This window comes from Homo sapiens, chromosome 20 (assembly GCF_000001405.40).
Source record: "Homo sapiens chromosome 20, GRCh38.p14 Primary Assembly".
NCBI classification, from domain to species: domain Eukaryota; kingdom Metazoa; phylum Chordata; class Mammalia; order Primates; family Hominidae; genus Homo; species Homo sapiens.
Genome location: NC_000020.11, coordinates 23,293,735 through 23,573,361, shown reverse-complemented (window position 1 = coordinate 23,573,361; position 279,627 = coordinate 23,293,735). Strand labels below are relative to the sequence as shown.

The following is a 279,627-nucleotide window of genomic DNA, read 5'->3' as shown; positions in this document are numbered from 1 at the left end:
AAACACAACATATCAAAATCTACAGCTAAGGGAGTTCTAAGAGGCAAGTTTATAACAATAAATGCCTATACCAAAAATGTATTAAGATTTCAAATATTTCAACCTAATAATGCAGCTCAAGAAATTAGAAAAGCAGAAATAAACCAAATCCAAAATTAGTAGAAGGAAAGAAGTAACAAATATCAGAATTGAGAATTTAAAAAATATAAAAGACTAACAAAACAATAAGTTATTCTTTTGAAAAGATAAAATCAGCAAACCTTTATCTAGAGTAAGGAAAAAAGAGAGAATGCTCAAAAAAATATAATCAGAAACAAAAACAGAGACATAACAATTGATAATACAAAAATGTAAAGGATTGTTAGAGACTATTAGGAACAAATATATGGCAAAAAACCTAGGGGAAGTGAATACATTCCTGGATACATATAACATACCAAGAAGAACCAAGAAAAAACAGAAAACCTAAACAGATCAGCAATGAGTAAGAAGATCAAAGCAGTACTAAAAAGTCTCCCATCAAAGAAAGCCTAGGTCCTAATAGCTTCACTGCTGAATTCTACCAAACATGTAAAGAAGTACTATCAATTCTATTCAAACTATTTCAGAAAATAAAAAAGAACAGAATACTTCCAAACTCATTCTACAAAGCCAACATTACTCTGACGCCAAAACCAGTTCAGGGTACAATAAAACAATAAAAACCTACAGGCCAATACCCCTGGTGAACATAGGAGCAAAAAAAAAAAAAGAAAAAAAATCCTCAACAAAGTACTAGCAAATGAAAATACAACAACACGTAAAAAAAATCATTCACCATCACCAAATGGGATCCACTCCAGGGATGCAAGGATGGGTCAACATATGCAAATTAGTAAATATGACACATCACATTAACAAAATCAAAGACAAAAACCATATGGTCATTTCAATAGATGCTGAAAAAACATTAGACAAAAATCATACATCTTTTCATGATAAAAGCTCTCAACACAACAGGCTTAAAGGAACATACCTCAAAATGAAGGCCAAAATAAAGGCTGTGGGTTTGTTATATATTTCTTTCCTTTAATATCTGGAACAAGACTTCCACCACTTTTATTCAATGTAGTACTCAAAGTCCCGACCAGAGCAACTGGGCAAGAGAAAGAAATAATGGGCATCCACATTGGAAAGGAAGAAGTTAAATTATCCTTGTTCACAGATGACATGTTATGATATTTGGGAAAAGCTAAAGACTTTGTCAAAAAACTATTAAAACTGCTAAATGAATTCAGTTAAGTTGAAAACACAAAATCAATGTACAAAGATCAGTAGCACTAACATACACCAACAGTGAACAAACTGAAAAAGAAATCAAGAATGCAATCAAATTTACAGTAGCTACAAAAATATAAAATAATTAGAAATAAATTTACCTCAAGAAGTAAAAGATGTCTACAAAAAAACTATAAAGCATTAATGAAATAAACGGAAGAGGAAATTAAAAACTGGAAAGATATTTATGCTCATAAATTGGAAGAATTAATGTTGTTAAAATGTCAATACTAACCAAAGCTATCTACAATTTCAATGCAATCCTTATTCAAAATGTCAATGACATTCTTCACAGAAAAGGACAAAAAAAATATCCGAAAATATGTATAATACCACAAAAGACCTCAAATAGCCAGGGAAATCCTTAGCAAAAATAACAAGGCGGGGGACATCAAAATATACCTGACTTCAAATTGTAGTACAATGATACAGTAACCGAACAGCATGGCACTGGCATAAAAACAGACACATACACCAATGGAACAGAATGGAGAACCCAAAAATAAATCCACATGTTCACAGCCACCTCATTTTCAACAAAGACGCCAAGAAAACCCATTGGAAAAGGAACAGTCTCTTCAATAAATGCTGCTGGAAAAACTGGATGATCATAATGCGGAAAAGTGAAGCTAGACCACTACCTCTCACTATATATACATTAAAAAAAACACTATATATATAAAACACTATATATATAAAAAAAACAAAAATTGATTAAACGCTTAAATTTAAGATCTGAAACTATGAAACTTCTAGAAGTATTGGGAAAACATTTCAGGACATTGGTGTGGGCAGACTTTTTAGGTAAGAACTCAAAATCATGGCAACAAAAACAAAAATAAACAAACAGGATTACATCAAGCTGAAAAGGCATTGCACCACAAAGAAAACTGTAAATGGGGCTTACTTTCAGGTCCCTTTGTATGCCTTATAATTTTTTTTGGAAAACTGGTTATTTAAATATTAAATTGTGTTAACTCCAGGAGTCTGAGTCTGCTTTCTCCCTAAGATTTGTTGTTGCTTGCTGTGGATTGTAGTTGTGTCTTTGTTTAGTGACTTTTCTAAACTATTTCTGTGAAGAGTGTGTTACTTGTTACATGTGGTCAAAGTCACTAAACAACTGTAACAACAACAACAACACCCTTCCAAAACTAGCCCACTTGGTGTGTGTATTGGGGCACACCTTCAATGCGTAGGCCACTCACACCTCTGTCCTAGCCAAGGTTCCTTGCTTGTGCTGAGATTGGAAGTCAGGCAGAGATGCAAGCTCAGGGTCACCTCAGGTCTTTCTTGACCTATCTCTTGTCTTTGAAAAGACCTAAGACACATCTATGAGATATAACTATGTCAATTTGCACCATTATTTTTGTTGTTATTATGTCATTTTCCAATCTCAGTTTTTAGGGAACCCATGAGAAGTTTTCATTCTTGTGTAACTCATGCAGTGGTAAGGAATCCTGCAGTGCTGGCTTCTGCTTCACAATTATAAGCAAGACTTTGCCAAGTGAAAAGGAAAGTGTGAATCTTGTGTCATGGATCCCTTGACTTGTGAGTTGTGTTTGATTGAAAATCTTTCTCATGTGAAAATCTTTCACAACCCAGTAGATCTCACAAATAATTTTGCAAATAGTTGTGTGGTTGAGCTGTTTGTTTGCCAAGGTTAAATAAATATGAGAAGAATGGGTCAGCTGGGTGTGATCCAGAAGACCAGTGACATTTCGACAGTGCAATGGGGGCTGGACACAGTAGCTCATGCCTGTAATCCCAGCACATTAGGAGGCTGAGGTGGGAGGACCACTTGAGGCCAGGAAAGTTCGAGACCAGCTTGGCCTACATGGCAAAACCCCATCTCTACTAAAAACACAAAGAATTAGCCGGGCATGGTGCAACACGCCTGTAATCTCAGCTACTCAGGAGGCTGAGGCAGGAGAATCTCTTGAACCTGGGAGGCGGAGGTTGCAGCAGTGAGCCAAGATCACACCACCGCACTCAAGCCTGGGCAACAGAGATTCCGTCAAAAAAAAAAAAAAAAACAACCCATGAAACAACGCAATGGGCCAGATTTCACCTGTTATCATTGCTAATCAGGACACAGGTTTCAGCTACTCTGTGTCACCCACTTCCTGGAGTCAAGGCAGAAGATCAAGATGCACATGGCTCCTGGGCAGCAGCTCCCCACACACTAGCTACTTTCTTCTGTCTGTGATGGGTGAAGTCTCCTGTGAGGAGACACTCGGGACCACCCCAGTGTTGGGTCAGGCAGCATGACTCTCTTCACCTGCAGCTGTCTTGACCTGGCCAGTGCTGTGCTAGTGTGGACAGATGCAGTGATGCTCTTCCCAGGCCTGGCCCTGCTGTGATCTGGGAACATGGTATGGGACACAGTCAGAACAGTTCTTGTAGAATCAGTCTCCCTGACTTGGGACTGAACTTTCTATTCTGTTATCTGGCAACAATGCTAGGTTCTTGCCTATATTGCAGCACCATAGTCTTCTCAGCCAAACTCAAAGCTCTCACTTTTGCATACTTCACCTGTCCTGCACTATTTAATGTTCATTCTTACAGCAACAAAATATTATTATTTCCTCTTTCAGGTTAGTTATTGCCAGGAAATTGATTTAAAAGTAACCACCTAGTATCACCTAAGTGCTGGCAAAATAGCTCACTCTAGAACACCAAGAAGGATGGTCAGATGGAGACAAAAATGATCAAGGGGCTGAAGAATGGTCCAACCTCTATCTCACTGAGGCAGAAACATGTGATCTCCCAGAGAAGTGTTTAAAAATTTGGTCTAGAATGATATTCCAGTCTAATAAAACATGAGTGTGTGTGGTGGGGCTGCAGATGTAGGGCGGTGGGCCCTGTAGAAACCTTGGCTCTGGCTCAGCTGGAACCAGGGCTGACAAGGTTTAGAAATGCAAGCAGGGCTGGGCTGGGCATGACCAGGCTGGGGCCTCAGGACTTGGGTCTCTGTCTTTCCTGCCCTTTTCTCACAATACTCATTGTCCATCCCAGGTCAAAATGGTTGATAAAAATTGCCATTTATTTTTTTCATTTTTTCCCTTGGTTCACAGAGTACAACTGTTGAGGTATTATACAACAAAAGAACAAACTGATATCTTAGTTATTTTTCTGAACAACGGAGATCCTCTCTTCGACGGGGTGAAGGAGGGGAGAGTGAGAGTCGAGATGTCCCCAGGTCTTATCTCAGTTCGCTGTGGGAGGCGAAGGCACAGAATCATCCAAGGACACCAAGCACCTGAGGACAACCAGAACCTGTGGGTTCTGAAGGAGCAGCCTTCAAAGCTAGTGGCAGAGGGTAGCTCCCCTCCTGCCTGTGGCTTGTGCTGGCCTAGAGAGTATAGGGCAGAAGGATGGCAGATGAGTGACTCCACATCCAGAGCTGCCTCCCTTTAATCCAGGATCCTGTCCTTCCTGTCCTGTAGGAGTGCCTGTTGCCAGTGTGGGGTGAGACAAGTTTGTCCCACAGGGCTGTCTGAGCAGATAAGATTAAGGGCTGGGTCTGTGCTCAATTAACTCCTGTGGGCACGGGGGCTGGGAAGAGCAAAGTCAGCGGTGCCTACAGTCAGCACCATGCTGGGCCTGCCGTGGAAGGGAGGTCTGTCCTGGGCGCTGCTGCTGCTTCTCTTAGGCTCCCAGATCCTGCTGATCTATGCCTGGCATTTCCACGAGCAAAGGGACTGTGATGAACACAATGTCATGGCTCGTTACCTCCCTGCCACAGTGGAGTTTGCTGTCCACACATTCAACCAACAGAGCAAGGACTACTATGCCTACAGACTGGGGCACATCTTGAATTCCTGGAAGGAGCAGGTTGGTGACCACGTACCCTCCTGCCCTGGCATCTGGCATGTGCTGCTCAGTGAAAAATGGGAGTGGGGTGGGGACAGGGGGTCTTATTGAAGAGTCTTGTTCACCAGTTGTAGTCCATACTTAAGAAAATACAAGGTAGTTTAGTTAGTTTTTGATTTTGAAAACATCTAAGTTAGAAATTTCAAATAATTTGATCCTAATCAACTCTCATGAAAAACATATTGTTTAATCTCCATCTTTTTATGACATTATTTAACTGAAGAATGACTTCAAAATGAGGACTACCAAGAAAATGAAGATACGGAATAAGGAAAAGGGCTGAACAGAAAATGTGAATAGAGAGAAATTGAGAAATACTTCCAAAAAATGTAATAAAAAAGAGATAATTTAAAAAATGAAAATTAAAAAAGAGAACAGTAAGGGTTCAGGAGCAATAAGAAACCCCCACCAGTCCCAAAAGACCTCTGGGTGGTCAGTTCCTCTTTGCTGATTTCCAACTTCTCTGAGCTCCTTGGTGTGTCTGCACTTAATAAACTGAAGACTGTTTCACACTCTTCCTCAGACCACAGGTCTTAATCCTAAATGTTCTCCTTTTAATGAAGTCACTACAGAATGCAATCAGGAATGCACAGTTCATCTGTGCTGTAGGCATGAACAATGAAAATAGTCACCAAGTTGAGGACTTTTTTTTTTTTTTTTTTTTGAGATGGAATCTTGCTCTGTCACCCAGGCTAGAGTACAGTGGCGTCATCTCCGCTCACTGCAAGATCCGCCTCCCAGGTTCAAGTGATTCTCCTGCCTCAGCCTCCCAAATAACTGGGATTACAGGCACCCGCCAGATGCCTGGTTAATTTTTTGTATTTTTAGTAGAGACAGGGTTTCACTATGTTGGCCAGGCTGGTCTTGAACTCCTGACCTCATGATCTGCCCACCTCGGCCTCCCAAAGTGCTGGGATTACAGGCATGAGCCACTGCACCCAGCTAAGTTGAGGACTTCTAGTTGGGTAGAGAGGCAAAAATGCTCTTCCTACCTCATTACTGAAACCTTGCAAGAAGAGCAAAAGGACCCCAACCCTGCACCAAGCTTCAGCCTCTGGAAAGACCCTGTGCAAGGCCCTGGCTGGTTCTCTGACCCCTGCTCTCTGGGCTGGAGCCTGCCACGTGGGTTCCTGGATGTGACAATTCCAGAGTCAGTTTTGGAGTTGGGGAAATGGACGGATAGGGAGAAAGGAGATGGAATGAAGTGAAACTGAAAGGAGTGAGAAGATCAAGGTGCACTTTGCAATAGGGCAGATGGTGTTTCTTTCTTTCTTTCTTTCTTTTGATATGGAGTCTCACCCTGTCAACCAGGCTGGAGTGCAATGGCACAATCTCAGCTCCCTGCAACCTCTGCCTCCCGGGTTCAAACAATTCTCCTGCCTCAGCCTCCCTCCCGAGTAGCTGGGATTACAAGCACCTGCCACCATGCCCAGCTAACTTTTGTATTTTTAGTAGAGATGGGTTTTCACCATGTTGGCCAGGCTGGTCTCGAACTCCCGACCTCATTATTCACCCACCCCAGCCTCCAAAAGTGCTGGGATTACAGGTGTGAGCCACCACACCCGGCCCCAGATGGTGTTTCTTGAAGCCATTGTCCCAAGGATGTATGCCTGTGTGTAGTGGGAGTGCTGGGTGGCATTCTTGCATTTTTTTTTTCCTCAGGTCAGGTGGAAGGTTTGACAACATGCCCTAGATGAGGCTCCCTCTGTCCCAGGGCTGAGGTTACCCTGAAAGCTCTTGGAGAGCCAAACCCCTCCCCAGGCACATAGCGCCATCCTCTGGAAATGCAGCTGCAGGTTCAGACACTGACTGAGAGTGAAACTGGGGTCTCACCATGGGAGAGTGGGAAGTGCATCTGGAAATAGGGATACATTCATGGGTGTCTGCCCTGGGGCCACCATGCCCATCCGCTTTTTGTTCTTAACTGCCCAATCTAAAGAAGATCTCCTGATGCCAGGCCCATGGGCAAGCTCCCTAATGGAGGAGAATGTTGGGACTTCTCCTACACAAATGACATCTTCACCAGCAGCTACTTAGGGGCAACAAGGAGGGTGTGTTCACATTAATCTCTCTGTGTGCAATAGGTGGAGTCCAAGACTGTATTCTCAATGGAGCTACTGCTGGGGAGAACTAGGTGTGGGAAATTTGAAGACGACATTGACAACTGCCATTTCCAAGAAAGCACAGAGCTGAACAATGTAAGACAGGACACCAGCTTCCCTCCTGGATACAGCTGTGGATGCCACATGGGGTGTGGTGTGGGCACAGGTGCAACTGACAAAGAGACTTAGAGGAGTGAGCCTGCAGCAGCCTCTACCAGGCTGCCCTGCTTGTGCCTTAGTGGGGAGCGCAGAGGGGCAGGCAGCTAGGGGTCCACTTGCAGGCTCCTGGCCAATCTGAGTTTATCAACTCTGCCCTGTCATGCCACTGCAGCTGCCTGCACCCAGGGCACATGGCCTTCAGACTGCTCTTTCCCCCTGGGGTCCCAGTCTCCTGGGTCCAGTAAGAAGTGGTCCCCTCTCTGGTCTTCCTCCCCTGCCTTCTGGAAGAACCTGGGATCTGACATCACCTCTGTCTGTGGATGCAGTTCTCAGGGTTTCCTTACCCTCCCCTAGACCCAAAAGTGGTAGAGGCTGAGAAGGAGCCCCACTACCCTCCCTCCCAGGCCCTGAGCTGAGCTGCAGCACCTGCTCTAGGGGACAAGCTCCAAGTAAAGCCTGGCTCTGGGAAAACTCTTCCTATGCTTAATCAACACCCTTATTGTAATATTAAAAAATAGGTAGCTGATTGCTTAAATCTGGGAACTGCTTCCACTGGGACAATGCATTCTCCTGCTGCTCTTGGGTGCAGGGATCACACCAGGACAGCCCGGGGTTCCCCTGAGGGCCACTGCTAGGGAGTGGGGAACATTGCACAGGCGCCCCTGGGTCAGAAAAGAGTTGCAGTTCAGCTCAAATCTCCAGAACAGCCCAGGACTCAGGCTTGGGGGCAGCACATGATAGCCAGAGGCCCCGTCTTCCCACTGCTTGACCTGGGAAAGGGCAATGTGGAGAGGAAGCCATTGTTCAGAGCTTGAGCCATGAGCTTCCTGAGCCTCCCTCACCCACTGTCCCTTCCTGTGCTTGTTCTCTCAGACTTTCACCTGCTTCTTCACCATCAGCACCAGGCCCTGGATGACTCAGTTCAGCCTCCTGAACAAGACCTGCTTGGAGGGATTCCACTGAGTGAAACCCACTCACAGGCTTGTCCATGTGCTGCTCCCACATTCCGTGGACATCAGCACTACTCTCCTGAGGACTCTTCAGTGGCTGAGCAGCTTTGGACTTGTTTGTTATCCTATTTTGCATGTGTTTGAGATCTCAGATCAGTGTTTTAGAAAATCCACACATCTTGAGCCTAATCATGTAGTGTAGATCATTAAACATCAGCATTTTAAGAAACTTTGTGTGCTGTAGTTCTCGATAAAAGGGGCTGGGTGTTTGATGGAGTTATTCTCACCAGGGCAGACAAGTAGGATCTGGGTAGATGGACTCCTGAGCCAGCTCCAGGTGGCACAAGTGGTACATCTGAGCTGCTGTCTCAGGGATCACGGCCAATAACCCACGTGGCCAGAGGTGCAATGACTATCTCCTCTCAGGCACCTCATGTGCCTGGATAAGCTCAGACATGGTGTTGGGCTCCCCTGGTCTTGTGGCCTCTTCTCTTGAAGAGTGGCTCACATGCCTTTCCTGATCCTCAGCATGTTGGTGGGCAGAAGAAAGACTTCTAGGCTCACCCTCGTAAAATGGTCCTGATGTGTGAGGCAGCAGCATCTTTGGAAAATCTCTTAGAAATGTTGAACCTCAGGGCCTCCCCGCCTTTGGAAAATAAGTCTGCATTCTCGCAAATCCCCAGGGGTTCATGAACCTGGATAACAACATAAGAAACATGAAAGAACAGCATCAAGTAGGATGGAAGTTATATAAGATATGAAGGTATAGGATTTGTTTAAGAAACAAATCAAGACCAAGATACTTTCTCCCAGAGGAGAGGGATTTCCCAGTATGGGATGTGCAGATGCATGGGAGAGGTAGGAAGGGAGTGAGAGGGCTTCAGACTTAGCAGAGGATTAACTAACTGCTTAACTTCTGAACCAGCCTAGGTAGAATGAAAACCTTCAGGAATATAGGAATTAAATTGCCCACTTTTCAAGTTAAATTACATAGGACATTTTCACAATGTTTATTATAATAAAAATCCTTGGAGTGATGTCAATAAGGTGGCAGAATAGAAACTTTCCACATTCATCCCTTCTCAAATACCTCAATTTGAACCTAACTATACATAAAATATCCTCACAGGAGCTCATCAAACCAAGTGTCAGATTGCAACACTTGGGTAGCACAGAAATAAGACTAAAACATTGAAGAGTGCAGTAAGGAGAGTTTTATACAACCCACATCACCTTTCCTCTCACTCCAGGCTATACACTGTGGACAGAAACATCCCCTACTTGAAGGAAGGAGAGGGAGTATTGAACTTTGCCTCAGACCTCAACACTGCACCTACCACAGTAAAACCAGTGCCAGGCAGTCCCACAGGACCCCAGCCTTCAGGCTGGCACCATGGTCCAAGGCTACAGCCCCACCCCAACACAAAGACAGCTATTGTGGTCCCAGATTTCAGGCCAATCCCAGCACTAGGCTAGCTCCTACAGATACAGGCTCCAGGCTGGCTCCTCAGAGCCAGCCTTCAGGTCTAACCCAGCACCTGTCCAGTTTCTAAAACCCTTGAATTCAGGTCAGCACCAGAAGACTGAGCATACAAGCCTGCATATACTCAAGACCATCCCCTGTGATCCTGTGCTCCAGTAAACCCAAAGATCAGGCCTATCTCAAAAGTTTCCACTGCCAGTCCAGCCTCTGCAAACCCAGGTTCTAGGATTTCCCTTGCACACCCAGGTTCCAGGCCAGCCCACACAGTCCCAGGACCCAGGCCTGTACCCACACATTCAGCCTTCAGGATGACAACAGATCTGAACCAGGCCCTGTGTCCCAAGCTCCAAGCCAGTCCTCATGAATCTAGCCTCCAGGTCAGCATGCACACATCCAGCCTTCAGCCTGGCTTCTGTAGCCCTATGCACCAGACCAGACCTTGCAGACCCAGGTTATAAGACTCCCCTGCATTACACTGCCCCAGGACCCAGGCTGGTCCCCAGAGCACCAGGCTCCAGTGGACCCAAGATCCAGACATGTTTCAGTGTACCCTGGGTCCAGAACCACACCAGTAGACTCCTGCACAAGCTTTCCCTGTGGACCAAGGCTCAAGAACCACCCCTGTGGACTCAGTCTCCAGGACAGCTTCTGAAAACTGAGGACCCAGACCTATAGCCATGGACCCTGGCTCTTGGATTTCCCCAGGGCTAGGCTAGAATCTGTACACTCAGGCTCCAGTTCCATCACAGACACCACGCCCATCCCAGCACCTGGCTGGACACTGCAGACACAGACTCAGGACTTCCCCAGTGCCAAGTCAGCCAGGATTCAGGCTTGCCCAGTTAATTCAACTTCCTGCCCAACCACATGGAAAAAGGCTATAGAACCATCACTGCAGACCCAATCAACAGGTCAATCCTGGTGAACCCAGGCTGCAGGCCCAACCCTATAGAACCAAGCACCAGGTGAGCCTGCCCAAGAACTCCAGCAACAAGCTTACCATGGACCATACCAGATGCCTGCCCAGAATTCTGGACAGGATGATTGGTGAAGGGCTTTTCCTGTCAAAGTCAGTCTATATTGGAACAAGTGCCTACTTGAAATGCACAGTCACCTACACATGGCCATAAGGATTACAAACAATCAGGGAAACATGACACTACCATAAAAATAAAGCACCAGTAAGTTACCCTAAAAAAATGGAGATTTACAAATGTCTGACAAAAAATTCAAAGTAATTATATTTCAATGGTCAGTGAGCTACAAGAGAATATCAAAATATACATAAATAAAATCAGTAAAAGTGAACACAGACAAAATTATAAGATCAAAAAAGAGAGAAACCACAAAAAAGAATCACACAAATTCTGGAGCTAAAGACACAATGAACTAAACTGAAAAATTTATTCAAATAACTTCAACAGTAGACTTGATTAACCAGAAGAAAGGATCAGTGAGATTAAGACCAGGTCATTTGAAATTACCCTGTGAGAGAAACAAAACAAAACGCACAAAAAGAGTAAATAAATTCTACAGGAATTATAAAAAACTATCAAGCAAACCAATGAATGCAATACAGGTGTCCCAGAAGGAATACAGAAAAAGAAGAGGCAGGAAACATCTTTAAGTAAATAATGGCAGAAAATTTTTCAAATCTGGAGCTATAAATTAACATACAGATTCAGGAAGCCCAAATAACCCTAAATAGATTAAATATAATGTGACTTTTACCAATGCATTATAATACAATTTTCAACTGCCAAAGGCAAAGAGAATTTTGAAAGCAGCAAGAAAATATCAACTTGTCACATACAAGAGAATCTTTATAAGATTATCCTCTGATTTCTCAGCAGAGACCTGAAAAGCCAGGACAAATCTGAATGATACATTAAATAAACTGAAATAATTTTTTTAATTGCAAACCGATGATACTATACCCAACAAATCTGTCATTCAGAAATGAAGAACAAATAAGAATTTTCCCAGACAAATTAAACTGTGGCAGTTCATCACTACTAGACCTGCTTTAAAAGAAATGCTGGCCTGGCATGGTGGCTCACACCTGTAATCCCAGCATTTTGGGAGGGCGAGGTGGGAGGATCATGAGGTCAGGAGTTTGAGACCAGCCTGGCCAACATAGTACTGAAATACAAAAATTAACTTGGCGTGTTGGCAGGTGCCTGTAATCCCAGCTACTCTGGAGGCTGAGGCAGGAGAATTTCTTGAATGCAGGAGGCAGAGGTGGAGGTTGCAGTGAGCCGAGATCACACCACTGCACTACAGCCTGGGCAACAAGAGTAAGACTCTGTAAAAGAAAAAGAAAGAAAGAAGAAAGAAAGAAAGAAAGAAAGAAAGAAAGAAAGAAAGAAAGAAAGAAAGAAAGAAGGAAAGAAGGAAAGAAGGAAAGAAGGAAAGAAGGAAAGAAGGAAAGAAGGAAAGAAGGAAAGAAGGAAAGAAGGAAGGAAGGAAGGAAGGAAGGAAGGAAGGAAGGAAGGAAGGAAGGAAGGAAGGAAAGAAGGAAAGAAAGAAAGAAAGAAAGAAAGAAAGAAAGAAAGAAAGAAAGAGAAAGGAATGCTGAAGAACATTAGGGAATAAAAATCTCCCTAGTGAAACTAAGTACATACTGACATTCAGAATACTCTAATACTATAACGGTAATTTGCAAATCTCTTATATCTTCTGTATGAAGATTTTAGGACAAAACTCTTTGAAATAATAGTAGCCACAATGATTTGTTAAGGCAGTGGTCCCCAACTTTTTGGCACCAGGGACCTGTTTCATAGGAGACAATTTTTCCATGGACTGGGGGGTAGAGGGTACGGGATGGTTTTGGTAGGAATTTGTTCCACCCCAGCTCACCAGGCATTAGTTAGATTCTCATAAGGAGCATGTAACCTAGATCCCTCTCACGTGCAGTTCACACTCCTATGAGAATCTAATGCCACTGCTGACCTTACAGAAGGCAAAGCTCAGGTAGTAATGCTTGCTCAGCCACTGCTCACCTCCTGCTGTGTAGCCTGGTTCCTAAAAGGCCACGGACCAGTACCAGTCTCCAGTCCAGGGGTTGGGGAACCTTGTGTTATGGGATATACATATTAAAAGATGTAAACTGTGACATCAAAATGATAAAATGTTGGGAGAAGAGTGTAGAGTTTTTCAGTGTAATTGAAGTTAAGTTATTGTTGGTCCAGCATAGCCTGTTTTAACTATAACATATTTTGTGTAAGCCTCATGGTACCGAAAGCAAAAACCTATAGTAGATAAAGAAAATATTAGAAGTAAAAATTCAAGCCAGGCACGATGGCTCATGCCTGTAATCCCAGCACTTTGGGAGGCCAAGGCAGACAGATCACGAGGTCAGGAAATCGAGACCATCCTGGCTAACACGGTGAAACCCTGTCTCTACTAAAAATACAAAAAATTAGCCAGGCATGGTGGCGGGCACCTGTAGTCCCAGCTACTTGGGAGGCTGAGGCAGGAGAATGGCATGAACCCGGGAGGCAGAGCTTGCAGTGAGCTGAGATCACGCCACTGCATTCCAGCCTGGGCGACAGAGCGAGACTCTATCTCAAAAAAAAAAAAAAAAAAAGAAAAGAAATTCAAAGCGTACTACTACATAAAATCATCTAATCACAAAGGAAGAAAACAAGAGAGGAAGAATGATAAAAATCTACATAACAGCCAGAAAACAATTATCAAAAGGGCAGTAGTAAGTCCTTACATATCAATGGTTACCTTGAATATGAATAGATTATAATCTTTAATCAAAAGACATGGAATGGCTGAATGGATAAACAAATAAGATCCATGTCTATGCTGCTTACAAGAGATTCATTTTACCTTAAGTGTATGAATAGGTTGAAAGTAAAGGGATGAAAAAAGATATTCTATGCAAACAAATCAAAAGAGAGCAGAGATACCTATACCATATCAGATAAAATAAACTTTAAGTCAAAAATACTTAAATAAGACAAAGAAGATCCTTATAATAAAAGAACTGATTCATTAGGAGTATATAAGAATTATAAATGCAAATACACCAGACATCTATCTGAGCACCTAAACATATAATTCAAGAGTTAATAGATTTAAAGGGAGAAGTAGACTGCAAAACAATAAGAGTAGGGAACTTCTGTATTCTACTTCCCACTATGAGCAGATTATCCAGACAGACAACAATAAAGAAACATTATAATTTAACTATTCCCTGGACCAAATGACCTCACGGATATGTACAAAACATTCCAGCCACCAGAAGTGGAATATACGTTACTTTCAATTGCACAAACAACAATCTCCAGATACATTTTACAATAGGCAAAAAAATTTTCAAATTTAAGAAGAATGAAATCATATCAAGTGTCCTTTCTGACCACAATGGTATGAATCTACAAATCAATAATAGAAAGATTTTTTTTAAATTTACAAATAATGTGAAAATTTAAAGACGTGCTTCTGAATAATCAATGGGTAAATTAATAAATTAAAAGGAAAATTTGAAATTATCTTGAGACAAACAAAAATAAAAACACAACATACCAAAACTTATAGAATGCAGCAAAAAGTGGTTCTAAGAAGGAAATTTATAGCAACAAAAGTCTATATCAAATAAGAAAAAAAACTCAAATAAACATCCTAATATTGCACCTCAAGATGCCAGAAAAAGAAAAACCAGACACCACAAAAACACACCTAAGTACATAGGCCATTGACACTGTAAAGCAAATACACAATCAAGTCTGCATGATAAACAGCTAACAACATAATTGCAGGATCACATCCACACATATAAATATTAACCTTGAATGTCAACAGGCTAAATGCCCCAATTATAAAGGCACAGAGTAGCAAATTGGATAAAAAAGCAATACCCAATGGTATGCTGTCTTCTAGAGACCTATCTCACATGCAATAACACCAATAGGCTGAAAATAAAGGGTTGGAGAAAAATCTATCAAGCAAACAGAAATCAGAAGAAAGGAGGGGTTACTAGTCTAATTTCAGACAAAACAGACTTTAAAGCAGCAACATTCAAAAAAAAACAAAGAAGGGCATTACATCATGTTAAAAGATTAAATTCAACAAGAAGACCTAACTATCCTAAATATATATGCACCCAACACAGGAGCACCCAAATTCATAAGACAAGTTATTAGAGACATACAAAAAGACTTACATAACCACACAATGATAGTGGGAGACTTCAAAATCCATTTGACAGTATTATACAGATCATCAAGGCAGAAAACTAATAAAGATATTCAGGACCTGAACTCAACTGTCAACCAAATAGACCTAACAGATATCTGCAGAATTCTCCACCCCAAAAAACCAGAACATACATTTTTCTCATCTGCACATGGATATACTCTAAAATTGACCACAAAATTGCCATAAAACAATTCTCAACATATTGAAAAAACCAAAATCATACCAACCACACTCTCAAACCACAGTGCAATAAAAATAGAAATCAATACTAAGATCACTCAAAACCATACAATTAGATGAAAATTAACCAACCTGCTCCTGAATGACTTTTGGGTAAACAATGAAATTAAGGCAGAAGTCAAGAAATTCTTTGAAACTAGTGAGAACAAAGATACAACATACTAGAATCTCTGGGACACAGCTAAAGCAGTGTTAAGAGGAAAGTTTATAGCACTAAACATCCCAATCAAAAAGTTAGAAAGATGTCAAATTAACAAGCTAACATCACACCTAGAGGAACTAGAAAAACAAGAGCAAACCAATCCCAAAGCTAGCAGAAAACAAAAAATAACCAAAATCAGAGCTAAACTGAATGAAATTGAGATGTGAATTACACAATCAGAAATGACAAAGAGGACATTACCTACAACTCCACAGGAATACAAAAAGCCCTCCAAGACTACTACAAACACCTCTATGTACACAAACTAGAAAACCTAGAAGAAATGAATAAATTCCTGGAAACAGACAACCTCCCAATATCAAACCAGGAAGAAATTGAATCCCTGAACAGACCAATAACAAGTTCCAAACTTGAGTCAGTAAAGAAAGCCGACCAATGAGGAAAAGCCTGGGACCAAACAGATTCACAGCTGAATTCTACCAGATGTATAAAGAAGAGCTGGTACCATTTCCACCGAAACTATTCCAAAACATTGAAGAAGAGAGCCTCCTCCCTAACTCATTCTATGAGTCCAGCATCATTCTGATAACAAAACCTGGAAGAAACCCAACAAAAAAGGAAAACTTCAGGCCAATATCTTTGATGAACATAGATGCAAAAATCCCCAACAAAATACTAGTAAACCAAATCTGGCAGTACATCAAAAAGCTAGTCCATCACACTTAAGTAGGCTTTATCCCTGGGATGCAAGTTTGATTCAACATACACAAAGTGGTGGATGTAATTCATCACATAAACAGAACAAAAAATATATAAACCCAAATGATTATCTCAATATATGCAAAAGAGGCTTTCAATAGAACCCAACATCCATTCACGTTAAAAACTCTCAATAAAATAGGATTGAAGGAACATAGCTTAAGATAATAAAAGCAATATATGACAAACCCACAGCCAACATCATACCGAATGGGCAAAAGCTGGAAGCATTCCCCTTGAAAACCAGCATAAGACAAGGATTCCCTCTCTCTCACTCCTATTCAACATAGTGTGGGAAGTTCTGGCCAGAGCAATCAGGCAAGAGAAAGAAATAAAGGGCATCCAAATAGGAAGAGAGGAAGGCAAACCATCCCTGTTTGCAGATGACATGATTTTATATCTAGACAATCCCATAGTCCAAAAGCTCCTTCAGCTGATAAACAACTTTAGCAAAGTTTCAGGATACAAAATCAATGTACAAAAATCACTAGCATTTCTATACACCAACAAGAGCTAAGCCAGGAGCCAAATCAGGAACACAATCCCATTCACAATTGCCATAAAAAGAATAAAATACCTAGGAATACAGCTAGGATCTACATTGTAGATCTCTACAATGAGAACTACAAAACAATTCTCAAAGAAATGAGAGATGACCCAAACAAATGGAAAAATATTCCATGCTCATGAATAGGAAGAATCAATATTAATAAAATGGCCGAACTGCCCAAAGTAATTTACAGATTTAATGCTATTCCCGACAAACTACCAAAGACATAATTCTCAGCACTAGAAAAAACTATTTTAAAATTAATATGAAACCAAAACAGAGCCTGAATAGCCAAGGCAATTTTAAGCAAAAAGAACAAAGCTGGAGTCATCATGTTACCCAATGTTAAACTATGCTACAGGGCTACAGTAATCAAAACAGCATAGTACTAGTACAAGGACAGACACATAGACCATTGGAACAGAATAGAGAGCGCAGAAATAGGGTCACACAGGTGTGTGACCTCCAGTCATCTGATCTTCAACAAACCTGAAAAAAAACAAGTAATGGAAAAAGGACCCCCTATTCAATAAAAGGTGTTGGGATAACTAGTTAGCCATATGCGGAAGATTGAATCTGGACCCCTTCCTTACACCATATACAAAAATCAACTCAAGATGTATTAAAGACTTACATGTAAAACTCAAAACTATAAAAACCCTGAAAGACAATGTCGGCAATACCATTCTGGACATAGGAACTAGCAAAGATTTCATGATGAAGACACAAAAGCATAGGCAACAAAAGCAAAAATTGACAAATCGGATCTAATTAAACTGAAGGGCTTCTGCCCCACAAAAGAAACTATCAACAGAGTAAACACACAGCCTACAGAATGGGAGAAAATTTTTGCAAACTATGCATTGGACAAAGGTCTAATAGCCAAAATCTATAAGGAACTTAAACAAATTTACAAGAAAAAAATGCATAACCCCATTAAAAAGTGGGCAAAGGCCATGAAGAGACACTTATCTAAAGAAGACATACATGTGGCCAACAAGCATATGAAAAAATGCTCAGCATCTCTAATCATTAGAGAAATGCAAATCAAAACCACAATGAGATACCATCTCACACCAGTCAGAATGGCTATTACCAAAAAGTAAAAAAAAAACAAAACAGATCCTGGCAAGGTTGTAGAGAAAAGAGAGCACTTATACACTGCCGGTAGGGATGTAAATTAGTTCAGCCATTGTGGAAAGCAATTTGGTGAATTCTCAAAGAACTCAAAGCAGAATTACCATTCAACCCAGAAACCTTATTATTGGGTATACAGACAAAGGAATATAAACCATAAAGATATATGCACGTGTATGTTCATCACAACACTATTTACAATAGCAAAGACAGGGAATCAACCTAAATGTCCATGAACAGTAGACTGGATAAAGACAATATGGTACATATAAAGTAAATAATACTACCCAGCCATAAAAAAGAATAAGATCATGTCCTTTGTAGCAACATGGATGGAGCTGGAGGCCATTATCCTAAGCAAACTAACACAGACACAGAAAACCAAATACTACATGTTCTCCCCTATAAGTGAGAACTGAGTACACATCAACACAAAGAAAGGAATAAGGGCCTAGTTGAGGGTGGAGGGTGGAAGGCCAGGGAAGAGTGAGGATAAAAAAAATACCTATCAGGTACTGTGCTTATTACTTTCGTGATGAAACAGTCTGTACACCAAACCCCTTAACAGGCAAATTAGCTATAAAACAAACCTGTCCATGTACCCCTGAACCTAAAATAAAAGTTAAAAAAGAAAACAAAATGAGATACTATCTCACACTGGTCAGATTGGCTATGATTAATATTTAAAAGTCAACAAATAACAGATGTTGGTGAAGCTGCAGAGAAAGGGAACACTTACACACTGTTGGTGGAAATGTAAATTAGTTCAGCCACTGTGGAGAGCAACTGGAGATTTCTCAAAGAACTAAAAATAGAATGACCATTCCACCCAGCAATCCCATTACTGGATATACACCCAAAGGAAAATAAATCATTCTACCAAGAAGACACATACACTCTCTGTTCATTGCAGCACTATTTACCATAGCAAAGACATGGAATAAACCAAATTGCCCATCAGCAGTGTATTTGGTAAAGAAAACGTGGTACATACACACCATGGAATACTACACAGCCATAAAAAAAGAACAAAATTATATCCCTTGCAGGAACATGGATGAAGCTAGTGGCCATTATGCTAAGTGAATTAATACAGAAACAGAAAACCACATACAGTATATTCTCACTTATAGGTGGGAGCTAAAGATAAATACTAGAAACTAGTAGGGTGGGGAGGGAGGGGGGTGAGGGTTAAAAAAATTAACTATTGGGTACTATGCTCACTACCTGGGTGATAGGATCAATCATACCTCAAACCTCATCATCACACAATATACCCATGTAACAAACCTGTACATGTACCCTCCTGAATCTAAAATAGAATGTTAAATTACAAAAAAAAAAGGAGGGGGGCAATGTGTATTAGTAACCACTCATCTTTTTTTTTTTTTTTTTTTTTTGAGACAGGGTCTCACTCTTTTGCCCAGGCTGGAGTGCACTGGTGTGATCATGGCTCACTGCAGCCTCCATCTCCATCTCTTGGGGTCTAGCGATCCTCCTGCCTGAGCCTCCCAAATAGCTGGTACTACAGGTACACACCAGCATGCGCAGTTAATTTTTGTCTATTTTGTAGCAATGGGTTTTTTTTAATGTTGTCCATGCTGGTCTTGAGCTCCTGAGCTCAAGCTACCCTCCCCCGTGGGCCTCCCAAAGTGCTGGAATTATAGGTGTGAGCCACTGCACCCAGCCACCACTCATCTTCCAAACAACTTTGTGGGGGTCATTTTCATAACCAGCTCAGACCCTAGGCCAGTAGATGGTGGCACATCTCTGGGCTGTGAGGCTGCCCTCAGGGAGGTACAGACTGCTTGGCTGGGGGCTCCTGCCTCCAGATTCCCTCAAGCCACCCATCCTGGCACCATCCTCCACAGAACTTGTTCTGTTCTAGAACTCCATGGGAGCTGGAGAGCACCATGGGATGGGGCTGCCCTGCTAATGCCAGCCCTCTCCCCTGTCAATGTTCAGCACAGAGACAGCACAGAGGCCCACGATGAAGACTCAAAGCTCCTGCCATCAAGGAATCAGGTTTCTTGTGAAGAAAGAGCCTGGCGACCCATGAGAGCCAGGCAGTGGGAGAGACCTTCAGGGGATGTTGGAGTGAGAGCTTACACATTAGGGAGCAGCCAATTACATCATCCTCAGTAAGTACAGTGCACCCAAACCCCACCAGCTATGCCTTAAGTGTTGTTTTGCCAATATCCCTGTAATACAATTAACACTTTAATTTCATAATTAACAGATCATTCCTTTAAAAATTATATTCTATGCACAGCAACGTAAATATATTTAAACAATAGTGAACTGTACACTTAAAATTGTTAAGATTGTAAATGTTATGTTTATTTTGCTACAATTTAAACATACTTTATATTAGGTAAAGAAATTTACAGGCAACTACTGAAGTAGACTAGTTAACTGTATCTGTCAATTCTGCTGTATCCTTTATAACATGTAGGCTTCTGTAAGCCAGCTTCCAGGAGACATATTAAACCCTCCCAACATGGTTGTGGAAGTGCCATATTCCCTGCAACATTGTCATTTGTTCTGTTGTATTTGCATGCAGATTCATCACTATTATGGCTTCTTGATGGATTTTTTTCTTTATGATCATATAACCTGCATTTACATTGCTGTGCATGCTCTCAGCCCAAGGTCAAATCATGTACCAAGTCACTACTGCAATAAGAAGATTCTTTTCCTTGCTCTTTGACTAGTGATGTATGTGAAAGAATTGGACAAAGGCCTGTAAATGTAAACTACAGATTCCTGTACTTGGCCACGATACTCTTGTTGGGGAGCGGGGGTGAGTTTATTCACCTGTTCCCACAATGGAGAGAAATCTGACTTGAACAAATGATGATTCTGTGACTCAGAAAGAAAAATAGACTCTATATGAAGATCAAGGAGATGCACAGTACATGGCGCAGATGGGTAGGGTGCTCCAGGTGGGTGAGGAGAGTGCGAGGGAGGACCCAGGTGGGGCTCTGGAGAGAGCACGGGAAGGAAGCCAGACTGTGCCTGTCTCCAGGGCCCCTGCACGCCCTCCCTCTGAGCCCCTTTCTGCAGGAATTTCCTGTGCCTTGGCCTCCTTCATCTGTGCTCCCCTCTGGAGAGATATGCAGGTGCATTTAGTCATCACAGTGGTGAGAATACCTCCCAGAGTCTGCACTTTGTTGTCAGCCTCAGTGGCAGTGCTGAGCCCTGCCTTCATTCCTTCCCCAGGCTGTGGTCCAGGCCTGAACACTGGGGAGAAATGTCAAATGTGCAAGGTCCCCATGTACCCTCAGCAGAGATAAGGAAAGGAATTGCCAGTGCAGAACAATTGCCAATCTAAGCATACAGCTTTGTGATTATCACAGCACTTTGACTCCATGAGGGCAATTTGTCCAGTAAGCAACAAGCCTCTGGAGGCTGGATGGACAATGCTATGCCCATCTGAGGAGTGGACAAGGGAGGCCCAGAAAGCTCAGGGAAGGGTGAAGGTGCAGAATCAGCTCCTGGCACAGCTGGACTGGGTCTCAGGTCTCCAAGGCTAGGACCACCCTTCCACCCCTACCCCCAACTCTCTGCATCTCCAGGAGAACTCAGGTGAATTCATTAAGTTCTGCCAGCTGCTGGAAGGGACAACAAGGATCTCAGGGGGTGGAACCATGAAATGGCATTTGTCACTCATGACTTAGGGCTGAGAGGGTCAGCCAGAGGGTGAGGACTGTGCTGGAGGAAACTCTGCTGAGACCCACTCCTGTGAGTACCATCCACAGACTCAGAGTCCCACCTGGATGCTCCCTCCATTCTGCAGGCCTGGGAAGGAAGGGTATGCACCAGCTCATGGGAGTAGCCTCACCTTGGGCACATTGTCCTTCATGGCCACCACATCCAAGGTCAGAGCTCAGCACAGGCCACATCTATGTCCAGCTATGCTCAGGAGAAAGTGACCTGGTGCTGAATGCATGGCATTGTTTCTGTCCCAAGCCCCCTCCTCTATCCCTGACTTCCAGCAGTGTGGGGTTCCTAGGACCATCCCCCAACTTAGCCAAACTTGTATCTCCAGTGGCTGAATCCAGCTGCAAGTACCTGTACTAATCTTTCTCACATTCTTAGTCGGGAGGGTGCTGTGCCAGTGCAGCAGGTCCTAAGCTTTAAAGCAGCCATGAAGGATGCCCAAGAGCAGTCTTCACCCTCAGCCCCAGGGCCCCAGAGCATCAGGTTGCTGATACTTAGGCAGGTGCTGTGGAGCCTTCCTATGAGTCCCCATGCAGCCATGCCTTCTGTTCACTCACAGCACTTTTACTCCTGGCAGCTCCTCCTTTTAGTCCTTGACCCATCTGGTTTTGTTTCCCCACCCCACTGGCATGTCCAGGGATCACCTTCCACTCACACCTCTTGTACTTCTATTCTTATTTCAGGGACTGACCCTGGGACACCCGAGGAAGTGGGTGCTCTCCTCTAGCCCACTGAGGCACTAGGGAGCAGTGGTGGCTGGACCTCATGCCCTGCTCTTGCCCACTGGGGTCCCTTATCTTTCTAACCCACCCCCATGGTTGCTGTTACTTCTCCCTGAACAAGAGATGATTGAAACAGCTTTGTCTGGAGGAGGCGAAGCCACATTTGGGAGGGACAGATTATAATGCCAGAGATGAGGCCTGGAGGGAGGAGTTTCCACCTGAGCTCAAGAGTTTAAGGGCCAGAACTGTGTGCAGTAGGCTCCTGTGGGAGTCCAGGCTGGGAAGGCTGGAGGTTAGGAGTGCTTCCTGTGCCCTGCGCCATGTGGAGTCTGCCGCCGAGCAGGGCTCTGTCCTGTGCGCCACTGCTGCTTCTCTTCAGCTTCCAGTTCCTGGTTACCTATGCTTGGCGTTTCCAAGAGGAAGAGGAGTGGAATGACCAAAAACAAATTGCTGTTTATCTCCCTCCCACCCTGGAGTTTGCCGTGTACACATTCAACAAGCAGAGCAAGGACTGGTATGCCTACAAGCTGGTGCCTGTCCTGGCTTCCTGGAAGGAGCAGGTTGATGAGCACATCCTTTTCTGCACTAGTGTCCAGCACAGGCTGCTGAGTGATGGGCAGGGGTGGCAGCGTGTGGGGCAGGGCTTAACCAGGACTCCTGGTTCACCATTTGTAGTCTAAACTTGTATAAAATACAACCTCAGAAATTTGCTTTTTGTCTTTATGAAAGATACACATTATAATTTTTTTGAGTCCAGATCTACTCAACGCTAGATATAGTATTCAACCTCCATGATTGTTATGGCATCACTTAACTGAAGAATGACCTCAAAATAAGGAAAACTGAGAAAATGATGCATCAGGTGAGGAAATGGGTCACACAAAAAAACGTCCACAGACAGAAACTGAGAAACATTTCAAAGAAATTAAAAAAGAGATAATTAGGAAAAGAGACAATCAGAGTAAAAGAAAGGGAAGAGAGAGACAGAGACAAATAGACAGAAAGAGACAGAGAGACAGAGAGACAAAGAGAGCTGATAATTCAGAAGTAAAAAAGAAGCACCATCGGCCCTGAGAGGCCGCTGTGAAGTCAGTTCTTCTCTGATTTCCACCTGCTCTGGGCTCCTCCCTGCATCTACACTTAATGAGTTGAATGTTGTGTTACACTCTTCCACAGTCCATGGTCCTTAATCCTAAAATGTTCTCCTTTTAATGGAATCATTAAATGATTCAGGAATGTGCCATTCATCTGGGCTGCAGGCACAAACAATTAAAATGCCCTCCTAGTGGAGAACGTATGGTTTAGAGGGAGAAGGAGCATTGCTCTTCCTCTGTCGGCACCAAGAACCTGAAAGAAGGGTAGAGGGACCCCAGTGCCGCACAGAGCTTAAGCTCTGGAAAGACTCTGTGCAAGGTCCTGGCTGGATGGGGAGGGAGTCTATGGAGTGGAATGACATAGAATGGAGTGGGAAGGAGAGCAAGGAGAACCTCAGAGTGCACTTTGCAATAGGGCAGACGGTGTTTCTTAAAGCCGTTGTCCCAAGGGTGTGTCCCTGTGTGTAGTGGGAGCACTGGGTAGCATTCTTGCATTCCTCTTGCTGGAGGTCAGGTGGAAGGTTGGACAACACACTCTAGATGAGGCTCCCCTTGCCCCAGGGCTGAGGTTACCCTGAAAACTGATGGAGAGCTAACACCTTCCCGAGCATGCAGCACATGTCTTCTGAAAATGCAGCTGCAGGCTCACATGCCTGCTGAGTGAAGCCGGGTCTCATCATGGGAGACAGGGAGGTGAAGCTGGAGATACAGGATGCATTAATAGGGTTTGACAGCCTGTGTCTGTCCCAGGACACACCACACATATTTGCTGTTTGCTCTTAACTCCTCAGTCTAGAGAAGGTCTCCTGGGTTTTACCTCCAGTGACCTGATGCCAGGCCCATGCGCGAGCTCCCTAGTGGAGGAGAGTGTTGCAGCCTCTTCCTACAAGGTCGCATTTTCACAAGGAGTTACCTATGAGCAACTCAAAGAGTCTGTCCACTTTAATCTTTTTTATTCAACAGGGTTATGATAAGATGACATTCTCCATGAATCTGCAACTGGGCAGAACCATGTGTGGGAAATTTGAAGATGACATTGACAACTGCCCTTTTCAAGAGAGCCCAGAGCTGAACAATGTAAGACAAGACACCAGCTTCCCTCCTGGATACAGCTGTGGATGCCGCATGGGGTGTGGTGCGGACACAGGTACAGCTGACAAAGAGACTTAGAGGAGTGAGCCTGCAGCAGCCTCTACCAGGCTACCTTGCTTGTGCCTTAGTGGCGAGCACAGAGGGGCAGGCAGCCAGGGGTCCACTTGCAGTCTCCTGGCCAGTTTGAGTTTCCTGACTCTGCCATGTCACGCCACTACAGCTGCTTGTACCCAGGGCACATGGCCTTCAGACTGCTCTTGCCCCCTAGGGTCCTAGTCTCCTAGGCCTGAGTAGAGACTCTTTCCTCTCTGGTCTTCCTCCCCAGCCTTCCTCTGCCTTTTGAAGAAAGAGCCTGGTGGGGATCCGACATCACCTCTCTCTGAGTGTGCAGTTCTCAGGGTCCCCCTCCCCTAATCCAGAGCCTGAGGCAGGTGGAGGCTGAGGAGGGACCCCACTGCCCTCCCTCCCTGGTCCTGTCCTGGCTCCTGCTGAGCTGCAGTACCTGCTCTGGGGACAAGGACATAATGAACCCTGACACTGTGCACAACACATCTAGCATTACTCCATCCCCTTATCAGAGGATTAGTTAATAGGTTAAGTACTTGTTTAAATCTGAGAGCAGCTCCCTCTGGAATGGAGTGTGCCATGCTGTTCTTGGAGGATGAAAGACACTAGACAGCCTGGGTTTCCCCTGGAGGCTGCTGGCTAGGGAGGAGGGTGCTACTACAGGTGTTCCTTGGTCAGGAGGGAGCCACAGATCACCCTGAAAGTCTGGAACAGCCCAGAACTCAGGCTGGAGGGCCACACTTGGGGTCCAGAGCCCAGCCCTGGGAATGGGCAAGATTGAGATGGAACCTGTGTTGATAGCAGAAGCCACAAGCTTCTGCATCCCAAGCCCCCACACACTGTCCCTTCCTGTGCTTGCTCCCTCAGACCTGCACCTGCTTCTTCACCATTGGAATAGAGCCCTGGAGGACACGGTTTGACCTCTGGAACAAGACGTGCTCAGGCGGGCATTCCTGAGTGGGTCCTAGCCACGGGCCTGGCCACCTGCTGTCCTCTCCTTTCCAGCATGTCGGCAGTTCCTCAACATGGCCCTTCAGTGCCTGAGCAGCTCTGTGCTTGTGTGTTCTTACTTTCCATGTGTTAGGAGTTCATGCTCAGGTATTTTAGAAATTCTTCATTGTCTAAGTTCATCATGTAGTATACATCTTAACAATTAGCATTTTAAGAAGCTTTGTGTGCCATGATTCTGGACGAAGGGGCTTGGGCAGTTGATGGAGTTATTCTCAGCAGGGCAGCCTCCTGGCCTCTCAGGGGTAAGTTTTTCTCCCTTATTGGGCCTCCTGAGCCACTTCCAGAGGCACAGCTAAGGTGCGTCTGAGCTGCTATCTCAGGGCCCCTTGCAGGTTGCAGAGGGGCAGTGAGGGTGGCCTCCCAGGGTATCAGATGTGCACACGGAGCAGGACAGGGACTCGGGATCCCACATAACAAATGTGACATTGGCATTAATGCTCAGGGTGCATGTATACCTAGTGTGTTAGCTGAGAATAGCCAGCAGCTATGGACACCCTGTCCACATCTCCCAGATCAGGCTTCAGCATGTATTTTCTGTAAAGATTTAAGGAGTAACTATTTTGATCTTGTAGGCCATTTAGTCACTTTCTCAGCTACCCAGCACAGCCTTTGTAAGTTGAAAGCAGCCATAGTCAATGCATAAACAAATAAGAGCAGTCCTGTCCCAACAAGACTTTGTTTACACATGGAGACAACCAGACTGGGCTGCATTTGGTCCTCGGGCCATGGTTGCCAACTCCTAAGGTCAAGTCTGAGAGCCACGCTCCATCTTCAGAAGTGAGGCAGGTGAATGTCCCAGTCTCCCAGCCTCCTGGCACCCGATTCAGAGTGTGTGTCACATGGTTCTCAGAGCTCCCCAGCAGAATAAACACCCCCGGCCCCAGTGTAACCCATCGATAACAGACACATTGTGTTTCCCCTTCTCTGTCTCCCTTTCTCACATGTGCCTCCTGGGATCATCTCCAAATAAACTACCTGCACCCACCAGTCTGCGTTTCAGGGTCAGCCTGGGGGGACCTAACACAGACCTGTGGTGCGTTTGGACCATCGTCTTGGGACGTACCCTCCATAGAAGTGCTGGGAGGGTGGTCCCTAGATCATGGGCATTCAGGCAAGGCAGAGTGGGGAGCCAGGCCCGGAGACCTCCCTGCGGCCTGCCAGCACTGAGGTAGACACAGCTGCTGCACTTTGTCCCATCTGGTGCGTGGGTCTCTGGAACCCACACAGCCCTGCACTGCCTTGTTCCAGACTTGAACAGATTTTCCTTTGAGACCCTCCCACCACCTCCCCTGTCTGCTCCCACCCTTGGTCCTTCTCTTGACCCTGACTCCATCAGCAGAAGGAAGCTCAGAGAAGGCGCTTTATCCACAGTGCCTCCTGCGGATCCAAAGAATCCACCCTACTCATTCCATTTGAGAACCATTTCTGAGACAGCTCCCAGGACAGGGTCTCATGGGGAGTGAGCTCACTGAGGTGATGGGGTGTCCTGGCTCAGGACCCTTTTGGAGCACAGCCGTCCTTCATGGAGCAAGGGGAGAGGAGCCCACTCTAAGGCACTGGCTCCTGGGAGGATGCACTAATTCCTGCCTGACTCAGACTACATGTATGGGTCTTTAACAGTTTTCTGCATCCCTAAGAAATGGACATCCACAATTTCTGGGACATGTGTTGATTTCTATTGTATTTCCAGACTCATGATGCATGACATGACCCAGGTGCACAGGCCTAATTAGAGGACAGGAGTCGCATTGCAGGCCCTGTTCCTTTGGAAAGACCTCTCCTAGCTTGCCTTGCCTGTCTGCACTTGCTCCTGGAGACAGCTATACTTCTCCTCCTTCGGGAATTTGTGCAGTGAAGAATCAGGAAACTGGGTTCATAGATGTTGAGTGTAGCCATGAGGTGGGCCCCTGAGCAAATTTTGTGCCAGAGGCTAAGGCCAGAGACATGCTGGGAACATCTGGTCAGTAGCATCCCTGGACCCCAACCCCAGGAAGGAAAAGGGGCACAGATTGTAGTGTAGTGTCACTAGCTTCCTCCTTCCCCAGAAATGTGAGTTCTTATTTAACCCTGCACCCCTCAGCTCCTAATCTGTCATCTGCTGTCCCTGAGTCATTTATATAAAGATGGCAACCTCTGCTTGGCTGTCCTCAAATGGTTACAGCTGAAGTCAAAAGTGGCAGTAGAAGAAAACACTAAGTATAAATTAGTTCCAAAATATGCTACATATACACTACTTTATTCTACCTTGTGGCCACTTTCCCATCTGCTGGAGGACATGTGGATACTTTCCTCATTTTTCTCAGGGGGTCAGGGCTGGGACACAGCCTTGGGGAGATTGACCATAATAATGAACACAAAGTGATGAGGAAAATGTGAGGTTTTTGCAGACTCCCCAAACCTCTCTCCTTGAGGCAGAGGAAGGGAAGATGGGGTGGAGCCTGGGGAGGGCAGGGAACTGCCGGGATACATACACAAGGAAACATCTCAGCTGTCAGTCCTGGCCCTGTATGTGGTCTCAGGACAACTCCCACTCACTCCAAATCTCCACTTCAGGTCCCAAGACCCAGAGTCCCTCATGTCCACATACCTCCTGTGAGTTGGAGTTCTGGTTCTTCCCTGGCCCCTGCTGAGCCCAGGAAAGGAACTGTCCTCTTCTGTTTGTGCTGCTATAACAGAATAACACAGGCTGGTTAATTTACAGGAAACAGAAATTTATTTTTCACAGCTCTAGAGGTTGGGAAGCCCAGGACCAAGGTGCCAGCATCTTGTGAGGGCCTCCCTGCTGTGTCCTCACGTGGTAGAAGGTGGAAGGGCAAGCTACACTGCATGAAGCCTCTTTGATATATGTCTGTGTCCTTCCTGGTGTGGCCAAGGCTAACACGGCCTTGGTAGAGAAGGAGACAATTTAGAGGTGTCTCAGGAGCCTCTATGTCCACACATTCCATTTCCTTTCATGCTCATATAAAAATATTGCTGTTAGTCAATAAACTCAAAAATTCCATGAGTCAGTGAAACTGTCTTGATCTTAATTCTTCATCCTGACTCTGACTCAGTGGGTCAACAGAGGCCAGATGGTTTTGAAGAGCTAAACCTGAACCCATGCACAGATCACATTAACAAAACTGACCTTAGATGTGGGCAGTAGGGTTTGGTATGCCCTAAGACAACATGGGGTATGAGTATGATGGAAACAAGCAGCCCGGGACATGTGAAGACCCAGGTCCCTCCAATGTTCAATCACACTGTCAGGGCTCAGCAAAGAACACCTTCCTCCATGGGCTGCTCATGAGACCACATAGGGCTGGCCAGCTCAGGCCAAGAAGCAAGGGAGACCAAGTCCCCCAGATGGACAGGTTGCATACCCACGGAGCTTGGGGATGAAGGCGAGGGTAGATGAGAGAGATGTGTCCTCAGGTGCTGCAGCTAGTAGCATAGGGATCCCATTCCTGAGGCAGGGAGAGAATGGAACAAGAACTGCTCTGACAGTGTCCCCACAACCCTGCCAGCACATGGGAAAGAAAGGGGCCCAGGGTTGTGCGGGGCCATGAAGAACGCCACTTCACCTGCCCGCCACCCAAGAGCTCAACTGCTGGCAGATGTTAGAGAGTGCAGGTTGAGGACTGACCTCTTACCTTTTTTTCTTTATTTCTGAAATTCCTGTTTAAGGACCTGAGGAATCATGCCTTGCAAACCATAAAATTTCATCAAAAAGGTCCTTTCTGACCCAGTACATTGTGACTTGTTTTCCAACCTGACTCTGGCATGGCATCACCTGACAGATAGTAGAGCCCCTTAGCATTCCTTTCTACTGACTCCATGTTTTAGACAAAGCTTAACTTTTTCTACCAATTTCAAACTAAAGAATCCCTAAACCCACCTAAAACTTGTAAGCCAATGCCTTGAGATGTCCCACCTTTTGGGACCAAACCAATATATACCTTCCATGTATTGATTTATAATTTTACCTGCAACTCCTGGCTCCATGACATGCTTCAAACTAACCTGTAACCGGACCACCTCAGCCACACTTTCTCAGGACCTCTTGAGACTGTGTTTCCCTTTCTTGGTCACTCATATGGCTCAGAATAAACCTCTTTAAATATTTTGGCAGAATTTGGTTTTTCCGTTGTCAAGGTAAAGGGTATCCTGATTTCTGATCTCAGCCAGGCAAGCCCCTGGGGGTCTCAGGGTGCCATTTACAGTAGATCTGGGTTCCACTATCAAGTTGGCTCCTCCAGAAGCTGACTTGGAGACAAAAAATTCAAGTACAAGTGGCTTATTTAGAAATGATTCCAGAAAGGCAGTTGAAAAGTGGAAATAGTAAGGGGCAGAAGCAGCACGGATAGTGAGATTAGCAATATGGATAGCTAGGGCTCAGTCTTGCAGGACACTCCTCAGTGACTGGGTAGACACAACTTGGCGTTATATCCCAGGGGATAAAAGGCCAGGATGTTTATCCTCCAAATTCTATCATTGGCTGAGGGCTCCTCTCAAGGGTATTACCCACTGGCACTCCAGCCTGCCCTTCATTGGCAGAGAAAGCCATTAGGCAGAGAGGCTCAGAAGGTTGCAGTCAGCCCTGTCGGAGAAGAGCCCTCAAGGACAGCTGTCATGCAGGTGGCCTCTGAGCATCACCATCCTTCCGTCATGTGTCTAAGTTAGAATCTGACCCTGTATTACTACTGGTTATTACACAATATTGTCTCCTTGCCCCAGCCTGCACATTGGTGCTGCTGTCTAAGCATCAGGATTTCAAAAGTGCCTCTTTACGGTCATGGTATCACCTTAGTCCACTCTCCATACACATGCATGCGCACACATGCACACATGTGTACACACTGTAGTGGCTGGCCTCCCAGATGGCCTCCAGTGACCCTAATCTCTATCTTTATGTCGTTGTGTAGTCCACACTGAGCCAGGGCTGTTCTGGGTTGAGTCTAGTTTACAAAGGATACAGTGGCTTCCATCTTGGTCTCTGGGAACACTGTGTCTGGAACAAGTCATCCAGGATACCAAGCTGACGTACAGTCTTGTGGAGAAGCCACGTGGAGAACAGAGACCTCAGTCAATAACCATTATCAACCTGCAGGCATGGGAGTGAGCTACCTTGGAAAGGATTCTCCAGAGTCCATCAAACCTTTAAATAATGGCAGCACAGTCAATATCAGAGTGTAACCCAATGAGATGTGACAACCAGAGCTGCCCAGTCTGGCCATCCAGAGATGCCTGACTCACAGACACCATGAGACATATAAATCAATTGCTTGAGCCATTAAGTGACCAGGTGACTTGTCATACAGCATTAACTGATACATCTAACTGTGAGCACACACTTATGCACAGACATGCACACGTGTGCATACACACAAACACACACACACACACGAATGTAGTCTTCTCTCCCTGCATCATTAACTTTTCTGCTTCAATTCAAAACCAATGAAAATCTCTAAATGGCCCAGCTGTCTCTCTGGTTGGATCTGGTTAAAACTAACTTTCTAAGCTAACAGGCTGTGTCTTCCAAAAAGTCCTGGGAAGGGAGATTTCCGTAGAAATCCATGGACGGAAACTCTCAAGGCAGCCAGACTCTCAGAGCCTTACAGAGAGTGCCAGCATGCTTGAAGCAATTGAGGGCTGGGTCCTCTGGTTATCTAGAAAGATTTGTCCATGAAAAGTAATTTGTACTCAGAGTTGGGTGAGGTGTAGAAACCACTTCCATTTATTGCAGCAGATTATCCCAGCTAGTAGGGGAAGTATCCAGCAAGAATAGGCTATGCAATGCTGTCAAAACACATCATGGATTTTCAACATCAGCCCATGAAGAACACACAAAAATGCAAAAAGGCCAAACAAATGAAGTTAATGGGTTAACTGTGTTGTTCTAGTTCTTGCAAGTGTCTTTGCTTCTTCTTTAAAATGGAAATGAGTGTGGCAGAACACACTAGAAGATAACTACATATCTTTGCATTGTTTCTTCAGCATGGTGAGTTCAAATTTCCATGGTTTAGATGCAACAATAAAAGTACAAAAAACCACCTGAAAGAGACAAAAAGAATAGTCAGTTTCTATTTTAAAAAGAAGGAAACAAAAGCAGAAGTTCCTATTTCCAGGCAGGAGTTAGATTCAGCAGGGCTAATCTGTCTGAGTCAGCCACGCCTCATCAGAAAACAGAGGATCCAGCCCCCTCACCAGAGGAGTCCTCATCAGTTCACCTCTTGTGATCTGAGCCATCATGGGTGTGGCTTTATTCACTCCAGGAGAGCAAGGATCAGAGCCCAAGGACAGGTTATTATTGGAAAATCCCCATCTCCAGCCCTGACTCTCATCCAGCCACATGGACTCCCTGTAGCCTACAGAGACCCCATGCTGCACAGACAGTCCTACCCAGGGAATGCAACATTGCAAGAATATTACCAGGTCCTGCACCCCTTGGGGAAATAAAAATGTGCCAGCAACCAAGGAGGAAAGCTTGCAGCTGTAGGGCTGGAAGGAAACAAGTAGCTCTCATACCAGAGTCCTGCAGAACATGTGGGTTTCAGGATCCATGCATGGGAATGAGAACACTGTTTCCCTCCTCTCTCCTAAAATCTTCATTTAGAATAAAAATATAAAGTAAGAATACTTCTATGAAGTCAGTGTAAACTTGAATGATAGCATCAAGTAGAGAAGAAGTTGTGTAAGATATAAAGGTGTAGGAACAGTTTTGGGGAGAAAATAGGACACGCCACCAGCAACCCAGACAGTGCCTTGCAGAACTGAGTCCAGGCTTCTGCACCTGGGCGGGAGGGGGAATCCAGGGACGAGGGAGCCTGTGTGTGCCAGTGGTGCAAACAGAGAGAGTGGGCATCAGGTTTGCCAGAGAGGTGACTAAGTAATTGCTTAACTTCCGGACCAGCCAAGGTAGACAGAAAACAATCAGGAAACAGAGGACCTGAATAACCCAATTATCAAGATCAACCCTAGAGGATATTTTAGCAATGTATATTAAAATTTTTAAGAGGTGAAAAAATATTGGATGACTAATTCCATTTCTGAGAACCTTGCCTAGAAGGAAACAAAAATCAGACATAACACATATAGAAATAAGACTATTCATTATAGCCCTGTCCATAGTAGCTAAAAATTAGGGAAAATCTTAATCAATTCTCAGGAATTGGCTAAATAATATATGGAAGCATCATAAAATAATATCAAATGGTTGCATTACATGATGCTCTCTAATAATTTTACAGTTTTGGAAATGCTTAGGTTTTATTATTAAATAAAAATCTAGATCATGAAACAGTATTCATCAGGGTCTCAATTACAAAAAATATAAACATAAAATATTTTTAAACTAAAATACATACCAATATATTTACAGTGGTAAGATTTACATAAGGTTATTAACAGATGATTTGAAAAAGCTTAATATTTTTGAAAATTTCCAAATTTTTTACATTGAATGAATCAGGCCAATAACTATTTAATATTGTTTTAAAATTTATTTTCCAAGGATCCCAGATATCCACACTTTCTTCCTTTCTAAATACCAATAAATAAACCAAGAAAACAGAGAAAGTCCAACCTATAAGAGCTTTATGAAACAGGAAAGGACCCCATGCAAGGACAGAGACAGATAAAAATCTCCACATGATAAATAGATGTGGGCAAGTGGAAAAAAGTTTATTGAGTGCCATGTACTCAAGATAGAGGATGCAATCATAAGAGAAAACAAAGACAGCAAACCACCTCCCAACCTCTCAAACCCAAAGCCATCCTGATTTTCCTCCTCTCACGCTCCATGGCTAATCAATCAGCAAATTCTAAACAAACTTTCATAGACCCAGAATCTGAGCACCTCCCCAACCTAACCAACATCATCTCTCATTTGAGGTATCTCAACAGACTAATAATGGACTCATATGGCTCTCACATCTCCACCCCTGCCCCTGTGCTAAATTTTCTCCATTTGTCCCCCGAGGTCTGCACTCCTCCTATCTCTACCTGGCTTGTCTTGGAAGACTGACCTCCATGGGCTGCTCCAGTGGGCACCCTTGCCCTCTCACCTCCATGGGCTACTCCAATGAGCACCCTTGCCCTCTGACCTCCATGGGCTGCTCCAACGGGCACCCTTGCCCTCTGACCTCCATGGGCAACTCCCATGGGCACCCTTGCCCTCTGACCTCCCTGGGCAGCTCCAGTGGGCACCCTTACCCTCTGACCTCCATGGGCAGCTCCAGTTGGCACCTTTACCCTCTGACCTCCATGGACTACACCGGTGGGCCCCTCACCTTCTGACCTCTATGGGCTGCTCCAATGGCACCCTTACCCTCTGTCCTCCACAGACTACACCAATGTGCACCGTTACCCTCTGACCTCCACAGGCTGCTCCAATGGGCACATTTGCCCTCTGACCTCTGTGGGTTGCTCCAATGGACATCCTTATCCTCTGACTTCTCTGGACCATGCCAGTGGGCACCCTTGCTCTATGACCACCATGGACAGTGTCAGTGGGCCCCTTCTGGCTTCCAGTTGAGTTTGGCCAAGGAAGGATAAAATCAGAAAAGTGGGAAGCAGGAGGAGGGTGAGGTCAGGGAGTCACAGCAGGTTGGCTGTGTTCCTCCATCTAAGGCTGTGGCCCCAACAGGAGCTGCCTTATTGCTCCCAAAAAGGATATTAAAAAGCAAGTCCTATAAATAAAAAACAAAACAAAACAGAAATTCCAAAATGTATGTAAATTTTGAAAAGCACACAAAATTCTTTTACATAGGCAAAAGTTTTTAAACATAGGTAGAAATGTTACCCACCAATGATAGAAGAGTGGTTATCTTTGAGGGGGGAGCATAATAGATGTGTAACATTTTACTTTTTAAAATAAATAATAATACCCATTAGGATGGCTATTACCAAAAAGTCAAGAGATAATGAATGTTGGTGAGGGTGTGGCGAGAAGAGAGCCCTTGTACACTGTTTCTGGGAAGGTAAACTGGCGCAGCCATTATGAAAAACTGTATGGAGGTTCCTGAAGAAATTAAAAATAGAATTACCATATGACTCAGCAATCCCTCTGGAAATAAAATCATCACCTCATAAAGATATCTGCACTCCTATGTTCGTTGCAACACTATTCACAATACCCAGCATGTGGAAACAACCTAAGTGCCCATCAACGGATGGATAAAGAAGATGCAGTACACACACACAATGAAATATTATTCAGCCTTAAAGAAGAAGGGGATCCTGTCATTGGCCACATGGATGAACCTGGAGGATGTTGTACTAAGTGAAACAAGCCAGACACGGAAAGAAATATATTGCATGATCACACTTACACGTAGAATCTGAAAAAAAAAAAAAAAAAAAAGAGAGAGCCAAATATACAGAGAGAGGATAAAGTAATGGTTACCCGCAGAGCGGGTTGTAGGGGGTTGGGAGATGTAGGCTAGAAGCTACAAATTAGCAGATATAGGATGAGGTTTAATGTACATCATGAGTTAATTAAATTATACTATATTTGGAATTTCTGCTAGATGACTAGATTTAGTTGTTCATGTCACAAAATGCAAAATTATGTGAGATTATAGATATGTTATTTTACTTCACTATGGTAACTTTACTATCTGTATGAATCACATACTACCATGTGATATATTTTAAATATACCCAATAAAATTTATTTTTAAAAATAAATAAAAATAAATTTTAAAAAATAGATATCTAAAATTAATGTAATAAAATGATAATAGTTGTAAAATTTGTGTGGTAGGCAGATGGGCATTTGATATATCATTCTTAGTACTTCCTTGAATTTCTGAAATATTACTTAATTTAAAATTATTTCTAATCTTTTATAAGAATTCAATCTCTAGATTTAGCCATCTGCTTGCACTTGGCATTCTGCTATGATGTCTGCTCTTCATTAAAATATGAGGAATTTTTTTTTTTTTTTTTGAGATGGAGTCTCGCTCTGTGGCCCAGGCTGGAGTGCACTGGCGTGATCTTGGCTCACTATAACATCTGCTTCCCAGGTTCAAGAGATTCTTCTGCCTCAGCCTCCTGAGTAGCTGAGACTACAGTCATATGCCACTATGCACAGCTAATTTTTGTATTTTTAGTAGAGACAGGGTTTCAGCCTGTTGACCAGGCTGGTCTTGAACTCCTGACCTCAGGTGATCTGCCCACCTTGGCCTCCCAAAGTGCTGGGATTACAGGCGTAAGCCACCACGCCTGGCCTAAATATGAGGATATTTTTAATTGGCATTATGTCTGAGCAGTTTTTGCCAATCACTTATCTGCCACTATTTCCACCTGTCCGTGTCTTGTGCCTGCTTCGGGTATTTAGTAAATAGATGAAAAAATACACAGGGCACAGAAATATGCATATATAAGGGTTTTCAATGCAGTTTCATTTATGAAAGAAAAAATTTGGAAATAATTTCAATGAGAAGATTACCAAGACAAATGTAAAAAAAAAGGAAGTTATATCAAAAAACACACGTCAGCAGTTATTTAAATAAAAAGGGAAAGAGAAAAAAGACTGTGTCATTTTTGTAAGTTTATAGCAAAATTATCTTAAAGCTGTCCACACAAATGATCCCAGTGGAAACTCCTTGGCAGGGGGCAGAATTGGGGCATCATCCAGGAGTCCAAGGGGCATGACCTCACTGTTATCCCATATATTTTTATGAGAATATACTTTTAGAAAATATTTATATACATTTTAAAATATCAAATTTAAATCTGAAATGTATCCCTGTTTAGTCAACTACGAGGAGAGTAAGGGACTTTTTTATTAAGCCTGTCTCCTCTGTGATGAACTTGCCTTTGTGACAGTCTCCATCTGAAAACAGCCTGGCCTGGCTGGGGCTGTCCCCCATCTTGGCCTGAAGCAGCAGCAGCCTGGACCTCTGAGACTATGGGGAGCATGCAGGGCCATTGGGCTGGAGTCTTGGGACTGTTCCAGAGCCTTGTAGGACTTCCATGCAGCAGCTGGACTAGTGGAATTGAGACAGGAATACTACAGGGTGGTTGCAGGAGAATAGAACATTCCAGGCAGCAGTTTTGCATGACTAGCAAAAGGAAACTGTTGAAATAGCTGCAGAAGCTAGGGGCTGATGATACCCTGAAAACCAGGGTGTGGACCAAGCTGGCTAAGACTGACTGGACCCAACATGGCACTGGATTTGACCTAAGTTTCACCTAGGACTTCATTATGTGCTCATTAACATATTAAATACACACCCATCAGCACCATGGAGCTCTGGGAACACCCATATTTGGTGTAAAAATGGGTGGCACCGGTCCAAGAAATCTCCATCTTTTTCCAGGAATTTTCATGAATATTCCAGACTTTGGTTAAAGAAACCCATAAAGGTAGGAGCACCAAACCCTCTTGCACATGACTCTCTCTCTCAAGTACATACCCACACTCCCCACGTCTTGAGTGTGTTCTTTTTGCTTTGCAACAAATCTCTGTATTTTCACTATTTTCAAACTTATCCTTGAATTCCTTCTCATGAAGGTGTCAAGAGCCCGGGCACCATCCAGGGTCAACGTCCCGCTGGCATTTGGAGACCTCCCCTAGCCCACTGGTATCAGAATCAGCCAAGAAGCATTGCTTCCAACATCCTCTGCTTCAAAGCAATCACAGGCTTGTGGAATCCCAGCAGGAGAGGAATGGTCTTTCAAGGACTGCAGTGGAGGAAGGTCATGCTGTACCTTCTACTGGGTCAGGACCCCTCAGCAAAGGGTGCCGGAGTTGACAGTGCACCAAGATGGCGGCCATCACTTTCTTCTCTATCAGTTCTGATGGCAGCTTCTGCTTCTTCCTCTTAGGAGCCAATTAAGAATTTTGACTCCCTTGGAAGCACCATGTTGTGAGAATGTCCAAGTATAGGATGACCAACACATCTTGGTTTGCCAAAATTTCCCTGGTTTTAGTACTGAAAGGCCTACATCCCAGGAAAGCCTACAGTCTTTGACAAACCAGGATGACTGATCACTCTACAAGTTTGCCCCATGGCTAGTCCCTGAGCAGTATGAGAAGGATGCCTAGCCAGCCCCCCCATTGTTTCAGCCATCCTAGTGGAGGTGCCAAACACATGAGTAAAGTAGCTATCTAGAATATTCCTGCCCCAATAGAACACAGCACAGGTTGCAGAATAGTGAGAAATAATGAGTTCGTTTTACTTTAAGCCACTAACTCTGTGTGTGTGTGTGTGTGTGTGCGCGCGCGCGGGTGAGTGTTGGTGTGTTGGTGGTGATGGCAGCAGCGGCACATGGAGAGTGGCCACTGCCAAGACGCCGGCTGCAGCAGGAAAGTGGGCCCAGGACTCCAGGATAAGCAGGAGCCACGCAGCTTCTGAGTTGTGGGAGGCAGGAGGCCCTGGATTCAGCTGCAGCTGCCCAGGTCCAGGGGTAGACCTGGGCATCTCTGTGCTCTTGAGGGCCTGGGAACTTCTCCCTGCCCCCCACAGGCTTGGGATGCCTGCTTACACTGCCTGGCCTCTCCCCGCTCCTGGCACCTGCTCTGATCATGGAGCAAGGCTGGGGCAGAACCCCGGAGTTGTCGCAATCCAGTCGGGTGCACGCATGCTCAGGGCAGCTGTAATACTCTGGCCCCCTCTTGCTTCGGCCCCCTCCAATCTTTGGGCACCGAGAAGCACGGAGGGAGGCCAAGGGGGGTGCTGAGGACAGCTCAGCACTGGCCTACGGGCGCCCCTTGGCATGAACAGCCTGGGCTGTGAAGGGTGGTGGAAGGCAGACAGGCTCCTGGGCAGAAGGGGGTGGGTCCCAGGCTGGGGAGGGCCTGAGGCCTCTGGGCTGGGCTGCCAGTCCTGCAGACCAGAGGGGGAACTTGTACTTATTGCTGGGCCCACCCATGGCTGACCACAGACCAATCAGCACACACTTCCCCCTCTGAAGACCATAGAAACCCCCAGACTCAGAGAGAGCAGAGGACAGACAACCAGCTGCAGAAAGGAGCTGTTCTCTCTGCTGAGATCTGGGAAGACTACCAGATGACCAGCTGCAGAGAGGAGCTACCCTCTCTGCTGAGAGCTGAACACTCTGGATGAACTGCCTACAGAGAGGAGCTACCCACCACGGGGTTTCCTCTGAGCTGTTCTAACACTCAGTGAAGCTCCTCTTCATCTTGCTCACCCTCCACTTGTCTGTGTACCTCATTCTTTCCAGAAACAGGACAAGAACTTGGGCAAAGGTGCCACCAGCCATAGAGGTTTCCAGCCAGAAAAGCAACACCCCAAAGATCCCATAACATTCGGGAAGGGAAGGTTGGCATCAGCAACAGATAATAGAAATGATGCTCTGTGTCTAGAACCTGGTCATCCACAGTCCTGAATATGATCTGGTACACAAGTCTTACCAGTGCAAGGGGTTCTCCTTGTCTCAGCTACATACCTTTTGCATTTTGGGATCCTCTTGAAATGCACAGTTTTCATCTTCTGAAATTTTCTTGCAAATTGTTCGGGCAATTTTGACCTCAATATAGTACTCCAAACTATCTGTCACCTGTCAATGAGTAATGTAAAAATCATATATCATTAAAGAATACATAATATCAATTGTCATCTCTGGTAAATAAACATGTCATTGACTACTCAAGGCCAAGAATGTCTTTTTTGCCTTCCCCCTCTTCAACTCTTTTCTGTCCAGAAGTTTTGGGGTAATTTGGAAGTTTTCTTACCTTGATATCTCTGTCTCTCTGTCTCTCATCATAGTATTTAATTTTAAAGTAATGGTAACTGTCTCCAAAATAAAGCAAGAAAACAATTCCCCCCAAAATTATTTTCCTGGGGAAGCTAATGGTTTGCTTATTAGAGCTTGGGAAACAGCAGAGCTTGTAGCATCTTCACACCTAATCAATAGATATTGAGGAAATAAAACTATGACCCTGAACTAGAACTTGCTTAGTGTGTATTTGTATTGATTCTCTCTAAAGTCTCCTATTCTTTGCCAATCTTAGTATCCACACCTTATTGAAATGTGGATTCCTCCAAAATTTCTGCCTCTGAGGGCATTCTACCTGCACAAAGCCCCTAGCAGCCCTTCTGTTCAAAGAGAGCCTCTTGGGGAAATGGAGCAGCTCAATGGCAAAAGTGGACTTTATTTAAAAATGAACAAGAAAACAAGGTTTACAAGACTTGGGGGAGAGAGCATATTAAAGAGAATGATCAAGTTTAAACACAATAACTGGTCCCAGAAGAATCAGAGACAACTGACAAAATATTAAAAAATTTTTTTTAGAAATTCTAGAAAAGTTTCCTAGGCATTGAACAAAGGGAGTGTGGTATGCAGAATTCTAAGATGCCCCCAGGAGTCCTGCTCCCTATTGTGTGTGCCCTGTGGGATCCCTAGGACTATGAATAGGATGGATTTTACTTCTGTGATTAGGCTATCCTCTAGGGGAGAGCTGAATTAAAATAGGGAGATTGACTTGGTTGACCTGACCTATTCACATGAGCCCTTTAAATCTTGGGTTAGAGGTCAGAGAGAGAAGTGCACACCCTTGGATCCAGCAATTTCACTTTTGGATGTATACCTAACTTCAAAGGCACACACATGTACAAATACAGGCACACCTCATTTTATTGTACTTTGAATTATCATGCTTCATAGGTACCGTGTTCTTTACAAATTGAAGGTTTATGGCAACCTTGAGTCAAGCATCTATCGGTACCATTTTTCCAACATGCATGTGCACATTTCCTGTCTCTGTGTCACATTTTGGCAAGTCTCAAAATATTTCAAACTTTTTCATTATTATTACGTCTATTATGGTAATTTGTGATCAGTAGTCTTCAATGTTACTATGTAACTGTTTTAGAGCACCAAGAACCATGACCATATAAGTCAGTGAACTTAAATCTATAAATACGTGTGTTCCTACTGCTCCACAGACTGGCCATTCCCCATCTCTCTCCTCTCCTTAGGCCTCCCTATTCCCTGAAACACAGTAATACTGAAATAAGGCCAACTAACAACCCTACTGTTGCCTCATTGTAATGTGAAAAGAAGAGTCACACATATCTCACTTTAAATGAAAAGCTAGAAATGATTAAGCTTAGTGAGGAAGACATGTTGATATCTAAGATAGGCTGAAAGCTAGAACTGTTGCACCAAACAGTTAACAAAGCTATGAATGCAAAGAAAGAGTTCTTGAAAAAAATTAAAGGTGCTAATCTATTGAACACATAAATGATAAGACAGCAAAACAACCTGATTGGTGATATAGAGAAAGTTTTAATGGTCTGGATGAAAGATCACACTAACCACAACATTCCCTGAAGCAAAAGTCTAGTCCAGAGCAAGGCCCTAACTGTCTTTAATTCTATGAAGGCTGAGGGAGGTGAGGAAGCTGCAGAAGAAAAGTTGGAATTTAGCATAGACTGGTTCATGAGGTTTAACAAAAGAAGCCATTTCCATAACGTAAAAATACAAGGTAAAGTGGCAAAGTACTCATGAAGAAGCTACAGCAAGTTATCCCGAAGATGCAGCTAAGATCATTGATGGAGGTGGCTACACAAACAAGAGATTTTCAATGTAGTTCGATCAGGCTTCTGTTAGAAGAAGATGCCATCTAGTACTTTCATAGCTAGAGAGAAGTCAATGTCTGTCTTCAAAGCTTCAATCGACAGGTTAACTCTCTTGTTAGAGGCTAATGCAGCTGGTGACTTTAAATTGAAGCCAATGTTCATTTACTATTCTGAAAATCCTAAAGCACTTAAGAATTATGCTAAATCTACTTTACATATGATAAGACAACAAATCCTGGATGAAAGCATTTTTGTTTACAACACGGTTTACTGAATATATTAAGCCTACTACTGAGACATAATGCTCAAAAAAAAAAAAAAAAAAAAAAAAAAAAAAAAAAAAAAAAAAAAAAAGCACATGCACAATTCCCTTCAAAGTATTGCTGCTCATTGACAATGCACCTGGTCACCCAAGAGCTCTAGTGGAAATATACAAGGATTTATATTGTTTCAATGTCAGCTAATACAACATCCATTCTGCAGGAGTAATTTCAACTTTCAAGTGTTGTTATTTAAGGAAAACATTTCATAAGGCTGTAACTTCCATAAAGAGTGATTCCTCTGATGGATCTGGGCAAAGTAGGTTGAAAACCTTCTGGAAAGGATTCACCATTCTACATGCCATTCAGAACATGTGTGATTCATGGGAGGAGTTCAAAATATCAACATTAACAGAAATTTGGAAGAATGTGATCCAACCATCATGAATGACTTTGAGGGACTCAAGACTTCAGTGGAGGAAGTAATTGCAGATGTGGTGGAAATAGCAAGACGACTAAAATTAGAAATGGAACTGAAAATGTGACTGAATTGCTGCTGTCTCATAATAAGATGTGAATAGATGAGGAGCTGTTTCTCAGAGATGAGCAAAGAAAATGGTTTCTTGAAATGGAATTGATTTCTGGTGAAGGTGCTGTGAACATTGTTGAAATGACAACAAAGGATTTAGACTATTACACAAACTGAGTTGATAAAGCAGCTGCAAGGTTTGAGAGGGTTGACTCCAATTTTTTCAAAAAGTCTACTGTGGGTAAAATGTTATCAAACACCATCACATGCTACAGGAAAGCTTTCATGAGAGTAAGTCAATCAATGTGGCAAACTTCACTGTTGTCTTATTTTAAGAAAATGCCACAGTCCCCTCAACCTTCAGCAGCCACCACCCTGCTCAGTCAGCAGCCACCAACATCAAGGCAAGATCCCTCACCAGCAAAAGATTACAATGGGCCTAAGGTTTAGGTATCATCTGCATTGTTAACAATACAGTATTTTTAACTAAGGTATATATTTTTAGATTTAGTGCTATTGTACACTTAATAGACTCCAGTATAGTGTAAACATAACTTTATTGGCACTGGGAGTCCAAATTATGTGTGTGACTCACTTTAGTGTGATATTCACTGTATTGCATGGAATACAATGCGATGGATTGTATTACGGAACTAAATCCACAAGGCACAGTATCCACAAGGTATGCCTGTGTGTGCATAGTGTCACTACTCATACAGTCAAAGACGGAAAACAACCCCAATATGTATCAACAATAGCAGGATAAATACATGGTAGTGTGCTTATATAACGAAATTTTCTGCAGCAGTCGGAACGAACATACTTTTTTTTCTTTAAGATTCCACACATAAATGAGATCATGTAGTATTTTTCTTTCTGTATCTGGTTTTTCACTTCACTTAACATAAAAAGTGAAATGGGTCAGGGAAGAAATGGGGAGACATAGGTCAAAGGATAAAAAGTCACAGATATGTAGAACAAACAAGTCTGGAGTTCTAATGTACAACATGAGGACAAAGTCAAGATTACTATATTGTATTTGGGATTTTTCTAAAAGTGTGGATTTTGGGGATCTTGATCCCCATAAAAAGGTAACAATGTGTAATGATGGATATGTTAATTCACTCAACTGTAGTAACCATTTCATTATCTACAGGTATATGAAAATATCGTGTTATATACTTTAAATATATACAATAAATTTTTTTAAAATAAAACACTTGATTTTGAAAAAACAAAAGGAATATATTATTGCTACCTGCCACAACATGAATGAAATGCACAAACATAATATTGAAAGACACAAGCCAAACCAAAATAACACAGCATGTGGGACCTCACGCCTATGAAGTTCAAGGAGCAGGTAAAACTGTGGTGTTGAGGGCTGTACACTTAGGCAGTGTTCACGGTAAAGGCTTCTTCTGGGGCAGAGCAGGGAAGAGTGGCATGCATAACTCCAGGGAGCCTGAGATGTTCTCTCCACACTATATGGGGAATCATTTCATGAGCGTTCATTTTAAAGTGATTCATTCTGCTTGACATCTATGCATTATGAACTTTTCGGTTTTTGTGTTGGTTTCACAATGAAAAGGTTTTAAGGAATAAATGGGAATTCTCATTTTTAAAAGGTTTTTAAAAGAATAATGTAAAGGACTTTTCCTACTCAATAGCAACTCTACAATACCCACCCAGGAACAAATAAAATAATCAAGGAAAGAGAATCAACAATGATCCTGCAACAGACTCAACTATATTTGGATACTTAGTCTATGGTGAGCTGGCTTTTCAAAACACAGAGACCTTTTATAGAGACAGTTACGGAAATTTACTATTTTAAAAAGTTAAAGTTAGATCCAGTAACTTTAACTGGATAACTTTAACTCCACACCATAAATAAAAATAATTCCAAGATAGATTACTGAGCTTAAATTATAAATGTCTTAGAAGAATTGTGTTAGATATGAGTTCTAAATTTCTTTTTAAAGAATCAATATGTCAGTATGTTCAACTCTTTGCCTTCTACTTTTAAACTTAACTTCCTCATAAAACAACCTTTTTCAATCACCTGCTCCACCCTGACTCATTCTGATTACCTTCTCTGCCCTGACTCATTCTCCACCCTGACTCATTCTGATTTCCTTCTCTGCCATGACCATTTTCCCTGCCAAACCACTCATCCCATCACTCTCTTTAAATTAGCCAATCAGAATTAGTTTAGCCTGTGTGGTCTAACCCTAGCCAATAAGGGAACAACACAGCAGCAGGGCCCACGTGCATCAGAAATAAGAACCCTTTCTCCTCCCTTGTCCAGGTGTGTGCTCACCATTGCTCCATCTCTGAGGATGCACCCTTCTATAGAAGTAAATTGCCTTGCTGAGAAGAAAAATAGAAAATTTTATATTCAAGTGCTATTTCTTTTGCAGCACCAAAACTTTATTTATAACAATTGTAACTGTTATACTCAAGAATGGAAAAGGACTTCTTAAGCAAGATATAAACTCCAAACAACATATGGGAAGAACTAATAAATGTTATTGTGTCAGTATTTTTAAAAAAAATCTTACAGACACTGTAAGCAAAATTAAACTATAAGCAACAGACAGGCAAGCACAAAATATTTGCAGTATATATTGTCAGGCCTCTGAGCCCAAGCTAAGCCATCATATGCCCTGTGACCTGCAGGTATACATCCAGATGGCCTGAAGTAACTGAAGAATCACAAAAGAAGTGATATTTAAATGGCCTGTTCCTGCCTTAACTGATGACATTCCACCACAAAAGAAGTGAAAATGGCCAGTCCTTGCCTTAACTGAATTGTGAAATTCCTTTTCCTGGCTCACCCTAGCTCAAAAAGCTCCCCCACTGAGCACCTTGTGACCCCCATTCCTGCCTGCCAGAGAACAACACCCCTTTGACTGTAATTTTCCTTTACCTACCCAAATCTTATAAAATGGCCCCACCCCTATCTCCCTTTACTGACTCTCTTTTCGGACTCAGCCCGCCTGCACCCAGGTGAAATAAACAGCCTTGTTGCTCACACAAAGCCTGTTTGGTGGCCTCTTCACACGGACGTGAGTGAAATATATGAGAATCATAGTTTAATATGAATAGTGCATAAAGAACATCTATGATTCTGTAAGAGCAAGACAAGCAATGCAAAAGAAAAAGGGAAACAATTCTTAGAAGTAAACATATATTGTAGATAAATTCAATGGAAGACAATTTCTCACTCTATAGGGGAATTAAAAAATGTTATTGTTGCCTCCATCAGACTGGCAAACATCTGAAAGACAAAATGAGACCACAGCTGGTGAAAATGAGAGGCAAGAGGTACTGAGACCTGCAGCATTGCCAAAAATCTAATGTAATTTAGCCCTTTTAAGGGGCAATTTGCCATTATTTTGCAAATGTACTTTTTAACCAATGAATTCAAATTCAGGATACTATCGGTATTAGTCAGGGTTCTCCAGAGGGACAGAACTAATAGAATAAGTTTGTATATAAAAGGAATTTACTAGGGAGAATTGGCTGACACGATTACAAGGCAAAAATCCCATAGTAGGCTGTCTGCAAGCAGAGAGAAGCCAGTAGTGGCTCAATCCAAGTCCAAAAGCCTCAAAACCAGGAAAGCTGGCAGTGCAGCCAAAGGCCCAAGAGGCCCTGGGGACCCACTGGTGCAAGTCCCAGAGTCCAAAGGCTGAAGAACCTGGAGTTAGATATCCAAGGACAGGAGAAGCAAGCATCCAATGCAGGAAGAAAAGAGCCAGAAGCCTCAGCCAGCAAAGCCATCCTCCTCTCCCACCTGGCCTACTTTGTCCTAGCCTCACTGGCAGCCGATTGGCTGGTGCCCACCCACACTGAGGGTGGGTTTTCCTCTCCCTGTCCACCGACTGAAACATCCATCTCTTCTGGCAGCACCCTCACAGACACACCCAAAAACAAGACTTAACCAGCCATCCAGGCATCCTTCAATCCAGTCGACACCTGATTTTAACCTCACAATATCAAAGCAACACATACAAAGGAATATTCATTGTTTCACTTTTCCTATTAACAAACCTCATGGTCCATTAGGAGATGGGCGAAAAAAAATTATGGCACATCATCTCATGAAATACAACTATGAGGTGGATCTAAGTGTATTTACGTAACTTTTTAAAGACATGTTTCAAGTGGCAAAAGAAGTAGAGAAAAACATAGAAAGCATGATTTTATGACTATAAAATATACTTTTAAATATTTCAGATGCATATGTAAGTACATAGAAAATATCTAGAAGGACAGAGCACACTGCTCTTAGTGGTGCCCTCAAGAATGACAAGCCAGACTGGGAATGCAAGAAATTGAGGGTTTGCTTTCATTTTTTAAACAACTTTCAGTTGTACTCTTAGAACTTTCTGGTGACTGCATATCAAGTTTCCTAACCTCAGTGCTATTGATATTTTGGGCTGGATCCCTCTTTGTTTGGGGGCTGCCCTGTGCCTTGCAGGATAGTTAGTAGAATCCTGAGCCTCCACTCACTAGATGTCAGGAGCAGCCCCCTCTGGTCATAACAACAAAATAATCTCTCCAGGCATTGCCAAAACTCCCTTAAGGAGCAAAAGCCACCCCTAGTTGCAAACCATTGCTGTATATTTGAGTCATAGGTCTAAGTTGAAATTACAATAAAAAACTAATAGCTCTAGGCCGGGCATGGTGGCTCACTCCTGCAATCCCAGCACTTTGGGAGGCCGAGACAGGTGGATCACAAGGTCAGGAGATTAAGACCATCCTGGCTAACATGGTGAAACCCCGTCTCTACTAAAAACAATTCAAAGAAATTAGCCAAGTGGGGGTAGGGGGGTGGTGGCGGGCACCTGTAGTCCCAGCTATTCGGGAGGCTGAGGCAGGAGAATGGCGTGAACCTGGGAGGCAGAGCTTCTAGTGAGCCAAGATTGCACCACTGTACTCCAGCCTGGGGGAAAGAATGAGACCCCATCTCAAAAAAAACAACAAACAAACAAACCAAAACCCAAAAAACTAACAGCTCTAATTCATACTCATCAGCTACCAAGCAACCGCTAATCCTATCTTGACCCACACTTGCTCAGGAAATAGGAGGCAGGTGGGGTCCTGGCTGCTGAGGAGCCCCTCAGTCTTTACACAGACAGGCCCCTCTGACTCCTGGCCATCCGAAGACCCCTCTCCTCCCCTACCCTGTGGCTGCACTTTTTCCCACCACCTTGGCTCCACTGGGCATTGTTCAGAGACAGGTGCTGATGAAGAAGAGCACAGCAGCCTGAGTTTATTTTTATTTATTTTCTTTTATTTTTTTGAGACAGGGTGTAGTTCTGTTGCTCAGGCTAGAGTGCAGTGGCACAACTGCAGCTCACTACAACCTCAAACTCCTGGGCTCAAGCAATCTTCCAGCCTCAGCCTCCGGAGTATCTGGGACTACAGGCACACCCAGCTAATTTTCTTTTTCTTTTTTCTTTTTTTTTTTTAATTTACAGATGAAGTCTCGCCATGCTGCCCAAGCTGATCCCAGGCTCAGGCAATCCTCTCACCTCAGCCTCTCAAAGTCTGAGAATTACAGGTGTGAGCCACCACGCCTGGCTCAGCCTGGCTTTAAATCTTGGCTCTTCTACTTACTAGCTTTGTGGCTCTGGGCAAGTTACTAAACCTTTCTGTGACTGTTTCCTCCTCAGTAATGTAGAAGAAGGTAGTTCTAACTTAATGAGCTATGAGACCTGAGTGCACCTGTGGAAAGCAACCAGCCCTGGTGCCAAGTATACTGGAATTCTCTCATTGCCGTGTGGCTCCAGGCCGCTGGGGATGAGATGCTCCTTGCGCCAGCACTCACATTGCACAAACTCTGCAGCAGCACTCAGTCTACCAAGAGATAGTCCAGCATGATGACATCAGTTATTAACAGTGTATCATATGCTTGAAACTTGCTCTAAGAGTAGATCTCCAGTATTCATACCACACGCAAACAAAAAAAGGTAACTATGTAAGGTGATGGGTATGTCAATTAGCTTGATTTTAGTAGTCATTTCACAATGTATAGAGCAAAACATCATGTTGTATACCTTAAAAATAAATAGAAACATTTAATATGTCAAGAAAAAATTAATAAAATTGCTTCAAATATCCAAAAGAAAAGAAAAGAGCAGCATCTATAAAATTTCCCTAAAGGGCCTGGTAGTAAAGATTGTAGGCTTTGCAGGCCAAGCTGTCTCTGTAACCACTCTGTTTAAAAGCCTGCAGCAGGCTACACTTGGCCAACCCCTGATACAAATCTGTGTATTCTTAAATCTCCCAATAAGATATGGCTGTTTTCTTTTCATAAAGCCTATGTGTATATTATTAAGTTTAAGCTGAATTGTCACCAAGAATTTTTCTTTTTGCTTTTATTGTGTGTTGTTTGGGGGATGATACATTTAAAAAAATCTCTCTCTGTGCTCTTTTGCAGCAGTATGTAGCTGTAAGGTCAAAGAATTTTAGATACTTGTGTTGTAGTCTCTTATTGAATCTGTTTCTACCTGATTCTTTTGAATTATTGCCTGCATTCAAAAGCTCACAGTAAACTAAAAAATAAAACATTCATTCACGGAAAAAAAAAAAAAACAAGAAACAGTACAAAATGGTATATAATTTTTTAGATATCCAGGTATTTGGTTTACTGTATTATTAAACACCGGCCTATAAAGCAAAAACACTATTTTATTGGTGTAAGTAGGAAAGCTTAGATACAGAGAAACCCAAGAAAGTGGAATAGTTCTGGAGGGGGCGGGAACTTACTGAGAACAGGTGTTAAACATGCCTGAGAGGCTGCAGGCTGCCTGTGTTCTAAGGTTTTAATTTCGCTCATTGGTGGCACATTCCTGGTCATAGGTGTCCTCTCCTCAAGCAACACAAGCAACATAACCAGAACTACAGAAAGAACCAGAGGGAGCCAAGGTCCCACGGAGCATGGCAAGACGAATAAGGGGCCTAATGTCCCAGCACTGTCGGGCATGCAGCCTCCCAGTGAACCTTCTCTCCTGATCAGATAAGAAAACAGGAAAGTAGGGCAGGTGGCCTGGCAGCCTGGAGACATGAACAGGAAAGGTCAAAGGGAAGGCGGCAGAGAGATGAGCTCGAGAAGGAAGAGCACAAAGAGGCATCTCTGCGTGACACTTCATGTCAGCACCGCCATGACCCAAGCTCGGTGTCGCCTTCCACCTCTGCCACCCTCTCACTCCCCAGACTCCAGCAGACTGATCTCATTCCTGGGCCTTCACGGTGTGCCACCGTGGATGCCTTGGGTGCCTGCCGAGCCACAGGACAATCACCTCTCTCAGGAAATTTAACGCAGGTACAAAGTTATCTTCTATTATACAGCCCAGATGAAAATCTCATCAATTGTCCCAATAACATCCTTTATAATTTTTTTCTTTTCTTTTGTTGAGAAATAAAAATAAAACCCTAAATCTCCAATGGACCAAACAGACCCCCTCTAGGCCAAGGGGACCTCAGAGAAACCTTAAAAACTGAATTCCCGGCCATGAGGGGATGGGATGTCAGACATACCTCAGTGTGCCCCCTCCTCACTAACCTTTAATTTGTATTCTTTCCTAAGGAGTAAGCAGAAACCAACACTGGAAAACAAGAAATAAACGACTCATTCTTTTATGGCCATTAGTCAATCATCTGAGGCCAAGACCAGAGTCCCTCTTCCCTCTTTGCATTTTGATGTGACAGCTCACCAGCTTCACAAGGCATCCTTTCTTGAAAACTGGCCACCATCTCTGGACTGGTTTTGCCTGACATGTGGAGGATGCACAGTGAGGGTTTTGGTGACTCTACTTCAGCTTTTGCCATCAGAGGGCTTAAAATCCACCTTTGGATAATGCTAATAGCATCACTTTTTGAAGATGCAACCCATGAAGAGGCATGAAGCTCAACTGTGCATGCATACATTTTTCTTTCATGAATCTTCATGACTCCTCCTATAGCTTATTAAATATATATACTTAGCCAACCCATTCAGCACAGATTCCTGTCTTATGCTTCTCCCCTCAAAGTGCCTCTTTCCAGCTTCCATCAGAATTCCCAGCCTGTCAGAATGGCCACCCTGTAGGCTGCAACCCTTTAGAGAAACAAAGCTCTCCTTTTCAAATTCATAAACCAGACTGAATCTCTAGTTGACACCAAGATAACACAGGACCACCTGCTGCATTTAGCCATCATGCTTCGTAGGTCTCCTTTGTTGGGGAACAGTTTTCCAGCATTTTCCCCTGTTTCTCATGATATTGGATTTATGGATTTATCTAATTTCTCCTCTGATTACATTCAAAGTATGCATTCTGGGCAAGAATACCATATACAGGTGCTGGCATCCCCTCTGTGCACATCGTTTCAGGAAGTATGTGATGCCAATTTGTCTCAGTGTTGGTGGTGAGCATTTGGTAAGAAAGGTGTTTATCAAATTTTCTGATTAGAAGGATGTCTTTTCCCCTTGTAACTAATAAGTAATCTCTGCAATGGTTCACGCCAAACACTCTCACTCAGTGGTTGTAGGATTCACTGATGATCTTTGCCTGAAATAGTTATGACCGTGGTAGTGGTGAGAAGATACAACTAGAAGATGGCATAATTTTCTAGTTAGGCCACTTCTTTCACATTTTTGAGATGGCACTTTCCTGTAAAGAGGAGCCTCCCTTCTGTCCAGGCTCCTTTCCCAGCATCAGCTGTACTCGCTCAATGTGTCATAACCCATCTTTGCCATGGCCCACATTGATGATGCACAAATGGTCCAAACTTGCTCCCTTCAAGCTACCTTCTGGGCTCTTATCTCTACTTTTTGATGTGACTGTAACCATTTTCAAGTGATTTTAATGGATATTTTTGTTTCATCTCCATCCTAGTATAATAAAGAATGAAATAAAATTTGTTTTCCTTCAAAAACTCCTAAAATAAAAGAAATATATTATGACTAAAGGCATCTCTCAGTTGTGTCTTCCATTCCTAGTTTCAGTAGCCATCCACAGATAATGGGCTCTGTTCAGACTGATGTAAACCAAAAATAAAATTCTAAGACCTCTCAAGTGACTGAATGGACCCCCTCTCAGTCAAGGGCATTCCAAAGTAAAACTGAAACACTAGTTCAGGCCATGATGGAAAGGAGGGTCAGGCATGCCTCATTATACCCTCCTCCCTTTGGAATTCAGAAACAACTGACCAGCTTTAACATTAAAACAGAGGTCTTCGGACTGACAAAACAGATCTTTGTAGCAATAAGTTACCAAATTCCAACTTTACTATAGCATCCCAAGACAGATAACAGGTCCTGAAAGAAGCATTTTACCAAAATATATTTCTTTGATGAATTTTGAAATGACCCTGCAAAGCCAGCTCTTATGGGGGTAAATTTGCATTCTGTAGAGAATCTCCTTCCTGTTCCAGGTCTTCTCCTGATCCAGGAGAGAATTAACTAAAAGTTTAGCACTTTTTAAGGCCTGATAAGAGACATTTACCATCTGTTCTCTCTGAAGCCTGCTACCTGGAGGCTTCATCTGCATGATTAACTTTGGTCTCCACAACCCCTGATCTTTACCCAGACATTCCCTTCTATTGATTCCAGGTTTGTTTGTTTGTTTGTTTGTTTGTTTGAGACAGAGTTTTGCTCTTGTTGCCCAGGCTGAGTGCAATGGCATGATCTCGGTTCACTGCAACCTCTGCCTCCCTGGTTCAAGCGATTTTCCTGCCTCAGCCTCCCAGGTAGCTCTGATTACAGGCATGCACCTCCACACTCAGCTAATTTTGTATTCTTTTTTAGTAGAGATGAAGTTTCTCCATGTCGTTCAGGCTAGTCTCAAACTCCCGACCTCAGGTAATTTGCCTGCCTTGGCCTCCCAAAGTGCTGGGAGTACAGGAGTGAGTCACCACGTCCAGCTGATTCCAGGTCTTAAGGTAGCAACTTAACTCTTTCAACCAATTGACCATCAGAAAATCTTGGAATCCACCTATGACCTGGAAGCCCCCACTTCAAGTTGTCCCGCCTTTCTAAACCAAACCAACGTACACCTATATGTATTGAATGATGTGTGCCTGTAACTTCTATCCCCCTAAAATGTACAATATTAAACTATAAACCACCTTGGGCACATGTTCTCAAGACCGTCTGGGGCTGTATCACAGGCCTTGGTCACTCACATTTGGCTCAGAATAAACCCCTTTATTCTGAGTTTGACTCTGTTTGTTGACACTGAGGGCGGGGAGTGAAAGGGCAAGGAGCAAGCACCCCACCCACCTGCTCCTGGCTCTTCAGAACCTTCAGCACCCTAAAGCTGAACTTGTTATACTAAAGCTGGCCTTGTTATACTCCTTCATGGCGAACCAGAGTGCCTGCTGCACATAGACGTAGTTTTGAGGGATATCTTGGAATGTCCTCACCACCTTTGTTGAGCCCCAGGCTTGGAATCTTCTGGATGCAAGGGCCACAGTGGCCACTAACAGCAGCAGGGCCTGGCAGAGCCGGACCATGGCTCCTCAGCCAAGGGTCACAGGCCAAATACCATCTATCCTTTCAGGACTGGGGCAAGATGTGGCACACTGGCCCCTGCTGCCTCTGAAGATACACAGATACTGGCACCCCAGCTCCTCTTGGCACTGCTGATTAAAAGGAAGGAACTTCTGTTAACACAGCGGTGATATTGTAGTAGAATTAGAAATAGACATTTGGTCTTCACCCCAGGTTTCTAGCAGGAAGCACCTAAAACCCTTACAATTGCCTGAGTGGTTGAGATGTCACAGCAGCATCTTGGTTATTTCTAACATGCCCTTTTTAACGACAGCTGAATGTATGCTAATGAGGTGAATCCTGGTGGGATCCCAGATAGCCTCAGGATAGAGGCTGGTTGCAGTGTGATTAGAAGATTGGAACTTTCAGCCCCACCCTCCACCTCCAGGGAGGAAAGAGGGGCCAAAGATTGAGTTAATCAATGACCAGTTAATCAACCATGCCTGTGAAATGGAGCCTCCATTGAAACCTCAGAAGGATAGGGTTGAGAGAGTTCCATAGGCACTTCCTGTGTCTTATGTAATCATTGCCGTCCCCCATGGGGCTGTTTTGTGAGTAACTCCTTTATACAGGAGGAAAATGAGACTCATGGAGAGGTCAAGAGAGCACTTAAGCATACTTGATGGAAGCATCCACTTTTTAACTCAGGGTCTGCCCTTCCCCCTACCTTGTAACCTATCTCAATCTAAGAGATACACATATGTAGGTAACCGCTTGGAATGTACACTTGCTTTTGAGGATATCCAATTCTACTATAGAATATAAATGAGCATGTAGTTTGTAAGACAGGCAAACCAGTTAAGATGTGTATAGAGAGTGGGCAAATAGAGATGTAGGCAGAAATCATAAGTTGTGTTAATGAAAGATATGTGGAGGTAGCGTATATCTAAGTTGAACACAGAACGTGTTGGCAAAACAAAGAGACACCTGATATCCATCAGGCACTAAATATACACGAGATACACACAGCCAGAAGATTCATGAGGTCTTAATCTGGCCACCCTCTGGTGACATCATTCTGGCACCCTACATGCTCTCCCCTAGAAATGCAAATCAAGTCCTCAGCTGTGCAGGAGGCTCATCAGCTGGCTGGCGCAGCCCTGCCTGCATCTGTCCGTAAACCAGTGTGTGTGACTGACAAGCACCTTCCATCTCTAGGACTCTTGCCCAAACGTCCACCATGGTCCCCCAACCCTACCATTAGTGGGGAGCTGATGCGGCTGAGAGAGATGGGGGGTGTGAACATGGAGGACCTAGCACCAGGCAGATGGTCTCCTCACTGTCACCCCATTTCTCTGTGTTTTAAGCACATTGACCTGTTCCACCCTCTTCTCGCTCCTTATTTTACACTGACCTGACACTGGTGGGCTTCCAGCAGCTCACTCTGAGAAGGAAGCCTTTCTGCTCTATGGTCTCTGGATCACCTTCCAGGGTGGGTTTGGAGGCCACTCTTGCTAGCACACCACAGCTACACCATGGGCCCACCTCAGATCCAAGTTCTTCGCCACGTTCCTGGCTGCTGGCCCTCGAGCCGACTGTCCCGGCCCACGGGTGGTATTGCCCTTCTTTGTGAGGACTTGAGCTGACTGCCGGCTGCCCCTTGGCTGTTCTCTGTCCCCAACAAACTCACTTCATCCTCCTGTGCCTGGTCAGTGTCTGCTGGGGTCTGCACTCCAGGGCACTTCTGCCCTCTGGCTTCACTCCCCAGCCAGGTAGTCACACTCATGGCCCCTTTGTGAGGTCAGCCCAGGCCCTCTGATGCTGCTCAAGTGAAGGGCGCTTCTGACACTGGCCCTCAGAAGGCCATGGGCTCACCAAGGGCTGCCAGTTCGCAGAAGTCCCTCACCTTTGTTCCACACCTGCTGACTTTCTAAACTGCTGTCCTCTGGACTGTGCTAGGTACACATGACAGCACCTTGGCAGCCATGTCTTTCAGAGCCCCGTTATGCAATGCCATGGCCCTAGAAGCAGAAGGAACCATCAAAGAACCAGGCTAAAGGACTTTGGGACCAACAGGCATTCAGGAATGCACCTGGCCAGGAGCTAAGGGGCCACCAGCTGACAAGAGTTGCCACCAGACACGCCAGGTAGAAGATGTCAGCTGGCAATGGCCATGCCAGCCTAAGCTACCTCTGTGGAGTGAACAATGTAGCCCAGAAGAGCCAGCACAGATCCCTCCCACCTATCAGCCCTGTCTTCCCCCATCTTGATGCATGTCCCAGGTAAGCATTCCTGATTCTGCTCACTTGGGACACAGTTCTCTACCCTGTTTGTGATCTCAGGACCTGACACCTGTCTGCTCAAGCCAGGTTCCATGGAGGAGCAGAACTTCATCCTGCTCTGCATTTAGGGCCTGCCTCGGAGACAGTAGGGGAGCTCCCAAGAACTCACAAGTTTGGAAATTAATATTTCTCTTTGCAAGATAAAATACAGATCAGCCCAAAGTACATCAGACCTGAGGTCCAATTCCAAACAGAAAGTCGGCCCTGATAATCCCTGGGTTAAAGGCCCAAGTGTTTGAAACTGAATTGCACGCTCGACTAGGGAGCCCTTTCTAAGCTGGTACAACACACAGAGGCCAACAGTAAAGAATAATAAATCTGGCTATACATTTTGTATAGTGTGCACATGTGCACAAACACACACACCGGACACACACACCACAAAGACCAAAGAGGAAAGGGAACACACAATAAGTCATTTAGAACATATTTGGTAAAGGGCTAAATTCCCTTTTATGGAAACAGCTCTTTAAAAGCCAACAGAAAAAGACAATTTCCTCAATCGTCCTGGCTCAAAATGAGCCAAGAATTCAAGCAGACAATCTACTCAAAAGGAATCCATTTCCTCTCTTGGCCACACATCAGTTGTCTGAAAACAGTTGGCCTGTGGCGATGCCTCACTCCAACTGCCACACTGATCCACACATCTTGTGTCCAAAGCAGAACACAAGTGTCCATGGGAGGTTGCACAACACAGAGCCAAGAGATGCCTGTGTCCTCCACTGAGCATTCCACAGGGGAAGGGGCCTGGTAAAAGGAAAAGGATGGAGGCAGTGTTTGTTGAGCGCTGTGGTGGGTGTGAACCCACAAGCCCGCAGGGGAACCAGAACTCTCATGGGCTCCTTCAGGGCTGGGGTGGGGCCTCTTAGAGGTCCCAGGGCCTGTGCACGGGCCCCCATGGCATAGGGACAGGAGGCAGCCCTCCTCTCCTCTTGGCATAGTTCCTCCCCCCGTCAATGTTCACATCACCAAACACATTCTGTCTAAGGTGGGGTCATCAGGACCACAGGCACTGGTTGCTCTGGGAACTACTGCCTCATAGCATTTTATTTTGCTCATGACTCAAGATAATCAGGATTTTAGGAAAGACCCAGCTAGGAAGGTCCCAGGAGGTGCAGGCCGGGAGTGGCTGGGACCACCATCATCTACACCATGACTGGGCTCCCTGATAATGAGGAGGGGGTTTTATAATGGATTTATTCAGAGGTAATTCACACACTGTAGGATTCACCCATTTAAGCATACAAGTCAATGACTTTAGTATATTCATAGAATTTTATATCCAAACCACAATCAATTTTACAACATTTTTGTTACCCTAAAAAGAAACCTCAAACTTTTTAGCCTTTATATGCCAATTTCTCCATCCCCTTTCAGCCCTAGGGAGGAGCCACTAACGTGCTTTCTCCACAGATGTCCCTCTTCTGGGCATTGCACGTAAACGGAATCGCTGTGTGTGATCTCCTGTGTCTGGTTCCTCTCACTTAGCATGTTCCCAAGGTTCCTCCTGTCTGTAGCCTGTATCACTACTTCATTTATTTTTATTACAAATAATAACCTGTTGTATGCATATACCATATTTTATTTATCCACTCATTAATTAATGAGAAGTAGGGTTATTTTGGCTACTGTTTTGGCTTTTTGGCTGTTTTTAATAAATACTGTTACGATCATTCCTGTTCAGACTTTCATGTGGACATATGTTTTTCTATCTCTTGGGCATATACCTAAAAGTAGAATTATTGTGTCATATAATAACTGTATGTTCAACTTTTCGAGAAACTGCCAGATGGTTTTCCAAAAATAGTTGCACCATTTTGCATTCCCATCAGCAGTGTTTGAGGGTTCCAGTTTCTCTACATGCTTGCCAACACTTGTTACCTGTATTTTTTATTATAGTCATGCTAGTGGGTGTGGAGTAAGACAAGTAGTGAGAAATGTGACACTGGAAATTTTAATTTTCATAATATCTAAGGACTCTTACTTATACAAATTTTTTTTTTTGAGACGGAGTTTTGCTCTTGTTGCCTAGGCTGGAGTGCAATGGCATGTCTCCCAGGTTCAAGCGATTCTCCTGCCTCAGCCTCCTGAGTAGCTGGGATTACAGGCATGTGCCACCATGCCTGGCTAATTTTGTATTTTTAGTAGAGACTGGGTTTTTCCGTGTTCATCAGGCTGGTCTCGAACTCCTGACTTCAGTTGATCTGCCTGCCTCGGCCTCCCAAAGTGCTGGGATTACAGGCATGAGCCACCAGGCCCGGCAAGAAAATTTTTTAAAAAGACAAACAATCCAGTAGAAAATCTGGGGAAAAGTCATGAACACAAATCACAGTAAAATAAATATAAATGTCTCTGCTACACATGTGAAAATATGGTTAAGCTCTTCAAAAATAAAAATTTAACCCAACAAGGAAATGTCACTATTTTCTTACACATTGGAAAAAAGTTAAACACAACAACGATGCTGGATTGATATGTGGCCTTCATGCCACGCTGGCAGAGTGGGAATTCAATAGTCCTTGTTAGTAGCAATTTAGCAATCTGTTAAACATTTAAAAATTACATATTCATCAACACAATGTTCCGCATATAGGATTTTTATCCCACAGAAATATTTGCCTACGTGCTCAAAGCTGGCTGAAAAATTATTCACTGCAACATAGTTTCTAAAAGAAAAGAAAATGAGAGAAACAGCCCAAATATGTATCAATAATAGATTTATCTATTTATTTATTTATTTATTTATTTATTTTTGTAGCGATGAAGTCTTGCTATGTTGCCCAGGCTGGTCTCAAACACCTGGCCTCGGGCTATCCTTCAGCCTCAGCCTCCCAAAGTGCTGGGATTACAGGCATGAACTACCACACCCAGCCCAATAGTAAATTTTAAATAAAATGTTTAGTATTTGTGAAATCAGATTTAAAACATCAACCAAAATATGTGCATGCACTGAAAGAGATCTGTCGTATATAAACTGCTGTAAGCTAGTTGTAAAACACTAAGCAGAGAAGAATTTGCATTTGTTAAGAATGCAAACAGTGATTTCTTAAGGTCAAAGAAAGGAGATCTGGGTATTTCCAACCATTTGCAGCTTTGTGCCTGAGGCATGGTGTTATGCAGGAATTTCACTTTCTAAATGAATTATTCCTGTAGTGCTCACTCTGTTCAAAAATAAAGTTATTTTTAAAAAGGTCAAATTCCCATAGTAAAAGGCAAATGCAGAGAGGCCTGAAGATGATGAAAAGCACGTGCCCATCCCACTCCTTACCTCCCAATTCCACTTCCCAGGGCTCCTAAAGGATGTGGAGTCCTGAATATAGAAGATGAGACGTTAATTCACACAGCAGCTTATTATTCTTTCCTCTGCCTCTCACTGTTTTGACTAATTGATCAACAGATAGATAGATATTCTACTAGTTGCTTTTATAAGATTGAAAACTATCATCACACTCTCACAGTTCATCATCTCCCAGGATTTCCTGGCACTTCTCTCTGTAGGATGAGGATGTCAGCACAGCCCTGCTGTCACCCTCACCACCCCTATGCCTGTGTGACACCTTCTGTTGTCAAAATCCTCATTTGTTTTTTTTCTCAAGACTGTACTTTGCCCAACATTTGACCTAAAATATTGAAAACCAAGAAAACAGTTGTTTAAATGCACAGGCATGGCATGGTAAGATGTCTATTTTTTTCAGTATGATTCTCAGTGGCCATTGGAATATTGCAGCTGCAAGCAAAGGTGACTTCAGCTGGGGGATTTGTCACACGCGTCCGTGTGAAGAGACCACCAAACAGGCTTTATGTGAGCAATAAAGCTTTTTAATCACCTGGGTGCAGGCGGGCTGAGTCTGAAAAGAGTCGGCAAAGGGTGGTGGGATTATCATTAGTTCTCATAGGTTTGGGATAGGCAGTGGAGTTAGGAGCAATTTTTTGTGGACAGGGGGTGGATCTTACAAAATACATTCTCAAGGGTGGGGAGAATATTACAAAGTACCTTCTTAAGGTGGGGGGAGGATATTACAAAGTACCTTCTCAAGGGTGGGGAAGATGTATCGTACAAAGTACATTCACAAGGGTGGCGGAATATTGCAAAGTACATTATCGCAAGGGCAGGGAGAGTGTGTTGTCACAAAGTCAATTGATCAGTTAGGGTGGGGCAGGAACAAATCACAATGGTAGAATGTCATCAGTTAAGGCAGGAACTGGCTATTTTCACTTCTTTTGTGGATCTTCAGTTGCTTCAGGCCATCTGAATGTATACGAGCAGGTCACAGGGGATATGATGGCTTAGCTTGGGCTCAGAGGCCTCACAGTATTAACAGGCAAAAGGGAAAATGAGCCATGCCTGGAGCTATGGAGCTGATTGAGTTAACACGGCCTGGAGAAGGAGGAGTCATTTATTGTCATTTCTTGTCTTACCCCCAGACAATAAATGGCTTCAGCAGCAGGTAGTGGTGGGATGTGCTGAAACAGGGAGTGGAGGAGAAGCAGATTTGGGCAGGAAATGTGAAGGGTTGAATTTTGGCTAAATGGAGTGTCAAGTACCTGCAAGTTGCACTTGTATCAGGTGGCCCATACCCTACCTCTGGTTGCCAGCCAGTCTCCAGCCCACTACCCCAGTTCGCATTCCATTGGCACTTGGGAATACCAGAAATATTCTTACTTGCTCCTTGACCTGTTGTTGCCGCCTTCCAACCCCCATTATATAAAGAGTTCCTTTTTTACCTGTAATGCTGAATAATGTTCCATAACTGATTTCACCTAGTCCCTATTCTGAGCATATGTGTTATTTACATCATTTGCTATTATTATCAACAGCAAAATTCTTATTCTGTGTATCCCTCCTTGTACATACCCAATATCTTGCTTGGGAGAAATTCCAGAAAATCAAATAGTCAACAAGCATCCAAATGCAACAAGCTACCCCAGTCCTGTAAAAGAATTGTTCATTTGTGTATGTGTGTGTGTGTGGTGGAGGGGGGGAGGGCGGGGGTGGAGAGAGAGAGAAAGAGAGAGAAAGAAAGAGAGAAAAAAGAGAGAGAAAGAAGGAGGGAGAGAATACATGAGCAGTATATGCAGTTCATTAGATTCCTAAAATGAGGAACCAAAAAAAAACATCAGTACATAGAGATAATGATTGACATATACAGTCATGCTTTGCTTAACAACAGGGCTATATCTGAGAAATGTGTCACTAGGTGATTTTGTCATTGTCTGAACATCATAGAGTGACTTACACAAACCTAGATGATAGAGCCTAATCCACACCTAGGCTGCATGGTATGGTCTACTGCTCCTAGGCTGCCTACCTGTACAGCTTGTAACTGCTGGATGCTGCAGACAATTGTAACACAATGGTAAGTGTTTCTACATCTAAACATTTCTGAACACAGAAAAGGTACAATGGAAACATGGCACTATATCTTTGGCCCACCGTTGTATATGTGGGCTGTTGCTGATGGAAGCGTCCCTGTGTATCACAGGACTGTAGCTCATTCCCACAACAAGCCCAGTGGAGAGAGGTGAGAGGGATGCAGAAAAGGAAATGAGGGAAGAGAAAGAGAAACAAGAAGAAAAGTATAAGCCAAATGGGGGACAAAGTAGTAACAAAAGGTTGCCTTTGAGCCAGGCAAGGGGTCAGGTGAAGCCAGCAAGCTGGCCTGGGAGGACAGAGGAGGAAGGAAGGAAGGCCTCCTACACCAGAGGCACCCCCCAACCTCCCACGCCCTGGGCCTCTGAGGCTCTGGGTGTTCCTCCTCCCTGGGCTGTGCTCTTCCTCCGCCTTCCTCCTCCTCCCCTGCCCAGGTGGATTTCTTCAGTGCACAGTCAATTCCCAATTATGGGCGGGAGCCTCCTGGGAAATCCATCCTTGTTCCTCAACCCCCCTGGGTGCACATATGGACTCCACAGGCATCCCCCTGATGAGGGTGTTGCCTGTGTGCCCCGCCTCTTCCAGCCCTTCCTGATTGGCATCTGCCAGCTCTTGCTTACTGGGAGAGGTGCATGCAAAGATGCCTGCTGTCACTGGGGCTGCCTCCCTGTCACCTGGTGATGATTCTGTCCACTTTTGCTCTGTTTTAAGGCATCTATATAGTTTGGGATGCATTTGGGTTCAGGATTATTACATCTTCCACATGAATCATTCTTTATGACATTAAATGGTGGCTTTATTTAGTACGTCGAGAAATATTTTCTGAGGCCTACCGTGGGGTCAGGCTGTTCTAAACATAGTGGTCAGTGCCAGGTTCCACCGAGCATAAAAGGTAGGGGCGCCACCTGCTCCTGGGGGTCCACTGACCAGGCAGCATTTTCACCTGAGTCTTAAGTCCTCCAGGTAAGCAACTATATGCAAAGAGATGTTTTACCTCCTCTTTTCTAATGTTTATATCAGTTCTTTCATTTTGGGGCCTTAATGCATTTTCTAAAACATTTCAGAACAGCATTTTATTTTAGTTCCTGAGACCTAGTTTCATCAATTTACTTACACATAATCTTTTATGGTCATTTCATTTTACAGATATCGTTTGTAAACATTATATTACTGGTCCTTGGTTTCTTAGTAGGTCTTTTGGTAGGGAAATTTAGTAGGGAAATTTAATCCAGTCACATTTTTGTGGTCACTAATATTTTCTTTTAATCCATTCACAACTTATTTATTTTATTTTCTTGTAATCATGATTCCCATCATTTTTTCCCTTTATTCATGTTTGGAGAATCGATTTTCTCTTCCTCTTCTAGTAAATTGGAAGTTCTCCATTCTGGTTCTTTTCTATTAGTTTAACTCTTATGTATTAAGATATATTACTCTTAAGGATCTTGAAATGGGGAGATTATCTGGGATTATCTAGATGGGACCAATACAAACACAAAAGTTCTTGTACAGGAAAGAGGGAGGTCACAGGGTTATAGAAAATGAGACAGAAGGAAGAGAAGAGAGGGAGGCTGAGATGCGAGGATGCTGCATTGCTGGCTCTGAGGATGGAAGAAGGCAGTCCTGCCTTGGGTCTTGGGCTGGAGAGAGCAGGCTTCTGTTGGAACCAGGAACAGCAGGACTGTTTACAGAATGACAGCCACCATCATCACCAGCTTTACCAGCTCACATCAATTTTGACCTAGTAGGCAGGGCTTGGGAGAAGGAACAAAACACATAGTGGGTGGTGGGTGTGAGGGAAGCTTCACAACCTGTATCACAAGTTGAACATAGGGAAGCGAATCCCACTGAAACTGGTGCATGTCAGAAGCGTGGCGGGCTCATGCTATGAGCGAGGGCCTGGGCTCCCTCCCTCCCCAGGTTGCATACATCAGCAGAGCCTCTACTTCTGCATGTGAACAGTTGTATCTCTCTCACTTTTATACACGCTGTGGAAAAGCAGATCAAGACAAGACCTCCAGCTTCTCCCGGGATTGCTGTGGGAGAGCCCCTTCTCTGCACAACTTTTGGAGCCACCTTGGGCTGGAGGGCCCAGATGAAGCTACTGAAATAAGTCATTTAGTGATGGAATGATTGATTGATTGATTGATTGATTGATTTCTCTGTCTGTCTCCAGGCCTCAGTCCCTTCCCTCTGACCTCCCTGAGATTTCTCCAGAAACCACCTAAAGCCCTTCTCCATCTGTAGGATTAGGGGTCTCCTGAGAGGCAGGTCTCCCAAGAGGCTGCCAAGTCCATACCTGGAGAGCTCTGTCACATTTGGATTAGTTCCCTTTCAAAGCAAATGAGCCTGGGAGAGAAAACAGTTCCACCACCCCTTCTTTCGTAGACCCATCATTTACTGGCCACTTCCCAAGCCAGATGTTAAGCTGGGGACAACACCCAGTGCAGCCAGGCTCACTGTGAGCATGGGCACTGGCCTATGGTCAGCACCCCTGGGCTGCAGCTCGCGTTTGGGAAAGTCGTCTAACCTCTCTGGCACTCAGCTATCTCTACAGAACAGATAGGATGGTCTGATTCAGTGATTCTCCTCACAACAGGGCCCTCAAGTCTTGCTTCAGGGATTGCTGAATTAGGGAAGACCCTGTAGAAACTTCTCCCTTCGTCACATCTCCCTTTGTCAGAGAGAAGCATGGGGGGACTTTGAGCAATTCTGGGACTGCAGCCTGGCACTGAGTTTTGTCTTATAGTTGAAGTTTGCTGTAACATTTAGCAATTAAAGCTGGTCCCACCGCAGGGTCACGTTCCTCCTTTGCAGCGAGCAGTCTCCATGTCCTATGCTTTTCCTACTTGCAAGGTGAGGCTGAATGAGCTTCAGCAGGCACAGGACACACTTCCCATGTGCACCTATTCCTGCAAGGGCCCAGGTGTGAGCCCTGAGGCTCCTGGAGGAAGGGCAGGCAGGGTTCTGGAAGCAGAGCATGCCAGTCACCTGCACATGCGCACCCGCTGGGGCGAGCCTGCTGTGTGAAAGTCCCGGAGGCCCGTCACTGCAGTGTCTCTGGTGGCGAGATCACTGGGACAGGGGAGGAGGGCCCTGGGGAGGAAAGGGAGAAGCATCTTCACCCTCCCGTGGTTGTCTTTCTCAGAGAGGTCCCCGGACTCACATCTCCACATCCATGGAAGCCTGGGAGCCACAGATGCTCCCCGTGTTTAGGCAAAACCTAGGGGCCCCCGAACTCAAGCCCTCCCTATACTGCAATCTGAGAACTCTCTGTTCTTTGGAAAAGAGAATTGCAGTCTTTCTTTGTCCCTGGACTACTTTGAAGTTGCAACAATCAAACTCTGTGTCAGCTCAGGAACTAAACGGACCTGAGAAGTAACATTTCTCAACTCTGGTGAAAGGAAGTCTGCAGCCAGCCCGTGGGAGGAGGCAGCGGAGGCAAGGATGGGTACCTTGCTGCTCTTCCATCTGTCCCAGGCCCCTGGCTTGACCCCATCAGTGACTCACAAAAGTGTCCAAATACATCCATGGCCTAGACGGAGAAAGGCCACTGCCCTCCCATTCCAAGTCCACTGAAGCTGCTCTGCCTGCCCACGCTGCCCACTCCTGGGAGGCCAGCAGCCCTGTCTGAAGTGGGAGGCAGGCTTTCCTCCCAAGCTGCAGGTGAGCCACTGAGGGCTGAGCTGCATGGCGAAGTCTTAAAGCCAGAATATGGCAGAGCTGAAACTGGAGCTGCCTTCCGAGCTGGCCTGTGGCTGCACCTCTGCCCTCTTCCGGGTCAGCGACCTGGAACTCAGATGCAGGGTCTGTGAGGTTACTGCAGAGCCAGCCTCTGCTCTGACCTCACTTCCCACTGGCCAGTCTGCTCCCATGGCCCAGCCAAGATGTTGAAACTCGCTTCCTTGTGCTAAAACATGGCTAAGAAAGAAAGCTGTTAGCTAGGATTGACCACAAGGTAGCCAGACACTGCCTGCCTGAAAAGATGGATAGAATACTGAGGGGAGAGTGTTTCCCTGCACTCTTCAGCCTCTTTGCCTCCCACTACCCAAGCCTGGCCCCACAGCTGTGGGCAGTTACTCAGACCACATGGCTCCTTTGATCATGACCCATTGCCCTGTTCATTCCCTCTGTCCTCTTTTCCGCATGGCTTCCTTAGGCCCTGGTCTTCCCACAGCTTGGGCTGAGCCTGCCAGGATGCAGCCAGGGAGGTGGGAGGCTGCCAGTCACTGGGAAGCAGCCCTGGCTCAGGAGGGACAATGGTGTGTGCGTGCATGTGTGTGTGTGAGAGAGAGAGGAGTTTCTGAAAACGGGGTACTGACCCCAGGATGGGGATGCTTCCTGTGTGATTGGGGTCAGGGTGTAGGAGCAGAGGAGGGCAGAAGGCCTTGTGTGGAGAGCATCTAACAGCTCTGGGCAGGGTGGGAGCACAAAGGCACTGTCAGCCATCACCACCACCAGCAGTGCTGCCAGGTCCGCACAGGAGGCTGTCCAGACGCTGAAGTCACCTCTCCCCTACTGGAGGCCTGACACCAGTCCCTCCATGGGAGAGAGCAGATGCTTAGGTGGGCCTGAAGAGCGGCTCCCGTTCACCCTGTGGGAGGTTGATGGCATTGAGTTGACCCAGCCCCAGTACATCCAGCTGAAGCTTGTGAACTCGGCACAAGTTTATTTTTGTTACTTCTCTTTGGTCTATGAAGAAAAAAACAGCTAATTTTGAGGGTGAGAAAAATGCACCAAGTAATGACAGAGATAGTGTGAGTTTTGCTTTAAATCTATTTTATGGCCCTTTGATTATGACAAAAAAAAAAGAATTATCTGGCTGTGGTTTTGTGACAATAATTATACAGTGGGCACTGACTGAGCTAGAGGATGCTGGAGGCGGATGAGGTCGTTTTGACCCTTCCCCCCTTAGTTTCCCATCTCATCCCCAGTCCTGCCAGGAAATTGGAGACAAATTCCACAGGGTATCTGAGGAGAGGGAACAGAGGGATATTTGCAAAGGAAAACCAACAACGGAGGGTAAAGGACCCACAGTCAGTGAAAGGGGCACGTGCACCATCCCTAGACCCCACGGGTGAAGGATGCAGTGGTGGCCAAGCCCAGTGTGTTAGTTTCCCACGGCTGCTGAACAAATACCACCGCCTTGGCAGCTGACAGCACAAGTTTGTGATCCTACAGCTCTGAAAGTCAGAGTCAGGACGGGCTCACTGGGCTCTGGACAGTGTGGGGGTGGGGGGGGGGGGTGCTGCATTCTTCCAGACGCTCTAGGAAAGAACCCATTTCCTTGCCTTTCCTGGCTCCTAGAGGCTGCCCACAGTCCTTGCCTCATGGCCTTCTGTCTTTCAAGCCTGCAGTGAGTGGAGTTCTTCTCATATTGAATCACTTCAGCTCTGACTCCCCTACCATTCTACCATCTTTTAAGGAATTTGGGCTTATCTGGATAATCCAGATAATCTTCCTATTTTAAGGTCAGCCTATTAGCACCCTTAACTCCCTCTGCAACCTGAACTTCCCCTTACCAGCTTGCATAATATATCCACAGATTTCAGGGCTCAGGATGTACACATCTCTGGAAGCATTGCTCTGCCTGCCACACGCACTAGGGGTTGCTGTAGGTGGCGGGGAGGGACTGCCCAGCAGGAGCGCTGGCCCCTGGCGGAAGAATGCAGCTGCTGTTAAGTGGGTTCCAGCAACCAGTAAGAAATATCCCAACACTGGCTCCAGCTGCGCTCATATTTCCGCATGCTCCCATTCCCCAAAATTAGCCAAATGCAGCCATCAGTGGAAGGGCTAGGGAGCCTGTTAATGGAGTCCAACAATGGCAGACTCCCAGGACCCAGAGCTGCCTGTCAGTGAGAACAATGAAGCCTAACACCAGAGTGGAAATGAATATAGAATTTATTATAGATATGTATTAAATATATATATATACTCTAAATATATATTTACACACATATACACGTATGCCTACATATGATTCTGGAGTTCAGAAGGATGTAGCACAAATATGAAACATCTACTAAAAATGAAATTTTTAATTCACCTAAAGATACAAAAGTAGAAAGACCAATTGGGAGTTTATTACAGGTGGGAGTGAAATGTATTCAAAGGAAAGAATAAACTCCCTCAACAGAGTAAGTAAAAATACTGGGACATGTGTGAACAAGGCATGTGCATGCAGTTACCCAAGCTCCAAGAACTGCCAACCTAATGTTTATGGTGTTCAAGGTTTAGACCATAGATGAAAGCTCCAAGAGCCAGGGCACCCCAAACCTTAACGAGTCACATCGGGGCAGGGGGAGGAGAACTTCTCTTCGCCAATGAGACAGTTCCCCTAAATCCTCAATGAAACAAGTTCTTCTTGGAGCTGATGTGGCTGAGAACTCTTGGGACCCTGTGTTGATGGCACTAAAAGAGAAAGGAAAGAAAAGCCAGAGGTAAGACTCAGGAGTTATGAAGGGACCATTTCCCTGGCTATATATGATAGGTAGTCAGAACTTTAGCATGTAGGATTTGTAAATTATCTTTTATTTTTTTATTTTTTGCTACACTATTATGTGTTGTCTTACAGAAAAAAAAAATCTGTGTGATACCAAGATGCTGTTTTAGTGCAGAATATCAGGGATTTCTGAAGAATATGCATAGACAAAAGGAGGAGGTGTCTTGAAATTCAGAACATGGGGTATAGAAAGTTCTAAAATCCTATAACCATGGAATCCTCATAAGCTTCAGGAATGGGGAATGGGACTTCTTCAAACCATGCTTTTCTATAAAACTGGTAGGTCCCAAAAGAAAGCGAAGCTGTGGACCTCGGTCACTGTCCACACACCTACAGGCAAGCCTGCACCTGAAGGAGGAGTCTAGGACCCCCACAGCACCCACCCTCACCATGTCTGTGTTGGTGTCCTCGCATAGGCATGCTGTGTTTCCCGGTGTGTCCGTCTTGTTTCCCAGTGAGCCCTAAGCCCCTTGATTTGCCATCAAAGGACTTAATGAGTATTTCACTTAAATTATTCCAGCAAGTAAGAAAAGTGGCAAAATGTTATAATGTAGTCAGATTCACAACATTCTCCAGTACAAACTACCAGCAACTGGGGAAAATTTCTACTTACAGCAACAACTAAAAACCATTTGGAAGCTATTTAGGAGCAAAATGGTATACAGGATCTTTGTAAAAAAAAAAAAAACTAGGAGATTTAAATACTTTAATGTATTAAATATTCTTAACATATCAATTGTCCTGCATGTTAATGTACAGAATTAGGTGGTTTACCATTGACATTCAGCAGAAATTTTTAAGACTTGAGGGCAGTTCTTCTCAAGCTTTAATGTGCACACAAACCACCTGGGATCTCATTAAAATGCAGATTTCGAGTCAGTGCGTCCAGGATGGGCACGAGATTCAGCATTGCTAGCAAGCTCCCAGTGCCACTGATGCTGCTGATCCATGGCCCACATCTGTGCAGCAAGTCTAATGGAGGACATCTCATTTTCCACTGGATCCACCTCAGTAAGGGCGTTCCTCAGGGAATGAGCCAGAATCGGGGCAAATCAGACCATGTGTGGCCCCATGCTCAACCCCACTCTTTCTCATTCTTCAATAGTGGGTTGGGTTTGCAAGATAAAAGCAGCCCTTGGCTGGGGTGTGATTTTTTTTTTTCCTCTCCTACTTTCTAAAATTAGCAGTTGTTCCATATATCTTTGTCCATTTAGAAGACTCAGTCAAGAATGCTTCTTGTGGCTGGGCGCGGTGGCTCACGCCTGTAACCCCAGCACTTTGGGAGGCCGAGGTGGGCAGATCATGAGGTCAGGAGATCCAGACCATCCTGGCTGACACAGTGAAACCCCGTCTTTACTAAAAATACAAAAAGTTAGCCGGCCATGGTGGCGGGCACCCGTAGTCCCAGCTACTCGGGAGGCTGAGGCAGGAAAATCGCTTAAACCTGGGAGGCGGAGGTTGCAGTGAGCTGAGATTGCACCACTGCACTCCAGCCTGGGTGACAAAGCAAGACTCCATCTCAAAAAAAAAAAAAAAAAAAAAAAGAATGCTTCTTGCCTGTGGGATCTACCAGAGCTATTTATCTAGGGGTGCGTTACGGTCATCTTAGACATGGAGATTGCCTGTAACAATTGCAAAAGAGCTTCAAATTCAAAATTCAAGGAACCCCAATCAAGAAAAGGTAGTCACAGGGCAATTCTCAAAGTAGCCATGTGTGGTCTGAGCACGGGGAAGTCCTCCAGCTCCAGAATACCTCCTGATTGCAGGTTCCATTTGCCCTCCTATGAGCAGCCATGGTGAGCACCCCAAACTCCTGACCTCCCCAGCTTTGGGGAAACTAGTACTTGTGACATATTTAATGTTAAATCTTCCTGTCAGGAATATTATCTGTCTCTCCATTTTGCCAGATCTTTTGTTCCATCAATAAAAGTTCAGTTTTCCCTCCTTGAAGTCATTGTAAAGCTTGTCATTGGGTGTGTTCTATGCTTGTTGTTGTTGTAGTATTATAAATGTTATTTTTATCATATATTTTCTATATATGCATTAAATAGTAAAGAATTTCAATTTTACATTTTCAAGGTAAACATTTATATCTATAAATAAAGTTACTTTAGCCTGTTACTTTCCAAATTCTCCAGAATTTCTCTGGTCCTCTTTGGCGACCTAAAGAAAGAGACTGAGGCAAAATTAATATAGAGAGTTTATTTGGGCCAAGGTGAAGGACAGCAGCCCAGGACACACTTCCACATTGCCTTGGGGAGGAGTGCTCCTGTTCAGCTTTTGCTACAAGCAGGCTTTTAAAGGCAAAAGGGGACAAGGAGTGGGCGGATACAAAGGTGTTTGCCAGGAGTTCTCATTGGTTCACAGAAAGAACTCTGGGTGGTGATTGGCTCTACACTGTTGAACTATATAGGGTATGGATAATGGTGTCCGGCACATGGCACCCTGTAGCTACTTGGCATCCATTAGTCTAGAGTTCACATAGCCGGTGGCTTCAGGAGGTCATTATTTAGTTCAAGGCAGGAGGGACACATTGCTGCTGTGTCTGCTGTCACATTTCAATGCCCCTCTGGGCTTGATAATTAAAGGGGACTCACATTCCTCAGATTAAAAGTTTCTTTTTTTCCTCACCTTTACAGCAAAATCTTTCAAAAGAAGTGTCTGTCCTCATGGTCTCCAATTCCCCTCTTCCTGCACTCTCTGGAACCTACTCCAGTCTGTTCCATGCTCTCACCAGGGTGAGCAATGACGTGGGAAGGTTGAACCCGTGGTCGGCTCTGAGCGTGCATCCTCCTTGACCCGCCCGCCATGACTGGCACAGGTGGGCACTCCCTCCCTTCGAGGACAGCACGTCTCTGTGGCCTCAGGGCTCTTGCCTGCCGCCTCTCACCTGAGAGTGGCGGGGCGCAGTCCTCAGACATCTCTGTCTCTCCTGTACTTCCGCCCTTGTTGATTTCCTCCAGTCCCGTGGGTGGGAGCCACATCTTCATTTGCACGTACCTAGGAAAATAATGACTTCATTACTTTATCCAACTCATTTGTAGCTTTAATGTTTTTGTACTTCTGAAAGATTTCTCAGTCTTTAGCTCTATTTGTGGTTTTCTCATTTTTATAATCTGACATTGGCTTGTGTGTCTTTTAGGGCCATTTTATTTGTATTTTCTTGGTGTCTTAGAGTATGTTTTGTTGAGACATAATTCTTTACCCCACCTAACGCTCTTTGCCTAAATTCCATGACGCCTCATATTAATATTTTCTCCCCTACTTTCTTTAATTAGCAGCTGTTCAGTGTATTTTCATCCTGAGCAAATTTTCAACATGTCAGGATTAGTTTGTGGTCAAAGTGGCTTTTATGAGCATCCTGTGAGTTTTATACTCTAATAAAGTCTAAGACTCTCTAGTCTATTAGTTTATAAAATCCACCCACATTTATTGTCTGTATTATTGTGTCTTATTTCCTGGTTTTAGCTTGGGTAAATTTTCATTCCTTTGGATTTCCCTCTCATGCATTTGTGCATGCTACCTGATGTTTCCATTCTACTATCACTTACTGCTAAAGTTTATTAACTGTTCATTTACCCTGGTATTTTTTTCAACGTATCAATCAGTATCTGCCTAACACAGCCTGTTAGACACCTGCCGTGGGAAACTGGTTTTTCTTCTTCCATGATTGCTCCTTTAAAAAAAAGGTAATTAATCATTTTTCTTTTTTAGAAAGCAATTTGTTCTTTTTTTAGTAGGAGCCAACCCCTAGATTGGTAAATTCTCCATCATGAGAAAAAGCACAGTAGTGATACCTAACTGTTTTCTAGGGTCGACTAAAGAAAAATATCAAGTTTTTCAAGAATTAAAATTATTTTTTATTCCGGAGTCTTACTGAAGACCGTAAATGGAGGTCTACAGCCCGGGAGCAGTCCCCTAGAGAAGTTCCATCAGACAATTCTGAAATAGGGCTTCAGCCAACAGTTTATATATGAAGTGTGGAGGTTCAGTATGTGCAAAATCACATCACACTTGCTCGGAAGTTACAGTAAAGCAGAATCACGTGAAGGTTTGGGTGTAAGAATCCACCTGGTTATAGATGACAGAAGCATCATCACTGACCCCAGCAGGCATCATCTTATGTGCAGCAGGAAGCAGGGACTAGGATGGTTTATCTTTTAAGGAACATAGTGGCTCAGGCCAGAGACGTGGGGGCCGTGCGGCACTCTATCTTCTTTTGTCTTCAAAGCGTCTTTCTGGAGAGCTGCATGTTGTTGCAGAGTCAGGGGCATTGTGAGATTCCGCTGCAAGCAGGCAAGAGCACACAGGCTTCTCACCATTGCTACTTTGTCTCACACTAGCACATACCCCCACCATGCTTTCCCCTTTCTTTAATTTTGTTTTAAAACAAAATTAAAGCAATGATATTTGCAGAAGTGATTTCCAAACTATTTGGTCTCATGGGCTCTCCACCCTGGACTGGTTTCCTGGACATTTCAGTAAGTGCTGGCTTTTAGGTGGCTTCTGTGGCTACACCAGTGGAGCTAGTTTCATCCACAACGGAAGTCAAGGCAAAATTCCACAAGCAGGTGTGGCTTTTACCTCCATGCCCTGAGGTTCTGTCACCTTGCTTCTGGAACAGGGCTCAGTCACTGAGTCTTGAACTGTCAGATTTGGAGTTTTATCAGCTTCACCTGGGTGGTCAAGCTACAGCATGGTGTAGGTGACAAAGCCTCCAGGAATACGGTTAGCAAAGCAGAAAGCCGGCGTGTCCACACAGAAGGTGCCCCCAGCAGCTCACTCAGAATGTCTCTGTATTTGAGGATGCAGGTGTGTTATTAAAAACAAGGAATCTGAAGGAGTTTGGAACCAGAAAAAAGGAACAATAATTGCTCCAGGGACATGATGTTCATTTTATTGTCTTCAGGCATCATAAGTTCACGACCAAAAATGTTCCTATCTGGTAATGGGTGGCCATCATCAGCGTCTGAGCACTTGCTCTCTTCCCTGGGCAGGATCCAAATAGTACATTCGCAGTGTCGCCTTCTCTGGACCACAGCTGACTCCTAGGTGGCCCTGCAGTTGCCAAGCCCCTACACAAGGGGCCAAGGTGCATGTCCATCAAAGACATCTCTTAGCCATTGGGTATTTTTCTGTGTATCACTCACACCCTTCACTCTGTCCCCTCCATAGCGAGCGGTAGGTGTCTGAGGAGGCGTGCCTCAGTCTCCCTGCGGGGACCCGACACGGGATGGGGCAGAGGGAGGGAGGGAAGGCAGCAGGCCCTGAATCCATCGGACAAACCTGATGCCCTGGACTGTGGGGAACTTTGGGGGATTCACATGGAGACTGCAATAGGGTAATTTTCAGAAAGTTATAAACCTAGACTACTTACAAACACAGAAGGAGCATCTGATTCCCTCAACTCTGTAAAGAGAAAACCAGCAATGGGCGATACTATCTGAAGGAGAACTGGAGGAGTCGTAGTTATTGGGCATGAGGGGAAATCCCAGGTCAGTTACATAACTGGTTCAGTTCCTAAAGAGCAGAAAATCCACAGCATCTGGGGAGATCTTTTCTGCTGCACAGAAATCACTGGCATCTCCCTTGGACAAAAAGCTCCACAAGTTAACAGTAAATTTAGAATCTGGCCTTAAATCAATAACAAAGACCGAGTCAAACAGAGGCACATTCCCTAGATAACTCCATCACCCGCAGTAGGCCTGTTAAGTAACGTTCCAAAATGGTGGTGGAAGCTCTGCTGATCTCCCTCTGCCTTTTTCCAAATTTCAAGCAATTTTTTTTCTAGACGGAGTTACAGAAGAGAGCAAGAAGGAAGTAACATGGCCTGGGGGTGGGAGTAAAACAGTCCCCTTCGCTGAGGCACAAGTGAGTCCCCCAGAGCCCACCCCCTGTTCACCCTTCACCTGCACCCCCCCACCCAGCCACCCCACCACACAGAGGTCCAGAAAGAATCAGCGGAGGGCACTGATTGGCTGCCATTTTCACCCCCACACTCTCAGGGGCACCGTCCGCCCCCAGGTTTTGATGACTGTCTGTCCCTGACATTTTTGCAGATTTTACAAATGCATCTAATGGTCTAAGTGTACCAACCACGTAGGAGAAGGAGGGCCCCTCCTAGGACGCACATGGGACATTACTCCCAGGCCCACCCCTCTTGCCTCCCATTCCACCAGGCCCCTGGGGGGCAGGCAGTCCTGACACTCTCCCAGGTCATGTGTGAGCAGATGGGATTAAGTTAGGTGGTGAAGGCCCTACAGGTAGAAACCGGCTAAGCTGGGACAGCACTCACGTCCTCTGAGACCAGAGCACACCGGGCTCCTTCCCAAGTCTGTGGCTCTGAGCTCTATGCTGCTGCTGTCCCTGTGGTCCGCAGGCAGCCCACCCCTGGTCCCAGCAGGGTCAACACCTTGCATCTTGATATAGTTTGGATGTTTGTCCCTTCCAAGTCTCATGTTGAAATTTAATCCCTAGAGTTGGTGGTGGGGCCTGGTGGGAGGTGCTTGGGTAGATCCCTCATGAATGGCTTGGTGTCTTCCTCGAGGTAATGAGAGAGTTTCCCACCGTAAGATTGAGTGTTAAAATGTGCCTGGCACCTCCCTCCCCGCCTCTCCTCTCTGTGTCTCTATTCTCCCTTTCTCCTCTCTGTCCTCTCTGTTTCTCTCTCTCTCTCTCCCTCCTACCCTTCCCCTTTCTCTCTCTTTCTCACACTGTCTCTCTCTCTCCTGCACAAGAAGCACTATGCTGCTGCTACCGCTTACAGAACTGTGAGCCAAATAAACTTCTTCTTTATAAATTAGCCACCTCAGATAACACAAACAGACTTTTATCGCAACACAAACAGACTGAGACAGACCTCACTCCCCACCAACCAGCAAGGTCCCCACTGCCCTGCCCAAGATTGTCCTCAGCTGAATTCCTGCTTGTTCTCACTCACAGCATGGCCATGACTGGTCGCCAGGTGGACAGGCCATGCATCCCTGCAAGGAGGACAGCAAGGTAGAGGGCAAGGACCCCCCTGTGAATCCTGAGCCTGGCAGCATCCAAGACCACATGAATTGCCTGGTTCTGCCCCTTCCCCTCCAGCTCCATGGTCTCCTGTGTTCCCAGTGCTCCTGCATTTCAGGCCCAGACAGCACTGGGCATTCAGAGCTCCCCATGACCTTTAAGAGAACGCAGCAGGCCCTGTGACAGTGGGCTCATTTCTGGAAAAGGCAGGGAAAGGTGGTGTAGAGTGAGTCCATGTGAATGCACGTGTGTTGTGTGTTCTCCTGTAATATCTTAGCAAAAAGACATTAAATGCTGGATAGGAGAAATGAAGCTTGTTTTGCATTTTATTTCAGTTTGGCTGTGTTTAGAGGGAAAATGAAAGGAAGAGATTAAGACAGGCAGGTTGAAAAGAGATAACATTAAATTAAATAAAATTTTAATATAAATAGAAATGCACTTAGAAATAGACCTGTGCATAGAAACACATATATGTGATGTGTCTCTAGGCCTGTACAGGAAGCAGATCTGTACACAGCACAGGTGGGCATCATCCCCACTGTATTGCATCCAAGCTGGTCACACACTGCTGATCCTTGTCTTCTCCCGACATCTGAGTCCTTGAGGCTGCCTCTCACCTATCTATCAGGAAAGACAATTCAAGATGTTCCAAAAATGCTGTCTTTCTTAAGACACTCATATCCCAGAAAACCAGAAAAGACACATAGAGCTATAAGTCCATGCAGCCACTGGGAGCCCCTGGAAGGCAGGGCTGTGGTCTTCTCTAGCCTGCTGTTCCTCATGGCTCATGACTTCCTGTGTCTGGGGTAGAGGGACGGGAGGGCAATTTCTTATGGAGTCTTCCAAGCACATAGGAAAGAAGCACTTTCAATCAGGATACATGTATTAATCTCAAGTAATAAAAGATACATCACATTCCAATCCTGGTTCCTTTGTTAGTTGGGGATTTGAGAAGGGAAACAAGGAAGCAGAGTGGGGCCTCAGCAGAGGAAGCAGGGTGGGCATAACGGGAGTGGCACACAGACAGAGACCACAGGCAGGGGCTGAAGAGGGAGAGGAGACAGCTAGGAACAGCAGAGGCTTTCCAAGGCAAGTTCCACTTGTCTCTGCTGCCTGAAGGCAGGGCGACAGTCTCCAACTCCTGAAACACGCATTGGCTAAGTCAGAGGAACCAGAGGAAAAAGTAGTTTGAGGCCTTGGAGTTTCATGGCCTCATCCTGTTGGGGGCAGAAATACTGAAATCCCTACCACCTACCAAGCAAGCCATGGGAGATAAAACCTGGCTTCTCCTAATGGACATTGGAGATACAATTAGCCTCTTGAGTCATAACCAACACTATGTTTAAAATAGATACATCTATTTTTAAAATTTTTAATTATGGCAAAATACATACAAAATGTACCATCTGAACTATTTTTGAGTGTGTAGTTCAGCAGTGTTGTCTATTTACATTGTCATGCATCCAACCTCCAGAGCTTTTCATTTTGCAGAAACTCCACCCATTAAATAATTCTCTATTAGACACATCTGTTTAATAGTTACTTTCTTCAAGAGAATTTTGTCTCCTGCTCTTCTCCTTGTTTGGCTACTTCCTTCTCCAAGTCCCCTTTCCCTCTCTCCCTCTTCCCTCTCTCTCTCTACACACACACATACATGCACACACAAATACACACACACACACACATGCACACACATGTACACCCATGAACAGATACACTCAATCTAACACAGCTTATCCTTCAAGATTTATTGCCACCACCCCTCTCTCTTTGTGACCATTGTTTACATACACAGTGATATGGTTTGAAATCTCACTTTGAATTGTAATAATCCCCACATGACAAGGTTAGGGATAGCTGGAGATAACTGAATCATGGGGTGGTTTCCCCCATACTGTTTCTGTGGTAGTGAATAAGTCTCACAAGATCTGATGGTTTTATAAATGGGAGTTCCCCTGCACAAGCTCTCTGCCTGCCACCATGTAAGACATGACTTTGCTCCTTATTCACCTTCTGCCGTGATTGTGAGGCCTCCTCAACCATGTGAAACTGTGAGTCAATTAAACCTCTAATCTTTGTAAATTACCCAGTATCAGGTATGTCTATCAGCAGTGTGAGAACAGACTAATACATATAGGAAGAAACACAAATCCCCCAATTTATAGAGATCCCACAGGGGAGGGCTACTAGTTCTGTCACAGGGGTCCCCCAGACCAAATGACCTGTCCATTCAGGACTCTTAGACAGGAAGAGCCTCAGGCCAAAGGAAGCATCCAGATGGAACCTGCTGAGTTAGCACCCAGTGGGTTCAGACCTCTGTAAGGGATTTTTACCCAAGCCAAAGGGATTCATTCCTCCTCTGTGTTGCAGGAAGTCAGGAACCCCGAACAGAGGGACCGGCTGAAGCCATGGCAGAAGAACATAAATTGTGAAGATTTCATGGACTTTTATTAGTTCCCCAAATTAATACTGTTATAATTTCTTATGCCTGTCTTTACTGCAATCTCTGAACATAAATTGTGAAGATTTCATGGACACTTATCACTTCCCCAGTCAATACTCTTGTGATTTCCTATGCCTGTCTTTACTTTAATCTCTTAATCCTGTCATTTTCGTAAGCTGAGGAGGATGTATGTTGCCTCAGGACCCTGTGATGATTGCGTTAACTGCACAAATTGTCTGTAGAGCATGTGTGTTTGAACAATATGAAATCTGGGCACCTTGAAAAAAGAACAGGATAACAGCAATGTTCAGGGAACAAGAGAGATAACCTTAAACTCTGACCACCTGTGAGCTGGGCAGAACAGAGACATATTTCTCTTCTTTCAAAAGGAAATGGGAGAAATATCACTGAATTCTTTTTCTCAGCAAGGAACATCCCTGAGAAAGAGAATGCATCCCTGAGGGTAGGCCTCTAAAATGGCCGCTTTGGGGGGCGGCCATCTTTTATGGTTGAAGCTGTAGGGATGAAATAAGCCCCAGTTTCCCGTAGTGCTCCCAGGCTTATTAGGACGAGGAAATTCCCACCTAATAAAGTTTGGTCAGACCAGTTGTCTGCTCTCAAACCCTGTCTCCTGATAAGATGTTATCAATGACAATGCGTGCCTGAAACTTCATTAGCAATTTTAATTTCTCGCCAGTCCTGTAGTCCTGTGATCTTGCCCTGCCTCCATTTGCCTTGTGATATCTTATTACCTTGTGAAGCATGTGATCTCTGTGACCCCCACCCTATTTGTACACTCCCTCCCCTTTTGAAAATCACTAATAAACTCTTGCTGGTTTTAAGGCTCAGGGGGCATCATGGAACCTGCCGACATGTGATGTCTCCCCCGGACACCCAGCTTTAAAATTTTTCCCTTTATACTCTGTCCCTTTATTTCTCAGACTGGCTGACACTTAGGGAAAATAGAAAAGAACCTATGTGAAATATGGGGGGTGAATTTCACCTGATATCTGGCTGAATTTACCCCAATACTCTGATTTGCTGTAGGGAATGGAATCAGACCTCACCCTAACCTTTGTACTTGGTGATGGGTAGACCATCAAGCTGAACAAAGGTGCGTGGCTGTGTTCGGTGCCAGCAAAGAGGACCTGGACATGCCCATCTTCTGTCCCCACATATATGCAACTAAAAAACAAAACACCAAGCAGAGAGGCATGCATGAAGAAAGCACATTGGGAAGAGCCTCCCACCTGCCATTGCTTCATTTTCATGGATAAAGTAGTCACAGAGGTTGGAGGGATGCCTCAAAACACCATTAAGCATCTTCACACTTTTTCTCCATCACAGTGAATTCACCATTCCAGGGAAGTGCTCCTACCAAAAAGCTGCAGCTTAATTTCTGAAAAAGATGACAACAACAAAAATTAGTAGAGTGCCAAAAAAAAAAAAAAAAAGAAAAGAAAAACAATTGTCCTGTTGCTAGGTGTCAGTTTAGGTGTGTGCTGACAGATGGGTCACCACTCTCGAGCGAGCTCCCAGGAATCTGCAGAGCTAGAGGCTGCAGACTTCATAGCCATCAGCAGTTTCCCAGAGGGATCTCTGTTCTATTTTAACCACAGGAAGACAAGAAATGTTAATAATCATAACATTGTGGTGCAAGTTCAGATATAAACTTGACATTATGTTTAATTCCCTTTAATACAATGTAAATAAAATGATTCTAATTGTTAATTAAAGTATGTTATTTTATTGATTAAATAATCCATTTTAATATTGGCAAGGTTGTGGACAAAAGGGAATGCTTACACACTGCTGGTGGGAGTGCAAATTAGTGCACCCATTGTGAAAAGCAGTGAGGTGATTCCTCAAAGAACTAAAAACAGAATTACCATTCAACCCAGGAATCCCACCCAAAGGAATATAAATTGTTCTACCACGAAGACACATGCACATGTATGTTCACTGCAGCACCATTCACAGTAGCAAAGACATCAAGTCAGCCTAAATGCCTGTCAATGGTGGACTAGATTAAAAAAACAATGTGGTACATGTACACCATGGAATTCTACACAGCCATAAAACATGAGATAATGTCCTTTGCAGTAATATGAATGGAGCTGCAGACCATTATCCTAAGCAAACTAATGCAGAAACAGAAAACCAAATACCACATGTTCTCACTTATAAGTGAGAGCTAAACAATGAGAACACATAGACACAAAGAGGGAACAACAGACACTGGGGCCTCCTGGAGAATGGAGGGCGGGGGAGAGAGAGGATCAGAAAAAAATACCATATCGGGTACTGTGCTTACTACCTGTGTGATGAAATAATCTGTACACCAAACCCCTGTGACACGAATTTACATATAACAAGCCTGTATGTGTACCCCTGAATCTACAATAAACTTTTTAAAATCCCTTTTGTTCTAATAACAAGTCAAGAGCAATTTAGAAAATTCTAGGGCCTAACATATCTTTTCTTCCAAAGAACTCTGCTTTTCTTTCAAAATATCATTGAAATGACAAACAAAATATCCTATGTGTATGTGACAGATTAATGAATGGATGGATGGATGGGTAGATAGATGGGTAGGCAGAGAGATAGTGGTCCTGGACAAACCGCAAGGGCCATCTCAAATAGACTGAAATCACTGGGGCACTTCCAGGAGTTAAGAGGCAGACAAAGTCAGAAAGAAGAAAGTTTAGTCCCTGCTGAGTATTGAAAATATGCAATAAAAAGTACTGGATCAAGATGACTTTACAGGCAAATTACATCAAATTTGGGAAACCAAATGCATCTGCTTGGAAAAAGAGAAAGTTTTTATTATTGACAAATGTCTGCTTGAACATGTATGTCTTAAAAACTGAGACGTATCATGGAAATCTTAGACACAAGTGGGCTCCTTGAGAACAATTTTCTTTAATGCACTTTAATATTTTCTACAAACTGCCAAAAGCAAAAACTTTTCTACAATCCCTAAAAGCCCGGGAGAAAATATAAATTTAAAGCAACCATATTCCTAATACCAGTAAAAGATAAAACAAGCATAAAAGATCAGATAGCATTCGGACAAGCTCACTGCTGAAATGTTTGTCCTGACGGGTCATTTATTGTGAGCTGGAAATGATAGGGTTTGTTTCATTTGAGCATACAGAGGCAGTTTTCATCAAACATAATGGCAGGGCAGTTCATAAATGTACCTGCAATTTCCTGTGCCATGGCAGTGCATAAAGCAGTGGTTCTCAAAATGATCCTAAGGCCAGCAGCAGCAGCAGCAGTAGCACCACTCAGGAACTCATTAAGAATGCAAATTCTTAGATCCCATTTCCTGAATTGGAAACTCTGCCGGTGGAACCCGGTCATCAGGGTTTGTCAATACCTCCAAGTGATTGTGATGCCTGCTCACATTGGAGAACCACCAATGTAAAGACAGGGACAGTGATGCACCTGTTGGGCAAACCTGCAGAATGCTCAGGCCTTCATCTGTCTGGGACCAAGTACTGGCCTATGAGCTGCTCTGAGATAAAAAATACAGGCTTGAAGCCAAAAGCCCCTGGGCCAAGTCCTCCTTTTGTTGGGAGTCTGTGGGTTTGCCCCAACCTTCCTGGAAACCTGGACTGACCCCAGCAAAAATCAACTGTAAACCCAGGAGGGTGGGGCCACCCTCTGGCTTAGTCATTGCTTAATCTCCAGCACCCAGAATAGACCTGGTGCAAAGCACGTAGCACCTGGTGCTCAGTAATTTTCTATGAGTGGATGAGTGAATGAATGAAGTTCCTTTTGTGTCTGTATGGGGATGAGTGACCATGGGCCCAGCAATAGTGGGTGGCTTGTCTGGACCCAAGAGGACAGGCTTTTGGTGATTATGTGTTGTCCAGTGTGCCTGCATCAAAAGGCCAGAAGTCAATGGAGCCCTTGAGATAAGAGTGGTCTTGACAACATCCTTTCTGCAGGATGAAGGATGAGAAAGAAGCTCAGAGGGTTCCACCACGTTCCGTGGCCCTGGATCTTCTGCTATAAAGGCCACAGGGTTGGCTATCTGGGGCTAAACACTGGGAGCCACCCAGACCTCAAAGAGAAGGTCTGCGTGCCTCAGCTTTCTCTCTTGGGTTCAGAGCTGCCTAGGCCGTCACAGATGAGTGGTTCATCACCTACCCTTTTCAGCTTGGAGTTTTCTTGAATGGCGCAGATTTCATTAGTGCTTAAAGGCTTTCTGCAATCGCTGCGGGCAATTTCTACATCAATAAGGTATTCCAGAAGATTTGTGACCTGTTGGTTAGCAATTATGCAATTTTATTCAAAAGAGTTGTACTTTTTTAAAGTTTTGACAAAAAAAAAAAATTACTCTTACTCTCGTCCTTTCCTCTTTCCTTCCTCCCTCACCCCCAGACAGAGCTTTAGCGGAAGGCTAAGATGCCCACTGCCTGGAGCCCTGTGTACAACAAGATCAGTCAGGACTCCATAGGCTCCTGGAGCTGGACACTTGAGTAAAGACTCCTCTCCAGTTTGTCACCTCCTTGAAAGCAAGGCCTTCTCATTCCATTTCCTGTCCCCAAGCCCAGGGCATGCTGCATGCTCAGTGAGGACTGAGAGGTGAAAGGTGGGCTCTTCAGAACCATCAGCTCTCCTGGGCCTGAGATGCTCAGGTTCACACAGGCCTGACCAGGGGACAGCCCCCTCAGCCACATTAGGCCCCAGTCCCTCAGATTCCTGTGAAACCTCCCATCCTCTGGGGTTTCCCCACCCAAAGCCCCTCCCACCAGCTCAGCACACAGTCCATGAGGACCCATGCAGGCATGAGTTTGCCTGTCTTGTTCTCTGCTGAGTCTTTAGTGAGTAGAACAGCAGTAGGTTTATAGCAGGACATTAGTATTTGTTGAACTCATTAGTGACTGAATGCAATCAAGGCTACTTGTGATGTCCATTTAAATCTGTTTTCATCTGGCATTAAAGGATTACAGCAGGAGATGAAGGAGTGTCTGCTAGTTGGGTCCAGGTTCACCTGGACTCACCTTTATCAGATCTTTTCTCATGGCTAGCATTCTATCTGTCTCCCAACCTTAGCAAATACATGAACATTTGATTTGCAGTTTGGGGTTTAAATGAGTTAATCTATGCGAAGGACTTAGAACAAAAGCGCAAGCGTTTGTAGAAAGTGCTCTGTGTGTTCACTGCCTTATTGATGCTGTGGAAGTGTCTAGGCTCTTAAGCATTCACATATTTAGGATTTTTGCATAGTGATATTTTTCTTATATGCCCACTCTTTCAGTCTGGCTTCAACTGTGCCACCATATGCAAATGTCCACCTATATGGAAAGACACCTTTACCTGAAGCTGGGCTTGCAGTGTCTTGACCACCAGGAAGACATACTTGTCCTCGCTCTCTTTGTTGTATTCTTGCATGGCAAACCACAGACACTGCTTCACGTTGGCATTTGAGGCATTGACGGGTTTTAATTTCCTCAGCACCCCTGTCTCATTCTTTTTTGGGTCTTTCCTGGCCACCAGGGCCAGGGGAATGGTGAGGAGGATCAGGGAGAGCCACCGGCACCTGGGCATGGTCCCTTGGGCAAGAGGCAAAGTCGACTCTCCTCCTCGTCGTCTCAGGGCTGGAGCTGTGGGCAGGATGGGGTGGCCGCAGCTGCTGCTGTGGGTTCAAGAATCTTCGAGCCACACACTGCCTCCTGTTAGCGTCAGCCCAGCTGGATTCAAGACAGGCCATTAGGGTCACTCTTTGGGGTTTGTCCTCTCTTTCTCCATGGAAACCCACCCAGGAATGCCAGTTAAGGAGTCTCTCTACCAGCCTCCCCTCCTTACCCTGAGAGCAATCTGTGTGTCTAGGGAGAGTTCCTCTCCCCTTCGGCCCCAGTGTGTCTATGCCTACCCCTGTGAGCGTCACTCTTGTTATCTGCTTCTCAGTCCTGTATGATGTGATCATGAAAACTGTGGCTGCCCCAGAGGCCTTGTGGCCTCAGCCCTTGGTGGACTTTCAGCCTGCTGTGCCTGCAGCTCCTTCTTACTCCCTGTGGAGCTGGGAGCTGACCTGACCAGTGGTTCTCCTAGGTCTTCAGCACTCTTAGTTCATGCCTGTGGCCCAGTCAAGGGTCTCTGTGGGTCCTGGTCTGCGGTCTCTCTTGCCCCTCTGAGTCCACGCCCTGCAGGGAGGTTACGCTTTGTGATGTAATTCAGCACCTGTGTCTTGTCCCAGTGAGGACATCTCCCACTTGCCAGCCTCCGGCCTTTGGTCTAAACAGCTCTCACAGGGGCACAGAGAGCAAGCAAATGCCTCCTGCTGTGCCCTCAGAGTCAGGGGCCTGCAATGGTTAATACTGAGTGTCAACTTGATTTGATCGAAGGACACCAAGTATTGATCCTGGGTGTGTCTGTGAGGGTGTTTCCAAAAGAGATTAACATTTGAGTCAGTGGGCTGGGGAAGGCAGATCCACCTTTAATCTGGTGGGCACAATCTAATCAGCTGCCAGCGAATATAAAGCAGGCAGAAAAACGTGAAAAGGAGAGATGGTCCTAGCCTCCTAGTCTACATCTGTCTCCCATGCTAGATGCCTCCTGCCCTCGAACATCAGACTCCAAGTTCTTCAGTTTTGGGACTCTCAGACTGGCTCCCCTTGCTCCTCAGTTTGGCAGACAGCCTGTTGTGGGCCCTTGTGATCATGTAAGTTAATACTTAATAAACTCCCTTTTATATACATATTATTTATATATATAATTTATGTATATTTTATATATATATAATTTATATGTATATTTTATATATATACAATTTATATATATATTTTATATATATAATTTATATATAATTTTTATATATAAATTATATATATTTTATATATAATTTATATATATAAATTATATATATTTTATATATAATTTATATATATAAATTATATATATTTTATATATATAAATTATATATATTTTATATATATATAATTAATATATATATAATTTATATATATATTATATATATAATTAATATATATATAATTTATATATATATTATATATAATTAATATATATATAATTTATATATATATTATATATAATTAATATATATATAATTTATATATATATTATATATATAATTAATATATATATAATTTATATATATATTATATATATAATTAATATATATATAATTTATATATATATTTTATATATATATAAAGGGGAGTTTATTAAGTATTAACTTTATATATATACACAACCATATATATCCTATTAGTTCTGTCCCTTTAAAAGAACCCTGACTAATACAGGGCCCCTCTGGCATCTTCTGCCCACCTGTGCCAATGACTCTGGCTTCCTGAATGCCTGGCCTCTGAACTCCCTTGGCTTGGGCCAACAGTAACCCCCTGCCCTGTCCTGCCAGGGTAAGGGTCACGTGGCCCACTCTGATGCCCAGGCCTGGCCCTTAGTGGGAGGAGGGGGGCACGCACCTGTTAAGCTCTCAAAGCTTCTGCTTTTCTGTGAAAATCCCAAATCAGTGTCCAGAAAGTTCCTGGTGAGGCAGAGAGGTGAGCATTCTTCCTAGGCTGCAAAGATCAATGGGTTCTATGAGCAAGGGCAACGTACAGAAAACACATATGGGGCAGGAATCTGTCAGGCAGGTGGCAAAGCATTGCAGACTACAAATGCATTATGCTGTATTTAAACTTTCTCCCTATGACTAGATTCTTCAGTTTCTCATTTTCAGCTGTTACAAACAGTATTGCAGTGAACAATCCCTTTCCAATATCTTCATGATGTTACACAAGTGTTTTTGTAAAATAAAAGACTAGATGTAAAATTGATGCAAAGCTTTACGCAAATTTAAATTTATTATTTATTGCCAAAATGTTCGTCACTTACTAATTATATATTCATGATTTTCAAATCCTGCTGCATGTTAAAAGTACTGACGGAGATTTAAAACACCAGGGCATACCTAACTGATAAAATCAGAATCTCTGGAACAGGGTCCAGGAAGCCAGCTGTTTTTAAAGTTCCCCAGGGGTTCCAATCTGCAGCCAAGTTTGAAAATCAGTGTAGTGGATCTGCACTTCCTGATATTAATGTGCACATGAACCACCTGGGACTCTCGTTAAAATGTAGGTGCTGAGTTTGTGGGTCTGAGGCAAGGCCTAGATTCTGCATTTCTAACTAGCTCCCCATGTGATCCAAATTCTGCTGATACTCAGATCCCAGTTTGATTAGAGAAGTATTGACCTGTGACAATCCCTGCTTCTTCATATCTTTGCCTTCAGCCTAGCCTTTCTTCATGGAATAGATGATTATGTTCCGTTTATTTGATTTGTACTATTTGTATTATTGGTCAGGGTTAACCATGTTTTCATAGAGACTCACTGAGTCTAGGAGCACCTGATCTGGGCCCCAGGAGGCATGTAGAGCAGACTTCCCCTTGGTGAGGCCAGCTGTGACACCCTGAAGCAAAGCCAAGCCTCCTGGACAAGCCAAGGAGAAGTCAGCCTGTAGACCTATGTCCCTGAAAATGAAGCCTTACTGTAGTTAGCTACAGGATAGGGGTGGTTTGTTATGCAGCACTTCTGGGCCAACAGCTGACTGCTACACACACATTCACTGAATCAAAGCAGTATTTCTAGGTTTTAGACTTTGGAGAAGTATGTGGTGGTGGTTGTTAACTAGGTAAAAGATCCAAATCGTATATCTTTAACACTTTTATGCTCCTTTGGCCTTCACAAGCATCCACACTCACATGCACACACACACGTGCACACACACACCATCATCATGTTGATATTACTCAGAAATTTTTGATTTGGGCTTTCTCTGAACATACTCAGAGAGCTGCTCCAGTTACTTTGCACACTTTTCAAGCAGGAGTAAATCCTCACTGCTGCATGCTATCAATTATGAGGCTGTTTCTTACGTAGCACAGCTTATCTATACCAAACCTTTATACTTGAGGTCTTTTGTTTTCCTTTAATTTTAGAAAATATATCTCCATAATTTCTTCAAATATTTCCATCTTTTTATTTTTCTTCCATTTTGAGATTTCTATGGTCTTTTGGGGGAAGTAGTTGCAGGGCTTTTTGTTTGTTTCCAGCTTTATTGAGGCATAATTAACAAATAAAAAGTTATATAGAGGGTGCACGTGTGATGCTTAGACAGATAGATAGCAAAATGATTATCACAATCAAGCAAATTAGCATATTCATCCCCTCATATAGTTACCTTTTTTTTAATGGTGAGAACAGCTGTGATCTACTCCCTTAGCGAACTTCAAGTATACAATACATTATTATTAACTGCAGTCACCATGCTGCACATGAGGTCTCCAGAACTCATTCCTCTTACAGTTGAATGTTTGTACCAGTTGACCAATATCTCCCTCTCTCCTCACCCCCAAGCCCTTGGTAATCACCATTCTCCTCTCTTTCTATGAGTTTGACTTTTTATTAGAGTCCACATATGAAGGAGATCATGCAGTACTTGTCTTTCTGCATCTGATTTATTTCACTTAGCATAATGTCCTCAAGGTTTAAACATGCAGTTGCAAAAGGCAGAAAACCCCATAGCCTTGGCCCAAAAGCTCCTTTAGCTGATAAACAACTTCAGCAAAGTTTCAAGACACAAAATCAACTTACAAAAATCGCTGGCATTCCTATACACCAACAATAGCCAAATCAAGAGCCAAATCAGAAAGGCAATCCCATTCACAATTGCCACAAAAAGAATAAAATACCTAGGAATATAGCTAACCAGACAGGTGAAAGATCTCTACAGTGAGAATTACAAAACACTGCTCAAAGAAATCAGAGATGACACAACCATATGGAAAAATATTCTATGCTCATGGATAGGAAGAATTAATATTGTTAAAATGGCCATACTGCCCAAAGCACTTTACAGATTCAGGGCTATTCCTATCAAATTACCAATGCCATTCTTCACAGAATTAGAAAATCAATTTTAAAACTTACATGAAGCCAAAATTCAGCTCAAATAGTCAAGGCAGTGCTAAATGGGAAGAACAAACCTGGAAGAATCAACCTGACTTCAAAGCATATTACAAGGCTACAGTAACTAAAACAGCATGTTACTGGTACAAAAACAGACACATAGACCAATGCAGCAGAATAGAGAGCCCAGAAATAAAGCCATACACCTACCACCATCTGATCTTTGATAAAGCTGACAAAAACAAGCAATGGAGGAAGAACTTCCTATTCAATAAATGGTGCTACGATAACTGGCTAGCCATATGCAGAAAATTGAAGCTGTACTCCTTCCTTCCACCATTTACACAAATGAATTCAAGGTGGATTAAGGACTTAAATGTAAAACTTACAACTATAAAAACCCTGGAAGATAACCTAGAAAATACCATCTGGACATAGGCTTTGGCAAAGATTTCATGATGAAGATGCCAAAAGCAATTGCAACAAGCCAGAAATTGACAAATCGTACTGTTTAAACTTAAAAGCTTCTGCACAGTAAAAAGAAACTATCAACAGAGTAAACAGACAACCTACAGAATGGGAGAAAATATGTGCAAACTATGCATCTGACAAAGGTCTAATATCCAGAATCTATAAAGAACTTTGTTTAAATTTACAAGAGAAAAACAAATGACCCCATTAAAAAAGTTGGCAAAGGACATGAACAGACACTGTTCAAAAGAAGACATACATGTGGCCAGCAAGCATATGAAAAAAAGGTCAATATCACTAATCATTAGAGAAATGCAAATCAAAACTACAATGAGATACAATCTCACACCAGTTAGAATGGCTATTACTAAAAAGTCAAGAAATAACCGATGCTGGTGAGGTTGTGGACAAAATGGAACACTTATACAGTGTTGGTGGGAGTGTAAATTAGTTCAACCATGGTGGAAAGCATATGACTATTCCTCAAGGAACTAAAAGCAGAACTACCATTTGACCCAGCTATCCCATTACTGGGTATATACTCAAAGTAATATAAATAATTCTATCATAAAGACACATGCATGCAAATGTTCATTGCAGCACTATTCACAATGGTAAAAACATGGTCTCAACCTAAATGCCCATCAATGACAGATTAGATAAAGAAAATGTGGTACATATACACCATGGAATACTATGCAGCCATAAAAAATACAAAACAAGATCATGTCTTTTGTGGGAACATGGTTGGAACTGAAGGCTATTATTCTTAGCAAACTAACATAGAAACAGAAAACCAAATACTGCATGTTCCCACTTACAAGTGAGAGCTAAATGATAAGAACTTATGAAGACAAAGAAGGGAACAACAGACACTGGGGCCTACTTGAGGATAGAGGGTGGGAGGAAGGAAAGAACCAGAAAAGATAACTATTGGGCACTGGGCTTAATGTCTGGGTGATTAAATAATCTGTACAACAAACCCCCATAACACAAGTTTACCTATGTAACAAACTTTCACACGTACCCCCCAAAATAAAATGAAGTTTAAAAAATTTAAAAAAAGAATAACTTTAAAAAATGCTTTTAATAAAGCAATTTTGACAGTCTTCCAAAATTGGAATCTACCTGCATTCATTTTCTGTGGCTGCTGTAACAAACTACCACAAATCTGGTGGCTTCAAAAAGCACAAATGTGTGATCTCACAGTTCTGCAGGTCAGAAGTCCAAACTGGCTTTCACTGGGCTAAAATCAAGGTATGGGCAATGCTGTATTTTTTTTGGAAGCTCTAAAGGAAAGTGCATTTCCTTCCCCCTCCAGTTTCTAGAGGCTGACTAAATTTCTCAGCTCATGGTCTCTGATGGTTAATATTATGTGCCAATTTGACTGGGCTGAGGAATGTCCAGGTAGCTGGTAAAACATTATTTCTGTGAGGGTATGTCTGTAAGGACATTTCTGCAAGACATTAACATTTGAATAGGTGACAGAGCAAAAAAAGATCTGCCCTCACCAGTGTGGATGGGCATCATTCAATCCATTAAGGGCCAGAATAAACCAAAAAGGTGAAGGAAAGGCAAACACATTCTCCCTGTTTGGGCTGGGACATCATCTTCTCTTGTCGTCAAACATCAGAGCTCTTGGTTCTTAGGCCTTCAGGCTCAGACACCACCAACAACTTCGGTCGTGTCTCTAGCAATGATTCCAGAAAGAAGGTTTTCGGACTCAGTCTGAATTACACCACCAGCGTTTCTGCTTCACCAGCTTGCAGGTGGTTGGTCATGGAACTTCTCAGCCTCTGTAATTGTGTGAGCAAGGGCCTGCAATAAATATATAAATATGCTATTGCTTCTGTTTCTCTGGAGAACCTTGACAAACACAGTCCCTTCCTCTATATTCAAAGCCAGGTGTGGAGTATCTTCAAACGTCTCTCACTTGCTCTCCCTCTCTCACTCTCTGCTGCTTCTACCATCACATCTCTATCTCTGACCCTGATTCTGACCCTCCTGCTTCTCTCTTATAAGGACCTGTGTGTTACATTGGGCCTGCCCAGATAATCCAGGATAATCTCTCCATTCCAAGATCCTCAATCACACCTAAAAGCTCTACATGCAAAATACATTTACCCCTCCTCAACATTCAAATAGTCTCAACCCTTCATACCACCATACCAGGAGATTTGGGATGGGCCATGTAACTCCCTGAAAGTAGACTTTTGACCCCACTGGTTGTCATCAACTCCTGTTACTGAAAGAAATCTTGCACTGTCCTGTTCTTTCCCTGGGGCCCTGGTACCTGAAGTCTTAGAATTTGCTGCCAGTTTCTACAGTGAAAAATTGCTTCAAAACAAGAGCCAACCTGTAGCCGCTAGTCACTCAGGAGTCTCACGTAGTTTTGTTTTGTTATTCTTTGATGGTCACTAGAATTTAAGTTTCCTTCTCATTTCTATAGTCTCTCTAGCATTGATTTCAGAAAGAAGCCAGCAGCCCGTGCTAGTTCACCATCTTGACAGGAACTGGAGGCCACAGGGGATATGAGCATGAAAATGGCCCTGAAGCTAAGTGAGCAGTAACCACAGGAACAAAAGCAGAGTTGAATAAGCAGAAGAAACTTCAGCTTATCCGTCCAAAGGCACATCACTAGGAGAGTGTACAAACACAAAATGAGAAAATACAGTAAACAGAAAGGTTTGAAAATAACAGAGAAGATATCTAGCATAATGGTAATAAAAATACCTCAGTAAATAAAATATTGAGACTTACAGATTGGAATTTTGAAAAAGACCCACAGCATAGTGTCTATAAAAGACTCTCAAAATGAAAAGATGCCCAAAATATTTTTTTAAAAAAGGTTGGGAAAATGTTTAGGAAAATCTGAAGCAAAAAAATAGACTTTCAATCTTAATATATTACAAAATAGAACTTAATGCAAAAAATAAAGTAATAAGAAACTGTGGTAGACAGAAATCTTAAAACAACAACAACAAGATATCCCCTCAGGGATACACACTCTGTATAATCTCCTCCCCTTGATTGTGGGTAGGACATAGAAATACAATGAAATATCATTGCTGGGATTAGGTTAGGTTATATGGCAAAGGTGACACTATTTTGTAGACATAATTAAAGTCTCCAATCCATCGCGCTGAGATACTATAAAGGCATATTTCCCTGCATGGACCTTACCTAACCAGTGAGTCTTTAAAGGAGAATCTAGAAAAGAGTTATACTTTTGGAATGTCAGAGTGGGGAACTCCATGGACCCATTCACCCATGTAAATGCAGGAAACCTAGGCTATGAAAAACAATCTTGAAAAATAACAAAGTTGGGAGACTTATACTTCCCAATCTCAAAACTTACTATAAAGCTACAGTCTTCAAAAAGCTGTAGTACCAACATAAGGATATATATAGAGATCAATGGAATAGAATTGAGAGTCCTAAAATAAACGCATATGAGCTTGGAGGAGGACCCCAAGCCTCAGATGAGTCCCCAGTCTTGACTGACAACTTGATTTCAGCATTATAAGACCCTGATTACAGGACCCATATAAGTCTGACTCACACAAATTGAGAAACTCAGATAATAAATAGATGTTTTAACCTTCTAAGTTTGTGGATATTTGTTACATAGCATAGATAACTAATATAGGAACAAAAATAAACAAAGGAAAAAATAGGACAAGAAAATACAGTCATCAAAACATTTATATACCATCATTGCAGTCTAACACATATCTAGCAAAAAATAAGAGAACTGCAGAAAAAAAAGATAAGTGACCAACGTTTTATTTGATAGTCCTAAAGCCAAAAATTGATAGATCAAGAAGCCAAAAAATAAGCAGAGAGGAAAAGACTTGAAGAGTACTCTAAAAATGTTTAGTATAAAATGCCACATCCCACATTAAAAATTATAAAATTAAGGATTTCTGACCCACGGAAGACATAAGAAGTCAATAGACAAATGACAGTATAGATGAAGACATTGGCCATGTCTGAATTAATATGTAGAACAGAAAATCAGTGTGAAGATAAACTTCATGGCCAATAGAAAGTCCTGTGTTTCTCAAAATCTGTTGTGAAGGGCCAGGTTTTTTTCACATCTCCAATCAATTACAGACTGTATTTTTAAAATATAAAACTAATTTGAGGTTATGTATGATTTAGATGGAATTTTAGATTTTTCTGTCTGCCACGCACAGGATGTAAGCAGGGGACATGTCTGTGTAAAATATAGACCATTGCAGAGATAATAGGTATCATCATTTAAAAAGCAGCAGAACTCTTCAAGCGGGGTGCAACCAGGAGGCTGGAAGAGGAATGGGAGGAGGCCATTCAGGGTCTGTGGAGCTCAGAGAGCAAGTGGGGCAAAAGATGAGTATGGTATGGCTGGAGACCAGACAAGGGGTTTTCATGACAGACAGATTGGTTACTTTGATCTGCTGATTGCATTCCTGGGCTGACAGGAGAAAGGAAATAAACAATAGCAGCTTTTGTAGTGGGTGATTTTCTTTTGAAAAAAAAATAGTATTTGGGAAACATCAGACAAATGAGATAAGTGGCAGTTGCAAGTGTTCCTAAGCCTTTGGTTTGTTCTTTACTGAATGCCTGTGGATCTGTGGGGTTGGAAACTCAAGAGTTAGAAGGGCAGTTGGTGATATGGGTAGTGGAATCGTTTGGCCCTGAGGTCAATTTCAGAAAATCCCAGTAATTAACCACAAAAGTAGCTCAATGCCCTAATATGAAGATGGGGAGGGGGCTGTGGTGAGGGTTAAAGGAGATGATTTCGGTGACACATATTTTACAGTGTTGGGTGTGTAGGGATGTAGTTCTGTGTCTCTTCAGCCTCCCTCACTCCAATGCTGAGATTTTAATTAAGTCTTAATTTTAGGAGGGGTCTCAGCAAATGCATTCCAAAGAGCCCTGCTCCTTCAAAACAGGTCACTCGATAAGATGTAGAAAATATTCGGGGTTTGACATAGATCTAGAATTTAGAAATATATGTCAATTTTGTGTACTATAACTTTCAATATGTTTACTTCCTACTTATTCAGGCCACTTAATGACTGACCCAAATCCAGAGAGGTTTCTCCAGGAAACAAGATGGACTCCTGGATTCTGGCTGATCTTGGATATTGACACATTATTCAAAGCTCTACTGGTTTGAGGTCATCATATTACTAACAAAAGTGGCAGGCACAAAATTTACTAACCCTACCAAAGCTGCTTGCATAGCTCATGGCCACTGGGCACCATCAACAGTGAAATCCGCAATAGGGCTATGTTTTCAATTTCTATGAGAGCCGGAACTAAAGAACACAGGCCATGGACAAAATACCCAACTGCAGTAAACACAATTTCTAAAATATTGGAGTACCTTAAAGAACCACTTCACAGCCATAGCCCCAAGCACCGAACACCTGAGGACTCCAAGTATTTATGATTTAGGCCCAAATTTTCTGTTGCAATACAGATAGGGGTAATGCTTGGTCCCTAAGAGAAATATAAAATGAAACCAGTGGGATTTTGTGTGGATCAAGGTAGAAAACAACTGGCTTATTGTGAAAAAGAGCAGGATGCCAGGCCTTCCTTGTGAACTTGGAATTAAAGGTAAAGGTGCTTCCATCAGCAAGCAATGCTGACCAGAGCTCAGGGAGGGTGTGGCTGTGCTTGTCCGGAACAGTAGGCATGGGGTCCATAAACAAGGGCTCCACCCCTCCCAGCCTGAGTGCTCTCAAAGCCAAGGGCCAGCAATTGATTGGTTTTGCTAACCATGCAGACATCCCCTTGGTAATATAAATATGCCCTATCAAATTATGGAGGGATGTTGCACACAAATCCTGCACAGAAGTTGGCCGAAGGACCAAAGCTGCCACATCTTTTTGCCATGACAGATGGAGCTACCCAAAGCTGTTTCTGAAAATTCTGTCCCATAAGCCCTATGGCAAATTCATGGGAATGAGCTATCCAGGAAAAAGGCAGACTTCTTACCAAGAAATATTCAAATCACCCCCCAAACCAAGGATGGAGGAGTAAAGACTCCCTAGCCCTTCTGTTCGGGAAGACTCCTCCAGAAACTGTTGCACTGTCTCTTTGCCCAATGCATGTCCCCCCACCACACCATCCCCTCATCTCTCTGCCCCTCCAAGGCTGATCCCCCACCAAGACCCCAGCAGAGAGGACTGCTTGTCAGGATGGGTGTCTGTCACCACAGTGCTTCTCCCAGGGGCAGTGAGTGATGCTGGCAGCTATGAAGCCCTGGCTGGGTCCCAGATAGGTAACACAGGCATCAGGAGCAGGTGTGGGCATGCAGACTGGAACTGCCATCTTCTGAGCTCTGGAGAAGACATCTGAGCTCTGGAGAAGACATCATTGTGATTCATGCAGCCCTCGGTGTCCACAGAGGGCAGAGCCTCCTGTCAGCTTCAGTGACCTTCTCTGATCCCTAGGCCTGCGCCTGGCCCTTCTGCAGAAGAGCCACCCTCTGTGAGCCTGTTCCTGAGATGGAAACAGAAGGGTCATGTGTGGTTAACAAAATTGTCTGCATTCCTTTAGAGTGGATGGATGATGGCATAGAGAAATGGAAGGATGAATGAATGAATCAGTGCATGAATGAAGGAACAGATGGATGGATGGATGGATGGATGGATGGATGGATGGATGGATGGATGGATGGATGGATCGATGGGTGGATGGATGAGTACACCAACCAACTGGTGGGGGGCTCCTACATGAACTGCCTCAAATCAACTGGGGAGTTTGGTTTATTCAACAGTCTACACCTGCAGCCAAGGTAACGATGATAATGAATTCTCCCTTGCTTATCACTGCCAGAAACATCCATGGCAAATAAATAATAGGAAAGAGTGCAAAACTGTTCACAGACCCAGAAGGAGCTAAGATGTCTTTAATTCTGCTAGTGCAGCATAGGCCTAGAACTACAAACTTTCATACTCTAGAGGAAGAGAGGACTTCTGCTGCAAAAAATCAGGGGCTCTGCCACCACCTGTTTCCACATTACAGGTGATGTTTAGGAGGTTGAACTGGGAAAACCAAGGTCGGGCATCCATGACAAATGTGCAGTATACCTGAAAAAAAATAAGTATAACATATAAATTAGAAAAATGTAATGCACTGAGAGCATTTAGCATGTAGTAGGGGGTCAAGATGTATTAAAAACTACAAAAAATGAAAAACAAAAACAGTCATCCAGGAACAGGGCTTGAAATGCCCAAGCCTCCACCAGGACAAGGGGCACAGGTGGCTGAATGCTCCCACCTGAGCCTGGGGATTCCTGAAAGCATGCCTGATTGGGCCATCACCTGACCCCTGAAGCATCGTGTCCACTCACAATCTCCCTAGCACACATGATGCTGGATGAACGGCTCCCACCCTGTGTGTTCTAGGGGAGAGAATGAACTTCCCAAGGGATGGTCCCTCTGGGCACCCACCAACTGAGCACAGCAGTTGACAGCAAGCCTGCAGGTGGAAGGGCGAGACCAGCCCTGCTGCTCCTGTAACTCTGATTCAGAGCATCCTCAACCTCTGAGCTCACATGGGTCATGTATGGGTCATGGGAGGATGGTGTCAGAACTCAGACTGACTAGGACACATCCTTACCACACAGGAACTAGAGGGACAGGTTGAGTGACCGGAGAAACTAGACAGTCCTGCAATCCCCAACAACAAAATAAGAGTGAGGACTGCATGGAGAACATCATCTACCTGGATCTCGAGGGTCTCAGGAAGGTACTGGCCTGGGGAGCAAAGTGAGGGCTTGGTCTGGGGACAAAGGCCATGTAGAATCTGCAGGTGCCTGCTATGTCCAGTCAGCCATGCTGTAGGCAGAGGGATCTCCCTGGCACTGAGGCCAGGCTTTGTCTGCTTACATGCCAGCCTTCTGCCTTCACTGAGGGAGCCCTGACACCAGGTGGGAGAGGGCTCAGGGACCCTCATTCTGCCCCAGGATCACCTCTGATGACCTTTCTAAGCCTCCTCCCAAAGGCCCACCTTGATATTACTATCCATTCCCGAGAGATTCATGATGCTTTGGGGTTGATTTTATTCTCAAACCTTTTTCTCTGCTGAGCCTTCTTGCAATGGGCAATTGTCAATGTCTTCATCATATTTTTTACAAATTGTGAGGCCCATCTCCAAATCTGTTAAAAATATCATTGTCTGAACTCAAACAAATTTACAAGGAAAAAACAAACAACCCCATCAAAAAGTGGGCGAAGGACATGAACAGACACTTCTCAAAAGAAGACATTTATGCAGCCAAAAAACACATGAAAAAATGCTCACCATCACTGGCCATCAGAGAAATGCAAATCAAAACCACAATGAGATATCATCTCACACCAGTTAGAATGGCAATCATTAAAAAGTCAGGAAACAACAGGTGCTGGAGAGGATGTGGAGAAATAGGAACACTTTTACACTGTTGGTGGGACTGTAAACTAGTTCAACCATTGTGGAAGTCAGTGTGGTGATTCCTCAGGGATCTAGAACTAGAAATACCATTTGACCCAGCCATCCCATTACCGGTTATATACCCAAAGGTCTATAAATCATGCTGCTATAAAGACACATGCACACGTATGTTTATTGCGGCATTATTCACAATAGCAAAGACTTGGAACCAACCCGAATGTCCAACAATGATAGACTGGATTAAGAAAATGTGGCACATATACACCATGGAATACTATGCAGCCATAAAAATGATGAGTTCATGTCCTTTGTAGGGACATGGATGAAATTGGAAATCATCATTCTCAATAAACTATCGCAAAAACAAAAAACCAAACACCGCATATTCTCACTCACAGGTGGGAATTGAACAATGAGAACACATGGACACAGGAAGGGGAACATCACACTCTGGGGCCTGTTGTGGGGTGGGGGGAGAGGGGAGGGATAGCATTGGGAGATATACCTAATGCTAGATGACGAGTTAGTGGGTGCAGTGCACCAGCATGGCACATGTATACATATGTAACTAACCTGCACATTGTGCACATGTACCCTAAAACTTAAAGTATAATAATAATAATAATAAATCATTGTCCACGTCTGTCAAGAAGAATTATACAAACAGTTGCTAAGTGTTTTCTTTTCATGAATTTTTTTAAAAGGCAGAGAAACAAATAGGAAAGTGGATAAAAGGCTGCCATGTGCATGTCATATAAATAGGCCTAGACAGGGCCATGTACAATCTCTCTGCAGGTCAGTAGAAGACAGTCCACTAAGTGTGCTTCAGATACACACTGGAATCTTCCCAATGACTAATACCTGACAGACAAATTGACAGAGTGATAAACATAGGGTGTGACACACTCACACAATCAAATCCTGCGCAGCAGTGAGCCTGCACATGCCGCAGCCACACCTAACAATACACTGCCTCTGCCTTACACCTGAGCCTCAGCCACACACAGAGGGCTCACACTGGGTGGTTCCTTTTACACAGAGTGAGAAATGGGCGAGACTAATGCCTGGGATTAAAAACTAGGTCAGCAGGACTCCTTGCAGGTTAGAATCTAGATGGGATCACAGAGGGGGCTCTGGGGGATGGCACTGTTCTGCTTCATGTGAGTGCTAATTGCTCGTAACCATCTACCTTGCCAGTGATCATCGAGGTGAATGCAGAGCTGCACCATGCTGTTGTGCATGTTTCTTAGGCTTCTATAAGAAGTGATTAAAAGTTATTTTCATTTCTTTACGTAGAAGTCCATGAAACTCAGGAAGCACCCAAATGTAGAGAGAAAATGAATCCAGACCAGAAGTCTGGACAGGCTGGGGCACAGGTCTCACTGGACAGCCTAGAAATTGTCGAGAAACTTGACCCAGTCAAGGGCTCAGCAATCCATGCTGGGGTTGAGATGATACCCAACTATGCCCTGGAACAAACTAACAACCACACTCATGCCCCTATACACACAACACACTCACATTCATGACCAACACACACAACACACTCACACTCATGCCCCTATACACACAACACACTCACACTCATACCTAACACACACTCACACATGCATGCCCAACACATGCCAGAAACATGCACTCATGCCCAACATACACCAACATACACTCACGCGCAACACACACCAACACACTCACACTCATACCCAACACACACACCACACTCACACTCAAGCCCAACACACACCAACACACTCACACTCGTGACCCTATACACATAACGCACTCACACTCATGCCCAACACACACTCACACACACATGCCCAACACATGCCAAAAACATGCACTCATGCCCAACATACACCAACAACATACACTCATGCCCAACACACTCACATACTCATGCCCTGACACACACCAACACACTCACACTCATGCCTGACACAAACCAACACATTCATACTCATGCCTGACACACACCAACATACACTCATGCCCAACCCTCAACACACTCACACACTGATGCCCCAACACACCAACACACTCACAGTCATTCCTTGATTCACACCAACAGCACACTCATGTTTTTACATATATCAATAACACACTCACATACTCATACTCCCATACACACCAAGAACACTCACATATGCCCTGCCCCTCCTTACATTCTCCCCTTTTAGGCTGGCATGAAGCCCCCACCCCGGGCACTGTGGCTGGGCAGCAGCATAACCCCCCTGTGCCCAGGGCTCCTGCAGCCTCCCAGGGTCCAGGGATGGGGATGCAACCCAAGGAAGGGGCAGATGGCCAAGGAAATGGGCAAAGATCAGGAAGGCTGTGTGCCCACCGCAGGAGGAAGGGCCCCTGAGCCCAATCTTCAGAAATGTGGTGCAGACATGGGACCCCCTCCCACGTCACCCCCTGCTGCCATCACCACGGGCTTTGAGCTATTCAGTCGGTGAAGAGAGTTCTGGGAGTGGACAAAATGACTGCCACTCACCTTCTGCTGGGCTCGCTGGACCTCCAGCAACCTGTGCGTGTACTCTTCCATATTGTCCTCATTGAACTGAGCCACAGCAAACTCCATTGATGCCACAAAATACTGATGTCTACGAATTCTTTTTGAATGATCCAGATGCGGGTGCTCAGCACAATAAGTGCCATGAGCAGGGGCACCTTCTACCACATGGCTATCCTCAGCGTACCCACTGGGGGCCAGGGACACTCAGGTGGAGGAGTGGTGGCAGCTGCTGCTGGTGACTCCCTTCTCAGCTCTGGGTCCCACACAGCCCTGTCCACCAGGGGCCCTGAGCTGTTGAGCACCTCCCTTTGAGCAGTGCCTTGTCCAGTGCCTCTCTCCACAACCCCGCAGAGTCCCTCCGTTATCTCCAAACAAGGCAGAGCAGGAGGTCACATAACTTTGGACCTGCAGGCATGCATGCAACATGCCTGCTGCCTACCTTTTCAGGGAAGCCTCCTCCAGCTGCAGCCCAGCCCTGAGAAGACCCGGTGGAGACCTCGAGCCCACCTGGCTTGCCCTCACATAGTGCATGTAAGGCTCACCAGGGAAAAAGAAATCTCTGAGACCTCTGGTGAGCCAGTTCCTGAAGAGCAGAAGCAGTTGCTAAGCCTGCCCATGACGGGGCTGGAGCCCACATTGCCAGCTGGGCCCAGGAGAGCACAAAGTGTGTGGCCAGTGGGGCTCTGAAGGGTGCAAGGGAGATGTCTATAAGAGTCCATTTTCCCTGCTGCCAGACCTTCCTCCACCAGAAGGTGCAACTGGCTTCATCCTCCCAGGCTGATTATTAGTTTTCCTTCATTTCAAAACCAGTTGTAATTTCCACTATGACATTTTTTTTAATCTGTGGGCTATTATAGCTGTATTGTTTAATTTCCAAATGTAGTTGATTTTCTAGTTATCTTTTCTCTCATCGACTTCTAATTCAAGTCCACTATAGTCAGTCAGAGAACACCATTTCATTATCTCCCTTCTTTGAAATTTTTGAGTTATTTGTCTAGAATAACCAATATTCTATTAATATATGCAGTTGAAAAGAATACGTATTCTGCATTTTATAGATGTAGAGTTAGATATTTATATACATCAGTAAGTCCATTCTGTTGAAATTTTCTATATATTTACCCTTTTTTCTTTATTTCTTTTTTTTTTTTTTTTCCTGAGGCAGAGTCTCACTCTGTCACCTAGGCTAGAGTACAGTAGCACGATCTCAGCTCACTGCAACCTCTGCCTCCTGGGTTTAAGCAATTCTCATGCTTCAGCCTCCCAGGCAGCTGGAATTACAGACATGTACCACCACGCTTTTGGATTTATAGTAGAGACAGGGTTTCACCATGTTGGCCAGGCTGGTCTCAAACTCCTGGCCTCAGGTAATCCACCCGCCTCAGCCTCCCAAAGTGCTGGGATTACAGGCATAAGCCACTGTGCCTGGCCATATTTACTCTTTCTACTTTGTCTTGTTTTATTGAGTTTGGTTTGGTTTGGTTTTGGTTTAGGTTTTGGTCGCCTTTTCTGCCAGTTACTGAGGGGTATGTTAAAATTTCTCATGATGATTATGATTGTGAATTTGTCTATTTCTTTCTGACAATTTTTGCTTGATTTATTTTCAGACTATGTCGTCCAGGGCTTATACAAGTAGAATTGTTACACTTTCTTGGTGGCTGACCATTTTATCATTATATAATGTACCAGTTTATGCTGAGTAATGCCTCTTGCTCTGAAGTCTGATGTCAGAGACACCAAAACATTTAGCATTGTTTTGATTCTTATTTACTTGAATATCTTTATTCATACTTTTATTCTAATATGGTATCTTAATTAATATGTGCCTTTATAACCACCAAATAGTTTTTTAAATCAGTCTAAGAGTCTTATTTGGAAAGTTGTTCCATTTACATTACTCATATTATTAGTTACTAATGACTAATATTACCATATGTTTGGTTTCAAATCTACCATATTGCTATTTGTTTTCTATTCATTTCATTTGTCCCTGTTTCTTGTTTTATTCAATTTCTTCTCCTCAGTGGCTTTTAGTTAACCTCCCCTTTTGTCTTTTCTTTTTTTTGAGATGGAGTTTCACTCTGTCACCCAGGCTGGAGTGCAGTGGTGCAATCTCAGCTCACTGAAGCCTTCTGGGTTCAAGCAATTCTCGTGCCTCAGCCTCCCGAGCAGCTGGGACTACAGATGTGAGCCACTCTGTCCAGCTAATTTTGTATTTTTAGTAGCAATGGGGTTTCACTATGTAGATTAGGCTGGTCTTGAACTCCTGGCCTCAAGTGATCCAGCTGCCTAGGCCACCCAAAGTGCTGGGATTATAGGAGTGAGCCACTGCACCCAGCCAAGTTATCTCTTCTTTACCTCTTCTTTTAGTGGTAACTATAGTGATTGTAATGAGTATCATTGACTTAACTGAGTTACCATAAATTAGTACCTTTACCACTCTCTGATTTGCAAATCGACAAAAGCAAAGGCAGCTTTGTCATGGTGAGCTACTTCTCGCAGGAGTCAGGATCCACATCTGCAGACTATACAAAGACAAACAACACAGATTAAAAGCACAATCATCATTGAAATCACAGAGCTTCCAAGTGTTTTTATCCATTTTCAGCTCCTTTGAGCACTCCAGCTCCTGGCATTAAGGTCAGGTGTGCCTGGGATGCTTTAAATATTTGTTCTTTTAATTTTAAATCCTTATGTTAAGCTCCTAGAGTGGGCCATATCATTTGAGGTTGAGGTGCCACTATACTGCCATGGTTCCAGATAATAGGAACTCTTGCTGTACTTATTATTATATCTACCATCTGACTGTTTTGTTCAGATCAGCTGAACATAGTGTGACCGTGGCACACAGACTGAGAGGTGCAATTTAAGCTAAACATCGCCTTAGGGGACCAATTAATAATGATTCCATAGGAATCGTTGTTCAGTACCTCTGCCTGTTCTGCAATGCAATCTTCCTAAACAAGTATGTTCATTTTTTCTAACTGGGTCCATTCCTGTTTACAAATAGGTTTTTGAGGGCGGTATGCCTCAATTATAGGAGCAGTTTTATTATGATAAATACTGAGATCAGAAAGCATGTGTAACTGTGTCATAAAGTGATTGCATCCAGGAATTATTGCCAGCCAAGATTGATAAATATACCCAATAAGTATAATTGTTCTCTGTGTCAGCCCTTACTGAAGGAATACTCATGGCAGTGGTGATAACCGCTATCATAGCTACCATAAAATTACTCGTTGTGACTGGTTGTCCCGCTTTCCTCAGGTTTTCTTCCACCATCTGTGACAGCTTCTTGATCTGTCCCCAGATGGGTGGCTGTGTTCGACAGGTGTTGCTTGTGACAGTTGGAGTCCTCCACAGAGTCAGTCTTGACATGGCTGCAACTGGGGGGTCCTCAGGATCCTCCCGGAGTCTCTTCCTCAGCATCTGGCTCATGATAAGGTTTCAGGTGTCTTGATAGTATCCAAATTGGCTGTTGATTTTGGCCTGGAGAAATACAAGCATAACCTCTACCCCAAGTTATTATTTTACCTATTTCCCAACTTTTTGTTATTGGATCTCTCCACCAAATCAGTTGTTCTATTTCTGTCTTTGCAGCTGGTTTCTGTAGATGCTGTTCAGCTGCTGATAACATCTGGCCTTTGGGCAGGCTCAGAAAATTTAAAGTCAATAATGCTAGATTCAGTTGTATCTGCAGTGTCCCATATTCTCTGTCTCTCCCCTTCTGCTTTTGCAGCTGCTGTTTTAGGGAGAGATTCATTTTTTCCACTATGGCTTGTCCTTGAGAATGGTATGGGATACTGGTAATGTGTTTAATATTCCACATAGAGAAAAATGTAGCTAGAGTTTGGCTAGTATAGCCTGGGGCATTATCTGTTTTAATAGAAGCTGGAATGCCCATGCATTCCAGCAAAAGGTGATTTTTAACACAGGCAGAAGACTCTCCTGTTTGGCATGCAGTCCAGACAAAGTGAGAAAAGGTGTCCACACATACATGTACATAAGCTAGTCTCTCAAACGAGGGAACATGTGTGACATCCACTTGCCAAATAGAGTTAGGTTCCAGTCCTCGAGGATTAACTCCTCCTGTAAAAGATGAGGAATGTACCATTTGGCAAGTTGGGCATTGCTGGATAATAGCTTTAGCTTCTTTCCAGGTAATGCTGTATCTGCGTTTGAGACCAGAGGCATTAACATGGGTTGAATTATGAAAATGTCTAGCATTAGATATTGCAGTAGCAACTAGGTGATCAGCCATTTGATTCCCTTCAGTCAAAGGTCCTGGAAGAGGTGTATGAGCCCTAATGTGAGTGATGTAAAAAGGGTGCATTCTACTCCTAACTGCTGTTTGCAATTGGGTAAATAAAGTCATCTGTTGTTCATCTGTATGAAATCATAACTGAGCATTTTCAATTAACTGTGTGGAGTGAACCGCATATGAAGAATCAGAAATCACATTAATAGGCATATCAAAAGCAGTCAATAACTCAATTACAGCTACAAGCTCCACTTTTTGAGCTTAAGTATAGGGCATCTGAAAAACTTTACTTTTTGAGCCAGAATAAGAAGCTTTACCATTACTAGACCCATCTGTAAAAACATTCTCAGCACCTTCAATTGGTTTAAATTTCATTATTTTAGGGAGAATCCAATCAGTTAATTTCAAAAACTGAAACAGCTTCATTTTAGGAAAATGATTATCGAGAATACCCACAAAGTCAGCTAAATGGATTTGCCAGGTAAGACTATTTATAAAAGCTTACTGTATTTGTGCCTTTGTGAGAGGGACAATAATTTTTCCAGGATCATATCCATGTAATTTAACAATCTGAGTTCTCCCAATCCCTATCATAGTAGCGATTTGATCTAAAAAAGGATTTAGAGTCCATGAATTAGTATGTGGAAGAAAAAGCCACTCTACCAAGTCCTGTTCTTGGACAATAACAACAGTAGGTGAATGCTGAGATGAAAAAAATTAGCAAATCTAGAGTCTTCTCTGGATCTATTCTATGTGAGCCTTATGGACTTGCTTTTCAGTCAGCTGTAACTTGACCTCAGCCTCCTTTAATTGCTGACGGCTAGTAAGACTAGGATCTCCTCTAAGGATAGAAAACGGATTACTCATGGCATAGGTAGGAATGCCTAGAGCAGGTCATATCCAATTAATATCCCCTAGTAATTTTTGAAAGTCATTTAATGTTTTTAGTTGATCCCTATGTATGGTTACTTTCTGTGACACAATGGTAGTGCCATTTACTAAGGTCCCCAAGTAGGAGTAAGGAGTAGTAGTCTGAATTTCATCAGGAGCTATAATTAAACCAGCATGAGAAATCGAATTTTGCAAGTAATCATAACATTAGAGTAATATTTCTCGAGTATGGGCAACACAAAGTATATCATCCATATAGTGAATAATGTAACACTGTGAAAATTTTTTACAAGTAGGTTCAATTGCTTGCCCCACATACATCTGGCAAATTGTTGGACTGTTTGACATGCCCTGTGGCAACACTTTCCAGTGATAACGCTTAGCAGGCTGCAGGTTGTTTACTGCAGGAATTGTAAATGCAAACCGTTCACAGTCTTGCTCAGCTAAAGGGATAGTAAAGAAACAGTCTTTTAAATCTATGACTATTAAAGGCCAATTTTTTGGAATTATAGCAGAAGAAGGCAATCCTGGCTGTAATGCTCCCATAGGTTGTATAACTGAATTGATGGCTCTTAACTCAGTTAACATTCTCCATTTACCTGATTTTTTCTTAATTACAAACACTGGAGAATTCCAAGGGGAAAATGTTGGAGCTATGTGCCCATTTTCTAATTGTTCAGTAACTAATTTCTCTAAAGCCTCCCATTTCTCTTTACTTAGCAGCCATTGTTCTATCCAAATTGGTTTATCTGTTAACCATTTTAAAGGTATAGGTTCTGGAGGCTTAACAATGGCCACCATAAAAAATTATTTCCTAATCTTTGGCAGGAACTTTGTTTTTCTGCTTGAAGCAGTTCTTTCAAACCTTGCAAATTTTTTTCTAGTCCCATACCAGGGATATACCCTATTTCATGCATTGTATATTGACTTTGAGGGCTATATAATTGTTCTGGAATTAGAACTTGTGCTCCCCATTGTTGTAATAAATCTCTTCCCCATAAATTTATAGGTACAGAAGTTATAATTGGTTGAATAGTCCTAGGTTGTCCATTGGGCCCCTCACAATGCAAAATATAACTACTTTGATATACTTCAGCAGCTTTACCAACTCCAACTATGTTAAATTGAGCAGGTTGAATTGGCCACATGGACGGCCAGTGCTGTAGAGCAATGATTGAAATGTCCACTCCTGTATCTACCAAACCTTTAAATTTCTTTCCTTGAATAGTTATTTCACAGGTAGGACGTTTATCAGTAATTTGATTTACCCAATAAGCTGCTTTGCCTTGTTTGTTTGTGCTTCCAAATCCTCTTGATGGTTTAATTTCACTTTTTCCCATTCCTACATATGGCACAATCAGGAGCTGTGCTATGTGCTTTCCTGGGTCTGCTTTCCAGGGAACAGAAGTAGATATAACAATTTGAATTTCCCCATTGTAATCTGAATCAATGACTCCTGTATGTATTTGTATCCCTTTTAAACTTACACTAGACCTTCCAAAAAGTAATCCTATTGTCCCTGCTGGCAAGGGTCCACAGACTCCTGTTGAGACCTTTTGCAGGAGTTCCCCAGGCAGAAGGCTCACAGCTTTTGTGCAGCATAAATCTACTGTGGCACTACCAGCTGTGGCAGGGGACAGACATTTTACAGGGTTGAGGGAATGGCCTGTGCTGAAAATGCCCCAGTTTAGAACAGGGCCCAGGACGGGCCCCTCATGCATTTCCCGAAATCAAGTTCCCTTCTTTATTAAACTTAGAGTGACACTGACTAGCCCAATGATTTCCTTTTTTACATTGTGGACATATTACAGGCTTAACAGTTTTCTTTTTTCCCCTATCTGGCAACCTGACTCGCTGATTTTTTCTACATTCTTTTTTAGCATGACCATGCTTCCCACAGTTAAAACAAGCTCCAGGAAATGGAGTATTTCCTTTATCCACTCTTAGTCCTGCCATTGCCTGTGCCAACAAGGTAGCTTTATGCAGATTACCTCTGATACCATCACAGGCCTTGATATAATCAACTAAATGTGCCTTCCCTCTGATAGGTTGCAGAGCAGCCTGGCAATCGGGATTAGCATTGTCAAAAGCTAATAACTGCAACACTATATCCTGAGCGCCAAATCTGCAATCATCTTTTTAAGAGACCCCTGTAACCGAGCTATAAAATCAACATATGCTTCCCTTGTCCCTGTTTCATAGCACTAAAGGAAGGGTATTGTTCTCCACCTGAAGTGATTTTTTCCCACTCTCCAATGCACACTCCCCTAAGCTGTTCTATGGCATCTTCCTGCATGACCAGTTGTGCATGTAAACCAGACCAGCTGCTAATCCCCAAAAGTTGGTCTGCAGTTATATTAATTTGAGTTTCGGCCTGGGCATTGTGAGCAGCCTGAATGGAAGCGTCATCTGCCCACCAAGTTTTATTTTATTTTATTTTATTTATATATGTATTTTTTTATTATACTTTAAGTTCTAGGGTACATGTGCACAACATACAGGTTTGTTACATATGTATACATGTGCCATGTTGGTGTGCTGCACCCATGCCCACCAAGTTTTAAATTTTAAGAACTGAGCAGGAGTTAGACAAGCTGAAGTAAGAGTGTCCCAGTCAGTAGGAATCATCTGACTTGAAATAGTAACATTCTTTAACAGTCCCATTCCAAAAGGAGAACCTGGTCCATACTGATTTATAGCTTGTTTTATTTCTTTGAGTAATTTAAAAAGAAAAGGCTCAAATGTAGCTGTAATATTTCCCTGTTGATCTGGGGGGTGTATTCTAACAGGGAACTGCCAAGCCTCTAAATCACCCTCTCGTCTAGCTTGCTGAATTCCTGCCTGAATAGAACTAAGACTGGTTGCTCGAGGCACTGCTCAAACAGTCACTGGGGCAACTACTTTTCACCCAGTGTCCTCCAGAAAAGAAAGATCTGGGGGTTCATTTTCTTCAAAATAATAAGGAGGGGGTGCAGAAGGGTAGGGATGAAACTTTCCTTCCTTTGCCGCTTTAGCTGGCAAATAAACATGCTCTGTAACCTCTTCTGTTACTTCACTATACTCTTGTTCTCCTCATTATCAGTGTGAAAAAGTTCCAAGGTGAAAGGAACCAGACCCCACACTGTCCCACCGTTACCCTGATGCTTCTGAGCTCCCCTTCTTACTCACCATGGGGATTGCTTTAAGAGTACTCGGGTGTCCTCCAGCTAGTTTTCCATTCCAACGGTTGCTCTGGCAACCCTTCGATCCGGATTCGAGTCCCACATTGGGTGCCACTTGCTGAGACCAGCTTGGTCGGGGAGACCCTAACCCTGCGGCGCTAGAGGAATTAAAGACACACACACAGAAATATAGAGGTGTGAAGCGGGAAATCAGGGGTCTCACAGCCTTCAGAGCTGAGAGCCACAAACAGAGATTTACCCACATATTTATTAACAGCAAACCAGTCATTAGCATTATTTCTATAGACATTAAATTAACTAAGAGTATCCCTTATGGGAAACAAAGGGATGGGCCGAATTAAAGGAATAGGGTGGGCTAGTTAACTGCAGCAGGAACACACCCTTAAGAAACAGATCACTCATGCTATTATTTGTGGCTTAAGAATGCCTTTAAGTGGTTTTCCACCCTGGGTGGGCCAGGTGTTCCTTGCCCTAATTCCTGTAAACCCACAACCTTCCAGCTCGGGCATTAGGGCCATTATGAACATGTTACAGTGCTGCAGAGATTTTGTTTATGGCCAGTTTTGGGGCCAGTTTATGGACAGATTTTGGGGGGCCTGCTCCCAACATACCACTGCAAAGATGGTGAGGAAACCTTAGGGCACTATTACCCCTTTGTCCACTTCTACCTTGTATGTTATTGTTGTCATGTACTTAAATTCTACATATTTGATAGCCTGTAAAACAATATTACAGTGGTTTTATACGTTTAATATTCATGGGGATTTATCAATTATATTTACCCTTCTTCTGTGCACCATTCCTTCAACATTACTTTGCTTCCACCTGGGATCATTCTCCCTTACCTCCAAAGAACTCATTTTAGTGTTTATTTTTTATTGGATCTTGTTGGTGTATCATTTAGCTTTTTCCAAAAGCTGACTTTTCTCTAAACAATTTAACTTCTCTGGGACCCCCTATCCTAGGGGTTCAGCCAAATCTCCATCTTCTCTCTTCTGGGTGTCCCCAAAATACTGCTAACACATGGGTTTAAGACTATAAATTTCCCTCTAAGCCCTTTTATGGCAACATCTCAGAAATGTTGATATGTCATATGGTTATTATCTTTCAATTCAAAATCCATGAATTATTTTTAAATTTATTGTTTGATTTTTTTATTGTTAAATTTACAGACAGCTAGAGTTATTAAAATTATTTTTAGCTATTTTTATTATAGTTGTTTACTGTGAACAAAGAACACACTCTGAAACATTTTCATCTTTAAAATTTTTGAGTTTTTTTTCTTTTTGATGTTCTGAAAATGTCTTTATTTTGCTTTCATTTTTGAGGAGTATCTTTACTGACTATGGAATTCTAGATTGTTCATTATTTTCTTTCAGTTCAAAGATTCAAATCTGGGCTTCTGCAAATGGTCTATTTCCAGTTCACTTTTACTCCTAGGATGTGGCCTCTCATGGTTTCACCTGAAACCCTTGGATATTTACCATAGTCTTCTTCCTTATCAGGCACTGAACTTTAATTTTTGTCCCCTCAATTGAAGCAGAGAAAATGCATTTTCCCAAGCAGCGTTGAAAGTCAAGATCTTTCATCCCCTTTCTGCCCCTGGTGCCCTCCACTCTAGGTCTTGCTCCAAGTCAGGCAGTTTCCTACATCAAGGCAAGTGTCTATTACCACAGTGTCTCTCCAAAGGGCAGTGAGTAGCATCTGCAACTGAGTCCTCACAATGGAGACCATGCTGGGCCCCCAGGCTGAAGGATTTAAGCATCAAAAAGCTGGTAGGGACATGCTGAGTTGAGCTGCTGCTTCTGCAATCATCTGCAGTCTTGGCAAAGTTTTTCTTATTAACCGAGAAGTTGGTCAGGCCCTTAGGGACAGGCTCATATACCTAGAGGACCTTTTGGAGACTCATGGGCAGAGCGGAGAGCTGCCTGATCAGGGCTCCTGCCCTGGAGCTTCTGCAACCCTCCCTTGGGATTCCTTCATTACCAAAGGTGCAAAATCAGAGGCTTGGAATTGAGCATATATCCACACACTCGTGTTCACAGCAGCATTATCCACAATAGCTGGGAGGTGGAAGCAGCCCAAGTGTCCATGGAAGAATGAGTGAATAAAAAAAATGTGGCATTTCCATACAATGGAATATTATTCAGCCATAAAAAAGGAAAAAACGGTTACATGTTACAACATGGGTGAACCTTGAGGATGTTATACTAAGTGAAATAAGCCAGTAACAAAAGACAAACACTATATGATTCCACTCACATGAGATATCTAGACTAATCAAATTCACAGAGACAGAAAGTAGACTAGGGGTTACCAGGGGCTGGGGGAGAGAAGAATGAGGTGTTATTATTTAATGGGTATGGAGTTTCAATTTTACAACATGAAAAAATTCTAGAGATGGATTGTGGTGAGGATTGCACATGGATGAATGTACTTAACACCACTGAACTGTACACTTAAAAATGCTTAAAATGGCAAATTTTATGTTATATACATTTTAACCATAATAAAAAATTCAGGGGCTCAGGAGAATTCAGAATCACAAAAGAAAAAGCCTATGATTTGAAGGCAAGTTGCTCCCTATAAAGTGTCTTCTGGCATTGTCTTCTGGTGCCCAATCTGGCAGTAGAGGAGGCAGCAGAAGGGAAGAGCATCCCCTCCCTGACATCCCCACTGCTGACCTGCTTGGTCTCCTCTGGTCTCTCAGCTGGCCTGAGGGTTTCTGCCTCCTTTTGGAGCATTTGTGTTGCCTAAGAGCACCAGAGGCTAATGTTAGCCACTCTGGAAGGTGTGTCTCTGCCTGCTAGACTTTTGCAGAGTTCGACAGTCTCAAACTATCTCTCCTTGGGTGTCCAATTCTTATATCACATTTGAGAGCCATCATGCCCAGAGAACCACTGAAACACAGCAAAACACAGCAGAGTAGCCATCTGACCTTAGAACGTTTCATCATTTTGTGAGCTCTGAAAAGTAGATCTGGAGAGAAACAAACAAACAAAATGCCTTTTCTTCAATCCATTGATCCATAAATCAGAAACAGGATCAAGCATCAGCACAGTTATTTCACCATGTGAAAAAATAATAGGAATTTTCTTCCTGGCAGCGGACAAAAAATTTTGTGAGTGTCTTAGGGAAACTTGCTGGAAGGGAACATGGATGCTAGAGAAGACAGATATGCTGGCTAAAGCTGTTCCTGGGGTTCAGATGCCTGAGGAACCTAGACTAAGACTGATGGGCCTCTCTATGATAGACCTAAAATCCAAACATATCAATCATTACATTAAATATAAGTGATCTAAATTAAAAGATAGAGATTGTCAAAATGAATAAAAATATCTCCCAACTGAATGCATATACCTCCCTATTCACATATAGAAACACGTATGATTATATGTGTCATGTTATGAAAATCCCAATAGTCTACCTCAAATCCTATAGAACTAGAGGATGGTGGTATTTATAAGGTGATGGACACATACGTAAGAACAGAATACAGTAGTCAAAACATAGAATAGAACAAAATAGCCATAAATAGACCAACTGGTAGCCAACTCACATTTGGCATTGGTGTAGAGGCAATTCAATGTATAAAGAACAATCTTTTCAATAAATGGTGTTGGAACCATTGAGCTTCCATATGCAATAGAAATGAATCTGAAACTAAATTTTATCATATATGCATTATACAAGAATTAACTCAAAATTGAATCATAGATAAAAATATAAAACTATAACAGTTTTAGAGCAAAATATTCATGGCATGAAGTTAGAACTTTCAGACATGACACCAAAGGCATGATCCTTTTTTAAAAAAATTGTATATCTCTCATTTTATGTTAAGGAGTCATAAAATGATGTCTCAGCATACAAAATCAATGTGCAAAAATTACCAACATTTCTATACACCAACAAAAGTCAAGCCAAGAGGCAAATCAGGAATGTACACCCATTCACAATTGCCACAAAAAGAATAAAATACCTAGGAATACAGATAACTAGGGAAGTGAAAGATCTTTACAAAGAGAACTACAAGACACTGCTCAAAGAAATCAGAGATGACACAAACAAATGGAAAAACATTCCATGCTCATGGATAGGAAAAATCAATGTTGTTGAAATCAATATTGTTAAAAAGCAGTTTATAGATTCAATGCTATTCCTATTAAACTACCATTGACATTCTTCACAGAACTAAAAAAAACTATTTTAATATTCATATAGAACCAAAAGAAGAGTCCAAATAGCCAAGGCAATCCCAAGCAAAAAGAACAAAGCTGGAGGTATCATGCTACCTGACTTCAAACTATACTACAGGGCTACTGTAACCAAAACAGCATGGTACAAAAACATACACACACACCAATGGAACAGAATAGAGGACCCAGAAATAAGGCCACACACCTACAACTATCTGACTTTTGAAAAACCTGACAAAAACAAGCAATGGGGAAAGGACTTCCTACTCAATAAATGATGCTGGGATAACTGGCTAGCCATATGCAGAAGATTGAAACTGGACCCCTTTCTTACATTATGTACAAAAATTAACTCAAGATGAATTAAATACTTAAATGTAAAACTCAAAACTATAAAAACCCAGAAGACAACCTAGACAACACCATTTAGGACACTGGCATGGGCAAAGATTTCATGACAATGACACCAAAAGCAATTGTGACAAAAGCAAAAATTGACAAATGGGATCTAATTAAACTAAAGAGCTTCAGCACAGCAAAAGAAACTATCAACAGAGTGAGCAGACAATCTGCAGAATGGAGAAAATTTTTTCAAGCATGCATCTAACAAAGGTCTAGTAGCCAGCATCTATAAGGAACTTAAATTTACAAGAAAAAAACAAACAACCCCATTAAAAAGTGGGCAAAGGACATGAACAGACAGTTTTCAAAAGAAGACATACATGCGGCCAACAAGCATTTGAAAAAAGGTCAACATCACTTATCATTAGAGAAATGCAAATTAAAACCACAATGAGATATCATCTCACACCAATCAGAATGGCTACTATTAAAAATTTTTAAAAAACAGATGCTGGCAAGGTTATGGCGAAAAAAAGAAGGCTTATACACTGTTAGTGGAAATGTAAATTAGTTCAACCATTGTGGAAGACAGTGTGGTGATTCCTCAAAGTCTCAAAGACAGAAATACCATTTGACCTAGCAATCCCATTACTGGGTATATACCCAAAGGAATATAACTTGTTCTGTTATAAAGACACATGCATGCATATGTGCATTGCAGCACTAGTCACAATAGCAAAGACATGGAATCCATCTAAATGTCTCTCAATGATAGACTAAAGAAAATGTAGTACACATACACCATGCAATACTATGCAGCCATAAAAAAAGAATAAGATCATATCCTTTGCAGGGACATGGATGAAACTGCAGGCCATTATTCTCAGCAAACTAATGCAGAAACAGAAAACCAAATACCACATGTTCTCACTTATAAGTGGGAGCTAAATGATGAGAACACATGAACACATAGAGGGAAACAAACCACACTGGGGCCTATTGGAAGGCAGAGGGTAGGAGGAAAAAGAGGATCAGGCAAAACTAACTAATGGGTACTAGATTTAATACCTGGGCAATGAAATAATCTTTACAACAAACCCTCATGACATAAGTTGACCTACAAAACAAACCTGTGCATGTACCCCTTGAAAAAAGAAGATAAATTGAACTTCATGAAAATTTAAAGTTTTACTCTAACACAGACACTGTTAAATGAAAAGACAAGCTACAGACTGAAATAGGATATTTTCAAATCACATACCTAAAAAATTGTAACCAGAAAAAATAAATAACCTCAAAAACTCAATAGTAAAAAAACAAACACACCAATTAATAAATGGACAAAAGACATGAATACTTTACCAAAGATAAACACATAGTAAATACACTTATAAAAAGATCATTAGTTATTAGCGAATAGGCTCCATGTCATCAGTCCTTGGACAAATGCTGATTAAAACCATGATGAGATACCACACAGCTAAAATAAAAAATAGTGATAACAACAAATGCTGGTGAGGATGAAGATAAAAACTGGTTCTCTCATTCACTGCCAGTCAGAATGCAAAATGGTGTAATCACTATAGGCATGTTTTGCAATTTCTTACATAGGCATACCTCAGAGACATTGGGGGTTTCATTTTAGAGCACCACAATAAAGTGAATATTGCAATAAAGTGAGTCACACATTTTTTGGGGGGTTTCCCAGTGCATATAAAAGTTGTGTTTATGCTATATCATAGTCTATTAAGTGTGGAATCATGTATAAAAAACAATATATATACCTTAATTAAAAATGATTTACTGCTAAAAATGCTAACAATCTGTGCCTTCAGTGAGTCATAATCCTTTTGCTGATGGAGGGTCTTGCCTTGATGTTGATGGTTGCTGACTGATCAGACTGGTGGTTGCTGAAGGTTGGGTTGGCTGTGGCAATTTCTGAAAATAAGACAACAATAAAGTTTATGTCTGGCTGGCCAGGGTGACTGCACCTTTAAAGACAAACTATCAATTTGCATTGCCACGGTGAAGTTTTAACATCTCACCAGGAATTTCCTTGTGGGCAGAATATGGGGGAGGCGAGTAGCTTTTCATCTTGTAGTCTTCTTACTTAGGAACCAAAAGGTGGAGGCAGGTTTGCATGACCCAGTTCCCAGCTTGACTTTTCCCTTTGGCTAAATGAGCTTGGGGCCCCAAAATTTAATTTCCTTTCACAGGGTGTATCTGACTGTTTCCCTAACCCATTTTGTCTGTGTTATCTTAAGTAAAATGAGGATTCCCGACATTTTTTGTGTGCCTTTTGTTTATGTGAAAACTGCGGGCTTCTCAATATCCCACACTTTTCCCTTTAAATTTTGAACCCCCAAAATCATCTTCAGAGAAAGGCACCTGTCTCCCAGGTGCGTCCTTAACTTTGGCAAATAAATCTCCAAAAATGATTGAGACTTGTCTCGCCATTTTCCTCAATTGACATCCCCATGATTACAAAATTTATGAATTAAAAAGTGAAAGATAACTATTCAACAAATGGGGTGGGTAAAACTAGATAGCCAACTGCAAAATAAATAGATAAATAAATACATAGTTCAATCCCCAAGGCATTCCTTCCACCAACACAAATTCCAGATGGGATCAACAAATACAAAGGATACTTCTGAATGCTCATCTGGCAGCCAGGACAGCCACCCCATGACCCTCTGGATTCTACTGAGGCTTACAAGAGAACCCTGGTTGAATGTGGAGAGGGAGCCGGACTTCCTGTTGGTGAGGGCATTTGGGAAGCTCAGCTGTTAGGCAGTCACCATTTGCCTTCTGAGCTGTGAAGCAGGATCCCATTATATTTGTTCCCAGAACGGTATAAATGCATTTTAGGTGCTTATAAAGGACTTGGGGAGGCCAGCAGGGTTTGTGGAAAAGGCATTCTCATCTAATGTTGGCAGAAGTACAAGCTGGGGAAGTATAAACAGAAGTGATGCTATAAACACTTAGTTGTCTTGTGAGTTTGTTCCTTATTTGCTAAACCACTGGGAACCAGTTGAAGACCTCACAGCAGTGGTATAAAACTAGCTGTATTGTGCAGGGAGAGGCCAGAGTGAACAGTGCAGGAATGGTCAGGATATTACAGGAGTCTGGATGGAGTCAGTGAAGAGTGGGCTGGAAGGCAGCTGTGGAAATGCAGTCTACAGGGAAAAGGATTTTATTCATTCAATCATCCATGTGTTCATGCCTTCACTCATCCAACATGTTTTTGAGCAATGACTTTGTGTCAGGCCCTGGAGATACAGTTGTGAATAAAACTAAATCCTGCGCCATGCCAGTGGTTTTTGACAGGTGTTCTGAAGAATGACCCAATGGGACCATATGACTGGGTACAAAGAATGAGTCAGAGGAGAGAACCAAAGTTTAACATTTGGGCAAGTGCGTGCATGTGTGTGTGTGTGTGTGTGAACATTGTCAGTGGTTCATTCAACATCAGGAACTGCACTACTTGTCAGAAATACAGAAAATAACAAATGATAATAACAACAACAATAATAATTGAACATTTTTTTAAAAACCATTATAAGCTCTTTGCCTGGATTATCTCATTTCATTAGCATGAATGAGAACTATTTTATACCCATTTTGCAGGTGAGAAGACTGAGGCACGTTGAATGTAAGTAATTTGCCCACAGCCACCCAGCTGGTCAATGGTGGAGCCAGATGTGAGTCCAGCCAGTCTGACTTTGTTGTCCCAAGGGATTCAAAGTGAGGTTCCAGAGGCAGAGCTGAAGAGCAGTGGAAGGAGAACAGCTTGCATGTTTTGATAGAAGTGTGGCCAGATAGCAGTGGCATCCGTGTTAGCCTGGGCAGAAGGTGGGCCAGGCAATCAGAAGGCGCTTCCTGGAGGAGATTGTTCTTCAGCAGAGTCCAGGAATATGAGCAGCTGTTAACAAAAGGAAGAGAAGGACAAGAGTGCTCAGCAGAGGGGAATCCCCTACCAAGACAGAGCTACAGCACGTATGCTGGAGACTTTGAAGGAGGGAATTTGGCTGCCCCAGGAAGCTCATGATCTTAGACTCCTATAAACCTACATCTCTTAAATGTTGGCCCCTCTTTAATGGAGAGAAGAGGCCAAATGGTCTAGGGAAGGTGAGGAAAAGGAGTCTCTGGCTAAGAGCTCGGCCTCTCCTCTGAGGCCCAGCAATTCCAACTCCTCTGGCCCCAGACCCACAAAACAAAACCCATCTTAACCAAAGTCCCAAAGGAAACTGGGTCCACCTCCAATGGTTCAGGGGCCTTCCTTCCCGGGAACAGTACTGATAAATGTGCCTTTCTCATCCTCACCGTAATTCAGTGATATTTGCTGGTTCTCCTGGGAGACTGGCACCCTCCTGATTAATTGCCCATTCAATCCTCTCTGAGTCCAGAGAGCTGCATTCGTTCAATTTGGCCAGGAGAACAGTTTTCATGAGACATGAAAGCTGAGGAAACAACAGCAAGCGAGAATCAGCATGCAAGGAGACACATCCACCTGAGCTACGGGGAATAATGAAGAAGATTTAGCAGGGCAGGAACATTCATTGATTGCAATCTGAAAACTTACAAAGCCACTGGAGTTTAAGAGTGCATGGAAAATTTTAGAAACTGGCACATTCCTCAGCATGTTCATCTATGTGAGATGACAGTTTGGTGGCCAGATAGCATCTTCCAGCAGAGCAACTCCATGCCTGTGGCTGCAGGAACTTTGGGCAAATATATACAAACTGCAGTCTGAGTGTTCTATACCAGGTTGAGAGGAAGTCTTTCTGACAGCTGGAAGTGGCAGTCCATTCTATTTTTAATTTTAGCATCTTAACCAACTCTTGGTAGGATGTGGAAAGTCAGAAAGATTTTTTTTTGGAATATAAACATGCTACAATATTGCATCTGTGGATGGATGTCTCCTAGCAATTAATCCATGGACCCATAGATCCATGTTACCCAGAAGAAGCCATAGGGGATGGAGTGTGGAACTGAGACATGACTGGAGGACTTGTGGGACTTGGTGGCTGACTCTGGGCCTCCCAAGAGACAAAATAGGGTACCCCAGAGAGGCGATGGAAGGAAGTCAAGACAATGAGCCTTTCTTTGGCTGGAGGAGATTCAGTTTACAGTGGGACTTTCAAAGGAATTTGCAGCAAACAGGTAGCAATATAAAATCACACTTCAAAAAGGGAACTTGGAATGAAGTTAACTATATGGGAGTCACCTCTACGGGAGCATTGAATGTGACCAAATTGTTAGTAACTGAGACTGTAGAAGAGGGGTTCTTAAAATAGCATCAAGGCTGGTGCAAGTACAATGGTATTTACAACTTATTGATCACAAACAGTTACAGATTCCTTTGTTCTTTCTCCACCCCCACTGCTTCACTTGACTAGCCTTTAAAAAAATTTATATATATATATATACACACATATATATACATACATACATATTATCCCATGCCAAGGGATTGGATTCAGCGGCCTGTAACCTCCCTAAAGTCATATGCAACATTTTATGTAAATGTTACTGAATGTTAAATGGAATTTTTTATTAGGACAAGTTTCAAAATCAGGTGCCAGAGAAGAACGTAAAATTTTTCATAGCGGATACAGAAGCCACCTGAATTGCTCACCCATGTTGAGAAAATGAAATGTCCAGGAGTCGGGAACAGAGGAAGTTCTGAGGGAGGTGATCTACCTGACCCTCGCCCAAGCTAGTGGTGACTGACTTCCTGCTTTTCTGGCCAGGCAGCCAAGAAGCGGCTGGGTTGAGATGGTCCAGAGCAGAGAAGGAACTGAGGTGGTAGGGATGTCAACAGGGCTCCACATACCTCAGCCAAAAGAACCAGAGCAGTCCTGGCCGAGACAAGAGCAACCGGCAGCCGGAAGGGAGAGCCTCTGTGCTGCCATGACAGGCAGAATAACACCCCACCCGAGATGTCCGCATCCTAACCCCAGAACCTGTGAACTTGTTACCTTGTGGGCAAAAGTGACTTTGCAGATGTGATTAAGTTAAGGATCTTAGGATGGTGAGATTATCTGAAGGGGCCCCATGTAATTAATCACGTCCTTAGAAGAGGGAGATGGAGAGTCAGAGAAGGAGACATGCTGGGGAGAACCAGAGGCCAGAGAGTAGAGAGACTGAAGAGACTCCATGCTGGCTTTGATGATGCAGGAAGGGGCCAGAAGCCAAGCAATGCTGGCAGCTGAAAAAAATAGGTTCTCCCTTAGGCCATCCAGAGGGAATGCGACCCTGCCAGTACCTTGATTGTAGGGCTGGTAACCTCCAAAATTGCAAGATAATAAAAGGGTGTTGCTTTAAACCACTGTTGTTAGTAACTAGTTACAGCAGCCACAGGAAATGAGCACAGCTGCCAGGGGAGCTGCAGGGGAGGGGCTGCTAGCGATGGAGGCTGGGCAGAGGCAGGAAGGGACCCCAGAACAGCCAGTTTTAAAATTCTGCCAAGGCTTGGGAGCACAGCAGCTGCAGCCAAGTAGGAATTTTCCAGTCCTCTACATCTTCCTTCTCTGCTCGTTCTGACACAGAGGGGCCCTAAAAACCATGGCTGGTGAGATGGAAGAGGCAGAGGAGATGTGGTGTGCATAGGGAAAAAGAGAAAGAAGCAAGCACTCCTCCCCAAATGCAAGCCTCCAGGAGGGAGAAGCGCAACTTTAAAGCACGTTCAAAGTTTTGACCATCTCCAAAAACTAGCATTTCAATAACTGGATTGAGACTGTGTATATTGCCTGGGAGTCACTTGAAAAGTCACAGAGGACAAATAGCATGGCTGAGTCCATGCAAAGGAACAGTAGGAAGTGAGGACAAAGCCACACCATGATGACACTTGCAAGTGAAGCCTGTTCCCCATAAGGGGCACATTCTCTGTTTTCAGGGGAGTGGGCCACAGCTTCCATCAGCTTCTCAAAGGGGATTCTTGTATCTGCTGAGGTAAAGAATTATGAACATAGAGGAAGAGGTCAAGATTTGGGCTTGGAGAAGAGTTTGTATTCCAGCCTGCAGGGGAGTGGGGAGGGAATAACAAGAAGAAAAAGCAGAGGGGAAAAAAGACAAGATCAAGAGGGCTGGAGGATGTGGTGTTCTTCACACTGCTCACCTCCCCATGCAGGGCCAGGAGGGCAAGTGGGCGACAGGAAGAGAACCCACGGGCCACTGACGAGATCAACCAAGAGGTAATGCTGCCAGTGCAACCCTGTGGAAGATCGACCACCTGCGCCTCCTGGCCCGGCTTCTTTGGTGCCGCCCTCTTGCCTTGCTACCTGGGGCCTGAGGGAACTGGCAAGGCATGTTTGCACTGACACAAGTGAAGGCCCATGGGCTGCCCACTGAGGTCGGAGATGAACATTGCCAGTTCTGCACAGCTGCAAAGCACACATGGGAGGGGATCCACAGTCAGACCCCACAGACATTGACAGGAGGGATTCTTTGTGAGCCCCACCACCCTGCCCCACCACGTGCTAGATGCTTACATATACTATTCCTAGTGTTACAGCAATTCTGCCGGAGACATGTAGTAAATATGTCTATTCCATGAACAACCTAAATCAGACAATAAAAAACAAAATTTCATAAATACTGTTCAGACAATTGCACAATAATCCCACTACATATTAAGCACTTACTATGAGTCAGATTCTGTTTCAATTAGTAGTAGTATGTGGCCAGCCATGAGAATTAGAGACCAAAACTATGGTGGTTTAAGCACACAAGAGTTGAAAATAAACTCTTATTTATATAAACAAGAAAATAAACTTTACTATACAAGAGTTGGGATGGCAATATAGGGCTGGCACTCCAAAAAGTGGCAAGGGCACAAGGCACCACAATCCTTTCGTCTTTTTCTCTCCCATCCTCAGAGCTGGCTTCTGTTCTCCAGATTACTTCATGTTCCAATAGAGCTGCTGGAGCTCCAGCCATCATGTCCTCATTCCCAATGGCAGATAAGGCAAAAATGACTCTTTGTAACTGAGTCAGCAATTTACAGAGTAAATTCCTCTATGTCTCAAACAACAATTTCACTTAGATCTTGGTCATGAGACTACCCCCACTGCAAGGAAGGCTGGGAAATGCAGTCTTTATTGCAGGCAGTCCCATACTCAAACAAAAATGCAGCTCTGTTACTGAGGAAAATAAAATGAGCAGTCTCTGCCCATAGGCTCTTAATTATAATGTAAGAGTAACCCAATGAAAAGAGCATTGATATCCCACTTACAGCCGCTCAGGGAGCTCAGGGCAGAGGCCAAGCAGACCTCACACTAGGCCCAACTGATGCCCAGCTTCTCACCTTTTTCTGCTTTGCCTTTGTGCCACCAGACAAATTGAGGCCGTCCTGGAAGCACAGACAGGAGGTGGAGACAGAGCCCTTCCACAGTGTTCGCTCTGTGGTGATGCCAAACCCTCCATCAAGAGGGCATGGAGGATGTGCGCTCCACTGTACTCCAAGGAGTGAACCCTGAGGTCCATGAGTTTTGGGAGTGTGTGTGTGTGCAGGTATGTATGTCTGTGTGTGTACTGTGTCTGTGTGTTTTAGCGTGAGTGTGGGTATGTATGCGTGGGGGGGTGTGTCTATGTGTGTTGTGTGTGTGTTTCAGTGTGAGTGTGGGTGTGTACATGTAGGTGTGTGTGTATGTTGTGTGTCTGTGTGTTTCAGTGTGAGTGTGGGTGTGTAATGTAGGTGTGTGTATCTGTGTGTTGTGTGTCTGTGTGTTTCAATGTGAGTGTGGGCATGTACGTGTAGGTGTGTGTTGTGTGTCTATATGTTTCAGTGTGAGTGTCATTGTGTATGTGTAGATGTGTGTGTAGTATGTGTGTTTCAGTGTGAGTGTGGTTGTGTACATGTAGGTGCGTGTGTCTCTGTGTGTTGTGTGTGTGTTTCAGTGTGTATGTGTGCATGTGTGGCGGTATGTGTGTGTGTTGTGCATCTGTGTTTTTCACTGTGAATGTGGATGTATACATGTAGGTGTGTGTGTCTGTATATTTCAGTGTGAGTGTGGATAGGTATGTGTCTCTGTGTGTTGTGTGTCTGTGTTTCAGTGTGAGTGTGACTGTGTGTGTAGGTATGTGTATGTGTTGTGTGTCCGTGTGTTCGGGTGTGAATGTGGCTATGCAGCAAGTGTGTCTGTGAGGGAAGGCTGAGCAGGGGTGTCAGGAAAGAGGCCCTGGCTTCCTGGTTCCTGGCATCCCCTGGAGGCACATGAGGAAGCCTCGAAACAGGCGTTGGGTGTGCCCAGGGCTCCTCCCCGGGTTCCCACACAGGAGCCATCACTGCACATTTTTATATCGCATCTTCCCAAAAGACACCATAACAGGCCTTCTAGGAATCGAACATAACCGCACTAAGCCTGCATTCTGTGTGCCGTGGGACACAAGCTCCAGCCTCCACCCACCAGTGGCTTCTTCCTTCTCTAACTGGCAGCCAAGTCTGGGGACTCCCATCAGGTCCCCAGGATGGGACCTTTAGGAGACCAGAATGTCCAACCAGAAAGCTCCCTGTGTCTCACACCTGAAGCTTCCTCGCCACTGCCTCCTCCTCCAAAACATGCAAGTCCAGCGGAGGCCACTCTAGGACTTGTCGGTACTGGGGAATCGTCGGTGTCAGAGTTGACTCTCCCTCCCTTCACACCTTTCTGTAGGGTGCCTCTGCTCCTTTGTCCTCTAAGGGAGGGGATTTTCCAGAACTCGTCTCCAGGAACCAGGCTGGGGGAGAGTGGCTTCCGGTGCAGGCGGCCCCTCCCCACAGTGCCCACCCCCCACTGCTCACCTATGAATGCGCCAGTCCTGGCATCCAATCTCCCCGTGTCTCCAGCAGCTACCATCCTCCAGGACTCCCAGGGGCCCTCGCCTGGCTCCCACCAAGACAATGCTGGGTCCACAGAAGCCTGTGTGTTGCTGAGGGAGCAGCCCCTCAAAAGAGAAAATGTGTGTGTTATCCTGTGTGTGTGTGGCATGAACTTATGCAAAAACCATTGCACAGTCTCTTGCTGCTCTCCCCTCGAGTTCAGCTGCTGATGAAGGGGGAGGAGGAGGAGAGGAGAGCTGTGGGTGTCCACCACCAGCTGCTCTTAAATCCTGCCAGGGCAGGTAGGGTCAGTGTGATTCGACTTGTCCCTGAGGAGTACAGAGAACACTCTTCCTGTTCCTCTGCAGCTGAAGGATGATGGCTGAGCCCTGGCAGGCCCTACAGCTCCTGTTGGCCATTCTATTGACTCTGATGGCCCTCCCCTACCAAGCAAGGAAGAAAACCTTTCTAAGCGTCCATGAAGTGATGGCAGTAGAAAACTATGCGAAGGACAGCTTGCAGTGGATCACCGACCAGTATAACAAGGAAAGTGATGACAAGTACCACTTCAGGATCTTCCGAGTCCTTAAAGTCCAGAGGCAGGTGAGTGTATGACTTCCCGCCTCTCCCCAGGCCTGATACGCCCACATCGGGTGGCCACTGGTGTCAGGAATAGTCCCACTCAAGGGAAATTCAACCTTGCTTAGCTTGATGTGAGCACTTTAAGAGAAGCATAAATTCACTAGGGTGATGAAATTAAGGCACTTAAACAAAACCCAGGACCAGGGATCCTCAGCACATTACATCCCAAGGGCCAAAACTGCCTGCCGCCCACTTTTGTAAGTCGTGTTCTTGTGACCTAGCCATGAGCATGCCTGTGCTTTGTCTGCCACTGCTTGCTGCTGCCACACTCATGCCGAACTGAGTAGTTACAGAGACCACATGGCCAATAAAACGTAAGATGTTTACTATGTAGCCCTTTACGGAAAAAGTTTACAGACCCCTATCCAGAATCACTAGCGTCACTTGCATTACCCAAGGGATAGATTTGCCCAGGGGGAAAGTTCATGTTTCTGATGGTTTCTGGTTAATTCTCTTGGAATGACAAAAACAATCATGAGTCAAATAGAGGAGAGAGGAGCCCGCTAATCCGCCTAGGACCAGCTCCTTGCCCTTGGACGTGGGGTAGCGGAGCCCCCAGGCACAGAAACCGCAGACAGGGGAGAAGGGGACAAGCTGTGCCTCCCCCACGCCTGGCGCCCACAGGTCACTGACCACCTGGAGTATCACCTGAATGTGGAAATGCAGTGGACCACCTGCCAAAAGCCAGAGACCACGAACTGTGTCCCCCAGGAAAGGGAGCTTCACAAGGTATTGGGTAAAAGCACTTTAACGTAGACAGAAGTCCTTTTCAGTGAGGTTTTTCTGTGGCTTTAGAATGAGTTGGGAAGAATTAATTGGAATTTACTCAAGCTGGCTTGAAAAGAATGCATGGGTAACACCTCCTTCCTCAGAGAGGGAAAGCAAAGGTGGAGACAGCCGAGATGCTGCTCCTTTGTTGCTGGAAGGAGTGTGAGGAGGCTGAACATGTCCAGAGAGAGGAGTTGAGGTGGCCGAGCTGCAGGGGCACACTCTGGGGCGAGGGAAGCAGACAATTCCTAATATTTAAGCAGCCTGTGGGAGGGACCTGTCAGGTGCGCTGACTGAATACCTCAGAGTCAACATGACAAGGCCGCGCAAGTGCTGGGCTCCTGTCCTCTCTCATTTCATCCAGCCATGTTCATCCAGGGGGAGGAGGAGGTGAGGAAACAAGTTCAGAAATGATTTGACTGGTGGGTGAGGGTGGATGAGGGGCACAAACTTGCATGCGTGTGCTCTGCTGGGAAGCCACCACCCCCGAAGGCAGCTCCAGCTCCAACAGGCCTTCATCCCACCTGGCACTGGCCCATCTGTGGGAGATGGTGCAATGGACAGATGGATGAAGAAATGAAGCAAGGCTGCATGCACTGAGGGAGAGGAAGCAAAGTCAGGAAGTAAAGATGGATGGGTGGATGGAAGGAGGGATAAATGGAAGAATGAATGGAGATGGATGAGGGATGAATGGAAGGATGGATGAATGGGTTGATGGGTCGACAGATGGGTAAATGGATGGATGGGGGATGGACTGAAGGATAAATGGATGGACAAATGGATGGATGGACATATGGGTAGATGAATGGAGGGATAAATAGATGGTTGGAAGAATGGGTGGATGAATAAATGGAGCCAAGAGAGGACAAATAAGGGAAGAAGTGAAGTTTAAAAAAATGAGTAAAAATGAAGAGGGAAAAAAGAATCAGCAGTACCCATGGTGAATATGGGCTGCGCAGACACTTTATTTCTAAATATCTTGTTTGATATTTATTTTGATTTCAGCCGCTTGATAGTAACATTGCTGGGATCATTCCAGAAAATGTCCTTCTGTTTGTGGTCAAATAGGATTGTAGGGGTGGAGAGGTGGTAGCCTTTTCTCCATCTTCGTGTCTTACATCCTCTTCCTTCTCCTTTTAAATTTCACCTGGCGTCTTTTAAAATATTGCCTTTGTTTTTTGTTTTAGCAAGTCAACTGCTTCTTCTCAGTGTTTGCTGTACCCTGGTTTGAACAGTACAAAATTTTGAACAAAAGCTGCAGCAGTGACTAGGTGTCCTGGAGTGTACAACTGCGGCCACTGCATGTGAGAGAATCCTGCAATGGGCAATAATCCTTAATATAGGCAATAAATGTTTGTCAACATATTCTCTTAAGATCGTGATTCCACTTTTTTTCTTTTTCTTTTTATCCAAATTCTTCAGCTCATAGTAATAATCTGAAAGTCTGCTGGGCCAGGGCAGTTTGGGGGTCCAAATGAGGTGACCTACATTATTCCTGACCTTATCACCTATGCCTTCATGGTAGCAGAACTTCAATTTCATTCTCATATCAGGCAAGATTTTAAGATTCTTTAGATTTTAAAATAGTATGGAGAAACTGAGAAGCAGAATAAGGAGAGGGAAGAAGCTCAAAGCAACTGAACAGCCAAGAGACATTTGCAAGTATGGCCTGTGATGGCACGTCTGAGGGGCCCAATGAAGATCACCCTCTCTCCTTACCTAAAGTGTGAAATAAGAAGAAATCACCAAAGAACTAAGAAAGACAAGGCCTTTGCTACTGATATGATAACCAGGTTGAGAGATGTGCCTTATTTTTGCAAGCAAGTGCACTTTCTAATTGCAAACTCCAGAATTAGACTTCTGCCCCCTTGCACGAGCAACACTGGACCAAACCAGGTCTGTCTATAAATAAATTCCTCTCCTAGAGGAGCAAAGGGACATATGTGCCCCCCGTGAAGGAGGCAGACCTGGTGACAATGCCCAGTTCATTCTTCCCAAACAGACCAGTCAGATTAATCCCAGCAGGAGAGGAAGTCCTGAGGACAGGGAGAAGCCAGGAGTCCTCTGTTCAAGGGGCTTTCTTTCCACAGAAGGCACAGCAGCCACGGGAGGAAGCATCCCCCAACTCCGCAGCCTGATTCAAGGTCTCAGATGATGTCACCGGGCTTACCCCACTCCACTTCCTCCTCCATGTGGTTGCAGGGAGGCTGCCAGCAGCTCAATGGGTTAGGTGTGTCCTCCTTCACATCCAGTAAGAAAGGGAGGAAGATCTTGTTCCCAAGAGCTCAAGCAAAAGCCTTGGGTTTAATACAACAGGTGAGGTCTAGGGACACCATAGCAAACACACACACATATACACACACACATACACACACACACATACACACGGCATTACAGCATTCATTTCCCTGCGGGGAGAGGGAGTTGGGGTATTTATCCAACAGTTCAGTTCCCATCAGTATTGGCTCTTAGGGGGCATGAATTCCCTAGTACCTCTGGCCTGAGGCAGCTCCAGGGCAGAGTAAGCGGCAGAGACGGTGCACAAATAAAAGGGCACAGGGAAGTCAAGCTGGCATGCACAGAAAGTGTGAGATTTGAGAGACTATAGGCAGAGCACCAACAGGAGAGCTCCTGCATGTGTGAACTGTGAGCTGAGATGCACGTCAGCAACACCAGTTCTCACCAAGATGGGATTGGCTTTGAAAGAACAAATAATTTATTTTTGGCTTTTACTCTCCCTGTTGAAGTGCTGGAATGCCCAGAACCCTGTTTCAGCGGGGCCCAGGTGGGGTTTCCCTCCGCCAACTGCCTGGGATGATGCTAACCTACAATGTCTTCATCTTTAACTGAGAATAACAGTACCTACTCCTTGAGGCAGTTGTAAAGATTGATGATGATAATGCATATAAATTGCTTAACACAGTGCCTAACACGAAGCAGGCATTCAAATAAATATTAACCATTAGGAAGAATGCTGGCAGTGGCAGTGGTAGTAATTTAATACCAGTCAACAGTCAACACTTTTCTGACATTTTTTGCTATGGTGTCCCCAAGGCAGGCATTACTATTTTTGGGGAGATTAAAAAGAGAAGGTGGAACATTTATGCCCATTAATCTCTTGGATTTCTCAGCCAACGTTGTGGGGGCTTTCTTTGAAGTTTTTTAAAAAATTAGTATATATTTCCAGGAAGTTACAAAGGTAGTAGAGAGAAGTCCTCTGTGTCCTTCCTCTAGTTTCCCCTAATGGTTACATCTTATCACATCACAGAAAAATATCACAATTAGGAAGCCAACATTGGTACTGTGTGTGTGCCATTTAGTCACACGTGTACATTCGTGTAACCAGCACCATGCTCAAGACACAGCACTGCTCCATCGCCGGAGAGCTCTGCTGTGCTGCCTCCCTGTACTCAGCCAGGGCCTGGGTGCCCACTCCTGTCTCAATGCTGGCTCAGGCCCACCATTCCTGTTTGCTAGTTATGAAAGCAAGGTGAGCGGGTGGGGTGGGAGAGTTCACTTTAAAAAATTCAAAGTAATGCCATAAAGTTTGGTAAAACATTATAAAAAGAATAGAGTGTCAATATGAAATTGTGTTTAAAGAGATAGAAATACACATTGGGTAGAGTGTGCACTGCTCAGGTGAGAGGTGTGCCAAAATCTCAGAAATCACCACAGAAGATGTTATCTATGTAACCAAACAGCACCTGTTCCCAAAAACCCATTGAAATAAAATAATAATAACAATAATAATAATAAGAGATGACTCTAAAGTTGGAAAGCAAAAAAAAGATAGAAATAGTACAATTAGACCATATAAATAAAAGATGTTCAAAAAGTAAGAACTTAGAGGTTGAACAAGATTTAAATCGATAAGTAAGTAACATTAGAAAAACAAATTAGGTAAAAAACAAACAATGTTTAAAAGTCTTGAGCAAAAAATAGCTAAAGGCTAAACATAAGCACATCCTATTACCAACTAACTCTTAGGCATATATCCAATAGAAACACATGTATGTGGCCAGGCACGGTGGCTCATGCCTGTAATCCCAGCACTTTGGGAGGCCGAGGCGGGTGGATCGCCTGAGGTCAGGTGTTTGAGACCAGCCTGGCCAACATGGTGAAACCCCATCTCTACTAAAAATACAAAAACATTTAGCTGGGCATGGTGGCAGGCACCTGTAATCCCAGCTACTTGGGAGGCTGAGGCAGGAGAATCACTTGAACCTGGGAGGCAGAGCCAAGATCGTGCCACTGCACTGCGGCCTGGGCAACAAGAGTGGAACTCTGTCTCACAAAAAAAAAAAAAAAAGAAAAAGAAAAGAAAAGAAGTACATGTAATGTGTCCAGCATTAGACAGGCACACTCACGCTTGTTAATAGCTATTGTTCTTAGAAGCTGAAAACGACCCAAAAGTACATTATCAGTACAATAGATAAATTGTGGTATATTTACACAAAGCAATTCTATACAATAAAGAAAGTGAACTATAACTACACACGACCACACGGATGTATTGAATTCAAGAAGCCAGAAACAAAAGAATATATATTGTATGACTCCATTTCTAAAAATGCAACCAACAAGCTGTGTTAAGTTAGGATGTTAGAATCTGGACAGAGGCTGCCTTTGGAGGCTCTTCATCTATAAAGTGGAGAAAAAGTTGCCATTTCGTAGGGTGGTCATGATGATCAAATAGGATAATGTGGGCAGCAGGCCAGTGCTGGTCACCCAGTCAGCCCTCAATTAGCTTAGATTTGCAGGACTGGGTGCTTTCTGGCCTTTTTGTTTTTGTGACGTTTGTGGGGAGGTTGTTTTTGTGGGGTTTTTTGCGCAGGAATTCCACCTCCTTTAACTCTCTTCCTCCATCCTCTCTTCTCCCTCAGGCCTTGCTGTCAAGTTTGAGGTTCTTGCTCTATGTTTATTCTTCCCCTTTAGCAATACTCCCTCAAGTTGCCATTATGACCAGCTGGTGGCGCTGGTGCCTGGGAAGAGGCTGAATGGTCAAGTGGTACAATAGGCACACTGTCAGCCATTGTCTGTGGCTATTAGACCATTTCTGGTCTAACATGCACCTTCTCTAATCGACTGTCAGCCAGAGAAGAGGAGAAAACACAGGTCTTATTTAAGCAGCCATCAGAACATGGGAGGCTCAATGACTCAGTGTGCAGAAATGAGTTCGCACGGCCCGCCTGAACTGCTGTCCTTAGAAAGGCTGCTTGCAGGCTGGGCGCAGTGGCTCACGCTTGTCATCCCAGCACTTTGGGAGGCGGAGGCGGGTGGATCACCAGGTCAGGAGATCAAGACTATCCTGGCCAACATGGTGAAACCCTGTCTCTACTAAAAATACAAAAAAATTAGCTGGGCGTGGCAGTGCACGCCTGTAGTCCCAGCTACTAGGGAGGCTGAGGCAGAAGAATTGGTTGAACCTGGGAGGCGGAGACTGCAGTGAGCCAAGATCGTGCCACGGCACTCCAGCCTGGCGACAGAGCGAGACTTCGTCTCAAAAAAAAGAAAAAAAAAAAAGAAAGAAAGGCTGCTTGCAAGGCTGGCCTTGGATGGAGTTTGAGAACTTGGAGGGTCAACAGTTCCCTACACTGATAGAAAACTTTTCCTGCATGAGAAGAGGGCCTCAGTGTGTTTACATTCTCTGTACAGCAGTGAGGTTGACATTGAACCCCTGCTATCCTCTGGGAGTCTGGAATTTTGGCACGTGCCAGGCAGAGACTACCTTCATGACCAGTCCCCGGTAAAAACCCTGGCTGCTGGGTCTTAAGGAGCTTCCTTGTGACACATACTGCCACAGCTCACTTCTGGGGGAATTGAGCGTGCTCTGTGTGACGGCACCGAGAGAGAACTCTGGAAGCTCCTGGCTGGTTTTCTCCTGACCTAGCGCCATGCACCTTTTGCCTTTGCTGGTTTTGCCCTGTGTCCCATTGCTGTCATATCACAGCCATGAGAATGACTCTAGGCTAAGTCCTGTGAGTCCTCTAGTGAGTCACTCAATGTGAATTTGGTATTGGGAATCTCAGACACACTCACAAAAATGTGTGTGAGTCACAGTGTTGTGTGTGTGCTGGGAAGAAATAGGGCTCCCCACACTAGGGTCAGAGCTCAGGGACATGCTAAATTCAGAAAAGCCATAGAGATGTGGGGTGGCGTAGAAAGAATGATGAGGTTTCCCCAATGATTATGAACATTCTGTTCTAATTGCATCAGCTGGGTGGGTGCGGTAGCTCACGCCTATAATCCCAACACTTTGGGAGACTGAGGCAGGAGGATTACTTGAGCCCAGGAGTCCATGACCAGCCTAGGCAAGAAAGGGAGATATTGTCTCCACAAAAAAAGTGTTTTAAAAAATTAGCTGGACAAAGCGGTGTGCACCTGTAATCTCAGCTACTTGGGAGGCTAAGGTGAAAGAATCACTTGAGCCCGGGGAAGTCAAGGCTTCAGTGAGCTCCACTTTAGCGGAGGCTTCAGTGATTGCGCCACTTCTCTCCAGCCTGGGCAACAGAGCAAGACTGTGTCTCAAAAAAAAAAAAAAAAAAGAAAGAAAGAAAGGAAAAGAAAGAAAAGATTGCACCAACCCCTGAAGACCACTGAATGTGTGTGCGAGTGAGTGTGCATGTGCTTGACATGTAGGAGTGAGTGGGTGGGCGGGTGGATGAGTGTGTGAGGCTGTTAAAGTGAATGTGCATGTATGTGAGTGGTGAGAGTGTGAGGGTGTCGTGAGTATGAGCATTGTGTGTGTGGGTTGTGAAGGTAAGTATGTGCAAGTGTGTGTACGTGTACACTCTGTGTGTGCATGTGTGTGTGTGCATGTGTAATAAGACCCCAATGAGGGAGACATGATCCTTTACAGTTTAATAACAGCCAGTGCACAACTCAATCATATGAGCCCTCATCTGAGGTTTCTGCCCACATGCTCGGCCTCCAGACAGGAATTGTTCCAGAGCTGGAAATAGTTTATCCAGGGCATGGTGTATATCAAAGACTCGCAAATTAAACTCTGTAGAAGAAGAAAGAAAACAGACTTTGGGGGAAGTATTTTTCAAAGGCAAGCAACAGGCACCTGTTCCCCAGGTCTCTCCCTGTGGCTGCTCATGAACCCCATGGGCAGAGAGGGGAGCTGCCCACAGTCAAGGGTAGAAACAGAAAGGAGTGCCAGTCTGGAACAGGAATGTCACCCTGTCTTCCCCCTACCCAGCCACTTGGGACCCACAGCAGGTGAACCTGGAGTCTATGGCCTGGCCGGACCCTGTCATGTGGGCCAGGCAGGCCAGCAAGGAGCAATAGCATCGTTACCTCCTCCTGCACCTCCCCAGGCATGGGGGAGCCCCTTGTATCTGCCAGCTTTCAAGGGGTGCCACTCATGGACCAGGAAAAATAGAAGGGAACAAGGAGGAAATTGGACAACCTTAGAGACCTGGAGAGGGAGAAAGAAGACAGAAGAAGGACCCCAAGGAAAGGGAACCACTGCTTTCACGCAGAGGGTCTGGGGAGCAGGCCAGGTTGGAGAAGGGTCCAGGCAACCAGAGGCCTGGGTGCAGGGCTGTACCAGCCCAAATATAAAGCCTCCCTCCTTCACCCAGGTGCCTCAGGAGGTGCCAGACAGCCCCAGGGCTGGGCCCCAGCTGGCCCCAATCCACACAAGTGGCAAAACTGCCAACTTCTAGCTGTTGCTTTTTAAAATATTCACTTCACAAGTCCCTTTGGGATGACTTCCACTACACACCTTTCTCAGCTTCTTGCTTTGCAGGGGGCAGGAAGAATTGCTCGTGTCATTCCTCTTGCATTTGGTCCAGCCAATCTTCACAGTGACTATATACTCCACTCCCGTCGTCAGCTGCCGAGAATCAGTTGTGCTGTTAGTGTGGACTCCAAGCATCCAGTGGCTGACCCTCTCCTGGAGAAGCTAGGACTGAGAGTAAAGCTCCCAGGGCCACAGTTCTTGTTCGCGGAGCTTACCCACCAAAAGCATGGCTCCCTTCTCCTTACTTCTGGCTGGAGGGAGGGCAATGGCAGCCAAAGCCCCTGGTCATAGGTTGGTTTTGCTGCAGCAGCCACAGAAAGCTTCTCACCTGCCTCTGTTCCATCCTCAGGACAGAAGAGGCAACATCAAGCTGGGTTGCCTGGCCACCACAGGCCACTCCCAGGCTGGCAGATGTGGCCTTCAAAATGCAACAGAGCCAGCATCTTGTCCCCACCCCCCCAGTCCCTTCTGCCATTTCCTCTGTCTCTACTATCCTTCCTGACCAACCTAGTGGAAGGCAGCTTAGCAATACAGTTAAAAACAGTTTTGGAATCGAATTGATTTGGGGCATGCATTTTCCATTTAGTGACTGTGACCTTGAGCAAGTTACTTAGCATCCTCAGCTTTTTCACTTACAAACTACAAACCACAATTGTGCCTGCTTCTGGAGTTGTTATGTGGGCTAAATGGAAGCTTGCATTTCCCTGAATGCATAAAATAAATTTTAAATATTTTCATAATTATAAGTTATTACATCTTTTAGCAAAGTGTCTGCAGTGTTACTTTGAAGCAGATTCAGTGTTAGGAGAGTGACAGAACACAAAATCTGGCTTTACCCCCTGCAGACTCTGTAAATTTTACTGAATCTCAGTTTCCTCATCTAGGAAATGAGGAGAATAATGCCAGTTTCCTCCTAGCGTGTACAGAAATGAAGGAAGGAGGCATGGTGGGTACACGAGCCATGGAGAACGCATGCCAGGGATTTCCCCATGGCTCTTTCACTTGTGATCAAGTGTGAGGCCATGAAGCCTGCAGGGGTTGGAGCCTGGAAAAGCCCTTGTGGGCAGGGAGGCCCTACGCCCAGAAGGGAGACTAACAGAGAGCTTGGGGGTTACGGTTCCCTGTCGGGTTCTGAGCTGGATTCCTGAGTAGATATGTGGATTAGTGGATCTTCACCGGTGCAGGAGAAGCTCTGGGAAGCTCCCTGTTGCCTTGCCCTGTCACTGGTCAAGCCCAGTGAGAGGGCTTGGTCATCTCTGGGGTGGTGACTGAGGCAGAGAGTGCCCACACTGCTCCTGGGAGGAAGACACCCTTAGCAAACACTGGGACAGGGCAGCAGGGAGCCTAGACCTGAGGGCAGTACCAGCCTCCCCGCACCCAAACATGTGGGGGCCATCCATGCATGGGCATTTGCAGGGCTGCCCCAGGCACGGTCACACTGACTTTCAGCATGCTCAGAATGTAAGAAAAAACTAAACCACCCGTCATCACTGTAACTGACATTCCAGTGTGCAAAGTGTTATTCGTTATTAGACTTATTTGTTCGATAATGACAGGAGTAGTCATAATAACAGCAAAGATTTTTTATAAGTGCTACCAGATGTTGGCACTGTGCTAAGTGCTTCCCTCCTATTCTGAGGCACTTTGCAGGTGAAGAAACTGAGGTCTGGAGAGTCTGGATGTCACTTGACCAGGAGCCTCAGTTGGGAGGAGCTGGGCGTGAAGCCCCCAGAGGCACCTGGCAGCCCTCCACGCCTGCTCTTGTCCCCTCTGTGAGGTGTAAGGACAGACACAATGGTCATATGGGTGTGGGGGTGCCCAGAGGCCCATGCCAAGATCACCCAGCTACCAGGAGGCACGCCTGCTCTGTCTGCTTATCAATGTGAATGACATCAAATGCTCATCATTATTCCTTAACAGCTAACTTAATGGTGATGGATTGATTTCACAAGGCAAGCCTCCTTGGGGTCTTAACCAATTGTGGAAGAACCAAGAACCAAATGGGCAACATCGCCATCTTGTGGTAGAAGTGCCTCACTGAGCCAGCCTGTGGGACAGTCTGCATTGGGATGAGGATTTGACCTATGCTGACTGGTCCTCCCCACGCTGCCCTCCCGCCTTGCCGGTTCTCTCTGTTCCAGCTGCCTTACTCTCTGGCGAGAGAGCTTTCCCATAGCCAGTTGTGTTTTCCCAAATCTAGCTAATTGAACTAGGACGTAGCATTGTTGCTGCCCCAACTTCTACAGTCAGCCCTCTGTACTTACGAGCTCCATATCTGTGGATGCAAACAACCGTGCATCAAAATATTCAGGAAAAAAAAATGTATGGTTGCCTGTATACTGAACATTTTTTCTTGTAATTATTCCCTAAACAGTACAGTATAATAATTATCTACATAGCATTTACACTGTACCACTTATTATAATTAATCTAGAAATGATTTACCATATGTGGGAAGATGTGCATAGGTTATGTGGAAACACTATTCCATTTTACATAAAAGACTTCAGAATCCATGGATGTGGGCATCCTGAGGGGTCCTGGAACCAATTCCTCATGGACACCAAGGGGACTGTATAGTTTATTATCTGACCTTGAGGAAATGTTGTACCAATAAAAGGGGTTCCCTAACAACTTTTCTTTCTTCTATTATCCTTCAATTGATATATTTCAGAGAAATTTTATATGTAAAACAGAAGGTGAGGTGATCTGGCTGAACCCTATCTCTCACATCCTCTCCACTTCCAGAATAAACCCTCTGTATAATTTGAAGTTTGTATAACACAGAACACCCAGTTTTGAATTTTACAACCCTACACATTGAAAAAATATTGGGGGCTACAGGCCTACAGAGAATATTTGTATTTTGCCAAATGAGAACTTTAAAGGGAGCAAAATTATCCTTGCTGTCACTCCGGCAGGGTCAAATATCAGAATGAAAGGCATTTCTTCCCAAGGAAAAAGAGCTGGCCGGGCGTGGTATCTCACGCCTGTAACTCCGGCACTTTGGGAGGCCGAGGTGGGCAGATCACCTGAGGTCAGGAGTTCGAGACCAGCTTGGCTAACATGGTGAAAACCGGTTTCTACTAAAAATACAAAAAATTTAGCCAGGTGTGGTGGTACGTACCTGTAATCTCAGCTACTTGGGAGGCTGAGGCAGGAGAATCACTTGAACCTGGGAGGAGGAGGTTGCAGTGAGCCAAGATCATGCCATTGCACTCCAGCGTGGGCAACAAGAGCGAAACTCCATCTCAAAAAAAAAAAAAAAAAGAGTTTAATCCTCAGTGAACACTTTTGCCTCTAAGTGTATTGGAGTTAGAGTTCATGCCAGTCCTTAGGAAAGCATTTTGGAAGCATGGCTAAGGACATTCTGGGATCTGAACAACTCTACAATGTACCTGCTACAAGTGAAGATGCTTCCCCCTTGGGACCTCACGGAGGACCACCACTTGGTTCTCTTGGGAGCTACCCCAGAATCCTCACATGTCTGAACTGGCAAGAACAGGGCCTGCTGATGTCTTGGGAGAGCAAGGTACAAACCTGCATCTGACTTCGAATTAGCCTCTGGACTCGATATAAGTAGGTGTCGTTGCTGGCATTGTTGTAGGATTGAATGAAGAAGTTGAGTGTTGAATTCATGTTCTTCTTGCTCATGAGCTTCTGCTGGAAGCCCTCCCACCTTTGGAAGTGACCCAGCTTGGCTGACAGGACCAGGGCAATCAGCAGCAGCAGGGGGTTTCTCCAGCATCCGATCCCCATGTCTACAGCCTCAGAAACTTTCTTCCCAACTGCACCTTCCAGGGTGTGGTGGTGCCAGGCTGCAGTTCACTCATTCTCCCATCATAACCCTCACCAACATAGGCTTTCCTGGGGGATGGCCTGCCTGCATTTAAACAGAGATTCAGACCTGAACCTTGTCACTCAGTTTCCAGCCAGTTCATTTTCTACCCATTTACACCACCCATTCAGTTCTTTGGTGATCCAGGCAAGCAAAATTTTTAAACACCTGCTAAGGCGTGCAAGCCCCTCTCCCTGCCTTCACATGTCTCAGGGAAGAAAAGCCCCAGAACAGCCCCTACAGTGCTCTGCAATAAGAGCTGGGGTTGTAGATAGAGAAGCATCACTTACAGGAAGGGAGGCGGCCTTACGGAGAAGGTAATATCTGAACTGAGATATAAGGAAGCAGTCATATGGAGCAAGGAGTGGTACATTATTCTTACCTTCCTTGGGTTCCAACTGTCTTACAAAGCCACCACCTGTTCCCTGTGCTTCCTTTACAGACACGTTCTCCTTGCTCACCTGCCGCCCGCCCACCACAGATTTCTGCTTGCAGGATCCCCCTATACCTGCAGGCCCTGCACTGGCTTTTGCTATCTTGTTGTGACCCTAGTGGAGCTTTGTGAGGTAATTGCAGCCTCCCTATGAGGGAGGAATAAACTGTGAGCCCCATTTAGAAATTATCCGCAGACCCCTGAAGATTAGGTGTCACTTACCCCCAAAAGCCCATGAATGCCCTATTTTAAAAACATTTGCTGGCTGGGCGCGGTGGCTCACGCCTGTAATCCCAGCACTTTGGGAGGCTGAGGTGGGTGAATCACCAGAGATCAGGAGTTCGAGACCAGCCTGGCCAACATGGTGAAACCCCATCTCTACTAAAAATACAAAATTAGCTGGGTGTGGTGGTGTGTACCTGTAGTCCCAGTTACTTGGGAGGCTGAGGCAGGAGAATCACTTGAACCCAGGAGGTGGAGGCTGAAGTGAGCCGGGAGGGTGCCGCTGCACTCCAGCCTAGGTGACAGAGCGAGACTGTGTCTCAGAAAAAAAACAAAAAACAAACAAAAAAAAACACCTTAAATGGAATCCTACCAGAAAAAAACATTAGTGGAATAGTTGATGAAATGTGAATAAAATCTGCAGATTAGTTAATAGTATTGTGTGAATGTTGATATTCTAGTTTTCACCGTTGTACTGTGATTGTATAATATGTTAACATTTGGGGAAGTGGAATGAAGGGTATACGAGAATGCTTTATGCTATTTTTGCAGCCTTTGTGTAAGTCTGAAATTATTCCAAAATAAAGGTTAAAATGTCCAAAACTAAATAAAGCGTTGTTCTGTGAGGAGTAGCGTGCTGAGGGAGGGGAAGCAGGAGACTTAGGATCCAACTGTCCTGGCTCAAGTCCTTCGCTGGGGACTCTGGGAGAGTTACCTCATCTCCCTAAGCTGGGTTTCTTCACCTGTAATATGAGAATGGGGAGAAAGACTCCACTTGAATTGTGGTAGAGACTAACTGGATGTAGGCAAAGAACCTGCTCCCAAGTCAGGTGTCAGGTGCATAAGAATGTCTTCTTCGTGATTCTTCTGTGACTCTGAACCCACACTTCACCCATGGCCTGTCATGTCCCGGAAGCCAGGCCACCTTCCATCATGACAATGTTGCTAGCACCAGTCACAACATCCTCCCTTGGCCCCAGAGCCTGTCTTGAGAGGACTTGTCCAGCCGGTGGAGGTGATACATTTGAAATTCCCTGAGCCTGAGCTGCCGAGGGCCACTTGCTGTAGAATAGATAATGAAGGATTCCGAGTAATCCGGGAAGCCACACAGACCTGTGCCGTCTCAGCATGCCCCAGACACCTGGGATACCCCCATCAGGCTGAGGCCCATAGAGAGGAAAAATAACATTGGGTGGGCCATATTAGAAACCCCATGGATGTGGGGCTCAAAGCATAAACAATAAATCTGCTTAAGAAATATGGGAGTTGGTTGTGTCCATAAAGAGGAAAATGAGTCACTGGCAATTTTAATTGAAGAAAAGGAAAACATAGACCCTGACTATGCCACAGAAAGAGATGTGAGGCGCCTAACAGGTCACACTGGCGTTCCTTAGCTTGTGTCAGCAAAATGCTGATTTCTGACTCTGTGGACATGGAATCAGGAAAAAAATATGATTCTGGTAAGGTACATGTATAAAGGGAGACAGGGAGCTTGGTTACAGCATGGAATAGGGGCAGAGCATAGTGGCTGACACCTGGGAGGCTGAGGCTAGGAGGATTGCTTCAGCCCAGGAGTTCCAGACCAGCCTGGGCAACATGGTGAAACCCCGTTTCCACAGAAAATACAAAAATTAGCCAGACATGGTGGCCCACATCTGTAGTCCCAGCTACTCTGGAGGCTGAGGTGGGAGGATCACCTGAGCCCAAGAGAGGTCGAGGCTGCAGTGAGCTGAGATCACACCAAGCACTCCAGCCTGGGCGACAGAACAAAGGGAAATAGAGGGCTTAGTTGTTGTCTGGTTACTGCCATGAAACAATGGAAAAATAGGGGCCTGAGTATTTCCGTGGAACAAGAGTAAATTAGGAGTGCTGGCTATAACAAATAGGAGCCCTGTTCTTGCCAATAAAAGAAGGGAAAAATATGAGCTCTGGTTAGACCATGGAATAACAGGAAATATGAGGTCTGCTCATGTCTGTGGAATAAGGAGCATAGGAGAGAAGGATTGCAGAAGGGCATGAGAAAACTTCAGGTGATAGATATGTCTGTTGTATGAATTGTAGTGATAATTCCACAGGTGCATACGTATGACAAATTTCATCAAATTGTACACTTTAAATATGTGCAATTTGGCCAGGCGCCGTGGCTCACACCTGTAATCCCAACACTTTGGGGAGGCCAAGGTGGGCAGATCACATGAGGCCAGGAGTTCAAGACCTGCCTGGCCAACATGGTGAAACCCCATCTCTACTAAAAAACACAAAAATTAGCCGGGGAGCACATGCCTGTAGTCTCAGCAACTCTGGAGGCTGAGATGAAAGGATCGCTTGAGCCCTGGAGGTCTAGAATGCAGTGAGCTGTGATTGTGCCACTGCACTCCAGCCTGCCCAGCAGAGTAAGACCCCGTCTGAAAAAAAAAAAAAAAAAGAAAGAAAGAAAAAGTATGTTTCCCAGGAGTCCAGCAAACTGGGCCTCCTGTCTCATAAGCTGAACCTGGTAACAGGCCACTGCTGGACCAGGCATGATGGCAAGTGTGGGATTCCTGTTGGATCAACCCGTGGCTGGGTGCTGTGTGGGCGAGATGGTGTGTGTCCCACAGAGGCCCCCTATGAGCTGCACAACTTCCTGGTTCTGTCTGTTGACGACCAAGCTCAGGATTTCTTTATCAGTCCAGCTCCTAGGAGAAGCAGGAAATAAACAAGAACATGATGATGTGTTTTATCCCAGCAGGCTCTGCTTATGTGGGCTGAGGAACCTGCAGACAGGGAGCTTCCTGGCTGTAGTTCTTCATCACTCCTTCACCAGTAGATATGGCATTGGTGCTGGGAAAGGGTCACACTGTGACACTCTCTTCATCAGCCGACATCTGCTATCTGAAATTTTCTGATCATTCTGGGGAAACAAATAATCCTCTGTAAACAACACGGCTGATCTCGGTTGGTTTCTTCTCTCCACTCTATTTTTTTTTTTTTTTTTTTTTTTTGCATGTAGCACTATTTGACAAGCTCTTCTTTGTCCCCTAAATAATCCTGTTCTAGGCTGGCTGCTGACCTGGAGATAACCCAGGCAGAAAGCAAATCTATTTGCGACCCACCTGCTGCTGGGCACCCTCCAAACATGGCCCAGGAAGGAATGGTCAGCAGTCTGTGCCTGCTTGAGGAATCTCCCAACTGTGGCTGCAGGGCAGGGGTAGGGGAGCACAGTCCATGCTGCCAGCAGCAGCTCCCACTGCAGCCCTGAGCCCTCGCCCCCAGGGCAGCAGCAGAAGAACATGGCTGATCTTGGCTGGAAATGCCTTCTGATTCTGGGGAGCAGGCCAGCAGCAGGCGCACAGAAAGTCAGCAAACAAGGCGGTGCTACAGATGGCTCCAAGCTGGCATCGCTCCAAAGGTCCCAGGGTACATTTTCTCTTTCCAGACACAGAAACATGAGAAATCACAAGGCTTAAAAAGTGAGAGCGTGTCACAAGAGGCCAAGGATGCCCAGAGTGGAGGGGCTTGTGGGGAGGTCATCGTCCTCATCCAGCCTTTGGTCTCCTTTCTGCAGACGTTTTCCACAACACAATATCTGTTTACCAGCTCTTAAATAGTCATCAGGTTCCATTTTGAAAGCAAAGAAAAAGCAGGTGGATTCTGCAGGCTGCGACACTCCTGCTTCCACCTTCTCCTGCGATCTGTCTGGTTTTCTGTAAGCAGATGCTTTTCCCACTGAAGCAATGAGCAGCAAAAGCGGAAGAGGGCCAAGAGTCTGTTGAAATCTGTAATTAAGTCTTCAAGTTCAAATCTTTTGCCCATTTTTCTGTTTGGTTGTCTTCAATTGATTTGTAGGATTTATTTATCCTTCTTGCAAATGTCATCCTCTGGGTTGTGGTTGTCTTTTCATTTTATTTATGGCATGTTGATGAAAAAATATTCTTAATCTTAATGGAAAGAATGTATTGATTTTTCTTTCTTGTGGTTTGCATTTTTTATGTCTTATTTAGGAAATCAAGGTCATAAAGCTACTTTTAAATATTTTTTCTGAAATTCTTAAAGTTTAGCATTTCCCATTTACGTCCATAATCCATCTAGATTTTTGTGCGTGGTATGTTTACTAATGTTTTCTTCAGAATTTTTGTATCTATCTTCATGAGTTAAACTGGGCTGTGATTGTTTTTTCTCATATTGTGCTTTCCTGGTTTGGGTTTCAAGGTTATACTGGCCTCATCCAACGGGTTGGGGAGCATGTCAGTCTGGGTCTCCACAGTCAGCACAGGCACACTTGCAACAGGAGAGTTCAGGGCAGTTTCTATACGGGGCGCTGTGCAATGGTGCAGGGACACAGAAACCCTGGGACACAGGGCAAGTGTCTGCAGCAGCCATGCCACCTAGCCTAAGCCTGAAAGATGAGGCAAACATCTAGAAAGAATTGGAGTGCCAGCTGGCCACTTTGTGGAGAGAGCAGGGGACAAACACCATGATGTCAGTCTCCTCTGTCCTCTACCTCATTCCTAGGCATCTTGTTGTCAAATACAAGCAGAAGTTATAGGGCACAAGAGCCCCACGGATGGAGTCCATAGCAGCCTGTGTTGTGAAGCAGAGAGCAGCATGGAGAAAGTGCCTTAGTCAGGGTTCTCCAGAGAAACACAGAGATATGAAGAGATTTGTTATAAAGGATTGGCTTGTACAATTATGGAGGCCTCGAAGTCCACCATCTGCTGTTTGCAAGCTGGAAACCAAGGAAAGCCAATGGTATAGTTGGAAGGCCTGAGAGCTGGAGAGCCACGGGTGTGGATTCCAACCTGAGTCTGAAGGCTTAATAACCAGGAGCGCTGAGGGCAGGAGAAGATTGATGTCACAGTCCAAACAGCCAGGCAGAGCTAATTCAACCATCTGCCACTCGGGCACTCAGTGGATTGGATTGAATGGTGTCACTCACATTGGAGGGGCCATTTGCTTTACTCAGTCCACTGATTCAAATGCTGACCTTTTCCAGAAACATCCTCACAGACCCATCCAGAAATAACATTTAACAGATAGTGGGCATTCCGTGGCCCAGTCAAGTTGACACGTAAAATTAACCATAACAGAAGGTTAGCCAGTGGGGCTAGGGAGCAAATAGAAATTAGCCAGCACCAGATGATTTCCCTCTGTCTTAGTTCTCTTGAAAAGCTGCTAGTTTTTATCTTTTTGCCCATTTCTTTTAGGGATTGGGAAAGGGATATTCTATGATCTGACTTCATTTCATTTCTTTATCCAGATACTGTCCCAATGTGCAGCTGATTTTCATCATTTGCAGAAGGTATCTTCTATAAAATCTCTGCAAACATGGAAGTAGTAAATGCTAAACCATTGTGCCCAGGAAAAACACAAGGTTTGGTTTCCTTGAGTCTCTGGTTACAACACTTTCTGTCAATTGATCAATATTTAACCTTATTTTATGTGTGTCTCTAGTTAGAGGTGTCTTTTAAATATATATTGTTGACTCATTGTCATCAAGCTCACCACCAACAGTCCTGTAAATGCCTGAATGAAGCTTATTTAAGACACATTTTCTCCATAAGGCACCTCACAGTCTTCTTGTGCCTAGGAACTAGATAGCACTGCAGCACTATGCCTGGGGCCATTTTAATCAGCAAAATCACCAACCAAAAAAAGCACAAAACTCAAACCACATGTGATAGCTCATACCTGTAATGCCAACACTTTGGGAGGCCAAGGCTGAAGACACTTGAGCTCAGGAGTTCGAGATCAGCCTGGGCAACACAGCAAGACCCCACCTCTAAAAAAAAAACCAATACAAAATTGTGAAACGTGGCACTAAACAGGCTGTGAAGAAGGACACATTAACAATATAAGAGCTAGAACAAGGCTGGGAGTGGTGGCTCAAGGCCAAGGCAGGTGGATTACCTGAGGTCAGGAGTTCGAGACCAGCCTGATCAACATGGGGAAACCCCATCTCTAGTAAAAATACAAAACTTAGCTGGGTATGGTGGCACGTGCCTGTAGTCTCAAATACCTGGGAGGCTGAGGCAGGAGAATTGCTTGAACCCAGGAGGTGTAGGTTGCAGTGAGCTGAGATCGAGCCACTGCACTCCAGCCTGGTAGACAGAGTGAGACACCATCTCGAAAACAAACAAACAAACAAAAACAACAACAGTTGGAACAAGAAGGCAGATTGCTGCTGTATTTGACCTCAGCTTGGAACATATGTGTCAGGCCACCCACATTTTTGCCCACTCTGAGCGTCTGTGAATGACGGCAAAAGTGCCACAAGTGTTGATTTTAGGAATGCAACTTAATTTTAGCAAGTAGGTGAGTTTGCAAATATGAAATCCATGAATAATAAGGGTTGACTGTGTTTTTAAAGACAGTTACTACCATGTTAAGAGTAGATTTGCGAAGACCCAGTTCTTCCCACCTGATAATGAAGAAATGCTAGTACCGCACCCTAAATAAGCCTGGGACGGTGTAATCTAGTGATGGGGAAATTATTTCACTTTCCAAGACAGTCTTAGATGTTTCCATAAGAGCCAAATGTGATGCAAACCAAATATGCCACCGTGGAAAAAGGTTTTGTGAAATCTGATTTATTCAACTATTGGCCATTAACAACCAATTACAAACACTTATAGCAACAGAGAAAATATATGTTTCATAAACAAACAAAAAATACAAACTACAAGCATACTCCTAATAATACTTACACATGTGTAAGTTTGATGGATAAAAATGAGATAGCACTATATATGTATAAAAAATTAAAAATGTTTCATTGAGCAGGTAGAATTATGAGCATCTTTTTTTCCCTAAAATTTCTCCTAATGTAATATTAAATAATCATGTGAAAGGAATTCAAAGAGTATGTGAGAAATAAACCATTTTTCCCTTTAAGCAGTTGTGTCTGTGGCTCACAACCATTTAACTTACATTAAGCATAGATAAGAAAGGTCCTAGAATATATAATATAAATAAAAATTGTCAAAATGATCTTATGCCCATTTGCCATAAATAAAGGCATCAAGTTAATTTCAAAACTTGTTTTTAGACTTTTACATCAACTAATAAAAAGAAGAATATTTGGTCGGGCACAGTGGCTCATGCCTGTAATCCCAGCACTTTGGGAGTCTGAGATGGAAAGACTGCTTGAGCTCAGGAGTTTGAGACCAGCCTGGGCAAGAGAGCAAGACCTCATCTCTACTAAAAATAAAAATTAAAAAACAACTGGGTTTGGTGGTACATGCCTGTAGTCCCAGCTACTCAGGAGGCTGAGGTAGGAGGACCACTTACGCCTGGGAGATTTAGGCTGCAGTGAGCTTTGATTGTGCATTTTATTTTTTTTTATTTTTTTTTTTTGATGCTGTATTCTTTATTGCATCTTATCGACTGGTGCATGATTTCGGTTTTTCTCATTTTTTTTTTTTTTTTTTATTATACTCTAAGTTTTAGGGTACATGTGCACATTGTGCAGGTTAGTTACATATGTATACATGTGCCATGCTGGTGCGCTGCACCCACTAATGTGTCATCTAGCATTAGGTATATCTCCCAATGCTATCCCTCCCCCCTCCCCCGACCCCACCACAGTCCCCAGAGTGTGATATTCCCCTTCCTGTGTCCATGTGATCTCATTGTTCAATTCCCACCTATGAGTGAGAATATGCGGTGTTTGGTTTTTTGTTCTTGCGATAGTTTACTGAGAATGATGGTTTCCAATTTCATCCATGTCCCTACAAAGGATATGAACTCATCATTTTTTATGGCTGCATAGTATTCCATGGTGTATATGTGCCACATTTTCTTAATCCAGTCTATCATTGTTGGACATTTGGGTTGGTTCCAAGTCTTTGCTATTGTGAATAGTGCCGCAATAAACATACGTGTGCATGTGTCTTTATAGCAGCATGATTTATAGTCCTTTGGGTATATACCCAATAATGGGATGGCTGGGTCAAATGGTATTTCTAGTTCTAGATCCCTGAGGAATCGCCACACTGACTTCCACAATGGTTGAACTAGTTTACAGTCCCACCAACAGTGTAAAAGTGTTCCTATTTCTCCACATCCTCTCCAGCACCTGTTGTTTCCTGACTTTTTAATGATTGCCATTCTAACTGGTGTGAGATGATATCTCATAGTGGTTTTGATTTGCATTTCTCTGATGGCCAGTGATGATGAGCATTTCTTCATGTGTTTTTTGGCTGCATAAATGTCTTCTTTTGAGAAGTGTCTGTTCATGTCCTTCGCCCACTTTTTGATGGGGTTGTTTGTTTTTTTCTTGTAAATTTGTTTGAGTTCATTGTAGATTCTGGATATTAGCCCTTTGTCAGATGAGTAGGTTGCAAAAATTTTCTCCCATGTTGTAGGTTGCCTGTTCACTCTGATGGTAGTTTCTTTTGCTGTGCAGAAGCTCTTTAGTTTAATTAGATCCCATTTGTCAATTTTGGCTTTTGTTGCCATTGCTTTTGGTGTTTTGGACATGAAGTCCTTGCCCACGCCTATGTCCTGAATGGTAATGCCTAGGTTTTCTTCTAGGGTTTTTATGGTTTTAGGTCTAACGTTTAAATCTTTAATCCATCTTGAATTGATTTTTGTATAAGGTGTAAGGAAGGGATCCAGTTTCAGCTTTCTACATATGGCTAGCCAGTTTTCCCAGCACCATTTATTAAATAGGGAATCCTTTCCCCATTGCTTGTTTTTCTCAGGTTTGTCAAAGATCAGATAGTTGTAGATATGCGGCATTATTTCTGAGGGCTCTGTTCTGTTCCATTGATCTATATCTCTGTTTTGGTACCAGTACCATGCTGTTTTGGTTACTGTAGCCTTGTAGTATAGTTTGAAGTCAGGTAGTGTGATGCCTCCAGCTTTGTTCTTTTGGCTTAGGATTGACTTGGCGATGCGGGCTCTTTTTTGGTTCCATATGAACTTTAAAGTAGTTTTTTCCAATTCTGTGAAGAAAGTCATTGGTAGCTTGATGGGGATGGCATTGAATCTGTAAATTACCTTGGGCAGTATGGCCATTTTCACGATATTGATTCTTCCTACCCATGAGCATGGAATGTTCTTCCATTTGTTTGTGTCCTCTTTTATTTCCTTGAGCAGTGGTTTGTAGTTCTCCTTGAAGAGGTCCTTCACATCCCTTGTAAGTTGGATTCCTAGGTATTTTATTCTCTTTGAAGCAATTGTGAATGGGAGTTCACTCATGATTTGGCTCTCTGTTTGTCTGTTGTTGGTGTATAAGAATGCTTGTGATTTTTGTACATTGATTTTGTATCCTGAGACTTTGCTGAAGTTGCTTATCAGCTTAAGGAGATTTTGGGCTGAGACGATGGGGTTTTCTAGATAAACAATCATGTCGTCTGCAAACAGGGACAATTTGACTTCCTCTTTTCCTAATTGAATACCCTTTATTTCCTTCTCCTGCCTGATTGCCCTGGCCAGAACTTCCAACACTATGTTGAATAGGAGCGGTGAGAGAGGGCATCCCTGTCTTGTGCCAGTTTTCAAAAGGAATGCTTCCAGTTTTTGCCCATTCAGTATGATATTGGCTGTGGGTTTGTCATAGATAGCTCTTATTATTTTGAAATACGTCCCATCAATACCTAATTTATTGAGAGTTTTTAGCATGAAGGGTTGTTGAATTTTGTCAAAGGCTTTTTCTGCATCTATTGAGATAATCATGTGGTTTTTGTCTTTGGCTCTGTTTATATGCTGGATTACATTTATTGATTTGCGTATATTGAACCAGCCTTGCATCCCAGGGATGAAGCCCACTTGATCATGGTGGATAAGCTTTTTGATGTGCTGCTGGATTCAGTTTGCCAGTATTTTATTGAGGATTTTTGCATCAATGTTCATCAAGGATATTGGTCTAAAATTCTCTTTTTTGGTTGTGTCTCTGCCCGGCTTTGGTATCAGAATGATGCTGGCCTCATAAAATGAGTTAGGGAGGATTCCCTCTTTTTCTATTGATTGGAATAGTTTCAGAAGGAATGGTACCAGTTCCTCCTTGTACCTCTGGTAGAATTCGGCTGTGAATCCATCTGGTCCTGGACTCTTTTTGGTTGGTAAACTATTGATTATTGCCACAATTTCAGATCCTGTTATTGGTCTATTCAGAGATTCAACTTCTTCCTGGTTTAGTCTTGGGAGAGTGTATGTGTCGAGGAATGTATCCATTTCTTCTAGATTTTCTAGTTTATTTGCGTAGAGGTGTTTGTAGTATTCTCTGATGGTAGTTTGTATTTCTGTGGGATCGGTGGTGATATCCCCTTTATCATTTTTTATTGTGTCTATTTGATTCTTCTCTCTTTATTTCTTTATTAGTCTTGCTAGTGGTCTATCAATTTTGTTGATCCTTTCAAAAAACCAGCTCCTGGATTCATTGATTTTTTGAAGGGTTTTTTGTGTCTCTATTTCCTTCAGTTCTGCTCTGATTTTAGTTATTTCTTGCCTTCTGCTAGCTTTTGAATGTGTTTGCTCTTGCTTTTCTAGTTCTTTTAATTGTGATGTTAGGGTGTCAATTTTGGATCCTTCCTGCTTTCTCTTGTAGGCATTTAGTGCTATAAATTTCCCTCTACACACTGCTTTGAATGCGTCCCAGAGATTCTGGTATGTGGTGTCTTTGTTCTCGTTGGTTTCAAAGAACATCTTTATTTCTGCCTTCATTTCGTTATGTACCCAGTAGTCATTCAGGAGCAGGTTGTTCAGTTTCCATGTAGTTGAGCGGCTTTGAGTGAGATTCTTAATCCTGAGTTCTAGTTTGATTGCACTGTGGTCTGAGAGATAGTTTGTTATAATTTCTGTTCTTTTACATTTGCTGAGGAGAGCTTTACTTCCAACTATGTGGTCAATTTTGGAATAGGTGTGGTGTGGTGCTGAAAAAAAATGTATATTCTGTTGATTTGGGGTGGAGAGTTCTGTAGATGTCTATTAGGTCTGCTTGGTGCAGAGCTGAGTTCAATTCCTGGGTATCCTTGTTGACTTTCTGTCTCGTTGATCTGTCTAATGTTGACAGTGGGGTGTTAAAGTCTCCCATTATTAATGTGTGGGAGTCTAAGTCTCTTTGTAGGTCACTGAGGACTTGCTTTATGAATCTGGGTGCTCCTGTATTGGGTGCATAAATATTTAGGATAGTTAGCTCCTCTTGTTGAATTGATCCCTTTACCATTATGTAATGGCCTTCTTTGTCTCTTTTGATCTTTGTTGGTTTAAAGTCTGTTTTATCAGAGACTAGGATTGCAACCCCTGCCTTTTTTTGTTTTCCATTGGCTTGGTAGATCTTCCTCCATCCTTTTATTTTGAGCCTATGTGTGTCTCTGCACGTGAGATGGGTTTCCTGAATACAGCACACTGATGGGTCTTGACTCTTTATCCAACTTGCCAGTCTGTGTCTTTTAATTGCAGAATTTAGTCCATTTATATTTAAAGTTAATATTGTTATGTGTGAATTTGATCCTGTCATTATGATGTTAGCTGGTGATTTTGCTCATTAGTTGATGCAGTTTCTTCCTAGTCTCGATGGTCTTTACATTTTGGCATGATTTTGCAGCAGCTGGTACTGGTTGTTCCTTTCCATGTTTAGCGCTTCCTTCAGGAGCTCTTTTAGGGCAGGCCTGGTGGTGACAAAATCTCTCAGCATTTGCTTGTCTATAAAGTATTTTATTTCTCCTTCACTTATGAAGCTTAGTTTGGCTGGATATGAAATTCTGGGTTGAAAATTCTTTTCTTTAAGAATGTTGAATATTGGCCCCCACTCTCTTCTGGCTTGTAGGGTTTCTGCCGAGAGATCCGCTGTTAGTCTGATGGGCTTTCCTTTGAGGGTAACCCGACCTTTCTCTCTGGCTGCCCTTAACATTTTTTCCTTCATTTCAACTTTGGTGAATCTGACAATTATGTGTCTTGGAGTTGCTCTTCTCGAGGAGTATCTTTGTGGCGTTCTCTGTATTTCCTGAATCTGAACGTTGGCCTGCCTTGCTAGATTGGGGAAGTTCTCCTGGATAATATCCTGCAGAGTGTTTTCCAACTTGGTTCCATTCTCCACATCACTTTCAGGTACACCAATCAGACGTAGATTTGGTCTTTTCACATAGTCCCATATTTCTTGGAGGCTTTGCTCATTTCTTTTTATTCTTTTTTCTCTAAACTTCCCTTCTCGCTTCATTTCATTCATTTCATCTTCCATTGCTGATACCCTTTCTTCCAGTTGATCGCATCGGCTCCTGAGGCTTCTGCATTCTTCACGTAGTTCTCGAGCCTTGGTTTTCAGCTCCATCAGCTCCTTTAAGCACTTCTCTGTATTGGTTATTCTAGTTATACATTCTTCTAAATTTTTTTCAAAGTTTTCAACTTCTTTGCCTTTGGTTTGAATGTCCTCCCGTAGCTCAGAGTAATTTGATCGTCTGACGCCTTCTTCTCTCAGCTCGTCAAAATCATTCTCCATCCAGCTTTGTTCTGTTGCTGGTGAGGAACTGCGTTCCTTTGGAGGAGGAGAGGCGCTCTGCGTTTTAGAGTTTCCAGTTTTTCTGTTCTGTTTTTTCCCCATCTTTGTGGTTTTATCTACTTTTGGTCTTTGATGATGGTGATGTACAGATGGGTTTTCGGTGTAGATGTCCTTTCTGGTTGTTAGTTTTCCTTCTAACAGACAGGACCCTCAGCTGCAGGTCTGTTGGAATACCCTGCCGTGTGAGGTGTCAGTGTGCCCCTGCTGGGGGGTGCCTCCCAGTTAGGCTGCTCGGGGGTCAGGGGTCAGGGACCCACTTGAGGAGGCAGTCTGCCCGTTCTCAGATCTCCAGCTGCGTGCTGGGAGAACCACTGCTCTCTTCAAAGCTGTCAGACAGGGACACTTAAGTCTGCAGAGGTTACTGCTGTCTTTTTGTTTGTCTGTGCCCTGCCCCCAGAGGTGGAGCCTACAGAGGCAGGCAGGCCTCCTTGAGCTGTGGTGGGCTCCACCCAGTTCGAGCTTCCCGGCTGCTTTGTTTACCTAAGCAAGCCTGGGCAATGGCGGGCGCCCCTCCCCCAGCCTCGTTGCCGCCTTGCAGTTTGATCTCAGACTGCTGTGCTAGCAATCAGCGAGATTCCGTGGGCGTAGGACCCTCTGAGCCAGGTGTGGGATATAGTCTCGTGGTGCGCCGTTTCTTAAGCCGGTCTGAAAAGCGCAATATTCGGGTGGGAGTGACCCGATTTTCCAGGTGCGTCCGTCACCCCTTTCTTTGACTCGGAAAGGGAACTCCCTGACCCCTTGTGCTTCCCAGGTGAGGCAATGCCTCGCCCTGCTTCGGCTCGCGCACGGTGCGCACACACACTGGCCTGCGCCCACTGTCTGGCACTCCCTAGTGAGATGAACCCGGTACCTCAGATGGAAATGCAGAAATCACCCGTCTTCTGCGTCGCTCACGCTGGGAGCTGTAGACCGGAGCTGTTCCTATTCGGCCATCTTGGCTCCTCCCCTGATTGTGCATTTTAGCCTGGGCAACAGAGCGACACCCTGTCTCAAAAAAAAAAAAAAAAAAAAAAAAAAGAAGAAGAAGAAGAAGAGCACTTACTAATGACAATAATATATATTTTCTCATAAGCATTTATTTTAACTTAATTTACCATTTTTTGTTTTCTGTAACAGATATTTGCGTATATTTAATTTTACCTTTTCTAACTTTTTGGTCTGAATTTTATAGAGTAATTTTTTAAGGAAAGGTTAAATAAGATTAATAAAGTTACATTTGGGGAAACTTGTAACAGTTTTCACAGGGTGTGAAATGTCACCCCACACACATAACACACAAACACTTAAACTGATGTTGTTTCAAAAAGTTTTTTAGAGATTAACAAAAGCTGTTTAATTATTTCTCTGAAATGTGCCATTCAAATGTTCTTGGGTTTTGTTAGTCTATGAGAAAAATGAAAAGAATCACTGTAAATAGAACAATTAAATTCTGTCCTTAGAATTGCACAACCTCATCCACACAGATGGAAGATTTATTTTCATTAATGCATTCCTTTAACGATTTTGGGTGAAGAGCCTCCTGAAATGGACTTCTTCCTTCCCTGCCTTCTGAAGCAGAACACTCTGCTTTAGATGGTTTGACCTTGTCCGATGACTCTGAGCCACGCTTAGCATTTCAGGCAGAACGAAGGCTGAGATGTCATCAGAGAAGGCCACTGCAGACCTGGGCAGGGACCGTTGGGCCATGCCATGCAGGGCCATGTGAGCTGAAGGCTGTCCCCCAACGCCAGCGTAGGGGCTCCAGCTTCCCAACTTTGTCAATGCAACCAGAGTGGACCAGGGTGAGCACGGACTCCCTCTAACCTAGCTGTCGTGGTGTGAAAACATCTGCAAATCCTCAGAGGCCCTCCCATCAGGAGATGTCGTCTCATTTCCCTCCCCTTTAATGTGGGTGAGCCTTCTTGCTTTGCTTCAGTGAAGCAGCAGTGATGTCCCATAATTTTCCATACTGGATCTTTGCCTGGTGCTTTCTCCCCTTCTGTGAACACACACAGATGGCTACACCCTTTCCCCATATCGATTCTGTTCTTTTCTGACTCTGGCTTTCTTAGTATTGGGGTTCTCAAGTAGCTTCAGCCCTGTCTTGATGGATCATCTTTCGGGGTATGTGCTGATTCAGTCTGAGTGTCCAGGTGTCCACCTCCATCTTCTCACAGGGAAAAGCCAGCAGTACTGTTGGCTCTGCCTTGTTCAGGCTACGCTCCTTTCCTGCTCTGCCTTCTCAGAAACTCCCTGAAGCCTTTTTCTTCTTTTCTTACAAGTGTCCAGAACTTCTGAAAAGCAAAGCACATAGAGGCTAGTGCCATCCACTAGGACTTGTGGAATGATAAAATTGTTCTCTGTCTGTGCAGTCCATATAGTAGTGTAGGGGGGCATCTCAGGCTCCTGGTGGAGTCTGAAAATTAAACTTACATAAGACAAGTTAATAGCAGGAAAGCACACAGGTGTATTTGATACAAGTTTTACATGGCATGGGAGGCCTCATAAGGAAATGAAAACCCAAAGAGGCAGTTAGAGTGTGTTACTTATTTACTGAATTGGACAAAGAATAGTAAACTGAAAATGTGATGAGGCAGAGGGGCTTGGGCTAGGGTAGTTAATTGGATAGAAAAGTGACTAAGAAGATAAGGGTTAGTTTAATAGGGTTTGTACAGAATTCTCTTAGCCTCAACTTCCTGTCTTTGATGATAAGAATGTTGCTTTAGTTCTAGTATAAGAGGGACATCTTTCATATGGGAATTTCATCTCTTGCCTTTAAATAAACAAGAGGTTGGGGCCAGGCGCGGTGGCTCACGCCTGTAATCCCAGCACTTTGGGAGGCCGAGGCTGGTGGATCACGAGGTCAGGAGATCGAGACCATGCTGGCTAACACAGTGAAACCCCGTCTCTACTAAAAATCCAAAAAATTAGCCGGGTGTGGTGGTGGGTGCCTGTAGTCCCAGCTACTTGGGAGGCTGAGGCAGGAGAATGGCGTGAACCTGGGAGGCGGAACTTGCAGTGAGCCACTGCACTCTGGCCTGGGCAACAGAGTGAAACTCTGTCTCAAAAAAAAAAAAAAAAGAAAGAAAGAAACAAGAGGTCAAAGTGTCCAGTGTGTATTCTGTATGCAAAAAAGAAAAGAAAAAGTCAAAATAATCTTCTTGCACCTGTCGTTTTTTGGGTGTCTAACTTTTTTTTTTTTTTTTGAGCAGAGTCTCACTCACTCTGTCGCCCAGGCTGGAGTGTAATGGTGCAATCTCGGCTCACTGCAACCTCTGTTCCACCTCTCAGGTTCAAGTGATTCTCCTGCCTCAGCCTCCTGAGTAGCTGGGATTACAGGCATGCACCACGACACCTAACTAATTTTTGTATTTTTTGTAAATTTTGTATTTTTGGTAGAGATGGGGTTTTACTGTGTTGGCCAGGTTGGTCTTGAACTACTCACCTCAAGTGATCCGCTTGCCTTGGCCTCCCAAAGTGCTGGGATTACAGGCGTGAGCCACCGCCCTCAAGTATCTAACTTAGTCAATCCACCAGGTGTCTAACTTAGTCAATCCACCAGGATGCTATATTTATAACTCTTTCAGTAGCCACTGGCTATGTGTGGCTATTGAGCACTTGAAATACGGCTAGTACAGCCAAGAAATGGAACTTTACATTTTATTTAATATTATTTAACTTGAATGTAAATAGCCACCAGTGGTGAGTGGCTCCATCCTGGGCAGCGCAGGTGTGGGCAGTGGGTCCTTTGGCTCTTCTCCAAGATGACTTCTATTCTTCTCCTGATCCACACCAGGGGTGCTTCTCCTTTCCTTTTCCTTCTTGTTTCAAGGATTCCTCAGCTGTCTCTCTAGTCAGGCCTTATTCTGTGAGGTTCATCTCTCTGCCCTGCCTCCTTTCCTCCCCCAGCCTTTGGGAGAATAAAACACTAGCTCTACCCAGTAATTAAGGTTTGAAGGTTTTCTCCCACTTTGGTGTGGACTGGCAGAACGGTGGGAGTGCCCACAAATTTCCTGTGACAAAGAAGAGAATGAAGGAAATTACTAGAAACCACCAAAAATGTCTCTCTTAATTGCAAGTGCTAGCTTCGGGGAGGCAGTCTGTTCCAGCTCCTTTTCAACTGACTACAGATATGAGAATCTAGAACTGTGTGCTTTAGGATAGGGATGGAGAGTTCTTTTCAAAATGTGCATTTTCTAGACCCCAGCTGCAAGAGACCTTGATACCAAAACCCAGTGGCCTAGGAATCAGTATTTCTTAAATATCCATTAGAGCTTCTGCATCGAACCACGTTAGGGAACAACTGATTTAATCAACACACTGATTTACTTAGGAGCTTTTGACTTAGCCTCACTCCATTAAGCCCCCATAGACTGCTCTGCTTTCCAAATGCTTATGTTCACTTTTTACAGTTTTTCTCTGGTCTCCCCTGCATTTACGGTCACCTCCAATTTCCCGCCTCCTTCTCTCTCCAAAAACACACAGCTCAGCTTTTCAAAGTTAGAATAATGCATGTAGTAATCGTAAATAAACTGCACGAAGAGCTGAGATTTCTTTCTATCTCTACGGAGTCCTGAAATGTATGAACTCTGTGACATGTGCTTTAGTCAACTTTCTTTCTAGGAGTTTGGCCCCTCTTGCCTTGCCCTCTACAGACAGTCTTCATTTTCTAAAATTTTGCATGCCAGTGCCCAGAGTGTATTTATTAACAGTTTGAAACTGTCATAAATCTCACTTGGCAGTGATTTTCTTATTAGTTTCAGCATCTCTGCCTTAGCACTGCCAAGCTTGAATGGTCTAGACATTGTCTTCAAAAATAACTCCCTCTGGGACAGGCCTGAAAGTCTCTGGCACAGGATCCCATCTATCTATGGATACTTCTCCTAGGAGATTAGAAGTCTTCCTGGCAGGCAAACATTTTGTCCCTGGAGATCCATCCACTATGGCCAGTATTATGTAAAGGATAAGAGTTCAATGGTTCACATCCATTGAATATAATTCAGTCAACAAAAGAGTGGATTATGCATATATTGCATATATGCAACTCATTTATAACCAAGGAAGAGAGGACCAACAGAAAGTTACAGTTTGGGGAGATTTAAAAATAACTGAACTTATATTGGGGACGTCTTGCTCTTGGAGATAAAAATGGCTCTTATTGCCAGCTGTTGCTCGTTTTTTGGTGGGCGGTATCAAGCATGTGATGCTTTGGTGGCTACACCAGATTCTCTTTTGCAGAACTTGCATGAAGGGTGTGGGTTCCATCCAATCTGTTATCCCCTGTTCCTTCATCCATCCCATTGCCATGCGAGTCTTACTGAGGAGGTGATCTTTACTAGAGGCCACGGATCATTTTTCCATTTCTGCATACATACAAAATTAAAGTTCACCTTGGCCCAGGACCCCTTTGGGGGGGTCACGCCCCCTGCGCCGACGTCCTGGGAGCTAGCGGTGCGCAAGCTCGGCTCACACACACCCCGCCCCGGGGCCTCCTGGGAACTGTAGTAGGCGGCTCGCGAATCCCCGCCGCCATGACAGGACCCGGACTACAGCTCCCGAAAGGCCTCGCGCGTCGCGCCTGCGCCTGCGTCCCTGCGGCCGCCAGAGGGAGGGTTAAGGCGCCTGGGCGCACAGCGAGCCGGCTGAGGGGGCTGTGGCGGCCGCGGCGGGCGACATGGACAACGCGGGGAAGGAGCGTGAGGCAGTACAGCTGATGGCGGAGGCCGAGAAGCGAGTCAAGGCCTCCCACTCCTTCCTCCGAGGGCTGTTTGGGTGAGCGCCAGACCGTGCGTGCCCTGGGGGGGGGGGGTCTCCGTACTTGGCCCCCTTCCTTTCAGGCTGACCCCCCGAGTCCCCCACGCAACCTCTGGGGCCCTCAGACCACGTCTAGGGGCCCTCAGCCTGCAGGCGCCCTCCAGAAATCCTGTAGGGTCCCCCAGCGCCCCCTGGAGCCCCCAGGACGCCCAGGGGCCCTCAGTCCGCACGCGCCCTCCAGAGACCCCACAGGCCCCCCCAGGGTCCCTGGAAACCCCGCATCCTCCCAGGGGCTCTCAGCCCCCACGCGCACTTTAGAGACCCCCTAGGGCCGGCAGAACTCCCCAGGGTTCCTCAGCCCCCACACGCTCTCCGGATCCCCTAACACGCCCCCTTAGAATCCCCAGAGTCTCACAGGGACCCTCAGCCCCCACGCGCCTTTCAGAGAACCCCTAGGACCCCCAGAGCTCCCCAAGCGCCCCACGAAGCCCCTAGAACACTCTGGGGGGGGGGCTGTCAGCCTCACGCGCCCTCTGGAGACCCCAGATCGCCCCCCTCGCCCTGGCCCGGGTTGGTGCGGGGGTCCCACGACCTAGAAGGTCAGCGGCTCCCTGAGGCCCGCGGGCGCGGTAGCTCGGGGCGCGCGTGGGGCCCCCTTCTCAGTGCGTAGCGAGTCGTATTGGTGCATTTCGCCACGCTGAAGCCCGTATCGCTCCTGAGACCGGTCCGGGTGAGGCGCGCCGGGGTGGAGCCGGAGGGGTGGGTGCGGGGGCCGCCCCCGGCGCCTGGAACGCGCACCTGGGGGCGTCCCGCCTGCAGGTGGGCCCCGCCGGGGAGGGGGCGGTCCGGCGAGGGATCCAGAGCTGGTGTGCTTGTTGGCCTCTCTCCAGGGGCCTTGCGCCGAGTACACCTTTAGTAAATACTTGACTAATGAACGAATATATTTTCTCAGCATAGTATTTTTCCTTCTCCGGAGATTGATTGATAGCCAGAGCCTCCTGTTTGATTAACGGTAACGCTGCTGCTGTTTAAGTCAGGCGTCCTTTGGGAATCCCTTTAATTTCCTGTAATTCTTCCGTGCTCTCCTAAGGAGGATTTTAAATTCCAACCTCTCAAAAAGCAGAGCCCGCACTGACAGCCCGGAAGAATTCTGGGCTGTTGAATATGTGAATGATTCAGCTGTTTAGGATGAGAAAGGCAGAAATTTTGTGTGTGCCTGTTTCGTTGTTTTCTTTTGAAAGTGAAAGATCCTTTGCTGTTACCAAGAGCAGATACTTAACCCATTGCATGACTAGACACGATTTTATTTCTGTACACATTCAGTTCAGACTCTATTTCAGAAGACAGACATAATGGGCTCTTAGCTTGTTTTGCCAACTTCATTCTTTTGGCTATAAATTATAATACTTTACCGCTATTGATACGTCTTTAGGAAATGCTTAAGGACAAGTTGCATGCAGTACGCATAACTGCAGAAATGCATAAAGGCTGCAAAAATGCAAGAAGATAAGGGTCCCTGTCCTCAGGAACCTCTCAGAGGACGTTTATCACAGCTGGTTTCTAAATTTCTCATGTGATGTGTAGGAGATATAGCTATGAATTATGTTTTGTTTTGCATTTAAAAGTTATGACAGTACCATCAAGTGCTAGCGCCACACTAACTCCTTTTAAATGTTTTGATTCACAAAACATTTAAAATTCACTCTAATAAAATTTAATGTCATAGTACCTCATGCCAGGAGGTTATTTTAATGTTACAACATTATTTCAAGTCAGGAAGTGCTTCCCTGTGGGAGAGTCTGTAACTGGCAGAGGAAAAAGCTTGACAGCACTTGGTGCTTGTCTCAGGAGAACACTCCTTTTGGGAAAGAGGTTTTCGATGTTTTTAGGAAACTAGGCCAAATCTTGAGCTTATAATCCTTAAAGGATTTTGAAAAGCCTTTGTTTTTAAAGAAACATCTCCCTTTTAAATGTTGCTACCTATGTTATTGACAGGACATATAAGAAGACGAATCTTCACCATTCACACTCAGTTACACAAAAGTTAATGCATCTTAGTTCTTACCTGGGTACAACAGGTTGGTTTATTATCTAGCTTTGGGACCTAGGGCAAGTTACTTAGCCTCTCTGTGCTTCAGTTTCCAGTGTATAAAACGGAGACAATAATAGTATATCTCAAAATTTATGGGAGTTCAGTGAGGTTATGTTTATAAAACATTTGGAACCATGGATGTTGGAGACAGTGACCATGAGATATTAATTAGCATATTCATCAAAATTATCAGCTCCAGTTATTTATCAAAGAAGCAGTAGGCCAAACAGATAACTTTTCCAGAATTTCAGAGCCGTAGACTGCATCATTGATTTTTTTTTTTTGAGACGGAGTCTCACACTGTCACCCGGGCTGGATTGCAGTGGCGGGATGTCAACTAACTGCAACCTCCGCCTCCCAGGTTCAAGCGATTCTCCTGCCTCAGTCTCCTGAGTAGCTGGGATTACAGCCACCCGCCACCACGCCCGGCTAATTTTTTTTTTTTTTTTGTATTTTTAGTAGAGACGGGGTTTCACTGTGTTGGCCAGGCTGGTCTCGAATGCCTGACCTCGTGATCCACCTGCCTTGGCCTCCCAAAGTGCTGGGATTACAGACGTGAGCCAGCACGCCCAGCCTCATTGATCTTTTAATGAAATAAAATATCTGAAAGAGCTTTAACCATTAATGTACCATGCAAGTGTGATTTATACTTTGAAGACTGTTATTTCCAGTAATACTTGCTCCAGGAAAGCTTGCAGGAAGAAGAGTACTTAGAATTTTAGGAGTTTAGTAATATTGTATAATTACTGAAGCCAGAAAACAGACGTAGTGTTCCTGTGTCAGTAGGACAATTAAGATTCTGTATCAATTTTAGATGTTTAGAATCCTACCTTATAGATGGCATGTATCATCACCTTTCTAGACTGGAATACATGTTATTCCACCCTGCCCCTGCCTTCTTAGCTATAGAATGTCACCATTTTCATTCCTAAAGGTCTGCATGTAATCCTTTATTTAAAACGCAGAGTAATCCATCTCTATGTCAGACTCCAGAATTAATGTAATACAAAATTAATAAAACACACATACTGACTTGAATATCATCAGAGCTCATATATTTAAGAGCTGACTAGCTGGTGCTTTAAAGAGGATAAGCCATCTGTTTTCAGGTTGTGGCAGTCATTAAAAGCTGCTTGGCATATTGCAGATATTTCACATCACAGACATTCTGAATGCTCTATCTGCAGATTAAAGCCTGTCATGAGTTCTCTAGTGTTTACCACTCACAGTGGTTTTGTGGCAATACTGTATTCTTAGTAGTATTCTATAGCTTTTGTTTCTTGCTTTCAGTAAAATTAGATGAAAATATGCATATGTATTTATGAGAACATGTCAGTCAAATATTTCTTCTCTGTGTAAGGCACAAATCCTCTGCCTTATCTGCTTGATAGGTAAGGTATCAATATTCCTTTCCCATCCCCACCTTCCTCCCCAGGAAAAGAGCTGACAAGGGATGCAAACATTGCAGGAAACCACTGTTGTGGTGGTTTGTGTTTCTGCTTAATTGCCCGTTAAGCAGTAATGTGCTTTTGTAGTTGTGGAATTAAAACTTTTTCTCAAGTTTGTAGTATAGTACGTTTAGTAAAACTACTTCCAAAGGAGTTGTCTTGTCCTTTAGTTTGTTGCCAGGGATGAGCTATGGAATTTTGTAGTTAATTTCAAATTCCAGTTTATAATGTTAATGAACTACTGGTATGATTTTAAATCGGCCTGAGTCTGACATTAAGATAGTTTTGAATTGGAAAAGCCTCTTATAATACTATCCCCTCCATCTTGTTGCTATGAGACCCGGTTGGGAATAACCTGCACAATGCACATAGAAGAAAGTGCTTAAGACTGACAGTGGAGGCCAGGTGCAGTGGCTCACGCCTGTAATCCCAGCACTCTGGGAGGCCGAGGCGGGTGGATCACTTGAGGTCAGGAGTTTGAGACCAGCCTAGCCAACATGATGAAACCCCGTCTCTACTAAAAATACAAAAATTAGCCTGGCGTGGTGGCGGGCGCCTGTAATACCAGCTACTTGGTAGGCTGAGGCAGGAGAATCACTTGAACCTTGGAGGTGGAGGTTGTAGTGAGCTGAGATTGTGCCACTGCACTCCAGCCTGGGCCCCCGAGCGAGACTCCGTCTCAAAAAAAAAAAAAAAAAAGAATGCCAGTGGAAAGATGTTCTTTATGGTTAATGCTGTCTTCCTTTGCCTTTCAGTGTTTAGTCTGAGTTTACACAAGAGCTACAAATTTGGCAATGTCAATGTAAATTTAATGAAAGGCCCCATTGGGTTATCTTGAAATAATTATGAATCTATAATTTGTTGGTTGTTTGTGAAAATTGTGAATATTTCTTAAGCATTGTAGACTGTAAATTATCAGTATTCTTCACTTGTGTTTATTTCAACAAAGATTGCTTTTAAGTTTGGCCAAAATATGGTGGGGCCATGTGATAACATAGGTGAAGCATTTAGGTTTTCCTCAGTTACAATTCTTGTTCAAATGCAGATTGAACTTTTAAAAAAATTATTAGGCTCAGGTTTACTGACAGAGACAGGTGATACAGTATAAGAAATATATACGTATATTTGTGTATCTTTCTCAAAAGAAATCGATTATAAATTGAACAATTATTTTTATAAATTATATAATATACGTAAGAAATATAATTATATTATTATTCATGGGGAGACCAGGTAGAGGCTCAAGTTCTCTCATTTACTATTTTGGTGACTATAGTCAAGTAAATCATACTCAGAACTTGTTTTTTTTAGTTTTCAGATGGGCAGAGAGACAGAATCTGTTTTTCACGATTGTTAAGGATTGAATGAGGTCAGAATGCTTATTCAGTTGCACAGAGCTATATAACTTTATTATAATTGTTTGGTTTTCTGATTTTAGGTTGTTACAGCTTGGTATCAAATGATAAACTGTTACCAGACTGGCCTTTTTCTTGTTGCATTTTTGCAGTTTTCTCCACATATTCTTTCATTCTTGTGAGCTCTGTGAGGTGCAGTTACTCTGGAGAGAGGGAGGGCCAGTAATCATATGTGGCTCCTTGGAAGTCTGCCTGTTTTGTTGCTGTGGCTAACACCTCACCCAGCCTGAGGCATGCGTTAGGCACGTGGTAAATATTGGTGGAGAGAATGAATGTATTAATGCTAATACAAATGCTGATGTTTTTTCTTTTATTCTTACCTAGTTTTCAAGAGCAAAGCTATACCAAGTAAAGGAGAGTTTAAGTCGCTTTCTTCCGTTTTATTTATGTATTTATTTTTTTGAGACGAGCTCTCACTCTGTTGCCTAGGCTGGAAGGCAGTGGCGAGATATCTGCTCACTTCAACCTTGACCTCCTGAGCTCAAGAGATCCTCCCACCTCAGCCTCCCAAGTAGCTAGGACTACAGGCATGCACTACCATGCCTGACTAATTTTGTATTTTTTGTAGAGACAGGGTCTTGCTATGTTGCCCAGGCTTGTCTCCAACTCCGGGACTCAAGCGATCTGCTCTGCTGACCTCAGCCTCCCAAAGTGCTGCGATTACAGGTGTTAGCCACTGTACTAGGCATTTTATTTAAATATTTGCTTATTATGAACATTGTAGCTGTACACGGTAGAAAAGTACAAGGAGTACAGAGAGTTTTCTTTTTTTTTGAAATGGAGTCTTGCTCTGTTGCCCAGGCTGGAGTGCAGTGGCATGATCTTGGCTCACTGCAACCTCTGCCTCCTGGGTTCAAGTGATTCTGCTGCCTCAGTCTCCTGAGTAGCTTGGATTACAGATGGGTGCCACCACACCCAGCTAATTTTTGTATTTTTAGTAGAGACAGGGTTTCACCATGTTGGCCAGGCTGGTCTTGAACTTCTGACCTCATGATCCGTCCACCTCGGCCTCCCAAAGTGCTGGAATTACAGGCATGAGCCACCGTGCCCAGCGCAGAGAGTTTTCAGTTGAAAAGTAAAGTTCTCTGAGTCTTCTTTTTACGTAATCTCACTCCCAAGAAGCAACCATTTTTAACTTTCTCATTAGTTTTTCTGATGGTTACCACCATATTTCTAAATAATTTTAGAGCACTTCTACTTCCTGATATCTTGATTTTCAGACAGTATCTGTTGATTTTGCTAAAAATGATGAAAAATTTATTATAACTTACATGGTCTTACATTTTCCCCTTTACCTCCTCATTTTACTTAGTTATGTCTCAATCTCTATTACCTTTTATATATAAACAGCATATTTAAATCTTAATTCATGTATGAATTAATGCTGAATAATTAAGCTAATCAAAATATTATACTTAAAATTTTTTTAATATATTTTTCTATTTTTGTGAGTTATGGAGTCAAAGAGAATATATTGTCCAAATTGTGATATTTTTGAGATACTAATAAAATGGGTACAAGTCAAGCATATCTATGCAATGAGGACACAGAATCACCCTAGTTACAGACTTCATATACTCTTCTTAGATTTTCACATTGTGTTTATCTGATTGGTTATAAAATCAGTAAAGCTTTTGTACCTTCAAAGAATTTTCAGTGACTAATAAAGTTCACAGTAAGGAAACTTGGAAGTAGAGTTTCAGAATGTTAACTATTTCTGTATTTAAGTGGAACTTATAAGTAATAACAAAATCTAATAAGTCAATACTTCCTTGAATTAAGGTATATTTTTTCATGGTGAGGACTTGTCTGTCAATTCCAGTTTTAGTCCGTGTATTCATTAGGGATTAGTGTTGTATTTTGAAGGCCTTTTTGAATATCTGCGGAGATAAACATTTTTCTCCTTAAGAGTTATTATATGTTAATTAGTAAATATGAGGCCTCGTATTGTACTGTCCTCGCACTCCTGGAGTAAACCTCTCAGGATTATAATATATTTTTAAATGTAGATTCCATTTTTATTTTTATTTATTTGTTTATTTTTTTGCGACAGGGTCTCACTTTGTTGACCAGGCTGGAGTGCAGTGATGTGCTCATTACTCACTGCAACCTCCGCCTCCCAGGCTTAAGTGATCCTCCCACCTCAGCCTCCTCAGCAGCTGGGATTACAGGCACAGGCCACCATGCCCAGCTAATTTTTGTATTTTTATTAGATATGGGGTTTCACCATATTGGCTAGGCTGGTTTCAAACTCCTGGGCTCAAATGATCTGCCTGGTTGGTCTCCCACAGGGCTGGGATTACAGGCATGAGCCACTGTGCCTGGCCTAGATTCTGTTTTTACATACATGATTTAGGATTGTTTTATCTACAATTCATTTGTATATAGCTTTACTTTATCAGCTTGAAGTATTGCTGTTACAGGTGCCTCCTAAAAATAATGTGGATGTTTTTCTTTTTTTTTTTTTGGACTCTGGTCTTTGAAGATTTAAGAATATACCACAGTGAAACCATTGGGGCTTTTGATGGGTATTTCTTTGATAACTTTCTTGTTTTTGTCTCTGGAGTTTGTAATGTTTAAATTTTCTATCTCTACTGAGGTCAATTTTGGTAAATTGTGTTTTCCTAGGAAATAATTCATTTTATCTAAGTTTTAAAAAATGTATTTGCATTGTGCATAGTAGTCTTTTCTGACTTTTAAAAATGTTCTGTTTTAGTAATTTTCTTCTGTCACTTTATTTTTGTGTTTGTGTTTTTCCCCTTTTTTCCTTGATTCTTTTTCTCTAAACAACCAATATTTTGATTGATTTGTTCTACTGGTTTTGTGTTTTCTGTCTTACTGACTTATACTTTTATCTTTATTGCTTTCTTTGGCTTCTTTTGTTTTTCCCTCTGGTTCATTTTTCTAGGGAGGTGTTTATTCACTGTTTTCATTGCTTTATTTGTATGGATTAAAATATTCATGGCTATACATTTTTTTCTTAAAACTGCTTCAGTTGTATTTTATAGATCCTGTTACATAATGTTTTTATCTTAGTTTGTTTCCCCTTTGTTGCAAGAGGCTTTTATTGTAAGGGTTTTATTCCAGGTAGAAAGAATGGCCTTTCTTTGTATATTATTACTTAAACTTTTTTTTTTTCATTATGATCAGAGAACTTACTGAGATTTTCGTTGCCACTTAATATATTGTTGGTGTTCATGAATGGTCCAGGTACACTTTACTTAAAATTTTTTTTTCGACACGGAATCTTGCTGTGTTTCCCAGGATGGTCTCGAACTCCTGGCCTAAGCAATCCTCCTGCTTTGGCCTCCCAAAGAGTGCTGGGATCATAGGCATGAGCCACCTGCACCCAGCACCCATGTACACTTTATTTTTTTGGAGACAGAGTCTCACGCTGTTGCCCAGGCTGGAGTACAGTGGTGCGGCTCACTGCAACCTCCACCTCCCAGGTTCAAGCGATTCTCCTGCCTCAGCCTCCCCAGTAGCTAGGAATACAGGCACACGCCACCACACCTGGCTAATTTTTGTATATTTAGTAGAGACACGGTTTCACCGTGTTGGCCAGGCTGGTCTCAAACTCCTGACCTCAAACGATCCAATTGCCTTGGCCTCCCAAAGTGCTGGGATTGTAATCTCCCATGTATACTTTAGAAGGTGGATATTTTCTTATCAAATTTTGATAGAGATCCCTCTTGTCTAGTTATTGATTATATTGTCTCTGTCTTTCATGTCTGTATTTTCTGTTCACTTGATCTGTTTTGGGGGGCATATTAATATCTGCTTTCTTATAAGTGTATTTCTATCTTTTTTAACGTTTGCAATTTCTGCTTTATAAAGGGGGCTACTGTGTTTTTGGTACATAGATTTTCACAACTAATATTATTATGAATTATATTTTTAGCATTATGAAGTGAACTTCTTTATTTCATTTAAAGCCTTTGAGCCCAAATTCTACTTTGTTTCATTGCAGGGTAGCAATCTCTGTTTTCTTACTGCTTGTGTTTGCATTCCTTAGGACTGTATTATGTAAGAGGATCATACATGCTGTCTGTTACCTTGTGCCCTCTGCTGCCAGTTGTGGCCATGTGACTGACTTTGACTGATGAAGTATGAGTGGAAGGCACTTCTGCCATGGCTTTTACCCTTCTGTAAGAAATTAAGAAGAGTATATATACCGGATAAGTGCTACATTCCAGAGTAGAGAATGATGACACTTGGAGAAAGAGGCAGCAGTCACAGCCAGTCTGCAGTAAACAAGTCAAGTGACTGAGAGAAGCCTTTGGGAGATGTCAGGGTTATTTGCTGTTATGACAGTTCTAATGAGAGCTGCTTGATTTGTTTGGTATACTTTTGACCATCTCTTTATTTTAAGCCTTTCGGAATAGGTATTTTAGTTGTGTTTCTTGTACTGAGCACAAAGTTGGGTTTTGTTTTTTGAGCAGATCTGAAAATGACGAGTATATGATTGGTTCTTAACTGTCATACTACTATATTTACTGTATATTATATTTTCATTGCTATTTGTCTTCATGTCTCTTTTTTTATTTAGGAAGGTTTGTAATTTTGTTCTACTGGTTACCTTTATGCTATAAATGTTTTTAAATATCCTTAGCTCCTTTTCCTTACTTAGGCGCCTATTATTTTGTTCACTCCAGAAAACTCCTGTTACCTATGTGCTTCTCAGTGAGCACGTTCTACATCTCTTGTTCTCTAATATCCCTTTTTTTTTAAGCTGTTTGTACTTTGTCAGACATAGAAGTGTTTCCCTATTATTTTTCTACCCTTGTCCTTACATTTTGTCTTAGATCTACAATACAACATATGCAGTGACACCACCAGTCATTTCAGCTATGTTTCCTAGTCATCTCTTAGTTATCCCTTGGGTCCTGGCTTACACTGGGGGTTGCATGCTGGATGGCCTGGTTGTATAATCCTTGGCTCACACTTTTTTCCCCCTTGAGTTTCTGGTAAAGCATTGTTCCACTGTTGTTTTGCTCCGTATATTGCTGTTGAAGTCTTAGCCTGATTTTCTTAGTTTTATAAGTAACTTTGAGTTTTTATGTGGAAGCCCAGAAATGTTCTTCATTTATAAAATCTAGTCATCTTACTAGGATATGTTTCACAGTAGACTATTCTGGGTCAGTTTTCCAAGTACATGTAGGCCTGTTCAGTATTTCGATTCATGCCTTTTGTTTCCAGAAAATTTTCTCAGATTGTGAAAATGGGTTTTTTCTTCCCCTCTTTAGGGACTCTCATTACATGGATATTGGCTCTTTGCCCATCCTGTATTACTTTTACTTAGATCCTTTTCTCTTCATTTTTGTTCTCTTGGCTGTTTTCATAGTTTTCCTTATTGTCAGTAGAATCTGCTTTCCCCTTAGGTATGCTATAACAGAGATTTTATTTCTGAGATCATTTTGTCTTTTTATTTCTATCCTTCTAGAATTTGAAACAAGAGTTCATCATCTTATTTTTTTGTGTATTTCCATGATGAGTTTTTAAATTTCTAGCTTATGATGTACTTTCATATCTGTTTAATAATATTTCAGTCATATGGAATTGTTTTCCTGTGCCTTGTGATTGTTTTAGGGAACGTATTTTAATTCTTGTTTCTTTTTTGTTTTGGGGCTTTTTTGGTATGGCTCATTTTTATTTTAATATTTGTTCCTTTTTTACAACTTTTATTTTAGAGTCAGGGGGTACATATGCAGGTTTGTTAACTGGGTATATTGTGTGATACTGAGGTTTAGGGTACAGATGATCCTGTCACCCAGATACTGAGCATAGTACCCAATAGTTTTTCAACTGTTTCTCTCCCCATACCCCGCTAGTGTCCCCAGTGTCTACGGTTGCCATTTTTATGCCCATGGGTATCCAGTGTTTAGCTACCACTTATAAGTGAAAACATGCGGTATTTGGTTTTCTGTTCCTGCATTAATTCACTTAGGATCTTCTTTCTTATGTAGTAGCTTCATATGGATGCTGTTTCTCCTTTCTGTTTAGTGTAGAGAGTCACAGAGTTTCTTGGACACACAATAGCATGTGTTTCTGTGATAGGAGATGAGCGGTTTGTGTGACTTCATGGGTTTCTTAGTTTAAATGCTGCGTTGTGTAGGTACAGTTAAGTGCGGTTTCTTTAATGAATGGTGCTGTGGAGGGGTAGGTTTGTGTGACTTCTAATTCTGTGATACTCTTTTGTTTCAAGAACGTATTTCCATCACTTGCCTTCTTTCCTTTCACTGCCAAACCTCCATAGAGCTGCCCCCACCTTCTAAGTTGCCTTCTCCCAGAAGCAGTGTCTTCTGGAAACTGCAGCCTGTGGCAAAGCCCTTCTATTCAGTTCCCAACTGCAGTGCTCTAACCTGCCAGGTCTTCCACCTGGTCTGGGGTGTTTGCCCACCCTGGTAGGGCACTTCCTTGCTGAGAGTTCTTCCCTGGACAATGATTGCCAGGTTAAACTCCCCTCTCCTGTCGACAGACGCCCCTCTGACTGGCAGCAGAGGCAGTGTTGCTAGCTCTGGTAGTTTTGGATTTTTTATTTCCTAAATTATATTTAATGGAGGCTTGCTGAATACTGCCTCCTTTTGCTGTAGGCACGGATTATGGGTGGTTGTGTATGCTTTTTGTTGATCTATAAGGTTTTTGGAGGATGTGTGGATATATTTATCTAAGCAGCCACCATGATTTTTTGGGAATCACATGTCTCATCAGTATTTTCTGAAGACTGAAATTCAGCTTAAATTTTTATAAAGACTGAAATTCAATTTAAAAACTGCTCTTGGTAAATCAGGTTGTATGTAACAGTCATTTCTGAATTAATCTAGCAGTTACCATTATCTTTCTTAAGTATTTAAATATGTTTGTTTTGTTTTATAAATAGGTCCAGTGTATACCTATTTCTTCTCTATAAAGATGACTACTCCCCATATAAAGTTGAGGCATTAGAAAACTATTGTCAAAATAAAGTCTAACTAGTTTTCTTTGTTATACTTGTTCTCATAAGCTTTATTTCAGGAAATTGTGCTTAAACACAAATACTTTGGTCACAGGCCTTAAATGTCTCTGATTATTTTCTCTGTTTGAGAATCTATGATTTTTGTCCTTAATTAAGCAGAAGTAAACTGAAAAGTTCTTAGAAAATTGATTCCAAAAGCTCAAGGCCACTGAGACAGCGCTCCCCTTACTGGTACAGTGCTAGCTGGCTTGGTGGAATTTTTCTTTCTCTCCAAGGCCAAGACAGGCCTGGCTGCTCCAGGGAACTGGAGGCTGGTAAATAAATGATACTGTTCATTTGTAGGTGGTCTGACTCAAGCCCATGCCCTGGGCCTTTCCACCATACCTTGGGCTTCTGCATTACCGATTTATAAAAGAACAGTGAAACATTTAAATGCTGCCTTTTGCTGTAAGAATTCAAATTAGCATTCTGGAGAGTATCTCCCTCCTACCTTTTTAAAAAAATAGTTTTTAATTGACACATTGTATTGCATATATTGATGGGGTACAGTTTGATTTTTTGATATACGTCTGTGTTGTATAATGATCAAATCAGGATAGTTAGCATACTCATCACCTCATACATTTATCATTTCTTTGTGTTGAGAACATGTAAAAATATCTCTTCCAGTTGTTTTGTGTCCTTCTGGGGCCTCTGCATCTCCTCCACGGAAGAAATCTCTACTTTTGCATCACATAAAAGATTTGTACTGTTTTAAAATATATTAAGCACTGAAATAAAGTAATCTTGGAAGGGTTAAGTTTACCTAGGAAAGCCCCAAGTTTTTAGAATCTGTGGAGTTTCCAGAAGTGAAGCATCAGGTGGAAATAAATTGTTTATAGAGCCTATAATATCACAGAGTAGTTGTGTATGGCAGAGGCACGTTCAGACAGATTTTGAATTTTCCTCTCTTCTGGATTCTTTCTACATTTGCTTATTATTTTGAGGCATACATGGGAAACCTTAAAAAATGAATGTGGACAGTTTGTTCCATCCAGACACTAAGCATCAGCCTTGTTATTGTGGCCTGTGTGCTAGGCCCTGTGCTGCTTCCTCTTCCCCAGAGCATCAGTCTAGTGGCTAAGGAGATACTGCTGGTAAATAATGAGAAGAAGGAGGTACCATGCTTTGTGGGGATCCCCCCAGGCTCCCCACACTGGGCAAGTCCCTTTTCAGTCTTTTGGGGTGGCTTGACACACCCCTTCATGGCATCCTGATGTTAGAGCTGAATTTTGCCTCTGGTTCTACATGCTTATCTTCATAGTACTGTCACTGTCACTTTTTGTGGTATTTCTACTCTAATATCTTGTGATTTTAGAGGCAACTTTATTTCTATCTCAGGAGTTGTCAGCCTTTTTCTTTGAGGTACATCTCATGATGTGTGTGTCATTAGTTCTCACAATTCTACGATGTCTCCTTCCTCCCACCCACAGTTTTAAAATAGTACGGACTATAGTTGTCATAGTTTTACAATGCTCTGCAATAGTTATTATTCAGGATGGGGGAAATCAAGATTTTAGATTATTTGAAGATGAATTGGTTTTCACAGCTCTGCTGTTCACTGGCTCCTGGTGGGACATTTGTGGCTTTGACAATGTTTCCTCAGGGGAACATGGGGAATTGATAGGCTTTTTCTCAGACCCTTCTGGCCGTGAAGCTTGATATTCTTTCCTCAGTGTCGTGACCTCCTTGTGGGCAAGAAGTTTATTTCCTTAGTGTTTTCTGGCACATATGGATCTCAGTAAATATTTCCTGAATAAGTACGGTCAAGAAGAAGAGAGTCTGCCTTGCCTCTGGAATGCAAGGGTGGTTCACCTGGGCCAGCCAGGTGGCAGTGGTTTTTGTGCTAGCTGGGCAGTGTTTTCTTTCACGGTGGGGAAAATGTTTTCTTCTTCCAAGTCAGATTCCTGTAATACAAAAAAATAGTTAATTTAGCTCAGTTTAGCTTCTTAATGTCAATTGAGTGCTAAGTGTTTAACTTATGTTGCTGCGTAATATGGATTCCCCACAGAATATTTTTTCCAAGGATCTTCTGCCTCACTGTGAGACCTCTGGATAACAGTTGTTACTTTGAATGCAAATTCTGAATACTTGTCCATAAAATTTACAAAAAATTAACTTTCACATAAAACAAAATAAGCATCCGGTGTAATTTCAAAAGTACCTTTTTTCAGGAAGTTTTAAAGTTATGGTCAGTTTATGACAAATGGGTTTTTAAAGTGAGGCTACCTCTGGCAATTCTGTTTCAGGAGACATGAGGATCTCATGGTTTAGCAAAGTTCAAAGGTCACTGAACTTGAAGTCAAGTGTCAGGTACACTACTGACCTTGGCTGGGTAGCCTTGGATAAGCCATTGTCCTCTAGATGCCATTTTCTCTTCAGTAAAATAGAGATAGTGTCTTTCATGGTTGTAATAATGAAAATGACATAACATATATGGAAATATCTAGCATAAAACCTGGAATAATGTAGGAACTCTGTTAATTCTAGCTGTATCCTGTCTCTGAAAATAAGTGGATAAAGTACATTTTAATTAAGCTAGTTTTATTTAGAAACCTTTAATAAGAATGATTGAACTATAATTACAGTTCAAGATTCCCAGTACTCTTTAGAAAAACAAGACCCAAGAAAGTAGCAAGACTTTACGCCAAGGGAGGTATGGCTAAGGTTGAGAATGTTTTCATGTGAGGAATTTTCCATTTAGGAAACTTATTAGCTGTTTTTCTTTTTTTTTAATGTGTAGATTTGAAGTGGAGGGAAAGGGACATGAAGGTGTGAGAGAAAGCTGTAGCTTATTCTGACACTTCATTTTTGGTATGGCTTGTTGCCATTCTATCTTTCACTGTGTAACATAGTCCCCAAAGGTTTTTGTTTGTTTTTTTGATTTTTTTTGTGTGTGTTGGGGAGGAGGTTTTATTGAGATTTAATACACATACCGTACAATTCACTGATTTAAAATGTACAATTCAGAGGTTTTTAGCCTATTCACAGGGCTATGCAACCACAGCAGTTTTAGAACATCTTCATCACCCCAGAAAGAAACCCTGTACCATTTAGCTGTCATTTTCCCTCACCTCCCTGCTTTTCCCCAACACTCCCACCTCTAGATGTCTTTGCCTGCTTTGCGCTGCTGTAACACAATAACCTTAGCCTGGGTAATGTATAAGAACAGAAATGTATTTCTCACAGTTTTTGGGGGCTGGAAAGTCTGAGATCAAGGCACCAGCGTCTGGTATCTGGTGAGGGCCTTCTTGCTTTGTCTTCACATGGTAGAAGAGAACCAGAGAAAATGGAACCTCCCTTTCACAAGCTCTTTTATTAGTGGCCTTAATACATTCATGAGAGCAGAGGGCTCATGACCTAAACACCTCCCAGTAGGCCCTACCTCCCAACACTGTTGCATTGGGGATTAAATTTTAATTTAGTTTTGGAGGGGACAAAAACATTCAAACCATAGCACTACCAACCACTAACCTGTTTTCTGTCTCTAAAAATTTGCCTACTGTAGACCTGTCATATAAATGGAATCTCACTGTGACTGCTCATATTGCGCATTAATATTCCATTGTATGTGTATACCACATATTATTTATCTGTTAATCGGTTGATGGACTTTTGGGTTGTTTCCACTCCTTAGCTTTTTTTTTGTTTTGAGACGGAGTCTCTGTGTCACCCAGGCTGAAGTGCAGTGACACTATCTCGGCTCAGTGCATCCTCCGCCTCCCAGGTTCAAGTGATTCTCCTGCCTCAGCCTCCTGTGTAGCTGGGACTGCAGGCACCCGCCACCATGCCCAGCTAATTTTTGTATTTTTACTAGAGATGGAGGTTTCACCAAGTTGGCCAGGCTGGTCTCAAACTCCTGGCCCTGAAGTGATCCACCCACCTCAGCCTCCCAAAGCGCTGGGATTACAGGCGTGAGCCACTGTGCCTGGCCACTTTTTAGCTATTATGATTAATGCTGCTGTGAACAGTTGCATACAAGTTTTTGTGTGGATATGCGTTTTCTCTCTTTCTTTATCTCTCTCTTTCATTCTCTTTCTTTCTTTCTCTCTCTCTCTCTTTCTCTGTCTCTCTCTCTTTCTTTCTTTTCTTCTTGACAAAGTCTCGCTCTGTCACCTAGACTGGTGGGCTGGAGTGCAGTGGTGTGATCTCGGATTACTGTAACCTCAGTCCCTCAAGTAGCTGGGACTACAGGCATGTGCCACCACACTGGCTAATTGTTTTTGTATTTTTAGTGGAGATGGGGTTTCGCCATGTTGTCCAGGCTGGTCTTGAACTCCTGACCTCAGGTGATCCTCCAGCCTCGGCCTCCCAAAGTGCTGGGATTACAGGCGTGAGCCTCCTCGCCCCGCCGGGATGTGTTTTAATTTCTCTTGGGTGTGTACCTAGGAATGGAATTGCTGGGTTATATGGTAACATTTTCCAAAGTGGCTGCACCCTTTTATATTCCTCCCAGTCGTATATAAGGTTTCTCCACATATATAAGGTTTCTCCACGTCTTCCCTGACTCTTGTTATTTTTTGTCTTTTGACAGACAGTAGCCCATCCTAGCCATCCTAGCAGGAGCCATGTGGTATCACATGTGTGGTTTCGATTTGCATTTATTCTAGATACATGTTCCTCATGAGACATACAATGTAATATTCCCAAAGGTTTTTATGCCTTCCATACATGGATCTAGATATGATAACCATTCTGATTGAGTACCTGCTCTGGGTGAAGCTCTGCAGTGGCAGCTGTATGTGGATTATTTCTTTTGATCCTCATAATAACTCCTAGGTATACATTATCTTCAGTTTACGCATGCCAAAACTGAGGTGTGAAGGAGTTAAAGAACTGGTCCAGGGCCATACTGTTAGTAGTTATTGCCTAAGGTCTGAGTCACACCTGAGCCTTGCTGTATGCCCAGCCTCTGCTCTGCACTAGGACTTGTGTTGACAGGGAGCTGCAAGCTCCTCTGCTGGAGCTTGGAGTTTAATGGAGTTCCTAACACGTGTGTGCACTCTTTCATGTACATGTGTTCATACCAGGCCCAGCATCCAGTGTCAGCCTTGACCTGTCCTGTCTCTGAGTCCTTATGTCCATACCCCACCGAGTTCCTTGTTATGTATACTGTACAGAGTCTGCTGCATCTCAGTTTTCCACTGTTTATTTTATGATTATAAATAGACAAGATAGATAAACGTCTTTCATGGAGGGGCCTTAGCATAGTAAAAGCAAAGTTAACTCTGGGAGGATTACGGAGGATAATTTTGGCTTTTATGTGAGAAGAAATTTCCAAGTAGCTTAAAGCTGTCCCTCAGTGGAATCAGCTGCTTGGTAAAGAACTTTGCAGAACTGTATATGTCCAAGCAACAGTGGAGGTACCCTTCTCTCAGGGTGTTGTAAAATGCATTTCTCAGGGTGTTGCAAAATGCATTTCTAAACTGGGCCGGACCCTGAGGCTTCCTCCAGGTTGGAGAAGGACTTGCCCTTACCAGAGTTGACATCATACAGCTGTAGAATGTCGTGCCACTTTCTCATAAGACGTGGCTTCTGAATAAACATAGTGCTGAACTCTTGGGAGATAACAGGGTAAAGATGTCTTTATCCTTCAAAATTTAATCTCCTTTGAAAAACGTACTTTTAACTACTCAGACTGATATAAAACTTCCAGCTTTTATAGATGGGAAGGACTCTGATTAAAGATGTAATCAGAATAACATCTTCAGTTTGTAACACCTCTGGTTCTGGGGTCAGCCAGATCTGTGTTTGAGTCTTTTTTTTTTTTGAGACATAGTTTTGCTCTTGTTGCCCAGGCTGGAGTGCAATGGCACGATCTCAGCTCACTACAACCTCTGCCTCCCAGGTTCAAGCAATTCTCCTACCTCAGCCTCCTGAGTAGCTGGTACTACAGGCACATGCCACCACACCCAGCTAATTTTTGTATTTTCAGTAGGGATGGGGTTTCACCATGTTGGCCAGGCTGGTCTCGAACACCTGACCTCAGGTGATCCGCCCGCCTTGGCCTCCCAAAGTTCTGGGATTACAGGCATGAGCCATCATGCCCTGCCCTGTGTTTGAGTCTTAATTCTGAGCTATCCTTTCTGTGTCACCTCGGGCTAGTTACTTTACCACTTAACACCCCAGTTTCCTCATCTGGAAAACAGGTATAGTAAGAGTATCTCCTTTAAATAGAGGTTAAGATTCTGTAATGCTTGTCTGGCACATAGCAAGTATATACTAAATGTTAATCATTTGAGGGAGGGAGAATTAGAGATGTGGATGGTTGTTAAAAATCTAATTTTTAACTTTTTCTCAGAGGAAACACAAGAATAGAAGAGGCTTGTGAAATGTATACCAGAGCTGCAAATATGTTCAAGATGGCTAAAAATTGGAGTGGTATGTACAAAGTTTTTGTTTGCTTTTTAGGCAAATGGTTTAAAATCACTTTGAAGGGAGAAATGACTGTTTTCCCCTTGAAGAGCAAGACTATTGGCCCCAGAGACAGATGTCAGTGCTGAATAACTGATGTGGCTGCTACTGACATATGGAGACTAAAGGGGTGTGCTCTAAGTGAATGAAGCTGGAAAGCCTGGCTTAAGTTTAAGCACAGGGACAGTGTCTGTCTTAGTTTCTATAAACTTCTTAATACAGTAGGCATGTGGTAACTTAAAATAGTTAAAATTACTTGGAATTAGAGTAATCTTTGCTTCTTACTAATATGTTCAAATAAACACAGTGCCATAAGGAATGAAAGTTGGAATAAAAGTCATTAAAACTAGTGGGATAAAGAGAATTTTCTTTACCTGAACATTGGTTGAGAATGACCATTCCCTGCTACGCAATAACTGATTGTGATTCCACTGAGAACTGAAAGTGGGGTTTGGGGGGAGGGGGATGGATTTACATTAACCTCAATAGACTCTTGGTTATTTTTTAAAGTAATGCTTTCTACCCAGTGAGACCGGGCATAACAAAATTCACAGGATTATTATTTTCATTGGTCTGAGATGGGATGGCTCTTTGAGAGAAATTCATCCCTCTCCCTTCAGCGAAAGAGATCTTTCATGCCTTAGTGATGGGATATTTCTGTAGTGAAAATGGAGACCACCGTTGACCAGAGCAGGGGACGTGGGTGTTGTGCTCTGGCTCACAGCTGCTGTGGGATTGGAAGTGGGACTCGCCCTCTACAAGCTGTTTCAAGGCAGACACTTTAAAATCATTTCAAAGGAGAAAATGCTTTTGAGCTAGATGATTCTAAAAGGTCTCTTCTGGCTTTAAAGATCTTTGTAAGAAGTTTAGTTTTAGCTAAGGCTTTAGATATGCTATTTTTCAAAACACACCTACGCCTGAATTATATTGTATTTTTAAAATGGTGGAGAAAACAGTTTGTTTCACATTCCCTCTTTTATTTTGTTCAGGTCTTATAAGTAAAAAGTGATCTTACCTGAAGAGATCACTTACTTACTTATTTATTTACTTACTTAATTTGTTTATTTATTTATTTATTCGAGACAGAGTCTCACTCTGCAGCCCAAGCTAGAGTGCAGTGGTACAATCTTGACTGACTGCAATCTCTGCCTCTGGGGCTCAAGCGATTCTTATGCCTCAGCCTCCCTCGTAGCTGGGACTACAGGCACGCGCCACCACGCCCAGCTAATTGTTTGTATTTTAGTAGAGACGGGGTTTCACCATGTTGCCCAGGGTGGTCTGGAACTCCTGAGCTCAGGCGATCCACCCACCTCGGCCTCCCAAAGTGCTGGGATTATAGGCATGAACCACTGTGCCCGGCTGAGACCACTTATTACTTATTGTATCTGGTGATGAGGTATTCTAACCTTTGGAAATTCCATTTCAGAGAGGCCACTGATCATGTATGTAACTAAGGAGGCTTTGTATGTGCACCCCGCGTCATCTGTTGCCTGGGGTGATGCTCTAGCCTCCTGACATTGTCATACTGCTGCACTTTTCCAGTCTGTTTCCATTTATGTCTGAGGTTGCAATTTTTTGAATTTTGGAAATCAGACCTTGGCGATGACCTTGAGCAGTAGGATAGGATATAAATAACTCCCACGTGCCTAGCGTTCCAGTGAAGGAACACTAGGCATAAATGTGTTAATGAAGTAACGTAACACAAGTTAAGTAAGGTCATATCATTCCAAATAAGAGCTGACGTCTCTGTAGTGGCCCTCAAAGACTATCCCCTTCCTTGTGCACCCAGCTCCCACTTCAGAGCCTTTGCATGTACTGTTCCCTCTGTCTCCCTACTCTTTCCCCAAACAGAATGTTGCTGGGTCCCTGCTTCCTTCAGCTCCCTCTTCACATGTCAACTTATTGGTGAGGTCTTCTCTGGCCACCCCTTTTAAAAATAACAATCTTGTCCTTCCTGGAAACTTTTTTTTTTTTCTTTCTCCAACACTGTTATCACCATCTAGCAAAAATAAATTACATAATGTTTTATTCATTTATATTTACATGTTTTTATTATATGGTGATTCTCATTAGAAAGTAAACCTTGGAAGGCCATGTTTGTGTGTTTTTATCTCTGCTGTATCTCCAGGCCCTGGATTATTACCTGCAAAGTCATAGGTGCTCAGTATATTTGTTGAGTGGATGAATATTAGACTCCTTGAAGTTCTATCCATGTTGCATTGGTGATGATCATAACAGCATTGCATCTCTTTATAGTTTTAAAAGTTCTTTCATAATGACTAAGCTAATTTGTTTGATACTCAGCTTTTGAGAGATCATCCTCACAGGTATTATACCAGTTTTGCGGGTGAGGAAATTTAGCCTAAGTTGTGTGGCTTCCCAGAGACCATTTAATTTAATATATGATCCTTTAAAGACAGTTCCAAGTTCCCCCTCCACCTCCGAGAATGGAGTCTTGCTCTGTTGTCCAGGCTAGAATGCAGTGGTGCGATCTCAGCTCACTGCAACCTCCGCCTCCCGAGTTTAAGCGATTCTCCTGCCTCAGCCTCCGGAGTAGCTGGGATTACAGGCATGTGCCACCACGCCCAGCTAATTTTGTATTTTTAGTAGAGATGGGGTTTCTCCATGTTGGCCAGGCTGGTCTTGAACTCCTGACCACGAGGAGTGCCTGATCCACCCTAAGTGCTGGGATTACAGGCATGAGCCACTGTGCCCGGCCCAACACTTCCAAGTTTAGATAGACCGAGCTAGCATTTGCTGTCAGTGATTGGAATGAATAGTCAGAGTGAAAAAGTAAGCCAGCAACTCGTTTTGGAATGTGGGAATGTGAAAATGTAAAATTAAAGCGCTTACTGTTGTCTGGAGAAATGGAGGTAGCCCAGAAGAGCCTGGGTGTTGTGGTATTACTGAGCAAGAAAAGGATGGCCCATGACTGATTCTGAGACAGGAAACATAGATAAGTTATCAAAAATGAAATGCCAGCAGGAGAGCAAGGATGTAGATTGTAAAAAAAAGATGGCATTTCAATATGCCAAACCACAGATATGATCTAAGGCTAGATTTGCATGTAATAATGAAAGTGGCCACCGTGTGTAATGTGAGTCAGGCCCTTCTAAGCACTTTACTTGCGAAGTCCAAGCTATTACTACGTTCTTCTGAGGCAGAGCCCATTAAAGCTCCCACTTAGCCAGATATGTTCCTGAGTTGCCACTTCATGGTTAAGTGCTGCCCCAAGTACCCCAGGTGCCTGGCCACTGTCCTGGCAGTGGCCTTTGCCCCTTCTGGATACCCACCAGCCTCTCATGATTCACAAGGGGCCAGCAGGGCTTCTTCAGTTCCAGCTCTAGCCCTGAGGCTGGCATGTACTCTGATTGTTCAGTGCCTTGGTTTCTTCCTGCGGCTATAACAAAATACCTTAGTGTAATTTATAAAGAAAATGAACGTATTGTTCAGAGTTCTGGAGGCTGGGTCGTTTAAGATCAAGGTGCCAGCAGATCCCGTATTTGGTGAGGACTGTTCTCACCTTCCACGATGGCGCCTTCTTGCTATGTCCTCACGTGGTGGAAGGAACAAGGCAGTTCTCTTCAACCTCTTTTATAAGGGCACTCATCCCATTTATGAGGGTGGTGCTCTCATGACTTTATCACTCCCCCAAAGGCCCCACCTCTTAATACTGTCAAATTGGATATCAGGCTCCAGTAATACAAATTTTGGGGGGATACTGCCATTCAGATCATAGCACTACCCATGTCATGCTGGTGGTTACATATTTTTCAAAGATGCCTGGGTACTCTTTTTAATCAGAAACTGTGGTACAGAGCAAGAATTGAACCTGGGCAGGTGGGCTCCAGAGTTTGTACTGTCCCTTTGCCCTCAGGTTCAGAAACCCACATGAGAACTGTGCATTTCCTCTGGGGAGAGGGAGTTGGAACAAGAGATGCAGCTGAAGCTTTAGCAGAATTGGATGTTTACGGCCAGGTATAATCATCTGTAATCCCAGCACTTTGGGAGGCCGAGGCTGGAGGATTGCTTGAGCCCAGAAGTTCAAAACCAGCCTGGGCAACATAGCACCTGTCTCTACAAAAAAAAAAAAAAAAAAAAAAAATTTTTTTTTTGAGACAAGAGTCTTGCTCTGTCACCCAGGCTGGAGTGCAGTGACACAGTCTCGGCTCACTGCAACCTCCGCCTCCCGGATTCAAGCAATTGTCCTACCTCAGCCTCCCAAGTAGCTGGGATTATAGGCACCTGCCACAATGCCCAGCTAATTTTTTGTATTTTTAGTAGAGACAGGGTTTCGCTATGTTCAGGCCAGGCTGGTCTCGAACTCCTGACCTCAGGTAATCCACCTGCCTTGGCCTCCCAAAGTGCTGGGATTATAGGCTTGAGCCACCAAACCCAGCCAAAAAAATTTTTTAAAGAATTAAAAATAAAAAATAGCCAGGTGTGGTGGCACATGCAGCTACTCAGGAGGCTGAGGCAGGAGGATCTCTTGATCCTGGGAGGTGGAGGTTGCAGTGAGCTGTGATCACGCCACTGCACTGCAGCCTGGGTGACAGATTGAGACCCTGTCTTGAAAAAAAGAAAAGAATTGGATTTTTTTTCCTCACAAAAAAAATTTATAGCAAATGTTTAATATCAGCAGTGAGTACTGCTTTATGATAATTTTTTTAGAAACCTAAAGGCTTTGTGATATTCTTAACCATGCTTTTCCTGGTAGATCAGATTCTTTCCTCTCCATTTCTGCTGTACTGACTTCCCCAATGTGACTCATTTTTCAGAGGCACTCTGCTGTGTTGCTTTCTCTGAACTCAGGAAGTTTCGCATGTTGATGTTTAAACCCTCTGGGAAGTGGCCTGATGCAGCCTCAGCCTTGATTTCCACTGGCCTCCTCCAGTCAGGGCAGGCTTGTCACTGGCCTCCACTTCCAGCCCTTTCTTACCTTCAAGCATTTCTTCTGTGTTCCTGTGACTCCTCTGCTAGCGATTCCTTCCCTCTTTCTTTTCCAGCACTCCAGAATCCATGGTCCCTGATCCAAAACCTTTTCTGAAAAAGATTAGTTCATGTACCTTATATGTTGTACTGTGTCCCAGTTGGAGACCTGGGTGGTACCCCACAACCAGATCCATCAGTGATTCTGCAGGGAAATTTGTAAATTCTCACACTAAATGGGGTAAAATAGATTAAACCTCATATAAATTTCAGTCAGATTTTGCTATAAAGTAAAGAAAAAAATTTGGATTTTTAGACTTTTCTGGATTTCAAAATTGTGGGCCTGATTTTCACTTTTTAGGAAACTTACTTTATCCATGAAGCCTTCATTAGCAGTTTCTTCCACACCGACAGCTAAGTGTAGGAGACACTAAGATAGAAAAGTGAGCAAATATCTTTGCGCTCAGTGTTTTACCTTTCTTTAATCATTTGTGGCTTGAAGCCCTTAGCTGATGTTTATTATATGTTAGTGGAATTGAATTGAGTAGCCCAAGACTTGGCTACTGGTATTGAATGGACAGATCAGGGAATAGTGGCTTAGTGCCCAGGGACACTTGGAAAGTCTGCTGGAGCTGAGGTGGAGAAGCTTTCATCGCTGTTTGACTTGATTCTGGTTATTTTTATATTTGCCCGAGGTGCACTGGACCACATGGATTTTTGCTTCTGACTAGAATGCTTCTTTTCAGTGGAATATAATTTTTCTAGGGAGGTCCAGTGCTTACAGCATGGGCTGCTCTGGGGGGGACTTGTTCCTCTGTGTTTAATTGTAGTGTCTTCTTCAGCTGCAGGAAACGCATTTTGTCAGGCAGCCAAGCTCCACATGCAGCTTCAGAGCAAACATGACTCTGCTACCAGCTTTGTGGATGCTGGAAATGCTTACAAAAAGGCAGATCCCCAAGGTAAGACAGCCAGGCATGTAGCATGCTATCTCTGTGTGTAACTAACCAGTCAGTACTTCCCTCAACGTTAAGGTCAGTGTTGGTGTGCTTTCAAGTCCTGGTAAAAAGGAATTTTTGTATTTTGGAATAATAGAGAATTTTGATAACCTTAGGGATTTTTCTTTTTTAATCATTTGGGGGCTTTTATGAGGAGAAATTATGTTAAATTTATACTGGCTGTTTACTTTATAGCATCATTTAATTAAACTCTTATTTATATTGCATTTTAGAGAATTTTTTGGAAATTACCTTTAATTTTATCTAAGACTTCTTATATCTTAATTTTGTGAAAATGTATATTGTTCATAAAAGGAAACTCTTATGTTCCCTTACTCCTAAATACCTAAGGAGTTTTCAGATCCAGTTAATGGGAGATTGTAATATTCAATCGTTAAAAAGTCTGATTCATACAGTATTCATTTGGTTTTTTAAAAAGTTTTTCAAAGTATTTGTTTTGAGGAAAGAATGCAATTGGATATTTAATGTGGTAAAATTTTGCAAAGATTATTTCTTTTTAGTTAGAAGAGTGTAATTAAAAGTATTAATTTCTTACCTTCCACACGCGTGCACAGCGGAAATTTTGTGTTTTTCCTTTTTCTTTTAGCAGTCCATTTTGTTTAACACACAGATCCCAAATTTTGAGAATAAATATGTCATAAAGAAATAGGGTATCTTCAATACCTTTGGTATAAGGGTTAATCACAGTTTATTTCCCAAAGTGACAAACTGGACACAGGTTAAATAAGCTGTTAGAGTGGTAACATTGTAATGCATCAGTACTTTAGAATATGGTGCAGGCATTAAAATCCCTGGTTTCAGAGAATCTTCAGTGACCTGGTAAATGTTTACATGTCAATTAAAGAAGCACATGAGACTGAATGTTGTATAATCTCATTTTCAGAAAAAAGTTTGTGCATATAGAAATGTGTCTAATAAACGCAAAAGGAAAGTACATCTGAGTACTAACAACGGATTTGAGCGGGATTATTGATAGATTATTTTTCTCTTTATATTCTGTATTTTAAAAGGTGTAACAGGGATCCACATTTTTTATGTAGTTTAGAGGGAAATTGTTTTAATTTTTGTTCATCTGCTTACCTTTCTAATTTTGTAGTCAGGCCTTTCTACTTTGCTGCCTCTTTAAACCAAACGTAATAAACTTGGAGCTGTCACTGTATGCCAGCATCATAAACACCATCATTTTATGATAGGGAAAATTTTTTGGCTCACTTGTTTAGAAAATTAGTAAAATTTATTAGCATTATTATTTATTAGATTTGTTTCTTCATTTTGTTAGTATGCTACAATTTAGCATCTTTGAACATTATACAGAATGTTGACTTTGCTTAAGGGTTGTTTGAATAGGCATTTCAAAGTGCTTTTGCTTTTGGCTGCATGGAGAGTAGAATCTATTGAGGTGATTGTTCTTGTGATGTGGTGCCATGTTCCAAAATTAATATATATGCATGGTATTAATGAGGAATATGTTTGCATTCATATTTTAGCAGATACAATTTATCAGTGTTGGTGACAACCTCTATGGTTTTATTTTCTTTATAATACAGTCTTTTGCCTGGATGGAGTCCTCACTTTAAGGTTAAGAGTAACTAAGCCAATGTTACTCCAGCTACAGTTCCCTAAATTATACTATAGCTGCTGGGAACAAAGCCATGCTGATGAATCTGGACTTGTGCATGATTTTTGTTTGCTTCTCATTAACCTGCCCACCCTCCACTCCAAAATTATACCTCATTAACGTTCTGATAACAGCCAGGAAGACAGCCTCACCTGAACCCTCTTTGACTGAATGGATTTTTCATTGTTTTTCTTAAATGCCTACGCTTCAGAGGCTATCAACTGCTTAAATGCAGCCATCGACATTTACACAGACATGGTAAGACATTGCATTGCTTGAGTGGCTGTGGGGTGGAGTCTTGAGATGGCTTAGAGTTCTATCTTTCTTTTTTATGTTCCCAAACTGGCATTCAGATAGGTAAAATCGGTGTGTGACTGTTTCTTGTTTTTTCCCCTAGGGAAGGTTTACAATTGCAGCCAAGCACCACATTACTATTGCAGAGATCTATGAGACTGAACTTGTAGACATTGAGAAGGTAAGCAGTGGGCACACTTCCTCAGATGTGAAGCAGGCAGATAAGCTGACTCAAAGAACTCTCCTCTCCTCAGTCTGAGAGTGATCGTAGGTGTAGAGTGGTCATAGATGGCCTTGCCTGGAGACTTTCTGGCAAAGTCTACTAGCTGGCTAAGTAGATGGGCTGTTTTCCTGGAGTGGACATCTAAGACATGAGAGCTGATTAAGATTTACAGAGATCACCTGTTGTTTCCACTCTCTCTGATTCATGTCAGAACATTAGCATTGCCAAAAGAACCTTCAGCTGTATTGCTTAGTACTCTAAGGCCCAGTGAAGAAAGTGTAAGAGGTCACCTCTGTACACTCAGTCAGCATCACAGCTTTAAGTATCTGTGTGCCAGTGACTCAGAAATCTGACTGCAGCCTAGACCTCTCTCCAAATGCTAGATTACTGTATCCACCTGCCTGCTGACCTCTCCACTTTGTCCAGCAGTCATCTCTAACCCAACATGTCTGGGACTGGATTCTCAGATGTCCCCAACCCAGTGTTCCCCGCTAAACTACAGGCTTCCTTGCCTTTTCTCTTTCTCTACAACCTGTGAGCAATTTTTGTGAGCGGTGTCCTTCCTGCTCCCAAGTCTTGGCACAACTCACTACCTTGTCTCTCAGCTCACACTTGATCGCTGCAGGATCCTTCAAACCGGTCTCCCTGCTTTTGCTCTCCCTACCTTGCCAACCCCACATCCCCATGCCACAGAGTAGCCAGAGTGAGCCTTCTAAGCATTGCATCATACTCTGTTTCTCTACTGCTGACAGTCATTAGACCCCTTTCACTAAGAGGAACAGCTGGAGCTGTGCAGAGCCTTCATGGGTCCACTGAATTGCTTCCTCCCAGCCCCACACTCCCCATGCATCTGTGTGGCCTGGCCTCTCCTCTTTTCTGTTATTCTCCTCCTCTTGCATACCCTGCATGGCCATCCTGGCCTCCTTGCTGTTCCGCACACATGCCAGATGAGCGCTCCTGCCTCAGGACCTTTGTATCCACGATTTCCTCTGTCTGCAAAGCTCTTCCCCAGATGTCCACGTGGCTGACTCCTCACATCTTTCAAGTCCACATGGCTAACTTCCCCGTGCCCTTCCATTTTTGCTCATTTATTACCTATTTCCATGATTAACTATTATGACCCCCTAGTTAATTTAGCCCCCCAGGAAGACATAGTAGATCCCCACACACCTCACTTAACTTCTTGTATTGCTGAGCAGATGTCTCCTTACAATATGCCCTCTCATATGCTTGCTCATCATTCTCATTTTGGTTGTCTCTCTCCCTCCGCCAGATTGGGCACACGTGTCAGCAGAGAGCTTTGTCTCTGCTTTGCTGATGTGTCCCAAGAGCCCAGAACTCTGGGACCTAGTGGGGTCTAAATATTTGCTAAATAAACAAATGCTACCCCTACCTCCACCATACCAAATGGAGTCTTCCTGGTCTGGGGAAGGATCTGCTAGGCGTTACTGAAATTGGACTGGCATTGTTAACGTTCACTCTTTTGACTGTGTGACCTCCACCTGTTGGTTATTCAGCACAAAATTTGCTCATATTTGTTACATAAAATTTATTATTTGACCTTTTTTTTTTATAATTGCCATACTTTTCTGAGGATACTCCCTGATCTTGATCAAGTCAGGGCCACCCTGTGCATTGACGTGTGTGTGAGCCTTCTCTTTGGAAGGTTATCTGTGGATCCTGGAGGCAGGTGATGGAGCTGGATCTGAACCTCCTTTGTTCCCTGGTGTGGAATTGATGATGGAATGGGAGGGAGATGGATCTGGTGTGGCTGGGGTATTTATTTGGTCAGGGTGTCTGGGATGGCCACAGTATCTTTATTTAGGTTTGAGTGAGTCTTGCGGGGATGAGCACTGTGCGCAGAGCATCTTTGCCAGCAGAGGCTCCTGTTCCAGCTTCCTCTTTCACAGTGGTCAGAAGGGCACTCTGGGGCAGGAGCCTGCAGTGCTGTGTCATTTCTGCTGCCCAGGCATGGTCTCCAACACATGGGTCTCCATAAACTTGAGAGCAGATAAAATGAAATGTGACATACTCTTTTTTTCTCTTGAAAAAAAAAAGGCCAGGTACAGTGGCTGATGCCTATAATCCTACCACTTTGGGAGGCCAAGGCAGGAGGATCACTTGAGCCCAGGAGTTCAAGACCAGCCTGGGCAACATGAGAAATCCCCATCTCTACTAAAAATATAAAAAAAAAAACTATCCAGGAATGGTGGCGTGTGCCTCATTCTGTTCCACAGGCTGGACAGGTTGGAGTGGCATGAACACAGCTCACTGTAGCCTCAGCCTCCTGGGCTCAAGCGATCCTCCCACCTCAGCCTTCCAAGTAGCTGAGACTACAGGCATGTGCCACCATGCCCGGCTAATTTTTTAATTTTTCATACAAATGAGGTCTTTTCATGTTGCCCAGGCTGGTCTCAAACTCCTGGACTCAAGCAGTCCTCCCATCTTGGCCTCCCAAATGCTGAGATTACAGTCATGGACCATCATGCCTGACCTTCACGGAATACTGAATTTTAAAATGCAGCTATAAAAGAACAGGTGTACTATGGTTCTCTTTTTGCAAATACTTAGTCACACACAGAAATAGTCTGGAAGAAAATATTTCTCTGGAAGAAAATATTTCTTTGGAACACCTGTCAGAGCTGTCATGTACACACATGTGAGATTACCTGATGAAGGTACATCTCCTCCCTCTAAAATGTGGGCTCTGTGAGGGCAGGGCCCATGACTGTTCCGCTCACCATCACAGCCCTGAGCCTAGCATGATGCCTATTTACAAAGTGGGTGCTCAGTAACAGATGCTAAGTGAATGAAGACAAAGTGCATCACAAATGAAAGCTGCCTATAGTTCCATGGCCTGTTTTGTTTTATTTGTTTTCTTGTCCCTGCAAATCTCTTCTAACTCACTAGGAGCTGCCTTGAAGCCACTTAACTAATGGGCTTGGGCAGAAAGGCAGCACCTTTAATCTGATTTTCAGAGACTGCTAGCTCCCTCATTTGCATTTGCTGTGAAACCTTTGTCATTCAAGCATCCTGCAAACCCACCACCTGCTTCTGTATGTTTGCATGCTAAAAATGGTTTTTACGGTTTTTAATCCTTGAGAGAAAAAAGCATTTTGCGACGTGTAAAAATTATATGAAATTAGAAATTTCATTGTTCATAAATATAGTTTTATTGGAACACAACCACACTTATTCATTTATATCTTGTGTATGGCTGCTTTTATGCTACCACAAGAGAGCTGAGTAGTTGCAACAAAGATGCACAAAACCTAAAATATTTCTTGTCTGACCTGTTAGAGAAAAACTTTGGCTAGAGCCCTGGTTTAAAGAGCTGCTCATACTTATCTCTTGTTATTTGGGGTATAGAAGGTTTTTTCAATCTTATGAGAGCTTTATTTCTAAGGCTGTCTACCACCGTCTACAAACCAGCTGATTCTTTGCAGAGTTCAGCTCTTACAAAACTGTGCTAAAAACAGCAGCACACACTATCATCTGACTCTTCTCAGCCATTTTGCTTAGTTTTGGACTCCGGTAGACACTTATTTTTTTGTTTGTTTGTTTGTTTGAGACAGAGTTTCACTCTTGTCACCCAGGCTGGAGTGCAATGGCGCGATCTCAGCTCACTGCAACCTCTGCCTCCCCGGTTCAAGCAGTTCTCCTGTCTCAGCCTCCCAAGTAGCTGGGATTACGGGTGCCCACACCACGCCCGGCTAATTTTTGTATCTTTTTAGTAGAGACAGGGTTTCACCATGTTGGCCAGGCTAGTCCTGAACTCCTCAGGTATTCCACCCTCCTCGGCCTCCAAAAGTGCTGGGATTACAGGCATGAGCCACCGCACCTGGCCGACACCAGTTCTTTTTTCTGAGTTGTCACGTGCTTGATTTCACTAACTTCTACCACAGCATGACAAGGACTTCTAGCTTTCTGGCCTGTGATCTCTGTTTCTTCTCCACTTGATGCCATATATTTTAGATTGACGGCAACACCCTTATTCTAGGTGACACTTAAGGTATTAGTGTGTGTAGTCTGTGCTGCAAGTCATAGACGTAAGGTGTAATTAGGGCTTCATAGCTCTCTAACAATCCAGTGTGGCTGCTAAGGGTTTGACAGTGGTAGAGACACTGGGGTTGGAGGTACCTTGTGTCCTTTGTAATTACTTAGGAACCTGCCTGACAGTTCTGCCATTTTGGTGTCTAGCTTACAGTGTCACTCTGGACTTGGTCATAGCCCTCCTAGCTCATGGGAAGTGGAAGGCCTGGAGGAGGATGCAAAGTGAGATATATGGCCCAAGCCTGGGAGTGGCCCCCAACATGTCTGTTTACATTCCACTGGAGAGAACTAGTCATAGGCTGCCCCTCACTATGGAGGAAGCTGAGGAAGTGGTGTAGCTGGGCATATGCCATGTGGGGAGGGGGAAACAGATTTTGATGGTCAGCAAGCATTCTGCTTCCAGAGGTGCATGCTTTCTTGTATTTCCTAAAGAAAGTAGGCCGAGTTGTGAAAAGTTTGCTGGTAGAGTAGGTTTATTTATGGAAAAATACCTATGCAAATGTAGTTTTAAAATGCAGCTCTCCAAATAAATTGTGTGTGAATAAAATATGTATGTTTTCAGGCTATTGCACATTATGAACAATCTGCTGATTATTACAAAGGAGAAGAATCCAACAGGCAAGTATTACTTTTCTTAATATGATTTAATGGGTTTTATTATGTGTGATAAAAAAATACTTCTTTATACTTTGTGAGTGTATTTGACTATACCAAATGAAGATGTACTGAGGCCCAGTGCACATCTTTTATTTTTCCATTGACTTGTTACTCACTCTGCTTTGGTTCTTGATTTCAGCTCAGCAAACAAGTGTCTGCTGAAGGTGGCAGCATATGCTGCCCAGCTTGAGCAGTACCAGAAAGCCATTGAGATCTATGAGCAGGTGAGGATACTGTTGTTTCCTTGGAGAGAAGTTGTCTGAATAATTTTTCAAAATTAAACTTTTTATTTTTCTGTTTATTGAGATATAATCCACACATCACGTAATGAGTACAGTTCAGCGGTTTTTAGTCTGTTCACAAAGTTGTATAACTATCACCACTACTTAATTCCAGAACATTTTAATCATCCCCAAAAGAAGCCCAGCAGTCTATTCTTTCCTCCTAGTCCCTGGAAGACACAATCTACTCTCTGTCTATATGGATTTTTCTATTCTGAACCTTGAATATATATGAAATCACATACCATGTGGCCTTTTGTGACTGCCATCTTTCACTTAGTGTATTGTTTTCAGGGTTCATCCATGTCATAGCAAATGTCAGTATGTCATTGTTTTTCGTGGCTAATACCTCATGGTTTATTTATCAATTTATGGATGTTTGGGGTTTTTCCACTTTGGGGCTATTATCAATAATGCTGCTGTGAACATTTGTGTTAAAGTTTTTGTGGTGGTGTTTTTAGTTCTCTTAGTTACATACCTGGGAATAGAATTGCAGTTGCTGGACCATGTGGTAAGTCCATGTTTAACTTTTTGAGGAACTGCCAGACATTTTCACAGTGGCTACACCATTATACCTTCCCACTAGCAATGCACAGTGTTCCAGTTTCTCCACATCCTCACCAATACTTGTTTTGGTTTTTTTTTTTTTTTTTTTTTAAATAATAGTCACCCTAATGAGTGTGAAATGTTGTCTCATTCTGTTTTTGATTGTTATTTCCCTAATGACTAGTGATGTTGAGCATCTTTTTATTTGCTTATTGGCTATTTGTATATCTTTGGAGAAATGTCTATTCCAGTACTTTCTCCGGATTTTAATTTGGCTGTTTGTTTTTTGGTGGTGAGTTTTAGGTGTTCTTTATATATTCTGGATATTAATCCCCTATTAGATATGTGATTTGCAAGTATTTACTCTCATTCTGTGGGTTGTCTCTGGACTCTGTTATTAATGTCCTTTGATTCACTGAAGTCTTTCATATTTTTGAAGTCCAGTTTGTCTATTTTTTCTTTGTCTGGCTTTTGTTGTTATATAGAAGAAATCATCGCTAAATCTGATATGAGGCTTTTCCTTTCTGTTTTGTTATAGGAATTGTATAGTTTTGGCTGTTAGGTTTAGGTCTTTTATCCATTTTGAGTTAATTTTTGTATATAGTATGAGGTAAGGGTCCAACTTTATTCTTTTATATGTGGATATCCAGTTTTTCTAGCACTAATTGTTGAATAGAACTATATTTTAACTATTGAATGGTATTAAGACCCTTATTGAAAATTATTTCACCATATGAAATATGAGGGCTTACTTCTGGGCTCTCTATTCCATTGATCTATTTATCCATCTTTGTGCCAGTATTACACTGTTTATATCTGTAACTTTGCAGTAAGTTTTGAAGTCAGTAAGTGTGAGTCCTCCAGCTTTTTGTTCTTTTTCAGAATTGTTTTGGCTATTCCAGATCCCTTGCATTTTCATCCGAATATTAGGATCAGCTTGTCAATCTCTGCAAAGTAGCCAGCTTGGATTTTGATAGGGATTGTATGGAATGTGCATACCAATTTGGAGTGGTTTTAGGGTTTTCTAGAGAAACAGAACCAATAAGAGGTGTAGGGGTGTATGTGTGTGTGTTTGTGTGTGTGTGAGTGTGTATGTGTGTTTAGAGAGAGAAATTACTGGAGGGAATTGATTCGCTTGATTATATAGGCTGAGAAGGCCTAAGATCTGCATTCTGAAGACCCAGGAGAGCCAATGGTATAGCTCCAGTCCAAATCCAAAGGCCTCAGAACCAGGAGAGTTGATGATGTAATTTCTAATCTGAGTCCAAGTCTGAATCAGGAGAATACCAGTGTCCTGGCTCTAAGACAGGCATTGAGAATGAATTCTTCCTTTTAACCTTTTATTTTATTCAGGTTTTCAGTAGATTGGATGAGGCCCACCCACATTGGGGAGGGCAATCTGCTTATTCATCCTACTGATGCAAACGTTAATCTCATTCAGAAACACCCCACAGACACACTCAGAATAACACCAAATATCTGGGCACCCTGTAGCCCACTCAAGGTGACACATAAAATCAGTCATCACAGAGAGTATTGCCATCTTAACAATACTAAGTCTGACAGTCGATGAATACAGGTTCCTTTTATATTTATTTGGATCTTCTTTCATTTTGCTCAACAATGTTTTGTAGTTTTTGGTGTGTAAGTTTTGTATTTCTTGGGTGAAATATACTCCAAAGTATTTTATTTTTTTTTTGACGCTACTACAAATTGAATTATTTTCTTAATTTCCTTTTAAGATTGTTAACTGCTAGTGTATAGAAATACAGTTGAATTTTGCATATCAATTTTTTGTCCTGCAACCATGCCAAACTTATTAGCTCTAATAGGTTTTTTTGTGTGGATTTCTTAGGTTTTCTATATCCAAAATCATGTTATCTGCAAATAACAATAGTTTTACTTCTTCCTCTGCAATATGAATGTGTTTTACTTCATTTTCTCGGTTGCCCTGGCTAGAATCTCCAGTGCAGTGTTGAATAGAAGTGACAAGAGCAGACATCCTTGTCTTGTTCCTGATCTTGTAAGGAAAACTTTCGGTCTTTCATATTAAGTGTGATAGCGGTAGATATCAGTAGTGGGGTTTTGGTAAATGCTTTTATCAGTTTGAGGCAGTTCCCCTCTCTTCCTAGTTTGTTGAGTGTTTTTATCATCAAAGGGTATTGGATTTTGTCAGGCATTTTCCTGTGTCTATTGAGATAAACATATGATTTTTGTCCTTTATTTGTCAGACTTTTTTCTGCATCTATTGAGATAAACATGGTTTTTGTCCTTTGTCAAACTTTTTTCTGCATCTATTGAGATAAGCGTATGGTTTTTGTCCTAATCAGCTTAATATTGTAGATTACATTGATTGATTTTCATATGTTGAACCAACCTTACATTCCTGGAATAAATTCTACTTGGTCATTGCAAACTTTGAGGGGTTTCCCAAGAACACCCTCAAGTTTATTAATAATTTGTTAGACAAACTTACAGAACCCACTGAAAGCTGTTATACTCACAATTATGGTTTATTACAGCAAACGGGTACAGATTAAACTCAAAGGAGAGACTCATAGGTCAAGGTCTAGGAGACTTCCAGGAAGAGCTTTCAGTTGTCGGCTCTCAGTGGAGTTATGTAAACAGCACTTACTTCCCCCCACAGTAATAAGTGAAAATAAGCGTAGACTGCTGCCAACCAAGGAAGCTCCCCTGAACGTGGTGTTCTGAGTTTTTATTGGGGTCCAGTGACATAGATGTTGACCACCCTTGTGGCTGACTTTACTTTTTGTAAGTGCCAGAATTGGTTTGCTAACATTTTGTTGAGGATTTTATGTCTATGTTCATAAAGGATATTGATCGTTAGTTTTCTTGTGGTGTCTTTGTCTGGTTTTGGAATCAAGGTAATTCTGGTCTCAGAATGCATTAGGATGTCTTCTTCCTCTTCTGTGTTTTGGAAGAGTTTGTAAAGGATTGGTGTGAATTCCTCTTTAAATGTTTGGTAGAATTCAATTATTTCTCTTTTTTTGTTTTTATTTTCACTGATTTCTGTTTTTATTGTTATTTCCTCCATTTTGTTTTCTTTGGATTTGTTTTGCTCTTTTTCTGGGTGCTTGACATGGAAGTTTAGCTTGCTGATTTTCATCTTTGTTGTGTATGCATTTTTAGTGTTATCAGTTACCCTTTCATACATTTGGCTACTTCCCAATTTTATTATATCATTATACTTTTATTTTTATTCAGTTAGTTGGATTTATTGATTTCCCTTGAGACTTCAGTGACCCATGGATTATTTAGTAGTGTTTTATTTAATTTCCAAGTGTCTAGCAGAGATTTTTCTGTAATCTTTCTATTGTTGACTTATTTTTAATTCCTTTGTGGTTAGATAACATATTTTTGCGTGATTTCAATTCTTATAAATTTGTTTTGTTTTATGGCCTAGATATGGTCTATCTTGGCATATGTTTTATGATTATGCTGTTATTGGGTGATGTTTATAAATGTTGATTAGCTCCTGTTGGATGATGGCATTGTCGAGTTCTTTAATATACTTGCTGATCTTTCTTTCTTTCTCTTTCTCTCTCTCTCTCTCTCTCTTTCTCTCTTTCTCTCTCTCTCTTTCTCTTCTTTCTCTTCTTTCTCTTCTTTCAGACAGAGTCTTGCTCTGTCACCCAGGCTGGAGTGCAGTGACTTGATCTCAGCTCACTGCAACCCTCCACCTCCCAGGTTCAAACTATTTTCGTGCCTCAGCCTCCCGAGTAGCTGGGATTACAGGTGTGTGCCATGTTGGCTAGGCTGGTCTCGAATTCCTGGCCTCAAATGATCTGCCTGCCTTGTCCTCCCAAAGTGCCAGGATTACAGGTGTGAGCCACTGCGATTGGCCTTTGATTTTCTTTCTAATTCTATCCATTGTTGAGAGTTGGGTGTTAAAATCTCCAACTTTAGTTGTGGATTTGTCTGACTCTTCTTTCATTGTGTCAGTCTTTGCGTCACATACTTTGCAGCTCTGGATTGCTATTCTTGCTGGAGAGACCCTTTTATCATTACATAATGTCCTTCTCTGTCTCTGGTAATTTTCTTGGCTCAAGTCTACTTTATCCACTTTATAGCCCTGCCTGGTTTCTTTTGATTAATGTTTATATGATATGTTTGTCCATTCTTTTTCTTTCAGCCTGTCTATATCATTATAACTGAAGTGAGTTTCTTGTAGTTGGATCTTGTTTTTTTTTGTTTGTTTGTTTTGAGACAGAGTCTTGCTCTGTCTCCTACACTGGAGCGCAGTGGAGTGATTTTGGCTCACTGCAACCTCTACCTCTTGGATTCAAGTAATTCTCCTGCCTCAGCCTCCCGAGTAGCTGAGATTACAGGTGCGTGCCAGCATGCCCGGCTAATTTTTGTATTTTTAGTAGAGACAGGATTTCACCATGTTGGCCAGGCTGGTTTCATACTCCTGACCTCGGTGATACACCCGCCTTGGCCTCCCAAAGTGCTGGGATTGCAGGCATGATCCACCACAGCCAGCCTGGATCCTGTTTTTTAATCCACTGTGCCAATCTTTGTTTTTCAATTGGTGTATTTAGGTCATTCACATTTAATGCAGTTATTTATATGTTAGGGCTTAATTCTGCTTTCTGCCATTTTAGTTTTTGCTTTCTATTCTTTGCTTTTTGTTTCTCTGTTTTCTTTTTCCAACCTTTTTATGGGTTGCTTTTCTTTTTTTTCTTTCTTTCTTTTTTTTTGAGACTGGGTCTCACTCTGTCACCCAGGCTGGAGGGAAATGGTGCGACCCTGGCTCACTGCAGCCTCCACCTCCCAACCTCAAGCAGTCCTCCCACCTCAGCCTTAGCCTCCAGAATAGCTGAGACTACAGACATGCACCACCACACCTGGCTATTTTTTGTAGCGATGGGGTTTTGCCATGTTGTCCAGGCTGGTCTTGAACTCCTGAGCTCAAGTCTTTTTGTAGCGATGGGGTTTTGCCATGTTGCCCAGGCTGGTCTTGAGCTCCTGAGCTCAAGTCATCTGCCCACCTCGGTCCCCCAAAGTGCCAGGATTATAGGTGTGAGCCACCACACCCAGCCTACTTGATTTTCCAGTGTTTCTAAGTACAGTTATTCCTCAGTGTCTACAGGGGATTAGTTCCAGGACCTCTCTCATATATCAAAATCTGTGCATAGTCAAGTCCCACAGTCGGCCCTGTGGAACTCACATATAAAAAAGTCTGCCTTTCATTTATATGGGTGTTGAATTCCTAAGAATACTGTATTTTCAATCCACATTTGGTTGAAAAAAATCCGTATATAAGTGGATTCACACAGTTTAAACCAGTGTTGTTGGAGAATCAATGGTATATATCTTTGTGTAGCTTTTGTGGTTAAATGCTGTAGGTTGGTGTCATCATTTTATAAGTTCTGGTGAAATATAGAAATCTTACCTCCCTTTCTGTTCTTTTACTCCCCCTATTCAATATATAGTTGTCTTAATGTTTCCTCTGCATACATTTAGAACCACATGAGTCAATGTTAGAATTTTTGTTTCAGCCATCAAACATAATTTAGAAAACTCAAGAAAGAAAGCCTGTTATATTTACCCATATTTTTGCTTACCATGTTCTTTCTTCTGGATGTTCCAAGATTATTGTTTCCTTTCTATTTAGAGAACCTCCTTTTGTCATTTTTTTAGGGTAGGTCTGCTGACAACAAATTTTCTTAGTTTTCCCCTATCTGGAAACGTTTTGATTTTGCCTTCATTTCTGAAACATAGTTTTCCTGGGAGTATAATTCTAAGTTGATTGTTCTTTTCCTTTAGTTTCAAAAATGTGCACTTTATGGCTTCCATGGTTTTACAAACTTCTGACATCAAGTGATCCACCCACCTCAGCCTCCCAAAGTGCTGGGATTACAGGCATGAGCCACAACGCCTAGTCGGCCTCCATTGTTTTTGATAAGAAGTCTGCTGTCATTCAACTTGTTTTCCCCTATAAAAAAGGTGTTATTCTCTAGACACTTTCATAATTTTTTTCTTTTAGTTTCAAAAGTTTAATTATAATGTGGCTTGGATAGATATATTTGGTTTTAAGCTATTTGAGTTTCCCTAAACTTACAGAATCTGTAGGTTTATGTTTCTTGTCAAATTTGAGAATCATTTAGCAGTTATTTCTTCAAGTACTTTTTCAGCTTCCTTTTTTTTTTTTTTTTTTTTTTTGAGACCGAGTCTTGCTCTGTCGCCCAGGCGTGCCAGTTTAATGGCGCAATCTTGTCTCACTGCAACCTTTGCCTCCCAGGTTCAAGCAATTCTCCTGTCTCAGCCTCCCAAGTAGCTGGGACTACAGGTGCTTGCCACCACACCTGGCTAATTTTTGTATTTTTAGTACAGACAAGGTTTCGCCATGTTGACCAGGCTGGTCTTGAACTCTTGACCTCAAGTGGTTCGCCTGCCTTGGCCTCCCACAGTGCTGGGATTACAGGCGTGAGCCACCATGCCCAGCCAGCCCTTTTCTCTTTCTCCTCCCCTTCTAGAACACAGATGCCACAAAAGTGAGACTGTTTTATTATCCCATGGGTCCTTGATGCTCTGTTCCTTTTTGTCAGTTTGTCTTCTCTCTGTTGTTCCTGTTGTTGTCTTCCATTTAGTGCTTCTTTCCTCTGTCCCTTTCATCCTGCTGTTGAGCCCACCCACTTTTTATGTATGGTACTGTTTTTTTTTTTCAGTTCTGAAATTTTTATTTGTTTTTACTTTATATCTTTTTTCCTGTGGCTTCCTTTTTCTTTGTGGATGCTTTCCATTTTTCCATTAGCTTCAGGTGTTATTGTACTTGCTTTTTGGAGCATTTTTATGAGGGCTTCTTTAAAATCTTCGTGGGATATTTTGGACATTTCCGTCATCTGGAACCATCATCTGTTAATGGTCTTTTTTCATTTAGCTTGAGATCTTCCTGTGTTTTTGGTATTACAAGTCATTTCTGATTGAAAACAGGGCATTTGCACATTAGGTTATGAGACTGGGTCTTGTTTAAACGTTCTCTTTTCAGTTGGCCTTCTTTGACATTCCTCTGGCTGGGGAAGGTGGGGATGTTACCTCATTACTGCCAGGTGGAGGTAGAAGTGTCAGCTTTCCACCAGGTCTCTGTTGACACCTGAGGGGCCTAGTCAGCCCTGGGCAGAAGTGGCATCCCCTCTCCTTATCTGTTTCTGCCAGCACAGTGCTGGTTTGTTCTTGGTATGGTGAGAGTCTTCACCCTCCACTAGACCTCTTCTGACAGCACACCAGCTGGAGAAAGAAGGGGAACCTCTTTCCTGCTTGACAGAGACAGGATGCAGGCTCCCAGTGTGGTCTGCACTGCCTTAGTGTCAGGGGGTTGGGTGGGGATCAAGCCTCAGCTCCCTATTTGGCCTTCTCTGAAGCTCCTAAGCAGAGGTATTGGGGTGCTTCTTACAGTCTTTCAAGAATGGACTTTAGGACTCCTTCTTCAGCCTTTGATGATGTAAATGGAGTTAGGGCCTCAGTTTTTCTGTGATATTTGGCTGGAGTAGAGCAGTTATTGTCTAAGTGTTTTCTCTCTTGCTGGGCTGCCCCTTTTCTAGTCCTTTGGCCAGAGAGAGCAGGCTTTTGTCTCTTCTCTTTTTATCTGTGCATACTGGCATTTCTGGGTTGCTGGTTCTTCAGTTTCATGCCATGGATATAGGAAGGGAAAAGAAAACTGAGGGAACCCACTACCACGTTTTCCCTTGGGAAACGTTTGTTTTTTAGAAAATGACCTGGGCTTTTAGTAGTGCTTAGTGGGAGGATTAGGGGAAAGGATGTTTACTCCATCTTATTGGAAGCAGAATTCTTCTGAGCTATTTTTAACTGGTTAAGACTTCATGTATTTAATGGTCTTGTCTAGTAAAATTTCTACTATATGGTATTCGGATAAAATAATATATTTCATAGCTAAACAAACATAAGATACATAATTATTTTCTAAAGGACAACAGATGAGAATGACTTTGCCTGATATAAGAGGGTAAATCTTTTAAATTTAACTCTGCGTTCTGTGCCTAGGTTGGGGCAAACACAATGGATAATCCTTTGTTGAAATACAGTGCAAAGGATTACTTCTTCAAAGCTGCCCTCTGCCACTTCATAGTAGACGAGTTGAATGCCAAGGTAAGGAGTTCTTCAGCATTGATTGACTGATTTCACCCATAAGAATACGTACACATTCTCTCTTGTTCTTGGTATCATTTCATTTTGATGTTAGTACCAAGAATAAACGGGTACATTAAAAATAAGTATTATTCTGTGGTATGTGTCCCAGTTGTAATCTTTTAACAGCTGTCAAAGCTGTTCTCAAAAGTTACCTGATAGTTTATAGCCATACCACCCTGAACACACCCAATCTCGTCTGATCTCAGAAGCTAAGCAGTGTAGAGCCTGGTACTTGAATGGGGGGCACTGCCTGGGAATATTTAGTGCTATAGGCTTAAATATATGTATATGTTCACTGGTAGCCACCATTTTTTTTTCAGTAGTTTTGCTTTAAAGAAATTAAGGGGGCCAGGCGTGGTGGCTCACATCTGTAAACCCAGCATTTTGGGAGGCCAAGTGGGGTGGAGCACCTGAGGTCAGGAGTTTGAGACCAGCCTGGTCAAAATGGTGAAACCCCGTTTCTACTAAAAATATAAAAAAATTAGCTGGGTGTGGTGGCGGGTGCCTGTAAGTCCAGCTACTTGAGAGGCTGAGGCAGGAGAATCACTTGAACCTGTGAGGCAGAGGTTGCAGTGAGCTGAGATCGCACCACTGCACTCCAGCCTGGGTGACAGAGTAAGAGTCCGTCTCAAAAAAAAAAAAGAAAGAAATTAAGGAACTAAGGGAGGAGACAATAAGAGTAGGATAATATCCATTTAAAAAACAACCAAAACAACAGGCAAGCTCAGAAATGGTGTTGGAGTGAGGACTGGGAAGAAGTTGAAAAGCACAGTGAGCACTGGGAGCCAAGAGGCAAAAAGACAGGCAGCCTTGGCATGGCCAGTGTCTGGAGTTGGAAGAGCAGAACTAAAGCCAGTAAGAGAAACTGTTCTTTCTGTCAGCTTCGAGCAGGAAGCTAAATGTAATTTATTTGGAATCTGGACTGTATTAAGAACGTCTCCATTTAATGGATGGATACAGATACCTGGTCTGTGAGTGTTTAAGAATTCATTTTCATTTACAATGTCTTCTCAGCAGCAGCCTAACTCAGAAAAAAGTAGTTTAGAAATTATTCTTTATTGAAATGGAAAATTCAGAATAGAAAGATTTTCTATGTTGATTCTGCTTTTGAGTTTAACTACATACTTTTTCAACACTTAATAGGATATAGGTAGATCTTATTTGAAGCTGATAGAATGTTGAAAGCTTTGTTTGTTTAGTAAGTCTGAAATTGATGAGTGGTTTTTCTCTCTCAGCTTGCTCTTGAGAAATATGAGGAAATGTTTCCAGCATTTACTGATTCAAGAGAATGTAAATTATTGAAAGTAAGTAATATTAGAACTTTGAAGAAAAATGCTTTTGTTCTGTTAGGTGACAACACCTAAGTGGGATTGGGTATGAAGTGAAGTTTTAATCTATAAAGTCTGCTAACTGAGGGGCCCTGGTACTTTCCTGCTTTCGTATTATAGGTGTTCAAATGCAATTAAGGTCAGAAACATGTAGTTGTGTTCTGAAATAGGCACCTGAGAAATGTTACTACAGAAGCTAGATCCCTAACTTGGCTCTTGACTTGTATATGAGTATTTCCTCAGTTTTGTGCAATATTTGGCAACATTGGTATTATACTTAAAGTATATATTTAGAAATGGGACTTCATCTTACAGAACTGTTTTTTAAAATATTTTTATGCTACCAGAAACTCCTAGAAGCTCATGAAGAACAGAACAGTGAAGCTTACACTGAAGCAGTAAGTTATGCTTTTGGGACATGGTACATTATTTGAAGATTTAAGTTAAAGAAACTTCTTTTCCTTTTCATTATGTGAATTCTAAACATTTATTTGAACATGACTCCAGCATACCTTAAGTTGTATTTTCCAAACGTCACCTTTTATATATCACACAAATTAAACAGTTCCATTAGCCATGCTGAGATTCGACTTACACTCAAAACTAATTTAGCTGTGAGACTAGTTCAGGAGCAAATATTCCATTTATATTCTTATAATTTGCTGTTTTAATTTTTTCTTTTGAAAATAATCTGACCCATAAATAAGTATAAAGTAAAATTAGTTAAGGCCAGGCACGGCGTCTCACACCTGTAATCCTGGCACTTTCGGAGGCCGAGGCAGGCAGATCATGAGTCAGGAAATTGAGACCATCCTCGCCAACATGGTGAAACCCCGTCTCTACTAAAAATATAAAAATTAGCCAGGCATGCTGGCACACGCCTGTAGTCCCAGCTACTCGGGAGGCTGAGGCAGGAGAATCGCTTGAACCCGGGAGGCAGAGGTTGCAGTGAGCTGAGATTGCACCACTGCACTCCAGCCTGGTGACAGAGCGAGACTCTGTCTCAAAAAAAAAAAGAAAAAAAAAATTAAATATAATTTAAAATATAAAAACTAAGTAGTGAGAATTTGCTGTATTTGTGGCATGAAATAAATGGAAGGTGGCCAGGCACGGTGGCTCACACCTATAATCCTAGCACTTTGGGAGGCCAAGGCGGGTGGATCACCTGAGATCAGGAGTTTGAGACCAGCTTGGCCAACATGGCAAAACACCATCTTTACTAAAAATACAAAAATTAGCCAGGCATGGTGGAGTGTGCCTGTAATACCAGCTACTCGGGAGGCTGAGGCAGGAGAATCTCTTGAACCCAGGAGGTGGAGGTTGCAGTGAGCCAAGATCACGCCATTGCATTCCAGCCTGGGCAACAAGAGTGAAACTCCATCTCAAAAATAAATAAATAAATAATAAATATATATATATATTAAAAATATGAGGGTTTTTTTCTTTATACTTTTTGTTTTTCCATCTTTTGCCATCTCATGTTTAGAATCAAGCAAAAAAAAATGTTTTTATATATTTTGAAACAGATCCTCACTCTGTCACTCAGGCTGGAGTGCTGTGGTGTGATCACGGCTCACTGCACCCTCAACCTCCTGGGTTCAGGTGATCCTCCCACCTGAGACTCCTAAGTACCTGGGACTACAGGTGCACACCACCACCCCCAGCTAATTTTTTTTTTTTTTTTTGCATTTTTTGTTGAGACAAGGTTTCACCATGTTGCCCAGGCTGGTCTCTTAACTCCTGGGCTTAAGCTATCCACCTGCCTTGGCCTCCCAGACTTCAAGGATTACAGGCATGAGCCACTACATCCAGCCTCAAGCAAATTTCTCAGTAGCCTCCTGTAACATGTTCATCACAGCTCAGGAGTGATAGAGGAAAGGAATGTTTTCCTGTCTGACTTTTGCCTACCACATCATTTTCATCCTATTGTAATTTTATTTTTGGGTAATGCATTGAAATGTGTTAATTCCGCTTCCATACATATTCTAACTCTGTAATTAATGTTTTCCCATGTTCAGTGAGTATTAATTTTCCATATTCCTTTCAAATTTTTATACAATATCCAGTTACTTTTGCCACAATAATTATGACTGTTAATGAATTTTTTTCTTACACGTTTGAAAACAGAGAAATGTCAAGCCCAGGAACTTGTCACTAGTATCAAAATAGTAACAGGATAATGAAAAAATAAACAATTTTTTAATGAAGAAAGTTATAAACTGGAATGATTAATTTCAAATGATGAAGAAAGTTAGTAGATTATGGCTGTAAAGGTATAAACAGCTTGGGGTACTATTATTTTGTGTTTTTAATGTATTTACATGGGGTAATTCCTGTTCCTCTTTCCTTATACTAGGTGAAGGAATTTGACTCAATATCTCGCTTGGATCAGTGGCTGACCACCATGTTGCTTCGCATCAAAAAGTCCATCCAAGGGGATGGAGAAGGAGATGGAGACCTAAAATGAAATGTTTTTGTCTTTGTGGCATGCAGCTAACTCCTCTTTAGTTTTGTCTTAGGGTCAAGTGATCTTTATGGGATGCCTATTTAATGGCTTAATTTTGTTGCATATGAGCCAGACGGCCTGTGTATTGTTTAAGCTCGCCAAGTCTGTGTTGCTGTGAAATGAATGAAGGAGAGGCTCCTGTTCATCTTGTGGTAATGATGGGTTGTTTCATGCTTATCAGAACCCCCAGCGTTTTCTGAGAAGTACTTCAGAATCTCATTCCTCATATTTCATTGGTATTTGTGGAGCCTATGTTTAATGTTGCCACGTGTTTTTATGTCCTTTTTGTTGGACTTGAGTACTCAGCCCAGTTGTTCTCATAGATGCTTTGCATTTTCTCTGTGCTTTGGCATCTGAATATGTTCTTTAAATGTGTGTTTAGTTTAGGACAGTTACTAGGAATGAGTTTATAACTTCATTAGAAATCATTTCTATTTTTGTTATCCTGTGATTATTTTGATGGTGCTAGTGACTAGTTTCTTTGCTTTTTGTGTTGTTCCGTATGCTAACATGTGCATGGCAAAAATTTAGAATAGCCAGGGTCTGTAGGCATCACATTGTGAGGAAGGGAGCTTTCTGGAAGTACTTGCTTCATGTATGGATGAGTGTCAAAGTGAATTTGATTTGTACTTAGACACACGCGTTTACACACACACACATATCACAAGATCTGTTAGAAATGGAATTTTTCTCTTTTTCTGGAGATAGTTTTCACTTTTAGTTGGAGTGGAAATCCCTTTATATTTACATTGAAGTATTTTAATTGGCATAGCCTGCTCATTATTTTCATGTTTATACACTTTCCCACGTTGAGGTGGTGTGTTCTGTGCTGTGACTATAGAAATCTTGGTCAGGGCTGGATAGATTATCTAAGTCAAGCTTGAGAATGAATGTATGTAATTTTCCTGTTTATTGTACATGATGGGTTAGGTGGGGTGAATGTGGTACAGGAATGTCCTGTATGCCCAAGTGGGCAAGAACCCCAACTTGTTTCTCAGGGGACTTGATTGTTCTCTTAGCTGGTGGAATATGTTGGCTTATGTGTTTGAACTCTGTCGTGTTTAATTGGTTTATATAATATATGTATGCTATCTTGATTCATGAACTTGATCCTATTAATTTATATGCTGATATTGTACTTTAGACATACGCTTGTCTCCTGAATGTCCTCTGAATATTTATAGTTAAATGATTTATATTTGAAATGTGTTGCCAGACTTAACCCAGCAGACACTCTGACATCACGGAGCTTCACTGATGACAGGTAACGAAACTTCCTATGTTATGTCAGGTAGTAGTAAGTAGTATTGGAATGATGTTTTCATTTTTGGTGGCTCTCAACTGGAATTGGTAGTGTTTCCAGGCCAAGGGTCGACTGCAGGTTGTTTGAGAAATGATGAGTAGGTCAGTCTAGGAAGAAAGAGAAAGTAGCAGGAAAGGAAGTGGGAAGGGCCAGCCAAGGACAGACTGTAGAGGATCCACATCAGGTGGCCACGAGGACTTGCAGGCTATAGTTATGGTGGTGACATGCATGAGGTGGGCTGGTAGAGCAGGAAGCTCTGTGATGTCAGAGCATCTACTGGGACTACAGGTGCACTGTAGTCCCCACTACTGGGGGTGGCAATGAAGACACTCTGTCTGTTGGGCCCTAGAATTTAATGTGGATTTCCTCCTTCCTTCCAAGTTCTGAGATTCTTAAATGAGAGCTGGCTGTCTTCTAGAGGTAAGACCTGGAATGGAGTCCAGTTGGTACTTTTTCACTCCCTCTTAGAATCTCTTATGAAAAAATGATCAGAGAGAAAAGTGGGGTTTTGTTTCCCCACCTAATAATATATCCTACAACCAGCCAAATGCACTTTTGTGAAAATGGGGTGTGAGGAGTGGTTCTGCAGCTTGAGTCCTCTGGTTTTAAGTAGTTTGTTTCTACTTGTTTAAAGAATCTTCTGGTCTGACCACTTAAAGTAAAAACTACATGATTTATTTTCGGGCAATTATGTTTAGCTTTCATCATTATACTCCAACAGACCCGTCTGAAGGGGTATTTTTTTTTAACAATAATGTTTGTAACATTTTGTTGTGTCAATTAGAGGGTCACTTGTTTGTATTGCAATAAACACTGGGACCAGTTCCGGGGTTAAGAATTAATTTTTGTTTTTAATATTTCACATGAAAAGAATCAAAGTAATTGTAATGGCTAGAAGAGACCTGCCAGAAGATTAAAAAAAAGAATGAGAGAAAAGCCCAGTTAGTGGTGTGCAAACTTACTTCCTTTAAATGTCCCATGGATGTAGGACAGTGCCATGTTTCAAGATGCCTGTGAGCTAGGTCTTCAAGATTTATAGAATGTTACTTATGAACAAAATATAATTATTTATGGTACAATTCTTGTACTTTAGCAAATCTGGAGTTAGTTCATAGTCAAAGTCAGTTAATATTTCTTAGAGGAAAGTTTTGCTTTTTGTGGCAACATTTTTATAGCTTGTGTGAGTTCTTTTTTATTTAATGATTTGAAAGCAGTATTTTTGCACAGTCGTGACCGTGTGTGGTGGCGTCACTGTAACCAAAGTATATGCACCAGCCCTTGTGCATTTATTGTTTCTCCTGATTTTGTGGATTTAAATGTCCAAATGCAAACCTTTGTGACTTCCTTTGGAGGACTTGGCAGCACAGCATGCCCCCGTGACCTGCCTGCTGTGGTATGAGCTATGACCAAGAGCAGGCTTCCTGCTCCATGGAGTCCTGAGTTGCTCTGGGGCAGGGGATTACGTTATGAAAACTAACCATGTGTAACAATAAATCTACCTTAGCAGAAAAAGTATGCTTGTTTTATTTTAACCTATAAAGTGGAAATTATCAGTAATATTTTGATGAGTCTTGTTGCTAAATTGGCATAGGTCAAAAGTAGCTTCCATTGTTTCAAGTTGTTCCCGTTAAGATTAAGGCAACAGACGTTAATACTCTCTAGGCTCCGGTCATTTGTTGGGAATTCCAGGGCACCGTAATGGTTTTGCAGACTGAGGGTTTAGAAGGAAACCCTGGTAACTTCTGTTGATGCAGTCCACTAAAGTACATGATAACCCTGCAGACCCCACATTCTCATCCCTTCCTTGAATCCTTTAGGGTCTACAGTTACTTGCAAAGTTGAGGAAGGCATGGTTGCTGGAAGACTGGTGGGGAGGTGAGGCACCCCTAAGCCTGACACTCTCCTACCCCAAGAAAGTACCACTCAACTATCTGGTCAGTGTGGGCATTTATTTTAATTTTGCAAAATATCTGCACAGGGAGAGGAGATGCCCCTGGGGAAGGGTCAGTCCCACTGACCACTGGGGCCTGAAGTTCTGATGAGGAAGAGGACCCATGGCGGGTAGTGCAGACCGGCTCATCCTACCATCCTATCATAGAGCCTTGATTTCAGGTCCTAAAGTATATTCACAACACTTCAGGTAAGTCAAAGCAAAATGTTTTAAATGGTAGAACAAGCTGTCCTCATCTAGGCATTCTGAGTTGTTGATCATTCAAAGCCTAAATCAAGTGGCTCTTCTCAGAATCAATTTCCTAATGAAGATGCCACCATGGTAGTTTAAAAGCTTAGTTTTGTCAGCCTTAGTTAAGAGTCCACGTACGGATTGCCAAAGGTATGCAGATGATTTTCTGAGTCTCATTTAGCATGATGTGATAGATCAGGGGTCCCCAACCCGTTAGAAACTGGGCCTTACGGCAGGAGGTGAGCTGCAGGCAGTGAAGCTTCATCTGTATTTGCAGTCACTCCCCGTGGCTCACATTACCACCTGAGCTGTGCACCCTGTCAGATCAGCAGTGTCATTAGAGTCTCATAGGAGTGCAAACCCTATTGAACTGCGCGTGCACGGGATCTAGGTTGTACGCTTTTTATGAGAATCTAATGCCTAATGATCTGTTGCTGTCTTCCATCACCCCCAGATGGGACTGTCAAGTTGCAGGAAAACAAGCTCAGGGCTCCCACTATACATTATGGTGCATTGTATAATTACTTCATTGTATATTACAATGCAATAATAATAGAAAGTGCACAATAAATGCAATGCGCTTGAATCATCCTGAAACCATTCTGTCCCCCCACCTGTGGGAAAATTGTCTTCCACAAAAGTGGTCCCTGGTGCCAAAAAGGTTGGGGACTGCTGTGCTAGATGATCCTCTGACCTGTGTGCCTTTCTCAGTCACATCAAATGAAATATTGTTACTCCTGAGTACATGAATATCATGACATTTGGTTAAATTGACAAGTACCCATCTTGTTTCCCAAAAATGAACTCCTTGGAGGGACAAGGTTTATTTAACAGGTTAAAAATTAAATTATACACTCAAATTTACTTGTTTGGATAATCACCTACAGCAAAATCACATTTCTGTAAAAATCACCTTAAATAAAGGTCTCCACCACATGGCCCATTTTTTCCAAACGACAGCAAAGAATTTGGTAAAACGAAAGGCTGCACATCCCTTTGGAGTTTGGGCTGACAGCATTTCACAGAAAATGGTTGGAAAATGGTTGAAGCAAGCTCCTAAATGGCCCTTCTTGAGGCTCTGGGAGAGGCACTGTGCCGGCACCTGGCCACTTTCCTCATTACACACTTGGGACCAATCCACTCAGATGGTGGCCTCGCTTCCACTCAGCATGGCTGTGCTTGGACTTGGAGGAATGGGGCAGATGCTCCAGGAGGTCCTCTGTAACCAGTCCCCTACAGGGTTACGTTTCTCTGTTCTCAGGGACAGAGAAATGTATATAGTAGAAGTCGTATCTTTGATGCCTACTTTTTACATTGAAGAAAGTGGCAGAGAGCTCAACCGCACTTCCAGCCCGGTTGTGGCCTGCGCATGAGCAGAGGCCAGGATTTCTCCTCTCCAGGATCCCACTGCCAGAGACCAACTGGGATCCAAGCAGTTAAACAGCTTAATCCTAGGACTGTATGAAATAAAGGCTTATGGACCCGGATTTTACATTTCATTATTCACGTAATTAAGCAAATTATATGTTTCAATTAAGAATCATATTTCTGCAGAACCTAAATTATAACAGAAATAGATCTTTAAAAAATTGCAAAACTGCTTTTACAAAGCAGACATTTATTAACAACATTTTTTTGTAGAATTTCTAAGGAAACAAATTCAAGACAAAAATCCCTCCAGTAGGTAACAAAATGATCTATTGTTTCAATTCCTTCTGATCAAGTGACTTTATTCCATAAAACAGTACATCAGCTGGGCAGGTTCGGTCTCCTCTGGATGTATGACAGTCATTATTTATTTGTGCTGTAAACATAACTAGGATACAGTGACACTGTCATAACTAAATTTGAAGTAAATTAGTACTGTGACCTCCAAGGGCAGGTGTGAAGCATGTTATCAGCGCCTGAAACACCTTGTAGTGGTTTCACTAACATAAGTTAAAACATAAGCACTTAGGAAGAAAGTCTTCCCTCATTAATTTCTGGCATAGTGCAGCTACATGTTCATTCTGGAACTTAAAGTACCTTCCTCTTAGAAAATCAAAGTGTTTTCACAGCAAGTTTAATAAATTAAAAATGTAGAGAAAAAAGGAACTAGTGAACAAAAGAATTCTCCAAGGTTCCCTTTTTAAATTAATGTTTAAATGTTACATGTGAATCATAGCATTTCACAAGCACGTGGCACATACTCAAGGCCCTAGAACCAAATGTCAACGTTTAACAAATACAGCAGAATCGTCTTTTCATTGTGAATTTTTAAAAGCAATAATTAAGTCCTGCATGAAACAGCCAAAGAAGCATTTGGGACAAAGTTACTGGTTCTTCACAATCAACTCTTTAAGGCATAATCGGAGGTAAGTGTGCTGAGACTTTTGGTCCCTACTGCTATGTTCTCACATGCTCCCAAGGAAATAGACATGTCAGTTACTTGCCTGTTTCCATCTCTAGGTGTGGAAATGAGAAGTCTGGGTTTCTGGAAATTACAGAAATCAAGTCAGAAAAACCTGGCAAAAGTAATAATACTCTGTGTTCTATAATTTGCCACAGTCACCTCATTTTGCAAATAAAATGACTACACAACTTTCAAGTACTCTAAAGCGTCTTAATTTTTCATGCCTCTGCAAAAAAATACTATATTGTTTTGCTAGACTCTTTGGTAGGACAGCTTTTACCTAATCTGATTTTTTTAAGACAAACTGAACAGCCTCATCTCATTTCTAAGTTGATTTTATGACAAACTTCCTAGCTGCGTATGTGCTGAGATTACGCTAGCAGTTTTGCAGGTGTTCAATCTGTCAGTCATACTTTGTTTACTGCCTACAAATGGGGGGTGGGGAGGAATGAATGCAACAATCTATTTCTTCAGTTGCATTTGAGGGTCCCCACAGAAAATCTGATTTGCTTCAATTCAACAGGGAAGAAATGACTGAAAATATGTGGCCCCAGTTTTATTTCAGCTTGGAAGAAAAATACCTTGAAAGTAGTTATGAGAGAAGTAAACCCACATGGAAATATAAGGCAGAGTGAGAAGCCAGGAAGACTGCTAACTACAATATCAGGAGCTGGTTCAGTTCTCTGTACTCTGCAATTAAGACCAGCAGTTATCTATAAACTAGGTAATCAAGAATTAGAACGATTAGCACATACACCCTACACCAGAATTAAGTGAGGTTATGTTCACTGCCTTTTTGTCAATAAAGTAGCTGAGATCATGCAGATCAGGATTTTTGAGGGAAAGCTTTAAAAATGCTGTGATAAAGCCGTGCAAGTTAGCAGAAGTTCAGGAAAATCTGCAGAGGCCATTCTTGCCCACATCTTTGCACATGGACAATTATTTTTCTTAGCCCCACATCATCTTGAGTTCAGCTACCACACACGCAGACTAACAGGATGGGAACTGCTTGAAGCTCTTATTCCATGTTGCTCAAAGAGTGAAGCTGTGTGGGCATCGAGTCTGTCTGTGGGGTCAGCTCGCTAAGCTCACTGATGGTGGTGGCCAGGAGGGTGTCCTGGGACACCACGGAGTCATCTGCCTTGCAGGCTGTGTCAGCAGAACTGTTCTCCTGCATGGTAGGTACAGTGTCTTGGACTGCAGCCAGGTTGTGGAAATGGCCATTTTCTGCAAAAGACAGCAATTTATCCGAAAGCTTGGATGACACATACTCTTCGTCAGGCTGTTCAGTCTTGTGTCCGTCATCGTTCTTGGGCGAGCCATCTACAATGACAAGGAAAGACTTCCATGGAGTATTCTTATCGTGTATCTATAAGTTAAACACAAAACAAAGGTCACTGAATGTGTCTCTGGACAAGTGCATCTTTTAAAACAATAGTCCCTCTACAACTTCAATTTTCAACTTTCACTAATAAGTACCCGCCTGCCACCACCCTCACTGTTACAGAGTAGTCATCGTGGATGGTGCTTTCCCTGGGCCTTGGGGCTTGGTGTTCCACTTCATTCATTCCGTGAGCGTTCCACTGCAGAGACAACCCAAGGAGAAAGTACCTGTTGTCTCGACCTCTAACCACCTTGGAGAATGGTGGTAGGTATTTCTCTTTCCGTGCATCTAAGGGCAGCAGCTTGTTTCTCAAATAAGCCAACCCACTGCTTACTGAGGTGTGCCGCCGAAGAGTGGACTTGTCGGTGAATGTCCGTCCGCACGCATTGCACATGAATGGCCTCTCCCCTGTGTGGATGCGGCGGTGGCGCTGGAGGGCGTTGAGCTGGGTGAACTGCTTGCCGCACTGGTCACAGCAGTAGGGACGCTCCCCTGAGGCAGGGAGAGAGGAGACTGCTGGTGGGTCCCTTTGGCCTACTGTGCTTAATTCTGAATACACACTTGAGTGAATGATGCTGTTGCAAACCACTGGGAAGCCTCAGCATCCAACATAAGGAAGGTTATGTTGGGAACAACTTAAGGGCTACAAATCCACTATCTCTATAATACCAAGAATTTATGGCCTACACCAAAAAGGGGCCAGGACATGTGCCTGCAGCAGGTATTATAACTATAGGAATGACACCTGTTTTCCATGGTAATGGAGTATAAAATTACAAGACCCCTAACAACTGAATATGCATGTGTGCATGTGCATTTACTAACATGTACAGATCATTATCCCTATGTCCACACATCCACATCCACTTCCTACATTCACACCATGACTAAGCTGTCTGTCCTTTTCAGTAAAAACTCCATGTAGCAAAGGGACTTAGTCTTCTCCCGTTTACACACATAAGTGCTCCCACTTTTCAGTTTCTCAGAGTTAGAAACAATCTCTAAAGAAATGCTATTATGACATACAAAGTTTGGCCAGTTTTCTTCAAAAGCTTAGTTCCAAGTAATTTACTGGTAAATCTACAAGCTTTAGAATTTTTTTTTTGGCCAAACTAAACTCCCTTCCCTGGGACATTCCAACCATACCTGTGTGGACTTTAATATGCTGGTACAGTGAATTCCGCTGGGCAAAAGTCCTGAAACATACTTCACATTTAAAGGGTTTGGATCCAGTATGGATTCTATTGTGGTGTTTTAAGTACTCCTTAGAAGCAAAACTCTTGCCACATGTTTCACACATAAAAGGTCTTTCACCTACATGAGAAAATGAAATAAAGTCATAAACAATACAGGCATTAAAAACACATGGAACAGTAGGTCTCCACTGTTAAAACCCACGTGAACTCAAAAGTGCCTTGGTAGGCAGCATGTTACATTTTCCAGTAAAAACTATCATAAAATATATATTCATGTAAGATGCTTGCTACTTACTGAAAGTTGGTGTAAAATATCCTTGGAAATTGCAAGAAAAATTCCATTTGACTAGAATCAAAGAGGTATTGTTTGTTCAGCTGGCTCACATTTTAGAAATTTACTCATTCCAAACAAGAAAATAATTTCACAACTTCTGTTTGGAGGAACTGCTGGATTATTTTCAAAGGAACACTTCTATGGATCTTTATCAGAATAAAGGGGAAGTTGACAATGGATATATATCACTATTCTAGAGTAGCAACTCCAATCAACTTGATTGAATTGTAGGACAAGAGTTTTAAATATCTCACTTTTTGTAGTTTAATCCCACAAATCAGACTTACCAAATTATTAGCTGTGCCCGATTTCACAGACATCAAAATAAAAATAGTGACTTTAATAAAATCTTACCATGTTAATATTATCAAAGGACCAATTCTAACTTAATCCTTCATTATAACCTGACCTTGTCCCCAATCCCAAGCTTTCTTTAAACAATTCTACTCATTCTGTAGTCATAATGCATGTCATTAAATGCTAATTTCATGACATTAAATGAGATTTTCATTCAATGACATGAATTATGACTTCAGAATGAGCAGAACTGGTGTCTAATCACACAGATGTGGTGTCTAATGAGTCAGAGACATGTCATCTCTGTCTCACATGCATTTGAACTTGAGGCTTGTAAGCCAGTGTTTACAGGTAAGAATAAAAAATGCAAGCAAAGAAGAAACTGAGAAGAATTGGAACACTTCAGTGCTGTATGCTTCTGTATCTTCCACAAGATTCTAAACCTCAGGGTTACTGTGCTGAAGCAGAATAAAGCCAACTTAAGTTTTATCTGTCACATAATTAATAAATCATAAAGACTTTGGAAAACAGAAATGAGATAATCCTACTACCTTAATGTATCATATAACAACTTATTTTCTTCTGGTCTTTTATGTGCAGGTTTTCAATACAATTGAGGTTAACTGTATGCTTAATTGTGCATTTTAAAGTTGAACATCCAAGCACAGACTTTTTCATGTCATTCAGAGCCCTTACTCTGAATAGCCGGGTCATAAGCCAGGGTATAGATTTACCAGAGTTGACTAGAGCACTTCCTTGTAGTTGGACAATCAGGCTGTTTCCCATTCTTAGTTAAAAATAGCAAGAAGGGGGATAATAGCATACAGCTCTTCCCATATGTTGGACAATTTCTTTAGGACAGAGTCTTAGAAAAAAAAATTTCGGTTACAAAAGAACTATTTTATATCTCTTGATACCTAAGACCTGCATGCCAGATCCTATGGCCTGGTGGTATAAAAGCCACAGCCATGTGCACACTAGCAACAAGGCAATGGGTGTATGTTTATTCATTTTGCTCACTTACTAGATGGAAAAGCTATATCATGGCTTTAACCTGCACCACCTTGGTAGATGCCAACTTCAAAATTAATCAATTGCATTTCCTTCTAGATCTAGGAAAGACATTCAATCACAACAGCATGAGTATTTACCTGTGTGACACCTTTTATGATAAATCAGCATGTGGTTCTGAGTGAATCTTGCACCACATTCATCACAGACAAAAGGTTTTTCCCCTGTATGAATTCTGAAAGTACAACATTCAGATGATAACTTAGGATGTATTTCAAAGCTCACTTTGCAATACAATTTCCACTCTATCCTGCAAAAATCGTTTACTCCAAGAGACCTAATGAGAATGACTGTAGTGACAGGTCAAGAGCCCATAATCTCCATCCCAAAATAAACTGAGTTTCTGCACAAGGTCAATGGATCCACACATTTTCCATAAATCACTGACTGGAATGTTCATCTACACCTGATCACAAGCCCTACTGCTGATGCTATAAGGCATGTGCAGGTAGAGACCAGGCCTTTGCAGATTTTTTTAAACACTAAAGACCACAATCTGATATTTGTAAAGCTGTCTCATACAGAATAATCAGCCACAAACACCTTAGGAACTACTGCTGATTAAGTGTCACATGATCAAAAATGTTACTCTCATTTCCTAATATGACATCACCAGTAGAGAAAGGAGAACTGTTCTCAAATTGCCGAAGGTGGCATTTTTAAAATGCATAAGCATTTTAATGTCACAACTAGTATGAAGTAGCAATCAAACATAATTTACTGAGCACTTCCTAAACCAAGTATTTTTAACTTATTATATAGAGTAAAAAATGAACACCATGCTGCTAACCCAAGACTGACCTAGGTTTGAGGGCAGATCTAGAAGAGAAGAGAAAACAACTGCTTGTTGGGATTTCAAGAATAAATATACTAAGAACTATAAGAAAACTTATTTAAAAACATCACCACACACCTGCAGCTCAGAAACATATTAAGAAACAGAAAGCACTGTCTGTCCTGATTCTGGAGTGCAGACTGCCTAGATGGCACTCCTTCCAAGCCTGAGAACCAAAAGACCAGAGACGAGTCCTAAAGCCTGAAATGGCATCTCACTGAGGTCTCTACTGAGACTGTGGGACCCGGATGGTCACAGAACCCCAAGATCTAAACGAAGAGTCAGGAAAGGAGAAATAAAGGTAACGAGGCCCAACTCTTCCTCCAGCACGGTGGGGCGAGCCCGCGGCCGCTGTCGCGGTCCCACCAGAGGGACGTCCCGGCCAGCAGGGGCGCCCCAGGGGTCTCAGAACAAGGGAGCAGAGCCATCACTCGCAGCCCCTGTACCTTGACAGAGAACTAAACGCTGTCTCGAAATAAGCCCCCAGGTTTGGAGCGGAGAAATTAAGCAGTGAGACATCAAATCCCAGGACGACCTCAGTGCTTGACACACCCTTCCAGTGCGCAGGGACCCCTCCGGACGGCTCCCCGCGTACCTCATGTGCGTCTTGAGCGCGGACGGCTGCGAGAACCTGGCGCCGCACTCGGTGCAGCCGTAGGGCCGGTCTCCCGTGTGTGTGCGCTCGTGCAGCCGCAGCGCTGTCTTGGAACTCAGGCCCTTGCCGCACTGGCCGCAGCGGTGCCGCTCGCCGCCGCCCTCATGCACCTGCAGCACGTGCCGCTTCACGTCCTTCTTGCGCTTGAACTTCTTCCCGCACAGCTCGCATGGGAAATGGCGCTCGCTGCTGTGCACGTGGCGCTGGTGGCTCTTCAGGTTGCAGCGGTTGGCGAAGGTCTGGCCGCAGGTGTCGCAGCGGTACACCACCTCGGTGGCCACGCCGTGGCGGTGCTTGCTGTGCTTCAGGAAGCTCTTCTCATACAGAAACGCCTTCTCGCAAATGCTGCACTTAAAGTTGCTCTTCTTCTTCTCCCCTTCTTCGTCCTCCTCCTCCTCCTCCTCTTCCTCCTCCGGCCCTGCTTTCTTTGACAATTCCTCCAACTCAGCACCTGCCTGGCAACCCTCATTTTTGGAAACCTGCTCCATCTCCGTGCCCACCCTGTCCGGGCTTTGGTCCTGGGGACACCTGTAGTCCCCCACATCACCCTCAGCAGTTTTCTGCTGCTCTCGGAGTCTTCTCGTATATTTCTTTTTAGGGATCTCCACAAAGACCTTCCTCCCAGCCAGCCTTCCACTAGCTCTCCTGATTTTAGGGTAGGGAGGTTTAACTACCTCTTTCTTCTTGTCTAGTTTGTCCTTGGACTTCTTCGGTGGCAAATCTGAAGACATGCCATTGCTGGCTCTCTCTCCTGGGTAGTCCAAGGAATCCGTGAGACCACTGGGGTGAGGGCCATCGGTGGCCACACTTGCCCTGGGGGCAGGAGCAGCACTAACTTGGGAGCCACTGCTCACCTCCACCTCCTGAGACTCTGAGAAATTTTGCAACTCCAAAAGTACTGACTCTAACATCTGTTTCTTTAATTGAAAACAAGTTTCTGATAAATCCAAACATTTCAGCTTTTCAGCCACTTCCAGCATTCGCTGCACCCGATCTTCTTCCACCTGTACCTTTGCAGTGTAGACAAACTCAAGAAATGAAGCAAAGTCAGCAACCTGCACTTCATTTAAGTAGACATTAGTCCTAGTACCATCCACACTCTTCTCATTAAGGAACACTTCCTTAAAAAACTTGCTGGTGGCAGCCAGCACTGCCTTGTGGGCCATGAAGTCTTTGCGGACACCCTGATACTCCACGCTGACTGTCACGTCACACAGGTGACCCAGGAGGCGAAGCTCATGCATCTCATGCAGTAGGTTAAATGGGGAGGATTTGGATTCCAGCAGAACTGCACCGCTTTCCATCTTTCTTCCTTCCAAAAACAGCTTTGAAAAAGAAACAAGAATTATGCATGAGCAACCACTGATGCAAAAGGACTAAAATTTATGAGGATTCCTTCAGTACTTGAGAGGATATAGACTCATTAACAACCTAGCTTTACTCAGGTAAAGATTCGAATGACATTTTACTTCTTAGCAGTTTTCTAAAGTGAGGTTCCTCATGCATTTTCCTAAGGTAATAAATTGGCATGAAAAATAGTGTATTCTAAGGTTTCCTCCAGTGATAAACAAATGATGGAAGTTGTGATTAGTGAAATACATTAACACAGTAATTTGCTCACCAAGGTCACTGTCTAATTTGCTTACATAGTCCCCAAAACTGTAAAAGAATTCATGGCAACAATAATGTCTAGTTCTCTGATCAGGAAACCAGATAATTAAAACACATAGCCACCACCATCTGGGAGCAAATCCAAAACCTCAGGGAATCATTTCTGCCTTTGAAAAGAACCAACTAAATAACTACTTTCCATGAGGAAAACTTCTTGGAAAAGTAGTTCACAATTCATCGCCCATTCCCAACATCCTAAACTCCTCAGAATTTGAATTATTGTTACTCTACTGAAATAATGTTAAGTTCCACAGCTTTTACAAGCTGTGCTACTTTGAGCAAGCAACTTCTCTGAACCCATTTCCTCCTCTGAAGAAGGCTGACCGGCTGTTACCAGGGTTCCATGAGCCTGAAACTTGTTGGCTAGTTTATTGGTTTCCCACACATAGGCCAAGGTGCTACAGTGATCCCCATTTCATAGATGAGGACCTATCAAGGTAACAGTCAATGGCTGGTTGGGACATGAGCCAGGGCCTGGTGCCCGGATTCAACTCAGACTACTCAACACACTCTTCCCCTCAGCCTTGCCAAAGGCAAAGGGCTATCTTTAGCCCCTAAATCTTTCCACTGCAGCGGGCATGCAAATTTCACCAACCCCACCTAAGGCCTCCAGATACCGTCACCCCATCGTCATTTCTGCTGCTTTGCCACAAACTCCCTGAATGTGTTTTCTCCCTGCCCTTCAGCTCCTGAATCTACCTTCCTCTTTGATTCCTGTTTCCATCCATCCAAAGCACATGCCTTCCTTCTAGCCTCCTTCGGCCAGACCACAGATGTCACCTCGGATTCAACGTGTCTAGAAAAAAAGTTGTCATCATCTTCCCTGATAAACTAGTCCCACCCCTCTCCCCTTCTCCAGTCTCATCAATGAGACCGCTCCCCACAACTAGCAGTCCCTCAAACATGGAAAAGACTGCCCTCTGGGAGTTCCGCTGTAAACAGGTACCTATGAGGCTTGATCAATGTCGCCTGAAGGAGACGCCCCAGTAAAACTGTGAGAACACTGACAAAGCCTAAGGAAGGGATCTATAAGAGTGGGGCTCTTATAGAGCCACTGGGGTTTCAGTGGTCCCAGCCCCAGCCTGGGGAAACAAGACTGCAGAGGGCTCTCTCAGCCTGATGCCCTGACTTCCCCAGACCTCTGCCAACAGGGCCCTCGAGGAGACCTGATTTCTCAATCAACAAAGTGGGTTCTGAGCGCGATTTCCTATGTTGCTTGGCTACTGGAGTGCAGGCACTGGAGGTGGCGACAGGGCAGTCTGCGGCCGGTGACAGCTGCGTATCCGCCGAATCTCATTGGCATTCCGGCCGCCTCCCAGTGCGCCCGGCATCTGCACCAACGTCGGCGGCCCCTGAATCCCCGAGGCTCACGGGGCCAGAGCCCTTCCAGGAGACGCTGCTACCCGCAGCCCAGTCCACGGCCACAAGGGCCGGGGTTTCCAGTGGGGCTTAAATCCGCCGCTGTCCTCGCCGCCCTCACGGCACCTCCCACCCTTCCCGCGCCACTTGGCCGCCCCAGCGCCCGGACGCCGCTCGGCCACTCCAAAGACGACCCAGAGAACAAACTACTGCAGCCACAGAGAAGCCCCTCCTCGGCCCGACGCGCCGCCTCCCGACGCGGGCATCCGGGGCCGCGTGGATCAGGCCCTCGGGCCGCCCCCTGCCCCCGCTCCCGCATCCCCGAGACGCGCAGGTCCACAGAGCAGCCGGGGCGCGCGGACAAAGAGGCGGCGGCGGGCGGCGAGGGGCCGGAGCCAGGCCTACGGGCCGCGCACTCACCTCCCAGCCGGCGCCCCCGCTGCAGCCGCTGTCCGCTGGACCAGGCCGGTAGGAACGGCCGGCCCGGCTGGGCGTGGCGTAGCACCCTGCGCGGGCACCGCCGATTGGTCGCTGCAGGCCCCTCCCCTCCCGCGGCCGGCCCCGCCCCTGGCGGGGCTGAGGAAGGGGCTGAGCCACACGTCGGGCGGCGGAGCGGTTCGGGCAGTTACCTGATCTGGCCGCGCGACTGACTGGCGACGCCGGATTGCGTCACCCGCCGCATTGCGTCACCCGCCGCGAGCCAAGGCCTGCGCCTGCGCAGGAGACAGCGACGTCTGCGCTGCGGCACGCCACAGGGGGGCGGGGCCAGTCGCGAAAAGTCACGTGAGCGTCAGATTCGCGTGGTCACTTTCGCGTCCATTCCGGGCTTCTGGCCGCAAGGCGCCAGCGCTTCCGGGCCCCAGCAGCCTGCGGTCAGGGCCTGCAGCTGGCTTCCCACTAAGAGCTGCTCACGTCCCCGAGGCCGAGCGCACCCTTAGGGCACGGTGGCCACGCGAGGGACCTCGCGGAAAGCCGGGCTTGGAGCTGGTACTCACCTTGGCTACTAGGGGCGCAGATGCCTCCACGGGCGCTGGAGAACTGGCGCCAGGCGGGGCTCGGCGCGGCGCTCTCCTCTGGGGCGCTTCTTCCGCGGTGCCCCCGCCCTGCTGGGGGGCTCGGCGCGCCAGGAGCCGGGACCGCACCCTGCCGTCTTTACTGCAGGGCTTTATTTCCAGGAGTTCCCATTCGGGCGAAAGCTTTGTTCACTACAGAACTTCCCCAGAGACCCATCCACTCTTCGGGGAAAGCACAATTGATTCCCTAAGATTCGCTGACTCCTCGAAATCTTGCTGTTTCCACCAATTCTTGCTCAATACTAACTAAAGCCCGCTTTGAAACACCTTCCTTGAGTCAGACTTCCAGTTCTCAATAAACTGACCTTGCCTTTTGCTCCCAGCCATTGGTAAAGCTTTGCCAGGTCATGCTGTCCCTTACTGTGGCCAGCAGTTAACTCAGCCTTGTCTTACCGACACGTTGAGTTTGTAATGTTTGGGGACTGTCAGGACAAATACAAATTTAAAATAAGGTTTACTACTTCCTGTTGAAAATATGAGATTTCCCTCCCTTTTTCTTCGAACATTTACTTTTAGAAAATTGGTAATTAGTGTAAGTACTTTTTCCTCTCTTTGAAATATATAAATCCTTTTGAAGACTAGTTAGGCCTTTTTGTGCGCTTTATAACCTAGATATGTCTTTTTCTAGGACCTAGGAGCCATCTCTTTAAGTATCAAGGGAGTTAATGCCCCTGTCTCCCAGTTTTAATGGGGGAGTAGGAGCCTAACTTCAGTGGGCCCTTTGCTCCAACTTACAAAATTATCTCATATCATAAAGATACAAGTTTCTTTTTCCTCTAGATAAAGCCAATTGGCTAACACAGAGGATCATCCCAAATATCAGGTTAGATGAACTGTGTGTGATGAAAAATGCTGCCAAGTTCCCTTGAGAGCTAGTTATTGTTTATCTTGAAAATGTGTGTAATAGATTGCTTGGCTGCACAAAAGAGTGAGATTTCGTTCTGTCTTTGCAGTCTCTTAATGGATTGCCTGTGATGGGTATCACATTCTAGTTTAATGCTTATTCAATTACAAAGTGTTTTCTTTCTCCACTACCTTTCTGAAGAGGGTTGGGAGATTGTACTTTTAATTATATTTCCTGAACAGGAGCCAGCTTCCCACACATAGTAGGTGCTCAATAAATATTTGAAGAATGAATGAGTGACAGAAATCTTTCTTAGGCCGACTCTCTATATTTGCATTCCATGATTTGAAGAAATTGGAATGAACGCAGTTTTCACCCATGGCTCCAGCAGGCCCAGAATCGTGTTTTATGATTTTGTTTTGCATTACAAAAAGGTGGTCAGGCACGGTGGCTCACGCCTGTAATCCCAGCACTTTGGGAGGCCGAGGCGGGCCGATCACTTGAGGTCAGGAGTTGAAGACCAGCCTGGCCAACATGGTGAAACCCCGTCTCTGCTAAAATACAAAAATTAGGCCAGGTGCGGTGGCTCACACCTGTAATTCTAGCACTTTGGGAGGCTGAAGTGGGCGGATCACCTGAGGTCAGGAGTTCAAGACCAGCCTGGACAACATGGTGAAACCCTTTCCCTGCTAATAATACAAAAATTAGCTGGGCGAGGTGGTACATGCCTTTAATCCCAGCTATTCAGGAGACTGAGGCAGGAGAATCGCTTGAACATGGGAGGCAGAGGTTGCAGTGAGCGGAGATTGCACCACTGCATTCCAGCCTGGGCAACAGAGGAAAACTCTGTCTCAAAAAAACAAAACCAAATTAGCCGGGAGTGGTGACAGGCACTTGTAATCCCAGATGCTCAGGAGGCTGAGGCAGGAGAATCACTTGAACCCAGGAGATGGAGGTTGCAGTGAGCTTCGATCATGCCATTGCACTCCAGCCTGGGCAATAGAATGAGACTCCGTCTCCGATTATGTTAGCTAGCATAACATAATGCTAGCTTATCCATTCAATACTGAAAGGATTGCTTTAGTTGAGTGTCTTAATAGCTTTAAAAATAGAGGTCATAAGACTCACAGACTCTTTGTGGCAATACTAAATGATAAAGAATGAAGGGCCATGCCTGGCAAGGGTTGTCATGCACCTCTACACTTCAAGAAGAAACTATGCCTTAACTGCCACAAGGTTTTTATTCTCTGGCAGCCAAACAAGCACTGGCCTCTAGATAAGCAATATTCAAACAATGTGCTTTTCATCCACCTCCACATGCTGACTGACACGCCCCCTGCCCCAGCCCCACCACTTCCACAAATAATTACTGCTTTGATTGGACCAGAGACTGACTGCAGTAACTTTTTCCTGATGGGAAACAACCGAACAGGGGCTGATTCTGGCGGTTTACAGAGGCTGCACACAAGTGCATCGGTGTCCTGAAAAGATCTTTCAACTTATAGGGTCTAAATGTAATACATGAATACCTGTAAATGCTAAGAGTCCACCCCAAAGTAAACATAGGTCACCTGTAACATGCACGTTTGTCCAGTAAGCATGGGTCAGGACCCGTTTCATGAATATTCATAGCTCTTCCTGTGGCCTGTTCATATGTGTACTTGGCTAAGTCCTTCAGCTTAAATTCCTGTCTTAGGCCCCCTTCCCTCCAGCTGCCTGCCTTTTGAGCTTCTGCCAGAAGCTATGCTTCCCAGCCTGTCAGAAGGGCCACCTTGCAGGTTATCACCGTTTAAAGAAATAAAGCTCTCCTTTCTATGTTTGTGATCTTTTTTTTAAATAATACAAATAGACAATTCACTTGACAGTGTGAATGGCATACTTCACTGACAATGGAATACTATAAAAACAATAATAAACCACTGATAAACATCAACCTGACAAAGTTAAATATAGTGTTTCATGCTGTAGAACTCTGCACGAGAAAAGTACACGGGAGTGAACAATTGTTACGTAAGGGCGTTCACTGCAGTGCACTTACATTAGTGAAACTTTGGAAACAATCTCACCTATAAGGAGATGGCCGAAGAATTTGATATATCCAAGCACTGGATTATTATGCCGGTCATTAAAACAATGTTTAAAAATATGTGTAATAGCTTGGGGAAATGCTCACCATGTTATAATGAGTAAAGACGGTACACTATTTTACATAGGGTCTGATGTGATTTGAAAACAAATCTATAGAAATAGACTGGAAAGAAATGTATCAAATTCTAAACTGCACAAGGAAGAACACTGACGCACGCGCAACGCCGGCGCCCTGCCCACTAGGCGCCCTCGCTGCCCCTCACCTGCACAGCCGGCGCACGCCCACAGGCTCGTGAGGGAGCGGCCGGTGGGTCAGGCTGGGCGGCACTCCTCGCCCATTGGCTGTCCCGGAGTCCGGCCCCGCCTCTCCCCGCCTTCTGGAGCCGCTGGTATAGCTCCTTCCAGGGCTCCTTGGAGACGGAGGGCGGGGCTAGGGCGCCGGAGTCACGTGGTCGCGCCACCGCGCGATTACTAGCTGTCAAAAGAGTCCTCAGAAGTGTCCTGAGCGGTCGCAGGGTAATGACGTCGGCCGTATCGGGGATGCTGGAACCTGCGGTTGAGTGAGAAACCGGCGCCACCGCCTGCGTCTTGGTCTCGGGCTGGTGGCCAGCGGGGTCTGGGCGTGGTTTTACCCAGCTCCTTTGCGAAGCTGCTGTCCTTTCCTCAACGTTACCACCCGGCTGGGCAGCCTACCCTCGGTCAGTACGTCCTGGCAAGAGCGCTTCGGGCGTGGCGTTCGTGTCGCGGGGGCCTCGGCTCAGAAGCGAGGGAAGAGCAGCCCTCAGAGGAGCGGCGACCGCGCTTACCGGGAGCCCGGGTTGGGAGAGGGCTCCCCAGGAGGGGTGTGAGCTCCGAACGAGAAAGAACGCCACCGCCTCGTGGGGTCTCTTCCTAATGTGCAGATTCCAAATCTCTACAATGCTGCAAAAGAGGTTACAGTCCACATCAAATTAAGCATGCCCTAAAGGGCAGCTGGGGTTCAGTTCAAGAGTTGAGTTTTAACACACACCTTTACCTGCCTTAAAATTGGGCAAGGTATCACAACGTTAAACCATTTCTCACAAGGCTCGTTGGTGATGTTTAAGATTTTTTGTTTGTTTGTTTGTTTTTTGTTACGGAGTCTCGCTCTGTCGCCCAGACTGGAATGCAGTGGCGCGATCTTGGCTGACTACAACCTCCGCCTCCTGGGTTCAAGCGATTGTCCTGCCTCAGCTTCCTGAGTAGCTGGGATTACAGGCGCCTGCCACCACGCCCAGCTAATTTTTCTATTTTTAGTAGAAACGGGGTTTCGCCTTGTTGGCCAGGCTGGTCTTAAGTTTTGCATCCTGGCTCCCTCCTCTTACCTAGTCCCAGCCTCTTGTCTACAGGACAAAGCAACTTTCTGCAGTTTTCTGTTTGCTCTTTAGAGAGACGGGGCCCTAATTTGGCAAAGTGGTAGGGGAGACAGGGCTGGTGTTTAAGGTCGACCAAAGCAACATCTAAATCTCTGCTCTTCCCCCAAATTGTCCAAATTAGCAGCAACAGGTGTGCACCTTCCAAGCTTGCAACAGACCACATTCAGAAGCTTGATTTCTTGTTGTTCTGGGAATATCTGGATCAGAGGTAACATGGTTCACTAGGACTCCTCAGCTTCACCCAGTGTCCATTTCACCTCCCCCGGCCTTCCAATGTCTCTTCTTGCAGATTTCTCCAAGCCACTCTCCCCGTCATCTCCTCCACCCCCAGGACCCAACTCCTGCCCCTCCCACCCTAGCCCCTGTTCTCCCTGCCCACCTCCTACCCCACTGGAGTGGCCTTTCATCAAACCTAAACCAAAGAAACCAACAGACCTTGCTGTCACCACTACTCCGGGACCTGGAAGTTAAAGCGAGGGAGAGACGGTGAAACACAGAAAGCAGAACGCCTTCTGTTCTTCCACAACACAGGGTTTGTGGACGTGGCCACTATAAGAACTCGCACTGCGTGCTGATTATACTCCTCAGCACAATTCATTTCTTAAACTTTTTAGAATAATTTAAAATTTACAAAAAGTTGCAAAAATAAAAACCAGTAAACTTTTCACCTTCATCTGCCTTATAATTAAGGCAGCGGGCAGCGCGCTGGACAGAACGGGAGGGGCTTGCGCTTTCCGCCGGTGGGAAACCCCACCCGCAGGGACGAGCCGGGACCATCTGGCCCTACCTGCCGAACGGCCGCTTGGTGGAGATGTGTCCCAGAACCGAAGGAGGAGGGTGCCACGCACATTTGTCTTGCCTTCCCCGGTGGCGGGGGCATGGCAAGGGCGGAGCTTCCCGCTGTGCCCTTGGAGGCCGCCTGCAACCAGGCTAGTGTAGGTGGGGACGCACGCCCTGTACCCTACCCATCCTGCCCATTGCGGGTCTGGCCCGGACCTGAAGGGCAGTAGTTGGGGCCGTCCCCGCGTCTTCTGGGCCCTGTAGTGAATACAGTCTGCCCCATTCAAATCCTTTTCCTCACTTAGGATTACTGCTGTGTGTCAGTGTCACACACCCCAAATTGATAATGGCTTAAGATGGGATTTCTCATTTAAAAAGAAGTCTTTGGTTGAGTGAGCTGGGGCTATTTTGGTGTTTCCACATGGGACCTAGGCTCCTTTTAGCTCAGCACTATCCTACGTCTAGGGTATGGCTGAGCTGTTCTCTTGGCCAAGACTGAGCCAGAGCCCGTGGTCAGGTCAGCATAACCTTTCCAGGCAGCAGGATAGAGTGGGAAAGAAAGAAGGGTCTGTTGAAGGAAAATTCCCCCAAGTTCAGTCCTACTTCATTGGCCAGAACTTAATCACATGTCAGACCTAGCTACAAATTGAATGAGAAAGTCAAGTATTTAAGGTGGGTCCCTTATCTCTCAAAACACTGGGCTTCAGATAATAGAGAAGGGAAGGGGTGTCAAGAGGAAACGGCTACCTGTGTCACTGTGCTTATCAGGATTCTTACCCTTCTCAAAATTTCCCATTGCAGTATCTTGACTACCCTATCCCAAACCTAGCACACTTTTACCAAAGACAACTTAACTGGGGAAGCTGCAGCATGGCAGGCACATCATCTATTGGTCCAACTTCTATAGGGTTTTCTATTCTTTACATTGAAGAAATGCAATTGGGTTTGGCCTTTAGGATCAGTAACAGCAGCTTCTGGTTCTGATGTCCTCCATCCTAGTTTCAGTGCTTCTTCCTCTCAGAATCAGTGCTGATTCACTTTCTCTTTATCAATGAGTTTAATATAGTGGCTTCATTTATAAGCAATTAGCTAACTCTAGTATTTCATCTGTTCTCATCATTTAATTCTCAGCTAAGGTGCTAAGGTAGGGCCCAGCCATCTGTTAGGTGATTCTGCTATATCCTAAGGTGATGTATCCTAAAAGACACCTAGGGTGCTTTTAGAAACTGCCCATGCCCAGCCGTATCCTCAAAGATTCAGGCAAACAATTAGCCGGGTGTGGTGGCATGTGCCTGCAATCCCAGCTACTCAGGAGGCTTAGGCACGAGAATTGTTAGAACCCGGGAGATGGAGGTTGCAGTGAGCCAAGATTATGCCACTGCACTCCAGCCTGGAACAAAACCAACCCCCCTACCCACCACCACACACACACACACACACACACACACACACACACACACACACACACACTCAAGCATGGTTGGGTCTGGAGTATGGCCTTGGCATAGGTAATTTTCAGTGTCCCAAGGGATTCTAGTGTGCATGGGGCTGTGAATCACAGCTCCAGGTGGGCCAACTATGTGCACACTGGTGCCTGGGGTAGGTACTAAGCCCTGATCCTCACCCCTGTGCGGGTGCTTCCTATTATGCTTTCTGCCTTTAGCCCTCCTCCTCCCTCACAACCTGGTCAAACACATCAGACAGGGAAAGAAGCAACATGTGTATTATTAAATTATTTGTCAGAATTTCCAGAATCAGAGTCTCTACTGGGCAAGTAGAAAAATAGAAAAGTTTACTACTTTGAAAAGGAAACTATGACAAACAAGTATATATTCAGGAAAGGGACTCCTAGAACTTGAGCAACAAAAAAGAGTTCAACCTCGGCACAGTGGAGTCTGCAGTGTCTCCGCAACAACAGAAATGAACTTGTGTTCCTCACATCCTTGAGAGTCGAGGTTTGCATTTCTCTACAGAGCTAGGGCTGAATGAAGCAAAGAGACCTCTGCCACCCCCACTAGCTGGCCCAGTCCTGGAAGCGGAAGCAGTCACTTGCGATCTTCCACACTGTGTTGCTGGGTGAGGCCTGGGCGGTCAGGATGAAGTTCTGGTTGAAGTCCCGTTGTTTGTTCCCCTCAAACTTCACTGATCCACAGATGACAACAAGGACCGTGGTCTGGCTTGGTGTGGCTTCATCATGAACAGGCTGGCAGTCTACCACGCTGATTTGGAACTCGCTGGAAGGCAACATTTCAAAAAACTCACTCAAGGATTCTTGTCCTGAAACAGCATTGCCATTCCAGACCAGGGTGGCTGTGCCCATGTACAGGCGGGACAGCAAACGCCGCCGCTTATCCATGGTGGTGTAGTAGACATTGACAAACTCCTCAGCAGCTCTGCAGGCCTGATCCACATAGGTCTTGAAATCCACAGATGCCATCTCTGGTTCTATGGAAGGAGGGCTCCACCAGGGTATTTCCTCTGCCTTGGGGAACCAGGGGCTGCAGGGAAGTAAGGTTGAAGAGAAGCCACGTGAATGCCAAAGTTCATTCTGCCCTGACAATGGAACATTCCTCCTTTTCTACTACTGGCAAAATAGTTACAGACTGCAGAACAATGACTGTAGGCTCAAATAGTACCCAATGCCTAAAAATGCCTAATTTTACTAAGACTCAGTTTGCTCACTGTTAAGATGGGATTACCACTGTGGCAAACTGAGATAGTATACCTTAAGTGTTTAGTTTAAAAACATTTAGTTATAGTCAGCACTCCATATCTGAGGGTTTTGCATCCACAGATTCAGCCAACCTCAGGGCGAAACCTGCAAATACGTTGGGCTGACTGTGCTATGCCATTTTGTTTTTGTGACAGTCTCACTTTATCACCCAGGCTGGAGTGCAGTGGCGCGACCTCGGCTCACTGCAACACCTGCCTCCCAGCTTCAAGCGATTTTCTTGCCTCAGCCTCCCAAGTAGCTGGGAATACAGATGCCCGCCACCACGCCTGGCTAACTTTTGTATTTTTAATAGAGACAGGGTTTCGCCATGTTGGCCAGTCTGGTCTCAAACTCCTGACCTCAGGTGATCTGCCTGCCTCGGCCCCCCAAAGTGCTGGGATTACAGGCATGAGCCACCATGCCCGGCCTTAACGCCATTTTATATCAAGGACTTGGAGCATCAGCAGATTTGGTCTGTTGTGGGGCTAGGGGGGCTGCTGGAATCAATTCCCAGAGGATAAGGAGGCCTGATTGGACCACGAATTTTTAAAATCACATTTTATAAAATAGAGTACATTTGAGTATGGAAGGCCACTCTTTCCTGAATGCTTGCAACAGACATGACAGCCCCTTGGTAAAGACAGTGGACCATGTTGAAGGGAAGAGTGGTCACTGGCCCAATAAAGGCCAACCAAACCAATGAAATGCTCGTCAGCTGCTGAGTCTAGGAAAGTCTATCATGAGCTCACTCAGGAGGAACTGGGAAGGCAGAGAAGGCAGGTTTCTTAAGAGGGTAGAAACACAAATGACATGAGGACAGAATCAAAATGGCAGCCATAATCCCCATGATAAGCTAGAAGCAGCAAACCTCTTGGGTGAGTGGGGATTAGAAGGGAGGACACCCAGCTTACACAGGTACTAACATCCACCAGATAAGTCCTGTGGAGTCACAGTGCCTCCACAGAAAGGCATGTTAGATTTCAAAGCTCTTGGGTGTGTGGACACAGAATATGAACTATAGCTGAAATGTCACATTGTCCCCCAAATAAAAAAGTCCAAAAGCATTTAAAAAATTGACATTTACTTTTTTCAGGGTACAGGTACAACTGTTATGTTCTTTTCTCCATAATTAAAATATTTCACTTAAAAAAAAGAGGACATTACTAAAATAGAGGACATTACTAAAATAGTTTATACTTACAAACTTAGTGAACAGTTTTTTTTCATTTCAAAAAAAAGACTTTTTTTTTTATAATGATTAGCTTATGAAATAAATAAAACATTCCACATAGGGCTGGAAAGAGCCAGGTACTTATAACGGCTGCAAAGATGGTGCATTGCCTCTGGTAAAGGGCTGGCTGGGAGGGAAGCTGTCCTAAAAATGAGCAGTTAAGAGCCAATTTCAGACGTGGGTCTTTCCACGCCCTCCACAGACCTCATAGTTAAGCCTCAACTGTACTCTGGACTGAGTACAGTGGTCCCTCGGTATCTGTGAGGAACTGGATTCAGGACCCCCGAGGATACCAACACCTGCAGATGCTCAAGTCCCTGATAAAATGGTGTACTGTTTGATATAACCTATGCGCAGCATCCTCCTATATACCTTCATCATCTGTAGGTAACTTATAATACCTAATACAATGTAGATGGGATGTAAATAGTTGTTATACTGTATAGTTTAGGAAATAATGACAAGAAAAAAAAAGCCTCTACATGTTCAGTACAAACGCATTTTTCTTTTTCTGAAGAATATTTTTGATTTGAGGTTGGTTGAATCCACCCCACGCGGAACCCACGACTAAGAAGCGCTGTGTTTGCTAAGGGCTTCACACAAATTACCTCATTTAAATGTTACCACAAATGGATGAAAAAGGTATTACTATAACAATTTTACAAATGAGAAAAGGGAAACCTAGGGCTGGATCAAAGTAACGACGGTTAAGTACACTCCTGATCTATCGTTTACAAGACTAGACTGAGGGCTGAAATTTTGTCAATACAACGCTGTCCTTGTACTCGCGTAAGCAAGTCTCCATGAGCACAACTCCAGGACTGCTAGAGTGGGAATTTTCTCCCAGGGACCCCATTTCTCTTTGGCTGGAATTCCCGATCTCCACCTCACTCCTCCTCCCTCCATGGCACCAGTCCCCCCATCATCTCAGAAATGCCCCTCTTCTCCGCCCCTGGCTGTCTTTCCAAACACAATCTAACAACTGGCCACGCCCCCACACACCATAGAAGGACCATCTCCACTTACGGTTTTCAGCTACCTATGAGGTCGTCAGTCCCGCTGTCTGTGTCAAATCAGAAAAAGAACCTGACCGTGAGGACTAGAGTAAGAGGCTGTGAAGACTGCCGCCTCCTCGCACGACCCACACCGTCGAGTGTCCGGAGATGGACGGGAAAAGCTACCACAGTGGCATGGCCTTATTTCCTGTGAGTCGCCTTTAATTCAAACCTAGACAGACGCACGCCCTGCCCGGCCCTCCTCAGACCCGAGAGCTGCGCTGTGAGGGGACGCGCCTCCCCTCGTTGATGAGAATTCGCTGCCACGCTTTTTGCACAGGCGAGAGCCTCACCGCGGCGGCAACTCTACCACGTGGACAAAGGCACAGCCGTGTCTCATTCTCGACAATGGAGGAGGGCGTGGGGTATGCACTAGGGGCTGTCTCGGGGGTCAGACCGCCGGGGGACGGCAACGTACCTGCGCGGCGACGTCCAGGGTCAGCGCGGGCCGCGGCCCCCACGGTCGGGACGCCCCCCGCGTGGGACGCAGTTCCACTGAGGGGCCGGCCGCGGAGGTCACAAGGTGGGCCCACCGAAGCCTCTGGTAGGGGCACGGGAAGAGCCGCCTTTCTCTCCTCCTCCTCCTTCTTGGAGGCTTACTCTGGGTCACCGGGGCCCCAGAGCCGGGGGACTTTCCGGCGCAGTTCCGCGGCTTCCCGCGCGCGGCCAGCCGGTCTCCACGCAGACGCGAGCGCCCCGGCGCCGCCCTCTCCCGCATTCCCGTGACGGGCAGCGAAGTCAGCCAGTGGGACTGCGGGCCGGAAGGCTAACTCCGCCCATGTGTGGCTTATAAGAGGCGGTAGCTTCCGGGAGTGTCACTTTCCCAGAAATCCCGGCAAATCCGCCCTAGAGTTTTCGTTGGTCCAACCGGGCCACAGACTCCGGCCCGTCTGGTTAGGTGGGATGCCTGATTGGGCCAAACCTCTTAGGTCCCGCACCTAGAGCGGGGAGTAGCGTCTGCTTTTTTTTCCGCTGAGCGGAGGCCGCTAGGCTGGAGAGGGAGGGGAAGGTGTGTGGGGTCGGGTGAGATGCTTTCCCCTCGTCCCGCATGCGCCTGTATTGGAGTGATTTCAGTTAAAAGTCTCGTGAAACGTCACCAGTGATGTAGTCACGGCCAGCAGCAGCTGCCTGACCCCGCCGAGGCCTTCCGTCTGGCAACATGTGGGGCGCCGCAATGCTTGAGGCCACGGCGAGGGCAACGCCGGCCGCGCCCCGTGGAAACCGCGTGGCGGAGTGCTTGAGCCGATCGCGCTCTTTAGGAGTTAGGCCACTTAGAGGCGACATCTTGGTGGACACGGAGGAAGCCAGTTTTAGTCAGATGGGAAAAGTAGCTAAAAGTGGGAGGAGACTGGGGCGAGGGTGGGACGTGGGGGAGGCGGGGGCGTGACGGCGGCTCTCCACTGCCCTGAGGCTTGAGGGGCCCCGGGAAACCCGGGCCCGGCTGGGGTTGGGACTCTGTTCTTCCGCGTTCATAGCTACGATTCAGCTGTTCTGGAATGAGAACTGGATTTTTACTGAACTTTACGAACAGGCTCAACAGGATGTAACCATTCAGTGTGGAGGCATGAGAAACTATAGCTTGTAAATTAAAAGAAAAACCTCATTTCTTTAGACAACATTTTCAGCTCCATCTGCTGGTCTGAGGCTGAATAATTAATTGAAAAGCCAGGAGAGAAATGGGGCTAGATGAAGTGAGGTAGTTTAACCTGTGCTTTCTTGGCGTCCCGTCGGCTCCCTTTGCTTGCATTCCTAAGAGAATCTTGGTCTCAGATTTCAGGACAAGTGGAAAACAGTTGGGCTATTTAGTATAGGCCACCCCTTCCCCCCCGCACCCTCTCCCCCCACACACTTCAGTTAAGTAGGTGGAAAGTTTGGATTATTAAAAAGACACGTTGGAGGCTGAGCAGAGAGTGTGAAAGAGCATTTTCGGGGCTTTGTGAACTAACATGGCCTTTTGAACCCCAAGGCAGTGATACTTGGATTGATCTAAATCAGCGTGGATGGAATGGAAGTGGGAATGCGTTGATTTACTGCACGCTCAGTAGTTTGGATGCTGTGCTGCTTTTGTTTCCTGTATAATAAGCCCCTTTAATTTGTTTCACATAACTTATTGGGGGAGGTACCATTATTTCTGATTTTATAGACAAGGAGGCTGACAAAGAACCATCCTGGTGTCACAGGGTCGATTCATACCTAGAAAAGTATGAAGATTCATACCTAGAAAAATTAGAAGAACATTAATGCAGCTCCAAGGCCTTTTAAAAATGCGAGACTTTAGCTTTGAAAGGCAGCTGTTCTGCCTTTTAGGTTTGTGGGGTCTGCCTTTTAGGTTAGGGTCCTTTTAGGTTTGTGTCTCCAGCATATAAAATTGTGCCTGACCCAAAGCAAGGGCTCAATAAATACTGTTTGAATGAACAGACAAACCTGGGTTCAAATCATGCTCCTCAACTGCACAGTTGTGATGATCTGTCCTCAACACTCACTCCCTGCTCTCTTTGGAAGCAACCCTGGCTTTTATTCCCCCTATTTGTAGCAGGACAAGCCGCAGACAAAACCCCTCAGAAACCAAGTTAAAGAAGGAAGGGCTTTATTCGGCCAGGGAACTTCAGCAAGACTCACGTCTCCAACAACCGAACTCCCCAAGTGAGCAATTCCTGTCCCTTTTAAGGGCTCACAACTCTAAGGGGGTCCACGTGAGAGGGTCATGATCAATTGAGCAAGCAGTGGGTATGTGACTGGGGCTGCATGCACAGGTAATTAGAACGGAACAGGACAGGACAGGGATCTTCACAGTGCCTTTTTTATGCAAACAACCAATTAGGTCAGGAGTCAATCTTTACCAGGCCCAGGGTGTGGCGCTGGGCTGTCTGCTTGTGGATTTCATTTCTGCCTTTTAGTTTTTACTACTTTTTTCTTTGGAGGCAGAAATTGGGCATAAGACAATATGAGGGGTGGTCTCCTCCCTTACTATGATCCTGGAGTTTGGGGAGGTCAGAGACATCCCTGGTTCCAAAGGACACACGACTGGCACTGTATGCGTTGAGCACAGCTGAGGGTGGTCGGAGGCCCAATTAGGGCCACTGAGCCTGGAGGTGTTTGCTGAAGGATTCTGGGGAAGGAGATTTTTCTCCCTTCCCTTCTGGACTCACAGTGTGTGGATAGCACTGTTGCAGCCATCTTGCTGCCCTGAGTGGTAGACCCTTGATGAGGCAGACAGGAAAGCTGGGAAGAAATCAGGCTCTTGATGACTATGTTGGGAGTCAAATCATCCCTCAAGTTTGGACTTTTCAGTTTCAAGAGCCAGGAAATCCTTTTATCTTTTGTACTATTTAAAATTGGGCATAAGCATAAAGTTATTTGCAACCTGACTAGTGTGGCTTAAGCATTAGCAGGGTGGCTGTGGCAAGTGAGTTAGCCTCTTTGAGGCTCAGCTGCCTCCTCTGTAGAATAGGGGCAATGGTCATATCCATCTCCTCGGGCTGACGTGAAGAGCGAACGAAACAATGCATGCTAAGTGCTTCATATGGGGCCGAGCATGAAGTAGCATCCAGAAAGCGTTGGGAAAGCAGAATCATGCTTTGACATTTTGCATCTATAGCAACTTCCTTATTTGCCAACAATCCCTCCAATGACTGGCTTTTAAACTTGGAAGAAGTGTATTGACAAATTGGTGGGATTTGTCACCAAATTGCATGGGCCCTTCTGAAGATGAGCCCAGTGGTCCCATGTGCAGCGTGGAGTCCGTCCAGGGAGGAAGGGCACATCTGGTCACACAGGCAGAGTCCTTGGCAGCTCTGATGACAGGCTTGATTTAAGGATCTTTAAGTCTGTAAATAGAGGATTGATCTTTTCCCTCATTGTCAATGTTGTTCTCTGGCGCAGGATCTTAACAGCATTTGTTTGCCATGAGAGGCTGCATGACTTGGAGCCAGTCAATCTACGGTGACAGCAAAGCAGTTGTGACTCTAATGTACTGCCACCAAAAACACTTTCTTTTCCGTCTCTCAGCCTTAGCAGGATCATCTGAGCCACTGCCAGTTCAGAGTGAGCTGGGGCTGCTTTTCCAGGAGGGCAGTTGGGGACCTGACTTTTGAGGAGATTCTGAGGTTTACTGAAGGAGCAAACCCTATGGGGTTAGACAGAGTTTTGTGAAATCTGAGCTCTGCCTTCTCTGTACTTCAGTTACTGCCTCTGTAAAATGGGGGTGTGGACACTGTAGACATTAAATGGCAGTGTATAAAGGAGGCACCATCTGGAGCATTTGTCCAGCCTGCAATGATGCCGTTTGTCTGAGAAGGTTGTAGGGATCATTTCTGGTTTGAATCTCAGCCCTCTTCCCAGCTCAGCCACCAGCCATCTGGAATTGTGGGAGAGGTCAGACGGCTGCAAAGCCTCTATGTGGAATTGGAACTAAATACACATATTTATCAGTATTTAATGGAAGACTGCAGGATGCTTGCAGAGTCTACAGAAGGCACTGGTAAGGTGGCTCTTTTAGTCTGGGAACAAGAACTGGGCAATGGATGCCTCAGAGGCTGAGTTGGACTGACAGAGCTGTGACCAGTGTCTAGAACCTGGGATTCTCCACTAAAGTCAGATTCTCAGGAGAGAGTTGGATTGGCCCAACTTCAGTCATGTGCCACCCCTCTGCTGCCCAGGAGGGATGGGTGGCTTGAGGGACAGTCCTGCCAAAAACACCTGGGGAGGAAGTTTCTCAAAAGAAGTAATGTGGAGGAGCTGTTCCCAAAGGAAGCGGGGGATTCTGAGAAGGCAGGAATAACTGAGGCCATGAGCACAGACAGAGGATGAAGCAGAGGTCAAGGTCATGTGACCAGAGGAGAGAACTGGAGCAAGACATGTATGCACACACACATGCACACATGGACACTCACATATGCACACTTACATGTACACATGCACACTTACATGTACACATGCGTACACACGAGCTATGGAGAATGGTTGCCTTGATTCCTTACTATGATGGATTACATTTTCTGAAAATGGACACAAAATAAATTTCTGGTCCCATGTCCTCATCTGGAACCTTACCTTGCCACCCGCTGTCAGGACATGGTGTTGAGTCCTTCCCTTGATCAGGGAGGCCTTTGTGACTGTGTGAGCTCAGGCTAAATGGTGTTACATGTCTGCCAAGGTTGGCCTGTAAAAGGAGATACAGCCGGTGCTGCTCTCTAGCTATACATGTGCCTGGAGCCCAGTGCTGTGCTGCAAGCAAAGCCCAACTCCAGCTGAGCCACCCCACAGCAACGCGTGCCCAGTAGCCAGTTGTGTGGCTTGTGTGAACCACCGTGGTCCTAGGTTGGCAAGGCTTGAAGAGAAATGAGCCTACCCTGCCTTGCCCCACCCAAACTGCAGATTTGTGGGCAAAATAAATGATTGTTGTCATGCTAACCCACTAAGTTTTGTAGTGGTCTGCTATGCAGCAAGACAGAGTTCTTACTCATTACTTTCCTTCTCCAAGTCCTTGCTGTGGTCCTGCCCCAAGGTTCCAGGGAATAGCCTAGTGCTGGCAATAACTCCTTTTTAATTTATGTCTGACCTGGGTTTGCCACTTGCTGCTAATGGAACCTTGAAAATAGGGCCCCTTGGCTGGGTGCGATGGCTCATGCCTGTAATCCCAGCACTTTGGGAGGCCGAGGTGGGCACATCATGAGGTCAGGAGTTTGAGACCAGCCTGGCCAACATGGTGAAACCTTGTCTCTACTAAACATACAAAAATTAGCCGTGAGTGGTGGCAGGTACCTGTAATCCCAGCTTGCTCAGGAGGCTGAGGCAGGAGAATTGCTTGAACCCGGGAGGCGGAGGTTGCAGTGAGCTGAGACCATGCCATTGCACTCCAGCCTGGGTGACGAGACTCCATCTCAAAAAAAGAAAAGAAAAGAAGGCCCCTCAAGGCCTTACGTAGTGACGCCACCTCAACGAACTCACCACAGTCCTGAGGCTGGCTTTGTCCTGATTTCTGAAAATGGGTCCATTGGCTAGGACCAGTCACAGGAGGAAGCTCACAAGGCTGCACTCCAGAGCAGGTGTTGGTTGGTTCATCTACAGCCAGAACCAACTTCCCAGGGACTAAGCAGCATGTGTTCATGTGCTCTCTATGTGAGCAGGTGCAGGTGGCTATAAGAGCATGGGTCAGAACAAGGAAACACAGTAGATGGCATGATCCCAGTGGCCAAGGGCACAAGTTGACAGGGCCTGAAGGATCTATGTTCTCAGGAAGGAACATGGTCACCAGGGAGACCAGATACCCCACAGTGAGTCTGGTGACCACATTCCCTTCTCACCAGCCCTGCCCACATTTGCCCCTGTGAATTACCCTACCCCTTTTTTTGGGCGTTTCCACATTCTGGTGGTGGATATTTTAATTTGTTCACCTCATGGGCTGGGAATCTCTTTTCTCTTAAAGGTGACATTGCATAGGTATGTTCCAAGTCTTATTGACTTTTAACTCTCAGGGACACTGTTATTTCTCTGCTTCTAAGCCAGTTTTATAAATTACTGTGTAGGAAGTGCTTAGCACATGGTACATGTCTTAGTTTGGATTCCCCGAGAAGCTGATCCGAAGCAAGTATTTTGGTGCAAGTCATTGGTTTGCTAGGCAAAGGGGTGTAGGGAATTGGGATGGGTGAGGAGTAGATTACCCAGGCTGCTACCACTGTGGGTGACTGGATCCTCATCACGCTGTGCAGCTCCTCATAGAACAGCATAGAACATATGCTTCAGAATTATTCCCCCTGGAGGGCCAGGAGCGTGTGGGAACTGTGGAATTTACACACAACTCCTGAGAGTGAGGGCTGCCGGGGAGGTGTCGTTTTCTTGTCTGGCAAGAGGGACAGAGAAGCTTTTCTTCCACTGGCCTGGAAAAAAAGCCCTTAGGCATTTGGAAATCAGCTAGAGCCCCCTGAAAAGGGAAGTACCAGGCCTCAGACAGGCACTGAAGGTGTCAATCATAGCAGGCATTTTAAGTGGCTCCACAAGCAGCTTCTGGAGGACCCAGCACATTCAGTGTACTTCACAAGCAACCCCGTGGTGACCTTGGGCATAGCCTCGGAGGTGGCTATTCCTATTGACCCAACCATGTAGGCCAACTGTAGATCTGAGTGGAAAGGGGCTGTGAACCTCATTAAGCCATGGGTGCTCAAAGCTGATGACACAAAGGAAAGGTAAGATGTATGATCCCTGCTCTCGAGCTGAGCTTCGAGCTGAGGGCATGACACTTATAAACACTAGGCTCTTAGGGAATGATGGCCTTGTAAAATGGCCTGTGCTGCTTTGTTTACCAGGAATGCCCTTCTCTGGACATGCAAATCAAAACCCCAATGAGGTGCCATTCTGCAATCTTAGGATGCCTAGAATCAAAAAATAGAAAATAACAAATGTTGGTGAGAATGTGGGGAAATTGGAACCCTTGTGCATCGCTGGTGGGAATGTAAAATGGTTCAGTTACTGTAAAAAACTGTACGATGAGTCCAAAAAAAATTCAGCATAGAACTGCCATATGACCTAGCAATTCTACTTCTAGGTAAATACCCAAAAGAATTGAAAATAGGTACTCAAGTGAGTATTTGTTCATGATTGTTCATAATAGCCAAAAATTAAAAACAATCCAAATGTCCAATGGATGAATGAATAAACAAAATGTGGTATACCCATACAATGGAATATTATTCAGCCATGAAAAATAAAGTACTGGCCAGGTGTGGTGGCTTATGCCTGTAGTCCCAGTGCTTTGAGAGGCTGACGCAGGAGGATTGCTTGGGGCCAGGAGTTCCACACCAGCCTGGGCAACATCATGAGACCTAGCCTCTACAAAAAATAAAAAAAACTTGCTAGCTGTGGTGGGTCACACCTGTAGTACTAGCTATTTGGGAAGATAATGTAGGAGGATCTCTAGAGCTCAGGAGTTCAAGGCTGCAGTGAGCGATGATTATGCCACTGCACTGCAGCCTGGACAACAGAAACCCCATTTCTAAAATAAATAAAAATAAATGAAGTACTGATACATGCTGCAATGTAGATGAACCTTGAAAACATGGTGAAAGAAGCCATACACAGAAGTCACCTGTTGTAGGATTCCATTTCTGTGGAATATCCAGAATAGGTGAATCTGCAGAGAGAATGCCGAATGATGTTTGCCAGGGGCTGTGGGCAGGGAGGAACGGGGAGAAGCAGCTTCATGGGTACCAGGCTTTTGAGTCATGAAAATGTTCTGGAACTGATAGAGGTTGGACGATATTGTGAAACTGCTAAAAGCCGTTGAATTGTTTGCATTAAAATAGCCCATTTTATATAAACTTCACCTCAAGAAATTATTAAACAGAAAAAAAAAATTCTCTTTCCTCGAGGCTCAGTTGACATGCCAGCTGCCCAAAGGCATGTCTTCTGGTCCAAGTGACTGGAGGTGACTTTCGTGACCTCATGGCCACTGGGTTCCTCTGCTTCTAGATGCTTTGTCTCCTAGCTGCCATATGTCCCTTCCTCCTGACTCTGAGAGCTGAGGGCTGGGGCCAGTGTCTGTGTCCCTTCCTCCTGATTCAGGACTGGGGGCTGGGGCCAGCCATTCCTCTCATGCTCTGAGGCTCACACTTACTTCAGCCTTGCTGAGTCGCTTATGCCCCTGCAGCTCCTACTGTGGGTCTGGAGTTTGGGCTCAGCTGTCTTTCTCTGGGGCCATTTGAACAATCCTGGTGGATAGAGCAGAAAGAGCATGCGAACTTGGAGTCAGATAGACCTGCGTGACCTCCTGTGAATGATCTAACCCTCTGAGCCTGTAAAATCAGGGTACCTGCTCCCTGATGTTGGCATGTGGATACCTGAAGAATGCCTGAGTAGTGGGTGCAGCTCTTGTGGCACAATTACCCCAACTCCACTCCCATCTTCTCTTCCTCTCTTAACGGGTCACTGACTTTTCTGGTCCTGAAACACACATGCTCCTCAAAGGGACTTGCCTGGGGCACAACTCTCACTCTGCAGTATCCCTACTTGTGAGCTCCCCATATCCTAGACTAGGGTCCCAGACCCGAGGCCCTCCATAATAAGACATGAGCTGGGTTCCCACCATTCTCCCCCGTGCCATGTTTCGGCCACGCGGAATCCATGCTGCTTGCCGCAGTCCTTAGGCTGCCCTCTCTGCCTTGTGTACCTTGCCCCCATTTCTGCACACATTTCCGCTATCCTTCAGGGACTGGCTCAGATGCCACCTTCTCTTTACAGCCATCCCACTTTGTGGAAAGGTCTGTGGTGTTCCCCCCTCTGAACATTCCTGTGCCCCTTTTGTGGCATTCATTTCTCGCTCTCTCCCCAGTGTTCGGCCAGGCCGTGTGGGCCCAGGGCGAGGCCCTGGTTTGCCCAGCATCAGCAGAGACGTTTTAGTGATGCATGGATCTGAGGGCTGGTCTGTGTGCGGAGAGAGGCTGCTCCCAAGTGGGAGATGCTGAGGTGCTTGGCAAAGATGGGACTTGAGAGAGGCCTTGATTGATGAGTGGGCTTTGAATAAGGAATCAAAGAGTCTTGAGAGCTCAGAAGTGAGCGGCAAGCACTTTTTGTCTCCCCCTGCAGCCTGGGAAAGCTGAGTGGAGCAGACAGTGAGATACCCTCTTCACTCCTTTCCAGACCAGGGTTTTCTGGCCACAGTCTTGGACCTTACTCATGGCAGGGCAGGAATGCCCAGAGTTAACACCCAAGAGCATCCTTCAGTAAGGACAGATGGGAATTGGAGGGTTCCAACCCTTCCAGTCCCTCAGGCAGGACATCTCTGAGGCACACCCCGCATCATCCCGGAGCTCCCCAGGGACTGAGCCAGGCACCTGCAGTGCTGCCCCTGTACTGGCTTCCCCCTGCCCTACCTCACATCCCCATACCCCAACAGGTGCCCCTGGGATCACCTCTCAAATAAGTGGCTTGCAGTGCAATTGTTGTCTCAGGGGCTGCTGCTGGGGACTCTGTCTAAGCTAGGGAGCAAAGAAAGGACTTTCTCTCACTGTTGAAACACCTGAAGAATGTCTAGATGGGTTTTCCTGGTCCCTTGAAGGGTCAATGCCTTGGCTAACAGCTCTCTTTTGGTGCCAGACAGTAACAAATCTAATGCAAACTACAGTTCTCAAAGTGAGGGAGCGTCAGAATCCTTGCTAACACTAGGGTGCCAGAGCCTTAGCTTCAAAGTTTCAGACATAGCAGGGCCAAGGGAGGCCAGAATTTGCATTTCTAACCAATTTCTAGTCATACTGGAAAGCCGGGACCACACTTTGAAAACAACTGCTCTTGACTAGAGAATAAAAGTAGCCTGGGTTGAAAAGTGCTCTGCAGCTTTTTTAATGAAGTAAATTATTATTTTACACTCTTCTGCAATTAGTTCAGCCTTGACTGTTGAGCTTAGTTTTCCTTTTTTTTTTTTTTTTTTTGAGACGGAGTCTCGCTCTGTTGCCAGGTTGCAGTGCAGTGGCGTGATCTCAGCTCACTGCAACCTCCACCTCCTGGGTTCAAGCAATTCTTGTGCCTGAGCCTCCCGAGTAGCTGAGACTACAGGCATGTGCCACCTTGCCCAGCTAATTTTTCTATTTTTAGTGGAGATGGGGTTTCGCCGTGTTGGCCAGGCTGATCTCAAACTCCTGACCTCAGGTGATCTGCCCGCTTCGGCCTCCCAAAATGTTGGGATTACAGGCATGAGCCACTGCGCCCAGCCAGTTTTCCCGCTTTTGAAGCTGTCTGATCTGTCTTGCTCTTCAAATCTGAATTGCCATTCACAGAAGCAGCCACACGAGGGTGGTCTAGCCTTTGACAAGAGCCGCTCTGCTTGCGTTGTAGACAGGATCTGAGTGACACCTTTTCTGATCAAGAAACCAAAGTGTTCCTTCCCTATATCAAACATAGGGCATTTAAAAAGTCCAAGATAATCTCCTTTGTCTTGACAGGTGGCTGCTCAGAGAGGCTTTTTTGTTTTTCTCTAGGATATTTTAGAAACGGTTTGGGAAAGCAGAGGTCTCTGCCTCTCCAAAGCAGCACAGCTTTTAGTGTGGTTCTATTTCAAATTCTGAGGTACTGTCTCAAAAATGCTTCCTGGTGAGCATTTTGGTCTAATGGCTGACTTTGGCACTTTGTCCCGGGATGGTTCCGAGGCGATGAATGCACAGTGTACAATGGGATGACCGCGATGGCATGTGGGGGATCAGCTCAGGGTGCCGGCGCAAGGCCCCAGGCAGCCCGTTCTTGCCAGCCAGTGCCTATGACCAGCGAGGGGTGGGGGCATCGAGAAGATCCTGCCCCTCCCCACGACCCTACCCCTTCTCCCGTGACATCAGAGTGTCATCCCAGGTGGAATATTCCCAGTATCCCTTCCTGCTCCCAGCTGTGGGCCCCTGGAGGGCACTCCGGGTGATGAGGATTCTCATCCCTGCTGAGTTGGAAAGGGGCACCCTGACAGGAGAGCTGGCCATGCCCCAAGCCTCCCCAGCCTTGCCCTCTGCATTCCTTGAGGGCCCTGTCTTCATGGGGATGGGGGATGGCAGCTGTCAGCAACAGGCCAAGTGGTTCTCTCTTCTGTCCCCAGCCTCGAGTGGAAGCAGAGGCTGCATTAATTTAATTTAAAAATTTAAGCCAAAGTTCCAACTCGTGGTACAGAGATCCAAGAGCATAGAAGGTTTGTAAGGAGAGCAGGTACCTCTTGTCCTGCCCCTTGCTTTCCCTCGCATTCAGGCTCGTGGGGTAAACACTTGCAACTGTTCCTATGTTTTTGTTCTTTTGGCAGTTACCTCTGTAATTCTAAATAATGAGCTTGTAATTCAATTGCTTGACTTATCAATTTTGGACAATCTTCAATGACTATTACAATGGAATCTTACAAAATAGTCTCTTAGCTAATTTCATTAGATTTAGTTCTAGTGATGACCTTTATAGCTTTAAATATGTAATTCCTCTCTGCTTCTTATTCCATCAATGATAGAGACTGTTGTCTAACTCTCTGCCCTCTCGGACGGGGATAACAGTTCTCTCAACCATCTCTTCCTAAGTCCCATCTCTGTGACTAACCCTTGAGCTGCTGTCACCTCCATGCTCTCCTCCACCTGTGGAAATAGAACCCTGACTTGCGTGTGGCCACTCAGCCTGAAGACCATGCTTCCTACTTTCTCTCCCACTAGCTGTGGCATATACCTCATCTGGTTGATGAGATGTAGTTTGAAGTGTTGTGTGGGACTTCCTAAAACTAGGGAGGCTAGGCCATCTCCCATGTCTTCATTCAACTGCTTGAAATGCAGATGTGATGGCTGGCACTTTGGCTGCTATTTTGGACCATGCAGATGTGGGCCAGATCCTAGGGATGGTAGAGAGGAGGGTGGAAGGACTTGGCTCCCTTTATTTCATAGAGCTATGATAAGTTCTCTTTTAGGCAAGTGAGAACTACAAGTCTATTTTGTTTACATCATTTTGAGCTCATCAGTTAGATGCCATCAAAACTAATTCTAGATAATATGGTAAAAACTGTCTTCACATTTACAGCATCAAGGATGACTACATTTACCTTCTGTTCTACAGCGATGATTAGGTTTATTCTTTGTCTAGATTGAGTCTAAGCATTGAAAAGAAATAAGAAGCATTTTCACTATTAGGCCTAACTGTTGATTACTATAGAAACACACACATGTAGGACTTGCTCTGTTCTCTCCCACGATGTCTGTACCCCCTAAAGGGTGACTTTCCCAGATTCAAAGTCCAGTGTACAGCCTTCTCTTTTCCAACCCTCCTTACACCATGCTTATTTTAGTTTACTTTCTATTCGGCTATATCTTTATGGAACAGGATCTTGTTTTTCTTGGAATTCCTAATTGTTTTTGTCTTTGTTGCTTTTGCTGTTGACAAAATAATGTGCCTTAATCCCTTCATCTCATGGGCCAGCCTTTCCAGAGCACCCCTCATTGCTTGAAAAGCCCTTTACCCCTGGAGTCACTCCCTAATGATCCTTGGACCTTTCCAGTCTGTATGGGTTTCCTTCATCCTCTGGAAAAGTTATTCTATTTTTTTTATGGCTTTCCCCCATTTACTTTCTCTCCTCTTTCTCTTGTTTTTGCAATTTTGGCCTCTCTCTTGCTTGCTTGCTTTCTTTTTTTTTTTTTTTTTTTTTTTTTGCCTGTGCCCTGGGAATTAAAAACAAACAAATAACTTTATTGTGTATCCTTTCTATTGACTTATTATTTGCCTTATCTGGCCAATTATATCTTTATTTTCTAAGCTTACTTTCATGATCTCATGTTCCTGACTGGTCCTTTTTTCTAGTATTCTGTTCTTCTATTGTACTTTTTGCCTTGTTCCTTTTTATATATAAGGAATGCAATTACCTCTCAAAATTTATGAGAACAAACTCAAGTCCATAGAAACCTCTGGAGCTGAGAATCCTCAGTTCAAATGCTGGCTCTGCCACTTACCAGCTGCATGATCTTGGGCAAGTTAATCTGCCTCAAGGCTTTGGCAAGATCAAAGGGTTGCTATGACCTGATGCACACATGGTACCTGACTTCAGGTAGGTACTGAGTGCATGTCACTGGTGGCAGATTGCATTGCCCAAAGGCGTCTGAACAATTAAAGATGTCCCAGACCTCCTGCTCTAACAACATGACTGACATTGCTCTCACTGAGAGGTGGCGTCTATGTTCCTCCCGTTTAATCTGGGAAGAGAGGAGTTCCCAGGCTAGGTCATAGAAGGTGATGCAGGTTCCACTCAGCTCACCTGTGCTCACTCCCTCTTCTTTTTTTTCCTCTCTCTCTCTCTCTCCCTCCAACTCCCCATACCTCTGTCTCTCTCTGCTCACCCTTGAATGCAGCTACCATGCTGTGAGGAAACCTGGACTAGGCCAGCTGGAAAGAGGACATGGACAGGCCTATTTGGGGAGGAGCTGAGTGAGGCCCCAGTGACAGCAAACATCAGTTGTCAGATGTGCAATGGATGAGCCTTCAGCAGGCTCTGCTGTGCCCTTTTCAAATGCATATTTATTATGCAGCCAGAGTTGGCAGCAAGCACTAAGCTGTGACAGTGCATGAAGTAATTTAATTGGTGAGGCCCATTCTTGCAACTACCTCTGTGACTAGTGGAGACAACTCAGATCCCAGATAAAGGATGGGGTGCTGGGTCAGCATGCCAAACCCAAGCTACCCCAGGGGGCTCAGAGGAAGAATAATGTGCTGGAAAGTGCTCTGTGGCATGTAAAAATGGGTGTCTTCTCAGGATCTAGCAGTGGGACTAGATTTGGGTAGAAGTGCCAAATGAGAGAAAGCAAAGACCCTAAGGATGAGATTTAATGAGGTTGCTGCCCTGTGTCTGGCCTGTCCCCCGCTGGTGCTCCTCTTCCAAGGGCATTCCTGCCCATGGGGAACAGAGGCTTTGGGTAAGGAACACAGCCATCATATTGTATGAACAGCCACACAGGGAGGCTGGCATGAAGCTAATACAGGCTAGAAGTCTCTCCTGGGAGGAGGCTGCCACGTGGGGGTCACAGAGTGCTGAGGGCCACTTGGAAAGTTGTGGATCCAACAAGGATCCTGGGCCCTGGAAGCTCCACAGCATCCCTCAGTAGCAGGCTGTGAAGTATCTGACCTGTGTTATCAGTAGACGGTCTTGGTCTTGACTGCAAGTTGTCCAGGTTCTTGGTGTTTTGAACAAAGAATTAGATAAAATGCACAGCAAAGCAAGGAAAGAATGAAGCAATGAAAGAGCAAAAACAGATATTTATTGAAAATGAAAGTACACTCCACAGTGTGGGAATGGGTGGAGCAGCAGCTCAAGGTCCAGGATATAGAATCTACAGAGTCCAAATGCCCCTTAGAGGTTTCCCATTGGCCACTTGGTGTTCACCCGGTGTAAATGAAGTGGCGGCCTGCTTTCTGCAACCAATCAGAGGCTGAAGTGAAGTTACAAAGTTACGCTCCTATGCAACATCTGATTGGTTGCACAAAGCAACCAATCAGAGGTATTTTCAGTTTCGCATCTGCTGCACAGAAAAGGTGAGGGTTTGCAAAGGGAGTGATTTCTGATCTTTTTGTTACTAAGGTGTGGAAAGTTAGGGCTTTACTTTGAATTTAGTACTAGGAAGTCAGCTTGAAATGGCCTTAGGTTCCCTGCCTCCAGACCCTATTCTTCTGCCTCATCTGGACCACCCATGTGAGGGCCGCTCTTCGGAAGATTTATCCTTAGAGAACAAAGGGCTCAGAGAAATACTGCCTCAAGCTGCACATTGGCCCAACTCAGTTTTATTTTATTTTATTTTATTTTATTAATTTATTTATATATTTGTTTATTTATGACAGAGTCTTTTTCTTGTCGCCCAGGCTGGAGTGCAGTGGCATGATCTCGGCTCACTGCAACCTCCACCTCCCGGGTTCAAGTGATTCTCCTGCCTCAGCCTCCTGAGTAGCTGGGAGTACAGGCGCCTGCCACCATGCCCAGGTAATTTTTGTATTTTTAGTAGAGACGGGGTTTCACCATGTTGGCCAGGCTGGTCTCGAACTCCTGACCTCAAGTGATCCACCCGCCTCAGCCTCCCAAAGTGCTGGGATTACAGGCTTGAGCCACTGCGCCTGGTCAGTTTTTTTTTTTTTTTTAAGTTTCTTCTTGGCATCACCAGTTAAAAGAGATTGAGAACAAGAACGTTCTTTCAGCGTGCCCACACCCCTGCCTGGCTTAACGGGTTTGAAATGTGAGGGGAAGCCAAGTAGCCAGCTTGCCTCTGTTACTCATGGCCCAGTGGGTCGGCTCATGACCCTCAGGCCAGCCTGTGCCACTTTGGTGACTGGTGGCTACTTTGTGGTCAACTCTTGAAGCATCAGCACAGCATGAACAAACCAAAAGTGAAATTCAGAAATGGCTGCAGAAGCCAAACTGTTACCCAGCCCCTCTGAAATCCCCCAAGCACTGGGGGAGCCACAACCAGTTTGGGGGCCATTAGGAACATTTTAATCTATAAGGCTATGTGCTATGGAGGGGTAGGGGAGAGATGGTTGCAGGAGGCCATGGGAGGGTTGAGACCCACAGGCCAGAGTCCAGGCCATAAGACCCTCATGATGAGAATGTTGACAATAACAAAATACTACTACTACTACTGCTGCTACTACTACTGCTGCTGCTGCTGCTGCTGCTGCTGCTGCTACTACTGCTACTACTTACGTTTTAACATTTTTCAGAGCTTTGCTATTTATGATTATTCTGTCCTAGATGATTGCAGCAACATTATGAAGTACGTCTCAGGTTGAGTCCCCTAGAAACAGACCCTGAGATGGAGATTTGCATGTAGGGGTTCGTTGGGGAGGGGATCTTGGGAGTCCCACCTGGGAAGGGTAAGAGAGCAGTGGGGCTTTGATGCTGCTGCAACAGAGGCCTCCACTGGCCCCTGGGGAGCTTGGAGCTTTGGAAACCTGCAGAGTTGAAGCAAGGGTTCCCCGTGTCCCTTCCATAGGCTGCTCATTAGACCAGCGGGGGGTTTGGTGAGGATGCAGAAGGCGCTCAGCCACCAGTGTGGAAGGGGTACCCTGGCCTTGGAGCAGAATCTGAAGAGGACACTGAGCACCCACCACACATGGGCACTCTCAGGATCTCTGCTACAGAGCAGGTGCTGAGTAGTGAGATTTGCCCAGGGAATGAGCCTACCTGGTGGGATCATCATGTGGACCTGGAGGTCCTGACTTACTCAAGACCACTCAGCTACTAAGTGGCCACACTGGGATTCCAGCTAAAGACTGTTTTAGGTTAGAGCTTCCTGATCTCAGAATGGACCCCCTGACCTAAGAATAGGACCCCCCCCCACCTCAGGATGGACTCCCCAACATTAGAATAAACTCTCTGACCTCAGAATGAATTCCTGGGCCTAAGAATGAACTTTCTGACCTCAGAATGGATTCCCTGACCTCAGAATAGACTCTCTGACCTCAGAATGGACCCCCTGACCTAAGAATAAATCCCCCACCTAAGAATGAACCTCCAACCTGAGAATGAACTCCCGAAGCAATAATGGATTCCCTAACCTAAGAATAGACTCTTCAACCTAAGAATAAACTTCCTGACCCAAGCATGAATCCCCTGACCTAATAATAGACTCCCCAACCTAAACAGGAACTTCCTGACCTAGGAATGAACTGCCTGACCTCAGAATGAACTTCTTTACTTAAGAATGAACTTTCTGCCATCAGAATGGACCCTTGACCTCAGAATGAACTCCCCGACCTCAGAATGAACTCCCTGACCTCAGAATGGACTCCCTGACCTCAGAATGGACTCTCTGACCTCAGAATGAACTCTCTGAACTCAGAATGAACTCTCTGAACTCAGAATGAACTCCCTGACCTCAGAATGGATTCCCCGACCTAAGAATGGACTCCCTGACCTAGGAATGAACTCTCTGACCTCAGAATGAACTTTCTGAACTCAGAATGGACTTCCTGACCTCAGAATGGATTCCCTGACCTAAGAATGAACTCCTTGATCATTTTGCAGGTGATGCTCGGGAGCACCAGTAGGGAGTGGGAAAGCAAACAGGGAAGGGAAAGAAGGCCAGCCAGGCACAGTGGCTCATGCCCATAATTCCAGCACTTTGGGAGGCCAAGGTGGGTGGATCACCTGAGGTCAGGAGTTTGAGACCAGCTTGGCCAACGTGGTGAAACCCCATCTCTACTAAAAATACAAAAATTAGCCAGACGTGGTGGTGCACACCTGTAATTCCATCTACTTGGGAGGCTGAGGCAGGAAAATTGCTGGAATCTGGGAGGTGGAGGTTGCAGTGAACCATGATCATGCCACTGCACTCCAGCCTGGGCGACAGTGACACTCTATCTCAAAAAAAAAAAAAAAAAGAAAGAAAGGAGGCACTGGGAATGCTGAGGGGCTCTGGCAAATGGTGATTATCTATCCAGAGCCCTTTCTGAAGCATTGCTCTGCAGACCCGCCAGCCAGGGTTTTCATTAAGTAGCATTAAGTCATAACCTTAAGTAATAAAGCAAGCATGCATAGAAGGGCAAAGCCAGTCACTTCTCAGACCCCGAACCCCTCAGTGAAGGTTGGTGCATGCAACGGGCTGGCCCTTTGGTGGAGACTGAAGAAAGAGTTTATTGCAGGTGGGAATATTATTTAAACAGGGATTGATGGAGGACAAAAGGGGCTTCTGGTTCCATGAGGCAGGAGATAAATGAGATGGGAATCCTGAGTCATGCATTTTATTCACTTCTCTGGAACGAGTTTTGGGGGCTCATTTAGCAGAGAAAATAGGACAAGAAAAATGGACTCAGCTGGCATTGGACAGAGTCAAAGCCAAATGACTTCTGGGTTCTAAATTTTTTTGTTTTGTCTTTATTCATACGTGTTGGTTGTTTGGATTGTTTTTCATTGACCATTGTAAGCTAAATCCATATCAGGAGGATCTGAAAAGCTCATAATAAAAATATAAAGTAGAGACCAAGGGTTGTAAAAGTGGCATTTTACTCAAGATATAGTAAGGCTGTTTTACAATAGTGGGTAGTAATCAATAATTTAAATGAAAACCCTCAAGGGTTAGATGATGATAGAGCTGATGTTCTTCTTATTGACCAAGATGCACCAACCAGTCTTGAAGAGGATCTCGTTTTGTAAAGGAGCCATGCAGAAGAAGAATTCCCAGAGGGAGCCTAATGTCTGTGAAATGTCATATATTGCTTACACAGAAACCAGTTACTCAAAGAGCTATGCTGTTCTTATGCCCTGTGATGGATCTACTGGGGATAGAGATAAGAGCCTGTCTGCCTGCCTCAGCCTGTGCACCTGATCGTTCTTTTCCTGAAGCAACTTGTCATGCCTTCACAGTGCACACCTGACCAGTTCCAAACCAAAAAGGGATGTGCCTGGACGTGTGTGGATAGATGGCTGAGGGAGACATTATTGTTGTTGGTGAGTGAAATTGTTCTTTCTTCCTGGGTCTGGCATTTTATTTGAATGATTCTTTAGAAATTATTTAAAAATTTTCTGCCAGGCAAAAGTTTGTGCAAATGTCAACAAATAGCTTACCCTTACCCAAAAAAGGTGAGATTTGAGGTCTGGAAGTTTATGTAGTAAGGAAGACGCTAATTCTTATGGTTTTAAGATTTATAATGAGAAGTAATGGGGATTTGTCAGCATTGAATTGTGGGGTTTTTAATGAAGCTATTGTGAGAGAAAGATGAATTGACGATCTCAGGATTGAGTCCCTCCTGAAGGAACTTGGTTGGTCAGATATGGCTCTAGTGAACATCTGAGAAACAGAAAAGAAGACTTGAATGTGGTCCTTTCTGTTCTGATACTGTTATCGTCCCAGTCAGTCATGCGTAAAACATCAGCTTAGTCACTTCTTCCTCTTCCCTTTCCAGTCCCTGCCATGGGTCTCTTTTAGTATTTTCCAGTAAACTTTGCTTAGAAAAAACACCAATAAAAATCCTTGCAAATGAAATCATCAGACCCTGAAGAAGTAGCATCTTCTCTAGGGATTGATTCCTTTTCTCCTTCTAACACCACTAATACCTCCCTTGGCCAGCCACTGACACCCTTTTGAGGACTGTATTTTTGGCTTGAAAATTGGCCTGTCAGTAAATTCGAAGGGGTGTGTATTGTTCCAGGGTTGATGTATTATAACTCTGCAGGTGCCCTGCCCAATTCATTTTACTGAGTGGTCACACCCCCAGCTGTTGTGTGTGCTGGCTGGAAATAGCCACATTACAAACATGGTGCCTGTGAGTCAAGGTGGATCAATGCCACAGTGCAGCCCCTGCTCCAGAGCCCCCAGCGGGGCCAGGCTGAGGTGTGACTGCAGCGGATATGAGGCCATCTCACTCCTTCCCTGACTTGTTCTGCTTCCCTCCGTCTCTTCCTCCTGAGTCCTCCCTCCAGTCATGGGCACCCACACCCCTCTCTCTGGCTCTGCTTCTACAAGACCTGACTCGAGGCTCTGCCTTTACACTTGGATTACTGCAAGTGCCTCCATCCTTCTTTGATCTTCTCCAGGTGTCCAGCACCCCCTCCCCTTAGTGCATATTACATAAACTGCTGGACTTAGCTTCCTAAAATGCAGCTCCTGCATATGTCCTTGTTCCTGAATATCTATGGCATTGGTTCTCAAACTTGTGTGCAACCACAAGCAAACAAATAATGCAAGTTTGCTCAAAATGTTGAACTCAAGACCCATCTCTAGTGTTTTGATTCAGTCCATCTGAGCAGGACCTGGGAATGTGAACTTCCACAAGCCCCCACTCCCACCCTAGGTGATTTGTATTTTGAGAAATATACTTTAACACTGATTCTTTCCTGATTCCTATTCAAGTTCTGAAACTGTTTTGATTTCCTTTCTGGAGCATCTTTGAGGTGAGTTTATACAACTCTTTCATCTTTGTGGGAGACAAGCTTGGCCCTATCTCTGAGTATAAGTAATCCTATGTCATAAATATTCGATAAGGAAGAAAGGAAGAAAAGAGAGAAAAAAATAAGGCCAGGAAAGGGGCAGTTGTAGCATGTATGTGGGTGATCATCCTGGGATATGGTGGGTTACCCAGAATGCTACTACACTTGGTACAGTAGTCAGGGTTCTCCAGGGAAACAGAATCAGTAGGATAGTGGAGATATAAATCTATATATCTTCAATGTGTGCTGTTATATATAATATATAATAATAATGTGACAAATTATATGAATATAAATTATAAATGTAAGAATTATATGAATAAATATATTTCCAGATATATATCTAGAAAAAGGAGATTTATTATAAGCCATTGGCTCACATGATTATGGGGGTCAAGAAGTCCTACAATTTGCCATCTGCAAGCTGGGGATTCAGGAAGCCTAGTGCTGTAGTTCAAAGGCCCAAGAACTGGAGAGCCAATGGTGTGGATTCCAGTCCAGTCTGAAAGCCTGAGGACTAGAAGCGCAGAGGGCAGAAGATCCATGTCCCAACTCAAGCAGTCAGGCAGTTCTTCCACCCAAGAACTCAGAAGCCAATGTGCTAAGACCTGGCTGAGACTGGAGACCCGAGAACCAAGAGCTTCAATGTCTGAGGATGGGAGAAGATGGATGGCCCAGTTTCAGAAGAGAAAGCGTTTGCCCTTCCTCTGCCTTTTTGTTTTATTCTGGCTCTCAACAGATTGAATGATGCCCATCCACACGGGGGGGAGAGCCATCGGCTTTACTCAGTCCACCAATTCAAATGCTGGTCTCTTCTGGAAACAGCTTCACAGATACACAAGAAACCACGTTTAACCAGCTATCTGGGCACCCTGTGACCCAGTCAAGTTGACACACAAAACAACCATCACACTTGGTGAAGTTTTATTATATCCTTGACTTGTGTGTGCTGGACTGTTGAGAATAGGGTGCAGCCATGCAAAAGCAGACTGAGTTCCACAAATTGCCTTTGATAGAGAAATTCTCCCAATCTTAATCATTGGGTGGTGGCAACAAGGAATGACTCCAATAGGCACTATGGAGCAAAGAACAGCATCTCACTTCATCAGATACAATTCTTCAGCTAGGGTAGTCGTTTCAGCTCTCAAGGACCTAATCTTTTAGCAGATGGCAAATAAAGGCATTCGTTTAGGTAGCAGCTCAGCAAAAGAGATGGTATCCATCCAAACCAGGGAACTCGGCCTTCCTCATTTTATCTAATTTTTAAAAACTGATAGAGCCCACTGTTAACCATAAAAACAGCAAGCCCCAGTGGGGTCTTGTTGGCCCCATGTCTTATGGGCTCCACCATGAAGGAAAAAGACTGAAGAGATGGGTCTGGGCCCACCAAGAAGAGTGGACAAGGACTGAATGAGAGCCTGCTGGGCAACTACAGGCATGAGGAAGAGATGGGGTTCTAAAGACTTGGGCTGAGAAGGGGAAATGCCTTGGTGGTACCATGGTCCATGAAAACCAAGAGGTCTCAGGAGGGCGGTTCCACCTACGTGTGTGTGTGCAGAGCAGGGGCCCCAACAAGCCAGAAGTTGGCCACCTGCACTTTGTAGGTGCAAGGGCCTGCAGAGATGCACTACCAGCCCTGAATAAGAATGTGGTACATGAACCTTGGGGGTTTCGTGAAGGACCAATGGCTGGGAGCAGCAGGGAAGCCAGGGTAGAAGCCGATGGCCCACCAGGCCAATGTGTCAGGAGTCAACTGCCTCCCCAAAGAAGAAGAGAAGGTCACTTTCTTCTTGAGATCCCTAAGGCAGAGGGCAATGGTGAGGGAAAGGCAGACATCCTTGGCCAAGGCTTACCCTTACCCAGCACAGCTGCTGCTAAAACACAGCCCTGGATTCTCTCTGTTCTTGTGCATATTTCTTAAAGCCTGTGCTGTTGCTTAGGAACAAGCCCTGTAATTTGGAAATCACATCAGATATTTTATTTTAAATAACTTGTGTAAAACAATTGCAAAATTATCATTATTCACTGTCAGGATTCATGATTGGCAGCAGCTCCTAAATTGTGGAGTTTTTTTAGGGGGAGGGAAAAGCAAACTGATGCTCCAAACTGAACATTGTTCTTCAAGATTCTGCTTTTCTCATCTTAAATGGTGATGATTGCTTTCATCTTGGTATGGCTTTGTAGTTTTTGAAGATCTTTGCAATGGTCCTGTCAGATGGGTTTTATGACTGTCTCCATTGTACAGATGAGGAAACCGAGGCTGAGAGGTGAGGTTGGGCCACTGTGAGGAGCAGCGTCATGCTCTTTGTTGGGGTAGGACTCCAGGGAGGGGCTGCACACGCCTGAAGAACCAGCCAGCTACACCTCAGGGCTCTGGCTGGATGGTGCCTTTTGACCTGGCCAAGCTCTGTGACCTGAACCCCTTCCCTGCGCAGCTCCAGGTTACAGCTGGCCAAAGAAAAACTTGCCTGAGATCCAGGAGGCTGCAGTGAGGTGGCAGTTGTCACTCTCAAGCATGGTTGAGGTCGGATATGGCGATGGACAGATGCAGAGATGTCCAACAGGTCCCAGCGTGACATGGCCCTCCTTTGCTCAGGTCCAGCCTGTCCTCTTGACCACCAACCCTGATGACCAGCAGTGGCTCAGGCTTGGGAACTGTGAACATCAAGCAGCGTGAGGTCTGACTGCCAGTTAGAGCAGAAATTTGTTTTTACCTTGAGTTCTTAAATAAAAGAAGTGGACAATTACATAGGAGAACTTTTTGACCTGCAGCTTGAGATGGCACTTTGCTCTTTTGCCAGAAGGGAGAAATCTAATCTCTAGGGGCCCACTGAGGCCCAGTGGCTGGTGCCAGTGTGGTGTCCCTCTGCTCCTGCCGCAGTCTGTGTTGTGCAGACACTGAGCCTCCTGTGAACCCTGTGCAGGGTGCCGGCTGCTGGGGAGACCTTCGGATGGTGGCCAGCGGCCAGAGCGGTATAGAGCTTTCAGGTCCTTGCCCTTCCAGATGCAGGTGATGCTGAAATCCCCAGGCTTCTGCTGGGATCCTATGGCCTCCTGCGGTTCCCTCTTCCCTTGCGTTGCACTGCTTAATTCCCAGAAAAAAATTCCTTGCTATGGCACTGTCGAGAAATGATATCTTCTTGAGGCCGTCTGGGGAGACAAGGGTGTTTCTGTCATTCAGCAGGCTTTAGCCGTCTAAGCCATCCCCACTTTCCTGCCCCGTGGCGCTGGTTGAGGGTCTCCCCTCAAGCCTTCCCAGCCTGCAGCCTCTCTGCGTGTCTGGGGCTCTCCCGGCTCTCTTTACAGCCCTCCTGTGACTTAGGCAAAGATTGTGGGTAAGTTCGTGATGTGCCCCCCAGATGATGTGCCTCATCTGGGATATGGGTGACATCCAGCCCAGGACACTGGCTCTTCCTCATTTCACCTAATTTTTATATATTATTTATTATTTATTAATTTATTTATTTTTTTGAGACAGAGTCTTCTTCTGTCACCCAGGCTGGAGTGCAGTGGCATGATCTCGGCTCACTGCAACCTCCACCTCCTAGGTTCAAGCGATTCTCCTCCCTCTACCTCCCAAGTAGCTGGGATTACAGGCGCCCACCACCATGCCCGATTAATTGTTGTATTTTTAGTAGAGACAAGGTTTCGCCATGTTGGCCAGGCTGGTCTCGAACTCCTGACTTCAGGCAATCTGCCCACCCTGGCCTCCCAAAGTGCTGGGATTACAGGTGTGAGCCACCATGCCCAGACTCATCTAATTTTTAAAAAAACTGGTAGAACCCACTGTTGACCTCAGTAGTAGTGGCCTGTGGGGTCTTGTGGGCATTGTGTGGAGAGAATGTTTGCAATTGCTTCTTGTGTTCCACACATAGCTGTCTGCCTGTCACTGGCTGGTTCCAGAGGGGGAGCAGCTCTGTGTTGAGACTGGAGAGCAGGAGGTTCACCAGGGAAAAACAAGGCTGCAGGTGTCTCCACAGAGGCCTCAGCCACCCCCTGGGGACCTGTCAGGCTATAATGGCTCTTCAGAGCTGGTCAGCTCAGGGGAGGGCCTCCACACTCCAGGTGGATCAGTATTGGGTGCAGCTGCTCCCAGGAGAGACAAGACTTCATGTGGACTCGGCTGGGCTGAGGTGGCTCCTGGAGAGAGCTGACAGCTGAAGGTATCGGCCAACACACCTCCCAGCGGCTGTGGGACAGATTCCTTGGTCCTGAGAGCAGCATGGCTACTGCCATCATCAGCGCGCGTGAGAGGCCTGGCTCGGGAGGGAGGACACCGTGTGTTTCTCTTACTTGTGGGATATGCCAAGTCCTGGGTTTCCAGTGGCTGCCCTGGTGGACAGGGAGGTTGGAGACACGGAGGCTCCATTCCTTCCCCACAGCTTGTCTGCTAATTCCTCATGTCCTCTGAATGAGGAATTGCATTGTGATAACCTCCTGAGAATCTGTGATTTCAGCCCCCTTCATCCCCTGAACCTGAATTGGTTAGGACCTAGATTTGTCTGCTCTGATAGCCACCCCAAATAAGAGAGGTTCCACAAAGAAATAACTTGCATAACTTGCATTCTTTCCACATAATAGTGCAGGTGTAGGAAGTCCAGGCAAATGTGATGGTCCACGGTGTCTGGTACTTTTTTGTCCCATTCCTTATCTTCTTGACCCAAGCAAGATGGTATATTTTGACCAAGGTGGGAAGGAAAGGGGAGACAACTCTTCTTTTTCGGCATCAGCAATCTTGGTGGCTGGAAACGTCCTCATCATCACTCAGATGGCAAAATCGTTAACTCTTCTTTTTAAAGAAGTTGTACACTTCTTCCTGCTTACTTCCTGCTGGCTGGAAATTAGGCACATGGCTATGCACAGCTGCAAAGGATGTTGAGGAATGTGGCTTTTATGCTGAGTGGCCATGTGCTCAGAGGAATATTGGGGATGGAGAAAATGGATATTGAGGGACCATTTTCTTCCTTGATAGACAGCCTGCATTTGTCACTGTGGATTGGGTGTGCCTCTTCTAGAGCTTCCCATGGGGAATTGCACTTATATGTGGTCCTTTGCACTTGGGTTCTTTTGTTCAGCATAATATCTTCAAGACTCATCCATGTTCAGTGCATTGATGGTCTGTCTCTTTTCATCACCGAGTAGCATTCCATATATGGCTATTCCACAATCTCTTTATTTACCTGTGGGCTGTTTCCAGTTTTGGACAAATAGAGCTTCTAGGGGATATTGTCTAGAAGCCTTTTTGTGGTGTTATCTTTTTATTTCCCCTGCCCCCCACACCCCCCCTTTTTCTGAGACAGAGTCTTCCTCTATGCCCATGTGCCCAGGCTGGAATGCTGTGGCACGTTCTCGGCTAACTGCAACCTCCGCCTCCCAGGGTCAAGCAATTCTCCTGTCCTCAGCCTCCCCAGTAGCTTGGACTACAGGCGCCCACCATCATGCCCAGCTAATTTTTTATTTTTAGTAGAGACGGGGTTTCACCATATTGGTCAAGCTGGTCTCTAACTCCTGACCTCAAATGATCCACTTGCCTCGGCCTCCCAAAGTGTTAGGTTTACAGGCATGAGCCACCGCGCCTACCCTTTATTTCCCTCGAGTAAGTATCTAGGGGTAAAATTGTGACCTTGTGGTTAAGTGAACATTTCACTCCTTAAGGAACAGCCAGTTTTCCAAAGCACTTGCACCATCTTACATCCCACCAGCACAGCATGAGAGCTCTTGTTCTTCCACGTCCTCACCAGGACTTCATAGGAACAGTTAAAACACAAAGGACTTTATCTGAGGTATAAGCTAGCAAAACAGCCTCCTGCAGGGATTGCAGTGGATGGAGGGTTTGCTGTAGCTGGAGAGCAGGCTGCATGCTGGAATCAGCAGGAGAGCCATTTAAGCTTGCCCTATCTGGGCCTCGTCCTAGATCAATTAAATCCAAAATTCTGGGGTGGTTCCCAAGCATAAGAACTTTTCAAAGCTGCATAGCTGAGGCTGAGGTCCACTGTTGCAGGAAAGGTAACATCCTACAGAAAGAGCTATTTTGCAGAGAAGGATGGGACCTGGTGCCAGGGAAGGTGCTGCTGCCACCCAAAAGGTAGGAGCTGTCAGTCCCAAAAGACCTTGTTACCCCTTCTCACTCCTAAGGTGTATTCAACCTCCCAGCTGCCCTCTGTCCTGTTTCTGCTGCCTCAACCGATTGCATTTCTTCCTGAGCAGGGGGTGCAGTGGCAGGGTATTGGGCAAAAGCCAGAGAGGGAGCCCTTTTTCTTACTGTTGCCAATGAAACTCATAAAAGAAACAAGAAACACTCTCTGGGTCTCCCTCTCCCCACCAGAAGCCCCTTATGAGTCTCCTGTGCTGGTTTTTCCTCATGGCCCAGTCTTCTAAGCACTGGCATTCAGAGTTCAGTTCCCACACCACTTTCTTTACATTCCCAATATAAACAGAGCCCGTCCTGGGGTCGCACATCCTATCCAATTGTTGCTGACCCCACAACTTACATTTCCTGCTCAGATCCCTGTATTTCATATTGAACCTCCCACCAGCCAGCTCCACTTCTCTTCATTGGGTGCCTAGTAGGATGTCCCAAATCAACACCGCCAAAACCAGGGCTTGACTCTTGCCCTTCCCCACAAACCTTCTTCTTCTCCATCTCACTAAATGACAAGTCCAGTCTCCTGGTTATTCAGCTAAAACTTCTGCGGAGGCAGAATAATGCCGCCTAATGATGACCATGTCCTAATCCAAGGGACCTGTGACTACGTGACTTTACATGGCAAACGAGACCTCTCATGTGTGGTTCAGTTGAGGATCTTGTGATGGGGCAATGATCCTGGCTTCCCCGTCTGGGTGGGCCTGATGTTCTGATAGGAGGGAGGCAGGAAGATCAGAGTCAGAGAAGGGGAGGTGACTACAGAAGGAGAGGCTGGAGTTAGGTGGCCATGAGCCAAGGAATGCAACCAGCCTCTAGAACTGGAAGAGGCAAGGCAAGGATTCTCCCCTAGAGCCCAAAGAAGAAGCCCAGCCCCATGCACACTTTGAGTTCAGCCCAGTGAGACCTGCACCCAGGTTTCTAGAGGGCTGTTTGCTTTATCTGTGTTGTTTCAACAGACTGGTTTCTGGTAATTTGTTGTGCAGCCATGGAAACTGAAAACAATTTTGATTCCTGGCTCCCCTCTGTCACTCACATCCACACCTAAGTCATCAGCAAAACAGGTCAGCTCTGCCTCCAGAATATTTCCAGAATTTCACCACTTCTAAATATCCACTGTCAATCTAAAAAGAAGAAGCTGGGGCACAATTTATATAAGTAGGGTTGATCCGGGCCAACCTTGAGGATTGCAACCTGGGAACATTGATTCAAGCTGCCTGAATACATATACCCCCTCAGCAGCACTCACAAGGGGATTTTCAAAGGCAGAAAAGGGGGACAGGGAGTGGGCCAGTATGAAGTTTTTTGTTAGGAATTCTCATTGGTTTAACTGCAATAATATTGGTTAGTGATTGATTGGCTACACATTGTTAAGTTATAGAGTGTGGGTTATAGTGTCTGCTGAAGCATTATTATGTTAATTAGCTACATAAGACATAGCTACTTGTGGCAATAGCAAGCAGTTTCAGGAGATAAATTCATAGCTCAAGGCAGAAGTAGCACATGATTGCTGTCTCATTTTAATATCTCTCTGGCCTGATGTTTATTTATTTCTATTTTTTATTATTTTTATTTTAATTTTTAAAATTCTTTTACATAGATTTTATTCTTTTACATAGAGCAGTTTTAGGTTCACAACAAAACTGAGCAGAAAGTACAGTGAGATCCATGTACTCCCTTACCCTCAACTTATTATTATTTTTAAAAATTATTTTTTAAATTTCAATAGCTTTTGAGTACAAGTGATTTTTGGTTACGTGTATGAATTGTATAGTGGTGAAGTCAGAGATTTCAGTGCACCTGTCACCTGAGTAGTGTAGTGTACATTGTGCCCAATATGTAGTTTTTCATCCCTCATACCCCTCCCACCCTACCCCTTCTGAGTCTCCAGTGTTCGTTATGCCACTCTGTGTGCCTCCACGCATCCACAACTTAGCTCCCACTTATAAGTGAGAACATGCGGTATTTGGTTTTCCATTCCTGAGTTACTGTACTTAGAATTATGGCCTCCAGCTCCATCCAAGTTGCTGGAAAAGACACATTATTTTGTTGGTTTTAATGCCTGAGTAGTATATTCCATGGCACATACATCCCACATTTTCTTTATCCACCCGTTGGTCAATGGACACTTAGGTTGGTTCCATATCTTTGTGATTGTGAATTGTGCTGCAATAAACATACATGTGCTGGTGTCTTTTTGATATAATAATTTATTTTGCTTTGTTTAGATAACCCAGGAGTGAGATTGCTGGATCGAATGGTAGATCTACTTTTAATTCTTTAAGAAATCTCCATACTGTTTTCCACAGAGGTCGTACCAATTTACATCCCACCAGCAGTGTATAAGCATTCCCTTTTCACCCACACCCACACAAACATCTATTGTTTTTTGACTTTTTAATGTTATTCTTGCAGAGTAAGGTGATACCTTATTGCAGTTTTAATTTGAATTTCCCTGATGATTAGTGATGTTAACCATTTTTTTAACATGCTTGTTGTGGGTTTGACATTTAAAAAGACTCATATTCCTCAGATAAGTTTTTTTCTTTTTCATCCCCACCCCCACTCTCCCCGTCCCAGTTGAGCCTCCATCATCTCTCACCTGGACTGGTGCAGTCTTCTCCAAGGTAAAGATGGCTAATGGTCTCCCGCATTCATCCCCCTTTTTCCTTAGGAACAGAACTCCCGATTATTTTGAAGTGGGAGGGCACATGGTAGCTCAGAATACAGACCTGCATTTGCCAGCCTCCCCTGGAGCTCTGGCCAATAGGAAATAAACAGAAGTGTCCTATACGACTTCTAGGAAATACACTTAAAAGGACAGAATGGGTTCTTCTTTGACCTTTCCTTACAGCAGCTTGCTGGAATGCAGGCGTGCTGGCTGGGACTGAACCACCCTCTGGGACTGTGAGGCAGCAATGTTGGATGGCGGGGAAGCAGGCTGGAAGAAAATTTAAGGTCTCCATTACCAGCCTCAATCGGCCTATCTCTATACTTGGTTTACATTAGAGAGAGAAGCAACTGTGTTACTGAAGTCATTGTTATTTGGGAATTTTGGCCCCATGCAGCTGATCCTAATTAGCTACATCTCTGATATAGTTTCCTGCCCCTGCCCTTACCCAACCCCCTCATTTTTTATTTCCAACATAGCAACCACAGTGGTTCTTTAGAAACTTGTCAGTCCCCCCCAGCTCAAACCCTCCTTTGGCTTCCCGCTCACTCTGACTATAAGCCAAAATCGAATCAAAGCCAAGTCCCTGCATGGCATGCACCTTCCATCTCCCCACCTCATCTTCTCCCCCTTGTACCCTTGTTCACACCAATTCAGCTCCAGTGCCCTGTTTGCTGTTCTCAGAGCAAGCTGTGTTTGCGCCTTTCCCAGGGCTGAGGGTTAGAGGTTAGCTGTTCTTGCAGTGGACGCTGACAGGGCTGGCTTTCTCTTTTCATCCTAGTTTCTGCTCAAATGTCACCTCATCTGAGAGACCTTCCCTGACCCTCCTACCTAAAACAGCTCACACCTTCCCCATCCCTCTCTAGCTGAGTGCCTTTTTTCTCTACACGTGATAAGGACAGGAGACAGGGAAATACTGAGAAGTGGGCGGTTCCCCAGCAAAGATCCCACCCTCAAGCCTGGAAACCCGTGGCCCTAAATGGGAACAGCCCTTCCTGTTTTCAAGCCCAAAAGTTGCCTTTTGGCCTGCTGTGCCCCCCTATCCTGTACTTGTACAAACCCCAGACCCTAGGCTTCAGAAGCAGACGAGGGAACGAGCAGAAGAACAGAAGAACAGCAGAATGGCATGGCAGAGAGAAGAAAGGGACCATCTGAACGCCAAGAGAAATTCAGCTGGGGGAGGTCAGAGAGGAGATAGACTGCAGGACAGCCAAGCTCCAGGGGAAGATCATCTTCCCACTCCATCCCCTTTCCAGCTCCCCATCCATCCCGCTGAGAGCCACCTCCACCACTCAATAAAACCCTGCATTCACCATCCTCAAGTCTGTGTGTGACCTGATTCTTCCTGGATGCCGGACAAGGACCTAGGTACCATGAGGGCACTGAGCTGGTTAACACTTAAGCTATCTGCAGGCAGCACAGCTAAAAGAATGCATGGTAACACATGCCTACTTGGGCTTTGGGAGTTGCAGGCACCCACCCCTAGAAGCTACCATGGGGCTGGAGCCCCAAGGTGCTTGCCCTGGCTCCTGCACCTGCTTGTCTGCATGCTCCCCTTCCTGTAAGGGGTTTGCACAGGTGAGGTGGCCAAACAGATGAGCCACACCCCTATTGCGTGTCATGTGAGGAGGTTCAGGGAACTCTTCCATTTCACGTGGACTTCCCACTGAAGTTGTATATTCATTTCCTTGTGTGCCGTCCCCTTCCTCTCCACTAGAGGGAAAGTTCTTTGAGGCTGGGCTAGCCTCCGTCTTGTGTGCAGCTTTATCCGCATTACTCAGAGCAATGCCTGATGTGCAACAGGTGCTCAGCTAGATGAATGCCGGAACAAATAAGCAGCGTGAGAGGGGCTCCTGGCTTTTATGGGGAGGAAGACACAACAACCGTGGAGAACCAGGATGCTTGGACCAGATCACTGTGGAGTCTGGGATCTTGTTTCCAGCTGGCCAATTTTTATTGAAAAAGGGTCTTGCAGGCCGGGCATGGTGGCTCAGGCCTGTAATCCCAGCACTTTGGGAGGCTGAGGCGGGTGGATTATTTGAGGTCAGGAGTTCAAGACCAGCCTGGCCAACATGGTGAAACTCGTTCTACTAAAAATACAAAAATTAGCCAAGTGGTAGTGGCATGCAACTCTAATCCCAGCTACTCAGGAGGCTTAGGCAGGAGAATTGCTTCAGCCTGGGAGTGGGGAGGTTGTGGTGAGCAGAGATGATGCCACTGCACTCCAGTCTGGGTGATAGAGTGAGACCCTGTTTCAAAAAAAAAAAAAAATAGATAAAAATGTTCTTGCAGATCTGAGTCAAAATAATTCAGAGTTCTTTTCTTGAATAAATATTTAGTTCTTCTGGGTCATTGCTCTAAATCAGTGGTTCTCAAGGCGGGACATTTTGCTCCCAGAGGACATTTGACAGTGTCTGGAGACAGCTGGTCACACTGGGACTGGGGGTGCTGCTGGCATTGAGTGAGTAGATGTCAGGGGCATTACTTAGAAAATACTTCAATGCACAGGACAATACCACACAATAAAGAATTACCCAGCCCCGAATGTTAATCATGCTGAGATTGAGAAAGTCTGGTTTAAACATCTCATGAAATAACAGGATTCAAATCATATCATATGCTGCTGGTATAAATACAGAATTCTGTGAGATTCTTCAAGTTCAGGAGAAGTGGGAGGAAGACTATATTTTGCTTTCAGGATCATCAGTCCTTAGTTATTTACAAGTGTTTCCATAAATAGATCAATAACCCAACAAACATTTACTGAGTATCCCAAGTGTGTGGCGTACTGGTTTATTGCATTATTATTTCTTTCTCTCTCCACCTCTGCTCCCCTCCACACCCCACCTCTGGGCCTTGTCACTGGACTTTTGCAATCTTACTGTACCATGGAACCTCTTCTAAGAATGAATAAAGGAAATTCACATCAGAAGGTAGACAACATGGAACTCAGGTGGAGGGGTGGGCGTTGGGCCACGTGGCTGTCTTTAGGCCAAGGAAATTTCCCAGACGGGCTTAGCAGGGAGCCTTTGGCGCCACCATCGTGGTCTGTTAGGGGATGAGGGGTGTCTGGGAAACCACAACACAGCATTCACCATGGCCTTTCCCATTCCATGATGGCTTATTTAACTGAAGCTCTATTCTTCCATTTTATAGGGAAAACCCAAACATGAATTGTTCCTAGTTATTCCCAGATATCAACTTCTCTTCTTTCTGATAGATGAATAACCAAAAGACATATTGTTTGAAAATTGTTGCTGTTTCCATTCTAATTAACAAGATCTTACTTCACAAGAAAATCAAGATTTAAAAAAACACACCTGGCAGGGCTGGGGCAGGGAAAGAAGGCAGGTGAGGATTGACATTGGCACAGCAAGATTCATGGGACTGCTTTAAAGAGCTCCATCCTCCAGCAGCCATGCTTTGCCGTAATTGCATTGCCATGTGCCCTTTGAGGAAGTCCACTTCTCGATTTCCACAACAGACTATATCATCCCTTCTGCCTTCTTCCAGTGTCTTCTAGATATGTAATGCATTTAGTTTGCACTTTAAAACTCAGAATGTCTGAAATTAGCAGAAAAGAATACGTCCATGTGGTTAACTTTGCCTAAACTTAATGAAAACCAGAATTCTTCCAGCACTGGCCCCCACCCTCCACACAGCTCCCTGTGTGGGCTTCTCCTGCAGAGCTCAGCCGCTCGTCGCTCTAGGACCCATTTATAATATTGCATCTCACCTTGGGGAATAATGTGTTCAGTTGGTAAGGGTGAGGGGTGGATGAAGAAGCATAATTCAGGGTGCACGATGCCTGCAAGGTCTGGATGCAACAAGAACACAGAAAAGATTATGTTGGTTTTATCCTCTCACTGCTGTTAGCTTAATTGTTGTTTATTTAGAGGATTAGGGCAGACAAAAAAAAAAAAAAAAAAAAAAGGACTGAGCACAGTGGCTCATGCCTATAATTCCAGCACTTTGGGAGGCTGAGGCAGGAGAATCCCCTGAGGTCAAGAGTTTGAGACCAGCCTGGCCAACATGGTGAAACCCCATCTCTACTAAAAATACAAAAATTAGCCGGGTATGGTGGAGGATGCCTGTAATCCCAGCTATTTGGGAGGCTGAGCCTGGAGAATTGCTTGAACCCAGGAGGGTGAGGCTGCAGTGACCAGAGATTGTGCCATTGCACTCCAGCCTAGGTGACAAGAGCAAAACTCCGTCGCGAAAAAAATAAATAAAAAATAAGACAAATACAAGTAGTTTGCAAAACAAGCCTGTCTGCAAGTGGTTCCCTCTATACCATATAGTTTTGCTCTTGCAGCTTCTCACAGGGGCTTCTGCTTGGGCTTAGGACAGAGTCTTGTAGTGACACAGGCAAAAATATTATAGGGAAATCATCGAAGCCCTTCCAAAAAATATCTTCCCCCATGGAGATGGAAGGACAGCCGGGCGATTTTGCTTTATGACACTTTTGAAGGTGCTTGAGTTCTCACTTTCAAGCAGGGATCTCAATTCTGAGCGTCTGAGTTCAGGTCCTATACTTTCTGGTTAATTTACCAATCTTGTGTTGACACAGGCGAATCTGGAAACTGGAGAGGACATTTGCAAAATATTTTGAGAAAGTCACTCAAGAGGGTGGGGCACGAGCTCCCTAGCAAGGATAGAAAAAGTTTCTGGGCTACTCTGACCTAGTTATAAATTTAAAATTATACCTTTCCCTTAAGGCAAACAACTCCTACAGCACAGGGTTGGCAGTTGGGAAGAGTGGAAACAATGAAGAAGGAGCCAGGAAACCCAAGCACCAGTCTTGCTTCCTGCCAACTCATAGGTTTGTTCCTCCCCGCTTTCATTCAGTTGTTAAATTCATTTGCTGAGCACTTTGGAGGGGTGGAGTGGAAGAAAGCCATGGGAAAGTTGCACAAACATAGAGCATCTTGGTTTTCCCACATGGGATCTTTTGGCCTTTGACATGCACATTAGATCCTCCTCACCACCCGTGCATGGCCACCCAGGTGCCTGGCGCCAGGGCTGACTTCCCAGCACATGGTATGTGCAGTCGCACAGGGCTCAGAAGGGCCCCATGCTAGGTTAATGCTTTGTGGTCATCGTCTTGAGATTCTTAGTCAGTTTTGAACAAGGGAACCTGCATTTTCATTTTGCACTGGGCCCTGCAGATTAAGTGACTTGTTCTGTCTGGAACTTTGGTTTTTTACTCAAAGGAGGAAAGAACAATGTGACTGTGCATGGTGGCCCTTAGAGAAGATGGAAGGACATTTGAACGCAGTGCTGTGGACAGGGTCTGGGCAAGGCAGAGTTGGAAGAATGGGCCTTAAGAAAAGAACCCCATGAGGCATCTGGATGAAGGCCAAGTTGCCTTGGGCCCAAGGGACCACATACATGATAGAAGAACCCCTCACCCTGCACAGAGCCCAGCCCTGCCTCAACATCCAAATAGCTGGGAGAGCTCAGGATGTGGAGCGTGGTGTGCCTGTGACAGGCACAAGTGGCAGGTGGTTTGTGGGCAGCAGAAGTTAACAAGGAACAGCCACTGAGGGGACAGGGAGCATGGTGGACACTCTGTGCTGGCTGCTGAATAGTCTGTGGACTCAGGTATGGTTGCCATCTGGGAGCGGAGTGGGGATTGGAACCATTTTATTTGCGCATTGGGATAATTTGTACTGTGAGAGTTTAGTAGCCCAGAGATATCTGGGGGACAGGTAAACAGGAGTCCGGGGTCCTCTGGCTCAGGGTTGCTGTGAAGCTTAGGAACCTCAGTGTTACCTTCATTAGGGCACAGCCTGTGGTTGACTAGGTGCTCAGTAAGCAGTAGTAGTCACAGTGACTACTCTGCAAAACATGCCATGATTCTATAAAGCTGGAGGTAGAACACAGAGAAGCTGGGATTCTCTGCTGCTAAATAGAACATAAGACTGGGTGGGCCTTCAAAGTCACAAAGTCCACATGCTTCCATATCTGGAAGGAACTAAGCCCATAGCTGAGTAGTGTCATTCCCTGGATCCTGGGGCAGGAAAAAATATTTCGACTTCCTGACTCCCAAAGGAGCACTACTTCCCCAAGACCAGACTAGGACATCCCTAGGTGGTGTAAGGTCTGGAAGCCCAGTGATGTCTGGTGCAAGAGAGCTGATGGAAACTGAGGGAGGCTGGCAGGGAGTGGCTCTGCTGGGTCCTCCTGATACCTTGCACTGGTGAGTCTTGTACATCTCTCAGGTCTCAGTGTAGATGTTATTAAACAGCAGAGGCTTCTTGGAACCTCTCAGCCACATTAGGGGTGCATGATATACCCAGAGGAACATGTAAGACTGGTTGCCAAACTGTGCATTGATTCTGTGAGCTCTTAGACAGCTTTCTATTGAAATTTCCCTTTTGGCCTGCCTTAGCCAGCTTCAGACTCTGTTGCTTGCAAACAAGGTCCCTGACTGTTCCAGGTACCCTGGATTGGTCTGTGAGGACAGGGGAAATGAATGAGGGTGGATGTGTCGGGGATACACAGGAATGATCTCAGCAGGAGGAGCCTGCAGCCAGAGTGCATTGAAATCTTGCCAGGTGATGGTGGGACCAAAATGAACGAGACAACAGCTCTTCATGACTTGCCAGAATATTGTTGAATTCAGTGTGCTTGTTTAGAAAGTGGGGCGAATGTCCCTGCTTGGGCAGGACTGGCTGATGGGAAAGGGCACGGAGATGGGACTGAAGCTGGTTCTCACCTGGTGTACATGGCTCTCCATGTGTGCTCATGTTCTCAGGAGGGGTATATTTTGTGCTGATCAAAACTCTGTGTCTTGAGCAATTTCCCTCGTGGCCCCATTTTGGAGATGGAGCATGAAAACGCTGGACTCCAGAGAGCAATCCTGCAGAGACAGGAGTTTTGGTCTGCCAAGAACAGCATGTTTGTTTGGATCAGCCAGGGTGTGGAGGAGCCTTGGGTGACCCGACGCTCTCTTTGAATGGGAATGAAACTGACCTTCAGCCCAAAGTGAGACCAGAAAAACACGTTTTCTCATAGTTCTATTCACTGAACCGGCGGCTGATGCATTGACACATGCCGGCTGGGGTTGTACTCCCTGGATGCATGCTTGTTTGTAATTGTATTTCTGAGTGAAAAAGCATTTCTAGTGAAGGCCATAGGGAGACATGCCGATGGTCATTTCCCCAGGAATTTGAAGGAAACACCTTAATGAGACATAGCAAATGTGCAGCTTTGACACGGGAGCCAGGCATCCCTCCCATGTGTAGCAGCCTGTCCCCTTGATCATCAGAGGATCTCTTGGGGAATATCTCCCTTCCTTTCAACCTTTAGCAGAGGCCTAAATGTTGCACATCCTGAGGTTCCTTTGTGCTTTTCCTGGCACTGTGACACATGCTTATAGTGAAATGGTTCCCAGCGAAGCCTCTTAGGGCTACACCCCTCTGCGACGTGAAGTTGCTGTTCTTCCCAGCAAGAAGTGAAGCCTCTAATTTGGATTAGCCCTGGGAATTGCTTTGACCAGCAGACTGGAGGAATGACATTCTAGTTCTGGTCTCGAGAACTCCCATTCTCACTCTCTTGGAGCCTGAGACCTCCATGATAGGTGGAAGTATGGTGCAGCCTGTGGGAAGAAGACTGAGACATTCCAGCCAGCAGCCACCACCAGTGCCAACCAGACGTGGGGGCAAGGTCATCCTGGGCTGTCCAGCCCAGCCCAGCCCAGCCATCAGCTGAAGATAGCCACAGCAGCAAACCCTGACTAGTACAGGAGAATTGCCTAGGCAACCCACAGAACTGTGATATATATAGTACATTGTTATTTTAAGCCACAAGCATTGGGTTGGTTTGTTACACAGCAATAGATAACTGAAACAGACAGACACTAGACCAACTTATTGAGAGTGGCTGAAAGGTTCTCTGGGGCTATTTCTTCTACTTTGACAGCAGCATCAACTACTCTGTATTGAGAGTAAGTAAATAAATGACAATCTAAGTTTAACTGCTGTTGCCCGGACACAGTGGCTCACATCTGTAATTCCAGCACTTTGGGAGGCTGAGGCAGGAGGATCTCTTGAGGTCTCATACCAGCTTGGACAACATAACAAGGCCCTGTCTCTAAAAAAAATTAGCTGGGAGCAATGGCGTGTACCTATAGTTCTAGCTACTTGGGAGGCTGAGGCAGGAGAGTCAGTTGAGCCCAGGAGTTCGAGGCCGCAATGAGTTATGATCACACCACTGTACTCCAGCCTGGGTGACAAAATGAGAGCTTGTCTCAGAAAGTAAAATAAATAATTAAATAAAGCTTCAATTACTCACTCCATGAAATTCACTCTCTATATAAAAACTTGAAGGATATATATATATATAAAAAATGTATAGATATCAAATATATTTATATATATTTATGTATCAAATATATATATATCAAATATATTTATATATATATTTGAACTCCTTAGCTCTACACCAAAAATCTAATTCCTTCTACATGTTATTTCAGTGTCAAAGATTATTATTGTTATTATTTGTTCTGAAGATATGGCCCTGAATCTACCAGAGTCAGTTTTTAAAATGTCCTCATACCAAGTATTTAGGGGTGACATATCACGATGTCTGGGGTACGCTTCACATATTTAACAATTATAAAAATTCTTTATTCCATATTCCAATGTCATCACAGTCAGTATAATCATTTTTTAAGTGTTTATGACATCTGACAAACATGGTGAAAGTTTCAGCATTGCTATTTGTCGTCCACTCCCTTGCTCTGTGCTCTCTGCTTTCTGGAAGTGTGTTCCCTGTGAATCTGCCATTGGCTGGAATTCAGGAGGAATGAAGGGAAAGACAGAGTTGGGGAAGGAACTCAGCCAACAATGATTTGTAAGTTTCCCATTTTATTTTATGCATGCAGTGGGGGTTTAAGGAGATAAAGGAAGTCCTGGCCTTCAAGGTCTGCTTGATTGTTGTACCTGAGGGGTGATGATGGCATCTTCCTCATCTTTGTGTCCTCAATACCTGGCCCTGGGCCTGGGCTAGGATTGTCTCCAAAAGATGTTTGGTGGTGGGGGTTAGTGGTGAAGGAAAGAGCTTTCCAGGTCTTTGGGAAGATGGGGCATAACCAAATAAAAGCATGTCTTCATTGAGTGCTCTACAAAGAGAAGGTGCCATACACTATGGCCACCGAGTTCCTATAAAAGGTATGTTTCCAGCACTGACCATTCCCTTGCCTGGCCTCCTGTGGGCAGAGCTCTGCATTTAAACATGTTAGATGCCAAGCCTTGGACAAAGAGCATAGGCCAGTCTACTGAATCCCGTCACCCTCCAGCACTGACATTCTTGGCCTTTGCCCAGAATGAAGCTCCTCCAGTCATCCATCCCCCCCGAGAGCTCTCTCTGCCTCTTCTGCTGCTACCTTCACTCACTCCTCCACTTACCCATCTGGTGAAGCCCTGGGAACACCTCCATCACAGTCCTATCCTGCCATTTTGGGATCTTTTGCTTATTTTTCTGCCTTCTTCACTTACCAGCAATCCTGATCATGGAGATCAGGATTGTGTCTTGGTCATTTCTATTTCTTGGGATCCAGTTTAGTGTTTGGCTGAAGATGGGTGCTCAAGATGTTTTTAAAGTAAATGAACAGGGCAATCTTTGAAAGAACAATCTGATTCCCTGTCTTTGATAGACAGGATGTGGGGACACTAAAATAGTCTGTGTCTGTCATTAATTGTATTTCTAAAAAGTAAAGACAGATAAGCCTATATCCTTTTTTCCAAGGATCATTTTGGGAACCTGACAATATTTTACAAAGAACTTTCTGATTTATCTTTCTCTGCTTGCCTCATCGTCCAGGACAAACACAAAGAAAATCACTTAGGTTTCCAGAGCTTCATCAGTCAAAGCAATGAACCAAGATGTTGTTAGCTGAGAACCCTGGTGACAAAGGTTACCAGGTTGCTGTTAGTGCAGTAACATCTATGGCTGTCCTTACACCAGGAATGCTTTTATTTGAGGCAGCCTCCAGTGTGGGAAATACTGACAGCTCCTTCTTGCCTTACCACTCCTAGGAATAAAGACAGCTGTTACCTCAAACACCTCCTAACGCACAAAATGACAGCCGTCTGAGTTGACTTGATTTGTCAGCTCTTTATCAGAAGGTCGCAGACAGAGTGCACAAGTCAGAGTGACGCCTCCTCCCCTGAGTCCCTGGAGAAAGGGCAGCTCTTTTCCTGTGATTAACAAGTCTCTACATTTTTGTCCTGTTTATCAATGTCCCTGAGAGGTCGCACACAATAGAAAACATTGATGACAACGTTTTTCATCCTTTTTCATCTTCTGGGGTTCAGGATTACAAGGAAAACTCTGCACTGTCCTTGGTGTTGCTCATGACATACACATATTCACTCTTTCACTCGCTTGTTCAACAGATAGTAACTGGGCATCGACTTACTGCCAGGTGTGTACTTTTGAATGTGAAATACAGCAATAAACAAGAGTCATGGCCCTGCCCTTGGGTGGCAAAACAGATAACACACACGCTCACACACACACACACAAACACAGAAGATGATAAAGAAATTTGGGGCACATTGTATGTTATGAAGGGAACAGAACCTAGAACCCTGCATGATCTATTTATAAATAAAGGAATTGCAAAGAAGGAGTGACTAGCAAGTAAGAAAGGGAAGACTGGGTGTAGACAGGATTGTCAAGAGAAGGCCTCTAAGAGTAGGCTTTTAGCCAAGTCCGTGAAGATCGGGGGAAAGATCATTGTAGGCAAAGAGAATAGCTAATGCAAAGGCCCTGTGGTAGACTAGATTTGGGAGTGTTCAAGGAGCAGAAGGAGGACCCCATGGCTGGTGCACAAGGTTGGTGGGAAGGCATTCCTGCCACAGAGTGGCATAGGATGAGGCTGGAGGAGCCTCTGGAGACAGGTCACGCCTAGCCTGGTGTGGCAAGGAACAGGGAGGAATGCTGTTCATACCTAATGGGAGCTGTCAAAATAGTTGCAGGTGCAGCAGTGATGTAATGCATGCACATTAAAGGGCACCCCCCTCCCCGGGCTCTGTGGGAAATGGGTTGGAGAGCTGGAGTGGGAGGGGAGGGGGACAGGGCGGGTGGTGGTGGGTAGGAATGGATGGGCGCAATCTGAAGCACTTGAAGAGAGGTCGTGGTGGTCAGGGAAGGTGACAGGAGTGAAAAACGGAGCAAAGGGGCCATGGGTGAGATGCATTTTGGGGATTTCATAATCTGGCATTGCTGTTGGGGTGAGGAAAGGGAGGAACCGCCTTTCCTGCCTTGACCTACCGTGTGTGGAGGAAACCAGAGCACATGTGAGCCCTTCTGTGTATAAAGTTCATGAGGCATCCACATGGGGTAAACCCTGGAAAATCAAAACTGGAGCTGAGGGGAGAAATGGGTCTGGATTTATAACAGGGAGTCATTAGGCTTATAGGGTTATTTGAGTTTATGGGAATGGGTGAACGTGTCTATAGTGAGAACTTCCACGGGTAAGAAAAGAGCATTTAGGGCGAGAGAGAAGTGGAGAGCAGGCCAGACTCTGATGGGATAGCCAGGGCCAGGGAAGGGGCACAGCCCCAGAGAAGCTGTGGGTGGGTGTGAGTCCCCGAGGCCAGTGGAACCCTCGGCTTACCAGCAACTGGGGGCAGCAGAGGCAGCCAGGCCTAAGGGTAGAGCCAGCCCCTGTTTCTACTTTTTTGGGGTGAAATAGGAGCAAAGGTCGTGAGCAGGGGTAGGACCAAGTATGGGGGGAAGATGAGGAATGCACAGTCCTAGGCCTGGAGGGAGAGTCCGGCCCAGGGCAGGTGGGATGCACCCATGTCGTGGGGGCTGGTGGGCTCCCTGCAGGGTCTTGCAACCCAGGCTGGTGCAGGAGGGACTGTTGCAGGGTGAGGAAGTGGGGGTGGGGTGGGATGGTGTCTGGGTGAAGCTCTGGATGGATAGCAGGAGGTGTCAGAGTGGATGAGCTGAAGGAGAAAGGAGGTAGTGGCTGCAGACAGGTGTGAAATTAGAATTTAGATGCTGTCAAATGTCATGTTCACATGTATTTCTGGGGTGAAGATGATCCCAATTAATGAATTCTTTCTAGCAGTCACTTTGTTATCTCTGTGATTATTCACAGTGCGTCTTTGTGCGGAGGCTGCGGCTCCTGGGTTGACTCGTCTGAAATGTCACCTCTAATTGGGAAGCCACATCTCTCACAGATGGCCAGGCTGTACGCAACTCTTGGCTGCTGGATCTGTGGCCTTGCAGAGACGGCTGAAGCAGGAACACCTGGCGGCGATGACTGCAGATGGGTCCACAGGAACTGGTAGCAGAAACAAGAGAGCAGCCTTACCAGGCATGAGAAGTGGGGCCTTCCGTGAGAGAGTGAGCAGGAGAGACAGGCAGAGCATGAGAAGCTGGCGGGTGGCCTGGGCAGAGGTGAGGGGGCAGGAGAAGGAGGGTGTGGAGCTTTGACCCACTGGCATATCATCTCCATCTCCACTTGGATTGGTTGTCCTTTACTGCATAACATATGTCCTCTAAACATGGGGGCTTCCAACTACAGTGATCATTTTACTATCTCCCACAGTTTCTCTGGGTCAGAAGTTCAGACATGGCACAGTGGGATGGCTTGCTTTTGCTCCATCATGGGCCTCAGCTGGAAGATGTGAAGGTCATAGACTGGAATCTCTGAAGACTCATCTAGCCACAAGCCTACAGGGTGCTGGCTCCAGCTGGGACACCACATGAGCCTCTCCATGTGGACTGGGCTTCTTTATAACATGGTGGCCGGTTCCATGGGCAAGCATGGAGGAGCGGGGGAGAGAGATAGAAAGGGAGATGGAGGAGCAGGAAGAGGGAGACAGGGGGAGAGAGGGAGAGATGAAGAGAGAGAGGAAGGCAGGGGAGGAGGAGGGTGAGAGGGAGGGAGACAGAGAGGAGGGAGACAGAGAGGAGGGAGTGGGGGAAGGGGAGGAGGAGGGAGACAGGAGGGAGTGGGGGAAGGGGAGGAGGAGGGAGACAGAGAGGAGGGAGTGGGGGAAGGGGAGGAGGAGGGAGACACAGAGGAGGGAATGGGGGAAGGGGAGGAGGAGGGCGAGAGGGAGGGAGACACTGGTGGCCTCTGACCCCTTTTGTTGTCTTGCTCAGTTGAGAAGTCACACAGCATTGTGTCCATCCTGGGGGCATCAAGAGCCCGCATTTTCAGGGGCGGGGGTGTAGACCAACCCTGGGTGGGAGGAACATTGGTCACATCAGAGAAGAGCTTCAGGACAGGACTGCTATGGCCACCGTTGAAACAGGGTCTCTGTCACACCCTCTCAACTCTACAGAGCCACACCCCAATTGACTTTATTTATTGACCCACTTCATTCTCAGAACCTGGTAATCTCAGATCTTCTGGGAGACTGACAGAATCTTTCACAAGCATTGTAGATGCTCATCATTCAACCACAGAGGAAAGGCCTCTGAGATCTTGCAGGGGAGGGTGGTGAGGTAGTTGTGACACTGAGGAACACTGGAACACTGTGCAAAACTCAGGAATCGATGGATTGTGCACGACCAGAAGAGTGGGGAGATTTTGGCTCAGAGTGAGTTGGGATGGCTTCAGCACTTCTTCATTCACTTTCTGATGCCCTGGCACCTCAGTTTCTCTCTCTGCCATTTGCTCTCTCTTTCTGGTAATAGTAATGCTGTACAGAATTAGATCACGCAGGCAACAAGGGGCATGGCAGGTGTGTGTGCGCAGTTGCGGGGATGGTGCCGACTACTGTCGATATCATGGCTGTGACGCACCAAATGAAAACTAATCCGGTCTTAGTAAGGAGAGACGTTATTGGAAAAGATTCTTGCATGGGGAAGAGGGCTATTGCCACAGGAAGGAGATCACTCCAACTGTGGGGTCTGCCAGCGTCACAAGGGTGAGGCAAAGAGGGCGTTTCTTTTATGAAGGGGAGCCAACAAGGCCAGAAAGAACCAAGTGGGGAAAGTGGCTTGAAGGAGTGGAGATGGCATGATTGAGACCAGACGGTACATCCCAGAGTGTTCTCAGGAGGGGCTGTGCACTGGCTCAGAAGGAGAGATGTTTTGCCACAGTGTGGTTAGCCAGCATTTTGTTCCAATTGATCAGTGGGACAGGAAGTTCAGTGCATCACTTATGACTCAAGGAAAGGGAGTTTGAGGGTCTGTATCTGACCTTATCATAGGTAAATGGGGGTGGGCAACTGTGACTCTTATCTAAGTCATATGAGGGGTTTTTTCAGTGTTCTCAGAACATAAAAGGTGGGGCGATTTCTTAACCTTCGCTGTTTTCTTTTTTTTTTTTTAGCTCTAATTTTTTTCTTTTTATTTATTTTTATTTATTATTATTTTTTAAATTAACCTTTAAGCTTTAGGGTACATGTGCACAACGTGCAGGTTTGTTACATATGTATACATGTGCCATGTTGGTATGCTGCACCCATTAACTCGTCATTTAACATTAGGTATATCTCCTAATGTTATCCCTCCCGCTTCCCCCCACCACACAACAGGCCCCGGTGTGTGATGCTCCCCTTCCTGTGTCCATGTGTTCTCATTCTTCAATTCCCACCTATGAGTGAGAACATGTGGTGTTTGGATTTTTGTCCTTGCAATAGTTTGCTGAGAATGATGGTTTCCAGATTCATACATGTCCCTCCAAAGACATGAACTCATCATTTTTTATGGCTGCATAGTATTCCATGGTGTATATGTGCCACATTTTCTTAATCCAGTCTATCATTGTTGGACATTTGGGTTGGTTCCAAGTCTTTGCTATTGTGAATAGTGCCGCAATAAACATACGTGTGAATGTGTCTTTATAGCAGCATGATTTATAATCCTTTGGGTATATACCCAGTAATGGGATGGCTGGGTCAAATGGTATTTCTAGTTCTAGATCCCTGAGGAATCCCCACACTGACTTCCACAATGGTTGAACTAGTTTACAGTCCCACCAACAGTGTAAAAGTGTTCCTATTTCTCCGCATCCTCTCCAGCACCTGTTGTTTCCTGACGTTTTAATGATCGCTATTCTAACTGGTGTGAGATGGTATCTCATTGTGGTTTTGATTTGTATTTCTCTGATGGCCAGTGATGATGAGCATTTTTTCATGTGTCTTTTGGCTGCATAAATGTCTTCTTTTGAGAAGTGTCCATTCATATCCTTCACCCACTTTTTGATGGGGTTGTTTGTTTTTTTCTTGTAAATTTGTTTGAGTTCTTTGTAGATTCTGGATATTAGCCCTTTGTCAGATGAGTAGATTGCAAAAATTTTCTCCCATTCTGTAGGTTGTCTGTTCACTCTGATGGTAGTTTCTTTTGCTGTGCAGAAGCTCTTTAGTTTAATTAGATCCCATTTGTCAATTTTGGCTTTTGTTGCCATTGCTTTTGGTGTTTCAGACATGAAGTCCTTGCCCATGCCTATGTCCTGAATGGTATTGCCTAGGCTTTCTTCTAGGGTTTTTATGGTTTTAGGTCTAACGTTTAAGTCTTTAATCCATCTTGAATTAATTTTTGTATAAGGTGTAAGGAAGGGATCCAGTTTCAGCTTTCTACATATGGCTAGCCAGTTTTCCCAGCACCATTTATTAAATAGGGAATCCTTTCCCCATTTCTTGTTTTTGTCAGGTTTGTCAAAGATCAGATAGTTGTAGATGTGTGGCATTATTTCTGAGGGCTCTGTTCTGTTCCATTGGTCTATATCTCTGTTTTGGTACCAGTACCATGTTGTTTTGGTTACTGTAGCCTTGTAGTATAGTTTGAAGTCAGGTAGCGTGATGCCTCCAGCTTTGTTCTTTTGGCTTAGGATTGACTTGGCAATGCAGGCTCTTTTTTGGTTCCATATGAACTTTAAAGTAGTTTTTTCCAATTCTGTGAAGAAAGTCATTAACCTTTGCTGTTTTCTAAGATTGCAGTGTTCCTGTGAAGTTTAGCCTTGTCGTGTGGTTCCAAAGGACAGGCGTGTATGAGATACCACCTTGACACCCACTTAGAGCAAGGCTGGGCCTGAGAATGTGGTGGCGAGTGAAGCCTGCCTGTCCTCCACTCAGCATCATGGGGAGTGGGTTCTCCACCCTGCAGGCATTCAGTGCAGGCTGGGCAATCTCTATGAAGGCCTGTGGCTTAAAGGTCCAGCTGTTGCCAGGAGCTCTGGGCTCCCTGAGGTCTCCGAGTCGGCTGTTTCTGTCTCTGCAGCATCCCAGGTGAGCTGGTGTATGTGCTGCCGGAGTAGGGAAGGCTTGAGTTCCTCCTCGCTTCTGGTCATTGGCTCCTAGGAATTCAATGTTACTCTCAGAATGGGAGTAAATAACTGAGGAGATGTGTTTTTTCCTTCGGCAGCAGATGTATGTCTGGAAAACAACTGTCTGAGATTTTCATTAAAAATCAAAGCCTGTTGTCATTTTTGAGACTTTATTTCATGCTGTGATATAGTATTGGAATAAAAAGCTTGCCGTAATTTAATCCCCCAATTCTCCTGCGTAAGAGTCACATAGTCTGGGGCACTACACTTCTGATCCAAGGCACTGCTGATAAAGGGGAACCTCATTCCTATCCCTGTGAGGGGCTCCCTGGCTTTTATGTGAGCAAGCTACAGCATTATGTTTGGACCAGTGCATCAGTTAAGCTGCTACTGCGGATAAAAATCCAGGCTTTGTGCATCACATGGAGATCCCATTAAAAACACAATGGATAAGCAATCAGCTCCCTTGAGACTCCTTGGGTGAATTTGGATTTTTGTATATTTCATCTTTTGTACATTATAACTCAATGATGGTGACTGTCCTTGGGCTCTGGTTCTGGTTTGAAAGCACAGAGTTGGGCATACAGTGCTGTGTGCACCGTTCCCAGAGGTCTGCAAACTTGGCATGAAAGAGGCTCCTAGGTTGGCTGGAAACTTATCTCAGCCACACACAGTTTGTGGAAGGAGGCAGGCTCTGGCAGTCCCTGCCTGCTGGAATGAGTAACTGTGAACAAGAAGTTCATAGAGTTCTGTGGTTTGGTAGATATTTTCAGTTGGCCAAGTGTTTCCACCCAAGACAGCATGAGTAGAGAGCAGACAGTGATGACTTCAGGGCCTTGTCAGTGGCACACCCTCAGCAACAGCTAGTTCTGGCTGCGGTTAGTGTCTTGAGAGGAGAGTGTCGGTGGGAGATAGATGCTTCATCTTGAGGCCTGTAGCATGAGCCCAGAGAGGGATGGAGGGAATCTCAAGGCTGAAATCTGAAAGTAAATTCTAGGGGAATCACAGGTAAGGCTCCAGATGAGAACAGCAGCAAAGGAGATGCCCAGAATCACACCTGTGGTCTTAAAGAAGGGAGATGGGATGCTGCCGGGAATGTGGGATGCTGTCGGGGAGGCAGGATGCTCTTGAGAATGTGGGATGCTGTTGGGGAGGCAGGATGCTGGTGGGGAGGCAGGCAAGGCGGGATGCCATTGGGAAGGCGGGATGCCGTCGGGGAGGCGGGATGCCGTCGGGGAGGGTGGATGCCGTCGGGGAGGCGGGATGCTGTCAGGGAGGCGGGATGCCATTGGGGAGGTGGGATGCTGTCGGGGAGGTGGGATGCTGTTGGGGAAGCGAGATGATTTTGCAGAGGCAGGATGCTGTTGGGGAGGCGGGATGCTTTTCTCACTCTGGCTGTCCCTGTACACCAGGGCACTGTCTCTGCCCAGTGCTCCTGCAGACTGCCTTCCCCATGAGGCACAGTCAGTGCGAAGAACAGGGGGAGCAGGCCAGCAGGGAGAGGGGACAGTGTGGCCCTTCTTTCCCTGCCTCAGACCCTGGGGGACAGCACCTGCACCCACATGGCCCCACCTCTCTAGGCTGCAGTAACGCCAAGCAGCCCTGCCCTGCAGCGTAAGGCTTTGACAGCTCCCAGGCATTGCCCATCCCGGGTGCTCGTCATCCTGGTTGTCTCTTTCACACCTGGAAAAGTGCCCCTCCATTAAAGGTTCCCATCTGAACCCTCTGAGTAGAAATCTGTTTTCTGCCAGCATCACAATGATACAGTAAGAAATAACTTTAGGCCAGGCACGGTGGCTCACGCCTGTAATCCCAGCACTTTGGGAGGCTGAAGCAGGCAGATCACTTGAAGATAGGAGTTCGAGACCAACCTGGCCAATATAGTGAAACCCCGTCTCTACTAAAAATACAAAAATTAGCCGGGTGTGGTGGCACGTGCCTGTAATCCCAGGCACTCGGGAGGCTGAGTCACAAGAATTGCTTGAACCCAGAAGGCAGAGGTTGCAGTGAGCTGAGACTGCACCACTGCAATCCAGCCTGGGTGACAGAGCAAGACTCCATCTGAAAAAAAGAAGAAAGAAAGAAAGAAAGAGAGAGAGAGAGAGAGAAAGCAAGCAAGCAAGAAAGAAAGAAAGAAAAAGAAAGAGAGAGAGAGAGAAAGAAGGAAGGAAGGGAGAGAGAAAGAGAGAGGGAAAGAAAGAAAGAGTGAGAAAGAAAGAAAGAAAACTTTAAATCACATCAAAGCAGAACAGGCTTCCTGGTGAGTTTCTTATCATTAGAGAAGCTCAAGGTAAATTTGGATGATGCATTGGTTCAAGAGGCAGATGCCAAGATGAAATGTGACTTGTGGAAGGTCTGCTGGGGAACCATGCTGTGTAGCCTGACCCTGGGACAAGGAGAGGGTGAAGGATGAGGGATGGGTAGGAAATGCTGAGAAATCCTCAGCCAGCCCCGCGGGGGGACCCTGGTGCACAGGCTGCTCACTGGTGGGGTGCTGCCTTGGGCAGATGGCTTGGCTGTAGTCCCCCACCATGCTCAGTCATATTGGGTGAGTGGGGCCTCAGTGTGAACGCCTCAGCAGAGCCAAAGGGGCTGAAGGCCTCCCACTGCTCTTCTGGAGAGAGAGAATGAGAGAGAGACAGACAGACAGAGAGAGAGAGAGAGAGAGAGAGAGAGAGAGAAAGAGAAAGAGAGAGTCTGAGCTCAAGTTAGGTTACGTAGAGGCTGCTCCCATCACTGCCTTCCTGGGTCAAACTTGTCCAGATCAGCTTTCCCATCACCAGTCATTTCTGCGCCAGGTGCACTAGAATGTGAGGCCCCTACCCACTCCCTGGAGAAGGACAACAGGTTCCTGATTGGTCACTGAATTCTTTGTCATTTGAAAACAAGTCAGATGTGCAGGCAGCCTGGCACATGCAGTGTATAATTTTGAGAATGCAGCCACAAGTCAGCACCTAGAAAGAAGTTTGGAAATGTTGATGCTCAGCTTCTGGGGCTTGTGTTGCAGAAGCCGGCAGAGAGGGCTCCTTGCCGGGGACCCTGGGGTCTTAGCAGCGACTCCTGCTCGGACTTGCGGAAGCACCCTGAGAAGCTATCGTCAGTCCCTTCTCCTTCAACCTCTCCATCATCGCCACACTGTACACACTACTTTCCTTCAACCTCTCCATCATCGCCACACTGTACACACTACTTTCCTTCAACCTCTCCATCATCGCCACCCTGTACACACTACTTTCCTTTATAAGGACTACTGGGAAGAGAGGTAGGAGGAAGTATCAGAGGTGCCGCAGGAATTTTGTCTCTCTGCTGTTGGCTGCCGCCCCTGTATTTGTTTAGCTCTCTGCAGTGTGCTTTCCCTACAACCCTGTCAGCAGGGAGAATGGGGGCTTTGATGTCTACTGGAAGACTGAGCCCCAGAGCCACATCCTCCCTAGCACATCACAGAGGCCCTGGCCCAGCAAGTCCTCACCCCAGCCCATTGGCTCCAAGACAAACAGGCCCTGGTGAGGCAGCACTGCCTGGATCTGTGATGCCCTGGTTCAGGACAAGCAGCTGGAGTAGGCGGGGGAATGGTGGTAGGGAGTGGGGGCGGGGGGCGGCAGGGAGGGGGAGGAGGTAAGCCCACCTCCCTACTCTCCACCGAGAACGCAGCATGAAGAGCACCTGTGCTCATGGATGCAACACGAGACTTCAGACTCAGGAAGTGCCCTCACGTTTGGTAGTGTTTTGTATGGAAATCCCTGATTCATGCTCATACTATTGAGAGTTTGGTCTCGGTGGCACATTATTTTTTGGAAATGGGGTCTCTCTCTGTCACTCATGCTGGAGTGCAGAGGTGCGATCATGGCTCACTGTAGTCTTGACTTCCTGGGCTCAAGTGATCCTCCCGCCTTGGCCTCCAAAGTAGCTGGGACCACAGGTGTGGGCCACCATGTCTAGCTCTGTGGCCCATTGTTAGTTAATGATGTTTCCATGTGGCTGCATTTTAGTTCATGGAATATATTCTACTGCGGTTCATGTCACTGGACCTTTCTCTTAAAATAGCTGCCCCTGTTTCTCTGTCCCCCTGGGGGACAGCCTCATATAGGTCCCAAATGCACAGACTCTCCTCATGGTAGGAGTAGATACCTTGGATCTCCTCTGACCTTGCTCTCCCTCCACGTCTCCTGCCAATAGGACACTTCCCAGCACAGATGCACACGTCGATGTAATGTCCATTTGTTAGTAGCTGCTTGCGGCTGATAAAGAGGGCTGAAAACCCTTTGCTGCTCTGTCCACTGAGAGGTGGTACCTCAGTCCCCTCCCCTTGAGTCTGGGCTGGCCATAGCGACCCACTTGACCAGCAGACTGCAGCAGAGAGATGTTGCAGGACTGCCAAGGTGGGCCAAGAAGCTTCACAGTCTCCACCCTGCTCCCTCTCCAGATGTTCCCTCTCGGGACGTTCACTCTTCCACCTGGCCACACTGTGAGTCGCTCAGTCCCATAGGGAGGCTGCGTGCAGGTCCTTGCTTCGGGAGCCCTGGCTGAGCTCCCACGGTGAGCCACATAAGAAAGACACTCAGCCAATCCACTAGGGCTGCCCTAAATGCTACCTGTTCTGGGTGGTTCAGACAATAGAAATGTATCATCTCTGGGGGCCGAAGTCCGAGATCCAGGTGCCGTGGAGCTGGCTCCTTCTGAGGGCTTGGAGAGAGTCTGTTCCATGCATCTCCCTGGCTTCTGGTGTTTGCCGCCGTCTTTGGTGTTCCTTGGTTTGTAGACACCACATCACTCCCACCTCTGCGTTCACCTTCACATGGCGTTCTGCTGTGTATGTCTCTGTGTTTACATTTGCCCTTTTTGGGTCTTTTCTGCTCGGAGACCCCTCTCTCTGGAGAGAGAGAGAGCTGTTTCTCTTTCTCTTCTCTTCTGCCTGTTAAACCTTCACTCCTAAACTCCTCGTGTGTGTTCGTGTCTGAAATTTTCCTGGTGCAAGACAATGAACCCCAAGGTATATACCCCAGACAATGTAGCTGCTTCATACTGGGGACCTCATCCGGGGTACCAAGGTACAATACTCATCGAAACAGTGAGTAGAGGGGCAGACTCCAACTCTGTCCTTGCATTTCGAGGCTCTCAGCCTCCATTTTAGAACCAAATCAAACCAAATACGGGGTCCCCTTCAGCCATTTAAAAACAATAGCATGGCTGCCAACCTTATAAGACTTGGGGGACAGGCTTATTGGGGAGAACATGGAGAAACTCCCAGCACCCAGGATTGCTGGGTATATAGGCCATGTTTGAGCCAGCTTTCTTTCACAGAGGACTTAGCTATTGTGTGGGGCTGAAAGAAGTCCTGGGGCAACTGAAGATTTCTGGCTGGGGCTACCTCCTACCGTTGTTATCCAAAGGCTTCTGGACTGACCCCCGCCTCCCACTGCCCGATGAGGTGTCGGCAACGGGATCTCCAAATTTTGTATCATAATTTCCTCCTGTCCTGTCAGCGGCCATCATATCTCTTATCCCCTCTGTGTATGCAGTGTGTGGGAAGTTTTACAGTTCAGGGAAGTGATCTTGTTTGGCAAGATCAGGGAATGTCATAGTAACCGGAGGTATAGCTCAAGGGAAGGCATCCTTGTGGTTTTCTAGGAACAGAAGGTCCTTGCCCCAAAATAAGATTAGGGTGGGGTGACCAGCCTTCCCCACATGCTATGTAAATGTCACACCTGATGGAACTAATCTGTGAGCCTTATGTAAATCAGACACCGCCTCCTCAAGCTGGACTACAAAATCTGGCGCATCTGCCAGCCGGTCTTTTCCACTTGGAAACCCCTCCTCTCTCTAGAGAGAGAGCTGTTTCTCTTTCTCTTCTCTTCTGCCTATTAAACCCCCACTCCTAAAAAAACCCACTATTCCCCTTTTTATTAGGACACCAGTGTATCAGGGCCCACCCTACTTAAGTATGACCCCATCTTAACTAATTATATCTGCAATAGCCCAATTTCCAAATAAGCTCACATTCTTAAATACTGAAGGTTAGGTCTTCAACATATGACTTTTTTGGGTGGTAGGCACACTTTGACCCATAACAGCCGTCTTGGGTGTTCAGCCTGGTGGTGCCTCCAGACAACTCCAGCTCCAGACACCATCTGATGGAGATCTCCTGAGAGCCCGTGAGTGAGAACCGCCCAGCTGAGCCCGGTCACCCCAGAGTTGCGGGAGTCGTTTTTCGCTACCAAGTTTGGGGTGGTGTTTACATTGCTGCAGATGACTGTGACCCTCCCTGGTTTTGAGAGAACAATTAAATATCAGGCTGAGGACATCAATTCTGAGTTTTTTAGGATGCCAAGGTCCAGTGTGGGTCAACTCCCATACATTTCAGCAGTGACACTTGACAGTGCTCTGACTGTGTAAGATTGAAAAAGAAGTTCCTGTGAGCAGCAGCTTATGTTACTGGGTGCTGTTATTTCTAACAACAGCAGCACTGTGCACATGGCTGGCAGCTCTGGTAGCTTCTTTCTTTTATCCCCTGACAGCCAGCCAGCTCCTGGGCTGCACATGAAATCCCATGGGCCCTGTGGTCAAGCAGACATGATCCCAGGCATGGCCTTGTGGTGGGGCTTGATTTCTTCTCTTCTCAGCCTATTGATTCTGACATCACCATTACCACCATCGTCAGCAGCAGCCTTACTGTCTATTTACTGCTCACCATGGGCAGTGCAGCCAGGCTGTGCCCCGGCCATCAAAGTAGGCCAAGGGATGGCTTGCTCTTTCTGCTTCGCAGATGTAGAGGCTGAGGCTCACCGGGGTTGAGTGTGACTGACTGAGACCACACAGCCTGTGGGCAGGGGAGCTGGGATTTGGACCAGTCTCACCTGCATGTGGGGCTAGCACTCTTGAATCAGAAACAAAGCAGGGTGGGCTGAGAGGAAGGGCACTGAGGGATGGAACATGGGGCTATGTCCTCCTAACTTCTCTGGTGACGACAGTCTCCTGGGCTGCTGTTGAACACGCAGGGCACAGGGTCTCCTCCTGGAAATCTTGCTTGGGCTGGTGGGGGCCTGGGGATCTGTTATTTGGAATTAGGGGATTCCAAATTGCAGACCTGGCTGTTGGAGGAGTTCTGTCCGTGCGTTCATCCTACCCCTCTGATCACAAAGCCTAGGTGGCCAGGGCTGGAGATTCTGTGAATTATCAAGACTGGCCTTTATGACTCCAGTAGGTTGTATGTTTAAGTACATTGTAAGCATTGTGTGTAATTTAGGGACGACTTATACACTTACATCAGGTGAATGAAAGGCAGTTGGCATTCAAGATAGGGCTTTGGTCATGAAAACGTGTCTGAGAAAGTGACAGAAACCATTTGAAACAGTGATCAGGCAGGTAGTTTTGATTCTGAGGACTGTGGCTTACACAGAAGGAAAGACACAGTGGGAGGGGCCAGTCTCCCCCAACTCCAGATTGTCAGTGGGTGCCCAGTAGTCATGAGGGAGGGAAGCACAGGGCAGAGCATGGGTCTTCTCACAGAGAGGAGAGCAGGAGCTCCCTGGAGCATGCCTGCTGAGGAGAGCAGGAGCTCCCTGGGGCATGCCTGCTGAGGAGAGCAGGAGCTCCCTGGGGCATGCCTGCTGAGGAGAGCAGGAGCTCCCTGGAGAATGCCTGCTGAGCTGCTTCCTGCTCATGGAATACCTGAGCTCTAGCTTTGTCATTTCCAGGGCGTGTGTCGCCCTGGCAGGGGAAGCATCCAGAAGTGCGGCCAACTGTCTGCTTGGAGCCCACATGTCTAACAGCTCCCTAGCGTTCTCTACATTGCATGTGACCACATCGTATTTCTCAGGGAGTTATCAAGTGGGTTTCGCTGCAGACTATTATTACTGTCTTTTTCCTGGCATGTGCTTCCAAAAGCTACCTACTCATAAAAGAATAAATTGTTCTTTCTCCAGAGCCTGGCTGGCCTCTGGATGCTGCTACCACTGCATCAATCTGGTGCCAAGGGACTCACCTCTGTGTCTGCGGCCTCAACACCTGAATCCTCCTTGCAAGGTCCAGGGAGCCTCCCCTTCCTAGGCTTTGCTGTGGGAGCCCAGCACTCCCTGCCTGTAGCCCCTGGGAGGCTCTATGTTTTTGTGTCCTATGAAATCTTCCATTTCTCCTGTGTTTTCTTCTAGCATGTAGCATCTTTTGATTCTAGCTTGTGTGTAGGGATGTGCATGTGCATGTGTGTGCCTGTGTGTGCACATATTTGTGCGTGCCTCTGTGTGTATGCCTGTGTGTATGTGCGTGTGTGTGTATTCGAGGCTGTCTCCCTAATCAGCATCAGACTGCCTTGAGGACAGCAGTCACAGCTCAGCCAGCTTTGTCTCCTCCGTATGCTGTAGTCCCCTGCACAGTGTGGCCTCCGTGACTACGGATGAGCCATGACCAGTGACAGGCCCCTGCGGAATGTGTCTTCGGCCATGCCGAGCTGGCTTGCCAGTCTTCTCAGCCCAGCACTGGAGAAATGGCTCTATTTTTCTGGCAGGCTTGCAGACCTTGCTCTTGTCTGTGTTCCCAGCTCATACCAGCCTCTCTCCAGTTCGCCTTAGAGTCAGGCAACCTCTCCAAGTGGAGAAGGCATTTCAGCTACTTCGTGTCCCTTCTCTGCAAGCGTCATGACCTTTCCAAGATTCTCTAGGGGTGATGTCAAATGCACGAGCATTTGGTACTTGAATCCTTCCACATGGGTGGTCCACCTTGTCCAGCCAGCATCCCCAAGTCTGTCTGTAATGGCGAGGGGGGAGTGTGTGTCTTGCACAGTCTCCCCTCTGCTTAGTTCAGTGGGTGTCTGAGCACTTACAACGATGCCAGCTCATTAGCCCCTGACTTAAACCCTCTAAGCCATCTATATTTGTTCACAGCAGGAAAAGGCATTCATTAAACACAGATGTGGCGGGTCCACACAGGCTGCTGTGTCCCATGTGTTTGTTCTCCTTGGAATTCCCTTGTCTGGTGGACACTTTGTTCTTTTGAAAAGTTTTCCTCTGAGGTTCTCTGCCATTGGGTTAGTAAACACTTGATTAACTCTCAGCCAAAGATAAACAGAAGCAGGAACGTACATGACGCTGTAGATGAAACCAGGCCTGGCTGTCTGAGGGGGCGCCTTCCACTGAGCCAGTGCAGGGATGGTCTGAGGGGCTCGGCTTGCACTCTAGGTGGGTGGAAGCATTTTTTTCCCCTGACCCTGGCCTTCCACAGTTCATTCCTTCCCCAGACTTCTCTTGTTCTATGCTAGCTAGAGGATATAGCATTTCCATGCAGATAGAAGTTGTCTATGTGGATGTTTTGCACAGCCCTTGGGTAGGATCAGCCTCCACAGGTGCCTTCAACAAAGACCAGTTCCGCCCTTCACCTGGGGGTGCGTAAGCATAGGGGGCTCCGTAAGCATAGGGGGCTCAGTGTTGTTAATAAAGACAGCAGAGTTAGGCTACAGATCCTGGCACAGCTGCAGCACCCCGTGGGGGCACACGGTGTGTGCTTTGATTTAGAATCTTTAAGGTGGAGAGCACCCCCCCAAAGATTAGAAGAGACACAGACAGAAATAAAGGTTTTATTACTTTTTTTTTTTTTTTTGAGACAGACAGTTTCGCTCTTGTTGCCCAGGCTGGAGTGCAATGGTGTGATCTCCACTCACCGCAACATCCACCTCCTGGGTTCAAGCGATTCTCATGCCTCAGCCTCCTGTGTAGCTGGAATTACAGGCATGTGCCACCATGGCTGGCTAAATTTTGTATTTTTAGTAGGGATAGGGTTTCGCCATATTGGCCAGGGTGGTCTCGAATTCCTGACCTCACAGTGATCCACCCACCTTGGCCTCCTAAAGTGCTGGGATTACAGGCGTAAGCCACTGTGCCTGGCCTCTAGGTTTTATTACTTATGGGCCCTGGGCATACACGGCACTGCTGGAGGCCACACACATGGGGGTCAGGAGCACAGCCAGTGGGGGAGGAGAGAGGGAGTTCTCTGGAGAACATACTGGGGGCTAGGGTGTAGGTCACTGTGAGTTTGTGGGAAAATGCCTAAATGGTGCATGTATAGGAAGCAGCAGAAAAGCGTGAGCCCCATCTGTTAGGTGGAAGAGATGTCTCTAAGTTCTTAGCTCTAGCCGCTGGCTTGAGCCATTTGGGCATGGTATAGAACTAGGGTGACTGAGCCCTGCCTCTAGCAGGAGAAAGCTAAGCCTGCATTCAAAGTGGGTGCCGAAGCATGGCAGGTTGCTGGCCACCACACGCAAAGGAACTCTTCACATTCATGGTGGCTTTACGTAAAGACACACAAGGAGTGGTTTGGTCTGCAACTGGCCTCGATGTTCTCAGATCTGGTATTTTGATAGACGTATCTGGAAGGATAGACAAGGAACAAGTTGCCCTTTTTCCCTCCAGGGAGCTAACTGGGTGGCTGGCAAGCTGGAAGGAGACTTAGTTTGCACTGTGTAGCTTTTTGAACTTTTTGAGCGTTATGCCATATAAATGTATCACCTATTAAAACATAAACAAAATAAAATTAAAAAGAAAATAAAGAAATTAGCCTTCTTCTCCATATTCAAGTTTCTGGGCATAAGACAGCCAAGCAGCCCTGAGGCCAGCAGGAGAGAGTTTCGGAAACCCTTCCTTTCCTGGTCTGTACTCACAGCACATGACACTATACCTCACACATAATAAGCAGCATCTCATCAATAGTGGTGGAATCTCCTTAAACTTGATATTGGCCTCAATTTCAGATGAGGCAGCTTTTTGTTTGTTTTAAAGAGATGACATTTAAAAAGGCAAATCATGCCTCTTTTGTGGGCTCTGTACATAATTTCAGAGAGACTTTAAGTCCCTCTGGTGCAAACCTCCTCAGCAGAAAGGTTACACCCTTTGACATCATGGGGAGAATGTCTTGTTGAATGTTTCTCTCTACATTCATTGACAGATACTCACGTCTGCTGGGCCCCACTCCAGGCCTCAGGTATACAGCAGTGACCAAAGCTGTGGCAGGCCCTCCCTCTCGGAGCGTCCACGTTAGTGGAGGTGGGGTGGAGAGACAGATGGCACATGCATGGATATCTACCGTGCCTGCAGGTGACGAAGGCTGTGGAGAAAGTACTGGTGGCCCAGGAGTCATAGAGGTTTGGGTGGCTGCTGTTTGGCAAGAGGTGGGCAGGAAAGGCCTCCTGGAGGGAGTCACATTTGAGAGCTGGAGGAAGTGGGGTAGCCCATCCTGGAGATCACTGTAGCCCGGCAAAGGACCCGAGGTAGAATCGTGCCCAAGCACGATCTGAAAACCAACAGAGGCTGATGTGGGATTGGAGGGGGAAGGAGAGAGCAAGGAGGTGAAGCAGAGGGTCAACGGGGCCACATCTTTTGGCAAGGACTGAGGCTTCTCCTTGGAGGGACAAATGGCACCCTTGCAGGCTCTGAGTGGGGAGTAACAGGATCCAACTGAAGTGTAAGAGGATGGTCCAGACGGCTGGGAGGAATTAGACTTCTCAAGTTTGGGACCAGTCAGGAGGCACTGAGAGCCCTGGCAGGTGAGGGTGGGGCTGGTGAAGGCATCCGGTGTGGGGCTCCAGAGAAAGAAGATTCAAGATTGCTCCAAGCTTCAGCGATGATGAAATTGCCATTCACTGAGTTGTAGGCGATTGTAGGGCAGCTGCAGTGGTGGGATGGGGAGGAGTCAGGTCCCGCCCCACTTGGTGAGTCTGAGCTGCTGGAAGGCACCTGAGTGGGGCTAGAGCAGGCTTCAAAACCAGCAAGGAGGGGACGGCAGGGCACAGTGCCCCAGGCTGCTTTATTCCTTGGACACCATCTATTCCTCCTTTCCCATACTCCCTGGACATTGGCCAAAGAGCCACCTAGCTTTTTTGGTAAGTCACAGCTAACTCTAACTGTGGGTCAGGAACAAGTTGCATGGAGGAGAAATGTGCTGAAGATGCAGTAAAAGATCCTGACAAGCATTTCCCTCTCATCATTCAGAGACAGGAGGTCAAGTGGCTGGGCTAAGCACACTAGTGTGTTTCCAGAGTGCCCCAGATTGTTTGGATGGGTTGTCACTTTCATGTCAGTGTCCGTTCCCCGGCCTTAGGAACAGATGGCTTCCTTAGCTAAACAATAGTGTGCAGCAGAGCTTAGTGAGCTGTGCTGTGTCTTGCCAAGGACTTTCTGGAATTGGGTGTTTCAGAAGGTCATGTGTCACTGGCCCTCCGTTCCCAGTCCAAATTACGTTCCCTTAATGCTGAGCAAGAGAACTGAAGCAGGGCGTACTCTGTGCTTTCCTTTTCCATGCTTCTCGGAGTTC

General features: G+C 44.6%; 7 protein-coding genes, 3 long non-coding RNA genes and 4 pseudogenes across 52 annotated transcripts, besides 37 other annotated features; 8 read left to right on the top strand and 6 right to left on the bottom strand.

Moving 5' to 3' along the window:
• Positions 1-4,877: 4,877 nt before the first annotated feature.
• Positions 4,878-8,630, top strand: CST9L (cystatin 9 like). The gene is made up of 3 exons (NM_080610.3): positions 4,878-5,151; positions 7,275-7,388; positions 8,325-8,630. The coding sequence occupies exons 1-3, from the start codon at positions 4,912-4,914 to the stop codon at positions 8,412-8,414; spliced, it is 444 nt and encodes a 147-aa protein (NP_542177.1). The 5' UTR covers positions 4,878-4,911; the 3' UTR covers positions 8,415-8,630.
• On the top strand, positions 24,455-24,826 carry CST9LP1 (cystatin 9-like pseudogene 1; annotated as a pseudogene).
• Positions 31,344-54,216, bottom strand: CST13P (cystatin 13, pseudogene; annotated as a pseudogene). Its single transcript, NR_001279.2, has 4 exons — positions 53,878-54,216; positions 52,254-52,615; positions 39,054-39,164; positions 31,344-31,688 (listed from the first exon to the last, which is right to left on the bottom strand). The product of NR_001279.2 is annotated as a cystatin 13, pseudogene (transcript).
• Positions 37,389-38,064: an enhancer, noted in NCBI's record as "H3K4me1 hESC enhancer chr20:23515935-23516610 (GRCh37/hg19 assembly coordinates)". NCBI's record gives its function as "activates a minimal SCP1, AML or CMV promoter by ChIP-STARR-seq in primed H9 embryonic stem cells {active_cell/tissue: H9 hESC(primed)}" and the evidence as "EXISTENCE:reporter gene assay evidence [ECO:0000049][PMID:30033119]".
• Positions 38,065-38,742: an enhancer, noted in NCBI's record as "H3K4me1 hESC enhancer chr20:23515257-23515934 (GRCh37/hg19 assembly coordinates)". NCBI's record gives its function as "activates a minimal SCP1, AML or CMV promoter by ChIP-STARR-seq in naive H9 embryonic stem cells {active_cell/tissue: H9 hESC(naive)}" and the evidence as "EXISTENCE:reporter gene assay evidence [ECO:0000049][PMID:30033119]".
• Positions 39,440-40,401: an enhancer, noted in NCBI's record as "OCT4-NANOG hESC enhancer chr20:23513598-23514559 (GRCh37/hg19 assembly coordinates)". NCBI's record gives its function as "activates a minimal SCP1, AML or CMV promoter by ChIP-STARR-seq in naive and primed H9 embryonic stem cells {active_cell/tissue: H9 hESC(naive and primed)}" and the evidence as "EXISTENCE:reporter gene assay evidence [ECO:0000049][PMID:30033119]".
• Positions 41,998-42,117: an enhancer, noted in NCBI's record as "active region_17642". NCBI's record gives its function as "activates an Ori minimal core promoter by ATAC-STARR-seq in GM12878 lymphoblastoid cells {active_cell/tissue: GM12878}" and the evidence as "EXISTENCE:reporter gene assay evidence [ECO:0000049][PMID:35858748]".
• Positions 54,217-66,237: 12,021 nt separating the features above from the next.
• Positions 66,238-82,245, bottom strand: CST8 (cystatin 8). Of its 8 annotated transcripts, none has more exons than XM_047439816.1 (6): positions 81,953-82,245; positions 81,464-81,837; positions 80,291-80,404; positions 77,383-77,531; positions 69,310-69,678; positions 66,238-66,587 (listed from the first exon to the last, which is right to left on the bottom strand). In XM_047439816.1, the coding sequence occupies exons 2-4, from the start codon at positions 81,692-81,694 to the stop codon at positions 77,448-77,450; spliced, it is 429 nt and encodes a 142-aa protein (XP_047295772.1). In that variant the 5' UTR covers positions 81,695-81,837; positions 81,953-82,245; the 3' UTR covers positions 66,238-66,587; positions 69,310-69,678; positions 77,383-77,447. The 8 variants fall into 8 exon arrangements, with proteins under 8 accessions (XP_047295772.1, XP_047295771.1, XP_047295773.1 ...); XM_047439815.1 differs by having other exon boundaries at positions 82,020-82,245; XM_047439817.1 differs by having other exon boundaries at positions 82,179-82,245.
• Positions 82,281-82,781: an enhancer, noted in NCBI's record as "H3K4me1 hESC enhancer chr20:23471218-23471718 (GRCh37/hg19 assembly coordinates)". NCBI's record gives its function as "activates a minimal SCP1, AML or CMV promoter by ChIP-STARR-seq in naive H9 embryonic stem cells {active_cell/tissue: H9 hESC(naive)}" and the evidence as "EXISTENCE:reporter gene assay evidence [ECO:0000049][PMID:30033119]".
• On the bottom strand, positions 93,456-97,662 carry CST12P (cystatin 12, pseudogene; annotated as a pseudogene).
• Positions 96,857-97,684: an enhancer, noted in NCBI's record as "H3K27ac-H3K4me1 hESC enhancer chr20:23456315-23457142 (GRCh37/hg19 assembly coordinates)". NCBI's record gives its function as "activates a minimal SCP1, AML or CMV promoter by ChIP-STARR-seq in naive H9 embryonic stem cells {active_cell/tissue: H9 hESC(naive)}" and the evidence as "EXISTENCE:reporter gene assay evidence [ECO:0000049][PMID:30033119]".
• Positions 96,857-97,690: a biological region, named in NCBI's record as "Sharpr-MPRA regulatory region 1881".
• Positions 97,396-97,690: a silencer, noted in NCBI's record as "tiled region #1881; HepG2 Repressive non-DNase unmatched - State 20:ReprD". NCBI's record gives its function as "represses a minimal TATA promoter and a strong SV40 promoter by Sharpr-MPRA in HepG2 cells {active_cell/tissue: HepG2}" and the evidence as "EXISTENCE:reporter gene assay evidence [ECO:0000049][PMID:27701403]".
• Positions 99,793-100,411: an enhancer, noted in NCBI's record as "OCT4-NANOG-H3K27ac hESC enhancer chr20:23453588-23454206 (GRCh37/hg19 assembly coordinates)". NCBI's record gives its function as "activates a minimal SCP1, AML or CMV promoter by ChIP-STARR-seq in naive H9 embryonic stem cells {active_cell/tissue: H9 hESC(naive)}" and the evidence as "EXISTENCE:reporter gene assay evidence [ECO:0000049][PMID:30033119]".
• Positions 112,153-133,692, bottom strand: CSTL1 (cystatin like 1). 7 transcript variants are annotated; one of them, NR_170941.1, is made up of 8 exons: positions 133,556-133,692; positions 132,876-133,218; positions 132,463-132,585; positions 129,318-129,428; positions 117,867-117,936; positions 114,697-114,833; positions 113,990-114,295; positions 112,153-112,308 (listed from the first exon to the last, which is right to left on the bottom strand). NR_170941.1 is itself a non-coding variant. In XM_047439889.1 (6 exons), the coding sequence occupies exons 2-6, from the start codon at positions 133,092-133,094 to the stop codon at positions 112,266-112,268; spliced, it is 816 nt and encodes a 271-aa protein (XP_047295845.1). In that variant the 5' UTR covers positions 133,095-133,218; positions 133,556-133,692; the 3' UTR covers positions 112,153-112,265. The 7 variants fall into 7 exon arrangements, 2 of the variants coding, with proteins under 2 accessions (XP_047295845.1, NP_612140.1); NR_170940.1 differs by lacking the exon at positions 117,867-117,936 and having other exon boundaries at positions 132,463-132,510; NR_170939.1 differs by lacking the exons at positions 117,867-117,936; positions 132,876-133,218 and adding an exon at positions 120,158-120,300.
• Positions 120,486-122,950, top strand: CST11 (cystatin 11). Of its 2 annotated transcripts, NM_130794.2 has the most exons (3): positions 120,486-120,778; positions 121,442-121,546; positions 122,773-122,950. In NM_130794.2, the coding sequence occupies exons 1-3, from the start codon at positions 120,551-120,553 to the stop codon at positions 122,854-122,856; spliced, it is 417 nt and encodes a 138-aa protein (NP_570612.1). In that variant the 5' UTR covers positions 120,486-120,550; the 3' UTR covers positions 122,857-122,950. The 2 variants fall into 2 exon arrangements, with proteins under 2 accessions (NP_570612.1, NP_543020.2); NM_080830.3 differs by lacking the exon at positions 121,442-121,546.
• Positions 126,470-126,569: a silencer, noted in NCBI's record as "silent region_12732". NCBI's record gives its function as "represses an Ori minimal core promoter by ATAC-STARR-seq in GM12878 lymphoblastoid cells {active_cell/tissue: GM12878}" and the evidence as "EXISTENCE:reporter gene assay evidence [ECO:0000049][PMID:35858748]".
• Positions 126,590-126,649: a silencer, noted in NCBI's record as "silent region_12731". NCBI's record gives its function as "represses an Ori minimal core promoter by ATAC-STARR-seq in GM12878 lymphoblastoid cells {active_cell/tissue: GM12878}" and the evidence as "EXISTENCE:reporter gene assay evidence [ECO:0000049][PMID:35858748]".
• Positions 130,357-130,936: an enhancer, noted in NCBI's record as "H3K4me1 hESC enhancer chr20:23423063-23423642 (GRCh37/hg19 assembly coordinates)". NCBI's record gives its function as "activates a minimal SCP1, AML or CMV promoter by ChIP-STARR-seq in naive H9 embryonic stem cells {active_cell/tissue: H9 hESC(naive)}" and the evidence as "EXISTENCE:reporter gene assay evidence [ECO:0000049][PMID:30033119]".
• Positions 131,339-131,438: an enhancer, noted in NCBI's record as "active region_17641". NCBI's record gives its function as "activates an Ori minimal core promoter by ATAC-STARR-seq in GM12878 lymphoblastoid cells {active_cell/tissue: GM12878}" and the evidence as "EXISTENCE:reporter gene assay evidence [ECO:0000049][PMID:35858748]".
• Positions 146,871-147,578: an enhancer, noted in NCBI's record as "H3K27ac-H3K4me1 hESC enhancer chr20:23406421-23407128 (GRCh37/hg19 assembly coordinates)". NCBI's record gives its function as "activates a minimal SCP1, AML or CMV promoter by ChIP-STARR-seq in primed H9 embryonic stem cells {active_cell/tissue: H9 hESC(primed)}" and the evidence as "EXISTENCE:reporter gene assay evidence [ECO:0000049][PMID:30033119]".
• Positions 151,496-151,685: an enhancer, noted in NCBI's record as "active region_17640". NCBI's record gives its function as "activates an Ori minimal core promoter by ATAC-STARR-seq in GM12878 lymphoblastoid cells {active_cell/tissue: GM12878}" and the evidence as "EXISTENCE:reporter gene assay evidence [ECO:0000049][PMID:35858748]".
• NAPB (NSF attachment protein beta) lies at positions 151,874-198,840 on the top strand. 10 transcript variants are annotated; one of them, NR_104266.2, is made up of 11 exons: positions 151,874-152,057; positions 170,290-170,369; positions 176,180-176,290; positions 178,363-178,440; positions 183,098-183,153; positions 183,332-183,416; positions 192,045-192,149; positions 193,427-193,495; positions 193,867-193,917; positions 195,876-197,289; positions 197,710-198,840. NR_104266.2 is itself a non-coding variant. In NM_022080.3 (11 exons), exons 1-11 carry the CDS (start codon positions 151,960-151,962, stop codon positions 195,984-195,986), a joined length of 897 nt encoding a protein of 298 aa, NP_071363.1. In that variant the 5' UTR covers positions 151,874-151,959; the 3' UTR covers positions 195,987-198,840. The 10 variants fall into 10 exon arrangements, 9 of the variants coding, with proteins under 9 accessions (NP_071363.1, NP_001269947.1, NP_001269949.1 ...); NM_022080.3 differs by adding an exon at positions 178,177-178,223 and having other exon boundaries at positions 176,174-176,290; positions 195,876-198,840; NM_001283018.2 differs by adding an exon at positions 178,177-178,223 and having other exon boundaries at positions 176,162-176,290; positions 195,876-198,840.
• Positions 151,936-152,025: a silencer, noted in NCBI's record as "silent region_12730". NCBI's record gives its function as "represses an Ori minimal core promoter by ATAC-STARR-seq in GM12878 lymphoblastoid cells {active_cell/tissue: GM12878}" and the evidence as "EXISTENCE:reporter gene assay evidence [ECO:0000049][PMID:35858748]".
• Positions 152,656-152,885: a silencer, noted in NCBI's record as "silent region_12729". NCBI's record gives its function as "represses an Ori minimal core promoter by ATAC-STARR-seq in GM12878 lymphoblastoid cells {active_cell/tissue: GM12878}" and the evidence as "EXISTENCE:reporter gene assay evidence [ECO:0000049][PMID:35858748]".
• Positions 164,955-165,014: an enhancer, noted in NCBI's record as "active region_17639". NCBI's record gives its function as "activates an Ori minimal core promoter by ATAC-STARR-seq in GM12878 lymphoblastoid cells {active_cell/tissue: GM12878}" and the evidence as "EXISTENCE:reporter gene assay evidence [ECO:0000049][PMID:35858748]".
• Positions 165,155-165,214: an enhancer, noted in NCBI's record as "active region_17638". NCBI's record gives its function as "activates an Ori minimal core promoter by ATAC-STARR-seq in GM12878 lymphoblastoid cells {active_cell/tissue: GM12878}" and the evidence as "EXISTENCE:reporter gene assay evidence [ECO:0000049][PMID:35858748]".
• Positions 181,102-181,641: an enhancer, noted in NCBI's record as "OCT4-NANOG hESC enhancer chr20:23372358-23372897 (GRCh37/hg19 assembly coordinates)". NCBI's record gives its function as "activates a minimal SCP1, AML or CMV promoter by ChIP-STARR-seq in primed H9 embryonic stem cells {active_cell/tissue: H9 hESC(primed)}" and the evidence as "EXISTENCE:reporter gene assay evidence [ECO:0000049][PMID:30033119]".
• On the top strand, positions 192,350-192,466 carry RNA5SP479 (RNA, 5S ribosomal pseudogene 479; annotated as a pseudogene).
• Positions 200,300-212,235, bottom strand: GZF1 (GDNF inducible zinc finger protein 1). Of its 16 annotated transcripts, none has more exons than XM_024451968.2 (7): positions 210,292-211,180; positions 210,045-210,141; positions 207,615-208,999; positions 206,265-206,359; positions 204,433-204,600; positions 203,621-203,778; positions 200,300-203,271 (listed from the first exon to the last, which is right to left on the bottom strand). In XM_024451968.2, the coding sequence occupies exons 3-7, from the start codon at positions 208,976-208,978 to the stop codon at positions 202,921-202,923; spliced, it is 2,136 nt and encodes a 711-aa protein (XP_024307736.1). In that variant the 5' UTR covers positions 208,979-208,999; positions 210,045-210,141; positions 210,292-211,180; the 3' UTR covers positions 200,300-202,920. The 16 variants fall into 16 exon arrangements, with proteins under 16 accessions (XP_024307736.1, XP_047296331.1, XP_024307737.1 ...); XM_047440375.1 differs by having other exon boundaries at positions 200,300-203,225; XM_024451969.2 differs by having other exon boundaries at positions 210,512-211,180.
• Positions 209,581-209,640: an enhancer, noted in NCBI's record as "active region_17637". NCBI's record gives its function as "activates an Ori minimal core promoter by ATAC-STARR-seq in GM12878 lymphoblastoid cells {active_cell/tissue: GM12878}" and the evidence as "EXISTENCE:reporter gene assay evidence [ECO:0000049][PMID:35858748]".
• Positions 210,895-211,384: a silencer, noted in NCBI's record as "silent region_12728". NCBI's record gives its function as "represses an Ori minimal core promoter by ATAC-STARR-seq in GM12878 lymphoblastoid cells {active_cell/tissue: GM12878}" and the evidence as "EXISTENCE:reporter gene assay evidence [ECO:0000049][PMID:35858748]".
• Positions 211,455-211,714: an enhancer, noted in NCBI's record as "active region_17636". NCBI's record gives its function as "activates an Ori minimal core promoter by ATAC-STARR-seq in GM12878 lymphoblastoid cells {active_cell/tissue: GM12878}" and the evidence as "EXISTENCE:reporter gene assay evidence [ECO:0000049][PMID:35858748]".
• Positions 211,805-211,894: a silencer, noted in NCBI's record as "silent region_12727". NCBI's record gives its function as "represses an Ori minimal core promoter by ATAC-STARR-seq in GM12878 lymphoblastoid cells {active_cell/tissue: GM12878}" and the evidence as "EXISTENCE:reporter gene assay evidence [ECO:0000049][PMID:35858748]".
• Positions 214,900-215,089: a silencer, noted in NCBI's record as "silent region_12726". NCBI's record gives its function as "represses an Ori minimal core promoter by ATAC-STARR-seq in GM12878 lymphoblastoid cells {active_cell/tissue: GM12878}" and the evidence as "EXISTENCE:reporter gene assay evidence [ECO:0000049][PMID:35858748]".
• Positions 215,140-215,529: an enhancer, noted in NCBI's record as "active region_17635". NCBI's record gives its function as "activates an Ori minimal core promoter by ATAC-STARR-seq in GM12878 lymphoblastoid cells {active_cell/tissue: GM12878}" and the evidence as "EXISTENCE:reporter gene assay evidence [ECO:0000049][PMID:35858748]".
• LINC01431 (long intergenic non-protein coding RNA 1431) lies at positions 215,235-216,768 on the top strand. Its single transcript, NR_109884.1, has 3 exons — positions 215,235-215,407; positions 216,225-216,311; positions 216,393-216,768. It is a non-coding gene; the product is annotated as a long intergenic non-protein coding RNA 1431 (long non-coding RNA).
• Positions 215,720-215,809: an enhancer, noted in NCBI's record as "active region_17634". NCBI's record gives its function as "activates an Ori minimal core promoter by ATAC-STARR-seq in GM12878 lymphoblastoid cells {active_cell/tissue: GM12878}" and the evidence as "EXISTENCE:reporter gene assay evidence [ECO:0000049][PMID:35858748]".
• A 1,822-nt stretch (positions 216,769-218,590) lies between the features above and the next one.
• NXT1 (nuclear transport factor 2 like export factor 1) lies at positions 218,591-222,571 on the bottom strand. Its single transcript, NM_013248.3, has 2 exons — positions 222,301-222,571; positions 218,591-219,381 (listed from the first exon to the last, which is right to left on the bottom strand). The coding sequence occupies exon 2, from the start codon at positions 219,318-219,320 to the stop codon at positions 218,898-218,900; it is 423 nt and encodes a 140-aa protein (NP_037380.1). The 5' UTR covers positions 219,321-219,381; positions 222,301-222,571; the 3' UTR covers positions 218,591-218,897.
• Positions 221,720-221,769: an enhancer, noted in NCBI's record as "active region_17633". NCBI's record gives its function as "activates an Ori minimal core promoter by ATAC-STARR-seq in GM12878 lymphoblastoid cells {active_cell/tissue: GM12878}" and the evidence as "EXISTENCE:reporter gene assay evidence [ECO:0000049][PMID:35858748]".
• Positions 221,826-222,697: an enhancer, noted in NCBI's record as "H3K27ac hESC enhancer chr20:23331302-23332173 (GRCh37/hg19 assembly coordinates)". NCBI's record gives its function as "activates a minimal SCP1, AML or CMV promoter by ChIP-STARR-seq in naive H9 embryonic stem cells {active_cell/tissue: H9 hESC(naive)}" and the evidence as "EXISTENCE:reporter gene assay evidence [ECO:0000049][PMID:30033119]".
• Positions 221,826-223,570: a biological region, named in NCBI's record as "H3K27ac hESC enhancers GRCh37_chr20:23330429-23331301 and GRCh37_chr20:23331302-23332173".
• Positions 221,895-263,906, top strand: NXT1-AS1 (NXT1 antisense RNA 1). The gene is made up of 3 exons (XR_937384.2): positions 221,895-222,032; positions 263,209-263,510; positions 263,662-263,906. It is a non-coding gene; the product is annotated as an NXT1 antisense RNA 1 (long non-coding RNA).
• Positions 222,260-222,529: a silencer, noted in NCBI's record as "silent region_12725". NCBI's record gives its function as "represses an Ori minimal core promoter by ATAC-STARR-seq in GM12878 lymphoblastoid cells {active_cell/tissue: GM12878}" and the evidence as "EXISTENCE:reporter gene assay evidence [ECO:0000049][PMID:35858748]".
• Positions 222,636-222,930: an enhancer, noted in NCBI's record as "tiled region #5983; HepG2 Activating DNase unmatched - State 1:Tss, and K562 Activating non-DNase unmatched - State 1:Tss". NCBI's record gives its function as "activates a minimal TATA promoter and a strong SV40 promoter by Sharpr-MPRA in HepG2 and K562 cells {active_cell/tissue: HepG2 | K562}" and the evidence as "EXISTENCE:reporter gene assay evidence [ECO:0000049][PMID:27701403]".
• Positions 222,698-223,570: an enhancer, noted in NCBI's record as "H3K27ac hESC enhancer chr20:23330429-23331301 (GRCh37/hg19 assembly coordinates)". NCBI's record gives its function as "activates a minimal SCP1, AML or CMV promoter by ChIP-STARR-seq in naive H9 embryonic stem cells {active_cell/tissue: H9 hESC(naive)}" and the evidence as "EXISTENCE:reporter gene assay evidence [ECO:0000049][PMID:30033119]".
• Positions 222,850-222,989: an enhancer, noted in NCBI's record as "active region_17632". NCBI's record gives its function as "activates an Ori minimal core promoter by ATAC-STARR-seq in GM12878 lymphoblastoid cells {active_cell/tissue: GM12878}" and the evidence as "EXISTENCE:reporter gene assay evidence [ECO:0000049][PMID:35858748]".
• Positions 223,150-223,279: a silencer, noted in NCBI's record as "silent region_12724". NCBI's record gives its function as "represses an Ori minimal core promoter by ATAC-STARR-seq in GM12878 lymphoblastoid cells {active_cell/tissue: GM12878}" and the evidence as "EXISTENCE:reporter gene assay evidence [ECO:0000049][PMID:35858748]".
• Positions 228,505-228,725: a silencer, noted in NCBI's record as "fragment chr20:23325274-23325494 (GRCh37/hg19 assembly coordinates)". NCBI's record gives its function as "represses an EF-1alpha promoter that drives an FKBP-Casp9 reporter gene in an ReSE screen in K562 erythroleukemia cells {active_cell/tissue: K562}" and the evidence as "EXISTENCE:reporter gene assay evidence [ECO:0000049][PMID:32094911]".
• Positions 232,689-232,738: a silencer, noted in NCBI's record as "silent region_12723". NCBI's record gives its function as "represses an Ori minimal core promoter by ATAC-STARR-seq in GM12878 lymphoblastoid cells {active_cell/tissue: GM12878}" and the evidence as "EXISTENCE:reporter gene assay evidence [ECO:0000049][PMID:35858748]".
• LOC105372571 (uncharacterized) lies at positions 237,495-252,409 on the top strand. Of its 4 annotated transcripts, none has more exons than XR_937379.3 (3): positions 237,495-240,795; positions 250,997-251,043; positions 252,153-252,409. It is a non-coding gene; the product is annotated as an uncharacterized LOC105372571 (long non-coding RNA). The 4 variants fall into 4 exon arrangements; XR_937381.3 differs by having other exon boundaries at positions 239,736-239,990; positions 240,573-240,795; positions 250,997-252,409; XR_007067747.1 differs by lacking the exon at positions 250,997-251,043.
• Positions 263,907-279,627: the final 15,721 nt, after the last annotated feature.

What these genes read in the sequence shown, in the direction of transcription:
- GZF1 (XM_011529321.4), bottom strand. Translation starts at nt 208,978, where the DNA reads ATGGAAAGCGGTGCAGTTCTGCTGGAATCCAAATCCTCCCCATTTAAC. An exon ending in GCATATTAAAGTCCACACAG is followed by an intron (nt 203,779 to 204,432) that starts GTATGGTTGGAA and finishes TCCCTGCCTCAG; the next exon opens with GGGAGCGTCCCTACTGCTGT. An exon ending in CTCTTCGGCGGCACACCTCA is followed by an intron (nt 203,272 to 203,620) that starts GTAAGCAGTGGG and finishes TTTAACTTATAG; the next exon opens with ATACACGATAAGAATACTCC.
- CSTL1 (XM_047439889.1), bottom strand. Translation starts at nt 133,094, where the DNA reads ATGGGGATCGGATGCTGGAGAAACCCCCTGCTGCTGCTGATTGCCCTG. An exon ending in GCAAATATCACTGAATTACG is followed by an intron (nt 114,296 to 114,696) that starts GTGAGGATGAGA and finishes TTTTGTTAACAG; the next exon opens with CTGCTCATATTCCTGGACTC. An exon ending in TCTTCTCACCTGCAAAATGG is followed by an intron (nt 112,309 to 113,989) that starts GTATAAAATAGT and finishes TCTTATTTTCAG; the next exon opens with AAATTGCCACAGCCAACCCA.
- CST9L (NM_080610.3), top strand. Translation starts at nt 4,912, where the DNA reads ATGCTGGGCCTGCCGTGGAAGGGAGGTCTGTCCTGGGCGCTGCTGCTG. An exon ending in TGAATTCCTGGAAGGAGCAG is followed by an intron (nt 5,152 to 7,274) that starts GTTGGTGACCAC and finishes TGTGTGCAATAG; the next exon opens with GTGGAGTCCAAGACTGTATT. An exon ending in AAAGCACAGAGCTGAACAAT is followed by an intron (nt 7,389 to 8,324) that starts GTAAGACAGGAC and finishes TTGTTCTCTCAG; the next exon opens with ACTTTCACCTGCTTCTTCAC.
- CST11 (NM_130794.2), top strand. Translation starts at nt 120,551, where the DNA reads ATGATGGCTGAGCCCTGGCAGGCCCTACAGCTCCTGTTGGCCATTCTA. An exon ending in TCCTTAAAGTCCAGAGGCAG is followed by an intron (nt 120,779 to 121,441) that starts GTGAGTGTATGA and finishes TGGCGCCCACAG; the next exon opens with GTCACTGACCACCTGGAGTA. An exon ending in AGGAAAGGGAGCTTCACAAG is followed by an intron (nt 121,547 to 122,772) that starts GTATTGGGTAAA and finishes TTTTTGTTTTAG; the next exon opens with CAAGTCAACTGCTTCTTCTC.
- NAPB (NM_001283018.2), top strand. Translation starts at nt 151,960, where the DNA reads ATGGACAACGCGGGGAAGGAGCGTGAGGCAGTACAGCTGATGGCGGAG. An exon ending in GAGAATGTAAATTATTGAAA is followed by an intron (nt 193,496 to 193,866) that starts GTAAGTAATATT and finishes TTATGCTACCAG; the next exon opens with AAACTCCTAGAAGCTCATGA. An exon ending in GTGAAGCTTACACTGAAGCA is followed by an intron (nt 193,918 to 195,875) that starts GTAAGTTATGCT and finishes TCCTTATACTAG; the next exon opens with GTGAAGGAATTTGACTCAAT.
- CST8 (XM_047439816.1), bottom strand. Translation starts at nt 81,694, where the DNA reads ATGCCCAGGTGCCGGTGGCTCTCCCTGATCCTCCTCACCATTCCCCTG. An exon ending in CACTGCAAGCCCAGCTTCAG is followed by an intron (nt 80,405 to 81,463) that starts GTAAAGGTGTCT and finishes GCTAACCAACAG; the next exon opens with GTCACAAATCTTCTGGAATA. An exon ending in AAAACTCCAAGCTGAAAAGG is followed by an intron (nt 77,532 to 80,290) that starts GTAGGTGATGAA and finishes CATCTTTTTCAG; the next exon opens with AAATTAAGCTGCAGCTTTTT.
- NXT1 (NM_013248.3), bottom strand. Translation starts at nt 219,320, where the DNA reads ATGGCATCTGTGGATTTCAAGACCTATGTGGATCAGGCCTGCAGAGCT.